The sequence below is a fragment of the Piliocolobus tephrosceles genome, chromosome 6 (genome assembly GCF_002776525.5).
Source record: "Piliocolobus tephrosceles isolate RC106 chromosome 6, ASM277652v3, whole genome shotgun sequence".
Taxonomy (NCBI): Eukaryota; Metazoa; Chordata; class Mammalia; order Primates; family Cercopithecidae; genus Piliocolobus; species Piliocolobus tephrosceles.
The window spans coordinates 90,214,514-90,462,824 of record NC_045439.1 but is presented as its reverse complement, the minus strand read 5'-3'; the positions used below and the strand labels follow the sequence as shown (position 1 = coordinate 90,462,824).

The following is a 248,311-nucleotide window of genomic DNA, read 5'->3' as shown; positions in this document are numbered from 1 at the left end:
AAAAAAAAAAAAAAAAAAAAAAAAAGAATAATGTAAGGATCATTACAGCTTCAGCTGACTTTGATACATCCTTTGACAGCATATCCCTCACTGTCCTGAATATGGGCTTAGAACATAAATTTTCAGACCTCATCTGTTCATTTAAATCTCACTTGCTAGGCTCAGAGGAAAGAAGGCATTAACAGAGTATCAGTAGGATTACTTACGTTCAGCAGAACACAAGCAGACAGTTTCAAGGACTCTAAAGAGAGAAAGGTAATTAATAACAATGGCTGTATTGATCTTCCCATTTCCCACCTACTTGGTGAGCAGGACTGGAAAAGTCAATCTTCCCTCCACGAATGCAGAGATGCAGGAGATGGAGGAGATGGACAGGATGACTGAGCCCTGGGCTCCGCAGTGAACTTCAGCAGAGCCTGACTGCTCATTGCCTTCCAGATGGCCCAGAGCATCAGACTCCTCCAACATCCACTGCTCTCCTCCCAGGAGCCATTAACACAGCTCTTTCCACTTATTCAAAATGCTCTTCCATGTTGACTACACCATCTAAGCTGGTAGCTCCAAAAGAAAGGGTGTCATTGCTCTATTATTATGAGAAGGGCACAGAGACTCAACGACTGAAGGGACTCATCTCACTGGTGACTGGTGGACTAAGTCCAATGTGAGATAGCCACATCTGCGCACTCTGTCTGCCTCATCTCTCTGGCTCTCAGCTGGGAGGCATCATTTACCCTGGGGTGCAAGGAGAAAGATGTCTTTGCATCTGAATTTTGCAGGAAGAAAGGAAGGAAGATGATGATGGTAAATAGTCTGGATTCTCTTAGCGTGTTACTACCTGCCTAGCCCTCGGAAATAACTCTGACCCCTTGTCCAAGGCATCTGCTATAGCTACTGGGGCACCACCCTGTGAAGACTCTGCCATTGCAGGGTTCTACCTGCCCCCACCTCTCACCACTCACCCCAAGAGTGGCCATCATGCCTTCCCTTTTAGGGCTTTTGGGGCCTGACCCAGAGAATATGCTAAGGTGACAATTGGCAAAGGGAGTTCCCTGTGCAGGAAAGTGTCTTAATGCCCATTAGAGTAGCCACTGCCTAATGTCCAGCTTACACCATACCCCAGGCTTGGTAGGTATAACTTGGGAATGTAACTTTGTGTTCACCAGCCTGTGATGGCTTAACACAGCCCTCAACAACTAGGCCCTGCAGGAGACCCTGAGACTCCCAATGCTGGGCCTGGCTGGCAGCATTGACTGGCATCTGTTCTGGGTGGAGGGTCAAGGGAAACAGGCAGATGCACTTGGCACGGCTTCCTTCCTGAGTGAAGAGGAGGTAGTTCAAAGGAATCAGAGGGTTGGCAGACGGAAGCTGCAGCTCATGTGGTCACAGATCAAGTCTTTCACAAGTCCAAGGCTCCTGACCTCCCTGTGCAACAAAGATTGGAAGTTCTAACTCACAGCCCACTTCTTTAAAGCCACACATGCATGAGATGGTGAAATCAGATGCCTACAGAGGCTGGGCAGATGACGTAAATGACCAACGCTGGCTGGGTCTGAGCCATAGGGAATGATGGGGACTGTGAAAAGCCAACTCCATGAGTAGTGTGAAGGGGACTCTGGTAGCTCAGCTCCACCTGCGCATTGTGGGACAGAAAGGCAGCCCCAGTGTAGCCAGAAAATTTTCCAAAAGCAGAAATCCTGAATTTTATGTGAAATTCGCCAAGGGCCGTCTCTTTCAAGGTAAAACAAAATTAAACGTGGCCGGGTGCGGTGGCTCAAGCCTGTAATCCCAGCACTTTGGGAGGCCGAGACGGGCGGATCACGAGGTCAGGAGATCGAGACCATCCTGGCGAACACGGTGAAACCCCGTCTCTACTAAAAAAATACAAAAAACTAGCCAGGCAAGGTGGCGGGCGCCTGTCATCCCAGCTACCCGGGAGGCTGAGGCAGGAGAATGTCATAAACCCGGGAGGCAGAGCTTGCAGTGAGCCGAGATCGCGCCACTGCGCTCCAGCCTGGGCGACAGAGCGAGACTCTGTCTCAAAAAAAAAAAAAAAAAAAAAATTAAACGTAAAGCCAGTCTGCAGCCCAAACATAGCATAGCTTTGCCCCGCTCTACCAGAGGGCCCCGTGTTGTGACCTGGGGTTCTGGGGTTTACACGCTCCTCCCTTGGCATTGACTAGTGAGGCATTGTTTATGCAAATTTGCAAACTCCAGGGGAGGTGGAACTTGTTTCAAACACAGTCCCCTGTGCTACCATAATCTAGAAAACAGAAAATCCGGAGCTGTTCTGGTTGAGGAGGAGCCAGATAGGGCCATATCTCTGCCTCCCCTTCTTGCCCAGCGTGCCTAAACCCTGAGATCTCAATGGTAAGGCTTCCACATTGTTTAACTTCTTGCCCGGGCTCACAGGAGCCCCCTTGTGGGCCAGGAGAGTTTCTGCCCATTTCAAAGACATCTAACTTGGCATCAAGTCTTGAAAGCACAGAGAGGACACCTGCGGTGCAGGAACTTATTTTAGGACCTCCCCTCTCCCTCCTGCCTTTCAGCATAGGGGATAGTCACTCGTGCAGCCTCTCTGTCTCTCTTAGGCTGTCGCCAAGTCTTCTCAACCTACATAACAGAATAAAGGCACTCAGTTTCTCATCCATAAAACTGGAATGTCCTGTCCAGACTAGGTAGCCTCTCTGAGCCTCAGTTTCCTCGTCCATAAAACAGGAATGCTCACTGCTCTGCCTACCTCACAAGGGTGTTACTGGAATGAAAAAGTGGGATATGGACGTGAAAGTGTTTTGGAAGGTGAAGCCAGGCGGGGGAAAGGGCTTATCGTTTTGCGTATGTGGGTTTTTCTATGGGTGGGATGGGAAGAATGGACTTTGGTGTTTCTGCTTCTCTTTCTTCAATCTGCACTAGGCAGGTTTCCAGGAAACGGTGCTGTGGGTGGAAGGGAGGGTAGGCCAACAAGCAGCTGTTTCCCCCAAGGGCCAGTGCACCTGAACTCCGTGGGCACCTGGGGTCTCTCCAGTCATGAGGCCCTATTCCATCATCCCAGCTCTGTTGGGGAGGGTGGGACACAGAGCTGTGCTTGCTGTCCTCACTGTGCATGGTCACTGAGCACCCACCTTGCCCTGCAGAGCAGAGAAGCAAAGGAGAATGGGGGCCCCTGCCCTCATGGCAGCTGAAGCCCTTACATGTCTGAGCATGTAAAACCAAGAGGCATCAGAAACCCAAAAGGGGGTCCTCAGTTCAGGTCAGAGCAGGTGATTCTTGAAGGTGGTCCTGAAAGATTTCCTAGGGGCCTCTACATAGAAAGGTCTGTTGAACAAAGAAATGAAAAGGGGAAAAGTTCCTATTTCGTTTGAGAAGCCCAGTGTTTGGAGAATAATATATGAGAAAAGAAGGAACAGGAGGCAGGAAAGGAAGAGAATCCTCCTCAGACAGTGCTGCGGGGCCCCTTTTTCCCTTAGCTCCTGAATCCTGACCCTGGAGAGTGGTCTAGGGAGTCACACACGGGGCTTTTCTGTTTTCTGCCCACAGATGCACGCACAGCTCCCACCTCCATCGCTTAACTCTTGTTGGCTGGTAATTGCCCCCATCTCTTTGTTTATAACACAGGGATAACAGACTTCCCTCACAAGGGATGGTGAGGGTGCAAGGAGCATCAACAAAATGTGTATCATATGCCAGTTTAAGGATTCCATGAGCAGCAGCATTTCCGCACTTTCTCTGCAATAGAGCTTGTCTCTGTAGAACTTGTCTCCCTTGTGGGTTCCCCTCACAGCCTGGCACAGAGCAGGATGAAAAGGCAAAGGAAGCCAGCTTTGTCCTGGGGATTCTCTAGGTACCAGGATATCTGGGTGCTCTGACTGAGATTCATATGGCTGTCAGGTTATTAGGAAATAACATCCCTCATTAACAGCTACTGAAGTCTTTATTCACTGGATTTATCTTCCCTTGAATGTGACATTTGCCACTGATTTTTATATCTTGTACAAAGTGTCTCCAATAAGCAGATGCATTTTCAAGAGCTCTTATCAATGAATCAGTTAAACAAATTAGCTTCCAAATTCCAAATTAGCTTCCCATTAACAGATGTCTGGAAAGTTCTCAGGACTTCCAGAAGAGTCTTCGGGAGAGACTTTCCAGTCTACACAGTAATTAGGAACTGATTCCATTGCTAAGAACTTTTTATTTGGTCGGTGGTGGGGGTTGCTGGCAGGCACACAACAGTAAGTCAAGCATGCAATTCAATTTAACAAATAGTGCAGGCCTGTGTACCTGCTAGGGGACCTAGGCCATGTTCCAATCTGAGATACCTGGCAGAACAGGAAAACAGAGTAGTAGAGAGAAGGAGACCTTGGTCCTACTTGGAGATGAGGGACGGAAAAAATTCAGGTTTTATGGGCAGGGACCCCCCTTAATAAAGTAATACAGGCCGGGTGCAGTGGCTCCCGCCTGTAATCCCAGCACTTTGGGAGGCCGAGGCAGGCAGATCACCTGAGGTCAGGAGTTTGAGACCAGCCTGACCAACGTGGTGAAACCCCGTCTCTACTGAAAATACAAAATTAGCCAGGCATGTTGGTGCATGCCTGTAATCCCAGCTACTCAGGAGGCTGAGGCAGGAGAATTGTTTGAACCTGGGAGGCAGAGGTTGCGGTGAGCCAAGATCGTGCCATTGCATTCCAGCCTGGGCAACAAGAGCAAAACTCTATCTCAAAAATAAATAAGTAAATAAAGTAATATAAAATTATGAAAACAAAAGTAAGCACACAAGTGAATATTTGGGATGAGAAAATAACAGCAAATTATCAATAATAAAAAAGATTTAATTTTTTTAACTGCCAAACAAGATAAAAATACAATAGACATCACAAGGAGACAGGGAGGCTTGGGTGGAGCCACAGCATGGTGTTCCTTGAATGCTTGCCCAAAGGGACTAGACTCTGTGGATGATGGGGAGCTGTAGCAAGTTGGTGATTGTACTAGTCTGAGTTCTCTTAGAGGGACAGAACTAATAGGAGATATATATATATATATATGAGTTTTTTAAGTATTAACTTACACGATCATAAGGTCCCACAATAGGTTATCTGCAAGCTGAGGAGCAAGGAGAGCCAGTCTGAGTCCCAAAACTGAGGAACTTGGAATCCAATGTTAGAGGACAGGAGGCACCCAGCATGGGAGAAAGATGTAGGCTGGGAATCTACACCCGTCTCTCCTTTTCACATTTTTCTGCCTGCTTTATAATCACTGGCAGCTGACTAGATGGTGCCCACCAGTATGAAGGGTGGGTCTGCCTTCCCCAGCCCACTGACTCAGATGTTAATCTCCTTTGGCAACACCCTCGCAGACACACCCAGGATCAATACTTTGTATCCTTCAATCCAATCAAGTTGACACTCAGTATTAACCATCACAGTGATTAATGCAGCAATTTGGGGTGGATGGTCGCCAGAGGGCATAGAGTGGAGAGGTGGCGAGCAAGAGACCATACAAGGGACCCAGGCACAGAGGACTGTGGGGCTCAGGGAGGACCTGGAAAGCCAGAGCTGGTGGGAAGGGCTTCAGATGGCAGAGCCTCCAGGACTGGCATGGGCATAGGTGTTAGCAAAAATCAAGAGGTCAAGGAGAGCTCTGACACTCCACTGCTCTGTCGCTGACTCTGCTCGGGATGCCAGCAAGTATGACTTGAAAGAAAACGGAAAATTCAGTTCAATTCAGTCACGTGGTGCTTAACAATGGGGACCCGTTCTGAGAATTGCATTCTCAGGGGATGTCGTCGTTATATGAACATCATAGCGTGTACTTACACAGACCTAGGTGGTAGAGCCTACTACACACCTAGGCTATACGGTGTAGCCCATTGCTCCTAGACTACAGGCCTGTGCAGTATGCTACTGTACTGAATACTGTAGGCAATGGTAGAATTTGTTCACTGGGTTTAACACAGTTGGGCAAAGTCTGTCTGCTGCTTGTACAGCCCATGAAATAAGAATGGTTTCTACATGTTTAAATGGTTGAAAACAATAAAAGATCGAAGTCATGACACATAAAAATCATATGACACAATTGTAACACAATGTTAAGTATTTATATATCTGAACATATCTAAACATAGAAAAGGTACAGTAAAAATATGGTATAAAAGAAAAGAAGTGGTATAGCCGTGCAGGATACTTATCATAAATGGAACTTGCAGGACTGGAAGTTGCTCTGGGTGAATCACTGAGTGAGTGGTGAGTGAATCTGGCCTAGGACATTACTGTGCACTAGTATAGGCTTTATAAACACTGTACACTTGGGCTACACTAAGTGTATTTTAAAATTTTTGCTTCTTCCATAATAAATTAACAGCTTACTATAGTGTTTTGCTTTATAAACTTAAATTGTTTAAAATTTTTCTTTTTCTTTTTTTTTTTTTTTTTTTTTTTGAGATGGCATCTCACTCTGTCTTCCAGGCTTAAATGCAGTGGCACAATCTCAGCTCACTGCAACATCCACCTCCCGGGTTCAAGCGATTCTCCTGCATCAGTCTCCTGAGTAGCTGAGACTACAGGCGTGTGCCACCACACCCAGCTAATTTTTGTATTTACTTTAGTAGAGATGGGATTTTGCCATGTTGGCCAGGCTGGTCTCGAACTCCTGACCTCAGGTGATCTGCCTGCCTCAGCATCCCAAAGTGCTGGGATTACAGGCATGAGCCACTGCACCCAGCCTGTTTTAACTTTTTTACTGTTTTGTAATAATATTAACTTGAAACACAAACATGTTATACAAAATATTGTACAAAAATATTTTCTTTCTTATAGTCTTATTCTCTAAGGTATTTTTTACTTAAAATTTTGTATTTTTGCTTTATAACCTTTAATTTTTTTGTTAAAAACTAAGACACAAACACTCACATGAATCTGGGCCTACAGGGTCAGGAGCATCAATATATCTATCTTTCACTTATCCTGTCCCACTGGAAGGTCTTCAGGGGCAGTAACACACATGGACCTGTCATCTCCTAAGATAACAATGCCTGCTTCTGGAATACTTCCAGCAGGACCTACCTGAGGCTGTTGTATAATTAACTATTTTCTTAACAAGCAGAAGGAGTATCCTCTTAAATAACAATAAATAGTATACCAAATACATAAACCAGTAACATTTTTGTATGTGTACTAGACACAATTGTAAGTGTGATGCTTTTATATAACTGACAGTGCTGTGGGTTTGTTGACACCAACAGTGCCACAAACACGTGAGTAATGCATTGCACTATCATGTTAACAGGGCTACCACTCCACTAAGTGATAGGAATTTTTCAGCTCCATTATAATCTTTGGGTTTTTTGTTTGTTTGTTTGTTTGTTTTTGAGACAGAATCCAGCTGTATCACCCAGACTGGAGTGCAGTGCCATGATATCGGCTCACTGCAACCTCTGCCTCCCGAGTTCAAGTAATTCTCCTGTCTCAGCCTCCCGAGTAGCTGGAACTACAGGTGCACACCACCATGCCTGGCTAATATGTATATGTTTAGCAGAGATGGGGGTTCCACCATGTTGCCCGGGCTGGTCTCGAACTCCTGACCTCAGGTGATCCACCCACCTCAGTCTCCCAAAGTGCTGGGATTATAGGTGTGAGCCACCGCGCCTGGCTCAGCTCCATTATAATCTTACAGGACCACCATGGTTGATGGAAACATCATTATGCATTACCATGACTGCAAAACTAGAGAGTATCTGTCCCAACTACTCAATTCTGCCTGTCAGAGTGCAAAGGTAGCCATAGACAGTGTGTAAATGAACAGGCACTGCTGTGTTCTCGTAGAACTGTACATTCGCTAAAATCCCAATGTCACATGATTTTCATGTGTCATGATTTTAATCGTTTTGTTTCCTACCATTAAAAAAAGTAGAAACCATTCCTATTTATGTCTGTACAGAAACGAGCATGGGCCAATCTTGAAAGGAAGCAAAAGGAAGATGTTCCTTTTTCAAACGCAGTGAGAGTATCCCAGAGGGGACCATGACATAGAGTGTTTCCCAAAAGGCTGAGCATCACTGGGGTGTTCCCCACCCTGCTCCATCAAGCATATTCTGGGAAATGTGGTGCTAAGAGTTTGAACTTGCAGGATCTAGTATGGTTCCCAATACAAGGTAAGTTCGGATAGAAAGCTGGTAGAGGGATATTTACGTAGTGCTGACTAGCAACCTGACACTCTTCTAAGTGCTTTATGTATATTAATTCCTCTAAGTCCTCATCATCATCCCATGAGGTAGTTACTTAGTATCTCCATTTTGCAAATGAGCAAGCTGAGGTTCAAAGGGATGAATGATTTGTGTCAGGCTACCCAGTCAGTGAGGGGCAGAGCCACATTGAAGCCTGTTGAGGAGAAGGGATTGGTAGGGTAGTCCTATGATAGTGGCAGGTGGGTAGAGGGGAGGTGGTTCTGGGTCGTAACTACAGAACTATATGACAACAACTTTATGGAGCCAAGAGCAACAACGCAGGACATCCCAGTGAAGATGTCCAACTGGCAAGATTGGCCCTCAGGAGAGAGTTAAGTCTGAAAATAGCAACTGGGACTTGATTTCCCCTGCAGCCTTCCACAGTCTCGTTATGCCACTCCCAGTATGCTTGCTGTCCCTGTCAGCCAAGCCCACAACTATGTTATGCAAATGAGCACAATTTAGGTCTAGCTCTTTTGGAGACGCTAAACTAAGGACGCCAGCCATCTTGGCCAGCACTCCACCAGGGTCACATGCGCACCTCGGCCCCTGGATTGGGAGGGCACCTGACCTGCATCCCTTCTGCAGCTGGCCTTATGATGTACTTTGAGTATCTGCAGAGAGAAACGTTTCCCCCAGGCTTCTGGGGCTCAGGCTATCTATTAGGTCCTGCCAGCCCCTAAGGGTTGACTCCATAGGACACCCTGAACAGAGGAACACAGCCCAGTTTTCCATCTGCTCTGCCAGGCTGGAAGGGCTGCCTTATGATTCAGTAGCTGAACTACCACAAGGGCCCCTTTCCTTGCCTCTCCCACAACCTTCCAGGGAAGAGCAGCTGAGAGGCAGAGGAAGAGCCCTGGTTGCAAGACACAGAGAAGTCATGCAGCCTGCCCAAGGTCACCCAGCCACCAGGGGGCAGAGTCATAACTCAAACTCTGGGGACTGAACCTCAGCCTGCTGCTCTCTGCATCTTGCTGTCACCGCTTCATTGAAGAAGGCCGTTCCCCAAAAGCAGGAAACAAAACACGGCAGGTTTCTGTCCACAACTGGCCCGAGTGATTGTACACTGTGCAACTGTTTAGATAAAAGGGACATTTTGACCCAGGCGATGGAACACAGCCCCATCAAAAGAGCATGCTCAAGCCAAGAGCAGTGGCTCACGCCTATAATCCCAGCACTTTGGGAGGCCAAGGCTGGCAGATCACCTGAGGTCAGGAGTTTGAGACATGGTGAAACTCCATCTCACCAAAAATACAAACATTAGCCGGGTGCAGTGGCATGCACCTGTATTCCCAACTACTCAGGAGGCTAAGGCAGGAGAATCACCTGAACCTGGGAGGTAGACATTGCAGTGAGCTGAGATTGTACCACTGCACTCCAGCCTGGGCAACAGAGCAAAACTCCATCTCAAAAAAAAAAAAAAGAAAAAAGAAAAAAAAGAGCATGTTCCAATTGTGCAATAATACGTGTTATTTCAGCATGCTGTGTGTAATACACAGCCCTGTCTCACCCTATCCCTGAGCCAACCTCTCCCCTGATTCCCGCCCATCCCTGACCCTAATCATTCTACTGATTTAGCCCATCGCTTGGATGAAAATAAAACATATTTAATCATTTGTTTTCTAAATTTCATCCAAATGTCCCCTGGTCTCAGACGAACAGCCTCTAAAATGTCAGGTTTCCATAATCAATCTCTATCTGCAAAGCCTTCCCCCAAGAAATTGGTAGATGCATTGAAATAAGATGGCTGGGTTTTCTTTGTTTTCTTATTTCTGAATGATGCCCTGCACACAAAGGACTTAATCCTCCAAAGCAATGTGCTGGTTTTGCTGGAGAAGACCGAGGCTCATTCATTTGCTCAAGGTCACTTAGCTTCTCCACCTCAGGCTTGCTCCTCTTCTGAGGGACAGCTTTTTTACCTCTGTTAATGGGAATGAAGGGGGTAGGCAGGGAGCCCCATGGTGGTGACCCCATTCCTGCGTGCTTATGGAACCCGTGGGCAAGTTGTATGGGTTCCCGAGGGCCATGGGCACCCACAGGGTGTCATCTGTCCCGTTGAATGTCTTCACGGATGCAGATGAATCCCACAGTTCAGATGTGCACAGCCACTGCAGCTGCCTGCCTTTGAGGTGCCATTAATTTCAGGGAGATTAATTACTCCGCAAGACAGCCAAGTCAGTGACTTGCAGGTTGCCTTTGTTTGTCTGAGTCGCTGTGGGGGAAGTAGGCTTGTCTAACTCCCCCAGTCTCTTTGTAGGGCAGAATCCAAGCCTGGCATGGTACAGCCCCCAGCCCTCTGAGCTCACTTTGATCAGGGAGGAAGAATCCTTGGGAGACTTGGTCATTCTGTGATGTCTCCTTGTTAGAGGTAACCAGCAGCTGTTTTCTGTGGAAGTCACCAAGAGCCAGGCAGTTTGCAGCCTGAAGGACAGAAGCATCCTGTATTCCAGCAGCCAGATTGGAGGCTTGGGCACCTAGAGAGGGAAACTGTAAGAACCAAAGCAAGAACGACAGCTGATATTTTAATTGAGTAAATATGTTACTATGCTAAGTAACAATGCTAAGCACTTTAGAAATATATTGTCATTTATTCCTCCCAGAGATCCAATGAAATTCACTGGGATATTATTTTCTCCATTTTAAAGATAAGGAAACAGAGACTTAAAGAAGTTGCGTTGGCTGGGCACAGTGCCTCACGCCTGTAATCCCAGCACTTTCAGAGGGTGAGGCAGGTGGATCACGAGGTCAGGAGTTCAAGACCAGCCTGGCCAAGATGGTGAAACCCGTCTCTACTAAAAATACAAAAATTAGCCAGGCGTGGTAGTGGGCGCCTATAATCCCAGCTACTCAGGAGGCTGAGGCAGAGAATTGCTTGAAGTCGGGAGGTGGAGGTTGCAGTGAGCCGAGATCACGCCACTGCAATCCAGCCTGGGTGACAAGAGCAAGACTCCACCTCCAAAAAGAAAAAAAAAAGGAAGTTGCATTGTTCGTCTAATATCACACTGCTGGTAGTTAGGGAGCCAGAACCTGAGCCCATTCAGGTACGTTATGCCCAGTATCTGAATGTCCAACGAACATTCTTTAAGTAGTCTGGCTTCTGTTTTTCACTTGGGAAGGGCTTTGGGATTTTAACTATGGTCATGGGAAATCATTGCAAAGGCATACACACCTGAGTCTACCTGACTGTCTTGTGAAAGATAAACTACCTGCTGGTGCTTTGGGGAGATGGAGAGTTTTATCTGGGGGCTTCAGGGCACAGACAGAGCAGCACAGGTTCAGGGAGGCCTGGGCCTAAGGCTGTTGTTGGGGCTTTAAAGGGCTTGAAAGAAAGAGCACCTTGAGCAACAGCGGTTGTGCCAGGACGACTCTGCTGCTCATGCATGGGGTTCTACTCAACTTCATTATTTGGAGAAGAAAGATTGATTCTTTCCATTAAAAATAACAAAAAAAAAAAATTCATTACAGGCTGTTTGTTAGTGTTAAGTAAAATAAAAGGGAAATAATTACATAGGGGTCACTAAACATGAGCTCGATTTCCTGAGCATTTCTTTGGCCATGGGTCTGATCTAAAATAATTGGATATCTCTAAATATGTGAGACTCTGTAAGCGATTCCTCTGTTATTCAAAAGGATTGGGGGCAGGGAAGTATGCAGAAGCCAGGGGTTACCTCTTTTGGCCCAGAATAATTTCCCACATGGCACATCTTCACTGCCTGTTTCACAACTCTCTCTCCATTGAGCAGTTGCATGTTGCCAGCATTCCGGGCTTGTCACAGTGAGATACCCCCTACTCCTATAGCCTCACTCCACTTACACCCATCCCTAGTCTTTCTCTCCAACCACAACCAGAACCATGGCTGATCCCCATGGCCAGGTCCCACTGTGGCCCCAGAAGCTCCACGTCATCCAAGTACCTGAGACTGGGACCTTTGTGAACCTGCTTAGCCTCATAACTGTAACAGCCCAATTGTTCATGCTTAAACAACGCCGTGAATGGAAAAACCTCTTCCAAAATATAAATTATGCGCAGATAGCAGCTGCTATTCTCAGTGTGGCCAGACTTTTCTCTTGTTGTAAGATGGAAATTTTTTAAATAAAAGTTAGTATGCTTTTCTCTTTCTCATTCCTGGGTATGTGACTTTCAGCCTAGTTCATCCTGGGCAATACTCTGCCTGGAAGGAGATTAGACTGTTACAGGAGGCACGCAGAAAAAAAGGCCACAGGAATAGTTCATTCCTGACAATCAAAAATACGATTATGCAGCAGAATAATAGCCTTGCAAGCCAGCTATTTTCTAGAGAAGAAATTTTCCAAACTCCCTTATTTCCTTCTTTATTTAGCATATCACGGACCAATTTAGAGGAGTTGGCTCATAAATTTCTCCCATGGTTTAGAGCCATGTTTATGTCCTTAATGAGGTATTAGCTGCATTCAGGAAGAAGTTGACACAGGAGAAGTTTTTTCTTTTTTTTTTTTTTTTTTTTTTTTCTTTTTCTTTTTTTTAAATGCAGGATAAAAATGGCAGGGATGATGATAAAAGACAGAGAAAGAGAAGGTGGCAAGGCTCTGTCATTCAATTTCTCTTCTCCTAGCCTAGATTTGGATGGGGCAAGGTGCATGAGATAATGAGGGAGCATTGAGGGCCTGACCATGCAGGACTGAGCCATCTTAAAGACTGCCCATGTGAATCTGGAGAGAGGTAGGCACAGAGAAGTAGTGATCAGGCTCCAGAGCAGAATTAAGCTAGATAGCAATAACAAGAAGACACACACACCAAAAACAAATCTCTAAATGCTTGGAAATTAAGCAACACACTTTTTTTTTTCTTTTTTGAGACGGAATCTTGCTCTGTGGCCCAGGATGCAGTGCAGTGGCACCATCTCAGCTCACTGTAGCCTCTGCCTCCAGGGTTCAAGCGATTCTCCTTCCTCAGCCTCCTGAGTAGCTGGGACTACAGGTGTGTGCCACTATGCCCGGCTAACTTTTGTATTTTTAGTAGAGATGGGGTTTCACCATGTTGGCCAGGCTGGTCTCAAACTCCTGACTTCAGGTGATCCACCTGCCTCAGCCTCCTGGAGTGCTGAGATTATAGGCATGAGCCACTGCACCCAGCCAAATTAAGCAACACACTCTTAAATATCCCTAAGTCAAAGAATAAATCACAACGTAAATTAGAAAATACTTTGAGCTTGTGGGTTACAGCCAAAACATTACTAAGAGGAACATTTACAGCTCCAAATGCATATGTTAGAAAAGAAGAAAAGTCTAAAATTAGTGATGTAAGCTTCCAACTTAGTAAGGCTAAAAAAAAGAATAGCAAACAAAACCCAAAGAAAATCAAAGGAAGGAAATAATAAAGATAAGGAAGGAAATCTATGAAATAAAAATCATACAACAAAGTTAAGAACTGATTCTTTTAAAAGATAAATAAGATTGATAAACTGATGAAGCAAATGAGAAAGAATATTACCAATATCAGGAATAAAAAAGGGTATGACTGGCCAGGTAGGGTGGCTCACATCTGTAATCCCAGCACAGAAGTGTGTGAGTGCGTGCTTATGTTTGTGGGAGGTTGTGAATATTTAAGTAATAGGAACTAAAAGTACTCCTCCTTTTCAATGGAGACACCGCCCCTGCCTTCCAAGAATCATTTAGAGACACATCATCACACTTTCCTGCACAGCAAGATGCACTGTATGATTCCACTGGTGCAGATCTGGAAACAGAATTGATTTTCTACCGTACACAATCCTACCAACTTAAGAATTATAGAAAGTCATTCTAGAAATTAATTAATTAATTTGGGGAATGTCTATAAAAGTATCTAGAAAGTAACTCACCAAGCTTTATTAATTAAAGAACATTGGTTCCAAGTCATCCAAATAATTCTGACCACCACCAGGAGTCCTACTGCTCATCCTTACAGATGCTTATCCTGTCACCCTAATTGCTCCTCTTACCTTACTTCAACACAGGGCCTTCCAGCCTGAGGTGAAAGGAGAATTTTACTACTTAGCATTTTCCAACCTGGATAGATCTCTCTTTGTTTGAGACCAATTTAAAAAGGGATTTTTTAGGAACTCCATGTAATGTATTTTTTGCATTTTTGTGCAGCTAACCTTCTTCCTAGTTGCCCAAAGCACACTATACCAGGAATGCAAAAAGAAAGAATGGCTCATTCAGCTTTTGACGAGCATGTACCATATCAGAATTTTTTAGTCAAGACGATATTGCTTTTCAAAGCCAAAATGCCATAGGAACAAAGAATATTTTAGCATCCTTTAATTTGCATCAGAATATCAAAATCATAGAGTTTCAATGGAAGAATGGATGCCTACACATGAACCCTTGTGGTGGCCAGGCCGTGAATTTGCAGTGAATGACCTGTTGTTAGCTTTCTTCCTAAATTTCCAGTCTGTCATGGACCTGAACGTGGTTTGCCTGGTCAGCACTCAGCATGCAATGTGTATGACTCACACATAACTGGCTTATGCCCTGCTCAAAGAGAGAGTACACTATCACACACTTAGACACACTGCAGCGTCACATTGCTTTAGAGGTTTCCTAACACTTGTTCTCCAACTCTGTATTCACCTTGGTGTGACCAGCAACCACAGTTCCAGAGTAAACATAAAACATTGATGTAAAAGACCCAGAAACCCTGAAACCTGTCCCTTCCAGGTTTGGCAGGGGAGGGGGTCTTGTGGGAAAGAAAAAGGACACAGGAGAGTGGGGATATCAGGTGGCAGGATCTTGTTTCCCAGCCTCACCCAACTCAAGGTCAACTAAGGTGTATACTTTAGGGGCTTTCAAAATATAGGTGGAGTGTCCTTTATCTGAAGCGCTTGGGACCAGGAGTGTTCAGATTTTGAAATGTTTGCATTAGGCCGGGCGCAGTGACTCACGACTGTAATCCCAGCACTTTGGGAGGCCAAGGTGGGCAGATCACAAGGTCAGGAGATCAAGACCATCCTGGCTAACACGGTGAAACCCCGACTCTACTAAAAAAAAAATACAAAAAATTAGCCGGGCATGGTGGCGGGTGCCTGTAGTCCCAGCTACTCGGGAGGCTGAGGCAGGAGGATGGAGTGTATCTGGGATGGGGAGCTTGCAGGGAGCTGAGATCGCCACTGCACTCCAGGTTGGGCGACAGAGCGAGACACCGTCTCAATAAAAAAAAAAAAGAAAGAAAGAAATGTTTGCATTATACTGACTACCTAAGTCAGCATCTCTAATCTGAAAATCCAAAATGTTTCAATGAGCCTTTTCTTTGAGTATCATGTCAGCACTCAAAAAAAGTTTCAGATTTTGAACCCGGTGCAGTGGCTCATGCCTGTAATCCCAGAACTTTCGGAGGCCGAGGCAGGTGGATCACGAGGTCAAGAGTTCAAGACCAGCCTGGCCAAGATAGTGAAACCCTGTCTCTACTAAAAATACAAAAATTAGCCAGGCGTGGCAGCGGGCACCTGTAATCCCAGTTACTCAGGAGGCCGAGGCAGAGAATTGCTTGAACCCAGGAGGCAGAGGTTGCAGTGAGTCGAGATCGCACCACTGCACTCCAGCCTGGGCGACAGAGCAAGACTCCATCTCAAAAAAAAAAAAAAAAAAAAAAGTTTCAGATTTTGTAACATTTCAGAATTTGAATGTTCAAATTAGGGATACTGAACCTGTACCCTGCTAAATGTGAGGAGCTCAGAATATGGGGCCAGTAGCTCCCTTTCCGGCATAACATGAAGGAAGCTATGGGGCCCTGGGATAAGCCCAGCTTATGCTTACCATATGAAAGAGAACAACTTTCCCATCTCATTATTTAAGAAATACATTTTGTAAGGCTCTAGCTGCCATAGATTGTGATTCCTCTGATGGATTTGGGCAAAGTAAATTGAAAACCTCTGCAAGGAATTTATCATTCTAGATGCCATTAAAAACATTCATGATTCATGGAAGGAAGTCAATGTGCCAACACCGACAGGAGTTTGGAAGAGATTAATTCCAGCCTCATGGATGACTTTCAGGAGTTCAAGACTCAGTGGGGGAAGTAACCGCAGATGTGGTAGAAATAGCAAGAGAGCTAGAATTAGAAGTAGAACCTGAAGATATGACTGAATTGTTACAATCTCATTATCAAACTTGAACAGATGAGGAGTGGCCTTTTATGGATGAGCAAAGAAAGTGGTTCCTTGAAGATGTAAACCTTGTTGAAATGACATCCAAGGATTTAGAATATTACATACACTTAATTGATAAAGCAGCAGCAGAGTTTGAGAGGACTGACTCCAATTTTTAAAGAAGTTCTACTGTGGTTAAAATGCTGTCGAAAAACCAGCACTGCATGCTATGAGAAATCTTTCATAAAAGGAAGAGTCCATTGATGTGGCAAACTTCACCGTCATCTTATTTGAAGACATTGCCATGGCTACCCCAATCTCCAGTAACCACCACCCTGATTAGTTAGTAGCCTTCAACAACTAGGCAAGACCCTCCACCAGCAAAAATGTTACAACTTCCTGAAGCCTCAGATGATTAGTAGCATTTTTTACCAATAAAGTATTTTTTAATTAAGGTATGTAAGTTTTTCAGATGTAATGCTATTATAAGCTTAATATACTATAATATAGTGTACATATAACTTTTATATGCACTAGGAAACCAAAAATATCACTTTATTGTAATAGTCACTTAATTGTGGTGGTCTAGAACAGAACACACAATATCTCCAAAGTATGACCCTATATATAGCCAGATGTCTACTTGAAGAGGAGAAAGAAGAACAGGCAGAATTCTGAGAGCCTGCATGTTTACCTAAATAAATCATGCTTATCATTGAAATCACCCTGAATGAGAAAACTGGATGACTATTTAAACTGAAAAGAGACTTTTAAGTGTGGAAGACTGTGATATTAGTAAGTTACCTTCACTACTCAATGAGGTGGGTGCCTATAAAGGACATTTAATCTGTTATAGGAAGCAGAGGTGCATTTTTTTTTAATATCAAAGGTTCTGTGAACACACTACTTGTGTACCAGTTGTTTGCTTGATTTGCTTTTCTTTGTAGCATTTGAAAAAAAAATGCTAGAATTCAAGAGTCAGAGGAAACTTATAGAAAATGATGTATTTCACAAAACAGAAGTAAATTTTAAACAGCATCTGCTATGTGCACTCAATAAAACTCAATAAACCATGATCCCTATGAATAAGATATGAAGAGAAGACTAGTTAATAGGCAAAGAGCAAAGAGATGGGGAAAGAATCCTGCTCATGTGGCAGGATTTCAGAATGGTGAATTGATTACTCTCTTCCTTCTCTTCGCTCTTTACATCCCACTGAAATTACCAAAGAAATAAAAAATAGATGCAAAAGTCTGTAGCAGTCATGGAAAACAAGTCAGGGCATTCTCAATGCAGCAGACAGGTATAGGAATTTGGGGAAGATATAAAGCAGATGGGGTCAGATTGACAATCAATGGCTGAAGGCTTAACTCTCATGTCAAAGGTTGATCCTTGTCAGGGGAGGAGTGGATGGCTGTCCCTAGTAGAGCAGCAGAAGGCCGCCAGGGTCAGAGTGTCAGGCCAAGGGCACCCTGGATCGCTCAGCTATGGGGAGTTGGGAAAACTGGAGAATTCAACATGAGAGTGTTCTTTTCACCTGAAAGGCTTTCTATTTGCCACAGGGCCTCAGGAGCGGACTGTCTCCTAAATGAGGCAGAGCATTTGTTCTGGGAGGTTTCTAACACAAGCAGGAGGGCCAGAGAGAGATCAGGGAGGGACAACTTAGGGCCATTACAGCAGGTACTGAGTGGGAGGGAAACTCTTACAAAAGAAACATGTCCTAATTTTTTTTGACCTTCATTGGAATTACTTCCTTATTTTCTGCTATAACATTTTTTCAACTGAGCAAAAAGACCCTCTTGAGACCTCAACAGCAGGTTTAGGCAGGTTGACCTGAGAACAAAAGAAAGTGTTCATAAAGCTCTGCTTTAAATCCATTAGGGAGCCACCAGCTCAGGCACTCACCTCATTCTCTTTTTACTGACTACAATTGGACAACTGGGGATTTCCTCCATAGTAGCTTTGAGCTACCCACCTTACCCTGATGGAGTGAGAGGAGAGAAAGCTTAACCTCCTCTTTTTGCTTCTGGCCCAAGCCCAAGCACCCTGAAATAAAATCCACCTATTGCTTCATCCTCTAGTCACTGTGCTGCGGATAAACCCTGCCCATGGACCCTTAAGCTCTTGGAAAAAATAGCTAGGGTATAAACAACAAGGCAGTTGCTGGAAACGCCCACATCAGCTACCAATATAAATGAATCTACACCTCCATTTATAAACGTGAACAGAAAAAAAAAAAAAATAAGGATAACCAGCATCTCAGCAAGCTGAGCAATTAGAACAAATGGCCTCTAATTTAAAAATGGCAATGAAGGAATGGAAGGAAAGATTAAATTCTAATTGGTATGCTCAGTAAGATTGATTTTATGGAGTGATAGCATACCACTTCAGAAAAAGAGAGCAAGCAAGGAAAAAATCCTTGAAATTGAAAGCATAATAGATGAAACAGAAAGATTCACAGAAGCAGTGAGTAGCAACATGAAACATGGCTGAAAATGAAATTATTGATTTAAAAGACCAACTTGAGGAATTCCTCAAGGACAGAGAGATGGGAAAAGGAACAACCTATAAGAGAAAGAAATAAGATATGGAAGATAAATCCATAAGATTCACTATCTGTATATTTGTATAATAAAACCAGAAAGACAGACACAAGGAAATGGTGGGGGGAAAAGGGAAAAAGTTTCTCTGAGCATTTCTTCTGCTTGAATTTTTAAATAAAAAGTGCCCACCAGATGAAGAAAAAACAAATGAAAAGAAGACACACAAAAACACACACATTAAAAATCTCCTGGTAAAATTTTTGGATATTAAAAATAAAGATTATATCCTATAAGCTTCCAGACTAGTAAATAATATATTTGTTGCCAACAATGGAAAGAAAAATAAGATTTTTTTCATCTGTAACACTATGTGCTAAAATCTCAGACAATAATGAATCAATAGTCTTAAAGTTCTGAGAAAGGAACATCTTGAACCTATTTGTGGACATATTTTTAAATTAGCACATCAACCCTCATATATGGTTGCTTTTTTGTTTTGGGTATTTTTTTTTTTTTTTTTTTTTGTGGCCAAAAAGCATATTAAAAGGTTCTAATTTCACATCAGAGAAATGCAAATAAAAACCACAATCTACCCACCAGAATGGCTGGAATTTACAAGGCCAAACCTACCAAGTGCTGACAAGGATGCAGAGCAACTGGGACTGTTGACAGGAGTGTAAATTTGTCCATCCACCATGGAAAACTCTGCCCATAACTGCAAGAATTAAACATACACCTATATGGTCCAGCAACCTGACATCTAGGTATACAACTAATAGAAATGGATACATATATCCACCAAAAGATAAACAAAGACAGACAAGAATTTCTTAGCAGCACTATTCATCATAGTCCCGAACTGGAAACAACCCAAATGTCCACTAGTTGTAGAGTGAATAAATCGTGATGTAGTCCATTTCATACAATGGAATACTTCACAGTAAGAGAAAAGAACTACTAATACATGCAAAAATATGAATAAATCTCTGCTGGGCATGGTGGCTCACACCTATAATACCAGCACTTTGGTAGGCTGAAGCAGGCAGATCACCTAAGGTAGGGAGTTCAAGACCAGACTGACCGACATGGAGAAACCTCATCTCTACTAAAAAAAAATACAAAATTAGCCAGACATGGTGGCACATGCCTGTAATCCGGCGAATCGCTTGAACCTAGGAGGCGGAGGTTGTGGTGGGCCGAGAGCATGCCATTGGATTCCAGCCTGGGCAACAAGAGCAAAATTCCATCTCAAAAAAAATAAATAAATAAAAATATGAATAAATCTCATAGACTGTATGTTAACTGAAAGAAGCCAGACACAAAAGAAAACACTCTGTATGATTCCATTTATATGAAGTTTCAGGACAGGTAAAACTAATCTGTGGTGATATCAGAATAGTGGTTTCTTCTAGGGGACAGGATACAAATGTGTGTCTGTATGTATTTGTGTTTATTTGTTTATTTATAACAAATGTATCTAAGAAACATTGGCATACGTGAATCCATTGTAAAAGAAAAACCACACTCAAGGAAATACTATAGCAGATTTAGTGAAACAAAGAAACAATTTTTTTAAAAACATGCAGTAAAAAATAAAAAGCATTAAAGAACAACAATAAAAGTAAAATAATAAGGCAAAAACTGTAAGATAAACAAGAAACTTGGCAGAATTAGAATTATACCCATTTCAAAAACGTTCCTATTAATTGCATTAAAAAGAGAGGAGGAACAGTTAATAACAATTAAAAGAGATAATGTGTAAAACTCATTCATATCTTAATTCAAACAAACCTATTTTAAGAAAACAATTTTGAGATAATTGGGGAAAATTGAACATGAATTGGATATTGTATGATATTAGAGAGTTAGGATTACATTTGTTAGTTATGATAGAACTATCTATTTCTTAAATGACTATTTAAGAAAAAGTCATTAATTGTTAAAGCTTTAAACTGAAGTATTTTACTGGCAAAATGATACGTTACCTGGGATTTGCTTCAAAATACTCCCAAAAGTGGGGGTATGTTGATGAAATAAGAGTGGTCTAATTGATAATTATATCAATTGATAATCTGGATGATTGGTACATGTGGATTTATTATATCACCATCTCTACTTTGTGTATGTTTTAAATTTCCATAAAGTTTTAAATTCAAATTTCCCCTTACAAAAAAAAAAAAAAAAAAAAAAAAACCTTAAAATTGGATGGATCAAATAGCCGTGAAGAAATAGAGGATTCTAATAGCATAATGAATAATCTTGATTTAATGAATATATCTAAAATCACATATGCCCCCAAAACAGAGAATATTACGTTTTTATAAATGTCCATGGAATCATTTCAAGAAACTGACTATTTATACACACACATATGATGCAGAAAGCAACACCTATACAAGCTATACTCTCTGACCACAGTGCAATGAAACTAGAGATTAACAATTAACAGAAACCCCAAATAAAATTTTCTAGCTACTTAATAATTTTTGAGAAACATATTTCCAAGCAACATTTAAATCAAAATATCAACTTGAGACTACATAAAAATTAATAGCAGTTAGAACAATGGTTTCCAAAATCTATGGCATGCAGCCAAAGTTATACTCAAAGAAATATATATAGCCCTAAAAATTATTTTTCTATTAAGCAAAAAATATTTAAAATAAATTTACTAAACTATCACCTTTAGAAGCTAGAAAAACAACAAAAAAGTTACTAAAAGTAGGACCAAAGGATTAATATCGGTTAAATCAGGCTTACCAAAAAAAAGCATTTTTATTTTTAAGGATAGGGTCTCTCTCTGTCACCCAGGCTGGAGTGCAGTGGCGCCATCATAGCTCACTGCAGCCTGGAACATCTGGGCTCAAGTGATCCTCCCGTCTCAGCCTCCGAAAGCACTGAAATTTAAGGCATGTGCCACCATGTTGAGTCCAAACAAATCATTTATACAATGAAAGATTAGTAATATTTCTTTACAATAAAGAACAAGACAAGGATGCCCTTTATCATCCCTACTATTCATTATTTCACTCGTGGTCTGAGCCAATTCAACAGGAAATGAAAAAAGTGGCAATGTGCAAAGAAAGGGACAAAACTGTTCCTTGCGGGCACTATGATTTCCTAAATCTAAATCTTCTAACAAATAAATTAATAATAGAGCTCAGTAAATTTTCTGGATTTAAAATTCATATCTAAAAACTTATATTGTTCTTCCATACCAACAATAACCAATTATAAGATGTAAAAAATAATCAATACTATAAACCACAAAGTACCTAGAACTAAACAAACAGAAAATGTGTATTCCCATGGGGAAAATTATAACACACGATTAACGGACATGAATGAAAGTCTGAATACCTTTATCACAAATGGGAAGACTCAATATCATAAAGATGATAATTCATTATTAATTAAATCATAAATTCAGTGTAATTCCAATCAACATCCTAATAGAGTTTTTCATGAACTCAACAAAGTGATCTTATATATAAAAGTGTAAGGAGTCAAGGCACTCTTGAATAAAAATTACAAGGTGGAGAACTTGGAGTAGCATATAACAAGATGCATTATAAAGCCATTTAATGCAATTTAACACAGTATGGTGTTGGCAGAGATAGACAATAAACAAATTCAAAAGGATAGGAGCCCAGAAATGGACTCGTGTAGATGGAAACTAGAAGTGGCATTACAAATCACTGGGGAAAGACAGATTTGTCAATAAATGGGGATGAGACAATTGTTTATGTGTATAGCCACACAAAAATCTATCGCAGATGGATTACAAACCTAAATGTGAAAAACAAAGTTGTAGAATTCTAATATAGATAGATAGATAGATAGATAGATAGATAGATAGATAGATAGATAAAGAGTATATTTGACATCAGGACAGGAAAGGATTCAAGAAGTCACAAAAAGCATAAATTGTAAAAGAAAAGATTAATGTGGCTTACTACATTAAAATTTGAAACATCTGAGCAAATAGGATTCTAAGAACAAATCTGAAAAACAAGCCACAGATTGGGGTGGGCGGGGGTCGCAGAATAGCAAAGTACAAGACCAGTGAAGAAATTATATTTAGAATAAAGATAAACACAAACAAGAAAGAGAAAATTAACATAGTAGTTTATAAAGGGGAAAACTAAATGCCCAATAAAATTATAAAAAGATGCACCACATCATTAGAAAGCAGAGAAATGCAAATTAAATCCATAATGACATACCATTCACACGCCCCATGATGGCAGAAATTCACGTCTGATAATACCAGCTCATGCCAAGGGGTGTGAAGTGGCAGGAGCTTCCAGGTACTGCTGGTGACTGTGAGATTAGGAATAACCACTTGGGAGGAAAAATTGGCAATATCTAACAAAGTTAGAGATATGCCTGCTCTACAACTCAGGAATTTCATACCAATTAACATAGCCTAGAAAAATCCTCACCCAAGTATACCTGTGAAGCATTGTTTTTATAATTTAAAATTTTGAAATAACATAAAAGTCCATTAGTTGGAGGAGAAATGAGCAGTGAACAAACCTTGTTTCAACCACAGAATACTATGTAGTAGTGGAAAAGAAAGAAACAAAGTTACGTGTATTGGCATGAGGAAAAGTCTCAAAGTCATCGAGTTGAATGAAAAAGCAAGTAGCAAGATGATACGTACTCGATAATCTTTAAAGTTTTAAAAACCAAAGAAAATAGCTAGGCACAGTGGCTTATTCCTGTAATCCCAAGTACTTTGGGAGGCCAAGGTAGAAGGATGGCTTGAGCCCAGGAGTTTGAGACCAGCCTGGGCAACATAGTGAGACCTTCACTCTACAAAAAAAAAAAATACAAAAACAAAAAATATAATTAGCTGGGAGTGGTAGTGCACACCTGTAGTCCCAGCTACTAGGGACACTGAGGGGGTGGGTCCCTTGAGTCTGGGAGGCAGAGGCTGCAGTGAGCTGTGATGACGCCACTGCACCAGAGCCTGGGTAACAGCGCAAGACCCTGTCTCAAAAAAAAATAAAAATAAAAATAAAAAACACAGAAAACACTCAGTATGGTGTACGAATACATTCTTTTATATAGTAAAAATATAACAATATGCTTAGGAACGATCCACAACTTCAGGAGGGTACTCACCTCTGGTGAAGGAAAGTGGAGAGTGGGATCCAGTTCAAATACATACTGGGCTTCGCTTACATCTGTAATGTCTTTCCTTTTAAAAAAGGAAACAAACAGGGTGAAATACTAATATTGGTTAAAGCTGGATAGTAGATATATAGATACTCCATCAGATTTCCTACGCATTTAAGTATTTCAAATAAAATATCAACGGAAAAAAATATATATATATATAATATTAAGAAGAAAGGTAAAATAAATAATAAGAAAACCATTGGAAAGCAAGGAAAGCATACAATTGATCTGTAATATCAATACTTTTAAAACATCAGCAAAATGCAGAAAGTTCTGGAAAGTCTAACCAAGAGAAAACACAAATAAATAATATATGCAATAAGAAATAAGCAAATAGGCCAGGAGCGATGGCTCACACCTGTAATCCCAGCACTTTAGGAGGCCAGGTGGGACAATTGCTTGAGGCCAGAAGTTTGAGACCAGCTTGGGCAACAAGCAAGACTCCACTTCTACAAAACACTGTTTAAAAACATTGCCAGGTGTGGTGGTGCACACCTGTAGTCCTAGCTACTTGAGAGGCTGAGGTGATAGGATTGCTTGAGCCCAGGAGTTCCAGGCTACAGTGAGCTGATTGTGCCACTGCACTCCAGCCTAGAGGACAGAACAAGACCCTATCTCTAAAATATATATATAATAGTAAGCAGATAATTACAGCCAGGAAGCACACCAAAAAGTAATGAGAATACTACATACAATTTTATACCACTGAAGTTGAATACATAATATGAACAATTTCCCATGAAGTTATACATTTCCCAAATTGCTATAAGAAAAGGTAGAAAATCTAAACACATTGGCATCCATAGAAGAAACTGAAAAATATTTCCCATTATTATTTCCAGAAAAGATCCGAGTCACACAGGGTCTTTTAGAATTCAAAAAACTTCTAAGGAACAGATAATTCCTCTTAAACTATTAGTGGGCTGGCCACAGTGACCTACACCTGTAATCCCAACACTTTGTGAGGCTGAGGCAGGCAGATTGCTTGAGCTCAGGAGTTCAAGACCAGCCTGGGCAACATGGTGAAACCCTGTCTCTATAAAAAATACAAGAATTAGCCCAGTGTGATGATGTGCACCTGTAGTCCCAGCTACTTGGGAGGCTGAGGTGGGAGGACGGCTTGAACCCATTGGGTGGAACTTGCAGTAAGCAAACATCTTTAAATGCCATTTTGTGAATTGTTGAATATTCTGTGTCAACACAGTTAACACAGAATGTTCAACAAGGTAGAAATTTAACATATCTTTCTGGGAGAAAAACTGCTAATGAGCAGACTTTGGAAGATGCTGGGGAGAGGCCGCACGTTTGTATGATCCCCTAGGACTCTTGCAAGTGGGAACTGATTGAAACTCCACCCACTTCTTCCCAGGAATGAAGTTGCAGAAATCTGCTTCAGTAGCCCAGTCTCCCCTAAGCAACGTCCAGAGGGAGGAAAGAGCAACGAAGCCCCTGGAATGAAATCATCTTGGGGATAAAAAGCATTAGACTTGGGGTGGGCCACTGCTGAGTTGGGCTGTCTTAAGACAGGAATGGTTCTGAATCCCTAATGCTGTGGATCCTAGGACAGGTTCCAATCCAGCCATCCTGGAGACCAGATAATGCCCCAGGAATGTGCCCTATATGAGAAAACAAATCTAAAAAGCTGCGACATTGGAACCCTTGACAAAGAGCTGAGGAAGACCAGGAAGCCCACTTCCCACACCTTGAAGGACCACCCATGTAGAGCCACTGTGGCAGGGACTGGAATAGACTTCCTAATCACCTTCTCTTAGTGATGTGCCATCCTTTGTCCTTAAGGAGAGGAGACACGCCCTCTGGAAGGCATGAATAAACTTGCTCTTTGGTCATAAATAAGCACCTTGGGGACTTCTTTCCTCATAAACATATGCAAAATAATCAATATTGGAGCTTGAGCTGTTCAATGAAAGTACTAACAGGAAATGTGTTTGTACCCCAAAGGGGCAAGGAGGAACTCCAATGGTGGCCAATACAATTCCCCCAGCTCTCAGAACAAGAAATGGTACCCCCAATATGGAGGAATTTCAGGCATAGGTCATTACGTGCTGGAGAGCATTGGGTGGCTCCATGGACTTGGCCTTGGTCTGGCTGCTGGACTGGAGCCCAACTTGGGCCACGTAAACAGTCTTGATAAACACCCATGGAGATTGTTTAATTTGGGTTTTCTATTTCATTTTGAGCCAATTTTGGCTATTTACATTTTTCTGGAAAACATCCATATCATTGAAGTTTTCCAATGTAATGGCAGAGTTTTCATAGTACTGCCTCGTTATATTTTTGATCTCCTTTGTATAATATCTGTGGTTATATCCTGTTTCTCATTCCTAATGGTGTGTATTTGCCTCTTCTCTTTTCAACCAGATTAAACTTGCCAGAAGTTTGCCCACGTTCAAACTATTTTAAAGAACTTGCTCTAGGGTTTATTTTTAACTGTGTTGATTTTGTGTTTTGTGAATTATTAATTTCCACTTTTAACTATACTAATCTCATCTTCTGGATTTTCTTGATGCTGTTTATGCAACTTCCTAAGTTGATTCCTTGTTTCACTACATTTAATTCCCTTTGTTCCGTGATGAGAGTTATGATTTTGCCCCCGAGTATAGTAAACAGCTGTCACTCACCTCACCCCATAAGCTTTAACAGGAAGTATTCTCATTATAGTGATTTTCTAAATTTTCTGTAATTGCAGCTTAATTTTCTCATTGACTCAATAATTTTTTAATGTTGTTTAAATCAAGAAGCTTGTTGGTTTGTTGTTTTGTTTACTCCTTTGTGGTCAGAAATGCAGTCTGCACAATTTTTACTTTTTAAAATTTATGGATGTTTCCTTTGGAAATCAATTTCTGTAAATAGTTCATGCACATCTGAAAACAATGTCTATTCCCTCCCAGTAATAAAAACATTTATTCAGCTAATTAATTATACTATTCAAATTTTGTATTGATATATCATCCTACTAGTGTTATCTTTAAATGTTCAATCACATATCTGAACTTACACTTTTCTATCAATATTAAAATAATATTTATTGACATTACCCAATAATGTGAACAATGTATTGTACTTTCATTTACTTCTACCTTTTCCCACTAATTTTTATTGAAATAATATGGACTCATAGATACAAATTATTATTATAAAGCTCTTATGATAAGTAACTTTTTTCAAAAATTGTTTTTAATGTTTTTGTTGTTTTATACCTATATAAACACAGTAGGTTTTTGCCTTTGGTTTTATTATTCTCTATATGCCTTTTCCTCCCTTCACTTATTCACTTTGATTCATCTCTTAGTGGTAGAGGTACCTCTTCAAGCAAGTTTTTCTTGCTAGAAAGGTTTTTGCATATATGAGACAGGTATATACAATTCTTTAATGTCTGAATATGTCTTTCTGTTGCTGTCATAGCTGAATAGTACCACTTAATATAGAATGTATTGTTTATAATCTTCCCCTTCAAAATCCTAAAGATGTTGCTCCTCATCCTCAGGTGTTCAGTGTTGTAGAGGAGAATCCTATGCTAGCCTGTTAACGTAATTTTCTTCCCCTATGTGGATAACCTGTTTTTTCTGTCTCTTTATGTCTTTGTGGGATTTTTCTCATCCTTGCTCCTTCTACTCCTAGTCCCTGCCAGCATTCCTTGGCCCCTGGCCACATCACTACAGTCTCTGCTTCTGTGAGTCACATTGCCTTCTCCTCTCCTATAGTCAAATCTCCCACTGCCTCTCTCTTATAAGGACACTTGTGATTACATCTAGGGCCCACCCAGATAACTCAAGATAATTCCCCCAATCCCAACATGCTTAACTTAATCACATCTGCACAGTCCTTTTTGCCATATAAGGTAACATTCACAAGTTCCAAGGATTATATGGTGGACATCTTGGGAGGCCATTATTCAACCTACCATAGTCCACCCTTTGGCCCCCAAAGATTCATGCCTATGCTACATATATTCACCTCATTCCAACATTCCCCCAAAACCTCAACCCATTAAAGTCCAAAATCTCATAATCTAGATTATCTAAATTAGATGTGCATGAGACTCTGGGTATGACCCACCCTGGGACAAAATTCCTCTCCATCTGTGGACCTGGAAAACAAGTTATCTGCTCTGAAGACAGAATCATGGGACAAGCATAGGATGACAGTTATATGCATTCTCATTTCAAAAGAGAAAAAAAAAAACAGGCGGAGGAAAGGAGTCATAGTCCCAAGAAATCTCAAAATCCAACCAGAAAAACTCCATGGGTTTCCAAAGCCTGAATAATCCTCTATTTTTCAAGGCTCCACCCTTCCTGCTCACAGCTCTGCCCTCTTGACCACAGCTCTTCCCTCAGAGGCATCCTCCCTTTTTTCTTAAAGGGTAGCACATATTTTTAGCTGATTAGTTTCATCAGCATGTTCTCTACCTGTAGAATTTGGGGAGTCCAACAGCTTTCTTTTATTTCATCTTGTCTCTGTCCCTTTTAATCCAAGCTGGCAGTGTTTCTGCTGATAGGACATTTGAAACATTTTTGCAGATCTCCCATGTATGTCATGGTGATTTACTCCTTCAGACCAGAGAGTCTTCCAATATTTTTTTTTTCTGGATAATATTATCTCTATTTCTAACTTCTGCTGAGATGGCTGAGGGGATCTGCGAGTGACACATCTAATTTTTATACCATTAGCAAAAGATTGTCCAGTCCCACCTTTGGCTTTCACTCCAGAGCATACTTTCCTAACAGTGAATATCCTAATTTTAGCATATTTTGCAACCCAGATTGCAGAGAATCCTTGAGGGTAAGGACTAGGTCTGATATAACATTGAATATCCAAAACATACTATGTTTCCTGTTCTGGCTTCCAGTGGAAGTTTGATATCTTGAATTTAAAAGTATGGGATAGATACAGAAAATTGATATTCATCTACCTAGGATCAGGTTACCCCAAAGCAGACTCTGAGGCAATGATTCATGTGTAAGGATTTATTTGGGAAGGGCTCCTAGGAGAAACTGACAAGGGACTGGAGGAAGTAGGGCTAGAAGGGAAAGAAGCCCAGCAAGGGTGCAATTTCAGATGAAGGACAAGTCTCAGCCTGATCCTGTGGTGCTCTGTAGTGTAAATTACACAACAGAGTTTTTCCTCTCTCAAGACTAGTGAGCTAGACTTTCACATTCCTGCACGAGTTAGCCATTAGCTATGGGCCACCCCAGGGTGACATTAACTCCCAACTCCCAGACACTTCCAGCTTTCTACACACATGGGTGAAGCAGCTCTAGTAGTCTAAAGATAGTCTTCTACGGAGTTGTAAGTGTGACCTGCTATAAGAAAAAGAATAAAAAACATTCAGAGCCTGGGTGCTGTGCATACCAAATGGTACTGAGCGAGACCAACAGCATCAGCATTATCATAACATGATACAGCAGAAGTGGTATGGTGGTTCATAGAATTATGAAGTAATGACAGTGCATTCTCTTAGCAGAAATACCTTCTTTTCTTACTTTTATCTAAAATGGTGCTGGCTCATACTGCCTCCTTGCTCTGGGAGGTTTATTAGAGGATAGGGGTGTTTAAATATCAGAAGATAACAAGTCTTAAACACAGTATTCCATTAATCCCATCCTCTCCACCACCCTGCTGATTGTTGTGGTTTTAATTATCTGTTAACATACACTCATCACCTCCCCTTGACAGGCCTGTGAATTGTTCTGGTAGAGGAGTGAGGCCACCAAGTGCAGTCCCACAGAACGATGTGATTGGTGGGAGGTTATGGCACTGAACATCTCCTCTGTCCTGAGCAAATGCCATCCACTTAACCCATTTGTCAGTTTGGGGAAGTGATCCTGACAGGTCACCTTTCATAATGGCTACACTTCTATTTATAGAACCAGCTGATGACTGCACGTGGTCAGCTCGGATTCTTCTTACCCCAAATGAATTCATAATGTCGCTGCAGTGTACTGTTTATCCCCACAGTGAGAAGTGGCGTGCTCTCTCAGTCCCTTCATCTTCCTATTTTCAGGAGCTGGTGGGCACCAGCCAGGCACTGGCTCTCACCTTCTGTCATTTACTGTGAGCCGGCCTAACAGGTGTGGACTTGGCCTGGCTCCAGGAAGGCAGTGCCCCTCAGCAGACTCAGACTCTGCCCTCAAGGATCTCATTGCTATGGACCGAATCTTGTTCCCTCCTCCTCCAAACTCATGAACCTCTAACCCTCAATGTGACTGTATCTGAAGACAGGGCTTTCAGGAGGTAATTAAAGTTACATGAGTGAAAGGGTGGGGTCCCAATAGAATCAAATTGGTGGCTTTACAAGAAGACTCACATACCTAGGAAAGGTCTTGTGGGCACACAATGAGAAGACAGCCATCTGCAGGCCAGGAAGAGAGCCCTTGGGAGCAGCCAACCCCACTGGACCCTGACCTGGGAATTCCAGCCTCCAGATCTGCGAGGAAATAAATTTCTGCTGTTTAATCCACCCAGTCTGTGGCATTTTGCTATGGCAGCCTTAGCAGACTAAGAAACACATGTACAGAAATAAGGAAATACATCAGCATAGAAAGCAAAGCTGCTGATTCTGAAGTGTTCGGGCAAGGGATGGCCTTGAGCTGGTGCCTTTCATAGATCCTCCAAACAGATAACAAAGTTCCGCACATTATACAGCATCTACTGTCTCATCATTTCATTAAATACATGTCCAGGGGAACAAGGTGACACAGCAGAAGCAGAGTCAAGACGTGGGACAGAAAAGACAAGTCCCTCTCTTCCTACCCATGCCAAGTTCTCTGGCTGCGAGAGGGAAGAGAAAGCCACAAAAGGGAGAAACAGCTTCTGACTTACTGTGGTTCGAATAAAGCAGATTGAAGGTGGAAAGAGTCTTACTCACATTTTGGGGAAAACAGTTAATGGGAACCTATACTTACTAGTATTAATATTTAATTTAGTGTCCATGCTTAATACTAAACTTCAGTGGACTGGCTAGAACAAGCCTGGCTATGCCTCATGCCCACCTTGCCCCCAGAGAATAAAGAAAAAACATTAAGGAGGCGGCAAACAGGTGGATCTGGAGAGATTCAGAGGCCAGTGGAAGAAAAGGTCTGCCTGGCCAGGCCTGTGTTCCTATCACCAGATGATCAGGGGCAAAATTCCTCAAATGCAGCCAAAATGCTGAGAACATTATTTTCTTATCTGCATTGAGCATGTTTCTAATCTTCTATAACTTTTTAAAATTGAGTTTAAGTTTGATTTAGATTAATAGTTACATGTATGCTTTAAACGCACAAATAAGGTGTCATATTTTTGAAATGAAAAATTGCCCTGATTGGCAATTTAATAAATTACCAAAGATACATGTGAGTCTAAATTAGGCTTACCCAATGCATAGTTGTAAAAGAGAGGATGGGATGAGATTAGTCAAATATATGCACCTTCCCTGAGCACCTCACTCCCAGCCCTGGGGTAGTACACAAATTTGTACATAAATCCTGTATTTGTGCACCCTTTGAATTGTGATTGCTTTGCTGCTAGTTTTTTCCTAAAATCCCGATTCAGATGCTTGTTTCCAGGTCTATGTTTGGATTCTTCATTGTGTCCTGTGGCTTTCTCACAACATTTGGCAGGACTCTTTTCCACTTGGATCTGCTACAACCCAACCTTACACCTTCACGCTTAACAAGTACACTGGGTCAGCCCAGCGGCCACTTTCCTTGAGGGTCACTCATTTGCCCAGGTCAGAGTCCCTGACTCTGAAGCAAATCCACCTCCAGCTGCCGCAAGAACATGGCAGATGGAGCACTTGGCTCATACAGGCTCAGTGTTGAAGGACGATGCAGTTATGCTGGGGCCCACTGAGCTGGCCACCGGGAAGGCCAGCAGCTCAGCTCTCAGGGAACTAACTGCAGCTGAGTTCAGTGTTGCCTTTTCTCCTGGATGTGTGTCCTTGCTTCGAAGCAAAGCTGGATAGGACTTATGCCTGCCTGGTAATTAAGGTGAATGAGCACATTCCATCTGCAAGGCAGAAAAGCAAATCTGGTTTTTGAGTCCACATTCTTGGCATTCACCCCAACCAGAAGGATCCAAGAGACAGTAATAATCCTCCCCTGGGATATGTCGCCAGGTTGTAGGACCCAATCCCAGTTCCAGACAAGACAGTGGAGGATCACAAGGTGATCCCTGTGAGATCTGACCCCTGCAATCTGCATCTAGTTATCTGATATTAACTTGGCAGAGCCTGAGATTTCAAAATCAGGGTTTGAGAGGCTAGGCTGAGTCCTACTATGAAACATTGGAGCAGGAATCCCTTGCACATTCATCTTTCTTTAACACCCACTAAATGACTATGTGGAATCCATGCCGCAGGGCCCAGGGCACAGGCATGGGGTCAGAAACACGGGTTTCTCCAAATTCTGCTGTGCTATTGACTCTGAGCAAAAGTCTTCCTCCCCCTACACTTCAGTCTCTTCATCTATGAAACAGAGGGCGGTGGGTTAGAGCCGTATTTTCAAAGTATGGTAAGGAATTCTAGAGGTTTTGTGAATGCCCAAAGTGGAAAGTGCACACCACACTCATGATGGTGATACTGCTGAAGGTGTGAGGAATAGTTCTATAGGTTAGGAGTTACAATGTAAGGATTTATTTTTTAAAAAAAGACAATGCAAAAACGATAACATAACAATCACAAATTCTGCATCATGGAAATGTAAGTACTTGTTACAGCATTGTTTGTACTTTTCTAGGTCTTAAATTTCTCAAACAAAAAAAAGCAATTAAAGCAGGAGCAGGTCTTGACCTAGCAGTCAGTAGACAGCACTGACCTCCCACCCCCCACCCAGCACGTGCAGATTTTACATTAAAAATTTAGTTTCTTATTTAACATAAATATCGTATTTGTGATATTGTTTATCAACTTACTTTTTCACTTAACAGAATTTCTAGCCCTCTATTGTGTGTATGCGCATATATATGTGTGCACACGTGTGTTTCCAATGAACTAAGAGTACTCCATGACGCAGATATACCATGACTGTTTTAACCATTCCATTACTGACAGAAGTTCATTTTGTTCCCAGTTTTTCACTGTTACAATACTGCAGTGAACATATTTCAAAATCCCAGGGCAAAGGAACAGCAGACCTGTAACCAGACACCTATTTCTTCATCCTCAGGCCTGGCCTCATAGTTATGAGTGGCTATTAGTGAATGGCCAATGTTCTTAAGTTTCACACACTTGCATTCCACTGCACGGAATCAAAAACCAGTTCCCAGATAATCCTGAATAATTTCCCCCAGGCAGTTTTCAGCTATCTCAAGGCACTAAGGAGAAAAACTAGAATCTAAGATATGCCAAGAAAGGAACAGCCCAAGCAAACATCCCAGGATCTCAACTTGGTACCCTAGAGTGCAACACCCTAGTAATATTGTCAAACTAAAGATAGACACAGCCTTGTCTGCAATAAGTGAACCCCACCTTGAGTGGGCTTAGCCCCTTATTGAATGGAGGTGATCTGCTTGCACGATAGTTGCTTACCAGAGAAAATGGTGAATCCTATCTGCAGAAAAATAACATCACCCTGAGCTGCTACAACGTTTTACATCAGTGCTCAGTAACTCACTGAAATGTTTATCAGGTATATCAAGAAACTGAACCAAAAAAAAAAAAAAAAAACAATAGAAGCAAACCCACAGATGACCTGGATATTGGAGTTATCAAATAAGGACTTCAGAAAAATTATATCAGTGACAAGGTGGAAAATGGCACTGGAGAGCTGGAAATTGTTTTAAAGCATCAAATGGTAATTCTAAAACTGAAAAGTATGGCTGAAGGGAAATTTGAATAGGTAGATTTAACAGCTGATGGGACATAGTTAAAGACAAGATTAATGAACTTGAAGTTAGTTCATAGAAAATATTCAGACTACAGCATAAAAAAAAAAAACAGGAAGAAAGCATAACAAATAAAATTGTGACACAGTGAAAAGGTCTAAGTGTACCTGGAGCATCAGAAAGGGAAGAGAGAGAAAATGGAACAAATGAACATTTAAAGGGGAAACAGCCCGAAATTTTCAGAAGCTGACATCAAGTAACATTCAAGAAGTAGTACAAACACTAAGAAAATACAGAGAAAACCACACATAGGCACATTCACAGCAAAACTGCTGAAAACCAAAGACAAGGAGAAAATCTTTAAAGCAGGCTGAGAAAAATGTACATTCCCTTCAAAGAAGACAAGACCTTGGGGAGTATTATTCACATGACCTCTTCCTGAAGGACATGCTAGACAACAATCTACAGCCAAACAAGAGATGATAGAAAAACTTCAGCCAAAGTGAGATGTGACAACATGCTAGCAGCCCTTGCTCTTGGCACCTCCTCGGCCTCGCCGTCCACTCTGGCTGCGCTTGAGGAGCCCTTCAGCCTGCCAGGGCACTGTGGGAGCCCCTCTCAGGGCTGGCCCAAGCAGGAGCCGGCTCCCTCTGCTTGCCGGGAGGTGTGAAGGGAGAGGCGCAGGCGTGAACTGGGGCTGCATGCGGCCCTCACTGGCCAGTGCGAGTTCTGGGTGGGCGTGGGCTCAGAGGGCACCACACTTGGGGGGGCAGGCCGGGGCCCCGGGCAGTAAGGGGCTTAGCACCTGGGCCAGAAGCTGTAGAGGGTCTGCTAGGTCCCCCAGCTGTGCCGGCCCTGCGGCGTTGTGCTGGAATTCTTGCGGGGCCTCAGCTGCTTCCCTACAGGGCAGGGATGGGGACGTGCAGCCCACCATGCCCGAGCCTAGCCCCACTGCGCCGTGGGCTCCTGCATGGCCTAAGCCTCCCCGATTAGCTCCGCCCCCTGCGCCACAGCACCCGGTCCCATGGCCAGCTCAAGGGCTGAAAAGTGCAGGCGCACGTGCGGGACTGGCAGGCAGCTCTGCCTGCAGCCTGGTGCGGGATCCACAAGGTGAAGCCAGCTGAGCTCCTGAGTCTAGTGGGGACTTGGAGAACCTTTATGTCTAGCTAAGGGATTGTAAATACACCAATCAGCACCCTGTGTCTAGCTCAGGGTTTGTAAATACACCAATCACTACTCTGTATCTAGCTAACCTAGTCGGGACTTGGAAAACTTTTCTGGCTAGAGCTCTGTGTCTAGCTACGGGATTGTAAATGCACCAATCAGCACTCTGTGTCTAGCTCAGGGTTTGTAAATACACCAATCACTACTCTGTATCTAGCTAACTTAGTGGGAGCTGGAGAACTTTACTGTCTAGCACTCTGTGTCTAGCTAAAGGATTGTAAAGGCACCAATCAGCACTCTGTTAAAATGGACCAACCAGCTCTCTGTAAAATGGACCAATCGGCAGGATGTGGGTGGGGCCAGATAAAGGCATAAAAGCAGGCTGCCCGAGCCAGCCGGGGGCAAGCGGTTGGGGTCCCTTGCGATGTGTTGTTTTTTTCCTCTTTGCAATAGCTCTTGCTGCTGTTCAGTGTTTGGGTCTATGCCACCTTTATGGGATGTAGCACTCAGGGCAAAGGTCTGCAGCTTCATTCTTGAGGCCAGTAAGACCATGATTACCCAACAACTCCAGAAACGCAGCACTTACATACAAAGGTCTGCAGCTTCACTCCTGAAATCAGCAAGACCACAAACCTACCAGAAGGAACAAACTCCAAACACGTCTGAACATGAGAAGGAACAAACTCCAGACCCACCGTCTGTAAGAACTGTAAGACTCACTGCTAGGGTCCGCGGCTTCATTGTTGAAGTCAGTGAGACCAAGAACCCACCAATTACAGACACAATGACTGGTGGGAAGCGTTAAATAGATATCACTGTAAAACAGAATGAAAACTAAGGTAGACTTAAGGGCAAAAACAACATATAAATGTTACATACCCTAACCATGTAGAAATAATGGAAGTAACTGTCAATGGAAAGAGAATGGGAAAAGGAGGTGAAAATTAGAATAAACTCCCTAATTTCCTAACACCTTAGAGCTGGGAATAAAAATGCACACATTTAAAGTTGACAATTGAAATTACAGAAACTGACGCGCATGTAAAAGAACAAAGGTAAACAATTAGCTAATACTAGTGACTAAAATTAGGTAGTGAAAGAAAATAAGAAATAGGAGTAGGAATCAGGGATAAAGGAAAAAACGGTAATAAAATAAAAATTAATAAAGTGAGTATATTTATCTCAACTCTGCTTCCAAGGCCAAAAAGGAGAGATACCAAAAACCCAATAGAAAAATAGGTAAAGGATATTAACAGAGAATTCACAAAAAGAGGAAGGACAAATGGATCTTAAACACATGCAAAGATGCTTAACTTCTCTAAGATAAATGAAAATTACTCGGAGAGCTACAGGGTGTATCCATTTGTAAAATCTCAAAAATGATGCATTTAATATGTGTACATTTCACTACATGTAAAATTTACCTTTTAAGAAATCTATAAACAAATACTGAATTCTAGTTAATGATACACATGCTGAAGTGCTTTGAAGTGAAGTGTGTTAATGCTTGCATCTTTGAAATGCATTCAAAAAGTAAAAAGGATGGATAGGTGGGTAAATAGGACAAAATTTTTAAAATGCGGCAAAACATAGAATCTAGGTGGTGGATATATATTTGTTTACTGTATAATTCTTTCAACTTCTCCGTATGTTTGAAAATGTTTGTTATAAGATGTTATAACATCTTTCAAATTTTCTTTCAAATTGGCAAAAATAAAAGATAACTCTTTTCAAGATTCTGCTACTGAAACACCAGGGGTTTGGTCTGGGTCCTGTTGCTCACCGTACAGAAAGCCAGTAACTGAAACAACGAGTATTTCCAGGGCAGAAGGCTTTTTATTCTCATGATGTCAACTGGGAGAATGGGAAATAAGTCTCAAATCCATCTCCTCAACTGACTAAAATTGGGAGTTTATAGACTGAGGAAAGAATGTGGAAAAAAAGTTGGACTAAGAAGGTAAGGAAGAGTAAGGAAGATGAACGGGGGGTCTGGTGTCTCATTGTCTAGATGCTGGGATCTGGTGCATTTCAGTCCCTTGCCTGACAGTTTCCTAAGGAAAAAACTCAGATGAGAGAAATGTAAGTTTCAAATTTTAAGACTCGGAGGGTCAATTCCTATGTTTATTCAAAAAACCCATAAATATCAGTTCTATGGGACAATTGGGCTGGTTTCAGCTGTAGGACAACCATCCCTCACAACCGTTGCCAATGGAAGCTTACATAGGTACAACCTCCGAGAATAATAATATCGATCAGAATTAAAATTACTTTATCCTTAGACACAGCAGTTTCGCCTGAAGGAATTTAATTACAGACATACTCAGACATGTGCAAAATGCATAGCTGCAAGGACATTTGCTCCATCAATATGTGAAAAACAAAAGATTGGAAATCCTGTCTGATAGAAGACTATGGTTGAATTTACTGTGGGATATCCATACAACAAAATACAATACAGCCATTAAAAAGAAAGAGGCAACCTTCTATGTGTTGACGTTAAATAATCTCCAAGATATGTTAAACTTTAAAAGTAAGATGTGGAACAGTTTTTATAACAGGCTTTCATTTGTTTGAAAAACAAATAAACATACATATTTTCTTTTATAAGAATAAAATATCTCCAGATTAGAAGGATGTATAAAGACCTGATAACAATAGTTGCCTATCTGGAGATGAGCTAGATGGCTGGGGATAGGGGTAGTGAAAACACTGGTTTTACTGTTTTCTTTTTGTGCTTTTTGAGTTTTGAATAGTGTACAACAATTAATTATGCAAAATGTTCAATTTAATCCTCAAAACGTTAAAAACATAATTACCATGTGATCCAGCAATGCCACTTCTGCTTATATACCCCAAAGCATTGAAAGTAGTGTCTCAAAGAGATTTGTACACCCATATTCATAACAACACTATTTACACAGCCAAAAGGTGAAAACATCCCGAGTGTCCACTGATGAAAAAATGGATAAACAAAATGTGGTATAAACATATATACAATGGAATATTATTCAGACCTTTAAAAAAAGGAAATTCTGACATGCTACAATATGAATGAAGCTGGAGGACATTATGCACAATGAAATAAGCCAGTCACAAAAAGATAAATACCACTTACATGAAGTAGGTAGAGCAGTGAAATTCATATAGACGTAAAGTAGAATGGTGGCTGCCTGGGGCTGGGGGAAGGGAAATGGGGAGTTATGGTCTAATGAGTGCAGTTTGTTTTGCAAAATGAAGAGTTCTGGAGATGGATGGCAGCAATGGCTGCACCACAGTGTGAATGTACTTAATGCCACTGAACAGTACACAAAAATGCCGCTGCACACTTAAAAGTGGTCAAGACGGTAGATTTTATGTTATGTGTATGTGGCTACACTTTTTAAAGTTTATGTGTGTGTGTGTATAAAAACTTTTTTTTTTTTTTTTGGAGACACAGTCTTGCTCTGTCGCCCAGGCTGGAGTGCAGCGGTGCAACCTCCGCCTCCAGCGATTCTCTTGCCTCAGCCTCCTGAGTAGCTGGGATTACAGGCGTGCACCACCACTCCTGGCTAAATTTTTTTGTACTTTTTGTAGAGACAGGATTTTGTCATGCTGGTCTCAAACTCCTGGGCTCAAGCAATTCTCCCACCTCAGCCTCCCAAAGTGCTGGGATTACAGGCGTGAAAGTTGTTATATTTTAAAAAGAGAGAAGAAATCGGCATCAAGCAACAGTGTGTGGCAGATCCCACCCCCATGCCAGGAAGGAGCTACCCAGGGGAGTCCACATCATATCTAGGGCTGGGCATCTCAGGAAATAACTAGTCTTCTTTGTCCCTTTCTCTTACAGTTACACTCCAGCGCCCTCACCAGCCAGCACAGCGCCTGCTCTCAGTGAACAGCCACTGCTCTCCGTGGGCGACCCCCATGATGCCTGACCACTCCCTGTGCCTCCTGGAACAGCCAGGGTCCTTCTGAAGTGGTGACCACTCCAGTCAGCAGGTCAGTGTCCCGCAAGAGTGGTGAGGGCTGAGACAAGGTCTAAGAGAGGGGAAGTCGTGGTTGACTGTGGTTACAGCTATTCCCCAGCCAGTGGGCTCTAAGCTTGCACAGACAGGTATCTTCCTAAAGTTCCAGAGTGGGTGGGGAAGATGGAGCCCCACTAGAGGAGGCAGAGACATGTAGGGACCTAGGGTGTGGGATGAGGGACCTCGGATACGTCGTTTTCCTGCTCAGTGCCTCAGTTTCCAAATTTATAAAATGGGCCTATTGATGCCTGGATAACTTGCTTCCAGGTGTGTCATGAGCTTTAAATAACAAACAGAACACGAAGCACAACGTACAGCCCAAGCACTCCACAAGTTCAGGGATAAGGATGGGGATGAATGCTATGTGTGGGGAGAGGGAGCAGCAGCCAGCCCTCCTCCTAAAGCTGTCCATGGCAGCTGAACTTGGGGAGCTGCCTGCCCCCTCCTAGCCAGCTCCTCGAGCTGCCAGTTCACCCAAAGTATGTACTGACCATCCACTGGAGCCAGGGACTGTGCATTTGGTTGTCACGCCCCTGTGAAGCAGGTATGGCCACCTGTCCTCCGCATGGAGGAAATTAGGACCCAGAGAAGTTGGCAAATCATCCCAAGATGAATGAGTGATGTGTCAGTGTAGGGACTACTGCCGGAGTCCTAACAATAATTGAGAGCTGTCCAGACCTGCACTGCAAGGCGGTGGCAGAGCTGGGACCCTTCCATGTGACTGCCAAAACCGTTCTTCCCATCACACAGTTTTCAGGCCTTGTGCTGGCCTCAGCAGGAGTCTCTAGAGAGTCCCTGTGAGGACCTGCAGCAGGGAAGGGGATATAGACCCTCCAGGCCTCTCACTCTCTTCCACGACAGCAGTCCCTCGTCGTTCTGTTCCTCTGTGGTTTTCCACAATAGGTTTCATTTGAAATCTAGGTTCTTATGCTTTAAAAAAACATAATAGACCAGACACAGTGGCTCACACCTGTAATCCCAATGCTTTGGGAGTCCGAGGCAAGAGGATTGCTTGAGCCAGGAGTTGGAGGCTGCAGTGCGCCATGATTGTGCCACTGCACCGCACTCCAGCCTGAGCGACAGAGTGAGACCCTGTCTCTAAAATATATGCATATATATCATAATTACTTAATTTTTGAAATGCTTTCAGATTACCCTTAGATAGTGGTTTGTCTAAATGGAAAGCATTATCCTAACTGCCTTTCTAAAGGGTTTCATGGAGTGGAGGCAGCTGCAGGGCCTCTATCCCCTCCCAGCGCTCAGTCCCACCCTAGTCCCACACCTGCTGGGACTCATCTGTCACCTCCGCTGCCCCAGCCTGGGGAGGCACTGGCTGCACCCTGCTAGAGCCTCTGGTTACCTACAAGGTTTCGGGCTGGGACCATGTGGGACCTTGTGTAACCTTCTACCCTCCTGCAGGGAGGTCTGAGCAGCAAGCTCTCGGTGCAGGGGTAGCAGATAAGAGGGAGCAGAGGTTGGTGCCCTGCAATCACCCCAGGCACGTGACCACACCCCTCCTTCCCCACTGCTGTGGCTGTCTCTGCAGGGGTGGAAAATGGTACCAGTCAAACCCGAGGCAGAGGAGCAGCCCTCAGTCGCTGCCACAAGATGGAGGAGCCCACACCCGAGCCCGTCTATGTCGACGTGGACAAAGGGCTGACCTTGGCCTGCTTCGTCTTCCTCTGCCTCTTCCTTGTCGTGATGATCATCCGCTGTGCCAAGGTCATCATGGACCCTTACAGCGCCATCCCCACATCCACCTGGGAGGAGCAGCACCTGGACGACTGAGGCACAGCGGCGGTGGAGCCTGGACCTGGCAATCTGCGGGTGGCTGTGCCCCAGGATGCACCCATGTGTCCCCTGTCAGCCTGCCATCCCACAGAGGCAAGGAATGAATCTGGTCACCCAGGGAAGGAGAAAGTGCAACTTAGCCCTGTCAGCCCTCCCTCGAGCACCAGCGTGGAATGCCCGGGTGCCATGGGTGTCACAACCATGGAGCAGCCAGGGGAGAAGAGCCCTGGACCAGGACCCAGGAGGCTGGGGTTCCAGTGTGGGGAGTCACTGTGAGATGATGGGGTAGTCACCTTCCCAGGCTCCTGGGCACCTTTTGGAATTGGATCCAGCAACAGACACCCCCCCAGCCATCACACAACAGTGGTCTTGTCTTGAGGAGACTCTCTATCCTTAAAATACAAAGTAGCATATGGAGGCTTCCAACCAAGAGGTCCCACCTGAACCCCAGCCCCCTCCCCATGGACCAGCAATGGTGTGGCAGTGAGGAGGGAAAGCAGGTTGAGGGAGTCTCACCTGAAAATTCACGAAAGGCACAGGATATGGGCTGCTTCCAAGCAGTATTTTTTTAAGCTAAATATAGAGGGATATATTTTTCCTGTTATAAATAAAATGTACATTTTAGAAACTTGGGAAAATGCAGATAAATAGAAAGGGAGGGAAATAACACTTAATAATGCCACCTCCCAGAAACCGCCATTTTGATATATTTTCTTCCAGCCTTTTTACTTGTATTTTTTAGTCAAATTCATACTCCATGCATGATGGTGTATCACTTCATATGGTAGCATGAATATTCCCCACGACATCAAACACTCTTCTTAGCTGCCAGTTTTAGTGACTGAAGGGTCACTTCAGTCATTACCCAACCATCAGTTGGGTAGGTCATGGTTAAAAAATCATCTCCTTTGGTTGTACATTTAATTTTTTTCACTAATTTTTCCTCACACAAAATTATTTCACCCAGTAACCTTTCTGAGGGTGCACAGTCCATGAGATAAATATTGAATGGGGAGATCTGGGTTCTAGTCCCACATTTATCAGTCAGGTTACAATGTGACCTTGAGCAAGTCATTTCACCTCCCAGTGCCTCAGTTTCCTCATTGTAAGATAGGAAAAGCCTTGTCATTTTAAAATGTTTATTTTTTGCATATACCTCGTGTGAACAAAAGGACAGAAAGGGGAGTGAATGTGCTATAAATTTGCTATAGTCGGAGTTGGGGGCAAGGAAGAAGTTATTGATGATGACTCTTCTCGGGCCCTCCCTCCTCCCACCTCCTTCTGCCCTCGACCCCACTCCCACTCCATCACCTACATCCATGACCTTGCAGCAAAATTATTAGAGCAGAGCCTACAAAACTGGTCCCAGGTCCCAATTCCTCTACTTCCTTGTTTTAGCACCCCAAATAACTCAGCCTCTCTGAGCCCCAATTTCCTCATCTGTAAAGTGAGGGAATAACATCTACCTCACAAGGTTGTTGTGAGGATGAAATGAGAGAACATGGGCAAACATGAATGTTCTTGAGTTCACTACCCCAGGAGAAGCCAGGGGTCTGAGCTGGGAGGAGTGCCCCCTGCCCCTACAGAGCCTGGAACCCTCAGCTTTCCTCAACTTCTGAGGGCTACTTCCTACAGGCCAAATCTCCCAGCCAGAACCACTTGGTCAGAGGAATAGTCACAGCAGCCTTCCCTAGCACCTGACCTCAAGGGATGTGGTGTCTTCCAATTTACGTAATTGCCAGTGTCATCAGTTTTCCCGTAACATGATATGAAGTTAAACAAGAGCACCTGAGCTCCCCAAGAGACCTGCAGCTGTGAAGAAGCTCAAGACTTCTCATTGTCTGCCTCCCAGCCATTAGTCCCCACCACAGCCCAGGCCACCTGGAAAATGGGTTTCCAAAGCACTATCACTACTAGGTGACCCCTGAATGGGGACAAGGCCACAGCTGTTCAGGCAGCATGTCAGGGGATATCCAGTTGTCATCCCTCTCCTAACCCTCTCCTACCCACCCCTATCCCCACTATTGTGGGATGCACAAAGGGACAGCTGGCAATGGCAGTGAACCAAGATGCAGGGAAGACCCCGTATAATGAGGAGGATGTAAAGCAAGACTCATGTGCGTTGCCTCAGGTTCAGCAGCAGCAGCCCTCACTCTGAAGCCTACCTTGAGATGCCAGGCACTTCTGTTAAAAATCTCATCAGCATGTATTTACAGTGTAAACTAGAACCAACTCCCAGTCAGCTAATAACAGACCCCAGGAACAAGAAAATTCTTCCAGACCGCCCCTGGACACACTTTAGAACCCTCAGGGGTGAAAAAGAGGGTGCTCCAGGGCAGTGCAACTTAACCTGTGGTTGAAGGACAAACAGCCTCTGCAATACTTGAGGAGCTCGTTAGAAACCCAAATTCATTGCACTGGGAGTTATACCTGATGTAAATGACGAGTTGATGGGTGCTGAAGAGTTGATGGGTGCAGCACACCAACATGGCACAAGTATACATATGTAACAAACCTGCACATTATGCACATATACCCTAGAACTTAAAGTATAATTTAAAAAAAAAATTACAAAAAAAAAAAAAGAAACCCAAATTCACAGCCCCCTCCAGACCAACGTACAGAATGTACATTAGCAAGATTCCCTAGGTGGTTTATATGCACCTTAAAGTTTAAGAAGCACTGCCTGAGAATCCCTTGGTCCTAATTAATTCTTTTCCACACTCAGATTCGCTAATGGGTTTCACCTTATCTCTTGACTCTTGTTTGATGGCAACAGGAAATAGTAACATTTCAGGAAGGGTGGAAAATATAAAAAGCACTCCCAACCCAAGCCTCCAAAAAACAGCAATTTTAATTTTGTGTCTATATATTGCCTTCTAATCATTATCCTCATGCAAGAGTTTTTTTCATAAAGATCTGCTATATAATTTTATATCATACTCTTTCTCTTAATATTACGTCATGAGTATACTTTCATGTTGCTACTACATTCTTCACACTTGTCATTTTAATGGCAATAAAACATGACATCTAGTGCACATACATAATTATGTAGCTTCCTATGATTAAATACTTGGATTTCTTCCATTTTCCCTATTATACATGTTCCAAGCAAAAAAGAAAGATTAAAATACATATGATGAAGGCAGGGTGCTTGCTTAGGACAGGGGAGAATAAATACGTACTATACACTCCCTCCATCTAAGAGACACATGGAGCACAGCGCGGAGGGAGACCTGTCTAAGAACTGGATCATATTAAGGAGAAAAAAGCAACTGGAATCTCAGGCTTCAATTGTTGCATTATGCTGCTGAAGCACAGAGGAGATGGTCCTTTGTGACCAGAGCATCTCAACTCGTTTCTGGCCAGCTGAGATGAACTTTGGGGTTGTGGATAGAAAGATAAACTGATCAGCAAAAGGAATGAACAGAAGTCTTCAAGGCTAGAAGTTGGCAGAGAAGAAATGAAAAGTATTAAAAGAATGGGAGGCCTGTGAAGTTGGCCACAACCCAGGACTTAAGGAGAACACAGGCTGGAGAGGAACTCTCCAAAGCAGAGAATGGGTGGTGGGTTTTCCAGGCAATGGTGCCTAGAGGCCAGTTTTAAGTTGTTGCTTGTACTGTGCTCAACTACACTCCCTCCATGTCACCCCAAGCCCTCTCTAAAGTCTGATAAACAATTCACTCTGCAGCAGTGGTCTTTGGGACAATGAAGACACCTCGGTGGTGGGTCATGTAGGGAAATACGATCTGGAAGGGGCCAGCAGTCCCACAGACAAGTGGGGGTAGCAGAAATATCCAGAACCAAGAGTTCAGAGTGATGATCACTAGAAGAAACGCGGCCCCTAAGGATGCTCAGAGAGTTGGATGCTTATAATAGGACCCTAGCTTTACCATCCTGGCATATCATTCCCATCATAGATATTTCATTTTTTTCTAATTAGTTGCTCAAATGTCTACGTGTTCTTATTGAGTTGAAAACCAGTGTCTCCCTGTCTCATTAAATTTCCAGAACTTCAGAGGCTAAATCAATCCAAAAGGGGCTGGTCCTGCTTTCAAACACCAAGTGAAGAGAACTGCAAAGCTTGGTGTGTGCACTAGTGTGGTTTCATACCACTAGGTCTTGTTGTTGAGGACTGGTTCTGCCATACATGATCAATGACCACCCGCAATGCCCTGTGGCCCAGCCTGTGGAGAGGTGCTCACAGAGTTATCTGGGTCCACATCCACGTTCCCAGCTATTCTGTCCAATCATAGCACAAAGACAGGTTGTCTGTGTCCAGAGGGACACACAGCCTCAGCCACACCAGCCCTTATGAGCTTGATGGTCATCAGCAAAGACTCTCTCCCTTTAGGAGGGTTCTCCTTGGGAGCTTTCAGTGTCTTGGCAGGAAAGAGATGGCACGCACGAAGCACTGACTGAAGATAGTTTAATGAAAGAATATTTGCAGAGTTTGGGCAAGGGTATGGAAAGCAACAGGGAAGAGTAAAACACCCAGGGATGGCCGGGCAAGGAAGCTTATGTCTGTAATCCCAGCACTTTGAGAGGCCAAGGCAGGCGGACTGCTTGAGCCCAGGAGTTTGAAACCAGCCTGGCCAACATAAGCAAGAACCTGTTTATCTACAAAAAATAAAATGTTTTTTAAAAAATTAGCTGGGTGTGGTGTTGCACACCTATAGTCCCAGCTACTCAGGAGTCTGAGGTGGGAGGATCACTCGAGTCCAGAAGTTTGAGGTTATAGTGAGCTAGGATCACACTACTGCACTCCAGCCTGTGTGACAGAGAGAGACACTGTCTCTAAAAATAAAAAACTAAAACAAACTACCCAGGGACAGGCAGGCCACGAACTATTACCATCTCAGCCTAGAGAGACAAGGAGGAGGATCTAGAACCCAGGGAGAGCTACAGCCATGGAGAAGGAGTCACCTGATGGAAGCCCTGGCCACAGCTAGAGGATCAAAACTCCTGCACCCACTGCAGCTCAGTAGCAAGAGAGCCAGGGGAATAAATACCTTGACCTCTTGCCTCCTGCCCTCCAATCTCCTGTCTGGGTCTTCCGTTGGCCAAAAACAACGGAAGCTAAAGGTCAGGGGACCCTAAGTGATACGGTCCACATAGGCAGCACACTGGAGCAAAAGAAGAAAACCCAGCACAATTCATCCTATTACCACTTAGCAGCCATTCACAAACTTTGCTTAGATGGGAGGAAAATATTTTGTCCCCAGCACAGGGGAAACATGAAATCTCACCAGTCACCATATTGTCTGGGGGTGATAGCAATTTAGTCCCGTTCCCACCTGCAACTTAAATCATAATGTAGCCACTCCTGGGTAAGTGGAACACTTCCTGTAAAGCACAACTGCTAGTGCCCCCTTCTGTGACTGATCATGGGGCCCAGAGTGGTAACTGTAGTCTTGTTCTCCCACCACCCATTCCATAGCCCCTCTACTTTCTGACAGTCCCTTTTATCTGATGGAATGACCCAAATCTTCATCCACAGAGGATTCAAATTCTTGGTGCCCTGTCTTCATTGAGTTGCCACAGTAGCCACAGATTCCTAAAGAACATGAAGAGGCCTTGAAGATCTCACCTGGAAGCACTGTAAAATTCTCAAAAAGAATAACAGGTGCTCTAGGGCAACACTACTCAAACTATGGTCCAAGGATGGACAGCATTGGCATCTCTGGGGAGCCTGTTAGAAATCTAATTTCATGCCCCCACCTCAGGCTTACAGAATGAGGACAAGGGATACAGGGAGTACCAAGTGCCCTAGTGAATCCCAGGGTTCCAAAACTAGTACTCCTTGCCCCTATTGTGTAGCAGAAACCCTACTTTCCCTTGGATATTGGGGTGAACTATCCTGACAGTGCAGTGATCTCTTTCTCTGCCAATGTTTCAAAATAAGGCGCCCCAGATGGCACAAGATCATCTTCCAATTTAACAGACCCATAACTATACTCCCTGGTGGAAGCAGTTCCTCTTGGTCACTAGAGATTTCCAAACCCACAAAACCTAAGGTTTCTTGTTTAAAGGCCATGTTTGTGGGATATACTGAGATGAATATGCTGTGGTTTGAATGTGTCCCCCAAAGTTCATATGTTGGAAACTTGATTCCCAATGCAACAGTGTTGAGAGGTGGGGCCCAATGAGAGGTGATTAGGCCATGAGAGTGGAATGAATGGATTAATGCTGTTATCTCGAGAGTGGCCTTGTTTTGAAAGGGGGTGTTTCGTCCCCTTTTCTCTCTTGCCTGTGTGATTCATTCCACCATGTTTATGATGCAACAAGAAGGTCCTTACCAAATGCTGGTTCCTTGATCTTGGATTTTGCAGCCTCCATAATTGTGAGCCAAATACATTTCTATTCATTATAAATTACCCAGTTTGTGTTATTCTGTTTTAGCAGCACAAAATGAACAGAATGAACCGCCATTTGTGGTGGGATGGCAAATCCATATCCGGAATAAGTGTCTATTCCTACTGCCCTCCATGATGAAAGGGACTCAGTTTAATTAACCTTCTACCAAGTAAGTGTTTGCTCTATCTCCCACCACCCATCCCTGGGAATGGTGCCATATCAGGGGCTTGGCATTGGTCTCATTCATTGGAAGGCTACATATCCAGAAGTTATGGAAACCAATGGACCTTAGCAAGGGAAAGCCCATAGTGTTGATAGCCTCTGTCCCTTCCACTACAGTCACTTTATTCATGATGTCATTGAGCAAACACCAGAGTAGACAGAGGAAGAGGCTGACACCCCCAAGTTGGGTCATCTTATCCACCTCATCGTTGAGAGTCTTTTCTGCAGTGGATGCCCTCCAGTAGGCATTTAGATGGCCCTTGAATATCTTGACACCCAGGGCCCCTTCAAAGATGTCTGTTCACACATATCTCCTGAAGACTGCCTTGGACCCTCTTCCCATCCTGTTCAGTTGGGTCAATGCTGTGATTCTCCTATTGGAGATGGTTGGGAATTCCACACAGCACCCCCATTTGCAACAGACACTTCTGGCACTATTGGATCTGCTGATCTTAAGGACCAAACGGCAGAGTAGCTTTCATCACAGTCTGGATATATCTTTTCTAGAGTCCTTTATTATTCTGGGCCCCATTCAAAACCAGCGGTCTTATGATGTAACCAGTAAATCCATGAGACACACACACACAAATGCTCTATACATTGCCTCAAAAATCCAGAGATCCATCAACTGCTGAGCCTCTTTCTTTATGGTGGAAGACACAAGGTGAAGCAACATATTTCTCATCTTAGTGGGGATATTCCAACAGGCCTCAGACTGCTAGAACCCAAGAAATTTCACCAATGTGGGAGGCCACTGAACCTCCACATGTGTTTTCTTCCCCTCTCTGGCAAGCATGTGGCAGTATGGCACTCGCTAGTCCTCATTCACCAGATCCCAGTAGCATAATGTTATCAATGTAGCAGACAATCATAAAGTTCTATGGGCTGTCAAGATAAGAAGGGTCTCATATAATATGACAGAGACAAGGAGAACTGGCAGATCCCTGAGGTAATGCATTTAGGGTGTGCCACAGTCTTCTAACAGGTGAAGGTGAACTCCTTCTGATTATCTGTATTGATTGTGATGCAGTGGAAACTGTTTCTAATACCACAGTTCTCAAACTTCGGTATGCATTGGAATCACCTGGACAGCTTGTTCTAACACAGCTGGTGAGCCCCTAAAATTTTTAATTCAGGTGGTCTTCAGTGGAGTTCTATAAATTGTACATTAGACATGTTCCAAGGTGACGCTGAAGCTGCTAATCCAGGGACTACCCTTTGTGAATTACTGTTCTAGTCACCAGGCACAATACCAGGTGCATACCAGGTGCCAGGGGCTAAGCGGATCTTCTCTAATAAAGATACCACATCCAGAACAACTTCTGAAATGGCATCGATTCCTGATTGTGTTTATGAAAATCTGTAATCATTCTCTAGGATCCACCTGGTTTTTGCATAAGCCAGACAGGTGGCTTAAATAGTGATATGATTAGAACCACCTGTCGTGCATCTCTCAAGTCTTTGATGGGGGCACAATTCAGGTGCCCTGAAAATGCAGTATTGGTTTTGGTTTACTATTTTGGCACAAAGAGGCGGTTCCAAGGGCTTGCATGGGGCCACTTCTACCATAATAGCCCTCACTCCATGGGTCCAATTGTCACCCTTAATACCAATGGCTTTATTCATCAGGATTTAAGTGGCAAATTCAAAAGGCTCAGTGAAGAGGGTTTAATTTGGGACAATTTTCAGAGGGACAGGTAAGGTAAAGAGAATCAGTAAGGGTTGATGATTAATCCAGGGTTAACAATGATAAGAAGCCATTACTGCCCCTTGCTTAGGGAGAAAACAGTGGCACCAGAATCTAGCAAAGGCTGTGGTTATGTTTCCCACAGGAGCAGTAGGACACAGTGGGACACAGCCACTGCCCAAACCATGGCTCAGCAGGGAAAGAGTAAGGAGAATGATGCTCCCTGCTGCTTTCTCCCTCTATATTCCAACCTCTGCCTGCACTTCCACTGGTCAGTCCTAACCAGCAGCCAGAGGGCATGAGCCTGGGTGATGTTGTCCAATGAGGTCAGCCTCCAGGGGCACGAAGAGCAGCACAGGGAAGGATGGAGAAGAGATCTAGAGGGACAAAGGGAGACAAACCTGCAGAGGGCCCTGGGTGCTCTTCCTGCCAACAGACCTCAGTCAGGGCCCAACAAGTATGCCCAAAGCAATTTTCTAACTTTTTAGTTAGAAAAACAATTTTCTGATTATTTAGGAGAGAGGGTTGGAATATCAGTTCCTCACATCCCTTGGACTTCTTATGCAATTTGGTCCACTCCCTCTCCACCCTTCTGCACCAAGGAGAGGGGCACCCTCGTTATATCCAACTCTACCCTTTTTCCAAGGAAAGGAGTGTCCACTTGCCTAATCTACATAACTAAGAAGGACCCCAGAATTGAGAATACTTCAGCTGACCATACAGAGGCTGCTGGGCAATATACCCCAAAAAAAGATTACACTGTCTCTTAGAAGCCACCTCCATTTCACAGCAGTCATCCCGTTAAGCGGGGGAGTTATGGGGGTTCACTTTGGAGATAGGACAGCAGCTCAGGCTTTCCATGAATGTATATTAAGGGAAGACAGATCCCAGAAAGTTAAATGACTCGATGACATTCAAAGGCTGAAACTTAGGCTACAAACATAGTGCTTCAGTGACCATCCTTGGTGCACAGAGGTTGTTGTTTTGTTTTGTTTTTGTTTTGTTTCCCTTTTTTCTTCTCTTAGATTACCAAATACAGTACTAACATCATTTGAAAGAAGAGTCTGGCTTGAGCTTATAGCTATGAAACGGGGAATTTTGTGAGTACAATGCCACACACATTTAGAAGCAACTACTGTCTAACAGGGGGATTGGACACAAAGATGCGTAGTGCACAGCTCTGCCCTTGAGAAGCTTGCTTCCACAGGCCAAAATCAAAGTCCACATACCACTAGACCATAAATGGGGAGAGTGTTGTCCTAAAGGCTGAAAGCTCTAGAATCCAGTTTCAGCTCGGCCACTCACTAGTTGTGTGAAATGAGCAAGTCTCTGCTATTACACAACAAATATCAGAGACAATGTGGAGTCCAAAGATGGAGATAAAGAAGCAATATTGCCCTTAGGCTGGAGTAAGGTATGGAGGGGGCGCTTCCTTGGAACTCATGCCACAGAGGGGCCAGCTTATAACAAATATGCATACACAAATCTATTTGTTCAAATTCATACGAGCACTTCTACCCCTTGGGCCTCAGGTTGGTGCAGCTCAACCTGTACTGCAAATATCCAATCTTATGAGTAATACTGTCCAAGCCAGGAGAGTTCCTCTTCACATCCCTACCCTGCATCCTCAAAATAAAAGAGACTGTGTGAATGCCACGCAGGACTGTGGCAGGTCCAACCCTGGAGGTGGACGTGTCAGTGGAAGCGCTTAGGTGAGAGAAAGGAATGATTATTTAACTTATTACACACTTCCTCCTGGCCAGAATGTAAACGATTCTTTCCCCAAATAAATGTCATTTCCCATTTATATCAAATATCCACTTTCTTGCTTTTTTTTCTTGTTTGGCTTCTATTTGATTGAAAATTGGTAAAATAGGCAACTGAACTTAATTATCATTGCACTTGAAGGGAGTTGATGGGATGGCAATGTTTGGATGAGAATTAAAGACATAAATTCATCAATTACATACCTACTTTATGCATTTTTAAAATCAAACTTCATTTCCAACCTGTGGTTCTGAAGGGACTCACAAAACGTGCCCTAGTTGGCACGTGGGTATCATAACCTAAACGAAGAGTGATACTAATTCTTTACTTTGGCAACTAAATAGACAGTGAACACTAAGACTGCAAAGTAGTTTTGTTTTTATAAAATATATTTAATAAGATTTAATTAATTTTTTGAGTTGGGTGCAGTGACACACGCTTGTAGTTCCAGCTACTCAGATGGCTGAGGCAGGATGATCTCTTGAGCCCAGGAGTTTGAGGCCAGCCTGGGCAACATAGTGAGACCCCATATCAAAAAACAAAACAGATTTTATTACATTTTCAAAAAATGAATTTAGACATTTCATTTTTATTTGAAGAATTTTGAGATTAAATGTTAAAGCTCTTTAATTATAATCTGTATCTTGCTTTTTATTATTAAAAAATTTGAATATTTTCAAAGAAAACTAACTTTGAAAGCACATATGAAAAATTTAATTTTTCAATCTTTAACACTTAGTTTAGAGTTTTGATGAAGATATTTACTTCTTGTACAGTAAAGTATAAATTCGATATACTTTTTAATATTTTATATTGTCAATAAAACACACATTTATGAAAAGCTCAGGAGAGCATAATTAATGATTCTAATGAAATTAAAGAAAGAAAAAATAATTGTAAAAAATAACGTCTGATTTTAAAAATGTATAAAGTATAAAATTCATGAATTTATGTCTTTAATGCTCATCCAAACATTGCCATCCCATCAGCTTTCTTCAAGTGCAATGATAATTAAGTTCAGTTGTATATTTTACCAATTTTCAATCATATAAAAGCCATCAATTTGCAAATATGTTTGTTTTGCAATTATGAAAGCAAACATATCTAGGTAGGAAAATAGAAAGTATTTCATTTAACAGTGTATAGCTTGTTTATACCGCCTAAATACTGAGACTCCATGAGCACTCTCAGGTTAGGCCCTGCAAATACTAGAAGTAGACCTATCAATAAGACACAATCTGCTCCCAGTCATCTCCTAGAATTCATTCACTTACTTAACGAATATACATTGAGTAGCTCTTACGTGCTAGGTACTGATGAACTTTCAGTAAGCAAAAGCAGACTATCCTCAAATAGCTGAAAATCTAATGAAGGCAGATACTAATCAAATCATCATAAACAACAAAGGTCTATTTATTTCTGGGATCATGACCTTGGCGGGAATAGATGTGCCATGCTACTCCATTCCCTCTTCAAGAAAGAACTTGTCACTCCAGGTTTTGGGTGTGCTGTTGGCAAACAGTCTGAAAATAAGACTGGCCTCAGCCTTATTTCGTTTTCAAGAGCAAAATTTTAAAAAGCCAAAACAGGCTTGCAAGCAAGCATCCAGTCTTGGTCCATCTCCCACGAGTTTCTTTCTGCCTCTCTGCAGGAGGAGAGAGAGCAAAATACTCCCACAGCCCTGGAAATCTTGCTGAGAGGGCAGAAAGAGAGGGGATACACAGAAAACAAATTAGTACTTCGGAATACAACCCTGCCACATTACTTTTTCTGGAGTTGTTAAAAGGAATATGCTTCCAAACTAAAGAAAGGGGAAAAAATGTGAAAATAGAACCACTTTTGAGATCCATTTTGTTGTCAGGAATCTTTGAGATAATATTAATTATGATACTTTACACCCCAAAATTGCCAGGCATGGTGGCTCATGCCTGTAATCCCAGGACTTTGGGAGGCCAAGGTGGGAGGATCACTTGAGCACAGGTGTTCAAGACCAGCCTGGGCAACATAGTGAGATCCCATCTATACAAAAAAATTAAAAAATCACCTGGGCATAGTGGTGTGCACCTGTAGTCCCAGCTACTTGGGAGGCTGAGGTGGGAAGATCACCTGAGCCAGAGAAGTCAAGGCTGCAGTGAGACAAGATTGTGCCACTGCACACCAGCCTAGGTGACAGAGTGAGACCCTTTCTCAAAATTAAAAAACAACAACAAAAACAAAAACAAACAAACAAACAAAAAAAAAAAACAGAAAAAAATCCCTAAAATTCCCTTGTCCTCAAAAACATTGTCTTCGTTCAAGTCTACACTCACCCTCAGGAGAGCTCTCAATGTACAGTGTTTCAAAGGTAAACCAATATGTGTGAAAGGCCTCAGGACAGAGAAGTACCATGGTGGGGGCAACAAGGCTTCTCTTCCTCCACTCCCCTCTGCAATAGAGACAGGGGCTCCTGGCCCCTGGAACCCCTAGTGCCTGTCCCAGCCCAGGGCAGTAGCATGCCCCTGAGCCTAGCTCCCTTGCCACCCTACAATAAAACCTGCAGTGGGCCCCATCTTGCCAGAAACACCTCTGCACTGACTCCTCCTGCTCAGGTAAAATTTCAAATGAACTCTACTCTCAGTTCCACAGTCATCCATTCATATTCCAAATGGGCCACTAGTTAAAAACAGGAAGCATAAATGGAATACAAATTATAAGGAAGATACAGTGATAACTATAGCCAACCTGCCTTGAGATGCTCATCATCCCATCTGCAAGCTCCATTCATCTGGTCAAAATGCTTCTAGTCCTTAAAATACCACTGTCAAAAAGAGGAAATTTGGCTCTGAAAGTCATTTTTGTCTATTTCATATTATTACACACAGATAGGTTTCAATAAATTAGATCTCTAAAACTAAAGACCATTAAAGTCACTTGTCATGTGGGGCTGGCAGTGAGCACTTCTGGAGTTGGAGACAGTAAAACAAAGAGGCTCTTGTCGCTGAAGATTAGGGAAAAGTAATTGCCAAGTAAAGCCCAGGCTGGACCCAGAATTAACATCCATTAGTTTGGTTTCTTAAGTGAATCTGGTGCCAGGAACATTTCTGGCTCTTTCTGCCCTGTGTATGTTTCAGACTCTGGGGCAGGTCCATTGGGTTTTCCCAACATCACCAAGCCCTTTAAGTGCGTTAAATGCCCAAAAAGGGAATAAGCGTGTGATCTCAACAGATGACATCGGCATTCTCTGGTGCCAGTGGGAACAAGTGGATTAATAATGATTTTAAGTGACCTTTGCCCATGACCCAGAGATCTCCAGTAAAGACCTACTGTGCGGAGCATGAGGGCCTTTTATCTATGTGCAGGTGAGGGCTTTGAGAAAAAGATGAGTCACTCCTGTGGGTTGATGCCAGGAGAGAAGGCTTCAGGAACAATCTCAGAACACAGTCTAGAGAGCAGGGGTTTTAGCTGAGTCAACAGAAGCAGATGTCGCCCTGGGAACATAAGCCCCAGGAATTCAGAAAAATCCTGGGGAAGGCTTTGGTCTTCCAAATTCAAATAAGTGTTTACATCAGTCTGATCTGGAGAGTAACGTCTGGGACACCTGACTGACAGCTGCCCTATAGAGCATTTCCACTGAAATCAGCAAAGCACTGGAGAATATGGCCCTAGAGCATAGCTCTAGGAAGTCAAGTCCACGGGGAGCAGTTCAGCCTCAGAGTGTGATATTTCCAAGCCTACGTGTAGCAGAGACTACTAATTGTCCCCCAGTGTTCATTCTCCCCTTCTTTTAGGGCAATCAAACTAATTTTCATAGGGCAAGCAATGTGTTTAGATGAAATACTGTATTTCCAGGCTTTCTTCTAATGAGGTATGGCCTTGTGACCAAATTTACATCAATGAAACGTAAGAAATGTGTGGTATGGGACCACCAGGAAAGCTGCTTAAAGTGACCTAACTCAGGAGGAAGGAGTTCTGCCCTTCCATCCTCCCAATCCTCACTTCTTTGTTGTCTCTTTCTACTGGCCTGGAACTTAGGTATACTAGTTGGAGCTCCAGCAGCCATTTTGCACCATGAGGTAACCCCAAGACTGAAAACCACATACCAAGGATGGCCGAGCAGAGGTATCTTTAATGATACTGTGGAGCTGCCATACTAACTCCAACCTTCCTGACCCCAGATTGCTTTTATGTAAGGGAGAAATACCAGTCTCCTTGATGTTCTTTAGAAATGATAAGCATATTCCATCCTCAGGGCTTTGCACTGGCTGATTCCTGTGCCTGGAGGACTCTGTCCCCAGGTATCCATCTGGCCTGCTCCCCTCACTCCTTCAGCTCTCTAGCAGAAAGGTACTACAGGATTAAGGCCTTCTGTGACCATATTTACAATAGCATCCACATCCCCCAGTCGTCCATAAAACTTATTACCATCTGTCATACCACATGTCTTTTCCTTACCTGTTTATTATCTATCTCTTTCCACTCAAATGTAAGCTTCAAATGGGCTATTCTGTTTACTGCTGTGCCTCTCATCCTTAGAACAGTGCTTAACACATGGAAGGTGCTCAATAAAGATTTGTTGAGTGAATGAATGAATGGTGTGATCTGATGGATGGGCTCTGCATCCTCAACTATCCTCCTAGGCCCCAGTATAAGGTTCATCAGGCCCAGGAAAGGTTGCAGGGCACCCCCCCCTTGCTGTAGTCACCAAGGAACTAGGGTAGAACCAGGGTTGCCTGTGTGCAATGGGTTGGGGCAGAAGAGATGGGACAGAGCTCACTCTCCTGGCTCTAGTGGGCTTTCAAGAGGTGAAAAGCTAGGTCCTTTTCTGCCATCATCACAGTTCAGGTGTGCACCCATGACTCGGAGGCTCTTCCCAAGGCTTACAGTGTGGAGACACAGCCACAGGGCCCATGAACCAAGCCTACAACCCATATGTGCTCATCCGTTAGCCCCAAGAAATACTGGACATGTAGGGTGCTGTGATGGGCAATTTCATGTACTAATTTGGCTAGACTAAGGTACCCAAATATTCTACATGTTTCTAAGAAAGTATTTTTTAAGTGAAATAAACTTAAATCAGTGGAGTAAAGCAGATGACCCCCCACAATGTGGCTGGGCCTCATCTAATCAGTTTAAGGCCTTCACGATGACTCACTTCCCAGAGGAAGAGAAAATTTTGACAGCAGACTGCTTCAGATTCAAATTGCAGCTCTTCCTTGGGTCTTCAGTCAGTAACCCACCCAGCAGGTTTTGGACTTGCCATCCTCCAGAATCCCATAAGCCAATTTGCTAAAAATCAATCAATCAATCAATCGACCTCTTTCTCCTTGGTTCTATTTCTCTGGAGAACCCTGACTACTACAGGTGCCAGTCTCTTTTCATATTCCATGGAATACCAGGAGGCCTGGGATGTCTAATAAGAAAACCCCACAAAGACCCTTGACCTCATGAATAACAGTGAGAAAACATATTAATGAATGTCTGGCAGGGAGGCTTTACACACCTTGACCCACTGGATCAAATCACGATCATAAGTGGACACAGCTGCACCTGCGGCAGTGCAGGCCTCAGAGCACAATGGCTTTATTTGTCACTGAATGAAGGACCAGGCTTATAGCCCGAGGGAGGATCCCCGTCACAGGATTGAAAGGGGTGCTTGAGCCCTTTGTTTCTGGAACAGCAGAGAAAATCTCATGATGGTAAGAGAGCAGGCAGCACTTTTCCAGCACACTGGCCAAAGCCGATGCGGTAACCATCCCCCTGGCAATACCCTGGAACAGAGGAGGACAAGGGTCAGTCACAAAGTTGCTGGGCTCACCAGAACCAACACCTAGGCAGCGGCAGTGCCCGTCAGCACACAGCTGGCCCAAGGCAGGAAGGTGCCATCAGAATCACACACATATCTTAAACACAAGAATAACCCTCCACAGAAGCTGGGCAGAGTCACACACAGGAGCACTTGGACTAGAACCTGGGCCCACCTCCCAGCCAGGGATCCTCAGAGGAACTGCAAGGCTCAACAGCTTTCCTGTGGCTGATATGGTTTGGCTGTGTCCCCCACCAAACCTCATCTTGAGTTATAGCTCCCATAATTCCCATGTGTTGTGGGAGGGACAGGATGGGAGATAATTGAATCATGGGGTGGTTTCCCCCATACTGCTCTCATGGTAATGAAGAAGTCTCATGAGATCTGATGGTTTTATAAGGGGAAACCCCTTTCACTTGGCTCTCATTCTCTCTTGCCTGCCACCATGTAAGACGTGCCTTTAGCCTTCCACCATGATTGTGAGGCCTCCCCAGCCATGTGGAACTGTGAGTCCATTAAACCTCTCCTTCTTCATAAATTACCCAGCCTCAGGTATGACTTTATCAGCAGTGTGAAAACAGGCTAATACAGCGGTCAACTCTCCCCACACGGGTTTGGGTTCAAATCCTCGCTCCGTCAATTAGTCTGAAGCCAGAATACCTGAGTTCAAAGCCTAGTTCCTCCACTTACTGGCTCTGTGACCTTGGGTCCCTTTAGACCTCAGTTTCTTCATCTGTGCAATGGATCTAATGATAGTGCCCACCACACAGGACTGCTGCAAGGATGATGGGAGCAAATGCATAGAAAACTCTGAGAACAGTCTCCAGTCCCTATGTGAAATACCCTGTAAGTGTCAGTCATTATAACCATTATGAACTGGGTGGCTGGGAACAAGCTGTTTAACTTCAGAACTCACCTCCCTCATCTACAAACAAGAAAAACAATGCTTATCTCTCAAGGTTGTAAGGATTAGACTAAATATTTCAGTGAAATTCCCAGTACATCTCAGAAACTAATAAATACTAGTTTCATTCATTTAATTTCATTTCAACAAGGCTGATGGAAAAGCAGAGAGAAGTCCATCTCTGCCCTTGAGAGGGGTCCACTTAGAGGGAGTGGGAGGTCTGGATGAGAGATACAGAGAAATGCCTACAAGGTGCTGAGTGAGCAGCATGGAGGGAAAGGGAGCAGGGAGCGGGGACATCTGAGCCGGGCCTTGACAGGTAGCTAGGAGTTCATTAGGGAAGACACATGAAAATGCCACTCCAGACAGAGGGAAGAACATGTGCAAAGGCTCAGAGACTCAGGCACGGGATGCATTTGTCACATCTGTTCAGTGAGGCTGTCCTTTGGGGGACCCTAAGAAGCCAGGTTACCAAGGGCTCTGAGAAGCCATGGTAAGGTGTTTGAACCTCATTCTAAGGGCAATGAGGTGACACAGAAGAGTGTTCAGCAACTTTCACTTATCAGAATCAAGTCAATACAGAGGCCTTCAGGCACCTGGGTTGAATTGCTTCTCAAAGGCCCCGAGGCACATGAAAGTCAGAAGAGGCAGTGACAGGGCACCACTGAGACGACACCAGGCCCAGGATGGAGGCAAAGCCACTTCTGGGGATGCTAATGACCTTGAGTTACAGAAAAATACTATTAGATCCCCTCGCCTGCTGGAGGCAAGCCCCAAAAGTGGAGCTGTGCTTCCTGCTGCCCAATGTGAAGAGGAGAAATGATGCATTACAAGATCCCAGAAGCCAAGAGAAAAAAATCCAAACACAATGCTGAGAAGACTCATGGCCATCTGACACCGAGACCAAGGGTGGATCCGCGCGATGGGGTCAACAACGTCTTCAACAAGCCCTCCTGGCCCAAAAGGGTACAGCTTCTCTGAGGTGGTCCTCATGGCCACCCCTGCTCAGCAGCAGCTCAACCCAGCATGTTTCCTCGGCCCTCTCCCTTCCACTGCCTGGTCATCTGAACGGCCCTTCCGGCTCGGGCCACTCTGACCACTTTCCTTCTCTGGAAAGACAGCAGCTTGAACACCACAGTGGCATTCCCAGAAGTTTTGGTCCTGGAGCCCTTTACCCTCCCTGGTGCCAGCAGAGTCGAGCCAGCCTCCCTGGCTGGGCGCACCCCGTGACCCACATGCTGACAACGTGCAGGGATGCCCTTTGTCAAGAGCTATGCCCTCGCCTCTTCTGTTGCTCAGTTTCATTATTTTTTGTCAGTCACTTTTCCATCTCAATGCTCAGAAATATCCACACCACTGGAGGAAAAAAAAAAAAAAGCCTATTAAAGTAAAACTAGCTCCCAGCAGAAATGTATTAAACAACTATCAAAACAACTAACTCGGAACTGCAGCATTTTTAAAGAGCCTTCTCCCAAACATGGTCCTGAAGGAGAAGGGTCACCGCTTCTACACCCTGGGACCCCTGGCCACCCTTGCCCAGGAATTCTGTGCCAGGCAAGGGAAGTAATAAAGCTGGAGAGAGAAACTGGAATAAACAGAGACACAGGAAGACCAGGCGGCAGATGCCACCACTGAGAGATACAAAACGAAAGACTTTTGCTCAGATACTGTTTCCAAATAATGTCAGATACCAAGAAAGAATCCACAACAAACCACAACTATCAACACATCAAAGATCTGAAGGAGAGTGGGAAATGCATGTGTCCAGCAGTGCAGAGCCATCTGTGCAAATGCCTGTGAGAACACATTCTTGCAAGTTGCAAGCTGAACACTAGATGGGGCTTGTGAGCAAGACTAGGGGATGGATGAGTTACACCAAGACCATCAGAGATTTTTGTTGATAATTGTTGGTTTGTTTACTTCACCTGTTCTCTTGCTGAACATTTTGTGGTTTTTGGACTCTCAGAAATGAGAATCTCATTGCACCACTTAAAGAGGCAAGAGGACACAAGGGTTCAGAGCACAGCTCCTGGAGCCCAGCTGCCTGTGTTCAAACCCTGGCTCCACCCTTTATCGCCTGTGTGATCCTGGGTAAATATGCATCTTTCTGGGTCTCGGTTTCCAAATCTGAAAAATAGAGACAATAAAAGTAGCTGCCTTGTTAGGAATAGAAAATGTACTGCAGGTAAAGCACTTGGCACAGTGTCTGGCCTGCAGTAAGTGCTGCGGCGTTGACTGATGCCAGCACTTCTGAATGTCCTATCACATTTCCAATGGTTAGAAATTGATCTGGGGAAGGAGCATCCGTGAAGAGCAAGCAGGGAAATGAGAGGCAGCCATAAAGGCATCTGAGCAGGTACAGAGAAGGAGGAGGAAAGCCAGGAAGAGCTGAAGAAACCAAGTGTGGCTTTCAAGCAAGAAAGCAGCTCAGCAGGGCTGACCAGTGAAGTCGTAAAAGGTGACGGCAGAGCTGTCCGCCGACACGGGGCACCTTTGCACAAGGTAACACAGCTGACGCACCACCTCCACCTGCCTGCTCCTCTGCTTACCCCCTCTTTTCCCCCATAAACACACAGCCCAAATTTTAGCAATATGCACTCATTTGAGTTTTTCAGTGGTCCCCTTCTGTATGAAATTCTCTTTTTTCTTTTTATTAATATATAATGTATGCCTCTCATCTTAGCAAATTATAATTCTTCTTTCTTGGTTCCAGGGGATTTTGCGCATCTGTTCCCATTTCCCTCTTCACTTGCCAACACATGCTTCTTCAGATCCAAGGAACTGCCTTTCCCTGAATTCCTCTGCTGGCCTCCAAAAATCCTTCTGGAGCAAGGCATTGTATACACAAACAAACATGGAAATGACTCTCATGGCATCTTGGCTCCTTTCTCAATCCTTCTCTGGCTCAAATGTCAAGAACACATGTGCATTCCAACTGCTAAATACCAGCCTCCTTTCTTCCAGGCCCTGGACAGCTGCCTGGTCTAGCATGGCTTAGTCAGGGGGCCTTATCACACTGACAACAGAGAGCTAAAGCCACCATTTTCTCTTCTGTCATCATCTCTTTCCTTCCTTTCCCCAAATCAAAACTTCAGAAAGTGCTTTCACTCAATCCACAGAACCGTGACCAAAAGCCTGCGGTAGGTCTGGCAGCATTGCAGAAAGACTAGAAACAAACCCAGCAGGGGAATCAGAAGACCTCGGTTGCAGCCTGGCTTCCCCAGTTGTGGGACTTTTGTCAAGTAACCTGCCTTCTATCAGCCTAAGTTTTCTACTCTGCAAAATGGGGGCAATGATATATTACCAAACGGCTATTGTGAGTAAAAAATGAAATAAGGAAGGTGGACATGCCTACAATATGGTTGGCTACCAGCAGGTGTTCAGTAAATATTGTCAAATGCAAATTAGAGAGGTATAATTAGGCTGCAGAAATGTGAGCAAAATGCGTATTTATTGACTAATAATGGGTATCATCTGCTGTTTTGAACTCTGCCTGCATCTTCTCTACCAAATCCACTTTATTCAAAGAACTAACCAACAGCCACACTGAGCATGCACTATGTGGTTGCTACTTGGACTAAACTTTGCTCTCCAAGAGCTCTGGAGTAGGCTAAATTATGGCCCCCAAAGACATACGGCCGAATCCCTAGGACCTGTGAATGTTACCTTATATAGTAAATTTCTTGGAGATGTGATGAAGTTAGGATCTTAGAATGAGGAGATTGTCTAGGTGGGCCCTATATGCTATCACATGTGTGTTATAAGAGAGAGGTAAAGGAGATGAGACAGAAGAGGAGGCGACAATGTGACCATGGAGGCAGAGATCGGCACGATGTGGCCACAAGCCAAAGAGGCTTCCACCAGAAGCTGGAAGAGGCCAGGGACAGATGCTCCCCAGAGTTTCCAGGAACGTGGCACTGCCAACACGAGGATTTTGAACTTGTGCTTTATAGAACTGTGAGAAAATACATTTCAGTTGTTTTAAGCCACAAAGTTTGCAGTACTATGTTACTGAAGCCACAGGAAACTAACACAAGCTTTTAGTTAAGCACAGAAACTGACATGAACATCATTAACCAGAATTCTGTATTTTCCATGAATTACTAGCAGAGAGGACAGAGATATTGATTCTACCTGAGCAACCAGAGAAGGTAACATTTGGGCTGAGCCCGTGTATATCCAAGAGTTTGCAGGTAATGAGAAAAGCAACTCTCTTATCACAGAGGGTTACGTATTAGAACAAGACTATAAGACTAAGCAGATAGAGCAGAATCAGAGGGGAAGATATTGACTTGTTGAAACAGCAGCTTTGAGAAGACCTTGAGTGGAAGAGTAATGGGAAAAGCAAACATGAAGGTTCATTTTTCAGGCACCAAGAGCAGGATGGATTGCAAGGGCCTGGTGCAAAAGCTCTTCTAGGATTTCAGGCCTGGAAGGGTGATGGTGTGGAGTGAGTCCGCGGCACAGAGATGGCAGGGCATTTTCCAAGGATGCCCAACAGACTGTGCTGATGAAACGGGGGCAAGGTTCCAGCCCATAGATTGTCAGCGGTGCCAAGACAGTCAAAGAAGGAGGGGCGAGGGTGACAATTAGGCATCCCAAGGGAAATGTGTGGTCAGCAGGTGGAGAGCAGGACATGGAGTGTTAGTGCAGAGGCTGGGCACTACCTCGCCCCAGGGTGGCTGTTCTACCGGGCAAGCAGGTGCCACTGCTTGTCACTTCATTCAGGGATCCCATTAAGAAGAGGTCAAGAGGCAAAGCCTTCTAAAACCTGGGTTCTGGAAAAAAGCAGCAATGACAATAAAGATAACTATGAAAAGACGACCATCATCACCATTTTTAAGCACTCACAAGGTAACATGTCCTCTGATAGGTGCTTTAGACACTATCAAAGGTGTTAAACACCGAGGTTCTGAAGATAAGCTGCCTGGAAAGGAAACCAGATTTCATTATTTACTGGCTGCAGATCTGGGGCAACTCATTTAACCCCACTACGCCTTCACTTTCTCATCTGTAAAATGGTGCAGTCACGACACTGGAATATAAACCCAGAAGAGCAGAGACTTCATTTGTCTTTTTACCACCAGAACCCCAAGATGGGACTCAGAGTAGGTGCTCAATAAATGTCTACAAAGGGAATAAACAAGTTCATTTAATCTTTACAACTATGCTGTCAGGTTACGTATTGTATTCACTCCATTTTAAAGATGAAGAAGGCTAGGCACGGTGGCTCATGCCTGTAATCCCAGCACTTTGGGAGGCCAAGCCGGGCAGATCACAAGGTCAGGAGTTTGAAACCAGCCTGGCCAACATGGTGAAACCCCGTATCTACTAAAAACACAAAAATTAGCCAGGTGTATTAGGAAACTATTAGGAGAGCTTTTAGTTAATCATGGAAACTGACATGTACACAATTAGCATGCCTGTAATCCCAGCTACTCAGGAGGCTAAGGCAGGAGAATCGCTTGAACCTGGGAGACGGTGGTTGCAGTGAGCTGAGACTGTGCCATCACACTCCAGATTAGATGACAGAGCGAGACTCTGACTCAAAAAAAAAAATTAAAGATGAGGAAAAACTGAGTCTCAGAAAGGTTAAATAACTTAATGAAGGTCGCACAGCTGGTGGGGGACCTGGGAGTCCAACCTGAATCTTTCCAACTCTAAAGAGTGTGCTGCTAACCACTATGGTGTCCTTCCCCTCTATTAGTAAAATGTGGTAGGCAGAATGGCCCCCCAGAAGAATTAAAAGGCACCCTCGCCTCCTCGGAATGGGCTGCTGGGAAGCCTCAGCCACTAACTCAGCTGAACCTTCCTTGATCCTAATCATAGCTCACCAAGTTTCTGCACAGGAGGTTTGCTGCAAAGTCTAGACCCTGAGGAACCTGCCAGGATTTTATAACTTTGCTCAGGGAGAAGGGAGACCAAGCAGAATGTCTACAGTCTTTCTGACCTGGGGAGACTCACGCTTGAAGTCCTGGGTAGCCATAGCTGTGGGGAAGGACAGAACAAGCAGGCAGAGACTCTGGGAGGCAGAGTCAAGATACATTAGAACAGATGGCTTCATGGCCAGGTGGAAGCGTCCCACAGCTAGAACAGTGCATGGCGGGCAAGGAGAAAGATGAGCTGCTGGGTTTGGCAGCCCTCACCTGTTATGATGACTTCATCCCCATCCAGCAGAAACTTCCTGGTCTGACCATTCCCCAGGTCGATGGGCTTCGTTCCCTTCCACGACAGTTCCAACATGGAGCCGAAGCTTTCTGGCTCCTTATTCACAGGAAAGGAAAGAATAACATGAATTTATGCCTTGGTTCTGGGATGGACCATGCTCAGCAAGACCTGGGAGTGCCGAGAAGCAGCAGGGGCCCTCATGCCCCTCAGAAACACTGTCTCGGCCTTGGTGGGGTCACTGCAGAGATGCCTTTAAGAACTGGAACTCTGCCCCTTCTTCCTGTGGGGACAGAAATGGTTCCACTAAGGACATCGCTTATTTAGGAATCAGTGAATCCCTGACCAGAGTGCCCAGTGCCCCCTGCAGCATCCCCTCCCCACTCTGGAGGCTGCAGTTTGCCCAGATACTGTGATGCTTAACACCCTCCTGTCGAGAGCTCATGGAACAAGAGGGCTCGGCCAGGCCCCTGCAGGGAGTGACTGACGCATGCACCACCCCAGGGTCATCGTCTCCGAAGGTTCTGTGACTCCCGCAGGCTTACAGGGGGACAAGTGGGCAGGAAGGGGCACAGCAGCACGGCCACCTCATCCTGGGAGGGTACAGTGTGAGATGGTGACAACGAAGACGCTATCACTGTCTCCTGACTCCTCCCCACATATCACTGTGCTGCTCCCCTACAAAGGCAGAGACTCAGGCTTCCGTTCTCACACCAGTCTCCTTAGGTTTGACTCTGGATGAGAAGTCCCTACTGCACCCAGAGAGAAAGGCTATGAGGAAGACAGAGTTGTGAGATACACCCACCTTGGGCCTGAAATTCCTTCTTGAGAGTGAGCTGAGGGCCCTCGGGGCTGTGTGGGGAGTAGGGATGCTCTGTGTGGGCAGCCCTCAGTGCAGCCAAATACTCACCGGCCCGCTGATGGTCCCAGTAGCCAAGAGGTCCCCCGGCCGCAGGTTGCAGCCATTGACAGAGTGGTGAGTAAGCTGCTGCAGCATCGTCCAGTACATATACTGTGGGCAACGGACGCAAGGTGGAATGAGCAGCTGCAGGCTCAGCCTAGCATCCCGGAGGCAACTGAGCACAGCCTGCCCTGCTCACGACCACCTTCCCTGGCCTTTCCCCAGTCCCGAGCTCCCCCAGCCAGCTCTCTCCAGGCCCTTATAGCAAGGACACACTGTCCTCCTAGGGAGCTGCCCAGAGACCTCCCCCAAGCTCTTTCATTTCCTTCACAAGCTCCGACCTCAGCTCCTCTGCTACCTCAAGCCCAAACTGACCACCTTCTCCAAGCAGCATCCCCTAGGGGCTGACCTTGCTGCTCAGTCCCTCAGCCTGCAACATGCCCATGTGTAAAACACTCCACTCTGCCCTGGGAACACCCTCCAGTCCTGCATTGGGAGAGTCTAAGTCCTCACCACAACAGAGGCTTCTTGTGAACAAAGCCCTCGCTCCCATTCTCCCATGCCAGGCCTTGGGATGGACACTGGGCAATGGAGCTGAATGATTCAAACACGATGTCAGGGCAGGCCAAGAAGTGATGGAGAGCTATGGGAGGTCAGGCTGTGGGCAGAGGGGTCCAAGGTACCATGTGCCCCCCAAGATACTCAGAGGCAATGCACACCCACGCCTGTCCCACGCCACAGCTTCTCACATCGCCATTCCTACAGCCATACATCCCGGCATAGGAAACCCAAAAGACAGATTCTTGCCCACGAGCCCCCACAAGGAGGCCCCTTCATTTCTTCTTACTAGCCTAAGGAGCCCAGAATAATATGAAATTGGAAGGGAAATTAGGGGAACTAGGAATGGTTCAATGATTCAGAGGATATTCAAAAGGCCAAGAAACAAATGAACCATAAACATATGACTAACATGCCCAGCTGCATTAGTCGTTAGGGAAATGCAAACTGCAGTCACAGTCCCCGGCATAGTTTGAATGAAAAGGCAAACACCACCACGGCTGACGAGGATGTGGAGCAGGCAAAACGCTTACATGCTGCTAGTGGGAGTATATACTGGTATAACCACTTCAGAAAACTGTTTGGAAGTACTCCTAGGCTGAATCTACGTGTACGCTATGACCCAGCAAGCTTATTACTGGATATACACTCCACAGAAATGTGCACATATGTGCACCAAAAGGTGTGTACTAAAATGTCCACAGTAACTCTATGATAGCCAAAAACAATGGAAACAACCAAATGTCCATCAATTGTGGAACTGATGTGACTTAAAGAAATAAGTCAAGTGTGGAATATACACACCGTGCAACACTAGAAGGCAATGTGAAAAATGAGCTATCACTGCAAAGAGCAACAGGGTCGAATCTCACAAATATAACACTAAAACAAAGAAGTCAGCTAGAGAAGAATACATGCTATTCTATGATTCCATTTCTATAAAACTGAAAAACAGAAAAAAAAAATGGTAATAGAGGTCAGGAGAGGAGTGACCTTTGCTGGAGGGAGTGATTAAGTGACCTGGTGGGGCCCAGGGGTCTGCTGAGGTGCTGGAAATGTTCTATTTCTGATCTGGGTGCTGGTTGCACAGGGATGTTCATTTTAGGAAAACTCTTCTAGCTATATATGTATAATATGCACTTTTTAAAATTTTTATTTTTTGAAATAGCGTCTTGCTCTATCACACATGCTGGAGTGTAGTGGCGTGATCATGGTTCACTGCAGCCTCAACCTCCTGGGCTCAAGTGATCCTCCTGCCTCAGCCTCCCAAGTAGCTGGGACCACAGGTGCATGTTACCATGCCCAGCTAATTTTTTTTACTTTCTGCAGAGACAAGGTCTCATTATGTTGCCCAGGCTGGTCTCAAACTCCTAGGCTTAAGTGATCCTCCCACCTCGGCCTCCCAAAAGTGCTGGGATTACAGTAATGTATGCATTTTTATCTATGTGTATTATGCTTCAATTAAAAGTTCACTTAAAAAATAAGTCACTCTCACCAATACAGCCCCTGGCAGGACAGGATAAACCAGGAACTAGACCTTTACAGGAACACCTATTGTCCCCCAAGAAAATCCCTGGCCACATTTATGCAGCCTCTATGTTGACAGACCTCTGTGACCCCATGGCCACTCCTAAAAGAGACAGGCCATAGAAGCTCCAGGCCCACAGGCTGAGCCATCAGCATATCCCAAAAGCAATGCCCTCCTCCTGCTCCTGCCAAGAAGTAAAGTCTCTCTTTCCCCCAATTCTAAGAAGCAGTCTGATCAGCGTCAAAACTTACCTTAGAATTGGACTTGCATATAGTAGCCGCCTGGCTCATTCCTTCTCCTGTTGGAAAGAAAAGCAATATTGATGAAAACTTAATTCCATGCTTCAGGGAGGAAAATTAAAAAAGAATTGTTCTGTGGTTGAAGCTTCCCATCGTTCAACATGATTTCACTTAAAGTCTGTGAAACAATTAGCTCCTAGGACATCAGAGCTGGGATGTCCAGGGTTGGCCAATACATGCGCACGAGTCATCACTTCCTCCTCCCATGCCTACAGCAGGCAGCATTAACTGATCACAGCGCATGTTTGCTCCGAGTCCACATGCAGCCTCAGAATCCTTCCTAACACAGTGAACCTGGCACCCACAAATCCACTGGAGATAGTGTGCCATTTGAAGGCTACTTGTGACCTTTGACCAAGGATAACCTGCTGTCCCCTCAGGAGTCCTCTGGATAGCTGGGTCATCTGTCCCCTGCCAAGCTCCTCCAGTGATGGGCAATGTGCTACTTCACAATGGACTAAACAATATTTACTAAACATCTACTACATGCAAGTTACCGGACTGCTGTTGTTCCACTTCTGAACAACACTAATAAGTAGAAAGCTCCTCTGCTCCCTCAAAACCTGGCTTCCTCCCTTGGTCCTAACTTCCCCTCTGAGATGGCACAGAACAGATGTGCTCTTCAGCCATGCGAGTTCTGGGTCCCCCAAGCCTGCTCCTCCCCAGACCCTTTCATCCAGATCCCAACTCAGAACATCAGAACTGCAAGTGCAAGACTACATCTCTGGACACCATGCTTTCTGGATAATTTTGTCCCTTCTCCACCAGTGGCCTCCCCTGGGTGGGTTCACCTCTAGGCAGGCAGGAAGAAATACCTAGGATGAAACCAGATAGAAAATACACTCCAAGCATGCATGGCGGGTGGCAGGAGGCCAGCCTAGAACTTGTGACGCTTGGATTGAGTCCCAGCCCTGCCATTAGCCAGGTAGGTGGCTCGGGGTGAATCCTTCTCCTCTCTGAGCCTCAGCTACCTGACCTGGAACCTGAAAGAGCAGGCCCAGCACAGCTTCCCAGGGGACCATGAGCAGCCAGGAGGCTCTCTGTGGCAGCCCTTTCTCCATGGAGCATCCTGCTCCCATGGCGACAGCTCCTCACTCCTGCAGGGTACTGAGCCTCCTGACAGGAACCACCTCATGAAGGGCCGAGACCCTGGAACTGGCAGTGAGAAAGACACGGCAAAGCCTGGTGTGTGCAGACAGAGCAGATGGAAGAATGGAATGGAGCTGGCTGGGCGCGGTGGCTCACGCCTGTAATCCCAGCACTTTGGGAGGCTGAGGCAGGTGGATCACCTAAGGTCAGGAGTTCGAGAACATCCTGACCAACGTGAAGAAACTCCATCTCTACTAAAATTACAAAATTAGCCAGGTGTGGTGGCACATGCCTGTAATCCCAGCTACACAGGAGACTGAGACAGAAGAACTGCTTGGACCCAGGGGCGAAGGTTGTGGTGAGCCAAGATCGCACCACTGCACTCCAGCCTGGGTAACAAAAGTGAAACTCTGTCTCAGGAAAAAAAAAAAAAAGAGAGAGAGAGAGAAAAAAAGAAAGGAATGTAGCTAAAAAGGAGATGTGGCCAGAGTGTGGCTAGGAGGTCTGTGTGTGGCCACCAGGCAAACCCTCTCCACCTGAGCGCCCCCACTGGGACTGACAAATGACACCTGACTCTTCCTAGGTACAGACCCTGTCCCAGACCTTTGCATGAATTGACATGTTTGGTCCTCACAACACACCATGAGGTCAACATCATTATTATCCCATTTCATAGATGACAAATGAGGACATGGCCAGGTTGGGCAACTTGCCCAAGTCCCGCAGCTGAGAAGCAGAGTCATGGCCTGCAGAGCCAGTCTCTTTATTACCAACTCTCTGCCGGTCTGTTCACGGAGCTGGGCTGAGCAGCCACAGGGAGATGTGGGCCCTGTCTATCTCAGGGCTGGCCCAGGGTGGGAATCTGGGGCCTTGACGCTCTGGCTCTGTGTGGCCCCAGGGGCTCAGCCAAGCCTCCTGCGAGCAGACCCACAAGGACATGCTTTCAAACAGGCACTCAATGAAATGTGCCACCCACCACAGAAGTGAGGGTCAGTAGCGATATGTGAGCAGGGGCCAGGCAGCCCCTGGAGAGGCTGGAGACGGTATTCAAGTGGAAGACAGAGGTGCTGGACTCCATCCTTTCAGCCCTATCACTGAGAGCTCAGTGATAGGGTTAATGCTCTATGGGCCCAGTTAGGTTCCCAGTGAGCACCAGAGCATCCCCTCCCCTCCTATTTTATTTTATGTTATGTTATTTTATTTTATTTTATTTTATTTTATTTTTTTGAGACGGAGTCTCGCTCTGTCGCCCAGGCTGGAGTGCAGTGGCGCCATCTCGGCTCACTGTAAGCTCCGCCTCCTGGGTTCGCGCCATTCTCCTGCCTCAGCCTCCCGAGTAGCTGGGACTACAGGTGTCCACCACCACGCTGGGCTAACTTTTTGTATTTTTAGTAGATGGGGTTTCACCGTGTTAGCCAAGATGGTCTCGATCTCCTGACCTTGTGATCCGCCCGCCTCAGCCTCCCAAAGTGCTAGGATTACAGGCGTGAGCCACCGTGCCCGGCCCTCTTTCCTTTAGAAAAGCCACACATCTCCAGGGCTATAGCATGTGACCCCACCCTTGCCAAAGCTCAGGAGCCTTCAGGACAAGGCACACAGGCACACATTCCCTCAGAGCTCCTGGCCATGTCAATCCCCCCACGACATACCTTTCAGGGCAACAGAGAGGTTGATGTCAAATGTGTAGGGCTGATCATGGCAGAGATAAGGCAGAGGCCTGGGGTCCTGGGAGGGCAAAGCACAGCACAGAGGTCACTGGCAGGTGGGCTGAGCTCATCCGGCTGGGCCCCCAGACCAGTCAGGCCCCCGGCAGCACCTGTTCCCCCAGGCAGAGGGTCTGAGACAGCAGGAGCATTCCCTCTCCAGGGTCCCAGCACTGTGTCCCTGGATAGCAGTGGGGGGATCATACTGTGGGGCTCCAGGAAAAGCAGCCAAGGAAGGGGCATCAGCAGGTCAAAGGTCAAAGAAGCCAAACCAGAGATGTTCCTGTAAGCCACAGGAGGGGAGAGAAAGGGAAGGTGGGCAACAGACAGGTCAAGATGGGGAACAAAGCATGGCCTGTGAGGAAAGGCTGGGGCCTGAAAGGGCATTGCAGGGCCCCTGGAAGGCAGAGGGGTCACAAAAGAAGCAGACAGCCCTGGCTGGTGCTGGAGCCAGCAAGGGAGGCAGCTTGGGTGGCTGGGCCAGAACATCTGCACTTCGGCCAAAAGCAGTGTTTTCCAAAGCATGGCACATCAGTCACCCATGGGACATGAGATCGTTTTTGGTGATTCTAATAGTTATGAAACACTGTAGCTAGTGATGCCAGTAGGAATATAAAGTTCCCTTCTTAATATATTAAGTTTTAAACTGGGAGCCACTCTGAAGAAAAACATTAAGTAAATAATAGTTCAGAAGGGGTAACAGTAGTGATGGTTGTACATAAATGGTGTTCAGGAAGGGCTGGCACAGAGGAGGGTGGGCAAAGCCTTGTGATGACAGACCTGGAAGAAGGCAGATGACTGGAGGACAAACAGAGAGAGGTGTGGCCTTGCGGCCCTAGGGAGACTAAACAGGGCCGCTGCCGGCTAGAGAGAAAGCCACGTCCTGGACACCAAAAATGAGCAGGGGTGGGCAGGGAGCAGCGAGGAGAGAGCAAGGGGCGAGTGTGAAAGCCCCACAGTACTTCACTAGAACTGGCTTGCAGGGAAAGATCTCAAGGTTGTTTGTAGCACAGCAAACATGAGATGACCCCAGAGGCAGAGGAACACAGGAGAGCAGTGTGGGTGCAGGACCTGCACAGGGTGTTGCTAGAGGCCCCCAGCAAATGAGTGGTGAGATGCTCAAGTGAGGATGTGCAAATGGCTGGGAGCTTGGCCTGGATCTCCACAGGGAGGTCAGAATTGGAGAGGGGCATCGTGAGTACTCAGAGACACTGGAGAACGAGGACAGGTCACATGCCAGAAGCCAAGGGGTAAGGGAATGCCAACAAGAGTGAGGGGCCACAGGAAGTCCATGCTGAAGGGGACACAAGGTCATGACACTGGCTATGGGGTCGCAGATGACTCTGGCCAGATGTTGCCAGTGATGGAGTGGGGCAGATTGCAAGAGGCTGAGAAGGGGGGACTGGGACCAGGGGTCAAGGCCTAGGCCCAGTGGTAGACCCAGTGGTGCTGGGAACCAGAGGCTGCCGGGACTCCCTTGTTGCTGGGCTCCAAGCCGCATTCTATGAGTTGGGATCCAGGTGGCACCATTTGCACAGAACACGATTTGATGGCCACCTGGGAGGTTGTGCGATGTTGGTACCTGCAGGGACTCCTCCTACCAACTGGCCAGATCCCCTGGTCTTGCAAGATTCTTAAGGTTATAAAATCCTGTGTTTTCTCCAAGAACTGTGCCAGGGTCAGGGAAACCATAAGGGAGAATGACCCCCTGGCTGCCTGGAGGTAATCGTGGCCAGGAACTCCCAGGCACTCCACTGTGGGCATGCCGTGGGCACAGGGCTTCCCTCCCGATGGTCTGCATGCCCGGCATGTCCACTCAGTGGGCAAGCAGGTTTGGAGGCAGAAGGGCTGGGTTTGGGAGCTTCCTGCAGAGAGTGGTGCTTACCTGCTTCGGGTTCGGCACAGCAAAGGGCATGAGAGCATCCATGGGCACCACCCACGGAGAGATGGTGGTCCCAAAACTCTTCCCAAGGAATGGCCCGAGAGGGACATACTCCCACTTCTGAATGTCTCGTGCTGCAAAAGAAGGGCACACCCAGGACTTACAAATGCTGATCAGGGCCTCTCCGCAAGATCCCCTCCTGCCCTTGACCAGGGAGCAGACACCCAGCACAGCCCCCTCCACAAAGCTCAGCCCCAGCCATGCTGCCCCAGGACCAAGGGGCAAGAGCAACCAGTGCCAAGGACAGAGGTCCTTTGAGGCCACTGTGCCAGGCTACAGCAAAGAAAAGGATGACCCAGTGGTGGTCAGGATATCCCCCGGGAAGGGCCCGGAAGCTCATCCTCAAACTATGAGGGAGACACTTCCTGGGGCTTACAGTGCCACCTTCCTCCCACGTATGGCAAAGGGTTGAGAGCTCAGGCTCAGAAGCTGGACTGTTTTGCTTCAAATCTTAGTTCAGCAATTAACTGAAATCTCCCTGTGCCTCAATTCCTCATCTGTAAAATGGGAATGATAACATTGCACATACCACGTAGGGATCAGCGGGAGAATATATGTAGGGTGTTAAGCACAGGGCCTGACACATAAGTGCTCAGTAAATATTAGTTATGGTGTCAGCCGTGTCCCTAGCCACTCATGAGGAAACTGGAGCTCAGAGGAGTTAAGTGAGTGGCCTGAGTTCTTAGAGCTGAAACTTTGTTTGATACCCAAACCCACACTCTCAGTCACTGCATCAACTGCCACTTTTGACCTGCACCAGATCTTCAGCTTCTATGAAATTGCCCCCAGTCCCCAGCCTCCTCCCCCTCATCTCCACAGAAGCAGAGCTCCAGTAATTACCACTCCAGTCGTTCATAAGGACCATCCCAAAAATGTGCTCATGGGCCTTGGTAATGGGGATCGGCTCTCCCAATCTGTTTCCAGGGCCTACAAAAAAAGCCTGACATGGGGGAGAGTTCATTAGAATCTGGAGCTGATCTGCCCGCCCAGGTCACTTGTCACCTAGAGAGCAAAGGTCAGGTATTTCCAAACTCCAGCCATGGATCAGGACTGTCACAGGGGCCTGGCAAGAATCCACTGTGTTTCTAAGTCAGAGGTCAGGTAGACGCCTCAGGAAAGCAGCGTGCAGTGGTGTGCCCTGCCCCCGCCCCCAGCCTTCCTTCCACGCCCCTGAGCTCCACAGCAGCCTCCCCTCCCTTCAGTGCATCCCAGACCACTCTGCTCTTTCCTCTTCATCCCATACAGGCTTTGCCTTTCAAGACTTGACAGCTACATGGGGCTTGTAAAACTGAAACTATCAGAGTTTGTATTCATGTCATGAAAAGCCAGGCCAGACACTGTGGCTCACGTCTATAATCTCAGCACTTTGGGAGGCTGAGGTGGAAGGATCACTTGAGCCTAGGAGTTTGAGACAAGCCTGAGCAACATAGTGAGATCCACCTGTACAAAAAATAAACAAAATTAGCCAGGCATGGTGGCACCTGTCTGCAGTCCCAGGTACTTAGGAGGCTTATGTGGGTGGACTGCTTGAGCCAGGGAGGTCAAGGCTGCAGTGGGCCGAGATCACGCCACTGCACTCCAGCCTGGGTGACAGAGCAAGACCCTGTCTCAAAAAAATAAAATAAAATAAAAATAAAAATTTTAAAAATGAAAAACCAAAAGACTGCCTCCTTCATGCAGCAAATAGTGCCAGAGAGAGCACACCCCACAGCCTCTAACCCCAGTCCATCACCCCACTACCTCTAAAGAAAATCAGCACCAACGTGATGTCCATGAACCAACAGACTAGCCAGACATCATTAGAAAGAAAAAATTGGGAAAATCTCTTTCAAAAACACATAGACTCAGCCATGACTTTGCAAAACTTAGTCACCATTGTATTTGTTCTGTGACAGTAAACATTGCAAACTTTTCATCAAGATAAAAAAAGAACCCAAAAGCACTATCTTATGGAGAATCCCACAACCTTCAGTCCAGGTGACCTGGGTTCTCTGCCCCAACCATTTCTCCACACGCTGACTCTCTCTGTCTTTTCTCTCCCCCTCTCAACAGGGACCAACATGGGTGAAGTGTCTGCCTGCAGAGTCCTTAGCTCTCCCAGAGAGAAGACCGTGGCCCCAAACCAGGGCTCAGATGCCCTGCTCTGATGAATCTCAGTTGGGAGTCCTCCTCCCAAAGTCTCACATGGCACCCTTGCTAAGGCAAGAGGAGGCAGAGGGCTGGCAGGGAATGCTCTGCTATCCACAGGCTATTCAGCAGTGCCCACTCATTTCCCTCCTCTGGACTGAATCCAGAGAAATCACATGGAAGCCCAGGAGAGACAGGGAGCTCCAGAAAAGCAGACGGGCCTTCCAGCCTGCCTCCGCCAACCAAGGCTTCCCATTGCCTCAGCCTGACTCGGTGGCCCCACGACAGCTTCTTCTACACCATCAGTGATGAGGCACTCAGAGTTTCCTGAGGCAATGCCTAAAACTGTAGGTGCTGACTATGGGAAAGCCCCCTCCACCTGCCTGCCTGCATTTCCCACATGGAGGCTGACTCCACCCTTGGGCATCAGACAACCCAGGAGATGCTGAAGACACTGCCAGGTCCCTGGAGCACTCCCTCCCCCAGGTCAGCTCCTCCTTCCCATCACTTTCCTGGTCCCCTCACCTTGGGGGCTGCCCAGATTTCCATGTCCCCTCTGGAAAATGGGCAGCCCTGCAGCATGAGGGATCCTCAGGTGGTGGGACCAACTATACCAACATCAACATCCAGGTTGTGATAGGCACCATGGTTACAAAGGATGCTGCCATCGGGGGAGGCTGTGTGAAGGGTATTGGGATCTCCGTATTATTCCTCACAACTGCATGTGAGTCTATAATGACCTCAAAATAAAAAGTTTAATTTAAAAAAGTATGCAGCCCTACAGTGACCACAGTTCTGAGGTTGTGTGGGCCCCTCTATGGGGCTGATACAGTCAATTCTTGTCACTCCTGTTAATTATTATTTTGGGGTTTTTTGTTGTTATTGTTGTTTTGTTTGTTTGTTTTTGAGATGGAGTCTTGCTCTGTCAACCAGGCTGGAGTGTAATGGCATGATCTCTGCTCACTGCAACCTCTGCCTCGTGAGTTCAAGCAATTCTCCTGCTCCAGCCTCCCAAGTAGCTGGGATTACAGGCATCTGCCACCATCCCCAGCTAATTTTTGTATTTTTAATAGAGACAGGATTTCACCATGTTGACCAGGCTGGTCTTGAACTCCTGACCTCAGGTGATCCACCCACGTTGGCCTCCCAAAGTGCTGGGATTACAGGCATGAGCCACTGTGCCTGGCCGGGTAATTAGTTTTTATAAAGTCATCATGAACACAGAATTAGCAAATACAGAATGACTGTTCCCAGAGGAAACACAGGATTAGGTTCCTACAAGCCTTTAGTCAGAAAATGTTTATCAACTAATCAAAACTTAACTATATAACCTTGTTTTATGTATGTTTCTGCTTAAAAACACTTTATGTAATATATTTTGTTGATTCATGAACATTGGGCTCAGGCAGCAGCACTGTACCTTGCCTGAATGAAGCTTACTAACACGCATATTCTCTCCATTAGGCACATCACAGTCTTCCTGTGCTACGGACACTAGACGGCACTTCAGCACTGCACTTGAGGCCATTATAAAAAAACAGTGAAACCGCCAAAAAAGCACAGATACACAAAAAACATGGCACTAAATAGACCACAAAGGACACGTGTTTACAGCATGAGCTGAGACAACAAGGCAGAGTAACACCTTGTCCAGCCTCACCTGGGAACGTGCTCACCGGGCAGCTCATGTTTCACTGCTCTGCGCATGTCCACACGTGCCCACAAAAGCTCTGTGAATATTAATTTTGGACTTACAAATAAATATTAGCAAATAGTTGTGAATTCTCAAATAAAGAATCTGCAAGTAATGAGACTCGACTGTCCTTCTGACGGCCAGGTGGGGACACAGAGCAGCTGCCAATGTGGCTGAAGAGGAGAGGAGTGGGCAGCTCGTGGTGCCGGGAGCCATCCCAGAGGGCTCTCCTGCTGGGTGTCTATAGATCCCGTGGCAATAAAACACCAAGCTTACTTACCATTTCCAGCTCCATGTCCAAGAGCTTGCAGGCACCATATACAGGAGGCTTAGCTGGAATAACACCCGAAAAAAAAAAAGACTGCTGTGAGTGAGGCCACAGAACTCACTGTGTGGGAACAAAGAGCTGGGCCCCAGCAGGGTCTGGATGCGGGGGTCACTTACAGTCATCAGGTTTCATCTGTCCCATGGGCCTTCGGATTGGGGTGCCAGACACCACAATGGAGGAGGCACGGCCATGGTAGCCCACTGGTAAGTGCAGCCTGAGAAAGAAAGGCAAGAGAATGAAGGGCATCAGAGCTGTTATATGTTGTCGATTAAGTTTAAAAACTTCAAAAATTAGAAACAAAGAGTCGCCATATACATATGGCTCAAAAATCAAAAGGTGCTTATAAGTTTCCATCCATGGATACATGGATAAACAAACTGTGGTACATACATACAGTAGAATATTATTCAGCCTCAAAAAGGAAGAAAATTCTGGACTAGGTGCAGTGGCTCGCGCCTGTAATCCCAGCACTTTGGGAGGCCGAGGCAGGCAGATTACACGAGGCCAGGAGTTCGAGAACAGCTTGGGTAATATGGTGAAACCCATCTTTACTAAAAATACGAAAATTAGCCAGCATGGTGGTGCATGCCTGTAGTCCCAGCTATTCGGGAGGCTGAGGCAGGAGAATCACTTGAACCTGGGAGGTGGAGGTTGCAGTGAACAGAGATCGCACCACTGCACTCCAGCCTGGGCAACAGAGTAAAACTCCGCCTCAAAAAAAAAAAAAAAAAAAAAGATACAGCCATGTCCTAACTCCCAGAAAATATGGAAAAAGAGTCTTTTTACAGTTAATCAAGTTAAGAATCTTGAGATGTGATCATCCTGGATTATCCAGGTGAGCCCTAAATCCAATTAGAAATGAAGAGACGATGTAGAGAGGAGGAGAAGGCCATGTGAAGACAGAGGCAGACACTGGAGTGATGCAGCCACAAGGAACGCCTGCAGCCCCTAGAAGCTGGAAGCAGCAAGGACAGGGATGGTCCTAGAAGCTTCAGGAGGAGATGGCCCTGCTGACACCTTGATTGCAGACTTATGGCCTCCAGAAACTGAGGAGATAAATTCCTGTTGTTGTGACTTTTTCTCATAGCAGCCCCAGGAAATGGATACAGACCCACACCACACCTCACACATAAAAGGAAATCCAGATAGATTCAAGATCTAAATGTACAAAGAAAGGCTAATACAGGCACTAGAAAAAACAACAACAACAACAACAAAAAACACACAGATACACAAAATTTCCAAATTCTTGGGGTGGAGAAAGCCTTTCTAAACATTACACAAAAGTAAATGCCATAAGGAAAATGATTGGCATGCTTGACTTTATAAAAATGCAAAACTCTGTATCTAGAAAGACTGGCAAACAAAGAAAAAAGAACATACCAGGAGAAAATATTTGCAATGCATTGCAACAAAGGGTTAATTTCTATCACTTATAAAACACCTTTTAAACAAATAATAGAGAAGTGACTGTATAGATAAACTGGCAGAGTATGCGAAAACATCTGTGAAAAAATATATAAGAAGTCCAGGCACGGTGACTCATGCCTATAACCCCAGCACTCTGGGGGGCCAAGGCAGGCGGATCACTTGAGTCCGGGAGTTTGAGACCAGCCTGGTCAACATGGCGAAAACTCATCTCTACAAAAAATACAAAAATTAGCCAGGCATGGTGGCATGCACCTTTAGTCCCAGCTACTTAGGGGGCTGAGGCAGGAGGATGGCTTTAACCTGGGAGGTCAAAGCTGCAGTGAGCCAAGGTCATGCCACTGCACTCCAGCCTGGGTGACCAAGTAAGACCCTGTCTCAAAAAAAAAAAAAAGAAAGAAAGAAAGAGAAAGAAGGCCAGGCGTGGTGGTTCAAGCCTATAATCCCAGCACTTCGGAAGGCGGATCACGAGGTCAGGAGATCGAGACCATCCTGGCTAACATGGTGAAACCCTGTCTCTACTAAAAATACAAAAAATTAGCCGGGCGAGGTGGCGGGCGCCTGTAGTCCCAGCTACTTGGGAGGCTGAGGCAGGAGAATGGCGTGAACCCAGGAGGCGGAGCTTGCGGTGAGCTGAGATCGCACCACTGCACTCCAGCCTGGGTGACAGAGCGAGACTCTGTCTCAAAAAAAAAAAAAAAAAGAAAAGAAAATATATATGTGACACTGATTAACAGTTTTGCCTCTGGAGAAGGGAACTGGATGGTGGCCCATAGGTGGTTGAGTTCTGTTTTTTCCCATTGTTTACCCTTAAGTACCTTTTGAATTCTCAACCACGCATATATATTGACTCTTTTTATTGCTTTTAATTTTTTAAATGTTTGATAAATTATTTTGCAATATTTATGATGTACAAAAACATGTAATAACAAAAGTCACCATGCACTACCAAGGAGCTTCACTAATTCAGTCCAATGCATCCTTGGGATCCCTCCCTGGTCTCACTCTTCTTCCCTCCCTTCCTGCCCCTCACCCTAGAGGAAACCAGCATGGTCCTCATTTCCCTATATTTCTAGACACTTTCATTACTGTACTGTTTTTGGGGGCACCAGGGTGGTGAGGTTTGAGACAGAGTCTCGCTTTGTCACCTAGGCTGGAGTGCAGTGGCGTGATCTTGGCTCACTGCAACCTCCACCTCCTGGGTTCAAATGATTCTCCTGCCTCAGCCTCCCAATTAGCTGCGACTACTGGTGTCCGCCACCGCACCTGTTTTTTTTTGAGACAGAATCTCACTCTCTTGCCCAGGCTGGAGTGCAATGGCATGATCTCAGCTCACTGCAACCTCCACCTCCCAGGTTCAAGTGATTCTTCTGCCTCAGTCTCCCAACTAGCTGGGATTACAGGCACCCGCCATCATGCCCAGCTAATTTTTGTACTTTTGTAGAGATGAGGTTTTATCATGTTGGCCAGGCTGGTCTCGAACTCCTGACCTCAGGTGATCCACCCGTCTCGGCCTCCCAAAGTGCTGGGATTACAGACGTGAGCCACCACGCCCAGCTGCTAATTTTTGTACTTTTAGTAGAGACAGGGTTTCACCATATTGGCCAGGCTGGTCTCAAACTCCTGACCTTGTGATCCACCCACCTCAGCCTCCCAAAGTGCTGGGATTACAGATGTGAGCCACTGCGCCCAGCCCTACTGTACCATATTTTTGTATCTTTTTATAAAAATGATATTTTACTGTGTAATTATCTTGTATTACCTACTCCAAAAAGCTTATTTTGTAAAAGACTGAGGTAGATTTAAACTTCTTTACATGGAGATATGTCAATGATGAAGTGAAAAAAAGCAAATTTCAGCATGGCCTCACTTTGTTAACGAAAGAAATAAAATGCATATGTGTGCGTGCATATGTGTAGTCATGCATGTGTAACCTGGAGCAAAGTACAGGAGGCAGCACATCCAACTTGTTCAAAGCAGTTGCCCCTGGTGAGTGGCTGAGGAAGAGCTCCCTTTTTTACCCACTTTGGTTCCTTTATTGGATTAAATTATAAAATTCAATTGCATGCAATTACATGGCATGTAATAATGCAAACAATTCAGATGAAAAAAAGGAGTTAGTAATTTCTCCCCATCCAGCCACTCCCCTGAGGAAAGCAATGTTAATCTGCAGTCTGATATTTTTTGCCTTTCTGTATGCTCATACCAGCCTATGGAAATAATGTATGCATAAGTGTGTGTGTGTGCACGTGCACATGCATATGTGTGTGTTAAGCTGAAAAATAGCCCTCCAAAAGATATCCAGATCCTCATCCCTGCAGCCTGTGGATATTATTACATGGTAAAAAGGGTTTTGCAGATGTGATTAAGTTAGGGATCTTGAGATAGGGATACTGTCCCTGGTTATTTGAGTGAGCCCTAAATGTAATCACAAGGGTCCTTATAGACAGAGGCAAGGTCAAAGGAGGAAGTAGGAAATATAACAGTGGAAGCGAGTGGTTGGAGTGATGTGAGGAAGGGGTCAAAAGGCAAGGGATACAGGCAACCTCTAAAGCTGAAAAGTCAAGGCAATGGGTTCTCTCCTAGAGCCTCCAGAAGGAACCAGCCCTGCTGACACCTTGGCTTTAGCCAGTGAGACTGATTTTCAACTTCTGGCCTCCAGAACTAGAAGAGAATATATTTATGTTTTAAGCCACCAAGTTTGTGGTAATTTGTTACAGCAGTAACAGAAAACTAATACAGTGTGTATGTACATATATATTTTTTGTACTTTTTTTATAAAAGTGAAACACACTTTACCTAATTGCCTATAGTTTACTTATTTCACTTAACATAGATCAATGAACATCTCTCTTGATCTAAATCTTTCACTAGCTACAAAACATTTCATATTGTGAATAGACCAATTTTTCAACCATTCCTCCACCGATAAGCATTCAGATTACTTCCAGCTCTGGGCCACTAGAAACTCTGCTAATTAACATCCCTGCTCTTGGATACAACCCACTGGTGCTTTTATTTCTGTAGGATAGATGCATGAAAGTGAGCATTGCAGGTCAAAGAGAAGACACATTTTAAATTGTAAATGTTTTACTTTACATATTTTCTGTAGTGTTTGGGTTAATTCCAGTAAATATACGCTACATTTATAATAAAGACTATGTACATAAAGTTAAAAAGTCACAGCCGTGGGTCATCTTGCATCAAACATGGCTAGAGAAGGCCTATTTGCTCTTATTCAGCAGAAGAACATGGGGCAAGGATGGCTGTGGCCCCCACACTTGGTTTCAGACACAGTCAACACTCATTTCCCAGGTCCCGGCTCTCCTCTCACTTCCTGGTACCCGTGCCTTTTGGCCACTGGGATCCTGGCACATAGGTGATAGCCAGCTCTTCTGGGGCTGGGCAGTCCACTGGGTCATCACTGCCAAGGACACTCAGATAGACAAGTTGAAGCCGGCTGGGGACAAATACAGCCTGGAGTCTGTAAAATGCAAGAGTCTCAAATATTTGCCCATCTCACATGGGAGCCTGGAACCCGGAGTATGGGTTCTGGTCTCAGATTCACCCATGCCTTGTTCTGCAACCTTGGCCTTGTTGCTCAACATGTCTGGCTTGGAACTGCTCTCTCTCCCTTTCTTTCTTCTTCATCTTGGTTCTAACAGACCCTCCCCTCATAGCATAGCCTACTGGAGACACTCACTCGAGAGAGAGTAAAGCCCCATCCCTAACCCAGCTCCTGTGTGTGACTGATGGCACCGGGGCCTGGGGTGTATGCCTGTCACTGCGTCCAAGCCCTCTTCAGTTCCAAGGAATCATCTCATCCAGCGGACAACACAGAACAAAGGGCAAGGATCCCAGCTCTGCATCCTCAGTTTGGTAAATGGCCTGATCTGGGGGCTGGGAGACAGACTGTGGCCCTGTTGTGCTCAGGCAAGTTGATCCTTCTCTGAGCCCATTTTCCCATCTGTAAAATGGGGCTTACAATCATGGCCTTGTGACATCACAGAACTACTATGAGGATCAAACAAATGAATGAAACAGATCACATGTTGAGGAATATACAGCACTGGGCACATTTGAGGATTCTCATTCATCAGAAAACGTAAGTATGGAGCATGCTAGAGTCTAAGACTTGCCCATAGTACGATAATACACAGCTTATAAATGAAAGACTCCAGAAGGAGCATAGTGATTCAGGGAATCTAATTCCAACCCCTGCTGTCCAAAGGAGCTTAAGAGACTTGCCCTTCCATCCCTCAGCAAGTCCTGAGCCAAGCTGAGCAGGAAACCAGAAGCTGAGACCACTGCTTCCAGAGGTTGCAACATCATAACTGCTTTTCCTCCCCAGTTTACTTTAAGAAGAACTTGGCAGCCCCTGAGACAAACATGCTGCTGGAAATGAAAAGAAAGACTTTGAACTTATGCAAACATTTGGCCCAGAACATACCAATTTGGCATCAATGCATTCTCCTTGTCCCTGAACATGATTCCGACGTTGGTAGCATGCTGCCGAGAGGAATAGAAGTCTGTGTAGTCTCCTGCAGAGGAAAGACCCAAGAGATCCCATCAGCAACCCAGATGCCTCAGGAAGGAGAATGGACTGTTCTAAGCACTGGAGCCATGAGTGTGCACACAATACTGTTTACACATCCAGAGCTCAGCCTGCAGCCAGGAGTGACAGCACCAAATGCAATATAAAATATCCTCACTGAAGATTTGTTCTTAGAGCCCTCAGCTGAGAAACAAATAAGAAATTAGGAGTCCAGACTTTCTGAAACTGACAGTGGAATGTGAACACCAACTGGCTGATACCACCCCCCTTCTCAGGCTCCCCACTTTTACCACACACAACTGCCATTCCCGAGTTCCCACAGGCTCCCTCACCACACGTATACTGACTGACTTCTCCTCTGTCCTGTATGTTCAAATCCTGGCAACTCTTTGAGGCCTTCCCTGCTCTCTCTAGCAGGATCTCTTGCCCTTCCAAATCCCCTCCCCTGAATCCTTCTGGGGCAGGCTTCGCTTCCCACTGGTGCTCCGGTTATGTGTGTGCACATCTTTGCTAGACTGTGGACATTCCAGGACAGCCCCAGCCCAGTCCTCATTTTCTTGGACTGCCCGAGTGCCAAGGACAAGGGTGTGCACGCTGCAGATGCATATCAGTGCCTATTGGTTATGAAGAACTGAACGGGCTGGCCAGCAAGCTGTAGGCATATCTATCATTTGGAGAATTAAAAATCTGAAAGAAAAACCAGTTGGGACAGTCTGCCTGTTTTATCTTCCTAAATGTCTCCTCGTCTCCTCAAAGAAAAAAAAAAAAGAGCTGGGTATTCATTAATACCAACAGCCTAGACTAGCAACAGTCATGGTGAAGGGTGAGGAGAGGAAGAAAAGTCCACGGGGCAGGTGGAGCCTTAGCTGCTTCTTCCCATCTTCGGTCCCAATGCACAGAAGTAATAGCTGAGAGATTTTTCAAAAGAATAAATCCATAACAAAAAATAATACTAATAACAAGAAATAGCACCATCAGTCAACCAGACGTGATGAGGAATCCCTGAAAGACATATGGTTTACACAACAGCTGGTTTGCCAAAAAATAGCACAGTCCCATGAGTGCATGAGAGTAGGGAGTGAGAGGGGCTGGGAGGAGGCAGGTGACTCAGCCCCTGTCCCCAATCCCATCCTCCAGTCAGCTTAGCCCAAGCAGCCCAGCAGCAAAGGACTCTCCCCGGACAGCAAGAGCTGTTCCAGAGAGGCAGTGTACCCCAGGGCAGGGTCAACCGGCTCCTCAGCTTACAGGTGCCCGGGTAACCCAGCTGAGGAGGACTGTGCACAAGGAAGAGGGCTGTGCTTTGGGCCGCAGGCTGACCCAGCCTCTCTGCTTTAGGTTGAGAGTTTCAACAGCTCCAACTTCCTGAATGACGCTCCAACCAGACATCCTGCCATGTGCTCAAACTGGGCATACCCTCTGGCGTCTTTCCTCAAAACTGCTCACAGACTGAGCTCAGAGAACTTGTTCCATAGCCTTTGGGGGAAGGAGAGCAATTTGCTATGCAGGGAGCCATGTAGTTAGTCATGAACTTGACCAGCCTGCAACTCACTACCTGAGCCAAGATATAGCCTGAGTGAATGCCGGGCTTGGGTGCTGAGAAAGGTCAGTGATGAGGAGGGGTAACAGCCCAAGAGCCCCTCTATCTCCCCGCCCCCAGCAGGGACCCTCCACCCAGATGCAGAATCAAAGCACCTGGCCAGCCCTCTTGACCCATGAAGCTGCTCTGTTCTTGCCTTGGTGAAGAGACTGCACTCACCTATGGTGGCTGGAAGGTGCATCGTGGCAGAAGCCTGGGAGATGAATGCACTGAAACACAGAACCAGGGGCTTCAAAGTCAAGCAGGCAGCAAAGCGCAGTCCCACCCACAGGCTCGGTCCAGACCATCCCCAAGATTATCCACAGTCTCCAGTGGGCACCTCCTGGCTGGCCTGGGGCCATAGCTATGCTGAACCTTTCACAGCTGAGAGGACATCCACCCACTGAAGCCGTCTCCATATTCTACCCTAGGAAATGGGACTAGACAAGTGGAAACTCTTTCCTACTCTAGAAACCAGATGAGGGCACAGATGATGCTAATGAGGACCAGCTGAGTAAGAGAGAGGGCCAATGGGCCTGGCCTGGCCTAGCTCGGGCAGCTCCAATTCAGGCACCAAGGCAATCTCAGTCCTCCCAAAGCCCTCCCATCAATATGCAGCTCAGGCAGGGGCTGTATGGGGGCAGGTCTGACTTGACCACACTAAGGCTGCCAAGCCGTGACTCAGAATGGCACTGACCACCACACAGCCCTCATCTCCCCTGCTGTATCCCCTCATCACCTCCATGACCACGTGCTTCTCACCGCTTCCGAAGTTCAGTGTCATCTCTGAGTCTGGCTTGGCTCACAGACAGCAAGTTCTGCAAGAACACTCTCGCCTCCTTCCAGGCAGCCTGACCCAGGCCCATGAAGCTGTTGAGCATAGGCTAAGACCAAAACATGGAGAAAGAAGATTACGCACAGGAAAACCCAGGGAGTATCCCTCCTGCCAATGGGAGGCCAGCCAGCTTGCCTGCCCCTGCCACTTCTCTCCCATTTACTCACACTCTCAGGACCTCTGCTCTTAGTTTTGTCATCTATTCATCAAGCTGGAGAAAAGCATATCCTCCCTTGACGTTGCCTCATGCCCTCATGCACCTGCACACAAGCCCAGGAGCTGCTACCTGGCACAGCAACTATGCTAAACCTGGCCCAGCCCACAGTTGAAGGTGGCCATGTTCTTCCAGTAGAGGCACACACCAGTCTGCAGAGTGATCACAGCCTAAACTAATTCCTTTCACATCAGTTAAGAAGAGGTTTTAGGCTGGGTGTGATGGCTCACCACTGGGATGACATCACTGGGATGCCTATAATCCCAGCACATTGGGAGGCCGAGTTGGAGGATCACTTGAGCCCAGGAGTTCAAGATCAGCCTGGGCAATATAGTGAGACTTCATCTCTATTTAAAAAAAAAATTCCCACTCTGTCACCCAGGCTGGAGTGCACTGATGTGATCTTGGCTCACTGCAACCTCTGATTCCCAGGTTGAAGCAATTCTCCTGCCTCAGCCTCCCGAGTAGCTGGGATCATAGGCGTGCACCACCATGCCCCGCTAATTTTTGTATTTTTAGTAGAGAGAGGGTTTCACCATGTTGGCCAGGCTGGTCTCGAACTCCTGATCTCAAGTGATCCACCCACCTCGGCCTCCCAAAGTGCTGGGGTTACAGGTGTGAGCCACCATGCCCGGTCAAGAGCTTTTCTAATTTAAAAAAAGAAGAGGTTTTGTAGCCAGTGAGGCATAGCAGAAAAAGCCCTTGTAGGTTCTAAGAGTCAGAGTTCCAGCTCCAGCTCTGATACTACTAGCTGTAGAGCTTAGGAAAACAGTGTCTCATTCCAGAAGTTCAGGTCCCCATCTAGATGCTCAGGCCCCCATAGGAATTCCAATTCCTATGCCAGAGGGTGGTCAGGAGGATTGAAGGAGAGGATGTGTGCGAAGCTCCTGGCACACAAGAGGTACCCATAAATCCCACCCTCCTTCCTGACCCATGCAATGAGAAGATGCTATATCAAAGTAGCTGACCATTTACAGGGAAGCAAATTCATGTCCATCCCATGTGAACATGTACTTCAGGCTGACTCCTCCATGGCTGCTTCCACAGAACTGGAGGGCAGGGCTCGTAGCTCCCTCCCTTGGGGGCCCACACAGCCCTTGGACAGGCAGAGGCTCAAACAGCTTGACAAGGAAAGTAACCAGAGTTCCTGAAGAGCTTCACCTCAGAGACAACTGGAAACGACCCAGGACTGCAGACATTGACACTTTTTTCACCTAGGAACTCACCCTGAGGTGAGAAGCCACCCTGAATTATCCCAAGGCCACCTCCTACCAGCTTGTCTGTCTCAAAACAACCCCAACCTTATCCAAGTATAACTTCTGAGACCTCCGATGGCATTACCTCTATCGGAAATGGAACGCAAGGAGCATTCACTTTTTGGCATCTGCAGTGCCACTGAGGTCAGGAACGAGCCGTTTCACAACGTCCTACCTGATTGAAGACATCCTGGTGTTTGGAGAGGACAGGCCCAGTAAAGAGGTGCTTGATGACGCTGAGGTCCAGGATCTGGTCGCCAATGGCCACGCCTATCCTCAGTCTTGGCTAGGAGGAAGACGACATGGTCAGCACCAGAAAAAGTCCCTGGCTGGGCTTGGCTCATTTCCTCAGAAAGCCTGCCTGTTGAAGAGCCCATGGGTCCCCCTTTAGGTGGCCTTGTATACAGAGCGGACTGAAGAACCACTTTCTCAGGATCCTGCCCCAGCTCCCTTGTGCCATCTCTGCTTCCAGGACTAAACAGAAAATAATCTGTGTTCCCTGAATGGGAAATAAATCAAATATCCCTTGGACTGGGGGAAGAGCAGTCAGTCTGGTCCTAGCCACTTAACCTGACCAAAGTCCCCAGCAAAGTTCCCTAGGCATTACATAAATGCCTCCAGTGATGAGGAGCTCACCACCTTACCAGGATGTTGGATTATTTTCCAGGTTTAACCTAGGCCTTGGCTCAGGGTAATTCAGTTGTGCAGTGGAGCAGTGAGTGCCCGACGCACAGTGCTGAGGGCCTGGTGGCTTGGATTAATGAGCTCTGTTGTGGCTCAAATGGAGGAGAGCTCAGGTTATAAGGGAGCTGCAGGAAGCCAGGCTGCTCAGAACATGCAAGGGAAGTTCCTTTCTGCACCACAAAATCCCAGCATCAGCAAAGATGTCTTAAATATTTGTTAAGGCCTGGTCTTTGTCCCCACAAGCCTGAGCTTTGCTCGTCAACAAGAACCAGAGGGCATGTTTGCAGACTCAACTTCCTGGTGTTCTGTCCTGAGTCAGGCTTCCAGCTCTCCTGAACCACCAGCTTGGCCATTTCAGTGCCAGCGAGCTTAGTGGTGGGATTATTGGCTGGCCTTATCTCCATCGGCTGCTCACTGGGGTGGGCTGAGAAAAGATGGCCATTTCTCCAAGCATGTCAGCTCTTGGGACCAGGGGTAGAGCAGAGCCACACTCCTCATCTGAGGTCCCAGCAGAGCCTACCCTAGAAGAGGCTGCCCGGAGAGCTTAGCTACACATTATCAGCCCCGCTGCCAACTCCCTGTGCCTCAGTGTTCCCCTCCTGAAAATGGAAAATCTGCTGCAGTAGGCAAAGAGCTGAACCACCTGGATCCAAGTGGTTTTCCATTCAGGGAATGTGCAGGTCAGACCCGTGGACCACATCTCTGACCCTGGTCCCCACACCCAGCTGAAGGCAAGAAGGAGCCACCACCAGTAAGCAACCTCCAAAATGGGGTCAGAAGTGCAGCTGCCTGATGCCTCAAATGCAAACAAAGCATAAAAGCTTCAAACTTGTGCTTCAAACTATGACCTGAGGACCCAGAAAAAGTCTGAGAGAGTGAGTACCCTCTACTTTCAACCTTGGGAGTTATTTTCTTCAGCACAAAACTAGAAGGGGCTCACAGGTCGGATCCAGGATTCCTGGGCTCCAAGTCTGTTCCCTCATTCACCATCTTATCATCTTGGACAAGTCCCTGGTCCTCTCTGGGCCTCAGTTTCCCATATGCAATTTGAGGGAAACAAACCAAGGAGGGAGACTCCATTTGTCTAACTTCAAGAGAAAAATGTGCATTCCCTCTGTTTTAAAATAGTTGGTCATATCTGATATAAAGTTTTCCAAGGGAAAGCATTACCCAACTCCCAGCCTGACATAGAGGGGGAAGTATGGGATTGGTGTGGGCGAAGGATTACCCAGGTGCTGAGGCAAGAGACTGAAGGCACAAACTGTAGCTATACTGCTATACAGTTATAATACAAATTAGATATACAGATGATCATGGACAATTATCAATCATTACTATAAACATTATTAATCATTAGCTTTTAATATTACTCTTTGTTGCATTACTAATATGACCTAGGAATAACTGGTGGGTATAGGGTCAGGTACTGAGGGGACATTGTGAGAAGTGACCTAGAAGGCAAGAGGTGAGCCCTCTGTCACGCCCGCATAAGGGCTGCTTGAGGACTCCTTGGTCAAGAGGCAACGCCAGTGTCTGGGAAGGCACCCATTACTTAGCAGACGGCAAAAGGGAGTCTCCCTTCCTTGGCGGAGTCAGGAAACACTCTGCTCCACCAGTTTCTTGTGGGAGGCTGGATATTATCCAGGCCCGCAGTCATCTGGAGGCCTAAACCCCTCCCTGTGGTGCTGTCCTTCAATGGTCACACTCCTTGTCCACTTTCATGTTCCTCCCGTACTCCTGATTCCTCTTTGAAGTTCATGGTAGATAGCGGTAGAAGAAATAGCAAAAGTCTTAAAGTCTTTGATCTTTCTTATAAGTGAATAGAAGAGAACGCTGATGTATGCTGCCTTCCCTCTCTGGCTGTGGCTACCTGAAAGGGAAGGGCCCACTGTCCCATGATCATGTGACTTGCCTGACCTTATCAATCACTGGGACGATTCACCCTCCTTACCCTGCCCCTCTTGTCTTGTATGCAATAAATATCAGTGCACCCAGCCATTCGGGGCCACTACCGGTCTCCGTGTCTTGGTGGTAGTGGTCCCCCGGGTCCAGTTGTTTTCTCTTTATCTCTTTGTCTTGTATCTTTATTTCTTACAATCTCTCGTTTCCACACACGGGGAGAACACCTGCTAAGCCTCGTAGGGCTGGACCCTACAGATTGGGAGGCTGACAGATGTGGGGATCAACCCCATATCTGCCTCCTACTGACTGTGAGATCTGGAGCATGATGCTTTGCCTCTCTGGGCCTCAGTTTCCTCATCTGTAGAATGGGGACAGTAACTTCACAGTAGTTTTATTGTGAGAATTTGATTAATATCTGTAAATCTCTCACCACAAGAACAGACACAGGGTAGACACTATTCATGCCACAAACATTTAGAGAGCATCTTCTCAGTACCAGCACTACACAAAGGCTGCTGAGGCCCTGGGAACAGTGACTTGGTTCCTTCTTTCCAGAAGCAAAAGGAAACACAGGGTGTGGTGAGAGACAACCAAGGCTGGGCTGCAGCTGGGAGCTCTTTCAGAGAGAGTGCTTAGGAGGTGATATTTAAGCTGAGTCCCAAAGAGTGAGAAGGGGCCAAGCATATAGAGAGCAGAAGGACGAGTATTCCAGCCAGAAGGAACAACATGTGCTAAGGCCCGAAGGCAGGAAGCTGCTCTTAGCATGTCTCAGAGACTCAAAGGCAGCCAGTGTGGCTGGAGAGAGCAGAGGCCAGGAGGCAGTGGCAGGGTCAGACCCCAGGGACTTTAAGAAGGCACCCGGCAAACCAGCTCCACACTACTACAATCTCGTTCTCAGAGGCCACCACCCCTGCCTTCACAGAGAGCACCCCATATGCCTTACTAGTCCATGAGCAACCAGAAATGGAAGGAAGGCGTCTCCTGTGTCTTTGATCCCAACTCACAGTCCAGGCAGTCTGGACCACAGTTGGGGTTCGCAAGCATTCGCTGAATAAAAAAAATGAATAAAATAATGACTGGATTCATTGTTATTCCACTCAAATTAGGAAGGGCTGACTGCTGACATGGGGGAAGGGAGGTTTTGCCTTGGCAACTAGTCTTGCCTGGCAAGGCAGCCATCACCGTTGGAATGTCCAGTGCCTGCAAAGAAAGTTTCAGATGAGACTTGTTCAGCTGGAAGGCCAAAGGGCCAACTCTCTATCCCCAGCACTCTATCAGAGGACAGGGGGATGGGGCTCTCTCTCCCAGACATCTGTAGTGGCTGCCCCGCACATGCTGATGTTGAAACAGCAGGACATGGTGTCTGAAAGCGCCTAGCCACACTCTAAGGGACATTAATTCGATTCCCCTGAGAAAGCAAGTCAGAGCTCCCCACTGGGGTGTGCCTGCCTCTCACAAATGTTTCTGTCTAATGGATTTGTGCTCCAGGAAAGGTGAGGGAGGACACATCTGCTGAGGACAAAGTGTTCAAGGAGGGCAGAGGAAGGGCTTTGTCTGCAGAAAGGTTGTTGGCCATCACAGGTTAAGGTTTAATGTGCCTCAAATTGTGTCCTCCATGGGATTTAGTGTCCACTTTCTGTGTCCTTGCAACATCTGGTCAGCCTGGCCAGATATGAAACCACAAGTTGACTCTTCTAGACCAAAGTATTCACCGCAGACAGGCCCATAAAAAGCCAGCCACTTGCCTCCAATGACAAGCCATGGGGGAAGGAGGGAACCCCACTTTCCAGGAAGAAGCTAACTGCCAAGCCCCTCATTTAGCAAACATTTCCTGACTCTGGGGTTCTATGGCTTACAGAGCTGAATCAGGAGTTTACCTTTAAAGTTGGGAGCAAAAATCTAAGCCAAAAATATCATCAACAAATCCAAGGGAATCTGCTTTTCCAACCTAGGGACCCTCTTATTATCTATTTGCTGATAAACCTCCAGTTTTCAAACACTTATTTCTACCAATCAGACTACACTGACTTAGTCAAAGTTTGTTTCTCTGCCCTCTTTCTTCTGATCAGTGGGGGAATGCCAGGCAGCCCACACCAGGAGCTGAAAGAATTCCAGCTACAGGCAGAGAGAGACACTTGCCATCTTAGATCTCACAGCTCTAAGACAGGACATGCGCGTCCCCTCTGAGCTGCTACGCATACCAGGTTATCATTTCCTGGGTTCTAGGGTTAGGGGCTATGAAGTGAGATGAACCACCAGCCTCTTGGGCGAGAGAAACACACCGCAACCACCTCGGAGTAGGCAGCATGCCTGCGTACTGCAGCTTCCGGTAACAGAATCCTGCTTGCTCTGCTTGTCTGGGAGAGTGACACTATTCATTTCATTTTGCATTTAATTCTCAGCAAACCTGAGGACACTGAGGCTGAAAAGTCAAATAACGTGCACAGCTAGAAAGTTACGAGGTGGGACTCGAGCCCCCAGGCACTCTCACGGAACGGATCTTAAGAGAAAAATGGCCCAAGCCTCCATCCCGCCCCCCATTCCACTCGATTCCATTCCACTCCACTCCACTCCCTCCCCTCGCCCGGAAGCCGAAGCCCCACTGCTCACGTCGCCTCTGGTGGAGAAGACGCCGTAGGGCAGGTTGTGGATGGGGAAGTCGGAATCCTCGGCCACCGGGATGAAGGACATGCTGGCGAGCACCCCGCACGGCTGCGGGCCTAAGGTGGCGTGCGGAAAGTGGGACTGAACTCTGCCGCCCTGGTCAGGCCCGGCCCCGCCCCTCCGGCCCACCCTCACGGCCTGTCCGGGTGGCACAGCAGGGACCCCGGAGGCTCCTGCCTGACTTTGATCTCACGGTAAACAACCCGCCCCCGAACCCTGAACCCTGCCCCTCCCCTACCCTGACCCCCGCGAGCTCCAGGTCCTCCACAGTCTCGCCTTCTCTTCCAGAGCCCCGCCCCTCCCCTGGCCCCGTCCCTGCGAGCCTCAGGTCCTTCAGTCCCACCTTCCCTCCCAGAGCCCCGCCCTTCCCCTGGCCTCGCCCTACGAGCCCCAGGTCATCCAGTCTCTCCCTCCCTCCCTGAGCCCGCCCCTCTCCTGGCCCCGGCCCCCGCGAATCCCAGGCACCCCCGTCTCCCCCCCCCCCCCGGGCCCCCCCCCCCCCCCCTGCCCCCGCCCCCGTCCTGATCCCCGCCCCATCCGCGAGTCTACCTCGGGGAGATCTGGTTCCAGCCTCTGCTCGGGGCAGCTGGTCCTACCGAGGGCAAACTCTAGCTTGGCAGTTAAGGCTCTGCCCTGCATGACTGCAGCCTCGCTCGCCCCAGCTGCTGCCCTGCTCTTCAGCTCAACAGAACTCTTGTCCGCTTCCGGGAAAAAGACACTTTCTCCCCAGGAGCTGCTTCCTGAGCTTCAGAAGAATACCCAGTCGCGTCCTTTCTCCCTGCATACCATGCTGCTCCGTCCAGCTATGACACTTCCACTTGTGTTTCAGAGAACGGGACAGTTACGCCTGTTTGGAAGGCTTCAATTAATGAGAATTAATATTCTAAAAAATATAACTCACCTGTTTCACATGCCAGTAGCAAAATGACGTTGACAAGCTGCTCAACCTTGGACAAGTTACTTAAACTTTCTATACCTCAGCTTCCTTCTCCGTATAGTGTTGATGATAATAGTTCCTACTTCCCAAAATTAATATGAGAATGGAATGAATTAGTATTTGTGAAGCACCTAGAATAATGCCTAGCATACAGAGATTATGTGTGTGTGGAAAGAGAGAAAAGGGAGGAAAGAAGAGGAAAGGAAGGGAGGGGGATAAAGGAAAGGAAAGAAAAAAGAGAAATAGGAAAAAGAGAGAGAAAGAAAAGGAGGAAGGCAGGAAAGAAGGGAAAGGCAGACTATCTTAGGGTGGGTTCAAGGTGTTAATCTAATCACTCATGTGCAGTCATCTGCAGTTTTTTGAGACCACGCCACAGCCAGGAACACTTGGAACACACCGGAGAGTGTGCTGTTGTGTTATTGTCGGTGTGAATGATTCAGGTACACTTTTAAACAGCCAGGAGGCCGGCTGAAATCTAGAAAAGTAGACGATAGTCTGGGCAAGGGTTCCCTGAAGATTCTTGAGGAATGTGACACGGTGACTGCTGAGTTAGGGAGGCTGCTCTGCATTTCAGCTTAGGGAGAAGAGGCTGGAAGATGGCAGGATAATGTGAGCTAAGTGGGCCTGAAACCAGAAGGCTTGAGAAGAGCAAGTAAGGCAAGCAGGGCCCGCTGTTGAGCCCTCCTTCCTAGCCCCTGAGATCACTCTGGTGCCTGTCCACCAGGCATGACCAGTGATCATCACCCAGTAAGGAGCGCAGTCTGGGCACAGCCTCTTGGCTCTCATCTCCTGCCCTGAGTGACTCTGCCAAGGACTGGCTTCAGTTCTTTTAAGTTAGCCCTGGGGAGGGAATGAAGGTGGTCTGACTTGTTCTGGTAGGTTCCTGAAAGAGGAAAAGAAGAGGGGAGTATCCCAACTTGGTGGCCTTATAAAGAGGCATTCCAGGCAGCACTTGATACTTGCCTAATTTAAGCTACTCCTCAGCTGCAAGAAAATGAATTATTTTCACGTTCTGTAGTTGCCCTGCCCCTTCCCATTAAAACCACGAGGTTTCTTATTCCATGTACAACTCTTGTCAATACCTAGCAAAACACCTGGCACAGAATAGGTGCTCCATGATATATGTCATTAATATAAAACTTGACCAAAAGGAAATGAAGGAATAGCCAATAAGCCCATACTCTATGCCAGGCCGTGGGGATACACCAGCAGCTCACATCTTTAATTCCTTTTTTATGGAGCATGTTGTGTGGGGGATGCTAGGCCATGAGCTTCTGCTGAATACACACAAGTTAACAAAAGCCTAAATGATAAGACCCTTGGAGAGAGAAAACCAAAGTCTTTTAGGGAAAGGAGGTGGGGCAGATGTATCTGTGGAAAAGGATGTGGGGATGAGATGGCTGAAGAGGGAATAAGATTTCGTAGTTTTAAAATAGACTTAACCAACCCACTAATTATACATAGTGTCTGAAAATGCCAAAGCTGTTCTCTGTTTGGAAAACAGCATTTGAAATAACTTGCAAGTAAGTATACTATATTTTTTCTTTCTCATTTTTTGGAAGAGAATGTGTTGGCCATGTACATCACAACAGTTTGTAAGAAAGGATTTTAAAAGAAAGATATTGCCCATAATCCCACCAATGTAGTCTTCATATTTTCATGGTTTTTTTCATACTATTTGTATGCACATGGCTTTTCTATCCTTATAAACTTTACATAGATGCAATTTTTCAGTCTTTCTCTACCTTATTCTCTTGAATATTTTTCCTTGAGGCCCAATAGGCTTCATTATGATCATTGTCATTGGCTAAGGAAGCCTCCGGGGTTCAAGCGATTCTCCTGCCTCAGCCTCCCAAGTAGCTGGGATTACAGGTATGCGCCACCACGTCTGGCTAATTTTGTATTTTTAGTAGAGACAGGGTTTCTCCATGTTGGACAGGCTGGTTTCGAACTCCCAACCTCAGGTCATCTGTCTGCCTCAGCCTCCCAAAGTGCTGGAATTACAGGCATGAGTCACTGCACCTGGCCATATCTTTTCATTTATTTCTGTTTTCTTCAATTTCTTTCATTGATGTTTTCTAGTTACCAGTGTACAGGTCCTTCACCTCCTTGGTTAAATTTATTCCCAAGTGTTTTGTTTGGTTAGGGGTTTTTTGGTAGCTATTGTAAATGAGATTGTTTTCTTAATTTCCAAAAATCCCTTCTGTTGCTTCTATTCATTCCCTGGACCACTGGCAGCCACTTATCTCTTTACTGTCTCTGTAGTCTTGACTTGTCCAGAATGTCATATAATTGGAATCATATAGTATGTAGCTTTTTAGATTGGGTTCTTTCACTTAGCAATATGCATTAAGTTTCTTCTATGTCTTTTCCTGCCCTGAAAGTTCCTTTCTATTATTGTTGAATGCTGTTTCACTGTATAAATGTTCCATAGTTTGTTTGTTCACCTATTGAAGGACATCTTGGTTGCTTCCAATTTTTAGCAATTAAGAATAAAGCTGCTAAAATGTCAGTGTGCAAGTTTTTCTGTGGACGCTTTTGTTTTTTAACCAAGTATACTTTATTAAATCATTTAAAAAAAAATTTTTTTTATGTTGCCCATAAAAAAATTTATTTTTTTTTTTGTGTTGCCTCACTATGTTGCCCAGACCAAACTCAAACTCCTGGCCTCAAGTGACTCTCTTGCCTCAGCCTCCTGAGTAGCTGAGGCTGCAGGCTTTTTTTTTTTTTTAATTGCTCTCAGTGTATCTTCTTTGATGAGATATCTGTTCAGATATTTTGCCCATTTTTAGTTTGCATTGTTTTCATACAATTAAGCTTTAAGAGTTTTTTGTATATGTTGAATGAAAGCCCTTTATATGTTTTGCTGATTTTTTCCAAGTCTGTGGCTTATCTTTTAATTTTTTTAACAGCAGCTTCTGCAGAGCAGTTTTTAACTTTAACAGAGTTCAAGTCATCAATTATTTTTCTTTCACAAGTTATGCTTTTAGTGTTTTACTTAAAAAATCGAAACCAAACCCAAGGTTGCCTTGAATTTCTTATATTCTAAGTTTTACGTTTTTGTGTTTTACATTTAGGTCTATGATAAATTTTGAGTTAACTTTTGTGAAAGATTCAAGGTATCTAGATCCACTTTTTTTTGCATGTAAATGTACAGCTGATCACTACTGCTTGAAAAAGTATTCCTATGAAAAAGACTTTTTCCATGAATTGTCTTCTCTCCTTTGACAAAGATCAGTTAACTATGATTGTGTTGGTTTATTTCCGGGCTCTCTGATATATTCTGCAAATACCAGTCTTCATTATGGGAGCTTTATAGTAGGTGTTTAAGTTGGGTGGCATCAGCCTTTTACTTTGCTCTTCAGTATTGCATTGGCCATTTTGGGCCTTTGCCCCTCCACATAAACTTTAGAATTACTTTGTTGCTATCCACAAAATAATGTGCTAGGATTTTGACTGAAATCACATTGAACTTATGGACTAATGTGGGAAGAACTGATAATATTGAGTCTTCCTAGCACTGAAATGAAATAGCTATTTATTGAAATTATCTTTGATTTCCTTGATTAGTTTTATCATCTTCTTCACATAGATCTTATCATATTTTATTAGATTTCTACCTAAGCATTCCCTCTTACTGGTGCTAATGTGAATGGTGTTTTTTGTTTGTTTGCTTGTTGTTTGTTTTTTGAGACGGAGTCTCATTCTGTCGCCAGGCTGGTGTGCAGTGGCGCAATCTCGGCTCGCTGCAACCTCCACCTCCCGGATTCAAGTGATTCTCCAGCCACAGCCTCCTGAGTAGCTGGGATTACAGGCACTTGCCACCACGCCCAGCTGATTTTTTGTATTTTTAGTAGAGACAGGGTTTCACCATCTTGGCCAGGATGGTCTTGATCTCTTGATCTCGTGATCCGCCCACCTCAGCCTCCCAAAGTACTGGGATTACAGGCGTGAGTCAGCGCACCTGGCGTGAATGGTGTTTTTAATTTTAAATTCAAATTTTTCATTGCTGATATATAGCAAAGCAATTGGCTTTTGTATTATATATTAACCTTTTTTTTGTATTAAACTTTTATCCTGCAATCTTATTATAATTGCTTATAAGTTTCAAGAGTCTTTATGTAGATACTTTGATTTCATTCCAGATGTTAACATCTTTCATTGATTACATTCTGTCTCCCATCTCCACATTCTGACTTTCCATTCTACTGGCCTTCTGAATTAATCTTGATGCTTATGTGTTAATAAAAAGAAGGAAAAATGGCCAGGAAGCCAGTCTCTGAAAAGACACCACAACAAAGTATCCTTTCCTAAATTCCCAATAATATCTGTTTAGATGTTGCAGGGAACAAGCCCCCCATATCTGGCCATAAACAAAATCTCTGCAGCACTGTGACATGCTTGTGATGGCTATGATGCCCACGCTGGAGGTTGCTGGTTTACCAGAATGAGGGCAAGGAACACCTGGCCCACCCAGGGCAGAAAACTGCTCAAGGCGTTCCTAAACCACAGACAACAGCATGAGCAATCTGTGCCTTAAGGACATGTTCCCGCTGCAGATAACAAGCCAGAGCCCTCTGTTTCCCATAAGGAATGCTTTTAGCTAATCTATAAGCTATAGAAATAATGCTTATCACTGGCTTGCTGTCAATAAATATGTGGGTCAAACTCTGTTCGGGGCTCTCAGCTCTGAAGGCTGTCACCCCCCTGATCCCACTCTGCACTCTATTTCGGTGTCTTTGTCTTCATTCCTCCAGCGCTGCTGGGTTAGGGTCTCCATGACCGAGCTGGTCTCGGCAAGTGATGCCCATATGTGGGACTCAAACCCGGGTTGAAGGGTTGCCGGAGTGACAGTTGGAGAATGTGGAACTAAACTGAAGGACACCTGAGTACTCTTAAGCAATCCCCGTGGTAAGTCAGAAGGGGAGCTCGGAAGCATCAGGGTAACAATGGGACAAGGATGGAGCAGGCATGAGGCTTATTTGAGTCTGCTTCGGCAGCTCCTCAGAAAAGGAGGCGTGAAGGTTAGCACTAACCAACTTATGCAGAGTTTTAGTGCTTTAGAGGAAGCTCCATTTCCTAGAGTTTGTTTCAACTGTGCGAAGCATGGTCATACTAAAAAAGAATGTAGAAGAAATCAGCGAGTCAGGTCACCAGATGGGGGAAACAAGAAAACTACTGAGCCTGAAATATGTCCAAAATCTAAAAAAGGAAAACATTGGGCTAATCAATGTCACTCTAAGTTTGATAAAGATGAGAACCCAATTTCGGGAAATGCCATGAGGGGCCCATCCCTGGCTCCATTCCAAACCGGGGCATTTCTGGCTCAGGCCACTCCCTCACCCCTGTACAATGCCTGTCCCCTGCCACAGGCGGTAGTGCCGCAGTAGATTTATGCTGCACAAAAGCTGTGAGCTTTCCGTCTGGAGAACCCCCACAAAAAGTGCCAACAGGAGTCTCTGGACCCTTTCCAGCAAGGATGGTAGGATTACTTCTAGGTACCTCCAGTTTAAATTTAAAAGGAGTGCAAGTACATACAGGAGTCATTGATTCAGATTACAATGGGGAAATTCAAATTGCTGTATCTACTTCTGTTCCCTGGAAAGCAGAGCCAGAAGAGCCTATAACACAGCTCCTGATTGTGCCATATGTGGAAATGGGGAAAAGTGAAATTAAACGAACAGGATTTGGCAGTACAAATAAACAAGGCAAAGCAGCATATTGGGTGAATCAAATTACTGATAAACGTCCTACCTGTGAAATAACTATTCAGGGAAAAAAAATGTAAAGGTTTGGTAGATACAGGAGCAGACATTTCAATCATTTCTCTACAGCACTGGCCGTCTGCATGGCCAATTCCACCTGCTCAATTTAACATAGTTGGAGTTGGTAAAGCCCCTGAGGTATATCAAAGCAGTTATATTCTGTGTTGTTAAGGGCCTGATGGACAACCTGGGACTATTCAACCAATTTTAACTTCTGTACCTATAAATTTATGGGGAAGAGATTACAACAATGGGGAGCACGAGCTCTAATTCCTGAGCAATTATACAGCCCTCAAAGTCAAAATATGATGCATGATATGGGGTACGTCCCTGGTATGGGACTAGGAAAAAAACGTGAAAGGTTTGAAGGAACTGCTTCAAGTGGAAAGACAAAGTTCCCACCAAGGGTTAGGATACCATTTTTGATGATGGTTAAGCCTCCAGAACTTATATCTTTAAAATGGTTAACAGATAAGCCAATTTGGATAGAACAATGGCCACTGAGCAAAGAGAAACTGGAGGCTTTAGAGGACGTAGTTACTGAACAGTTAGAAAAAGGACACATAGCTCCAACATTCTCCCCTTGGAATTCTCCAGTTTTTGTAATTAAGAAAAAATCAGGTAAATGGAGAATGTTAACTGACTTAGGGGCCATTAATTCAGTTATGCCACCTATGGGGACATTACAGTCAGGACTGTCTTCTCCTGCTATGATTCCAAAAAACTGGCCTTTAATAGTCATAGATTTAAAAGACTGCTTCTTTACTATCCCCTTAGCTGAGCAAGACTGTGGACAGTTTGCATTTACAATTCCTGCGGTAAACAACCTGCAGCCTGCTAAGTGTTTTCACTGGAAAGTGTTGCCACAAGGCACGTTAAACAGTCCAACAATTTGCCAGACTTATATAGGCAAGCAATTGAACCTACTCATAAAAATTTTCACAGTGTTACATTATTCATTATATAGATGATATTCTTTGTGCTGCCCCGCTCAAGAAATATTACTCCAATGTTATGATCACTTGCAAAATTTGATTTCTCATGCCAGTTTAATTATAGCTCCTGACGAAATTCAGACTACTACTCCTTACTCCTACTTAGGGACCTTAGTAAATGACACTACAATAGTGCCCAGAAAGTAACCATGCGTAAGAATCAATTAAAAACATTAAATGACTTTCAAAAATTACTAGGGGACATTAATTGGATGTGACCTGCTCTAGGTATTCCTACCTATGCCGTGAGTAATCTATTTTCTATCCTTAGAGGAGATGCTAGTCTCACTAGCCCTCAGCAATTAACAAAGGAAGCTAAGGTAGAGTTACAGCTGATTGAGAAGCAAGTACATAAAGCTCAAATAAATAGAATAGATCCAGAGAAGACTCCAGATTTGCTAATTTTTCCAACTCAGCATTCACCTACTGGTATTATTGTCCAACAGCAGGACTTGGTAGAATGGCTTTTTCTTCCACATACTAATTCACGGACTTTGACTTCTTATTTGGATCAAATCGCTACTATGATAGGAAATGGGAGAACTCAGATTGTTAAATTACATGCATATGATCCTGGAAAAATTATTGTCCCTCTTGCAAAGGCACAAATACAACAGGCCTTTATAAATAGTCTTACTTGGCAAACCCATTTAGCTGATTTCGTGAGTGTTCTTGATAATCACTTTCCGAAAACAAAACTATTTCAATGTTTGAAATTAACGAATTGGATTCTCCCTAAAATAAGTATATTTAAACCAACTGAAGGTGCTGAAAATGTTTTTACAGATGGGTCTAGTAATGGTAAAGCCTCTTCTCTGGATCAAAACGTAAAGTTTTTCAGACACCCTATACTTCTGCTCAAAAAGCAGAGCTTGTAGCTGTAATTTAGGTATTGACTGCTTTTGATATGCCTACTAATGTGATTTCTGATTCTTTATATGTGGTTCATTCTACACAGTTGAAAATGCTCAGCTATGATTCTACACAGATGAGCAACTGATGACTTTATTTCCCCAACTGCAAACACCAGTTACGAGTAGAATGCACCCTTTTTACATCACTCACATTAGGGCTTATACACCTCTTGCAGGACCTTTGACTGCAGGGAATCAAATGGCTGATTGCCTAGTTGCTACTGCAATATCTAATGCTAGACACTTTTTCACAATTTAACCCATGTTAATGCCTCTGGTCTCAAACACAGATACAGCATTACCTGGAAAGAAGCTAAAGCTATTTTCCAGCGATGCCCAACTTGCCAAATGGTGCATTCCTCATCTTTTACAAGAAGACTTAATCCTCGAGGATTGGAACCTAATTCTCTTTGACAAATGGATGTCACACATGTTCCCTCGTTTGGGAGACTAGTTTAGGTACATGTATGTGTGGACACCTTTTCTCACTTTCGGCTACATGCCAATCAGAAGAGTCTTCTGCCTGTGTTAAACATCACCTTTTGCAGTGTTTTGCGGTCAGGCTTCTATTAAAACAGGTAATGCCCCAGGCTATACTAGCCAAGATCTAGCTACATTTCTCTCTATATGGAATATTAAACACATTACTAGTATCCCATATAATTCTCAAGGACAAGTCATAGTGGAAAGAATGGATCTCTTCCTAAAACGACAACTGCAAAAGCAGAGAGCGGGAAACAGGGCCTAAGGGACTCTACATATGCAATTGAACTAGCATTATTGACTTTAAATTTTTTGAGCCTGCCTAAAGACCAGATGCTATCAGCAGCTGGCTTCAGACCAAAGACAGAAGCAGAACAACTGGTTTGGTGGAGAGATCCAATAACAAATAGTTTGGAAATAGGTAAAATAATAACTTGGGGTAGAGGTTATGCTTGTGTTTCTCCAGGACTGAATCAATAGCCAGTTTGGGTGCCATCAAGACATCTAAAGCCTTACTGTGAGCCAGATACCCAGGAAGAGGTTTTGGGAAGATCCCAAAGACCCACCGGTGGCAGCGTTGTCCAAGTTGATGCTGAAGAGGACCCCGACTGTCACAAACAACACCCGTAGAACACAGTCACCTACCTGGGGACAGATCAAGCTGTTGCAGATGGCAGAAGAAAACCTGAGGAAAGTGGGACAACCAGTCACAATGAGTAATTTAATGACAACTATGATAGTGATATCACCATTGCCGTGAGTATTCCTTCATCAAGGGCTGACACAGATAACAATTATACTTACTGGGCATATTTACCTTTTCCACTTCTACAGCCTGTAACTTGGCTGGACCCCCCATTGGAGGTATACACTAATGATAGCTCTTGTATGCTTGGTCCTACAGATGATAGAGGCCCATCTCACCCACATGAGGAAGGAATTGTTTTATTTCTTTAGGATTTGAACATCGGCCTATCTGTTTGGGAAAGGCCACTAGTTGCCTACCCCCTTGCTATCAATCTCGGCTGGCAATGATGTCTGGATGTATCACTCTGTGGCACAGTTACACATGCTTTCTGGTCTCAGTATTTACCATAATGAATCTGCTCCTATAATTGAGGCATACCACCCTCAAAAACCTATTTGTAAACAGAATTGGACCTGGCCAGAAAATATGAACATATTTGTTTGGGAAGACTGCATTGCAGAATAGGCAGAGGTGCTGCACAACAATTCCTATGGAATCATTATTGATTGGTCCCCTATGGGGATGCTTAGTATGAATTGCAACTCTCAGTCTGTGTGCCATAGCCACACTATGTTCAACTGGTCTGAACAAAACAGTCAGATGGTAGAAATGATAAGAAGTATGGTAAGAGTTCTTATTATCTGGAAACATGGTGGTATAGTGGTACCTCAGCCTCACATGATATGGCCTGCTGTAGGAGCTAAACATAAGGATTTGTGGAAACTATTAATGGCTCATAATAAGATCAAAATTTGGGAAGGAAAATATACTATGCCATCACAATATAATCCTAATTACATTTTAGAACTTGTTGAAAACAATACAATTTGGATACAAAGTTGTGTTCACCCTCCTTTTCTGTTGGTAATGGGCGATCTAAAGTTTGACATCCCTAATTACCATGTAATTTGCCAGGAATGTAGATTGTTCTCTTGTGTGAACTCTTCATTGTTTAATACTAATCATTCTATCCTAGTAGTGAGAGCTCGAGGAGTATGGTTACTGGTGAAGCTTTCCCATCCTTGGGAAGCCTCTCCCTCTGTACGTATTATTACTGAAATTCTTCAGAAAATTCTGAGATGCTCTTGGCGTTTCATTGCTACTTTAATCTTGATTATTATGGGACTGATTGCTGTCACAGCTACTGCAGCGGCAGCTGGGAGTTGTGCTACATTCATCAGTGTAGACAGTAGATTTTGTAAATAAATGGCAAAAGAATTCTAGTCTGCTGTGGAACTCTCAAACTAAAATAGACTAAAAGATAGTTAATCAAATCAATGATCTCCAACAAACTGTAATGTGGCTAGAAGACTGAGTAGCTAGTTTGGAATATAGAATATAGCTAAAATGTGACTAGAATACTTCTGACTTTTGTATCACTCCTCACTCTTATAATGAATCAGAACATGAATGGGAAAGGATAAAACAGCATCTAGAAGGACACTCTACAAACTTGTCTTTAGATGTTGCAAAATTAAGAGAACAAATATTTAAAGCATCCCAGGCACACCTGACCTTAATGCCAGGAACTGGAGTGCTTGAAGGAGCTGCAGATGGATTGGCAGCCATAAATCCTTCAAACAGATAAAAACCCTTGGAGGCTCTGTGATTTCTATGATGGCTGTGCTCTTAATCTGTTGTCTTTGTGTAGTCTACAGATGCGGATCCCTACTCCCGCGAGAAGCAGCTCACTGTGATAAAGCTGCCTTTGCTTTTATCGCCCCGCCCCGCAAAAACAAGAAGGGGGACATGCTGGGAATACGCCCCCACAAATCTGGCCATAAACAGGCCATAAACAAAATCTCTGCAGCACTGTGACATGCTTGTGATGCCTATGACTCCCACGCTGGAGGTTGTTGGTTTACCGGAATGAGGGCAAGGAACACCTGGCCCACCCAGGGCAGAAAACTGCTCAAGGCGTTCCTAAACCACAAAGAATAGCATGAGCGATCTCAGGCGTTCCTAAACCACAAAGAATAGCATGAGCGATCTGTGCCTGCGTGATCTTAGGAACAGCTAAGGACATGTTCCTGCTGCAGATAACAAGCCAGGGCCTGTCCCTTTGTTTCCAATAAGAAGTGCTTTTAGCTAATCTATAATCTATAGAAATAATGCTTATCACTGGCTTGCTGTCAATAAATATGTGGGTCAAACTGTTCGTGGCCCTCAGCTCTGAAGGCTATCAGCCCCCTGATCCCACTCTGCACTCTATTTCTGTGTCTTTGTCTTCATTCCACCAGCGCTGCTGGGTTAGGGTCTCCATGACCGAGCTGGTCTTGGCATCATATTCTGGAAACTATGAGAAAGGGGAAGTATAGCCATTGTCAGTTTAGTAAAAACTGTTTTCACATTAGGAAAAAACACGGCTTTTGAATTGTGGTTGAAGTAAAGGAATGATTTCAAGACTGCACTGTGCAGTAGAAGTTAGCATTGTAGGATAACTAGAGGAGAGGACACTTGGCACCAGATTTGAGTACAAACATCTGAGACAAATTAGTATGGAAGACTGAAGTACGAGAAAACTCTTGATTAACAGTGTATTTAGGTGTAGTGAAACTGGAAGACTGTGAATGTTTGTTTTTTGTGTGTGACAATTTTAAAAAGAAATACAAATTGAATGCTGAGGCTGGTTCAATACCTTTCCTTGCATAACCTTCAAGTTCTAAAATGTGATCATCAAAACAGCTTTATAATTAACTTTCTTCTTTTGATACTTTGGACTTCAGGTACAGAATATTGGATTAATCATAATCCTTGGTTCCAGACACTCTCAGCATTGGTTCATACATGCCCTCTTTCAGTTTTCTAATATAAGCATCCTGACTCTAACACCACCAAAAGAGCTGGAGCTTTGACCATATAGTACCACTTACTAGCACATCCCTTGCCACCTCTCATCTAAGGGCATTGTTCTGAATTTTTTCATCACCATCCTGCTTTTTACATAAAATCTATCTACTGGCTGGACACGGTGGCTCACACCTGTAATCCCAGCACTTCAAGAGGCCGAGGCACGCAGATCACCTGAGGTCAGGAGTTTGAGACCAGCCTGACCAATGTGGTGAAACCCCATCTCTACTAAAAATACAAAATTAGCCGGGCGTGGTGGCAGGTGCCTGTAGTCCCAGCTACTCAGAAGGCTGAGGCAGGAGAATCACTTCAACCTAGGAGGCGGAGGTCGCGGTGAGCCAAGATTGTGCCATTGCACTCCAGCCTGGGCAACAAGAGCAAAACTCTCTTATTAAAAAAAAAAATCTAGGCTGGGCGTGGTGGCTCAAGCCTGTAATCCCAGCACTTTGGGAGGCCGAGACGGGTGGATCACGAGGTCAGGAGATCGAGACCATCCTGGCTAACACGGTGAAACCCCGTCTCTACTAAAAAATACAAAAAACTAGCCAGGCGAGGTGGTGGGTGCCTGTAGTCCCAGCTACTCGGGAGGCTGAGGCAGGAGAATGGCGTAAACCCGGGAGGCGGAGCTTGCAGTGAGCTGAGATCTGGCCACTGCACTCCAGCCTGGGCAACACAGTGAGACTCCGTCTCAAAAAAAAAAAAAAAAAAAAAAACTATTACATGCAAATGTATTTTGAAATGAGCATGTTTCATATTTTGAGACTAGTTTTGCTTACTATACTGTATACTTCCTGTATTTCTAAAGCTTACTAGAAGACTTTTTAGCATAATATGCTTCTATTTTGTTGTATCACTATGGATCAGTTTTGGTTACAGTGTATTATTCCAGTGTATGAATATACCACATTATATTCGTCCACTCTTTTTCAGTGGGGATTTGAAGACTTCTTTCTGGGCTTTTGCTTTTGTAAACAGCACTATAGAACTTCGTGTAGTGGTCCTCAGGTAGTGGTCCCCCATTTATCTTTTTTTTTTTTTTTTTTTCTGAGATGTAGTCTCACTCTGTCGCCCAGGTTAGAGTGCAGTGGTGCGATCTCGGCTCACTGCAATCTCCGCCTCTTGGGTTCACACGATTCTCCTGCCTCAGGCTCCCCAGTAGCTGGGATTACAGGCACCCACCACAGCGCCTGGCTAATTTTTGTGTTTTTAGTAGAAACGAGATTTTACCATTTTGGCCAGGCCAGTCTCGAACTCCTGACTTCATGATCCACCCACCGTGGCCTCCCAAAGTGCTGGGATTACACGCTTGAGCCACCGCTCCGGGCTGTGGTCCCCCATTTATCTATGTGCAAGTTTTTCTTGGGTATGCACTTGGGAGTGCAATTTCTGGACTATTGGGTATGTAAAAGTTCCACTTTAAAAGGTAATATGAAACTTTCTCAAGGATTGAACCACTTTCCACTAACACCAGCAATGCAAGAGAACACACAGAAATCTGCCAACACTATATATTGACAGATTTTTAATTTTTTGATACTTGAATGGGCATAAAATTGTAGTCTTCATTTGCAGTGGAACTTCTCCCACAAGGCAGTGGAACTTCTCCCACCTTGTAACTTGTCTGTTCACATTCTTTGAAGATATTTTAATGCACTTCAGAGAATGAAATATCCTTTTCTTTTAAAAGACAAATTCATTAATAATACATTTATAGTATGCTTTGTGCCTTGAGAATTTTTTTTTTTTGAGATGGAGTCTTGCTCTGTCACCCAGGCTGGAGTGCAGTGGTGCGGTATTGGCTCACCACAACCTCTGCCTCCGGATTCAAGCGATTCTCCTGCCTCAGTCTCCCAAGTAGTAGAGATTACAGGCATGTGCCACTGCGCTTGGCTAATTTTTTTATTTTTTAGTAGAGACACGGTTTCACCATGTTGGCCAGGTCTTGAACTAGTGATATGCCCACCTCGGCCTCCAAATGATGGGATTACCATTAGCTACTGTGTCTGGCCAAGAAGTCTCTCTATCCTAAGATCTAACAGGCAGTCATCTTTTTTCTCTGAGAGTTTTCAAGTTTTGTTTCACATTTAAGTACTTAACTTTTTCCTATGGCATAACAGGATTTTCCCTTTTCCATACAGAAACCCAATTCTTCTAGCACTAATTATCGAACAGTCTCCTTTCCTGAATGTAATATGCCACCTCTCTCTTTCCAAAGTTCAGTCCATGCATGGGAAATCTATTCAATTCGGATATCTGTCTGTCCCCATCAGCTAGTAACATGCTATTTTAACTAACAAGCCTTTACAGTGAGTCCTGACATTTAGCAGGACAAGTCCCTGTCTCCCTGCTCTTTTCTGAAATGTTCTAGCCTTTTGCTCTTTTTAACTTTTACTTTTACAATCAACTAAACAAGCTCCATGAAAAAAAACAAGTAGAATTTTGATTGGGATTACCTTGAATCTATGCCTATTGAGGGACAAACGACATTTTTTGATACTGTCTTCCTATCCACTAACATCTATTTACTGAGTTCTTATCCCTTAATGTTTTAGAATTCTTTCTTGACGAGGCCATCAACATATATTGTAAATTTCCTAGGTAACCAAGATTCTGGTATTATTGTTAAATGGTGTTTCCTGGTTTTCTAGGTAACTGGTGTAAAGAAATGCAACTGTCTTCTAAAAACTAATGTTGTATCTAGCTACCCAACTAAACCCTATTATTTCTAGTAATTTCATGATCTAAGTTTTCTATAAAAACAACAATGTGCAAATAAGTGCTACCTCTTTTCTTATCATTTTTCTATCTTGTCTTGCTCCACTGATTATAATCTCCAACACAATTTTGAATAGTAAGCAGTAATAGTGGGCAGTCATCTTTGTTTCTGACTTTAAAAGGAAGTTTCCTCTTTTTAATTGATGCTTGGTTTTGAGTTTGTTTGGCTAGTTTATTTCACACAGAACTATCAGCTTAAGGAAATTCCTTTCAGTCTTAATTTATCAAGTTTAATTTTTCTTATCACGAATGGGTGTTAAATTCTATTACTTTACCTGAATCTATTAAGATAGTTGTAACAGTTTATTCTCTTTATAATCTGTTCATGTGATCAATTTACAGATTTTGATAATTAAACCATTGTTTATTTAAATAGAACATGCCAATAATTTTAAACTGAGAAACTTATATTGTAAATTATTGCCTTCATCTGTTTCATAGGACATTTCATGTTTAAAAATGTTTGGCTACCAGACACATTTGAAAACCACAGGACAAATGATCTTTCACAGGGTCTTTCTACTCCACAATTCTACAACTGCCCTGCAGCTTGAATTATACTCTTAAAATTTCTCTAATCCTACAAGAAAAAGCTTCTATTAGATGTTAATTCAGTATGACAGTGTAGAAAAGGGAATCAGACAAGGACTAAAAAATACATTTAAGTAACAGAGGAGTGCTTGCCTTTGAAGATATGCTGAGGTCTTCAATTCAGAGGAATACAAAATTACAATTTATGATCATTAGCTTAGTCACAAATAGATGCAAGACAAATAATGGTAGTTCTCTTACAAAATGAGGAAAGCAGAAAACTAAAAGACCAAAAAATAAAATTAACTACCAGAAAGAATAAGAGAAAAAGTAATACAAGGGGGCATTCTGGTTTTCCTTTTTATTTAATCAAAGACTGGTGAATAAACATAAATACAGCACAATTACTTCAGATCATTCTTCATATTGTATACACAAACCCATGAACATAATCTGAAAGAAACCTGTAGACAGCAATGAAATGCATACAGCTTTTTCTTCCCTCGCTCAAAAAAAAGTTTAAACACACAAACTTAGAGTCTCATCAGCACACACTCTCTTGTGACAAATGATTCAGACATAAATAGTGGGTGCAAAGAAACTATATGCTAACATATGAATAACCTTTGTTAATGAAAAAACAGAAGCAGCCATAATGATTAAGATACATTCAGTTACCGATAACTAGTTGTGCCCTAAAGGGCATTATCAAAAGAGAAATCGTGCTGCAGAGAAAAGCGATATATACATACACAATGAGAAAATAAACTGCAAGATTAATGCATGCATGTTTAATACTGGAAAAATCACAGCCCTCCAAAATTTCTGCACATTTGTTATAAAAGCCCTCTGCACTCAACTAAAATTAAAATGATCTTAAAAGGATAATACTTGTAAAGTTTAAGTCTTCTCAGCCACAGAAACTGCAATGGAAATAAATGTTCAGAGTCATTTTCAAAACAAAACCAAAACAAAAATCTATTCTTCCGATGACATGCAAGACACACTGCTCTACATTCCCAATGACTAGGAAAAAAAAAACCTCAAGTCAATTTTTAGTTTGCAGATGCTCAAGGATTTTGTATTCCAGCAGGAGTTCAAATCTTTTGGATCTTTTCGCCAACAACTACTGGATTTTCTTTTCTGATTTTCTCAGCAGCATCAGCTTTGTAATTGTAAGAGCAATTGTGTACATCTGAGTAACGGTGTACACCACAGTAAACATTTCCACACCGGCATTCAAACCCTGAAAATGGAGTAATACACATACATGAGTTGATTAAGGTCTTCGGCATACTTAATACTGAACAGCACAATATATTTAGGGCAGCAATGTAAACTAAAGAATCATTCTAAATACACTGTCTCACAAACTACATTCTTATTCACTACCTGAGAGCTTCATTTCTTGTTCCTATCTACAAACGTAGGTTTGCCCCAGTGCAAGTCTCCTCTGAGCTGGTTTCTTCACCTGTGATATGGCAACAATTACTTCTTAACAAAAACACAGTTGCTAGGTTGAAAATGTAAAACATTTTTCAAATCCAGACACTACAATGTGAGAATAAGCCCACACTGTCAGAAGGCAGTCGTGGCATTTATTTAAGAAAGATCAAATAATGCCTCTGAAAGAACTGTTAACAAAGAACACAGCTTCAATATTTGCTTTACTCTGCTAACCTCTAATGGAGATGTGAACTGTACTGCAGTTGAGAAGTAAAGAGCATGGGATCTAGAATCTGACTGCCTCAGTGTGAATCTACTGACTAATAATGAAGGCAAATTGGCCTCTCGTAGCCTGAGTTTTTGCATCTGTAATTTTGGAATAATAATAAGTAAGGATTAAATGAGGAATGAATTTAATGCTGAACATATGGTAAAACACACAATAAATGCTACTTAATTTTAAGAAAATGCCTGGAGTTAAAGCCAAAATCAAGATGTAATGGGTGCGGCCAGTCTTTATATAAAAACTGGTCCTAATCACCCAAATTAGAATTTTATGGTATGATACAATTGTTGGAAATGGAGCACAGGAATCAATATTTTAAACACTAATATTTGATGTTAACCTCCACTGCCACATTTTTAACTTCAAAGACATATTTGTAACTTAATAATAATGAATTAAAAATGAAGTAAACAACAAACGTATTAGACTGACAAATTGGATAAGATGAAAATTACTAAATCTCACCCTTCTAATCATGAAGTCTGAGGGTTTGTGAGATTTACAAAGGCTTTTTTTTTTTTTTCTTTTTGAGACGGAGTCTCACTTTGTTGCCAGGCTGGAGTGCAGCGGCACGATCTCAGCTCACCACAATCTCCGCCTCCTGGGTTGAAGCCATTCTCCTGCCTCAGCCTCTTGAGTAGCTGGGATTACAGGTGCACGCCACCACACTCAGCTAATTTTTGTATTTTTAGTAGAGACTGGGTTTCACCATGTTGCCCAGGATGGTCTAGGTCTCCTGACCTTGTGATCTGCCTGCCTCAGCCTCCTGGAGTACTGGGATTACAGGCATGAGCCACTGCGCCCAGCCCTAGAAAGGCTATCTTTAATATTAAATACATATATTTTTAAATGTCTTATATGTATATATAGTGTATATATATTTGCTTATATATATTGCTTATATATATTGCTTCTCTGGGCTATATATATATATACACACACACACACTTTTTTTTTTTTTTTTTTGAGACGGAGTCTCGCTCTGTCGCCCAGGCTGGAGTGCAGCGGCCGGATCTCAGCTCACTGCAAGCTCCGCCTCCCGGGTTCATGCCATTCTCCTGCCTCAGCCTCCCGAGTAGCTGGGACTACAGCCGCCCGCCACCTTGCCTGGCTAGTTTTTTGTATTTTTTAGTAGAGACGGGGTTTCACCGTGTTAGCCAGGATGGTCTCGATCTCCTGACCTCGTGATCCACCCGTCTCGGCCTCCCAAAGTGCTGGGATTACAGGCTTGAGCCACCGCGCCCGGCCACATTTTTTTTTTGACACAGGGTCTCACTCTATCACTCAGGCTAGTATGAAGTGGTGCAATCATAGCTCACTGCAGCCTTGACCTCCTGGGCTCAAGCAATCCTCCCACCTCAGCCTTCTGAGTAGCTGGGACTACAGGTACATGCCATCATGCTCAGCTAATTTTTAAAATTTTTTGGTAGAGACTGAGTCTCACTATGTAGTCCAGGCTGGTCTTGAACTCCTGGCCTCAGGTGATCCTCCCGCCTTGGCCTCCCAGTGCTGGGAATACAGGTGTGAGTCACTGCACTGGGCCATATTTGTATTCTTTAAATATACATGTGCTAAGGTATGGGTAAATCTGAAACATCTTTTTAAATTTTCTCTTTTAAAGATGAGGTCTCATTATGTTGCCCAGGCTGGGCTCGAATTCCTGGCCTCAAGCAATCCTCTCACCTTGGCCTCCCAAAGTGCTGCGATTACAGGAGTGAGCCACTATGCCTGATCTTGAAGTATCTTTGATATTAAACTCTAACTTCCTTTCTTTTTCATCTCCAACCCATTCCTTAACCAGAAATAATCTTCCTAAAGCAAAGCTCTGCTGAAAATCTTACCTACTGTTTTCTGTAAGTTCAATTTTTATGCAATGTATTCAGCACAATGCCTGGCACATGGTCAATAATACATTTTAACTATCTATAGCTGCAACTACTTTCCAACTAACTACAGTACAGTTGATCCTTGAAGGATGTCAGGTTTAGGCATGCAGACCCCTCTACAAGTCAAAAATCCATGTATAATTTTATGTTTCCCCAAAACTTGAGCTATTAATAGCCTATTAACCAGAAGCTTTACTGGTAACATAGTCGACTAACATATATTTTGTGTTATATGTTTGTATGTTATATTATTAATATATAATGTATTCTAATAACAGAGTAAGCTAGAGAAAAGGAAATGTTATTAAGAAAATCATGAGGAGAAAATATATTTACTATTTATTAAGTGAAAGTCGATCATCATAAAAGACTTCATCCTTGTCTTCACATTGAACAGGTAGAAGAGGGGTTGGTTGGTCTTGCTGTCTCAGGGTTAGCAGAAGTGGAGAAGGTAAAAGGGGAGGCTGGAGACGCAGACATACTTGGTGTAACTTTATGGAAATACAATGTAATTTCTGACTTTTCTGCTTTTTTGTTTCTCTAAAGATGTTTCTACATGGTACCGACATCCTTTTTCCACCATTTGCTTTAGTTTTAGTTCTCGTATCACCGAAGAGCCCATGTTGCAAAAGAAGTGAAAAGCAATCTTGAACAATCAGACCCCCTTTGGCAGACTGTCTAGCATCAATTTGTTTTCTGGCACTGCTTTTCCTATGTCTTCTTCCTCACTGTCTGGCAGTGGTTTGGAAGCAGGCATCTCCATCAAGTCATCTTCTGTTAATTCTTCTGGTTTGGTGTCTATTAGCTCCTGAATGTCTCCAAGATCCCTATCTTGAAATCCTTAACCCCCAACCTTTCTTGCCATATCCACAATCTCTACCATGATTTCCATACTGTGAAGTCATGCACAACATCTGGACACAGTTTTCTCCTGCGAGAATTTGTTTCGGCCTTGATAGCTTTCACATCTTTTCCTAAACAATAATGGTATCTTCAATGGTATGATGTTCCCTCTATTGGGGTTCTCTTCCATAGCACTGACAATCTTTTCCATAGAGTACCATGTGTAATGAGCCTGAAAGGTCTTTATGATCCCTGACGTAGCAACTGAATTAGAGATGCTTCTCTGGGGGCAAGCATAGCACTTCGACACCTTCAGTGCTGAACTCATGAGGTTCTGGGTGGCCAGGGGCAACTGTCCAATATCAAAACAACTTCAGGCCAGGAGCTGTGGCTCATGCCTATAATCCCAGCACTTTGGGAGGCTGAGGTGGACGGATCACCTGAGATCAGGAGTTTGGGACCAGCTTGGCCAACAGGGTGAAACCCTATCTCTACTAAAGATACAAAGAAATTAGTTGGGCATGGTGGAGTATGCCTGTAATCCCAACTACCAGGGAGGCTGAGGCAGGAGAATCGCTTGAACCCAGGAGGAGGAGGTTGCAGAGAGCAGAGATTGCGCCACTGCACTCTAGCCTGGGCGACAAGAGTGAAACTCCATCTCAAAAACAAAAAAAACACAACAAAACCCAACAACTTTGAAAGGCAGTCCCTTACTGGCAAGGTACTTTCTGATTTCAGGGACAAAACATTAATGTAACCAATTACGAGAAAGGGTTCATATTGTTAGGGTTCATATTGTTTGTTGTATAACCAAAAGACTGGCCCCGCTGGTGTTTATCTTTTTCCCTTCAAGACTAGGGTTAGCAGCTTTATAGGTAAGGGCAGTCCTGATCATAAACCCAATTGCATTTGCGCAAAACAGTAAAGTTAGACTATCTCTTCCTGCCTTAAGTACTAGTATTCACTTTTCTTTCTTATTTATAAATGTCTTTGTGATCTTTTTCTTTCAGAATAAGGCACTTTTGTCTGCATTAAAAACTTGTTCAGGCAGATACTCTTTCTCCAACAACTTTATATAGTTTGGAAACTTTCTTAATGTAGTTTGGGAACCTGCTGCCTCTTTTTTGGCAGAAGCTGTTTCTCCTGTTATCTTGACTTTTTTTAAGCCAAACCTTTTTCTAAAATTACCAAACCAGCCAGGTGCAGCAGTTCCAATCTATAATCCCAGCACTTTGGGAGGCTGAGGTGGGCAGATCACCTGAGGTCAGGAGTTTGAGACCAGCCTGGCCAATGTCGTGAAACCCTGTCTCTACTAAAGAAATACAAAAATTAGCCAGGCATGGTGACGCACAACCTGTAATCACAACTACTTGGGAGGGTGGGGCAGGAGAATTGCTTGAACCCAGGAGGCAGAGGTTGCAGTGAGCCAAGATAGTGCCACTGCACTCCAGTCTGGATGATAGAGCAAGGCTCCATTTCAAAAAAAAAAAAAAAAAAAATCAAACTATCCTTTGCTGGCATTGAAGTCTCCAGTTTTAGAATCCAAAAGTTGTCACGTAATGACTTCACTTTTTCTTGAATCATAGTATGCCTTTCTTTATAGCAATCCTGCACCCACATAAAAGCTGCATTGTCAATACAAAATAAAAAGGTATTGCATAAAAAAGTACAAGGTTTTTGTGCCTGCTGGCATAGCTGCAGAGACGGCTTCACAAATTTCCTTTTTTTTTTTAAACAACAGTCCTTACACTGAATTGATTTATACTGAAATGGCAGACATCATTCATTTTTTCTTGAAATGGCAGAATAGCAGCTGCAGACATTAATCTATGGTACATACCAAGCAATTCAACTTTTTCTTGTAATGTCAGACTTTTCTCTTCTTCTTGGGAGCACTTCCAGTATCACTAGTGGCACTTTGTACGAGTCTTATGGTATTATTCAAAGTTTATAGTATGGTATTAAACACGATGAAAAATACATGAGAACCACAAGAGATTACCTTTTACTGTGGTAGGCAATTTACTACAGAGACAAACTGCTGAAACAGAGGTGATCAGTGACGATTAAAATGCATGGCATTTTAAGTGGATACTTGCAGCACCTGAACTCACTGCAATAGCAATAGGAGGTGGCTATGAAATTATTACAGAAGTACAGTATATACTACAGTAACTTTTTGCCACTCTTGCTTAATACTGCTTTACATTTGTTTACATTTTTTGACTGAATGGCTTCATGTATGATCTGCATTTGTATAAGCAAGTTTTGATAAAATTTTAATTTTTTTAACAGATTTGTGCATATTTTGTGGTAGCAAATGATAAAATACACAAGTATCTACACGTTTTACACATTCAAGACTTGTTTAACTTTTCTTAATAAAAACATATATTTCTAGGCTATACAGTTCATCTGTGAGTTTTTTCCAATTGCTGCAAATCTCCAAAAAATTTTCCAATATATTAGAAAAAACTATAAGTGGACCCCTACAACAGTCCCATGTTGTTCAAGGGTCAACTGTATATGTTTTTAGTCTTATTTCTTTATTCCTGTTGGATTGCAGTACACAACACTCTTGTTCACATACTATGTGCTATTCAGCAACATTCCCCTATTTGTGGTTCTTGCACATGCCCTATTCATTTTCTTCAAGTTATTCTTTCTGCCTGAAATGCCCCTATTTCCATCAGTTATAGATCCTACTCACTGTTCAAGACACGCTGAAACATTCTGCCTTCATGATCCTTTCCTTGCTGGGCCTCTAAGAACCACCATTTTTAATTGTAAATTAGTTACTCTCATCCCTGAATTCCCAGAGCAATCTGACTGCACTTCACGTACTTTCTTTGCTAAATGCTTTTGAACATTTCTTTCTCCCTCCCACCACCATCTGCATCTGATAGCTATGTTACAGTAGCCAACATATATTGATTACTTACTGTGTGGCAGCACTGGGCTGGGCTAACTGCTTACATGTCTTAACTCACTGAACCCACACAACAATGTATGGTTAGCCCTATTTTATATACAGAAAGTACTTCCAGTTTGCTAAGTACTTCAAAATATTCTCTCCTTGAAAGCAGGAGCCACATCTTTGACCTTTCACAGAATCTGGCACACTAACCTTACTTGTCTAATATTTCTAAATTCAACTGAAATAAATTTCTTTTTTTTTAAAAAAAGCTATTCATTTCACTTTTAGGTGTATAATCAAAGCTATTTTTATTTCCTTAAGAAAATTCAGAAGCTGAAGTATATCCAGTATTAGCTCTCAAGGGAACAGGAACAATCTTAATTGAAGTCAATAATAGTAAGCTATGCATTACTATAAAACAGTATCTTACTTTTAAACATTTGATTTAGGTCCTTACCAGTAAGTCCCACTTTCTTCCTGCACATGAAACAGCGATTCTTTTTTTGTTTTGGTTTTTCAAGAGACTTGCTTTGCTCTTCAGATGGCTGCTGTGCCGTGTCTGATACTGAAGCTGACAAAAATAGGAAGGTGGCAAAATTTAATTATTCTGTAAGATTTTGCTACTCCTCATCTCACCCTCCCTAGTCTATTATTCAGAGGATACTGAGGAATTAACTAGCACAGGAAACTAGTCATTTAATTACAAAGTTGTTTACAAAAATATGACCCCTTTTTGTTAAATTTATGTATAGAAAATGCATAAATAATGCATTTCTATCTAGAAAATAATCTAGAACATGTAATGATATATTAACAGTGGTTTTATAGACTTTCTTCTTTAGGTTTTAACTGTATTTTCTAATTTTTCTAGTAACTATATATTTAATCAATAAAAGGCACATAAACAAACACTACTTGAATATTCTAAGGGAGTGTGCAAGAAAATAGCCATATGAGTACTTCTTAATATTGTTCGGGGTCAGAATGACATAGGTTTCTCAGAGAACAAGGAGGGAAAAGGTGAAACCAAGATTCTGTGGAATATTAAGTATGTTTAAAGTTCCCAGAATGTTTCACATAAAGCACTTTAAATGTTAGAAATAAGGCAAATTGAAGCAAAGAAGCTTTAAAATGTTGTAAGATAGTAAGTTGATGCATTTATGTATGGAAACCAAAGCCAGATTTACAAAGATTTGGGTTAAATTACTACTCTGAAATCTTAACATGACTCCCTCCCGTTGCTAACCACTCTGGCCCTCATAAACGCTGCTGCCAGAGTCAGAATCATGTAATATGACCTTGCAGACATGTCATTTTGCTCTAAAATGGTGGAATTTGCCATGGATCAAATTCTTAACCTCTTCAGTTTCATCACCAGCTAGACTTTCCCCAGGAATCCACTCTCCATTAATCTACACTGGGAATATGCCATGTACCTTTGCTCACACTTCTTATAATCTATTCCAAAGCGTTTCCTTTTTATCCCCATTTGATCTAGGTCCTCTTCTTTTTCAAGATCAAGGTCAAATACCCTTTCCTTGTCTCAATTCTCTGTAGCTTCTCACTCTGATTTTCCTTAACACCTTTTCCAAACACCAGGTACCTCACGAGTTCCCTCTTCAATCCATGCTTCACACATTGCACCCAATCATGTGCCTTAAGTGAAAATCTAATGGTGTTCCCTCTGATGTTTAGAATTCTTCAATGGCTCCCAACTAACTCCCAGGATAAAGCCCAGAGGTCTTTCATGATTTTCTTCATCCTTCTTTCTCTAGCCTCATCTCTCACTATTCCTCAATGGTACTCCATGATTCAGCCATACGGAAGTACTTGCAGTTTCCCTGGACATATCAAACTCTCTTGCCTCTGGGCTCTTGGGTAAGTTGTGCTTTCCATACAAAATACTCTTTCTATGCCCCTTCTGTCCCTCTTTTTACCAGGCTAACTCTAACTTGTTTTTCTTGTTTAAGCTTATATAATCAGCTCTTCCTCCACTGCCTCTCCCACAACTTTGGGGTGGGAAACCCTACTATGTTTAGCACTTTTCATATTAAAATTCCCTCACTGGCTTAACCTGGTTTAACTTTGAATTCTTTGACAGGAGACATCTGTCCTATTTATCCCATTATCAGTGCCTATCCCAGTGTTTCCAACCACATAGCAGGCACTCAACAATAAGTATCTGTTGAACTGAATTACTTACCTATATGTGCCTCATTTCCCCAACTACACTGTAAGGCCGTTGAGAAGAAGGATGGTTACCTTATTCCCCATCTGAATCTCCAGTCCCATCACAGTGAACGACACATAATACATGCTCAGGCATTTACTGTGATTCTAACCTGCTTATGTTAACATCATTATCTCATATTTTAACAAAAGATGACAAAAGGCAAATACCACAAACAAGTAAATGTGTGCTAATGACAAACTCTATAGCATGTTACTCCACTCAGACATGCTGAAACCAGACAGGAGACAGTTCTAGTAATACCCTGTGAACATATTATTTTTGAAACAGAATACAGACACATCAAACCTTTTATTTTCAATGAATAAACATTCCTAGAATGTAAGCTCCAAGAGGGCAGGGGCTGAGTGTCTTGTTTACTGTTTATCCCCAGCTCCTACAACAGTATCAGATAAGCCTATCTGGCTATGCATATAAACTAAAAAACAGCTTAATTTGCAATCAGAAATGAACCTATTGTATTTATTGGTTTTGAAATCTATAAGCCATAATATCTAACCTGTTCTCCAAAAACAGTCTGATACTCAAAAAGACCCATTTAATGGCAGTAACACTATCACAAGATTATAGTTTTAACAAAACTGGTTTAACTACTGAGACACAAATTTGAATGGGAACTGGAAATGGAGAAGTGAAAATACATCTATCTTCTACGCATACAAATGCTACTGCATATCTCAAAAGACATTTCACAGTTTTAACCCTAAAGCCCCAAAGGCGGCGAATGGTTTCTTTTTAACTGAGGCAAATGCACAGTCTTTATAGTGAAGGATCGGAAGGCAATCTAAAAGCTTATATGCTACAGCTAAAATGTGGGACCAATAAATGTTGATTATATACCCATGAGGCTAAGGTAACCTCAGCTTACCTGAAACTAATAGCTGACAACCTGAATTTCAACAGTCACCAACCAAATGAATTCACGGACAAGATGATATAGTACTATTTTCAAAAGTCTATGATTCCCAGAAATTATCCAGTTTCCTCAGTTTTTATGTGAGTTTTAAGACCAAAGAATACCTTATCAAATTCCAAACAACCTTTCTAGCTTTAGTTTCAACATATAACTGCCTGAACTGACCACTTCAGCAACGGGTCTTTTCACTCTTTCTCAAATTTCATTTTTCCTACCTATATGCATTTGCACTCACAAGTTATCCTCCAGCAAAAGCTGTCTTGGGGTGGTGAGGAAATATAATTCACATACCATAAAACTCACCCTTTAAAAAGTATACAATTCAGTGGTTTTTATTATATTCACAAGATTGTAAAACCATCACCACTATCTACTTTCAGAACATTTAAGTCACATTAAAGGAAAACTCTACTCATTAGCAATTACTCCCCACTTCCCACAGTTTCTGGCAACCACTAATCTTTCTGTATGACTAGCCTATTTTAGACATTCTATATAAATAAAGTCATACAACATGTAGCCTTTTGTACCTAGCTTCCTTTATTCAGCATATTTTCAAGGATCATTCATGCTGTGGCATGTATCAGAATATCCTTCCTCTTTGTGGCTGAATATTCTACTATACGGATATATCACATTTTTTTTATCCAATCATCTATTTACAGCCATCTGAGTAGTTTCTATTTATTACGGATAATGCTGCTACGAACATTTGTGTACAAGTTTTTGTGTGGACATACGTTTTCAATTCTCCCGGGAATCAAGAGCAAAATGCTGGGTCATATAACAATTCTTTTTAATTTTTGTGAAGCTAGCAGATTGTTTTCCAGCGTTATCTGGCACCATCTGATACCCCCACCAAGGCAGGAGGGCTCCAATTTTTCTACATCCTTGACAATACTTAAGTCATTGATTAGAGCCATGTGAGTGGGTATGAAGTGGTGCCTTATGACTTCCATTTCCCTAATATTTGATGATGTTGAGCTTTTTTTTTTTTTGAGATGGAGTCTTGCTCTGTTGCACAGGCTGGAGTGCAGTGGCACAATCTCAGATCACTGCAACCTCCACCTCCCAGGTTCAAGCAATTCTCCTCTGCCTCAGCCTCACAAGTATCTGGGACTACAGGCGCATGCCATCACGCCCAGCTAATTTTCCTATTTTTAGTAGAGATGGGGTTTTACCATGTTGGCCAGGCTGGTCTCCAACTCCTGACTACAGGTGATCCGCCTGCCTCGGCCTCCCAAAGTGCTGGGATTACAGATGTGACCCACTGTGCCCGGCCCTGTTGAGCATCTTTCAATGTGTTTATTGGAAACTTGTATATATTTTCTGGAGAAATGTCTATTCAAATCCTTTGCTTATTTTTAAAATGGGTTTTCTATTGTTGAATTGTAATTATTTCTTTATGTATTCTTATCACATACATGATTTGCAAGTATTTTTTTCTCATTCTATAGGCTGGTTTTTCAATCTTATTTTTTGAGAGAGGGTCTCGTTCTGTCACCCAGGCTGAAGTGCAGTGGTGCGTTAACAGTTCACTGAGGCCTCAACATCCCAGGCTCAAGGGATCCTCCCACTTCAGCCTCCCTCCCCAGTAGCTGGGACTATAAGCGAGCACCACCACACTTGGCTATTTTTTGTACAGACGGGGTTTTGCCATGTTGCCCAGGCTGGTCTCAAACTCTTGAGCTCAAGTGATCTGCCCACCTTGGCCTCCCAACGTGCTGGGATTACAGGCATAAATCACTGCGCCTAGCTGTTTTTCCACTCTTTTAAGTGAAAATCTTTATTTTGATGTAGCTCAATTTATCTATCTTTTCTTTGGTTGCTTGTGGTTAAGGTGTCATATCTAAGAAACCACTGCCTAAACCAAGATCACAAAAATTTATACCTTTTTTAAGAGTTTTATAGTTCTCTTATATTTGTTTTAGGTCTTTGATGTATTTCGGGTGAATTTTTGCATATGGTATGAGGCAGGAGTCCAATTCATTCTTTTGAATGTGAATATGAGGTTGTTCCTGAATCATTTGTTTAAAAGATTATTCTTTTCCCATCAAATGATTTTGGCACCACTGTTGAAAGTCAATTGCCCATAAATATAATAAGAGTTTATTTCTGGACTCTCAATTCTATTCCATTTACCTTTATGACTATCCTCATGCTGGTACAGCACAGTCTTGATTACTGTAGCTTGTATTCAATTTTGAAGCCAGTAATTGTTAGTACTCCAACTTTGTTCTTTTTCAAGATAGCTTTGGCTATTCTCACTCATTCTTTAGACTCAGAAGAACTGCCTGATTTTTTAAACCTATACAGCCTTCCTAAATCAGTCTAAAGAGACTGTTCCCCCTCTGATTTCTCGAACCAATGATTTGACAATTCAACTTTGTATAAAGTCAGAAACCCTCAGAGTAGGAAAGAGCCTGAGAATTCTAGTTCATCCTGCCACTTAGCAAAGAATTCCCCTCTATACGTTCTCTAACATCAACTCATTTTTCCTAGAATGCTTCAGTGATGTAGACCTTACCAGCTTAACATATGACATCATTCTAGTGTTGGAAAGCTTCAAAATTCTCTTACTCTAGGCCTCCTACAACTCCCAAATCACTTGGGCAATATAAAGAATACCTTCTGCAGCTTACAAAGCTCATCCAACCTCCATTATCTCAGTATCTTTTAATACCCGGTAAGAGGGACATACTTATCATTCTCTTTCAAGAGTAATGAAAGTAAGGCTCAGTGAAGTTAAGCAGGCATATCAAGACAGGAAAACAGAACTTATGAATCCAAATTCAGTATTTTTCTACTATGACTCAAGATCTGAGGGACTAAGAGGTTGACCAAATTTAAGCATATTCTACAACAATTTTAGAGTGTACCAAAATGCTTCAATCAGTTTTCTTTTCAACCTAAAAGTCATCTTTTTTTTTACAGTATTAACTTGTAAGTACCTTTAAAAACCTAAGTACCTTTAAAAAGTACCTAAGTACTTTTTAACCTAAAAATCATTCAAATCATGTACGAAAAATGGGGCCTATACAATTTCTCCTAATATGGCATCAGGACCACCTTTTGAAGTGATATACTCAGGGCTAAGTGGAGAAAACGGTATTGTTTTCCATACACCACAAATGGAAATAAAAACACTTTTATACACAAATGGTATAAAAATACTTCATATGTATTATGATAGTCTGCCAATCTATGACCTTTATTCTTTGTCAGACTTCTGTAAGTACTATTGTATTCTTAAGCTTTATACATTTTTTTCACCGCCAACATTTTAAAATTTGTTCTATCATAAGACATAAAGAACATCTTCATGATTAGCATCCTGTTTTCTTCCTTCCTATCTCTGTCAAAACTGCTCAAAACTGCCATGTAATGTTTGCTTCTTGAAATTATCCTTCGGCAACTATGACCCAAAACTAACCAGGATCTAGATGGTTTCTTCCTTGGCTCCTTTGCTGGCTCAACCTCCCGCTTACTCCCTTGTGTTTAAACTCTTCATTTTTCAACCTATGACAAGGGCTTCTAAATTTCAGGCATAATACCGACTACTACACACACTTAAATACCTACTATCTATACAATCTCCAAATGAGCTTTTTTCAACTTTGAAATTTGATCATTTGAAACTCACTATACCTAAAACTTTGTCTAACCAAATCACCTTATTCAGCTTCCCCGTCTAAAAAGCAACTACACCGCTGCCACTATGATAAAACTGAAAGCTTTGACGATACCCTTGTCTTATTTCCTATGTCTGGTAAATAACTAAATCCTGAGATTTCTTATTCATTTATTTACTGAGAGTCTTAGCCCAGGCTGGAGGGCGGTGGCATGATCCTGGATCACTGTAACCTCCGCCTCCCAGTTCAAGCAATTCTCATGCCTCAGCCTCCCGAAAAGCTGGGACTACAGGTGTGTGCCACCACGCCCAGCTAATTTTTTGTAGAGACGGGGTTTTCCCTTATTGCCCAAGCTGAGCTTGAACTCCTGAGCTCAGGCAATCCGCCCACCTCAGCCTCCCCAAGTGCTAGGATTATAGGCATGAGCTACCATGACCAGTCTTTTCCTTATTTCTTTAAAAATTTTTTATTCCTCATTTCTGCCCTTCCTTAAATGTTTTGATGTAACTAAGAAATAAAAATTATTCACTTAAAACATTTATGAATTTATCACAATATGCTAGATGGAATAGAATATTTATGTTGACCACACAGTATATTCTTTCATTACAGCAAAATCTACACAAACAAGCAAATTGGGTCAAGTATTTGCTGGGTATGGGGAAAAAAAGCAAGAGGAATTATCTAGCTTATTTAAATTTATTTAATTCTTGAGACCAGGGGTGGGGGATGTGCTCTGGCGCCCACCCAGGCTGGAGTGCAGTGGCATGATCATGGCTTACTGCAGCCTGGAATTCCTGGGCTCAAGCAATCCTCCCACCTCAGCTTCCTGAGTAGTTGTGACTATAGGTATGTGCCACCTCACCTGGCTAATTTTTTGTTGTCCAGGCTAGTCTCAAACTCCCAGACTCAAGCAATCCTCCTGCCTCAGTCTCTCAAGTAGGTAGAACTATAGGCACAAGCCACTGTGCTTGGCCTAAATTAAAAATTTAGCAAACTTAAACTAGGATTGGCAGATGTATCTGTTACCATCAAGTGAACACCACGTGCAATGAAGTTTCACTGGTAAATCATCCCATAGGTAGAATGACACACTGCTCTTCATTAGGCTTATCTTTCCAGACATCTTTCCTTATTACCACGCTACTTCCACACACTGCTAGAATACAAACTAAGCAGAGATTTAATAGCCTCCTAAATGGCCTACTCCACGTTCTCTCTCCCTACTACAAAAGCCTTCATACAAATTTTCAAGTCTTCCTAGATCATTTTGAGCTACATAATGGGGATATGAAGAGCATGCGCAAGAACACGATAGATACCATGCTGTGAATACAAGCAACTGAATGTGACTACCGCACACATGGGGAAGAAGGGGCAGAACTGCCAGGCAAGATGGACACAGTCTCTCAGATAATGAGTCAAAACACAAAAGAAAGATATTCCCCTCAAACCAGCAGCCCCAGTTTTCTTAGAGAGTAGTATTTAGAACCGGCCAAAATAATAAAAGAGAACAGTGTAACACTGCCATTCATTTAATGATATTTTCACAATAAACAAATTTTGAATTTGCAACGTTTATGCTGGTAAAATTACATGTACGTGTGAAATGGTTCCCCAACATATTAATTAAATACTTAAAAATATAAAGTATTTATAATATATGTATAAAATATTTATAATATAAAGTATTGTGTTCATAGGGAAAACAGAAAACTATGTATTTTAAGCTGGCAATTTTTTTATACATGCACCTAGGATAGCGTCTGGCCTTTAACACTCAAATAACAAAATACATGCTAGCTCATATACAAACCCTGCAGATCTTCTGTTTCAGGTACTGCTTTGTCCACAGATGTACTGTCCAATTGAGAAGATGCTACAGATTCTGATAAAAGTGACTGATTTGATACAGAGCTAGAAAAGCAAAATATTTCATTTTAAAAGGTGATCTCTATACATGAATATTAACTAATGTGACACAGTAAAAGTTCAACATATCTAAGTAGATGATTAAGATGAGAACACAGAGGTACTTTTTTTTAACAACATAATCATAGAGCTTTAAAACTAGAGACCAATTTGAACCAGAATTTTACTGCCTTTGTGTATTTCAAGTACCACATGAATCCACTAAATGAAAACTAGCATGACAAAGACATGCTTAAAGAACCCTAAGACAAAGCTGTAAATGATATTCCGGCATAGTAAAACTGAACATCTCCTATCATGAATTGGAAAAAAGAAACCATAGTGTAGGAACTTAATACAGTGGTTCCTAACAGCAGAATAAAAATGAAACCAGTATTGCTGTATGCAGGCTTCTAAATGATGTGACTTCAGAGTTAAAATATATATATATACAGTACAATATAAACAAATATGAGTACTACACCATGATATTAAACAAAGATAATGTGTGACAAGACTTTTTTTTTAATACAAGGTAGTAATACTTGCAGAATAAGACTAACATTTCACTTAACATGCTTCCAAAGGACTTCAGGAGTAGGTCAGGATATATAATGAGAAAGAAGACACAAAAAGATGCCTGAAAAAGAAATCTAAGACTTAAACGATAACCCACGATTCCCCCAAGGTAAAAGCAAGAAATCGCTTTTTCTAACTAGTTATAATCAGACAGATAAAATTTTAGGCCAGTTAATCTAAAAGTAGCTTTATGCAGTTTTCCTCATTAGAATTAATCAAACACAGAATATACTCTTTAGTTTTTATTGGCATTCCCATTATAATTCAGACACTACATCTTACCTTGGCTGCATAGATGAAGATGTAGAGTCTAACGTTGACTGGGCTTCTGGGACACTGCCATCTGTGCATTGAACTGGTAAAGATTCAGACAGACTACTGACAGAGGTTGCTGTAACAGTACCACATTTCCTATTAGTGATTCTATATGCTAAGCAGTCTAAGACCTTATCTAAAAAAATCAAAACCCATTTTCCACAGAACACAGTATAGAGATTTTCTTTTAATATGTAGTATGTTGGTTCATTATTTTTACTTAAAATTTTTTCAATGGTTTGCCAGTGAAAAGTATGTTAATTTTAAACCAAGAAGGAAACCATATACAAGTTGTATACATTAATAAACTCCTATTTCTTAGGACTGAATAGCATCCAAGCCCAAATTCTTTAATTCAAAAACATCTTCCAAGTACTACAGTACAAATGAGATATTTAAATAAGATGACACAGCAGTGAAGAATATAGGTTCAGAATTAAAATCTATGCTCAGTACATCAGGTTACACATGTAGATGATGATTTAATTTTGAAACAGTTTATACTCATTTGATCTTAGCCTTAAGAAAATTTGGAGTTTTAGTTAAATGGTTGTAGGTTTTGGCTTGAACAGAAACAGACAAGATCTCACATACAATATTAAATGAACTAATAGCCTACACTTTCATTAAACACAAAAATCTATATATGCAGGCATTAACCTACATGAAAACTATCCTAAATGAATAAACACTTCCTATTTTGCAAAGCTTACACTCAGAATTCTCATGATCCTTCTCACACAACTACTGAAACAAAAGACCAAGAATATCCTTTGACACAAAAAGGCACAAAAAACCCTAATGAACTGGGGTTGAATATCCCTTATTATGAGTTAATCCACAATACTACACCTTCCTAATGGAGTAAAGCTTCCTCTAAAGTCCACTGAGCTGTGGTTATCAATAATCCACTCTTTCAACAACTACTTGAGCTGTAAAAGTCACACCAGATAAAAGAACAAGGTTCTTTTATCACTCTCTTACCTTATTTTCCAAGACACTTGAGGTGTCCCCTCTATTTTCATAATGTAATAGAATTCCGCAGCCACAGCAAGTAAGATTATGGTATGAATTTACAGTATTTTCAATGAGTGATGATACTTATTCCTAACTCCTCACTACTGATTATAATCAGAATGTGTAATGAGAAATTTTACTGATATGAATATGGTAATATAAATACAATGTGAGAGCAGAAAAAGGTATTGGGTATACTGAACTATCCACTTGTATTTCAATTACGAATACAGATGGGTTTTACTAAAATTACTTACCAGGTGGGCTTATTCTACCATTACTACTATTCTGTCTTTGAAGATGTTCTTTATAGCATACTGAACACATGCCATTTGTACGAGGGTTTCCATAAAATCCGCAGCCAGTGGAACAAAGCATAGGCACTTGGCTGTGATTAGTTTCTTGAGCCATGTTCCTCCGTTGCACACCTGAAATTTACATAAAATTAGCAAGGAACACAAACACAAAACTTCCAATCACACATTATCCAAATCTGCTTTATAAGATAAAGAAAAAAAACCCACATATACCAAACTACTCTATATAACTGTCCCAAGACATAGGGCTAAAGGAGAGGAAAATATAAAAACCAAAAGGACACATACTGAACTTTTTATCTCCAACCCACTCTACATAAGCAAGTCTGTACAGGTTCAGAAAGTACAAAGAACTCCTAGAGAAAGAAATCTGTTTTGAAGACTCTACCCCCAGAAGGTTAAGGATAACTCATTAAGTCTAGCTCAGTTTGGACCCTCCTAGTAATAAGAGATATACATTGTAAGTTTTGATGTATGTTATACTATTTAATTTCTAAGCATTTAAACTTTTGCTGGAAGTTCATGTGCTAATGTGTGTTATTTATTCTGTTTTAAAAGCATTTCACATAGTATCATGTCTGGTGAAGATATGGAGAACTGGGCTGAATGCTTGTAAAAATTGATAATAAATTGGTTCGATCTTTTTGGAAAGCAAGTTAGTAATTCACTTCAAGAACCCTATAAAAGACAAATATTGCTATCTGAACCAGTCATTCCCCTTTAAGGGTCTTCAACAAAATGACTAGAGTATAATCAGAAAAATAATAATAAAATATAAGGGATGTGCTTCACAGCGTATTTATAAATTTTATAAACTGATAATAACATTAGAATGTATGTAGCTTTTTATTTAAAGCATGATATATATTAATGACAAAAGTTATGCTGTCATTAAAAATATTTTAGAATACTTTTTGATGGAGGGAGATACTGATAACAAATGAAAAGGCACAATATGAAATATGTATACAATATTTTGCCAATTAGGAAAAAAGCAGCATCCATTAATTATCAAAAAGGACAGTAATGAACATATCCCAGGATGGTGAAGCTAGTGTTTTCCCTGATTTGTACCTTTACTTATAAAATTCTCTAAAATGAAGATATTCTTGCCTAATTGGTGGAAATTTTTATTTTTCTGAGTATTTAAAACTAAAAAATATTAAAAACTAACAGGACAGAGGCATTAGTCAGACAGGCAAGTGATGCTGGGACTGAGGGAATTGTTTGGGAACCACATGAAAGCAATAATCAATTACAGCAGATGGAAGAACCCCATGTGCCATTTCTCCCATAAAGCAATTGGTTCTTTGGCATGAATAACATGACAGACGGTACTAACAGGCTCTCTTTCTTATTAAAAAACAGCAATCTCCTAAGTGAAGGTTACTCTGAAATGGGTGTATATGTATTACAGATGAGTTTATTTTCAAAGATCATGAAGAATGAGACTAACCAAAGAAGGAAAATGTTTTGCCACTGAAATTTCCTTGAACTGGTAAATACCCAAGGAAAGCATTCACGGTTTACTGTTACCAACTAGATTTTTCTTCCCCTACATTATCTGAAGACCGTTGATGGGTAGTGAGGATTTATACATATTTCAGAATCAAGAGCAATAATGCACTCTACAAAACAAGACAGCAGGCTTAGCATTTGCCTTAAAAAAAAAAAAAAAAAAGTCCTAAAACTGTTGAGGATAGTTAAACCTTTAGCCTATGAATACAATTTGGGATTCTGGCAAGCATCTTTCTTATTCTGTGATGACGAGTCATTTCAGAATCCCATCTTTGCCACCTTTCTTTTTTATAAATGCTACTTTAGAACCCTCTTTCTTCTACAGCCCTGTAAAATATATATGTACACATATATACATACACACACACACATCAAATTAAAAAATAACAATGACAGTATAGAAATGCTAATGTCAAACATCTTTGGGTTTTTTCCCTTTTTTGCCTATTTTGTGAAGAATACTGGTCTGCAGCTTTCTCTTTTATGTTTATCTGATTTTGGAATCAGAGTAATTGCTCAAGGTCATGTAGTTAATAAGTGATGGAGGCCGGGCGCGGTGGCTCACACTTGTAAGCCCAGCACTTTGGGAGGCTGAGGCGGGCAGATCACGAGGTCAGGGGATTGAGACTATCCTGGCTAACACGGTGAAACTCCGTCTCTGCTAAAACTACAAAAAAATTAGCCAGGTGTGGTGGCGTGTGCCTGTAGTCCCAGCTACTCGGGAGGCTGAGGCAGGAGAATCACTTGAACCAGGGAGGCGGAGGTTGCAGTGAGCAGGGGTCACACCACTGCAACCCAGCCTGGGCAACAGAGCAAGACTCCGTCCCTAAATAAATAAGTAAGTGATGGAGCTGGGATTATACACACACACACACACAAAACACCTGGATTGAATCCCAGCTCCATCACTTATTAAGTCATCAATGATTCTCAAAGTATGGTTCACATACCCCTACAGAGGTCAAAATTGTTTTCATAATACTAGTGAGTTATTTGCCTTTTTCACCATATGGACATGAGCATGAATGTTGCTATAGCAATTGTGGGGAAAAAAACAAAACACCTGAAGCCTTATCAAGGAGCCAAATCAAAGCAGTGGCACCCAACTGTAATAGCAGTCAATTCTTCATCACCATGCTCTCACAGTAAAAATCACTAATTTTACTAAATCTTGACCCCGAATACACATCTTATTAACATTTTACGTGACAAACTGGGAAGCATGCATGAAGCACTCCTGTTGTGTAAAGCAGTATGAAGACTGAAGTAAAAGCACTGTGCAATTAATTGTTTGAGTTGTGAGCTGATTGAATTGCCTTTTTCATGGAACATGTTTTTTATTTGAAAGAATGACTAATAAACTGGTTATTAAGACTTGAGTATTCAGCAGACATTTTTGAAAATGAACAAAGTGTACTCATCACTTCAAACATCTAATAGTATTTGTCATTAAAGACAACAGTCAAGTGAAAAAAACCTTGATAAGCATCTCCAATATTCGGAGAGATTCTGATAAGATTCCTGGTGATATTAATGAAATGTGATTAGTTGATATGGTATCAATATTTGAAATATCATCATAAGACAGTGAATTAGTATTTTCTCAGCAACCAATCTTGGTTGCTTAGCAAGAAATAGTAAGAAATTACTCATGAACAGAAGATCCATTCAAAGTGAAAGGCCATGAATTTTAATGTAACAGGACAAAAAGTTTTATATCGGGGTGTCCAATCTTTGGCTTCCCTGGGCCACAGTGGAAGAACTGTCTTAGGCCACACATAAAATACACTAATACTAACGGAAGTGGATGAGCTAAAATAGATCGATAAATAAATTAAATAAATAAATAAATAATGTTTTAAGAAAGTTTATGAGTTTGTGTTGGGGCCACAAATTCAACAAGCTTGTTTTGAATGGTTTCAATTTCACACTGCAGCTATCCTTTAAAGAAACTATCAATCGTCAAGTTTTGGTGTAATATTAAAGAACCTCTATTATCTGAAAATGTTATTAAAATATTCTATCCAAATACATGAGCCCAGATTTTCTTTGTAACACTGTTAACAGATTGAATGCCAAAGCAATTACTAGAATCTTGCTATTAAGGCAGACTTTTTAAAAAAATCTGCAAAAATGTGTTAACAACACCACTCTTCTCATTAACAAGTGTGGGGGAGAGGAAAGTGGTTATTTTTCATAAAATATTTTAAAATAAACTAGTACTTAAAATATTCTCTCAGCTTTAATTTTTAATATGATTTATTTAACTAGATATAACACAAAAGCCCTTCAGGATATTGACACCAAAATTTTGAGAATTCACTGCTTATAAAAAGTGTACTCTCAGTATAGACAGTTTGCCCCTCAAGGGGGAAAACACTGATTTTTGGAGAAAAGGGTCACAAAAACCCTTACTCTTGTATAAAACACAGACATACATAAAATACATAAACAGACGTGCAATATCTCTCTGGAGTTAAAATCTCTGGAGGTGGGGGCCACTTAGGAAAAAAAAAAAAAACCTAAAAAGGTTCCTTAGGGAAAAAAGAAAGAAAAAAGACTGAGGAACTCAGGTTTAAACCACCAACTATGCTACACCGCCTATTAACAATATTAAAGTACAAGAGAGGAATTAAAGGAACTTTCCCAATGATAATGATAAATACATGGCTAGCAACAAAACTGTAAAAGAGATAAATACCATATTTCCATAAAAACTCAAGTAAAAAGTCATAGATGAAAGTACAATATGACCACTAAGCTTTTCATTACAATTACTTCAAAACACTAAGATTAAAGTTTGAAAACATGTAACACTACCAATTTTCCCAAGTCAAACTGCCTGCACAGCATCAAATTAACAATGATACTCATAACTCAAGAGGCACAAAGGGATTCTCACAGAATTCTTAAAAAAAAAAAAAGAATCAACCTTATTCATTAATCGGTTAGGTCGTAAAATGTACCTTTACATGAAGAGTCAGAAAGACTGAAAAAGACGAAAAACCATAAAAGGGTAATTTAGTTTATCTGAATGTATAACGGCACAGATGGTGTAGCTATGAAGAAACTGGAAGTCCTGCCTCCCTCCCTCTGCTACTATACCTTTTTGGGGCAATTAGTCTGGCATTCAAATGGTCAGGGAGGAAAAGGGATAAGGGGAGAAAACGCAGAACAATTCCTTAACTGCTGCATTGTGGAATTATAAAACCACAAATCCAGAGACAGGGAGTAAGATCACTCTACCAGATATTTTAAAGATGATTAGCATGGTATAATAAACAAAAGCCTATGAATTGAATAGAATTCACAAAATGTGGCCGGGCGCGGTGGCTCAAGCCTGTAATCCCAGCACTTTGGGAGGCCGAGACGGGCGGATCACGAGGTCAGGAGATCGAGACCATCCTGGCTAATACGGTGAAACCCCGTCTCTACTAAAAAATACAAAAAAGCTAGCCGGGCGAGGTGGCGGGCGCCTGTAGTCCCAGCTCCTCGGGAGGCTGAGGCAGGAGAATGGCGTAAACCCGGGAGGCGGAGCTTGCAGTGAGCTGAGATCCGGCCACTGCACTCCAGCCTGGGCGACAGAGCAAGACTCCGTCTCAAAAAAAAAAAAAAAAAAAAAAGAATTCACAAAATGTGACTTTTGACTGTTCATAACATTCACAGTCAAACCTCCAACTTATTACTCCCTCTAACATTCCAGACAATACTTAACAGTTATTTGGAGTTTACTATGTGCTAGGAACTGTTTTTATTGTTTTATTTGTATGTCGTTTAATCCTCTCAAGAACCCTATGATATTGGTGCTGTTGAAATCCCTATTTAAAAAACAACAAAAAAAATGATACTCAAAAAGACTTAGTTACTTGCCCAAGTTCCCCTATCTGGTAAGCAGCTAAGTCAGTGTCTTTTGATCTAAAAAACAAAAACAACAACAACAACAACAAAAAAACAAAGAGAACTGTCAAAGTCCACCATATCCCTGAAAACCTATAATTTTCTGAGCATTCATTAATTCTTATTACTTTCATTTAAGTATACATTTTAAATTCCATTTATTCAATCTTAACATATTATGCAGCTTTAATTAGCTAAAATCATGCTCTTGAAAAAATTTGTTTTTCCTTTGTGTCTTTTTACCTAGGAAGTTCTTAGCAGGATTAAAAATTCAAAATTAAATGCTTTAAGACTGTAAAGAAAATTCATTACCAATTATTAAAATTCTGACAAAAAGACGATGGCAACATAAACTCAAGTATAACAGCATATACATGTCAATTAAAACTACTTTCCTGTGCTTCCTTCCCTAAAGGTAAGTCATCATGTTCCAATAATTTTTATTTTGAAATGTTTCATCCTCTTATTTTCCATCCCAACTGTGGTTCTCATTGCTTGTCATACCTGGGTTATTTTTCACAGTTTACTACCCCTCCTCCTAATACATTTATTGAAATTCTCCTAAAACACCCAGTTCTCATCATATTACTTCTGTTTTAGTTTGTGTGATTGTCCCAGAGAGGAGTACTCAACCTAGCATTCGTGTTTCACATAATTTAACCCGAGCAGCCTAATTTCCCTAGAAAATACACTGTATGTAAACAGAATGGGCTTGAAGTCAGGTTGCCCGCAGCTGGAATCCCAGCTTTGTCATTTTATTACCTGTAAAAGCTTGGACTTGTTGCTAAATTTCCCTGGTTTCAACTCCCTAAGGGGCACTTACATCATCTACCTAACCAGATTAAATAATGCATATGAAAAGCATCTAAATAGCATGTGGCACACAGCAAAGTCTCAGTAACTGTTCTTACTCTACTCTTCGTAAAAGCAGAGGGTCTTTTGCTTCCCTCTGTTTGAAACAAATCATGTTCACTCCTGGAAACAAGCTTCTAGCTCGTATTGCTCCTTTTTGAGTATATCCCGCCTACCTTTGTACTCTGCTTGTAATAATCCTATCTATTTCAGGAAATCAACTTAAATTCTATTTCTTCTGGGCCCATTTCTGACCACCTCAAGCCTCTTCTACTCTATTCCTAAGGAAGCTTCTTGTACCACTCTTTCGGGGCACTTAATTGTACCATTACTCAAATACTTCACTGGTATACAACTCTGTTACCAGCTAAACTCTTAAGTTTCTTCTTCAAACCCTCTTTATGCCTAACATGAATCCCACAAAAAATAAGTAAACACACTCCATCATTGTCACAAGTATTCATGTCAGGCAAAAAAAAATGGTTACTCTGTTGAAAAGGGGAGAAAACTGATGAAGAACGTTTCACAGTGCAATATTCATAATTCATATAATGAAACAGTTAATTCAGCAAGAATGACCAACAGCCCAAGGCAGTTATAAAACGCATACTTTTTTTCACTTCATTCTTTTTCTCCCTCCTCCTGAAAAAAATAGGGAGAAAATATAATTTATAATGATGAATTAGTCCAAAGAAGTTGTGAACTAGCAAACCTGAGTTAAGTCTGACCCACAGCCATATTTGATTGGCCAGTATCTATTACTTTTTTAAAAAATTAGTTGTTAGCATTCAAAAATTGGGGAATGTCACATGATTCCAGATGTCTTCTGTTGAAAAATAGGAAGATCTGACAATATTGGACTCATGTTCCTCAAATTAAAACCCATCCGCTAGGGCCCTATTAGGCAGAGCCTGTACTCTCCAATTCAAGACCACCTTTAATTTTAGTTACCTGACTGATCTTGTAAGTAATCTCTGGCCTTTTCAATTTGGGACCTTCACTAATAATTTCAAGAAAAGAAAAAAATACATATAACATGTCTAGTTAAATAAAAATGCACATTAAACTTTGAACTAGTACCACACCGCAACACAAAGTGTTACACAAAGGTAAGACGAGCTCCTGCCACATTCTGCCCTTTTTTTAGATCACTGGAAAACTAACCACTCAGAATGGGTGAATTCTCTTTGCAATTGTATCAAATGGATCCCAGAAGAGAGCAAAATAGGATTTATGGTACACTCTAATTTTTTTTTTATTAACTGATCAAAAGAGGAATTACCTAACTTGGCATAGGTGCTTGAGATTAGTGTTTCCTGGCTGCATACAGTAATTCCCAGTTCTAAGCCTTTGGATCTCCAATTATCACATGGATAATAAACAGATATGAGGGAGTAAGGGGCAGCAGTAACCTTTTTACAGAGATGATTAAAAAAAAAAAAATCCCGCCAGGCGCGGTGGCTCACGTCTGTAATCCCAGCACTTTGGGTGGCCGAGGCGGGCAGATCACGAGGTCACGAGTTCAAGACCAGCCTGACCAACACGGTGAAGCCTCATCTCTACTAAAAATATAAAAATCAGCCGGGCATGGTGGCGAGTGCCTGTAATCCCAGCTACTCAGGAGACTGAGGCAGGAGAATCGCTTGAACCCAGGAGGCGGAGGTTGCAGTGAGCCAAGATCACGCCATTATAATCCAGCCTGGGCAACAAAGCAAGACTCCATCTCTAAAAAATCCAGCAAAGCTCATAAAGCCAACAGATCAGAAAGTATGACTTGATACAAAACACTTGGGATGAATGCTATTCACTCTGATAAAAGTATAGGCATTTTGGACTACTGTACTGACTGTGCTTTGTAGTTTCTCTGCATAGCAGTTTTTTGGGTTTTTTGAGACGGAGTTTCGCTCTTGCTGCCCAGGCCAAACTGCAGTGGTGCAATCTCGGCTCACTGCAACCTCTATCTCCCAGGTTCAAGCAATTCTCCTACCTCAGCCTCCCATGTAGTTGGGAATACAGGCATGCACCACCATGCCCAGCTAATTTTTTATTTTTAGTAAAGACGGGGTTTCACCATGTTGTCCAGGCTGGTCTCGAACCCCTGACCTCAGGTGATCCCCCTCCCTCGGCCTCCCAAAGTGCTGGGATTACAGGTTTAAGTCACCATGCCTGGCCTATACAGCAGTGTTTTCCAGATTTCTTCTGTTGAAAAATAGGAAGATCTGACAATACTGGACTCATGTCCCCCAAATTAAAACCCATCAGCTAAGGCCCTATTAGGCAGAGCCTGTACTCTCCAATTCAAGACCACCTTCAATTTTAGCTACCTGACTGATCTTATAAGCAATCTTTGGCCTTTTCAATTTGGGAATCTTCACTATTAGTTTCAAGAGGAGAAAAAAATACACATATCTAGTTAATTAAGAATGCACATTAAACTTTGAACTAGTACCGCAGCACAAAGTGGTAAGATGAGCCCCTCCCACTTATAAGAAAACTTTATAAAAAACTTATGAGAAAAATTTCCTTATAGCAATATATCACTATATACTTATCCTATATTGCTATATAGTTATACTGGTAAAATAAATCTCACCAAGAGGCCACTGTATTGTGTGCATCTGAAGATATATTCCAGAAAACTTCTGATGGGCATTCCTATCTTAGGTGGCTACCGGCAACTCCACCAACCTCAGATTGAAAATACAGTATTCCCAGGATGTGAAACCTGTCAATAAGAAGGACTGATTTTTCATACCGAAATGTATCGCAGGGTTGACTGCAAGACTTAAGAACCCACAAATTCTGGTGTCTGCAGGAGTGGGAGGAGGGGGATCCTGGAACCAATACCTGCAGATACTGAGGGATGACTGATGTATGTTCATCGCCCAGTGAAGGGAAAGGATTAGAAAGGTAGTATGTCCCATCCAAATGTATCCCCAGACATGATTTATATGGAGTTATAGCCATGACATGATAAATGATAGTAACGCTTTTGGTACAATCCCATCTCCACTTAGCACACCAAGCTAAACATATCTGTCTTAATTATGAAATTGCTCAACAACTGAATCTGAAGGGTATCTGTATTACTGAAGCTGACAGCTTCAATCTGCCTACTATGTTTTCTTTCCTTGCTCTTTTAGGTAACAGAACATCTATTTCTGGCAGGAAGACCATTTCATTTGCTTGGGTAGGCCTGACCCCTCCCATCCCAGGGCCAGCCCTGTCTCAGGGGTGAATACCTGAGCCAAGTCTGGGCATGTGACAAGCTGAGCCTTTCACTTTTATATCTGCAATCCATCTAGAGTTGATTTTTTTGGTATGGAATGAAGAGTTAAGATTAATGCTTTTCTCCATATGGATATCTAATTAACTCCAAACCATTTATTAAAATGATCATCTTTTCCCTACAGTCTCATCTTTGCCCACACATTAGGCCTCATACATGTATGGGTCCTTTCCTAGGCTCTCTATTCTATTCTACTGGTCTATTTCTCTATTCTGTTCTAAATTACTACAGTTTTTTTCGGTATCTATCATCAGTTTCAATCTTCCTCATGATTGTGTTGGCTATTCTTGGCTCTTCACATTTCCACACAAATTTTAGATTCAGTTTGTCAATTTCTACTTAAAAAATAAAAACCAATAGGATTTTTATTGGAACTGTGTTGAGTCTACAGATGTGCAACTACTACTGTATATCTCTCAGTTTATTTAGTTCTCCTTTAGGTTCGTAATAATGTTTTACAGTGTTCTGTGACGAGGTCTTGCCTAGGTATTTGTTTAAAATCTACTATAAAGGGTGTATCATATTTTTAAATCTCATTTTCTGTCTGTCTGTTGCTAGCCTCCAAGGTGGCCTGTCCCAATTCCCTGAGCCTCCTGGTAGTCAGGCCTCATGCAGTTCCTTCCCACATTTTATCAGCGTTGGTCTGGGAGATCAACAGAATATCATGGAAGTAATGGCATGTCTTCCAAGTCTAGGTCATAAGAGACACTGTGGTTTCTGCTTTGCTTTCTCCTTGGTAACTCACTCTGGCGAGGCTGAGAGCCATGTCATAGAGTAAGGCTCATGTGATGAGTAGCTGAGGTCTCTGGCCAACAGCTGTATGAGTGAACCAGGAAGCGGATTTTCTCTAGCCCTGATCAAATCTTTGAATGACTGCAACCTTGGCTGATATGTGAACTGCAACCTCATGAAACACCCTGGGCCAAAACTATAGCTGAAGCCCTTCCATATTCCCAACAGAAACTGTGTGAGATAATAAATATTTGTTGTTTAAGCCAGTGAATTTTGGGTTAGTTTCTTACGCAGCAATTGATAACACAGTTTCCGGTATATATGTCTCCCTGCTTCTCGCCCCCCTATAGTTTATTTTCAACACAGCAGCCAGTGATCTTATTAAAATCTAAACCAATCACACTGCTTGCTTACTCAAAATTTTCCAGTAGCTTCCCAACTTACAAAGCATTAAAAGCCATATTCTTTACCATGACTTAAAGGCCCTTCATGATCTGGTCCCCCATTACATGACTTCCTCTTTTACTCCTCTTCCTATCATACACACTGGCGGGTATGACAGGTACTTTCCTGCCTGAGTCCTTTGTACTTGCTATTCCTTCTATTTTCCAGAAATCCTCATGACTAGGTTCTTCGCCTCCTTCCGGTCTCTGCTCAAATGTTACCTTTTTCAAGGAGGACTTCCCTTGCCACCTATTTAAAATTGTTCCCAGCATCAATTCCAGTTTTATTTTTCTTCAATGCCCTTATCCTAATCTTAATTTCCTGTTGTATTGTGTCTCCCCTGTGCTAAAATGTTACCTCCTTAAGGGCAGGGATTTTGTCCATTTTGTTCCCTGATGCTTTGAAAAATACTTGGTGAATGGTAGGCATTCAATATTGATTGAATGTATGAATGAAACTGCACTGCCACCTTACCTGCACACCACCACTAGCAGCCAAGGATGTATCCCAAGGTAAAAAAACTAGAAGGTTCCTTTTAAAGAAATTGAATTTGCTGTTTAAGAAGAGAGCTAGATCTGTCAGCAAGGTGTGCCACATATGACTATATAGTTTGTGCACTGAACAAAGATGTCTGCAGGCGCAGCGGCTCACGCCTGTAATCCCCGCACTTTAGGAAGCTGAGACAGGCAGATGACTTGAGGTCAGGAGTTTGAGATCAGCCTGACCAACATGGTGAAATCCTGTCTCTACTAAAAATACAAAAATTGGCCAGGCATGGTGGCAGGCGTCTGCAATTCCAGCTACTCAGGAGGCTAAAGCAGAAGTGCTTGAACCCAGGAGACAGCGGTTGCAGTGAGCCACGATCGCACCACTGCATTCCAGCCTGGGCGACAGAGCAAGACTCCAAAAAAAAAAAGAAAAAAAAAACAAAAAAACAAGTATGCCTGGCCTCATGCTCCAAGCTTTTGGGCATCTTTTCCATTCAGCCTACTCAGAAAGAGGTTCATTTAGCAATGTGACTAATTTAGCATACCCAATGGTAATTTTATTAGTAAAATTAAGTTGCAGTGAATTTCATGTTCTCAAACTGACCTAGGTTCCATATCGCATACCTTAAAGAGCAAGGCATAGTTTTTACCAGCACAAGGCCACCTAATATTCCTACTTGCAAAAAGAGGAAAACCGTTCAAATTTTCCCACTGGCTTCCACATTCATGGACACTCATTCTCTTTTCTTCTCAAGATTACCACAGATAAATCTATCTATGCCTTTTTATTCGTCTTTGCCCTTAAAGCTTTTAATTCAACCATGTAGACTTTGTGCTTCACACCCCTGCCCAAAACCTTTTAAAAAATCTCTTCTCCCCCTAAGGCAAATCTTCAATTGTAAATGAATGTCCTTCCCTAATTTTAAAGTTTAATATACGGTCATTCTCTAAATTTGTATCTTTTCTGCCTATGAAACTCTGCACATTTTTACAGAAGAAAACTTGCTTTACTATTTATTGAGTGCTTTATGTGCCAAGCACTTATAAATACCAACCACTTTAATCCTCATAATAGTCCTATGAAGTAGGTACTATTACCACTCTCATTTTACAGAGAAGTAAACTGTTCAAGGACACACAGCTAGTAAGTGAGGAGCTGGAATTCAACCCAAGCAGTTGGCTGGAGTCCACACTCTATATCAGTAGTTCCCAAAGCATATATGTGGACTCCTGGGGATTCCTGAGAGCCTTTCAGAGGTCCCTCCCCCTCCTCCCTGCCCTCCCAACTCCCTCTTCTCCCCTCTTTCCACTCTCTCCTCTGTTCTCTTTGACAGAGTTTTGCTCTTGTTGCCCAGGCTGGAGTGCAGTGGCAGGATCTCGGCTCACTGCAACCTCCACCTCCCAGGTTCAAGTGATTTCCCTGACTCAGCCTCCTGAGTAGCTGGGATTTACGGCTGCCTACCACCACTATTTTTTGTGTTTTTAGTAGAGACAGGGTTTCACCATGTTGGCCAGACTGGTCTTGAACTCCTGACCTAGGTGACGCACCCACCTCGGTCTCCCAAAGTGCTGGGATTACAGGCATGAACCACTGCGCCCAGTCCCTATTTTCATAATAACAATAACTTGTTATTCATCTTATTCACTGTGTTGACATTTGCACTGGCAGTGTAAAAGCAATGAAGGGTAAAAAGCTAGAGCTTTAACATGCCATCAAGGCAGTGGCACCAAACCATACTATAATAGTATAGTTGTCATTATATGACAAGAGGATGTCATATAATATGGTGATGTCATTAGGTAATGACTACCTAATAGCAGTCATTATATTCATCACCATATTCTCACAGTTAAAAAACAAAAAAACCAGTTTTACATGTGAGTATTCTTGATGAAACAAATTATTTTTATTAAATCTATTTTTTTTTTTTTGAGATGGAATTTTGTGCTTGTTGCACAGGCTGGAGTGCGGTGGCGTGATCTTGGTTCACTGCAACCTTTGCCTCCTGGGTTCAAGTGATTCTCCTACCTCAGCCTCCTGAGTAGCTGAGATTACTGGTATCCGCCACCATGCCTGGCTGATTTTTTTTGTATTTTTAGTAGAGATGGGGTTTCACCATATTGGTCAGGCTGGTCTCGAACTCCAGACCTCAGGTGATCCACCTGCCTTGGCCTCCCAAAATGCTGGGAATTACAGGTGTGAGCCACTGTGCCTGGACCTTTTATTAAATCTTGATTCTGATTACACTTCATTGTATTTTTCCTCTTTCAACTATTTTGAGATATGTCACCCCAGAGTAAAGCCTTCCTCATTCTAGTTTCTCATCCACATACTGGAAACTAAAGTCTCTATCCTCAGAGAGGTTTGGGGCACACAGTTCCTAATCAGTCTCCCTTTTCAGGAAAAAGTGTTACTGAGGAAAAAGATACCTACACAAATTCAGAGGAAAAAACTTACTTGTAATAATCAACACTGTCCTTCAACATGAATTAAAATATGAATGAACAAATAATAAGTTTCTAAGCACAAAGAGCACATGAAAGCAAAAAAACAAATTTAACACACAGAACAATTATTTGTTTTCCAGAGTTATATTCCCAGCACTCTAGATTAGGGCTGGCAAATTTTTTCTCTAAAGCACCACATAGTAAGTATTCTAGGCTTTGTGGGCCATACAGTCTGTCACAACCGCTCAATTCTGCCTTTATAGCTAAAAAGAAGCCATAGACAACAAGTAAATGAATAGGAATAGCTGTGTTTCAATAAAACTTTTATTTACAATAAGGGGTGATTGGAATGGAGTTGGTGAGTGCGCCACAGTTGGCCAGTTCCTGCTCTAGATTAATGCCAGGCACATAGGAGGTACTCAAATACATGCTGGATGAATAAATGATTTCACAACTACTTTGGTTAGAAATATTATCAGGAAAGACATAGCAAAATTCCATGACTATAAGCAAGTATTACTTTCTTTTGTCATAGCTCTTTGTTCAAGGATATCTTGATACCTATCACTTTGCTAGCTATTAAACACTATAAAAGACATTTAGGACACACAGTTCTGCTCTCATCAATGTAGGTACAAGAACAGAAATATTAATGTCTGATTTTCTGCACAAACATCACATCTAACTCCAAAATTACAACTTCATTAGCCACAAAACCACCAAATGCTAAGAAGTACCAAAACCACAAAGTTTTAGAATATACCACTCTCACTTCATAGAGGTATACAAAAATGGATGCCAGAAATGATTGCAAGGTATTTCAGAAACTGATTTTCTTTCAGTTAAAATGTAACACACCTTGTGGGGATGACTAACAAATGCATCATGAAAGGAAGTATAACTATAAATCACTGCAAAACAACTGCTATATATACAGGGACAACTTGATGTGTAGTAGAAAGAAAAAAGAACTGACTCATCTTCAAATTGGTTGTGAATATAATCTTCCTACTTAGATAAATGGCTAGCCTAAAGTACTTCATTTAAGATAGGTATGATGCCTGTCCTTTCTAACTCATAGACTTTGAGGGGGTCAACTGGGACGGTGATTGCGAAAATACTTTAACCCGTAAGTTGCAATATAAAGCTCAGTTCAGAATTGGGTGGCTTATTTAAGTCACATATCTGCAGTTCATCATGAGAGGGAGAGTTGCAAACTGTCAGGTATTTAATAACAGCTGCAGTCATAAATCCAAGACTCCTTATTTACCCACAGCTCACAAAGGACAGGTTCATAAAAGTTCTCCTTGCCACAGAGACACTGATCACCTGTTAGGATATCTGTGAGTAGGCCTCACTTCCACCTGAGATGATACCGTTTTTTATTCAAAGTGTGATGGAACGGTTTCTAATATCCTCCTCTCAAAAGTTTATAAAATGATGTATCAATTATTCTGGATAACTGGCAACAAAAATTTACTACGTGCTTATGCTCAGTATTTATAACTGTAAAGGAGGGATAAAAGCAAGTATGTGTTCTACCAGGGGAGACTTCTGTGTGCCTAGAATATAGGATAGTGGGAAATGATCTTAGAATAAGGCCACATCACAAAATCTGTGTTTCCATGCTAAGGAGTCGGAACTTAAACCCACAGGCAACAGGGAATCCCAGCACCTTAGAATGAAAAGGGGAGCTTTTTAGAACAAGTGCTATTCACTAAATACTACTGTTTTTATATACTTTAAATTGTTCTGAAAATAATTCAAGGTGACTTTGAAAATGCATGCTGTATGGTATCAAAAGTAAGCAAAAATAGTCAATCCAAGGAAAAATGGTTAAAAAAAAAAGTTAGAAATACTGTCAATAAATAAAATGTATGCCCATAAAGGCCTATTTGCTAATTAGAAGCCATTCATTTGACTCTATTCTTTCAAGTAGCTAATGCAAAGAAGTACAATGAAATCTTACCCCCAATAACGTAAGAGGATTTCATCTATAGTTTACAAATAAAACACAGCATGATAAGGTCAATAATATCTGTAAAGTAAAATGTAAGTTTCTGGGATGGATGGATGGATGGATAGATGGATGGATGGACTGATTTGAGATAGGGTCTCACTCTGTCACCCAGGCTGGAGTGCAGTGGCGCGATCTCAGCTCACTGCCAGCTCTACCTCCCAGGATCAAGCGATTCTCCTGCCTCAGCCTCCCAAGTAGCTGGGATTACAGTTGCGCACTACCATACCCAGCTGATTTTTGTATTTTTACAAGAGATGGGGTTTCACCATGTTGGCCAGGCTGGTCTTGAACTCCTGGTCTCAAATGATCCACTCGCCTCGGCCTCCCAAAGTGCTGGGATTATAAGGCGTGAGCCACCCATCCAGCCTCTGGGTTTTTAGTTCTAATATAAATCAATAGTCTCATGGCCGCCTGCAGTTAACAGCCAGTCTTCATGGAGCCAGAGTTAAAAATAAAATCCGGCCAGGGGTGGTGGCTCACGTGTGTAATCCCAACACTCTGGGAGGCCAAGGCAAGAGGATTGCTTGAGGCCAGGAGTTCAAGACTAGCCTGGGCAACAAAGTGAGATCCCCGTCTCTACAAAAACTAAAAAAATTATCTGGATGTGGCGGTGCACACCTGTGGTCCCAGCTACTCAGGAGGCTATGTATGGTGGGAGTACCGCTTGAGCCTAGGAAATTGAGGCTTCAGTGAGCTGAGATCATACAACTGCATCCCTGCATGGGCGACACAGCAAGACTCGTCTCTTAAAAAAACAATAATAATAATGAACTTATCATTTAGGCAATCCTTCATAAAGTTTATTTCTAAGTGTGTGCTTTTGTTCTATCAAAGATTGCTGAGGCAGAGGAAAAGGGTAGAGAGAAAGCACACTGAGAAGGCAGAATGGGTTAAAATTTCTGCTTCAAACAGAATAGTTCGTTTTTGGTCTTTTCACATACCTGGTTTCTGTAAAAGATTTCAATTAAATAAAGGGGTTCAAACGGCTAAAAAATTTGGACACTCTTAAGTTCTTGATTAAGAGCAAATTCAACAATGGTCAACAGTAAGCCAATCTGAGGTAGGGTTGATATACTATACCATGAACACTTTAGAGCATATCTAGGCCACTAGTTATAAGAGTTAAATTTCAGTTAGGCAGCCACCCCACTTTGAATTGAGATGTTTTGAGTGAATATCCATAAGTCACCAATTAACTCTACTAAATTCTCCAAATTTTTTCCCTAAATTAAAAATATCAGGTCAGAAAAACTATATAATTAGGCATATATTATAGTAAGTGCTCACTGAAAACGTCTACTCATTATTATGTACTAGGCCCTGGGCTAAGCACTTTATATAGATTATCTGACTTAGGCCTCAGCAATCTGTATAAGGGAGGTGACATTCTCACACATGTTCCTTTGTAATCAGTTAAAGAAACTGAAGTTACACATGTCATTCACTGCCTCCCTGCTAAAATTCCCTTCTAAGACAATCTGTATACCTATAAATCAGCTCTTGCTGCCCTTTTAGTACCATGGGATAAACCCTCCAGACAAGCTAATTAGACCTGGGTGAACAACACCAACCCAATGAACCTATCTAAAGTCATGAGTGGAGGTGGGGAAGAGACAGAATAGCACACACATAAAAAGTACCAAGGCTACATACTTGCAATTCAATTACATACAATTTTCCAAAGATTTTCAAAATAATCCTTTTTTCTTTCCTTAGTTAGAATTGATTTCTATTTCCATGTGTTCTGGTCCCTGATTAGAATCCAGTAAACAGTGATTTCTTTTAGAACATAACATTAATACCCTGTTCCTATCCTTTGGTATCTCCCCTAACACCTACACTATTTCTAAGCACAAAGTAAAAGTGATTATCAGTGTTGAAATCTAAACTACTTTTAACCTTTAGTGGAATCATCTCAAACAGATAAATTTATCTCACAATAAAACCACTAACTGAAACCTAGTCCTTCCTGACTCTAAATTAATGTACCACCCATCACATTGCTCGTCTTCAAAGGTGCGTCTAGATAAGAAATCTACTAGCATTTAAATGTAAAAATTAGTTTTCATTTCCATATCGCATATAAACAGATGGCTCACTTTAATCTGAGAAGCAGTCACTGACAGACTTCAATACTTGCAACACTGCTTGACTCACCTGTCAATATCTTTATTCAAAAATAACTGCAAGGTTGTGCACGGGGGCTCACACCTGTAATCCCAGCACTTGGGAGGCCAAGGCAGGTGGATCACCTGTCAGTTCGAAACCAGACTGACCAACATGGTAAAACCCTGTCTACTAAAAGTGCAAAATTAGTTGGGCATGGTGGTGCATGCCTGTAATCCCAGCTACTTGGGAGGGTGAGGCAAGAGAATCGTGCTACTGCACTCCAGCCTTGGCAACAAGAGTGAAACTCCATCTCAAAAATAAAAATGAAAAATAAAAATAACTATACTACATTTTATAAATTGTTTTAAAAATCACTTTAGGGCCAGGTGCAGTGGCTCATGCTTGTAATCCCATCACTCTGGGAGGCCGAGACGGGTAGATCATGAGGTCAGGAGATCGAGACCATCCTGGCTAACACGGTAAAACCCTATCTCTACTAAAAAATACAAAAAATTAGTTTGGTGTGGTGGCGGGCGCCTGTAGTCCCAGCTACTCGGGAGGCTGAGGCAGGAGAATGGCTTGAACCCAGGAGGCAGAGCTTGCAGTGAGCCAAGATTGCGCCACTACACTCCAACCAGGGCCACAGAGCGAGACTCCATCTCAAAAAAAAAAAAAAAAAAAAATCACGTTATATAAAACCCAGAGAAAATACACCTAACCTTCACCAAGATTCTTGAAGAAATATTTTTTGCTTCCTCTTCTCCTCTTGGTGGAGTTCTATCTGATGCAAGAGCCAATCTTTCATGTTCCAGACAAAGAGAATTGTGTCATCAATAAATGTCATGTTTAATGCAAATACATTACCTAGTAAAACCAACTATCCAGAACAGTGTTGTCCAATACAGCAGCCATCAGCCACATGTGGCTACTGAGAATGTGAAATGGGGCTAAGGCATACAGCAGACTGAGACAGGAAGGCAGGGAGTAAATATTTTTTTTCTTTTTTTCTTTTTTTTGAGATGGAGTCTTTCCCTGTCGCCCAGGCTGGAGTGCAATGGTGCAATCTCAGCTCAGTGCAACCTCTGCCTCCCGGGTTCAAGCGATTCTCCTGCCTCAAGCCTCCCGAGTAGCTTTGATGACAGGCGCCCGCCACCAAGGCCGGCTAATTTTTTGTATCTTTAGGAGAGATGGAGGTTTCATCATGTTGGCCAGGCTGGTCTTGAACTCCTGACCCCGTGATCCACCCGCCTCAGCCTCTCAAAGTGCTGTGATTACAGGGTGAGCCACCACGCCAGGCCAGGAGTAAAGATTTCTATTCTACTCTTCTGTAGATGTTTCTCATGATACCTTAATAGAAAATACCCTACTTTGTGATGTTCAAATTCTTAATCCTAAAGCCTTAAAATCTATTACTTTGAGTATTTATAATATGCTACCTAGTATTCCTTCTCTCAAAGAACAAACAGGTTTAATAATGATAATAATTTGCAAACATTGATGATTCAATCAACCTCACAATATCCCACCAGGTAGCAAATTATTACTGTATCTATTTTACAGGTTATACAACTGAGGCCCAGAAAAGTTTAAGTAATTTGCTTAGTATCACACAGATGTCAGAAGGGACACCTAGGATCTGAACTCAGGCAGCCAGATTCTATAGCCTGCATACATGACCATGTTACATGGCCTTACATAGCCCAAAAACTTCATTTTAATACACTGCATTATACAACAGTAAAAGAAGCTCAAATACATTTACAAATCTAAGCAAAACCAAATGATAGAATTGGCTACAGGATCAATGAGAAGCCTACACTATTGCGGTAAGGTAAAGGGTAGAGCAAGGCAGAGGGAATAAAGTAGACGAGTTTTATATATGGTGCTCACATATTCCTACATGTACTTTCTATCCAGTAAAGTTAATTAGCTTCTAACTTTACCCCCTTGAGAGAAGAGTAATATAGAACAGAACACAGAGAATCATCTCAGAGAGATAAACAGAAATTTGGGACCAATTTACTATCATACAATTTCCCCCTAAACCCTCTACAGTGATAAAAGCAACTCTCTACCCTATTGTGTGTTCTCTCCTAATCTCATTTTAAAAATCAAAGTTTCATTAGTATGTTCCAAAGGCTTCTCTCACCTTGAATTTTCCTTATTTTTGACACTAATCAAAAAAGGGGAGGGAAGGGTGTTGAAGTACTGTTCACAGAATAGCAGCACCAAATTAAACGTGGCTTTTCAAGGGAAATGCCAAATAGCTGTAAATGAAGAATTAAATTTCATATTACAGACCCTAAAACTGCATTAAAGTGAGGCTTGTCATCATTAAACAAGATTATGAATATTTCTTCTCTAGAACTACTGAAAGATTAGGAACTAGATAACCTCTGGAGATTTATACAGTGGGCTATATATCTACTGACCAATATAGAAAAGAAAATAATGGGGCAAAGTGAAACCTTTGGGATTTTCACTAGTTTTGAACCTGTGTCTCTCCATTTCTGCCATGTATCCTTTGACCACTTTCATTAAGAATATCCATATTCGGCCGCGCAAGGTGGCTTACACTGGTAATCTCAGCACTTTGGGAGGCCAAGGCAGGCAGATCAGTGGAGGTCAGGAATTTTGAGACCAGACTGGCCAACATGGTGAAACTCCACCTCTTTGTAAAGATACAAAAATTAGCCGGGCATGGTGGCACATGCCTGTAGTCCCAGCTGCTCGGGAGGCTGAGACAGGAGAATTACTTGAACTTGGGAGGCAGAGGATGCAGTGAGGAGAAATGGTGCCACTGCTTCCAGCCTGGGTGACAGAGTGAGACTCCTCAAAAAAAAAAAAAAAGAAAAATGGATATCCATATTCAATGTGTATTCTTCACATTTTCTAAATGTTTTCTCATTCACTGATTCTAAAGATAGTACATTTTGATTTTCCTTCAGTCAACACATTTGTGTTACGAAAGAGAAAGTAATTTCATTTTAGTGCATACAAATGCGTAACATTCCTTCTACTCCATGCCTCAGTGAACAGTTAACAAGATTTTATAAGTCTCTGTCTACATGCTCATCATTTTGCTCACTACAATGCTTTATATTTTAATCACTCCATTTATACAAACAATGCATTCTTCTAGAGAGAAAAAAACATCCAATTCAGAGACTCACTCCTAAATCCACAAAGAAAAAGGGGGGGGAGGAGGATAGAAAAAAAACAGACACCACCCCACCATGGATTCTTAAGGTGTTAACTTTAACACCTAAAAGGAAGGAAAAGGAGAAATTTTTCTTCAATGGCATTTCTATTTTTCAAAGTACTTTAAAAAATAAAATTGGCAAATGTAAAAAACTTTCAACTGCATTTAGGGAACCAGGGTGCTTGTATTTTGATACACTCTTTGATTAAATAAAGCGATTTAAAAAAAATTAGTTTCCAAAATTATTATAATTTAAATTATTATTTCCAGAAGCAATTTTCTATATTAATATCAAACATCGTAATCCCAAGCAATTTTTTTACGGTTGTTTGGTCAAAATATTAACTTTAAATGGCTGAAATCAACTGCAAAATAAACAGCAATCTAAAGAATTACAATCTTTTGCTTCACAATAATAAAATTAGTAATGCAGATTCTAATGCTTATAATAATTCTGATAAAAGATGCGTGGTCACTAACAACATTAGTTATAAATGCTATTGCACAAAATATTATATAAATAAAAGTCTACCACCCACTCCACCCTCAGTATCCTACCCACCAGAAAAAATACACCCTAAAAATGTCTCATCATGATGACTTAGGTCTATCTTCAAGCATTTTAAATTAAAAAAAAAAAAAAAAATTAAGTTACTATGCCCAATTACATGGTTACAGGCTTAAGTCTCTACTCACACAGTTGAGGTTGATGAGCAAACAGCTGTCCTGTATCTTGAGACAGACATTAGCTTTCTGCCTTCCCTATCCTCATAAGCAGCTACTTAAAAGTTTTGAGTTTTATGCAAGAAAACATTTTAAAGCCTTCAGTGTTTTACTGCAGCAGACTTCAGATTCATTCCTGTAACACATTTAACATGAAACAGAGTTGAGACATATAAAATTTATGTACCACATTTTAATCATCTAAAATTTTAAGAAGTGCTTTTGCCATTATAGCTAGGTTAAAAGGGTGGCTAAAGGAAAAGTGAAAAACAGAAACATTCCAATTGGTATTTGACGTTATTAATACACATATAACTACTAATCCATAGATTTTTCTATACCTGGCCACAGACTAGGTAAGGATTACTTTATATAATCATTTTGTCCAAAGTAAGCAAAAGTAGGTATTTTTCTGTTTTCCTTAAGTCTAGCTAATTTCTTTAGAATAAACAGCTACCAACTAAAGAACGCTTTTACAAACAGATAGTCAGTGGAATGCCTTTAGAGTCCCAAGTACACATATCATAGCACCAGACTAGGAAGAATGAGATTGTTTTGTGACAGCAGGAGGAGACATGTTGTAACTCATAAGAGTTGTATGAAAGGTATTCTATCATAAAAAGTTAAAATATTTGTTTAGGAGTCTAACTTTGCTTCAGTAGAACTGACTAAAACTTTCTGATTTCACCGCAGGCTTAACTGAGTCTGCAGTACAACAGCTAAAACATAAACTGTACCAATCTTGGGCTATAAAACAGAAGCATGCTTTCTGTATAATAATAATTAACATTTTATAGGTGTTTAGAATATAACAGACACCACTGAGAGTTTTACATGCACACTTAATCTTCATTCCATCCTTAAAAGTCAGGTGCTACTATTACCAACCCTTTACAGATGACAAAACTGGTTCGGAGATGTTAGGAACGAGTTCAAGATCACAGAGCTAGTTAAGTGGCAGAGCTAGGACCTGAAGCCAGATCTATTTGTCTCCAAAACCCGATGCTCTTGAGCATAAAGCTAGATTACAGGCAAACAGTGATCCATTGTACTGATAGATCAAACTGTATCTGGAATTAGTATACCGATTTGGATACCATACGTTAAGTGTGATACTGATGAATGAGTGTTATCAGAAAACCAACAGGATGGTTATAAATTCAGGAAAGTCATCTCTTACAAGAAGTGACTGTATGAAATTAAAGCAAGTAACCTAGCAAAAAGACAAAAAAGAACACATTTTGAAGGGCAGTTAGACACAAAAAAAGCAGGCTCATCTCGTGTGGTACAGAGTACAGAACTTGAAACAGTGTATAGAAGTCTCAGGAGACATTCTTGTTCAACACAAAGCACTTTATAATGCTAAGGAATTCAAGAGCTCAAAGCAGTTCCTACTATAGCACTGAGCTCCTGCAATTAAATACCTAAACCCGGTTAAATATCTAAACTCAATTAAATATCTGAATTATTACCATCATAGTAATAACCTGATTCAGACAAAGTCACCAAAGAATGTTAAAACTCTTTGTGAATGAAAGTTTGATGAGGACTGGTATACACTGAGTCTAATAGTGTCTTCCCACAAATTATGTATTACAGAAGGAAAAATATTAACTTAAGTAGAGGAACCTGGCAGGTTATCACATCAACCTAAAGATCTAAGTAAGTATCACTGATAAGGGAACAAGTGGACATGTGCCTCCTAATGTGATGCACTGAAAAGCACACAAGTGTAACATTCCTGCCAAAACTACATTCCTAAATTTTATCATGAGAACACATCAGATACACCCAAATTGAGGGAGATTCTACAAATAAATGGTCTGTCACTCTCTTCAGAAATGTCAATGTCATTAAAGACAAAGAAAGGCTGAAGAAACACTTCTGATTAAAGAAGAATAAAGAGATGTGGCAACTAAATGCAATGAATGATTATGGGTTGGATTCTGGACAGGAAAAAAAAAATCATTAAAGAACATTATTGGGCTCACGCCTGTAATCCCAGCACTCTGGGAGGCCGAGACAGGTGGATCACCTGAGGTCAGGAGTTTGAGACCAGCCTGGCCAACATGGTGAAACCCCATCTCTACTAAAAATACAAAAATGAGCCGGGCGTGGTGGCACGCTTGTAATCCTAGCTACTCAGGAGGCTGAGGCAGGAGAATCATTTGAACCTGAGAGGCGGACGTTGCAGTGAGCCATTGCACTCCAGCCTGGAATACAAGAGCAAAACCCCGTCTCACATACAAAAGAAAAAAAAAATTAATGGGAAAACTAGTAAAATGTGAATGTAGACTGTGTATTAGATAACTGCGTTATTTCCTTAATTTAATAACTGTAATGTAGTTAAACAAGAGAAGGTCCTTGTTCTTAGAAACTATACACTGATATATTACATGGTAAAGGAACATGATGTAAGCAACTTAATCTCAAAAGATTCAGAAAAAAATAACATGACAGAGAATGAATAAGTAAATAGCACAAAATGTTAACAATGGGTTAATCTTACTAAGAGGTCCAGGGACCAGTTTCGTGGAAGACAAATTTTCCATGTGTTTACAGTTGCGGGGGAGGGTAGGCAGGATGATTTCAGGATGAAACTGTTCCACCTCAGATCATCAGGCCTTAGGTTCTCATAAGGAGAGTGTAACCTAGTTCACTCTCATGAGCAGTTCTCAAGAGGGTTCGTGCTCCTATGAGAATCCAATGTTGCTGATCTGACAGGAGGCGGAGCTCAAGTGGTAATGCCAGCTCCCATGCGCTCACCTGCTGTGCAGCCAGGTTTCTAACAGGCCACAGACTAGTACCAGGACTAGTCCAGTCAGCAGCCCGGGGATTGGGATAGGAAATACATGTATATTTTAACCTTCCATAAATTTGAATTATTTCAAAATAAAACCTGGTAAATATTTGAACCTGATGTTCCAAGGATTCTAAATATCTGAAAGAACCAGATTCCCTATCTTGTCTCCACACACAAACTCCAATCCAACAGCAGTCTAAACTGATTTATGATGATCAAATGAGTTATAATAATGAGTGCTCCAGTTTAAAATACCAAATATAAGTGCCAAGTGACATGTACCATTCCACTGACGATAAGGTATGACTCAGAGATCTAAGACAGGTGAATGTCTACCTCCTCCCAATCTTGTTTTATTCTACTGTACCCTTCCCCAAAATACACTGGAATTAAAGAACAGAGACAATAAAGCGCTGCTATTCTTCCATTGAGAAGGCAGTAGCAAGTGTGTCTCCTTGCTAAAAACTCCAAATTAAGTTATCTATCTATCTATCTATTTATTTATTTATTTTGAAATGAAGTTTTTCTCTTGTTGCCCAGGCTGGAGTGCAATGGTGCAATCTCGGCTCACTGCAACCTCTGCCTCTTGGGTTCAAGCAATTCTCCTGCTTCAGTCTCCCGAGTAGCTGGAATTACAGGCATGTGCCACCAGGCCCAGTTAATTTTGTATTTTTAGTAGAGATGGAGTTTCATCATTTGGTCAGGCTGGTCTCGAACTCCTGACCTCAGGTGATCTGCCCACCTCGGCCTCCCAAAGTGGTGGGATTATAGGCATGAGCCACCATGGCCAGCCCAAAGTAAGTTATTTTCTGATTATGCCAGGTAGCAAAACAGATCCAATTTGAGAGCAATCAATAACCTATATGGAAAATATTTTTAAAAACTTCACTCTAAACAAAACTCTAATGCCAATTAAAAGCTAGCAAAGTACACTACATACTCACTACAGAGCACCTGGCAAAAACAAGAGTCCAGAATGTTAATTACCGAGACCAACATACAAATGGTTAATACACAAACACTTCAGTTGTCAGAAGAAAAGAAAAGAAATGAAGAACAGAAAGAGGGAAAAGAAAACAAACAGAAGTAGAATATGAACGAATATTAAAGAAAACATTCAAGAAGAAATAATGATGGCTACACATCACATTATTTTGAGTTCTTCTCCAATGATTAGACGGATTTTTCTTCCACACATTTTATCTTCCACTGTTGTTCACCTCACCTACTATAAAATATAAAAGTCCATCTTTGTAAGACTGCAAGAAATGTTAAGAACTGTTAAGAGCACAGCTTTGACTGTATCTTGTGATGATGCTTTTTTTTTTTTTAACTTGTTGAGCGGCCCAAAACAGCAGTCTACTAGGAAATTCTCACAAACAATTCACATTGGAAAGCAGTGGAGTGTCAGAACACATCATCTAATTCACATCACCTAATTCCAACAGCCTTCCAAACCTTCTAACTCTGGGAAGAATGAAATGAATTATTTTAGCTTCCTATACTAATCTAGATACATCCTACATCAGGTATCAGCAACTTATGGCACAATTTTTTCTTTTGAGAAAATTTTTTTTCTTTGAGACGGAGTCTCGCTCTGTTGCCCAGACTGGATTGCAATGGCGCGATCTTGGCTCACTGCAACCTCCGCCTCCTGGGTTCAAAGGATTCTCCTGCCTCAGCCTCCTGAGTAGCTGGGATTACAGACATGCACCACCACGCCGGGCTAATATTTGCATTTTTAGTGGAGATGGGGTTTCACCATGTTGGACAGGCTGGTCTTGGACTCCTGACCTCATGATCCACCCACCTCGGCCTCCTAAAGTGCTGGGATTACAGGCGTGAGCCACCGTGCCAAGCTGGCACAGTATTTACTGATCGTTTAGCTATTTCCAGGCCTTGGGCCCTGCTGCTAAGCTGTGGCCTTCTTTCAGACAGTCTCTTTATCAGGTTAATCTTTCTGACTACAGAGCACCAACACTGCCTTGTTTAAAGTAAGCATTTTAACAGGTTCTTGTTGAATGCCAAACTACAAAACAAGCAAAACCATTTTATCTCAATCCCAATCCCTGCCTTCTCTCCCATTTGCTCAGGTACCAAGCTATCAACTCTTCTGCCTCTGCCAGATCTATTAGCTCTCCAATTTTTTTCCCCACATATCTCAATTTGAACTCCAGTTCTCCGAATAAAAGGATCAGAATAACACACACTGTGAATGAAACTTGACCAATTCAAACCTAAAATGTAAACCAATTTAAACCTAAAATCACTAACTTAGTAAATAAAAGATGTATCGATGGACATGTGTGTATACAAACATAATATATTTGGGGGCGTAGGGAGCAAGTTTTCAAGTATCCATCATCTTCCAAATGAACTCTTATACCTACACTTCTAAGAAGACTTAGGCATACGAGTCTGCAATTATAGCTCAATTCAAAGGCTTTCATTAAGTCATTAGTCAAATCAGCATGGTCATGCAGCTGAATTTCTAGCAAATCCCTAATATGACATTACAAATCATAAACCTTGATCTGTAGCTTCCTCTACAGATTCCCCTTAACTTAAATTGCATTAAGTCCCAAACCCTGAAAAGAATGGAGGTAGTATGGAAAGAAACGAAAAAAGGCTCCAAACAATAAATCCAAGTATAAGTTAGAAAAATACTAGGGAATGGGGGACAGAAGTGTTGCGACATGGACAAGATTCAAGTAACCCATTCAAAATCTAGCATATTCTTGTAAACAAGAGTTTTAAATAAGGAATACCTTCTTGGGGAGGTTTAAAGGAAAGGCAGTAGCTTTTTGGCAGAGGTGAGTAGGAAATAATCATAAAAGAGAATAACAACTGGCAATTCAATTCTTTCCCTGAAATAAAAGCCTTCCGGTTTAATTAAATTTTTCTATCTTCTCTACCAAAACTAAGCATTGTATTTGTTGTCATTTTTTGAGACAGGGCCATACTCTGTTGCTCAGGCTGCAGTGCAGTGGAATGACCACAGCTCAATGAAGCCTCTACCGTCGGCCTATTGAGTAGTTGCATACACTACAGCGGCACACCCACTACACCCCACTAATTTAAAAGACTGCAGCCTGGTGCTGTGGCTCACACCTGTAATCCCAGCACTTTGGGAGGCCAAGGCAGGTGGATCACAAGGTCAGATCAAGACCATCCTGGCTAACATGGTGAAACTCCGTCACTACTAAAAAATCCAGCAATCCTCCCACCTCATTCTCCCAAAGTGTGTGATTACAGACGTGAGTCACCAGCACCTGGCCAGGAGTGAAATGACAGATTTAAAAGAGAGCAAAGTTTCCACTCCCAGGTATTTATACACATGTCCACACAAAGACTTGTACTGAAATGTCCACAGTAACCTTATTTTAACAGCCAAGAAATGGAAACAATCCAAATTATCCATCTAATGGTAAACAGATAAACAAATTATGACATGACCATAAAATGAAATACTATTCTGCAATTAAAAGTAAGGAACTACTGATAATACAATGTGAGTGAATCCCAAATTATTATGCTAAGTGAAAGAAAAAAGACTACACAATGAGATTCTACTCACAGGAAAAGTTACAAAAATACAACTATAAACTGAGTAGGCATGACGGCGTGCAGAGGAGGAAGGGTAAGGATCGCCTAAGCTCAGGAGTTGGGTCCAGCCTGAGCAATATAGTGAGGCACTCATCTCTTAAAATGTAATTAAAATGCAACTATAACACAAAGCAGATCCAGGGACCACAGGATAGAGAGATGGGATTGACTTCAAAAGTACACAAGGAAACTTTCCAGGGTGATGGAAATATTATATCATCATGACTGTGGTGGTGGTTAAACAACTACATAAATTATAACTAAAACTGCACACCAAAAATTAGTATATTTCATTGTGTAAACTTACCTTAATAAAGCTGATTTTAAAAGACAAAATAGGACAAAGGAGTAGAAACAGTCATTTTGACTTAAAGTACTATTCAGTTAAATCAGTAAAAGGTAAGTATTAGAAATTTCAAACTATACCAAGAGAAGCCACAAAACTAATGAGTTCAAGTTTCACCTAGAATCAGTTTTTCACTAAGTATTTTTTAAAAGATGTCTTAAAATAACTTTCTAGGCTGGGGACAGTGGCTCATGCCTGTAATCCCAGCACTTTGGGAGGCTGAGGTGGGCAGATCAAGAGGCGAGGAGTTCGAAGAAGTAGGGACTGTGGTGAAATCCGGTCCCTACTAAAAATACAAAATTAATTGAGTGTTGTGGCACATGCCTGTAATCCCAGCTACTCGGGAGACTGAGGGAGGAGAATCGCTTGAACCCGGGAGGTGGAGGTTGCCATGAGCCAGTGAGCCAAGATCACGCCACTGCACTCCAGCCTGGGCGACAGAGCAAGACTTGGTCTCAACAAATAATAATAATAACTTTCTAATTCTCCTTATTTATAATTTTGAGAGGGAGTCTTGCTCTGTCATCCAGGCTGGAGTACAGTGACACGATCTCGGCTCACCACAACCTCTGTCCCCCAGGTTCAAGCGATTCTCGTACCTCAGTCTAATGAGTGGCTGGGATTACAGGTACCGCCTCCACGCCTGGCTAATTGTATTTTTTGTAGAGATGCGGTTTCGCCATGTTGGCCAGGCTGGTCTCAAACTCCCAACCTCAAGTGATCTGCTCGCCAAGGCCTCCCAAAGGGTTGGGATTACAGGTGTGAGCCACCACGCCCGGCCTAATTCTCCTCATTTAGCTGTAAGCACAGAAACACATTTTTCCCTCCTTTACCTCTATATCCACTTTTACATCATTTCAATACCCTGAAAACGATCTGGTACCTTAAACAAGACTAACTTGGACTGCCTTTTTAACACATTATTTTACAATAAATAAAGCTTATTTTACAATAAATAAAGCTAAAAATAAATATTTTACAATAAATAAAGCTTTATTTTACAATAAATAAAGGTCCTGGCAACCTTTTACTTCAAAAGAGCATTTGATTATTCTGAGAAAATTACCAAAATGATTAGAAGAACGAAATATGGCTTGGAGTTTAATGACATACAAGTAATCCATTAGGTATCCAGAGCCAGAGATTTTTGTGGTGCTCTGTCTTCTCAATAACACCCCTAGATTTTCATATACATCTCCTCCTTCTCACCCCATTCTGATACAAAGTCACCTAACAGTGAGAAACTACACATGCGCACGCGTGTGCAAAACACACACACACACACTCCTTAATGACTAAATAGACAATATGATACTAATGAAATCTTTCTTTGCAAGTATTTCCTTTGGCAACTTCTCTTCCTCCTACTGGCCAAGTCGAGTAACACCTACGGTGACCATATCTTCTAAATCAAAACTTAGGATGTATGATCCAACAAGATAGAATATTTTAGTAGAAAAACATAAACCTCTAGTGGGTTGCGGCAAAGAGGCAGTTCAAATTTTTGTGCTACTTCCAAATGTATGGCTCTGTATTTTAAGGATGTCAAAAAGTTAATATTTCTAAAATATTCCAAAAATTTAGAAGGCCAATAAAAAATATTTGAAAACCGGGTTGCCTGAAGATAATGGCTCCTAGAACGGTATCTCAAAATCCCATCACCGGCTATTTGTCTTTTTATATACATTAGCTCAGGTTTCAAAGTTCTAAATGGGAGTTCTGAGCAAATCTCTCCCAAATATGACTCTTTCTCAGACCTTTCTCCAGGGTTCTGTTTTTGCTAACTGCCTACTAGAAATTCACTTAGATGTCTCATTGGCTCTGCCAGTAAACAAACAAAAAACATCGGGTGAGCACGGAGCAGGATTGACTAAGAGTAAGTCGGTCAGAACTGCAGGACAAATATCTGCATTGTCTCCTTTCCTCTTCACAATATCCCTTAAAGGTAGCAGCAACTATTTAGAGATGAGGAAACTGAGGCCTACAAAGATTATGGAACTTGCTCAGGTCAAACAGCTAGTAAGCAGTAAAGCAAGGATTTGAATCCAAGAGTCTGACTCCAAAGCCCAAGCACCTGAAGATGCTAAGACATCAAAAAGAACGAGATGCAGATTCTGACAGAGTTGTGGTCACTGGTCAATTCAAGAGGTATTTCTTGAGTACTTAGGTACTGCCAGACTCTGAGGATACCAAAAAAAAAAAAAAAAGTACATCTGGGTTCAAATTTTTGCTTTACTACTTAATAGCTATGTAAACTGCAATGAAAAAGTTTCTGAGCAGTATGATTTGAATAAGGAATGGCTGCTACTCAGGAAAATAGACAAATTAACAAGTCACAATACAATATGAAACAACACAAATATAAACAAGGAAAAGAATTTATACAGTGATTAGCTTTGTCATAGGGAAGGGATTGTTTTGGTTTATGGTGGGAGACTCACCTTAATATTTTGAATGAGGATGAAGGATATTCCAGACTAAATAAAACATGATACCATGATTCTACATAGTGCACTCAACAGGGTCACAAGTAGACTGATACTCCTAAAATATAAATACTTAGGAAGCTGGAGAGTTAGGCTGGATTCTAGATGATTAGAAAAATAAAAAGGAAAACACAGTTCAAGCATCCAGACAGAAGTCAAGGTCCAAGGCTCAAGCAGGCTAAAATGGATTGGGTGGAAAGCAGAGCTCAGGCAGTACAACAAGGAAAGCTATTCCATTTCCTTGGGCATGGGAGTCTATACAAGTGATCATCAATTAGCCTATGGTAAGCAGCTAGAAGGCAGAGATTACATCTTCATTTCAGTTCAACATATAGTTGAATGCTAGGTCAAGAGAACACAGAGGATAGGCTGGGAGCAGTGGCTCACACCTGTAATCCCACCACTTTGGGAGGCCGAGGCAGGCAGATCACTTGAGTCCAGGAGTTCCAACATTAGCCTGGCAAACAGGGCAAATTCCCATCTCTACTAAGAATACAAAAATTAGCCAGGTGGTGGCACAGCCTGTAATCCTAGCTCCTGTAATCAGGAGAATTGCTTGAACCAGGGAGACGGAGGTTGCAGTGAGGAGATCATGCCACTGCTCCAGCCTGGGTGACAGAGACTCTGTCTCAAAAAAAAAAAAAAAAAACAAAAACAAAAAACCACCACACACACACTCACATACGAAGACAGAATATGGCCCCTACTCATACAGGATTTCACAGCTTTGGTACAAAAGGCAAATGTGTTGAATTATTAAGGCAAATGGTGTGATCAGTGAAGAACAGAAGGAGTTGCCAATTACGAGTAGCTCTTTCAGGAAGATAACAGCTGTAAAAGTGAAAAGGGCCCAAAATAAGGTATTTGGAGAAAATGCTGGTAATTTATTGTGACTGAAGTACAGTACACATTGAGAAAGCAGTGAGATGAGGATACAGAGACAAGCAAAGGCATGATCATGGTGGGTCTGTTCTGGATAAAGATGCAATAAAGAAAAATCCCTCAAATGTTGGGAAAGAAGGGAATCTAGAAAGGTGCTACCCAATACATTAAGTAGCCACCAGCCTCGTGGAACTACTGAGCACTTGGAATGGTGCAACTAAGGAGTTAAGTTTTAATCAATTTAGCCACTACTTACTACCATATTAGACAGCAATGATCTAAGCACACGTAAGGGAATTTTCTTATCCAGAAATAATTTATCTTCTACAAAGAAAAGAGGGTAAACGAAGATACAGGCATTTGTAAGTTAAGGAAAAGAAGGGGCAGGAAATTGAGAAAACTCACAAAATTATGTCAATGATAAAAATAAAGTATAAAGAAGGAGTGAGGCGAAAGTCTTTTTTTTTTTGGAGACAGAGTTTCACTCTTATTGCCCAGACTGGAGTGCACTGGCACAATCTCAGCTCACTGCAACCTCCGTCCTCCAGGTTCAAGTGACTCTCCTGCTTCAGCCTCCCGAGTAGCTGGGATTACAGGAATGCGCCATCACACCCGGTTAATTTTGTATTTTTAGTAGAGACGGGGTTTCACCATGTTGGTCAGGTTGGTCTCAAACTCCTAACCACAAGTGATCCACCCACCTCGGCCCTCAAAGTGCTGGAATTACAGACATGAACCACTGTGCTCAGCCAAAGTCTTAAAGAATGGAGAAGGTTTAAAATAAGCACAAAGAAAAATGGTAGAGGGTTAGGATGAACAGGATGGACAAGTCCAAGCTGGAGTTGTAAAGTATAAAGTATGTAGTAAAACTTAAAAAAAAAAAAGCTATAAAGGGTATTGTTGAGACAACTGACAAAACTAAATATGGACAGTACATTAAATAATACTATTGTATAAAAGTTAAATTTCCTGATTTTGATAATCACACTGTGTAAGAGAATATTCTTGTTCTATGGAAACACATACTGAACTAGGTAGGGGTAAAAGTCTCCAGCTTACTCTCAAATGATTCAGAAAAACACAGTATGCATATGTATTATATATACAATGCACATATATGTGTATACTAATTTAATTTTTATATATGCATGTATAATACACACCCAAGGAAAGTAAGAATATGATAAAGCAGACAGGACAGAGTATAACAATTGAGACTCTAGAAAAATGATATATGAAAGCTCCTTGTACTGTACATGCAATAACTATGTAAAAGTTTGAAAATAAATACAAATTAAAAGTTACAGAAAAATTCATAGCAGTGTCAAAACAAAACTGTATGATTTTCTCTGATAGCACTTAGAAGCAGAGTAGATGGCAAACCTGGTCAAAGATTAAAAGCCAAGAATACTGGGAAGAAAAGCGATTGAAGAGGGAACTGAAGCTAGAGGAGAGAATGAAACAGGTGCTAGGACCGGAGATCTTGATAAAGCTTAAAGCTTAAGAATAAACGTGGTGGGAAAAGGAGAATGAGCACTGGCATGACAGGAGGCTACAGTCAGAAAGGTAGGATATTAAGCATTCCAAATCAGAGTTGTTATTAGTTATTTAGGAAACGCAAATTAATCTCACAATAGAACACCACCCCACATCCACTAAAATGGTTAACATTTAAAAGATTGACCACACCAATTTTTGGTGAGGGTGAAGAGAAACAGAATTCCCACGTATGACTAGTGGGCATGTAAAAAACTACAGTTAAATGCGCAATTATCCTAAGACCTAGCAATTCCACTCCTGGGTTTCTACCCACAAGGAACAAAAACATACGCCACACACTTGTACACAAATGTTCACAGCGGCATTATTCACAACAGCCAAAGCATAAAAGCAGCCAAGTGTCCACAGATAGATGAATGGATAAACAAAATGTGGTATGTATATATATAGAATATTATTCTACCTTTAAAAGGAATGAAATTCTGATACATGCTACAATTTGGATGAACCCTGAAGACATGCTAAATTAAATAAGCCACACTACAAAAGGACAGATATTGTATGATTCCACTTACGTGAAGTACTTGGAATGGTCAAATTCACAGTGACAGAAAGAATGTTGGTTACCACTGACTGGGGGAGATATGATTGGGAGTTATAGTTTAATGGGTAGTTTTGGTCTGGGACAATTTTTATAGTTTTGGAGATGGAGAGTGGTTAATAGTTATATAACAATGTGAATGTATTTAATGCTACTGAACAGTCTATTTAAAAAGTTTAAATGGTAAATTATATGTATATTTTATCACAATAATAGATTAAGCTAATGATAGAGAGTGCAACATGAATGCACCTCAAAAACATTTTAAGGTCATGTATTTTATTATTCCATTTATATGAATTGTCAAGAAAGGGCAAATCTATAGATTACTGGTTACCCATGACGGGTAGCAGGAAAGGGGATTGTTTACAAATTGGTTCAAGGGATATTTTGGGTGAGAGAAATGTTCTAAAAGTGGATTGTGGTAGTAACAACATAACTTTATAAATTTACTAAAAAATATTGAGCACTTATGAAACAGGTGAATTTTGTGGTTATGTAAATTATACCTCAATATAAGAAGTTTTAGGCCAGGTGTGGTGGCTCACGCCTGTAATCCCAGCACTTTGGGAGGCCGAAGCAGGCAGATCACCTGAGGTCAGGAGTTCGAGACCAGCCTGACCAACATGGAGAAACTGCGTCCCTACTAAAAATACAAAATTAGCTGGGTGTGGTGGTGCATGCCTGTAATCCCAGCTACCTGGAAGGCTGAGGCAGGAGAATCACTTGAACCCCGGAGGCAGAGGTTCCGGTGAGCCGAGATCGTGCCATTGCACTCCAGCCTGGGCAACAAGAGCAAAACTCCATCTCAAAAATAAATATCAAAAAAATAAATAAATAAAAATAATTTTTTTTTCACCGATCGAATTGCCAATCAGTAAAAAAAAATTAGTATATCTACTGGTATGGGTGCAGATGAACTACCTTTTTTTATAGGTCCGGAGATGGAGAGTATAGTACTTACACAATGGTAAGTATTTGTGTATCTATAAAAAAGGTACAATAAAATACAGTATTATAATCACACGTGACCACAGTCTATATGCAGTCCATCACTGACCAACACATCATGTGGTACATGACTATACATGTAAAGATTTCACAAAATATCCTTAAGTTAAACACACACACAAAATACACCAGGATTTTTAAAAGAGTATGTACAATATGATCCCCCATTAAAAAAATTAAACCTAGGTATGCATGTTTATAGAAAAAAGGCTAGACAGATACACAAATTTTTATTCATTTTTATTGCTAAGTAGATGAGTGTTTTTTGTTTTTGCCTATCCATTTGCCAAATTTTCCATAATTAATATGTATTTTTTTGTTTTGTTTTGCTTTGAGATGGAGTCTCACTCTGTCGCCCAGGTTGGAGAGCAGTGGCGTGATCTTGGCTTACTGCAAGCTCTGCCTCCCGGGTTCACGCCATTCTCCTGACTCAGCCTCCTGAGTAGCTGGGACTATGGGAGCCCGCCACCACGCCTGGCTAATTTTTTGTATTTTTTTAGTAGAGACGGGGTTTCACAGCGTTAGCCAGGATGGTCTTGGTCTCCTGACCTTGGCTCCCAAAGTGCTGGGATTACAGGCGTGAGCCACCGCGCCCAGCCAATTAATATGTATTTTAATTGTATAATCAGAAAAGTTCAGAAGTGGAATTGTTTTAAGCAACGATAAGGTCTTGATTTTGGGAGTTGATTGTGAAAGCTCTGGAGACAACGGTCATAGGAGTTAAAAAAATTAATTTACTTTGAAATTTAAATGAATTTATGTATTCAATAAAAATTAAGCATTTCCTATGTGCCAGCTACTGTTCTAGGATCTGAGGATACAGCAACGAATAAAACAGACCCAAATCCCAGCATTCACAGAAGTGGAAAGTCACTTGAACGGGGTGAAGAACTTAAACCAGGTACAAAAATTCTAAATGAATGTGAAAGAACGATAGAGAGAAAAAAAAGAGATAATGAACAGGAGTAGCCTTGATACTTAACAGAAGAGTAATGGCCTGAAAACACAGACCTCACTTCCTTTTTAACTTCCTTGTAAGAAGTATGGAAGAATCAGCAACCAACACTTGAGGACTAGAAGTAAGGTGGCATCCTTTGAAAGATGAAAGCTTCAGTTTGGGCAGGAGACAAAGATTCTGTGAGGAGTTAAGTATCTTGTTCACTACAGAATAGAGCTCTAGAGCAAAAGGGATGAGTAGTAAACTATATTTGGTACCGGAACCAAGTAAGCATGGCAGGATTAACTGACTTCAAAATTCTTAACTAGGTTCAGACTGCAGCTTACAAGGCATTTTGAGGCTTGATGATGATGCAAGATGACAATCACCTGGTCCTCAGATGCTGGGACAGCATATATTATTTATCACTGTATCCTCAGAGTCTAATAGAGTCAAATCTGCAGGTTACTAAAGGCAAAAACCTTCCATGACTTGAAGAGAAAAAACCCTAAATAGCAAAATTTAGCATCGCTCAGGAACTTGCTCCAAGAAATAGCTTTGCCTAACTTAGTGTTGTTTTCAAGGAAACTATCATTCTCTCTGCCAACCCGGCTTAATGCCTTGGTCATTTCTGACACACTGCCCCCATGTAAATTAGTAATTAAATCAATATTCCTCATCTAACCCTTTTATGCCATTACATCTGGTTTAGGCCCTCCTCCCTCCCACTTCTTGTCCAGTTAGGCCTCAGTTATTAGGAAGTATATCCTTTATTCAAAATGTTTGGGACCAGAAGAATTTCAGATTTCAATTTTTTTCATATTTTGGAATATCTGCATGAAATACTTAACAGTTGAGCATCCCTAATCTGAAAATCCAAAAATCTGAAATGCTCTAATGAACATTTCCTTTCAGCATCGTGTCTGTACTCAGAAAGTTTCCAATTTTGGAGTATTTCAAATTTCGAATTTGGGATGATTGACTTACACTTCGTAAATCTCACTTAATCTCTTGCCTCTCTGAACTGATTTGCAGTAACTATGTGTGTGCTGTAATCATTCCCCTGCCTGTGTTCCCTGATCTAGGCTTAAAGAGACTTTGTAAGAAGCAGAGTGCTATAATATTGATAAGGCCTGGATTCGAATCCCAGCTGTTACGTATTAGCTGTGCAATCTTGAACCCACATCACTTTACTGCCTAAGAGGATACTTAAATCCTCTCAGGAGGATCAGACCACTCCCCAGATCAATAATTAAAAGGTTTCCCATCACTAAGAGAATAGGCTTAGCTCATCTTGTCTATCCAGATTCATTCTCCTGCCATTTTTCCTCCTGGGCCCTAAAGCTCTCAACTTCCATGCTTTTGAGAGGGAATTTCGCTCTGTTGCCCAGGCTGGAGCGCAATGGCATGATCTAAGCTCACCGCAACCTCCTTAGCCTCCTGAGTAGCTGGGATTACAGATGCTTGCCATCATGCCCAGCTGATTTTTGTATTTTTAGTAGATACAGGGTTTCCCCACGTTGGCCAGGCTAGTCTCAAACTCCTGACCTCAAGTGATCCTCCTGCTTCAGCTTCCTAAACTGCTGGGATTAGAGGCATGAGCCACCATGCCTGGCCTTTCATGGTTAATCATCTCCACGAACAGGCTTTTCTCTCAAGTTACAAGGCTTACCTATCATCCCTTTCACTCACTCTGGTTAACTTTTATTTTCTAAGTCTTAGCACATTCACTTTACAGTCTTCTCTGACTCTGCTCCAATGATAATCTGGTCTCTTTGTTTCCCTCATTATCAGTTAACATAAATTCTCTGCATGTTTCCCCAACATATAAGTTACTAACATAGCACCTAGTTAGTAGGTGCTTAAGATAACTTGTACAGAATTTATTATTGTGGATAATACCACCACCAATTCACAGGGCTGGGAGGTTTAAAATAACATATGTATAGGCCGGGGACACTGGCTCACACTTGTATTCCCAGCACTTTGGGAGGCTGAGGTGGGCAGATCACGAGGTCAGGAGATCGAGAACATCCTGGCTAACACGGTGAAACCCCGTTTCTACTAAAAAATACAAAAAATTAGCCGGGCATGGTGGCAGGCGCCTGTAGTCCCAGCTACTTAGGAGGCTGAGGCAGGAGAATGGCGTGAACCCGGGAGGCGGAGCTTGCAGTGAGCCGAGATCACACCACTGCACTCCAGCCTGGGCGACAGAGGGAGACTCCGTCTCCAAAAAAATAAATAAATAAAATACGTATATATGTATAGGATACATAGTAGTTGCTCAGTCCACCATTTTTTCTATACCATATCCACCTTAGAGAAGACTTTATAAAAGAAAATTAAGGGAGGTGAGGCCAGTTCAACCGAATAACAAACTTCTAAGATGGAATTCTGATTTTTAGTTCATAGGAAATCAAAGAACCAGAAAATATAAATTCAGCAAAACAAGGAGGGAAGCATGGTCCAATCCTCATAAAATCCTTAAGTATCTGGAACTCTTAACAATTTCCATCATTTGACACTCATTAAAATAAGAATGAATAATCCCTGTTACATGCATCTTTCCTACCTTTCCCAGAAAGTCACTTGACAGTGATACTGAGATACCAAAACCAAAGGTTTAGGAACATTCGTAAAATTACTCAGGTTATCATGGAGCTTCAAAAACAGCCACCAGTAGTCTTCCTGCCTTGAATTCCTCTTCCCAAGTAAACCTTCCCTCTCCAAGTAAACCTGAATAGCAAGATCATGTTCTGGTGTTAGTCTTCCCATTTTGAATCTAGGCTCTGCCACATAACCTTTGTCAATTTGTCCCATCTCTCTATAACTTAGCAATATCTTCTGTGAAACAGGCACAATAATAATATCCACCTCATGATATTGCAAGAACTTAAAAAGTTAACGTGTCTCACAATGTCTAACATGAGTTGCAATTAAATTAATATTCCAAACCCTGTTTTTCCACTTATTTGCACAGAAGCCTTCATAATTCACCACTGCTCAGTCACACCATTCCCATATCCTATATGTACTCCATGCCTCTTCCCTACCTGGGCTTACTGGAAAAGTGAGAAATTAAATGGCACCTGCTAAACCAGCAAAATTTTGGTTGGCGTATCCAGAATCTATTACTCCCTCCATTTTGCCATTCCAGGATTGCCTCTTTCCGGGTAAATAAAATAAAGCTTTTAGTGTACATTCAGTCTCAAACCTATCTGGCAAACCTTCAAGGAATGTCTCAGATTTTACTTTTTCTAATTTTCTTATGATCTTAGCTTACCTTTCTCCCCACTTGAACTTCTACAGCAATCATCTATAACAAAACACAATTTTGCACTCAGTAATACATGATCCTGACATTAAACTGAATTAAGTCTGGCCCGAGGCTGCCTCCATCCATATTTTAGGTTTGGCCCAAAGTTTCTCCCTACATAGTGAACTATAAAGCTAACTTGATCTGTAAGCAAACTGTAACCTACTCTTGTAACAAGTAGCCAAGTCTCAGCCAATCACAGTAGCTGAGTTTCAGCCAATCACAGGTGGACAACTGTTCAAACTGTGTTCAGATGAGGCAAAGGCTGCTGTAACCAATCCAGCTGTTACTGCACCTCACTTCCCTTTGCTGTATGTATGTCACTTCCCCTTTTCTGACCATAAATGTTATCTGACAATACAGTACTCTGGAGTCCTTTTGAACTGTTCTGGTGCTGGGAGCTTCTTGGTTCTTGAATTGCTTTTTGCTCAATTAAATTCCATTAAATTTGTCTAAAGTCTTTAACACTGACTTATCAGATAGGAAATATTCATATCCCCTAGTTTTATCAAACAGTGAGTTTCCTCCAGAAAAGGACCATTTTACAGTACTTTGCAAGCTCATCTGACTATGTAACTAGTTTGACTACCTGACTAGGCTGTATGCACACAACTCAATACAAATTTGTTACTGAAACAATTATTTTAGGCAATCAATGTCACCTTTTCAATGTAGGTTTTCATTTGAAAGTCTGCAAAGAACCAATTTTTCTACAAAAAGTAAACGTATTTTTAAAATTCCTAACCTACTGAGATTCAGTATTCATTCAGAGAAAAGATAATCTTACAGTAGTAGTCCACCCTTATCCACTGATAAAGTTTGTGTATTTGTCCCCACTCAAATCTCATGGGTGAACTGTAATCCCCAGTGTAGGAGGTGGGGCCTGACGGGAGGTGACTGGATCATGGGGATGGAGGAGTTCTCATGAATAGCTTAACACCATCCCCCTGGTGCTGTCCTTGAGATAGTTTTCACAAGATCCGGCTGCTTACAAGCGTGTGGCACCTCCCCCAACCTCATTCTCTCTTTAGCTCCTGGCTTTTGTCATGTGATACACCAGCTCCGTCTTTGCCTTCCACAGTGATTGTAAGCTTCCTGAGGCTTGATCAGAAGCTGAGCAGATGTCTGGTGCCATGTTTCCTGCACAGCCTGCAGAACCATGAGCCAATTAAACCTTTTTTCTTTACACTCAGTCTCCCTTATTTCTTTATAGTAATGCAAGAATGACCGAATACATCCAAGATTTCATTGTTGGCTGTTTCAGTTACCTGAGATCAACCACAGCCTGAAGATATTAAGATATTTAAAAGGGAGGGAGACCATATTCACATAACTTTGATTACAGTATAATTATTATATTATTGTTAATTTCTTACTATGTCTAATTTATAAAACTATGTCATAGGTATGTATGTACGCATAGGACAAAACACAGCACATATAGGTTTGGTACTATCCACAGAGGGTCTTCAAACGTATCCCCCACGGATAAGGGGCAATTACTGTATATATTTGAAACAATTATCTAAAAAAATTTAAGAAAATTGGTTGTGTAGGCCGGGTGCAGTGGCTCCTGCCTGTAATCCTAGCACTTTGGGAAGCCAAGGTGGGTGGATCACCTGAGGTCAGGAGTTCAAGACCAGCCTGGCCAACATGGTGAAACCCCGTTATCACTAAAATACAAAAACTTGCTGGTCATGATGGTGGGTGCCTGTAATCCCAGCTACTCGAAGGCTGAACAGGAGAATCGCCTGAACCCCGGAGATGGTGGGTGCAGTGATCCGAGATTGCACCACTGCACTCCAGCCTGGGCAGCTGAGTAAGACACTCCATCTCAAAAAGAAAAAAAAAGAAAAAAAAAAAACCATAAAAACGGTTGTGTATTCTATTTCTCAAAGCTAAGGGCTGGGTGTGGTGGCTCAAGCCTATAATCCCAGCACTCTGGGAGGCCAAGGCAGGCGGATCACGATGTCAGGAGATCAAGACCATCCTGGGTATGGTGAAACCCCGACTCTACTGAAAATACAACAAAATTAGCCGGGCGTGGTGGTGGGTGCCTACAGTCCCAGCTACTCGGGAGGCTGAGGCAGGAGAATGGTGTGAACCCAGGAGGCGGAGCTTGCAGTGAGCAGAGATCACGCCACTTCACTACAGCCTGGACAACAGAGCAAGAGAGCAAGACTCTGTCTCAAAAAAAAAAAGGCTAAGGAAAACATTCTTTTCAAATTATATATCATATAAATCTATTATAACATTCAAAATCTATTAAGTCATTATTTTACATTTTTATTATTTAATGTATACCAAAAGAACAGAGTAAACAGATAATCTACAGAATAGGAGAAAATATTCACAAACTATGTGCCTCTGACAAAGGTCTAATATCCAGGATTTACAAAACAATTCAACAAGCAAGAAACAAATAATCCCATTAAAAAATGAGCAAAGGACATGAACAGATACTTCTCAAAAGAAGACATAAATACAGCCAACAAATACATGAAAAAATGTTCAACATCACTATCACTAATTATTAGAGAAATGCAAATCAAAATCAAAATATCATCTCACACCAGTCAGAATGGCTATTATTAAAAAGTCAAAAAAATGACACATGTTGGCGAGGTTTCCGAGAAAATGGAATGCTTATACACTGTTGGTGTTAAGGTAAATTAGTTCAGCCACTGCGAAAAGCAGTTTGGAGATTTCCCAAAGAACTTAAAACACAACTACCATTAGATCCAGCAATCCCATTACTGGGTGTATACTCAAAGGAAAATAAATCATTCTACCAAAAAGACACGTGCACTCATTTATTTTCATCACAGCACTATTCACAATAGCAAAGACACAGAATTAACCTAGGTGCCCATCAACAGTGGCCTAAAGAAAATGTGGTACATATACATTATGGGATACTATATGCAGCCATAAAAAAGAACAAAATCATGTTCTTTGTAGCAAAATGGATGGGGCTGGAGGCCACTATCCTGAGTTAATGCAGGACAGGAAACCAAATATCACATTTTCACTTATACATAGGAGCTAAGCACTAAGTACACAAGGACATAAAGATGAGAACAATAAACACTGGAGACAATTAGAGGGAAGGGCGGGGGAGAGACAAGTGCTGAAAAACTATTAATACCTATCAGGTACTATGTTCACTGATGGGATCGTTTGTACGTCAAACCACAGTGACAGGTAATTTACCCTTGTAACAAACCTGCACATGTACCCCTGAACCTAAAATAAACGTTAAAAAACTAAAATATAGCAAAAGACTATTTTGGATAGTAAATAATGTCACATTAAGTTTTGAAGGCCGGGCGCGGTGGTTCACACCTGTAATCCCAGCACTTTGGGAGGCCAAGGAGGGCATATCACAAGGGTCAGGAGTTCGAGACCAGCCTGGCCAATATGGTGAAACCCCATTTCTACTAAAAATACAAAAATTAGCCGGGTGTGGTGGCAGGCACCTGTAGTCCCAGTACTCAGGAGGCTGAGACAGGAGAATCACTTGAACCACGGAGGTGGAGGCTGCAGTGAACCGAGATCATGCCACTGCACTCCAGCCTGGGTGACAGAGCGAGACTCTGTCTAAAAAAAAAAAAAAGATAAAGAGTTACAATAGCATGGCGCTTCCTGCCTCTAAAAAAATTGTAATTGGTAAAAAAAAAAAAAAAAAAAAAAAGAAAGGAAAACCACTCCTATTCTTATAATGGATAATTCATGGATTTTTATTATGCTTATAATTACCTTTAATTCCCAACTATAGTTAAGAATTTGATCCCTTCAAATAAAGAGATACTGGTAATATTTACCTCCATTTCAAAAGTTCCATCAATTTGATCTTTTTCCTTTACCACCAAGTTGCTTTCAAAGCTATGAATAAAAAGGCTACTTTTTCTTTTTTTGGTCCAATAGAGGTCCTTTTGCTTTAAAATATGTTAGAGGGGGAATGGCACAGAGGACAAAGAAAAATATTTTAAATGAAAATGATTCCAAATCAACTATTTTTCAGTTCATGTCAATTTCATTTGCAAGTAATGTTGGCTGCAGTATTTAACTTTTTTGATGATATAATATTTGATGCAAAATAACCTATGTAGCTTCTCTACCTATGTATAAGTTACTTAGTAAGTTAGCTGACTTTTGTTCACAGGTGCTTTATATATCCGGATGCAGAATGAGCACAAGGTCCAAGCCAATAGTTATTTAAGGACTTGTTAGCATTTCAAATAGCTTAAAGTGCTTTTGCACTTTGCCTAATCTTCCTACTACACAGGTTGGTCTCAAACTTTTATTAAATGTGAGGAATTCAACAGCTATGAAACTCAAAACTATGTGCATAAGGAAAACTACCTTTCCTTTTCCTGTCATTCTTTTTTATCTTCTTACATTCTGGGGATGCTAAAATGTTTAATATCCTTTTTCAAAGTGTTTCAAAAACTGTCAGAAATACTTTTTTTTTAAAATGTTTGTTTCCCTTAAAGCATTTTTAGACAGGCAGCAAGTTTTCAGTATGCCTTAGAAGAAGGAACTACAAATAGCTGGTTAAAGAGTAAAGTGGAATGATGTGTGGGAAAAAAGGAACAGAGAAGTAAGCTCAGGAAAGCACACAGCTCAGTGCGTAAGGGAAAGGACTTCTGGTCTGACAAACCTCAGTTTTAAAGTATGCTAGCCATTTACCAGCCAAGGAGACCTTAGACAAATTAGCTAACCTTTCTAAATTGACTAACTGGTTCAATGATAGTAACAGTACTTAGCATGGGGACCATCTGAGAGAACATTTAGCACAGAATTAGCTGGTGTTATTCTTCACTCTAGCTAGTATGCTAGTATTCACTGATGAATATGAAGCAGAGAAAAACAGATACGACTGCACAGTAAAGAATGTATTATATAGAGCCTAAAATGGAAATGAAGATCAATTAGGGGGTTGTTTGGTCATCTAAGGAAGAAATCATACCGTGGACTTATGCTAACATGTGAAGGAAAAAAAAAAAGATCGATTCTAGAGACACTAAATTTAAAATTTATAGGCTAATTGTGGCTAACTGGTGATGAAGGAGAAGAATCAGAATGACAATCAGATTCTGGCTTGGGTGGTGGTATCACCCATTTACCGTGACTTTTGGTGAGCTGGATAAATATGGCTCTCAGGTACAAAAAAAAATTTTGGATTTTAGATACAGACGTTGGAACCATTAATATGTTTAGTATGTTAATTAAAGATATGGGACTGGAGATTATCAAAAGGGAAGTCTAGAGAAGAGTTAAGAACAAAATCCTACGAACTTCTATTACTTAATGGCTGTAAAGAAGAAAAATTTGCAAAGGACACAAATCACTAATGAGGAAAGCATAGACAGTATCATAACACTAATGAGAAGGGTTTCAAGCAGGAAAAGTAGTCAATGGCACTAAATGTTGCTGAGAAATATAGTACTTACAAAAATCTATTGGTAGCACATGACACAGGGTATTTATACTGGGGAGGGGAAAAAAAGGTATAAATAGTGATAGATGGATCTTCTCTCTTCTACCAAAGCGCTACTAACCACAAAATTTCGAGTTCATTTTCTCTAATGGCATACAAACACGGAAAACCATATTTAGTCAAACAAGTTCACAGACACATCAGTTCAAAAATTAGCATTAATAGGTTTCGACAAAAATGGCTCTAGGTTCTTTCAAGTTTTATCAACTTACTGCCCATTAAATTTTTTCCTCGTATTATTTGGAGGGAAAAAAATCACTATGTTCCTCTTGAATTGCAACTAACAGACTTTGAATACATTATTTCATCTCCAATGTAAGGGAATAAAACGTAACCATCACTCTTCATATCTTGACCCAAATACCTAGGTCAATTTAAAAGTTTTCTTCTCCTTGTAGAAAACTGGTTTCTACTCTCCCTACGAAACCAAGAAGATATTCCCTAAATCTGCCAACATAAGATCAGTAGTATTGCAGAGTTACAGTTACAGAAACCACTAAAAGAACATCATTTCTTTACCCTGGGGTACCCAGCAAAATGTAATCAACAGCTAAACTTGAAATAACTTTCACTACAGTATTTACAATTATCTTTATCTCTATTTGGTAGCAATAACATTACATTTTATGAATGTAAATTCAAATTACCAATATTCATGATATAAATATGGAAAATTTTAAACTTCTATCACAAATGTTCCAGACAACAAAGTATCTGGAAAAAAAAGAAAAGTCAAACCATAAAAGTAGACATTAAAAAAAACCTTCCCCTGAAACAAACACAACAACATACCAGCATTAGCTCTGAAAGTCAGAGATACTAAATTATCAGTTAACTGAAATAAAAGTTGACACAAAATAAGTTAAATTATTTAAATTGCAAAATGAGCTAGACTAACTCAATACCATACATACTCAACTACTGGCTGCATCAATGAGTTACAGCTCAGCCTATGGCTTATCATTACTCCCCATTTCTAAGAAAAATTAGGATTGTCTTTGATTTTAACACAACTTCAGTTTATTCTGGAACGTTACTCATTTATAAGCCAGTTACGCCTATTTCATTTAACAGACTAGCTAGTAAGAGTATACATAATCCGTGGTCAATGCCAACAAAGCATGCTCTTAAAGACAAATAGAAACAATGTATGTCTAGCACCAGTATATGTGTGTAAAGTTAAGTTCTTACCTTTAACTGAAACCTATAAAATACTGGAAAGATGCTGATATACCATTTCAAAGCCTGTAATTATTCATAACAGTTATCTGTTTCCGAAGCATAGTTTTAAAAACTCAAAATTAAGAAATGCACAAATAATGACATGTTTTTGAGGCAGGTAAACTAAGGGTAACTGGTGCTACTCCAGTCTCCTCCTAAAAATGTTTCTGATACATTTTCTCGAAAGAAAATATTTCTTCTGACATGTGCTTACCAGAAGAAAAAGAAAAGCCAGCCTGAATAACAAAGCCAGTGTAAAACATTAAGCCCCATACTTACTAGTAGCAATACATACAAATAAGTATATGAAATATCTAACAGAGATACAATTGCTCACTTAAGTGGGTAAAGTTTCTCCAACTTCCTTCAGCTGATTTTCATATCCAGAAAAATTTATTTATATCCATCTACATCTTGGAAAATGGTGTTGAAAACAGGCAAAAACTAATCAACAAGTCAGAGAGCTCCATAGGCACACTTTAACAGAACATTTCAGGCTACACATTAGAAAAACTTTGAAGCACATTCTGCTGGTGTCGATATAAACTGGTGTAACTTTTTAGAAAAACAATTTGGCCAGTGAAGTGTTCATATCCTTCGATCTAGGTAAGGCCACTCCAGGATTTTTCCAAAAGAAATCTTTTTTAAAAATGAAAATATTTTACAGCTACACACAGATGTGTGTTCAATGTAATACTATTAAAAATGACAAAAAATTAGTAACCTAAAAGTAGACAAGTCAAAAAACTAGGTTAATTAAGGTCACATCAATTTAGGAGAATTACACAGTTACTGAAATGAAAACAATTTCAACAGTTAGTTAAGTGAAAACATAAAACTGCACAAATTCATAATTATTGGAAAAATGCAAGAATATCAGATAGAGAAGGGAACAGGAAAAAAATGAGATGACCAAACAATGATCTTCTGGTGGGTAAATAGGTAACTTTTCTCGATTTCATTATTATTACGCTATTGTTTAAGCAACAGAGCAGAAAAGCATTAATTTAAAAACCTTTGCATGATCCGGAACAAGCAGCATAGCAAATACAATAGCTGAAAATGCTTAGCCGGCATTTGTTCTGATTACTGCAATGATTATTGCAATTTATACCTTAATTTCTGTGAGAACAAAGAGCAACAATATAAAGAAAACAGTCTCTAAAAAAATATTCTTGTACTGAAATACACTACAATTACTTCATAAATAAGAAATGTAAATAGAATCAGATACTTTAAAAAAAGTTTTAATAGCCTACCTATAGCTTTTAAAAATATAAATCCTGTTTCAAAATGTTAATTACTTATCACCACCTTTGAAAGAAATGAAGAGTGAATGAAGAAGAAAGCAGTTTTACTTTGTTCATCAATAGCCTTTTTAAAAACAAAGCTAAAATTATGAGCATATTAAAAATGTCAACATATTGTTAAAACATACTGAAATTAAAGGGGGGATTGTGCTGGGGTTAAAAAAAATTAAACAGTTGGCATTTCAATTTATTAAAAAAGACTTATTTAAGCCTATCACATTTATCTTTCAGCAACTTAACATTTGAAGTTTAAGGAAAATGACATATCAAATGAATCTTCTCAAGATGTCATTTATGAAAACTGACAACTGACTGTTCGAACAACCAATCCCAAAGAAAAGCCTATTATTGAAGATGATTTGGAGTCTAAGATTTTTTGATGACACTCATATTCTGAACTAAAAATAATGATAGGAGAAAGTCAAGTTTGATTCTCTGAACACCTATTTCCTGTCCAAACAGCCCTTTTGTTCTGCTTCCCTGCTTAATTTTAGTGTTCAGTTTGCATCAGAAAATAAAAACAATGACAAAACCTAGCACACACAGAATCATTAAGAAGCAAAATTATAAAATAAAGGATCATAAAAAGATTAGAACAAAAATCCTACCAACAAAACCTCCACAATTTTCTGTTTGCTTCACCTCAGATTAACTTCACTTGAAGCTGTACTCCAAAGCAACCAAACCTGAATACCAAGCTCCACCTTCTCCAATTCTAGTGGCTGAAGAGTAAAATCTCCTCCCTGTTAGTGAAACTGATAATTGTGATTGGATACTGCTAATATCCATTATTTTAAAGAACTTTTCCTTGCTAGCAGGTTAGGTTAGACACACTAAAACCCCCTGGATAAGCTGGTTTCTTAAAGAAACAGTAGATAAGGTTTCAGTTTTCCCATCATATACTGTTTGCTTACCCTTTTCTAGGTGAAAAATAAACTAAGTAACATAAATGAAAATCTCACAGAAGCAGCTGTTACCAATTGTTTAAAATACAACGCTTTTAATCTAAATCATTTGTTTTTTTTTGGAGCAATGAAGGTGAAGTTATGCTTTAAAGACAGATTATTTTTAATAGAGTTCACATTTTACCTGAAAATTGTAAAAGGGCAACAGAAAATTCATTACAATATGTTGCTAAGAGGAACAAACTAATGTTTTTTCTAAGACTTAAAGAGAAAACTATAACTTAAGTGAAAATATACAGCACTAAAATACTGAATGCAAAAGATTCATTTCTAAGCTGTCTATCAAATTCACTGACACTTATGTTCTCAGTATCACAACAGAGTAGAAATGTTAGTGACATCAAAGGTTGATATTTCTACTTAAAACTGAAGACTGGGCAGAAATATTACATTTAACAGATACAACATGTGAGTATTTTGCCAACATTAATACTTAACCATTTGCAAACAGAGATCTAAAAGGAAAAGGCACATGTTCTAATGACCTGTTCCGGTATAAAATTTAGAAAAGTTTAAGTCTTTTTCATATATTTTTTTTAATGTGTGGAAACTACTTTGTACTCTATAACTTCAAAGTGGCATGGGCACCCTAAAGTGAAAGGTATATTCCTCTTAAACTTCTCACTAAGCTACATTAAATTGTATTTTTACTACAGAGATCCCAAAGAGATACTATCCAGGAACTCTTGATTTTTAAGCAAAAAAGACCTACTGTCACTTTATACACTACTAGGTTTGCTATTTTTACATTATAAGTTTATATATTTAATTAGAACTGCTTATGTTTTTAGCAGCTTGGCCCATCAAATATTACTCTGACATTAATCATTACCTGACTGATTCAATGGCATTTTATGTCTAATTAACTGTGTAAGTATACTTTTTACCTCTACCAAAAATCCTGTGATTCATAAACTCGAAATTAAAGCATATTAGAGTGACTTCTTCTTAAAATATGCTTTCAATGTTTGGTTTGCATCAGAAAATAAAAACGGTGACAAAACCTTTCAACATTTTAAAGTTTTCAAAGTTCAAAATCTTGCAACTATTTTTCCCCAGAGAAAACTCACATATTAGAACACAAAGCCAACAAAATTGTTTTGAATACAAAGGGAAGTCTTTGTAACAAACTGAAAATTCACATAATTGCAACTAGACATGAATATGGAGCAATACCCTGCTGAAGCCCAAACAGCTGCATAATCTATTATGCCCTTTAAGTGGACAAATTGAAAGAGCCAATTCACAGAGGTCTAGTCCCAGGATCCTTTGCAAGGATTCACTGTTTTGAATGCCCAGCACTTCATGAGTCAAGTTCAGGTTTTCTTCCCAGTGTGTGGACACTCTTGCAAAAGAACACTGGAAGCAGAGGAGGCACAGAAGCAATCAGCAAAAAGAATACACAGCTTGAATTACAGCATAAGACTTGAGGAAAAGTGACTGTAGATGGCCAAAAGTTTAATGAAAAAAAAAAAAAAGAGTTGGCAAACATTTTAATCTTAAAATCTGGCAAGCATAAAATTAGTAGACAGTTATGGAAACCAAATAAACCTTTGCTCTCGCATCAATTTTTCACTTCAAAGTTAATTACAAAACAAACATGAATCGTACACTAATATAACACCAAGACCACTCTCAATCTATATATAACCAGGAGAAAAGAGAACTGTGTACTTAGTGAATCCAGATTGTTTTAAGATCTCTGGGACCTGCTTGAAAGAACATCAAGGTGATTATCATTTTAGGTAGCAAACAGGTTAAAATTAAGAGTAGTTTATTCCATGTCTAAATCAGCAGCAGCAGAAAACAACAGCAAAAATAAATAAAAAGAAAGCAATGTCACAACCATAAAATTTATAACCGAGATAATATGAAAACAAGGAGCCTGCAAAAAGCTCTGGAGCTCCCTGACTGCATGCAGTAACAACACTTTCTAAGCATCAAGTATTCAAAGGATGTATGGTACATTATTTGTGGCAGCCCAGAAAGTTTCCCAAATCTTATCAGCTAAAAACAATTTAGAAGAGAACAAGCCACTGAACGATTTGGTCCCACTTCACTTTTGATTAAAAAGACCCTACTTATATAAAGAATCAGTATCTAGACTATTAGGAACAACTTTTAGCAGAATATATACAGAACAGAGCAAACACTTTCTTAGAATTTTGAAGGATTCCGGATAGTTCAAATTGCTCTTCCTACAAAAGAAATTAATCCTGGGCATTTTCTCTGGCACAGCTGGTGGTTTATTGTAGTAGTTGATAAAAAGACCACCCTGACATTAGCAAAACATGACTGGGATCACTAAGGATAAACTGAAAAACACCTCAATCAGGAATAAAAAATAAAAAAAATATGGCCGGGTGTGGTAGCTCACGCCTGTAATCCCAGCACTTTGGGAGGCAGAAGCAGGTGGATCACAAGGTCAGGAGTTCAAGACCAGCCTGGCCAAGATGGTGAGACCCCCTCTCTACTAGAACTACAAAAATTAGCTGAGCGCAGAGGCAGGCGCCTGTAATCTCAGCTACTTGGGAGGCTGAGGCAGGAGATTTGCTTGAGGTGGCAGACATTGCACTCCAGCCTGGGTGACACAGTAAGACTCTGTCTCAAATAAATAAATAAAATAAAAAAATATTTCCCTGGCCAATACACATTGCCTACAAAAGTAAGATACACTTGAGCTTGCAATTCCTGGTGTCTCTCTCCTGACTTCTTAGGGAAAAGATTACAAGGTGTGTAGGAGGAGTTGGGGAGTTTGACTGAATAGGCTATTCAATCAACATTGAACACAAAGGAAACATTAAGGAAACATACAGATAAGAAAGCATAAACCAAGCTGATAGGATAAGGTATCTTTCTACAAAAAACACAGTAAATTGCTTTGTTTTAGGTCTCAAGGGATAAATAAGGTTACGATTCATACAAAATAAAAAGAAACCCAGATCACAATAGTGAGACAAAAGTAAAAGAGAAGTCATTTATAATACTCAACTATTAAGATTTTAAGAGTCATACATTTCCATGTGCCAAATAACATACCATAGATCATCTAAGAAAAAGTGCTACACATAAAAAAACGAAGAGAAAATAGACTGGCCAACTTTAAATTCCCTTTCTCTCCTTGGAGGCCTAAACCAGAAAAAAAAAAAATATATTACATAAAAGACAAAGACTAACTCTTCATATAGCTACCAAAAGAGCTTTTCTCAACCAGTTTAATCAGTCACAAAGAAAATGAACAATTGTGAAAAGCAAAAGTTGAATAGGTAACATTCTCTGTGAACTATACAATAACATTCAAAAGTTAACAGAGTTAGTTTCACCAAATCTTTTGAACGTCTATTATGTGCTGAAGATACCACAGTAAATAAAATGGATATAGTCACCATTGTAGAAACTTATGGTCAAGTCAGACCAGTGCTGTCTCACAGAAACATGACAGCCATATGTGATTTTCTATTTCCTAGTAGTCACATTGAAATATAAAAATTGGCCGGGCACAGCGGCTCACGCCTGTAATCCCAAGACTTTCAGAGGCCAAGGCAGCCAGATCACTTGAGCTCAAAAGTTCAAGACTAGCCTGGGCACCGCAGTGAAACCCCATCTCTACAAAAAAGTTAAAAAATTTTTAAAAATTGGCCGGGCGCGGTGGCACAAGCTTGTAATCCCAGCACTTTGGGAGGCCGAGATGGGCGGATCACGAGGTCAGGAGATCGAGACCATCCTGGCTAACACGGTGAAACCCCGTCTCTACTAAAAAATACAAAAAAAAAACCTAGCCGGGCGAGGTGGCGGGCGCCTGTAGTCCCAGCTACTCAGAGGCTGAGGCAGGAGAATGGCGTAAACCCGGGAGGCAGAGCTTGCAGTGAGCTGAGAACCGGCCACTGCACTTCAGCCTGGGTGACAGAGCGAGACTCCGTCTCAAAAAAAAAAAAAAAAAAATTTTTTTAAATTATCCGGGCGTGGTGGCGCGCCTGTAGTCGCAGCTACTTGGGAGGCTGAGGTGGGAGGATCCCTTGAGCCAGGGAGGTTGAGACTACAGTGAGCCAACATCACACCACTGCACTCCATCCTGGGCAACAAAGGCAACACCATGTCTCAAAAACAAACAAACAACAACAACAACAAAAATTAATAGGCCAGGAGCGGTGGTGCTCGCCTGTAGTCCCAGCTACTTGGGAAGCGGAGGCAGGAGAATCACTTGAACCCAGGAGGCAGAGGCTGCAGTGAGCTGAGACTGTGTGCACTTCAGCCTGGAAGACAGAATAAGACTCCGTCTCAAAAAAAAAAATTGTTTTAATTAAAAAAAAACAGTAATAGTATATTTTAACACAATATATGTAAAATATCATTACTTCAATATGTAATCAATATTTTAAAAATTGAGATATTTTCATTGTTTGTACTAGAAATCAAGTTCCTGTTTCATACTCAGTACATCAATTCAGACTTGCCACATCTCAACAGTCAGATGTGACTATTTAAATAAAATATGGTAGCCATTAGCCACAGGACTATAAATTAAGATAAATATCTATTAGAGCAGAAGACTCTGTATCTCTGCTGTCCAACACAATCGCCACTAGCCACATAAGGCCACTGAGTGAGCACCTAAAATGTGACTAATACATATGAGGAACTGAATTTTTAATATTAAATTAAATTTAAATTTATTTAAATAGCCACAAGCGGCTGGCAGCTACAGGACTGTATGGATCTGAAAGAAGAAATAGACGCTAAAACAATTCACACAAACTTAATGAACTGGAGTTGTTACAAATGTTTATCAAAGAAAAGCCCAATATAAAATGAGCACATGAAGCCAACAGAAAGACCTAACCTATTTTGTGGCATCATGGAAGGATTCCTCAAGGAAATCACAACTAAGCAAAACAAAAGCATATGCAAAGGTCTTGAGTAGAGAAAACTGAAAACACAGTAGAAATAATGAAGAAAGGTAAAATAATATAGGCTATTTGTAGGAGACTGATTTGGATGACAAAATCGAAACTCCATAGGAAGGCAGGAGGGGTGGAAGCAGCCCTACCATTTGGAAATAAAAAATAAAAGTCTTCCAAACAAGTCCTGAAACAAAGCTTGTCCCACTGTCCTCACTCAGTAAACTGCAGTCATTCCAATCTTCTGTCAAATTCAAAGTCAAGTCAAGGACTTTGCATACGTGCCATTTGTGCCAGCAGTTCCCTTCACTTGGGAAACTTCCTCCAACTTCTTGATTTTAGAACTCAGAATCACAGTTCCAAATTTTCTACACAGGACAAGTTTTGGAGCAGTGATCCAGTTGGAAGATGGGGAAGAGGCCTGAAACTGTTTGCAAAGCAATTTTTCTTTTCTTTTTTTTTTTTTTTTGGAGATGGAGTCTCACTCTGTCGCCCAGGCTAGAGTGCAGTGGTACAGCCTCGGCTCACTGCAACCTCTGCTTCCAGGGTTCAAGTGATTCTCCTGCCTCAGCTTCCCGAGTAGCTGGGATTACAGGCACCGGCCACCACACCCAGCTAATTTTGGCATTTTCAGTAGAGATGAGGTTTCGCCACGTTGGTCAGGCTGGTCTTGAACTCCTGACCTCAGGTGATCTCAACCACGCCTGCAAAGCAATTTTCACAAATTATTTTGCCAAAAAAACTTAGTAATTTCAGTCAGGTGCAGTGGCTCACGCCTGTAATCCCAGCACTTTGGGAGGCTGAGGTGGGTGGATCACCTGGGCTCAGGAATTTGGGACCAGCCTGGCCAACATGGTGAAACCCCATCTCTACTAAAAATACAAAAATTAGCCAGGTATAGTGGCACATGCCTGTAATCTCAACCACTCAGGAGGCTGAGGCAGGAGAATTGCTTGAACCCAGGAGGCAGAGGCTGCAGTGAACCAAGATTGCACTACTGCACTCCGGCCTGGGCAACGGAGCAAGACTCCGTTTTTCTTTTTTTTTTTTTTATGTTTTGATAGATTGGGAAAGCTAAAGAAACTCTCATACACACCTTGGTGCCAATGATCAATTTAAATGTGACATCCTCAGAGAGACAGTCACAGATCATCCGATTAGCACCTTCTATTATTTATTTACTTCCTAGGCACTTGTCGAAATCTGAAATTCTTTATTCGTTGGTTTGTCTATATTGACAGACTAACTGGATGAAGGCAAGAGATCTTGTCTTGCACACAATTGTGTCCTCAGTACTTGGCACAACGTCTAGATGCAGCAGGTACTTAAATACTTGTTGAAAAAATAAAAACTGCAACTGTAGGGGTTTTTAAATATATAAACATAAAAATATTACTCATCAAAATTTAAGTAATAGTTAAAGCTATGCTCAGAACATTCAACAGCATTACATATTTTCATTATAAAACATAAAATATTGTAAAAGTTGCAATTTTTTTAAGTTAAAAAATTCAAAACTGGCTGGGCACAGTGGCTCATGCCTGTAATCCCAGCACTTTGGGAGGCCGAGGTGGGTAGATCACCTGAGGTCAGGGATTCAAGACCAGCTTGGCCAACATGGTGAAACCCCATCTCTACTAAAAACACAAAAATTAGCCAGGTGTGGTGGCACACCCCTGTAATCCCAACTACTCAGAGGGCTGAGGCATGAGAATCACTTAAACCTGGAGACAAAGGTTGTGGTGAGCCAAGAGCATGCCATTGCACTCCCGCCTGGGCAACACAGTAAGACATTGTCTCAAAAAAAAAAAAAAAAAAAATCAAAACCAAAACTAATTTGAAGCCCAAAAAGAATAAACTAAAAAATCTGAGGACTAACATAGCAACAACCAAAAAAAGGGGATGGAGGACAGACTTAAATAACAAAAAAAAAAAAAACACATTTGTTTACAAAATGAAAATACTATGCCCCGTGTATACAAGTATGCACTGGTACCAAATCATTGATATTTCAATAAAACCTAAAAAGAACCAAGAATATGTGCATTTAACATATGATAAAGGCAGCTTTATTTCAAGGCAACAAGTTTTTGTTTTTTTTTTTAGTGGGGCCGAAATTTTTAAGAAAAAATAAAGGAAGTTATTTCACTTCACATATATCAAAATAAATCCCAGATGAACAGAAACAGACAGATGTGAAATATGAAACTGTAAAAGAACTAGAAGAAAATTTATCTGGGCAGGAGAAACCTTTAAATATAAAAGCAAAGTAGAAGCCATGAAAGAAAGCATTAACCTAATTTTCTTAAAAGGTAAAAACCATTGCCTGTTTTTGTTTTGTTAAAAAAAAAAAAAAAAAAAAAAAAGAGAGAGCAAGAGAAAAGAAAACACTGTAAGATAAATGAAGAGTTAGGAAAAATATTTGTAGGCCAGGCCCAATGGCTCATACCTGTAATCCCCAGCACTTAGGGAGGCCGAGGCTGGTGAATTGCTTGAGCCCAGGAGTTTGAAACCACTCTGGGCAACATGGTGAAACCCCATCTCTACAAAAAATTGCCAGGCATGGTCCCCACCATGCCTGTAGTCCCAGTTACATGGGAGGCTGAGGTGGGATAATCACTTCAGCCCAGGAGTAAAGGCCACAGTGAGCCATGACTGCACCACTGCCCTCCAGCCTGGGTGAGAGAGCAAGACGTGTTTCAAAAAACATTTTAAAAAAACCAAACGTGTGTGTGTGTGTATGTATACGTGTGTATATACAAATGTGTATATGTATATTTGCAGTATATGGCAGAGTTGCTATCCTAAACCCTAAAAATATAAAAGGTTTAAAAGGCTATCACAAACATAAACCACCATCCAAAATGGGCAAAAGATAAACCAGATGTCCAAGATCCATGTTTATTTACCATCATAATTAATTAAAGAAATATATAATGATTCCTATAGAAAGGGAAGGAAGGATGGAGGGTAGATGGACAGACAGATAATGTTGCTAAAGATATACAAGAAATGTGTATTCTGTCATAGTTTTAGTCAAATTTGATATTAAAGTTTGATGTTAATCAAAATGTAAGAACCAAATTTGGCAATATTTATGAAAAGACTTTAAGAAATGTTCATACGCTTTGATTCAGTGATTGTAAGACAGACTACACCCTAAGGACACAACGACAAATACACAGAAGTAGCTCTTATGATATTTATCACACTACTCATAAGAAGAAAAAAATAATAAACGTAAGTTTCACCCAAGAGATAATTAGGTTATAGTACTTTTATAAGATGGAACTGTCCCTGGGGGTAACCACTGGTCACATGTCTACTGAGCATTTGAAATGTGGCTAGTCTGGGTCAGACACGGTGGCTTACGACTGTAATCCCAGCACTTTGGGAGGCAAAGGCAGGTGGATCACTTGAGACCAGGAAAAGACCAGCCTGGCCAACATGGCGATAACGCAGTATCTACTAAAACTATAAAAATTTAGGCAAGGCGTGGTGGCTCACGCCTGTAATTCTAGCATTTTGGGAGGCCAAGGCAGGTGGATCACCTGAGGTCAGGAGTTTGAGACCAATCTGGCCAACACAGTGAAACCCCCTCTCTACAGAAAATACAAAAATTAGCTGGGTGTAGTGGCACACACCTGTAGTCCCAGCTACTGGGGGAGGCTAAGGCAGGAGAATCGCTTGAACCCAGGAGGCAAAGGTTGCAGTGAGCCAAGATTGCACCACTGCACTCTAGCCTGTATACTAGAGTAAGACTCTGTCTCAGAAAAAAAAAAAAAAAAAAAAAATTAGATGGGCTTGGTGGTGCATGCCTGTAGTCCCAGCTACTCGGGAGGCTGAGGAATAAGAATCGCTTGAACCTGGGAGGCGGAGGTTGCAGTGAGCTGAGATTACACCACTGCACTCCAGCCTGGGAGACAGAGCAAGACTCTGTCTCAAAAAAAAAATAAAAATAAAAAAAAAGAAATGTAGCTAGTCCGAATTGAGATATACTTTAAGTGGAAAATACACAACAAATTATAAAGACAGTCTAAAAAAGAAAACTATCCCATCAACAATTTCTTACACTGATTACATGTTGAATTCATAGTTTTTGGGTTAAATAAAATGTATTTCACCTGTTTCTCTTCTTTTCATAATGTGGCTACCAGAAAATTTTAAATTACTTAATGTAGCTCCCATTCGTGACTAACATTGTATTTCTAGTGGACTTTGCTGGTCTGAGGTATACAAACCACAGTAAGAGGTTTCCATTTTATTTGGTATATTGCAAAGCTACTGGGGAGTTTTGAGTCAGAGAATAAGATACTCTAATTTACACATTTAAATGAAACAGAAGAGTAGAAAAGTTGAAGCAATGGTACCAGTTAGATGACCTCTATTACCATCTTATATAAAACAAGATGGTGAGGCAGATTACATTTTGGTAATTTCTTAAGGAAGTGTCAGCCTGAGAGTGTTTAGAATTGATTCTTAATAGACCGGGCATGAGCGCCGGCCCATAATCCCAGCACTTTGGGACGCCGAGGCAGGAGGATCACAAGGTCAGGAGATCGAGACCATACTGGCTAACATGGTGAAACCCCATCCCTACTAAAAATACAAAAAATTAGCCAGGCGTGGTGGCAGGCGCCTGTAGTCCCAGCTACTCAGGAGGCTGAGGCAGGAGAATGACGTGAACCCGGGAGGCGGAGCTTGCAGTGAGCCGAGATGGCGCCACTACACTCCAGCCTGGGTGACAGAGCAAGACTTTCTCTCAAATAAAAAAAAAAAAAAAAATCACTCTTAATAGTTTAGGATATTAAGAAAACACACACAAAGACCAGGGATATACCTGACAAAATGTTAACAATAGTTATCTATGATGGTGTTATAGGTGGCTTTTCTTAGTAACTTTCTATTCTTTCTCAAAGTTTGAGGGGGAAAACCCCATATACACATTGTCCTTACAATCAAATAAAAAATGAGGTTTTTAAAAGCAAAATACAGCCCTACCAAAACAAAGCATCCTGATATTTGTCTGCAAGCTACATATAGAAAAAATGAAACCATCTTTTACTCCCACGCCTTCAAAAAGGTTATTCAATGCTACATGTAAATTCACTTACATACATGAATGAAACATGAAACACACACAAACACACCTATCTTCAGGATATTAAGGAGATACTATTCCCTAATTTGTCACTGTGTCTCTGTTAGCATAATGAAACAGATCCTTGGGAAGCACACCTTGTGGGCATTCTCTAATCTAAAAGATATTTAAATATGGAGTTAACAAATCCTGAAACACCACACAACTTTTTCAAAAGCATTCCAAAGGATACAAAATGTAATTCCACAGAATAACACCTTGGTCCTAATGCTTTCCCTTAAAGGGTGTGTGCCATTTGACAGGTGTTTTCCTTAACTAAAGTCTGTGCAAAACTGGAAGAATAAGCTTAGGACAAGTTTCTTCTACATGAGTATGCTAAGGCACAAGAGAAATTCTTAAGCAATTTGCTAGAGATTAGAGGGGAGGAGAGGAACAGCAGAAAGGGTGATTTATTTTACATACAATCCAGCCTTTTTTCTACTATACTTACTATTTTTGCATTGAAAAGGAGATACCAAACAGTGCCAGACTTATTACAATGTGGCTTCAAAGTAAGAGGGTCATTACACATAGGTTAACAGGAATTTTATGTTTTCATGCAAATGTTCAACTAGGTTGAACTAGTTCAATCACTATGGCTATGAATCTTCTATTTAAATATAATAGAGAATCCTAACGTTTTTCATTCATTTTATTTCTAAGTTATTCAATCTATTCTAGTCCTGATTACCTAATACCTTCTAATGCAATCCACATTAAGTATTTACTCTAGAGAAATTGTTGTACATGTGTACCAAGAGCCGGAAACAAGAAATGTTCACAGAGCAAGACTGTTTACAGCAAAACAAAATAAAAAATAATAAAAACACCGTCCAAGTGCCCATGAGTTACGGCAGATTAACATGTCACAAAGCAATGAAATAAACTACAGCCACATACTATTTTTATAAAGCTCAAAAGAAAAGCAAATTAAATGCCACACTGTTTCGGCATGCAAACACATGATAAAACTATTTTTCAAAAAGTCAAGGAAGTGACATACACAAAATCTACTGCACTGATAAACTCATAGACAAATTCAAGTTTTACTAATGTTCCAGTTTTGGGTTTGGGGGGGAGGAGTCAAGGATTTATGACGTTTTATCTGTTTATACTTTACTGTATTTTTTTTGTGGTATTAAAAATATTTTGGTTACTTCTTATAAACTTTACTGACATACAGTTGACAATAAACTGCACATATTTGAAGTGTAAAACGTGTAAGTTCTGACATATGCATACACCCAGAAAGTTATCACTACAAGATAATAAATCCATCGACCCCTGTATTTTCTCCTGCACATTTGTGATCTCTGTCTCCCTTTAAACATACTTTAAAACTTACAAAAGTAAAAACAAAAAAGACAACCTGTTTTGGAAACTTAAACGTGCACATTTTGCAAAACATTTCCCCTAGGGCTCTGGAGAAACTATACGTAAACTCAGAAAGTGCCTTAAACTTGGTGACATAGTTACTGAACAACTAACCTTAAAAGTTTATGGTATTTTACACTTTTGAAAAATCAAATTCCGACTTTGGTTTGAAAGAGGAATTTAATCCTGTTTCTCGGAGCATCAAAATCATTAATTCTGCCCAGTTTTGTTTTTTTGTTTTGTTTTTTGAGACAGAGTCTCCCTCTGTCGCCAGGCTGGAGTGCAGTAGCGCGATCTGGGCTCACTGCAACCTCCACCCCCCGGGTTCAAGCGATGCTCCTGCCTCAGCCTCCCAGTAGCTGGGACTACAGGCCAGCACCACCACGCCCAGCTAATTTTTGCGTTTTTAGCAGAGACGGGGTTTCACCATGTTGGCCAGGACGGTCTCGATCTCCTGACCTCGTTATTAGCCCGCGTCGGCCTCCCAAAGTGCTGGGATTACAGGCGTTGAGTTACCGTGCGTGGCCAATTCTGCCCAGTTTTTAAGGCCCAACAACCTAATATAAATTACCTTTAGGTAACTCCAAGGCCCTAACTTCCTCACAACTGGTCATAACTTCCGAGTTATGAAGGTAAATCATAGCGTCCCAACTGTGTGGGTTAGCACATGACTTCGAAACCAAGTTTAAAAGATTTCAAACACAATATTCTTTCGTACTTCTTTAGGTGGCTAAAACTTGAAAATAACTATTTCAAAAGGGCAGACGAAATATTTAGAATCCTAAGCAAGCTAAACCCAAGCACGGAAAAGAGACCGATTCCCTTCCCGGTGCCAGTCAGGAGTTGGAAACACCGGGCTGCCTCCGGCTGGTTTCCGAAAACACGGCAGGTAGAAAAACATCCCGAACAAGACCTGAGACTGTGGGGGGGGGGGGGGGGGGGGGGGGGGCGCCCCCCAGGGTGCCCAGGGCCCTTCCGACCCGCACCCGCCAACCGCTCCGAACCCGCTCGGAAAGGCGCGCGTCGCGGCCTCCGCGGCCCTGAAGAACTGAGGCTCCCGACCCCAGCGCGACCATCCTGCCACGAAGCGGCCCCGGGCTGCGGGCGCCCGCGCGCGTCTGAGGTGAACCCGCAGATCCCCGGCCCCCGCCCCCGGAGCCGGGAGTCCTAGCCCTCTCGCCCGCGGCCCCCGCGGGCCCACCACCTGCTGCGCCGGCCAGCCGCCCTCCGCTTCCGGCTCCCGGGAGCCGGGAGGGGCAGGGGGCGGGCCTCGCCTGGCTGCGGCCGGGTGGGGGAAGGGAGCGGGCGGGGGAGGGGCAGGGCCGACAAGGCCGGGCCCAGCGGGCCGCGCTATTCACCTGGCGGCGGCTCTCTCCGCCTGATGCGCTGCCCGCCACCGCCGGTAGCCGCTGGTGAATGGGGACAGGTAAGGCCGCCGAACCCCTGCTCGCTGTGGCTCCGCCACCGCCGGCCCCTCTGTCTGCTGTTTATTAAACTTTTCTGTTTGGTTGTTCGGCCTATGACGCGACCGCGGAGGAGAGCCACTGGATTGGCCGGCTCCCGGGGCTGACGCGGTGGGCCCCGCCCGCATCCTAATTATTACCGGCGCGGGCGGGGCCGCAGGCCGGAGGAGGCGGGGAGAGGCGGGGTCAAGGCTCGGAGCGCACGGCAATTGGCCAGAGGCGAGAGAAGAGGCGGGGCGGAGCGAAAGGAGATGCTCCGCCCTCTGCACCTCCACCATCGCTTGCTCCGCTGCCGTCCCTGGGGGGCTCTTCCCGCTGCAGTTTGCCTACCTCCAGTAGCTACGGGAAGGCGATTAAGAGGTGCTGCGGAGACTTTAAGGGCTTGATAGGTTCAGGTACCTTTGCTACCTCGCAGAGAATGGCGTGTCCCTGTCTCGGATTGAGGCACCAGAGAGTTGCCGTCCACCTGCCACTTGTGTAGGAAGGAATTCTGAGCTTCTGTCTTCACATGCAGGCCGGCGCCTCAGTCTGCAAGCGCGAAGTCCGAGCTCGGGGCGCATACTGGAAAGCAGTACTCTGCCCTGTTCTGAACTGGGACTTGGAAATAGAAGCAAGACGAGAAGCGTGCACGCACACGTGTGCAATACATACATGCACGGGCACAAGCACCCTCAGTTCCAGCCTTTTCCAAAAGCACGGGGTCAGTTCCCACCTGCGTGGTGCATGCTGCGCTGCTGCGCTGGAACTAGGGATGATGGGCAGAATGGCTCCCCCTGAAGTTTTTCAGCCTTTGTTCGGGCTCACGAGCATCACAAGCAGGAAGTATGTGACACTTTAGTTCGAGGTCATTCAATCCTATCGTGAATGAGGGGTTCTGTTGGGGCTTTCAGGTAGGCGGGCCCAGTCCTGAGGATCCTCTTTATTTTAAATGTTGGTATTTTGTTATTCATGGATTTTTTTGCATTAATTTTAATTTTAAAAAATAAAAATGTTATTCATCTTGATCACTTAGTTTTTTGGTGCTCCCTTAAATGTTGTGCCTGAAGTGAGTACCTGTTGCATTTAGCAACACAGAAGTCACCTTGGGGAGCACAGTTTCAGTGGAGAACAAAAGCCTGATTGGAATGGTAATAAAACCTACTTATTAGGATATTTGTGGGGGTTAACTAAGATAATATATGTGAAAGAGCTTCTTGAACTAGCAAGGTTATGCGCCAAGTCTTATGGATTTTGTCTTAAATGTATTTTTCTTCAGATTCTTGTCCAGTTTATCATTGTATTAACTCCGGCACCTAACCCAGTTGGATTTTCATATACAGTTATTATGAATTTGCACAAATTGGGTTTACATGACCTTTACTGCTTTCCTTTGTTCCAGATTCATTCTGGGAGATTGAGAGATTATAGCATTGCATTGTGACTTGGAATGCAGACAGACCACTGTCACTTACTAGCTTTGTGGTCTTAAGAAAATCGTGTGAAATGGGAACAAAAACCTACCACAAAGGATTGTTATGAGGGTTAAAAGATACTGCATTTCTATTCACCCAGTAAATGCTGTATGCCAACTCTCTGCCAGCCTGTGCTGTAGGTGCTGGAGACAGCATTAGGTAAGAGAGATGAAGGCCCTCCTCTCATTGACTTACACAGGGGAAGAAGGAGCAGAAACAATAAACAGTATACGTATGCAACCTACCAGGCAGTGTACGTAAACAACATATTCACAGCACCTGGTATGTGACAAATGCGCAATAAATGATTGTTTATTTGCATTATTATTTCCAGCCCCATCTTCTTTCCTGTGTTCCAGAGCAGGACATTTACTGTGTGCTTATCACAGCCACTCAATATGTCCAAGGCTCATTTTCCCCCCAAACACGTTCTTCCTCCTATAGTCCCAATTTTGGCTAATGGTGACACCATGTTTCCAGTTATTAAAGCTAGAAACTCAAGCTTTATTGAGATTTAACACACATATCATTACAACTCACCCATTTTTAAAGAATACAATTTGCTGGGCACAGTGACACATGCCAGTGGTCCCAGCTACTCAGGAGGGTTAGGTGGGGGAATTGATCAAGTCCAGGAATTCTGGGCAGTAATGCACTGTACCCACGGGTGTCCACGAGCATGGGGGGGACCGTCAAGTTGCCTAAGAAAGAGGACTCTGCCCAAGTCCAAAACAGAGCAGGTCAAAACTCCTGTGCTGATTAGTAATGGGATCATGGCCATTGCAACTCCAGCCTGGGAAACATAGCAAGACTCTGTCTCCTATTAAAGAAAAAACAAAAAGAAAAATAAAATAAATTACACAATTCAGTGGCTTTTAGTATATTCACAGTGGTGCAGTTATCACCACAAATCAGTTTCAGAACATTTTGTCACCCTAAAAAGAAACCTTGGCAGGGTGCAGTGGCTCATGCCTGTAATACCAGCATTTTGGGAGGCCAAGGCAGGTGGATTGCTTGAGGTCAGGTGTTAGAGACCAGCCTGGTCAATACAGTGAAACCCTGTCTCTACTAAAAATACAAAAATTAGCCAGCCTTGGTGGTGCACACTTGTAGTCCTGGCTGCTTGGGAGATTGAGGCAGGAGAATCACTTGAACCCGGCAGGTAGAGGTGGCAGTGAGCCAAGATCACGCCACTGCACTCCAGCCTGGGTGACAGAGCAAGACTCCATCTCAAAAAAAAAAAAAAAGAAAGAAAGAAAAAACAAAGAAACAACCTTGTACCTTTTAGCAGTCACATTCCCCTTTCCCCCAATTCATGTCCCACCTCCACCCCTGGGTAACCATTAAGCTACTGTGTGTCCCTTTAGTTTTGCAAGTGATCCTTTGGCCTCAGCCTCCTGAGTGGCTGGGTCTACAGGCGCAAACTACCATGCCTGGCCAGTTTTGCCTATTTTGGACATTTCATAAATACGTAGTCATATAATATGTGGTCTTTTGAGACTGGCTACTTTCACTTAGCATAAGGTTTTCAAAGTTCATCATGTTGTAGTATGTATCAGCACTTTATTTCCTTTTAATGCTGAATAATATCTCACTGTATTGATATTTAATATAGCACATTTATTCATTAATTTATAGACATTTTCCACTTTTTGCCCATTATGTGACTAGTGCTCCTATTAATATTTTTATCCAAGTTCTTATAGGGACTTTTTTTTTTTTTTAACAGATGAGGTCTCACTCTGTCACCCTGGTGAGGGTGTGGTAGCGTGAACATAGCTTACTGACACTTCAACTACTGGACTCAAACAATCCTCCCACCTCAGCCTCCCAAGTAGCTGGGACTACAGGTATGCACCACCATGCCCAGTTAATTTTTTTTTTTTTTTTGTAGAGATGGGGTTTCACTATGTTGCCCAGACTGGTCTCAAACTCTTGGGCTTAAGCAGTCCTCCCAGCTTGGCCTCTCGAAGTGCTGAGATTACAGGTGTACTGTGCCCAGCTTGTTTTTATTTGTCTTGGGTATCTACCTAGGAGCAGGTAGACACTGCGTCATATGGTAACTCTGTTTAACCATTTGTGGAACTGCCAGGCTGTTTTCCATAGAGACTATACCATTTTACGTAACCACCAGCAATGAGTGAGGGTTTCAATTTCTCCACATCTTTGCCAACACTTGTCATAATCAGTTTTCTTGATTATAACCACCCTAGTGAGTATGAAGTGGTGTATCACTGTGGTTTTGCTTGGCATTTCCCTGATGGCTAATGATGTTGAGCATCTTTTCATGTGTTTATTGGCCATTCAGGTATCTTCTTTGAAAACATGTCTATTCAGATCTTTGCCCATTTTTTAATTGGGTTGTTTGTCTTTTTATTGTCGGTCATAAGAGTTCTTACATATTCTGGATACAAGTCCCTTTTCAGATATATAATTTGCAAATATTTTCTCCCATTTTGCACATTGTCTTTTCACTTGCTTGATGATACCATTTGAAGTATAAAAGTTCTTTACTTTTTGCTCATTTTTTTTTCTTTTTTTCTTTTTCTTGTTCTTTTTCTTTTTTTTTTTTGTGATGGAGTCTCACTCTGTCACCAGGCTGGAGTGCAGTGGTATAATCCCGGCTCACTGCAACCTCTGCCTACTGGGTTCAAGTGATTCTCCTGCCTCAGCCTCCCAAGTGGCTGGGACTACAGGCGTGCACCACCACACTCAGCTAATTTTTGTATTTTTAGTACAGACGGGGCTTCACCATGTTGGCCAGGCTGGTCTCGATCTCTTGACCTCATGATCCACTCGTCTCAGCCTCCCAAAGTGCTGGGATTACAGGCGTGAGCCACAACGCCTGGCCTCATTTTTTTTCTTAAGCCCTTCTCTCCCCAATATCCAATTCATCATGAATGTCACTGATTCTGCCTTAGAAATATCTTTGGAATGCACCCCCACCACCACTGCCCTATACAACCCTCTTGTTATTTCTCACCTGAATTTAAGTAATAGCCTCCAATTCTATTCTCTTTTCTGCATCCCCCCACATCCTACCCGATTTATCTTCCAACTGCTTCCAGAAGGATCTTCCTGAAACACAAAATGAGCAGGTCAGACCTCTTTTGGTTCCTGGTCTGTACTGTAGCAGTTCTCACATTCCTCTGATAAGAATACCTTGAGCATTTAAAAAATTCACATTGCAGGTCATAATCTGGACACGATAGATAAGAATCTCTAGGGGAGGAGTCTGGAAATCTAGTTTTAATAACCCCCCAGGTGATTCTTATTCTCAGAATGGTTTAGCCTATGGTTCTAAAGGAGGGGTGCGATTTTGTCCCCCAGAGGACATTTGGCAATGTCTGGAGATATTTTTGGTTGTCACAACTGGATGGAGCTGTCACTGTCATCTAGTGGCAGCAGGAATGCTGCTAAGCATCCTGTAATGCACAGGGCAGCCCCCCTCAACAAAGAATTACCAGCCTCGGCCGGGTGCGGTGGCTCACGCCTGTAATCCCAGCACTTTGGGAGGCTGAGGCGGGCGAATCATGAGGTCAGGAGATTGAGACCATCCTGGCTAACACTGTAAAACCCCATCTCTACTGAAAATACAGGCGTGGTGGCGGGCACCTGTAGTCCCAGCTACTCGGGAGGCTGAGGCAGGAAAATGGCATGAACACAGGAGGCGGAGCTTGCAGTGAGCCGAGATCACACCACTGCACTCCAGCCTGAGCGAGAGAGTGAGACTCCGTCTCAAAACAAACAAAAAAAAGAATTATCAGCCTAAAATGTCAATCATTTCATGTTGAGAAACCCTGGTCCAGAAGATAAAATACAAACTTATGCATTTGAGGCCAGGCAGTTAGTCCCCAATTCTATCAAGCATCTGTTGCTCCTTAAGAAACACCCCAAACCTAGTGGCTTAAAACAGCAATTTATTATTTTTCTTGATTCTGTGGGTAGACTGGGCAATCCTGCTGGTACTGTTGACTGGACTCTCTTATGGAGAAGCTGTAGGTGACAGATGAGCTGAGATAGCCCGGTTAGCTGGGTCCTCTCTTTCCTCATAGTCTTTCAGAGCATAGTACTTTCAGGAATACAATAGCATGAGCCTGGTCTTCCTTGGAAGTTGTATGATGACACTTCTGCTATATTTTATGAAAGAATGATACAAAACTGACCTAGATTCAAGGGGTAGGAAGATAAATTCTATCTTTTGAAACAGGTTTCAAAGAATTGATGGTCATTTAATTCACTTTACCAATTTACCTTTTCAAAACTATCTCCAAGGGCACACCCACTTCTAACATAATCCCAGGGAAGGATAGGGCCAAAACAGAATTTGAGGCTCTAGTTAATGGGGAAGGAGCTACTTTTAGGAAAACTTCTCATGAACTTGACTTCTGTTAATTGTGTTTCCTCTAATAACTTTCCATCAGAGTCTAAATCAAAGTTCTCAAACTTTGGGTTTCACGGCCCATCCTTAATGTTTGGCTCAGCACAAGACAGCTTGATTGAGTCCCCTATTTTCCTCTACATTTTTTTTTTTTTTTGAGATGGAATCTTGCTCTGTTGCCCAGGCTGGAGTGCAGTGGCGCAATCTCGGCTCACTGCAACCTCCGCCTCCAGGGTTCAAGCGATTCTCCTGCCTCAGCCTCCCAAGTAGCTGAGACTACAGGCATGCACCACCACGCCCGGCTAATTTTTTGTATTTTCAGTAGTGACAGAGTTTCACCGTGTTAGCCAGGATGGTGTCAATCTCCTGACCTCATGATATGCCCACCTCAGCCTCCCAAAGTGCTGAGATTACAGGCATGAGCCACTGCACCAGGCCTCTACATTTTATCTGTTACAATATCACACATGATGTAGTCTCTAGAAAACTCCACTGTACACTCATGACAATAACAGTGAAAAAGAGAAATAATGACCTAACATTACAATGAAAATAATTTTGACCTTGCAGACCCTCTAAAAAGATCTCAAGGGCCTCCAGGGGTTCATGAATCTCACTTTGAGGACTGCTGGTCTAAACTATCATCATGTTGACACAGTGTCTTAAAATTGTTGGAAGGGTACTACACTTGTAGAAGGCGTTCAGGCAAGCAGCTCCCTCAATTCATGGACATGTTTCTGCCCACCTCCTTCTATTCATTCCATTCAGGATGCCGGGCCTTTTTATGACCTCACCTTTGTATGGGTATTCTCTCTTATCTCTATCAAACTCCCACTCATCCCTCAAATTCCAATATAAATGCCTGCTCATTGGTCAAGGCTGTCTTGATTCCTCTGGGTATAATTAGGACGCCCCTCTTCTGTGTTTCACACACTTTATTCTTCCTTCTGCAATAGTACTTCCCTTGTTAAATTGAAATTTGTCAGTATAGCCTGGGCACCATAGAAAGATACCCTCTCTACTAAAAGTTAAAAATAAATTAGCCAGGTGTGGCAGCACGTGCCTTAGGAAGCTGAGGTAGGAAGATCACTTGACCTCAGGAGTTTAGGTTACAGCGAACTATGATTGTGCCTCTATACTCCAGCCTGGGCAATAGAGCAAGACTCTGGGAAAGAAAGAAGAAACAAAGAGAGAGAGAGAGAGGAAAGGAAGGAAGGAAGGAAGGAAGGAAGGAAGGAAGGAAGGAAGGAATTTGTTTGCCTCTTCCCTAGTTAGACCAGAAACTTGTTTGGAAGGAAGGAAGGAAGGAAGGAAGGAAGGGAATTTGTTTGCCTCTTCCCTAGTTAGACCAGAAACTTGTTTTTCTGAAGTGTGATTTAAAAAAAAAAAAAAGTTGGTATATGATAAGCATGTAAATTGCTCCGTTTCCAAGTCTCTAGCCAATTGTTCTTTTGTTTTGTTTTGTTTTGAAACAGAGCCTCTCTCTGTCACCCAGGCTTGAATGCAGTGGTGCAGTTTCAACTCACCACAGCCTCAGCCTCTGTGTTCAAGCAATTCTCGTGCCTTAGTCTCCCGAGTAGCTGGGACTACAGGCACGTGCTACCGTTCCCAGCTAATTTTCATATTTTTAGTAGAGACGGAGTTTCGCCACGTTGGCCAGGCTAGTCTTGATCTCTTTACCTCATGATCCACCCATCTTGGCCTCCCAGAGTCCTGGGATTACAGGCCACTGCACCCAGCCATTTCTAATCAATTGTTCTAACAAATATATCAACTCTCTTCTTCCCCATGGTTTTGTGTGAGGCCTTCTTTACCATATGTCAACTTTTTATACATAATAGATTCTAGATCTGAGCTTTTCCACTATTCTTGCTATTTTTGCTTCAACAGCATGTTTTTATTCAAGACCCATGACATTTTAATCTCATTGCTATATAATATGCTTTAGTATCTACTAGAGCTTGTCTTTTTACTGTTCATTGCTCTTCTTCTGAATTTTATTTGAAAATCTGATCTGTTTTTGCCTCTAGGTTAACTAGAATAATTTCGTCAGTTGTTTAAGAAATATCCTGCCAAGATTTTAATTGAAATTGCATTTGCCAAAAACAATTTGGGGGAGCAGGGAGAAATATTTACATCTTCACAGTATCTGGATGGCCCATTAAGAAATCTGCTGTCGGGCCAGGTGCGGTGGCTAATGCCTGTAATCCTGGCTAACGCCTGTAATCCCAGCACTTCGGAGGCCCAGGCAGGCGGATCATGAGATCAGGAGATCGAGACCATCCTGGCTAACATGGTGAAACCCCGTCTCTACTAAAAATACAAAAAAAAAACACTAGCCAGGCATGGTGGCGGGCACCTGTAGTCCCAGCTACTCAGGAGGCTGAGGCAGGAGAATGGCATGAACCTGGGAGGCGGAGGTTGCAGTGAGCCGAGATCGCGCCACTGCACTCCAACCTGGGCAATGGAGCTAGACTCCATCCCAAAAAAGTAAAAAAAGAAAGAAATCTGCTGTCTTTTTCAGCTTTACAATTAACACTTCTCATATTTTTGTTTCCTTAACAGTGAAATATTACAGAGAAATGCTTATGAGCATTACATTTTTTGTTAATAATTCACTTATGATTTATTGAAACTGTGGATGAAATTTTTTTATATTTTCAAGCTAGTCATTGATAATATATTACAATGCTATTTAATTCTATATATCTATTGTATACCTTAATTCTATATATCTATTGTAAACTGGTCTTTAGAAAAAATGTGTATATATACATTTATATATATATATATATTTTTTGAGACAGTCTTGCTTTGTCTCCCAGGCTGGAGTGCAGTGACACAAACATAGCTCACTGCAGCCTCAATCTCCTGGGCTCAAGCAGTCCTCCCACCTCAGCCTCCCAGGTAGCTGGAAGTACAGGTGCACAACACCATGCCTAGCTAATTTGAAAATTTTTTGTAGAGACGGGCTACCACTGTGTTGCCCAGGCTGGTCTTGAACTCCTGGGCTCAAGCAAATCCTCTTGCCTCAAACTCCTAAAGTGCTAGAATTACAGATGTATATCACCACACTCTGTCCTTAAAAAATTTTTAAATAATTTTTCAGTTGATTGCTTTGTTTTTGTGGTTTTGTGTGTTTGTTTGTTTGTTTTTTGAGATGCAGTCTTTCTCTGTCACCCAGGCTGGAGTGCAGTGGCAGGATCTCTGCTCACTGCAACCTCCACCCCACTGGTTCAAGCAATTCCCCTGCCTCAACCTCCCGAGTAGCTGGGATTACAGGCGCACCCCACCATGTCCGGCTAATTATTTTGTATTTTTAGTAGAGACAGGGTTTCACCATGGTAGTCAGACTGGTCTCAAACTCCTGACCTCAGGCCATCCGCCCACCTCGGCCTCCCAGAGTGCTAGGATTACAGGCACCCAGCCTGCTTTGTTTTTTGTTATTATAACTAAAATAGTATTTTCTGTCTTCCTTTAAAATATTTATATTTTTTATTTATGTTTCATGTCTTACTGATGTAGTCCGAGTTTTAAAGCAAAATTAAATAATATTGATATTATTGTTATGACAATATTGATTGATATGATATTATATCATGTTGATATGATAATATTGATATGACATTCCATTGTAGACTAGTTTCTGGCAAATGCTGATTTAGTTGGAATAAATATCTTTTTAAAAAATTGTGTTCTGGGCTGGGCGTAGTGGCTCACACCTGTAATCCCAGCACCTTGGGAGGCCAAGGTGGGTGGATCACGAAGTCAAGAGATCTAGACCATCCCAGCCAACATGGTGAAACCTCATCTCTACTAAAAATGCAAAAATTAGCTGGGCATGGTGGCGTATACCTATAGTCCCAGCTACTCAGGAGGCTGAGGCAGGAGAATTGCTTGAACCTGGGAGGCGGAGGTTGCAGTGAGTGAAATCGCAGGCACTGCACTCCAGCCTGGGCAACAGAGTGAGACTCTGTCTCAAAAAGAAAAAAAAAAAATGTGTTCTGGCCAGGCGTGATGGCTCACACCTGTAATCCCAGCACTTTGGGAGGCTGAGGCAGGCAGAATGCCTGAGCTTAGGAGTTTGCGACCAGCCTGGGCAACATGGTGAAACCCTGTCTCTACTAAAATACAAAAAAAATTAGCCAGGCGTGGTGGTATGCACCTGTAGTCCCAGCTACTTGAGAGGCTGAAGCAGGAGAATTGCTTTAACCCGGGAGGCGGAGGTTGCAGTGAGACAAGATCATGCCACTGCACTCAGCCTGGGCAATAGAGCAAGACTCTGTCTCAATAATAATAATAATAATGTGTTCTAAGGATGGCCACTATATAAACAGAACAATGAGTGTTGGCAAAGATGTGGAGAAATTTGAACTCTTGTGTGTTGATGGTGGGAGTGTAAAATAGTACAGCCACAAAAAATTAGAATTCCTGTATGATTCAGCAATTGTACTTCTGGGCATATAACCAAAAGAATTGAAAGCAAGGTCTCAAAGAGATATTTATACATGGATATTCAAGCAGCATTATTCACAATAGCCAAAAGGTGGAAGCATCTTGTGTCCATTGACAGATGAATGGATAAACAAAATGTGGTGTATATATATGAGATGGAATATTATTCCACCTTCAAAAGGAAGGAAATTCTGACACATACGACAACACTGATGAACCTGGAGGACATTATGCTAAGTGAAATAAACCAGTCTCAAAAAGACATATACTGTATGACTTTTTAGATCGGGGTACTTAGAGTTATCAAATTCTTAGAGATAGAAAGTAGAATGATGGTTGCCAAGGGCTGAGGGGAGGGAGGAATGGAAAGTCATTGTTTAATGTGTACAGAGTTTCAGTTTTGCAAGATGAAAAGAATTGTGGAGATAGATGGTGGTGATGGCTGCACTAGAAAGTGAATGTCCTTAATGCCACCAAACTGTACACTTAAAAATGGTTAAGATGGCAAATTTTAGCCTCTGTATATTTTATTGCAATTTTTAAAAAAGTGATGCTAAAGAGGTACCATCTTTTTTATAATTAATTTTTGTTAGAAATGGCTATTGAATTGTATTGACTGATTTTCCCCTTCCAAAAAAGTTGATCTTTTTTTTTTTTTTTTTTTTTTTTTTTTTGTGGTGGGGTCTCTTTTTGTCACCCCGGCTGGAGTGCAGTGGCACGATCTCGGCTCACCGCAACCTCTGCTTCCCAGGTTCAAGCAATTCTTCTGCCTCAGCCACCCGAGTAGCTGGGACTACAGGCGTGTGCCACCATGCCCGGCTAGTTTTTGTATTTTTAGTAGAGACGAGGTTTCACTATGTTGGCCAGACTGGTCTCAAACTCCTGACCTTGTGATCCACCCGCCTCCGTCTCCCAAAGTGCTGGGATTACAGGTGTGGGCCACCATGCCCAGCCAAAGATGATCATTTTTACATTTGAGCTATAGTTTTACAGTAGTATATTAATAGGCTTACTTATTGAATTTTTCTTATATTATTGATATGCGTAGCACAACTATAGTGAGTTTTTCTTTCATTATGTTGTTTAATTACATCTGCTAATGTTTTAGTTTCGATTTTTCATCTATATCTACCTGATATAGCCCATTTTGTCAGTAGTATCAAATGAGCTTACATTAAATGATTCTAAACTCCCATTTTACCTTCCCTTACCCTCTTTTATCTTCCCTTTTATGATAATTCCAGGAAATTTACTCAGGCCAAAGGATACTTATGCTCAAAGAGAGAAAACCAGAATGCCAACTAAGTCAGCATGGGAGTCTATGCTGTTTGTTTGGTTGTTAGTTCTGTTGCTTCATCCGCTGGTGTCCCCGGCAGCCTTACTCATGTGTGTTCTCTTGTTTAGCAGTAGCTCCTCTGAGCAAGAGAAGGAGGGACTGAGAAGATCTGCTCCTGAAAGGATTAGTATTCAAACACTCTCCCTCCACCAGCAGCAAGAGGGCAAGATGGACTCAAAGGCTCACTTGGACTAAATCCTTCTCCCCTGTTCTCCAGGTCCCAAGTTCCCCCTACTTCAAGATGACTGGATGCAGGCATACCCATTGCTTTGCCCCATGGGCCCATAGACAGTTCCAGAAATGAGCATGTTTATGACTTCCAGTCTTCCCCATGATGCTTACAGTCTCCATACTGCATATTTTCATGTGTGAGATTGCTTTCCAATATTATTCTTGAAAACTTTCTCAGTCTCTGCCTGACTTATTGGTCCAGTCAGGTTTTATACTTGTTTTATCAATTTTGATAATATATATTTTTATAGAAAATTGCCTATTTCATTGATATTTTTCAAATTATTATTATTACTATTATTATTTTGAGATGGAGTCTCACTCTGTCACCCAGGCTGGAGTACAATGGTACAATCTCAGCTCACTGTAACCTCCGCCTCCCAGGTTCAAGCGATTCTCCTACCTCAGCCTCCTGAATAGCTGAGATTGCAGGCATGCACCACCACACCCGGCTAATTTTTGTATTTTTAGTAGAGACAGGATTTCACCATGTTGGTCAGGCTGGTCTTGAACTCCTGACCTTGTGATCCTCCCACCTTAGCCTCCCAAAGTGTTGGGATTACAGGCGTGAGCCACTGCACCTGGCCTCAAATTTATTTGTTAATGTATACTTGTGCTGTCAGCACTCTGGGGCAAATATGAGTTTCTTCGGAGCGCGAGGATAAAATAATCTGAGAATTAAACTGCAAACCCAACTCAAAAGGATCATAGTAGAGATGTTTGAAGATTGTAATTGTTGTTTTTAGTGTGGGGGCCCCTTTGAAGGTCTCATGAAGCCTGTAGATTCTCTCGTCAGAAAATTGCAAAAACTGGATGTAAAGCTTTTCATCTAGTTGAGAAACTTCCCGTATCTCCCAGAACCTGTCTGCAGACCATGGATCCATGTCCCTGAGCTCTGTAACTAAAATGATGGAGCCACTCCCAGGACTGCCATTGTTCATTTGACTTTTGAATGCACTGACCTATCTGAAACAAGCCAGTGTCAATCATAAAGAGGGGAAGGTTAGTCCTCGCAGAAGCAGAATCAAAGGAGAGTCAAGAGATGCAGTGATCAGCAGTGTTCATTTCAGCACGGTCCAGGGGATAGGCAGTTTCAGTGGCTGAATTTCACATATGCTGGTCTAGCTGACAAGGTGATCCTTATTGTAAAGTGAACGTTTTTATCTAGTTTACATTCTTCACAAGGATATCTTGTTATTAAATGCTCAATTTATCTAACAGACTTCCTTTGTTGTGAGTTAATATGATTGGGCTGTTTTCCAGCCTCAGTTATGTTTCTCATTTTTAATTTATAAATTGGTACTTGGATTTATACATCAGTCTTATGAACTTGGCTATTGTGAGTCTGCCTGTGAGAAATGGCTCTGAGACAAAAATCAGCATTCTGAGATGCAAAACCGAGCACTTGATAAATCAACCAAATGAGGATAGGGAATGCTGCCCCATAATGCCTCTCAGGGAACATCCCACTGGGTTCATTCAGGCAGGACATCTAACAGCATTATTGTGATGACCAGGCTAGCTATCCTCAACACATAGAACTATCCTACACCTAATCATATAGCCTTTTCTTCATTCTAATTGTAGTTATTCCTGCTCCTTGACTAGGATTCAAAGGATTATCTGTTTACATTATCTTTTTAAAAACATTTCGGGCTGGGCGCGGTGGCTCACACCTGTAATCCCAGCACTTAGGGAGGCTGAGGTGGGTGGATCACGAGGTCAGGAGATAAGATCATCCACGCCTGTAACCCCAGCACTTTGGGAGGCCGAGGTGGGTGGATCACGAGGTCAGGAGATCAAGACCATCCTGGCTAACATGGTGAAACCCCGTCTCTACTAAAAATGCAAAAAATTAGCCAGGCATGGTGGCAGGTGCCTGTAATCCCAGCTACTCGGGAGGCTGAGGCAGGAGAATGGTGTGAACCTGGGAGGTGGAGCTTGCTGTGAGCCGAGATTGTGCCACTGCACTCCAGCCTGGACGACAGAGCCAGACTCTGTCTCAGAAACAAAAAAAATTTCGTCTTTTTTTTTTGTTTTTAAGACAGGATCTCACTCTGTCACCCAGGCTGGGGTGCAGAAATGCAATCATGACTTATTGCAGCCTCGACCTCCCTGGCTCAAGTGAGCATCCCACCTCAGCTTCCTAAGTAGCTGAGACCACAGGCTCACACTACCTTGCCCAGGTAACTTTTATATATATATATATATATATATATATATATATATATTTTTTTTTTTGAGACAGAGTCTTGCTCTGTCGCCCAGGCTGGAGTGCAGTGACACAATCTCAGCTCATTGCAACCTCCGCCTGCCAGGGCATGCCATTCTCCTGCCTCAGCCTCCTGAGTACTTGGGACTACAGGTGTGCACCACCACACCCGGCTAATTTTTTGTATTTTTATTAGAGATGGGTTTTCACCATGCTAGCCAGGCTGGTCTCAAACTCCTGACCTGGTGATCCACATGCCTTGGCCTCCCAAAGTGCTGTGATTACAGGCGTGAGCCACAGCACCCCGCCTATTTTTATTTTTATTTGTAGAGACTAGGTCTCCCTATGTTGCCCTGGCCGGTCGCAAACTCCTGGGCTCAAGTAATCCTCCCATCTCAGCTTCCCAAAATGCTGGGATTACAGGTGTGAACCACCACACCCAGCCACCATCTTGTGTTTACTTATCAATTCTACTCTTTCTTATGGCTTCTAATTGATTTAAATACTACTTTAGGCCAGGGGCGGTGGCTCACGCCTGTAATCCCAGCACTTTGGGAGGCCGAGGCGGGCGGATCACAAGGTCAGAAGAGACCACCCTGGCTAACAGGGTGAAACCCCGTCTCTACTAAAAATACAAAAAAATTAGCGGGGCGTGGTGGCGGGTGCCTGTAGCCCCAGCTACTCAGGAGGCTGAGGCAGGAGAATGGCGTGAACCCAGGAGGCGGAGCTTGCAGTGAGCCGGGATCCCGCCACTGCACGACAACCTGGGCGACAGAGGGAGACTCCATCTCAAAAAAATAAAAATAAAAATAAATAAATAATAAAAAAATACTACTTTATGTTAATTACTTTACTCTTAATAGTTTCATCAGGACATTTCCCTCCCCTGTTGTCCTAAATTCACAGAGTGAATATCTTGTTTCTTATTATAGCTGTCTTATACAGCAGCTTTTATGATAAAGAATTAACCTCTGAGCTATGCTTCTTCTGTATGAAGGTCCCTCCCTATTTGATTTTCATGTTGGTTTTGTTTCTTCTACACTAGGTTCCTCTTTCTGTGTTTTCAGAATTTTAGCCTGGCTTTTTCTAGAGCTAGATTCTCTTAAATATCTAACGTTTGAATATCATTTTACACCTTATGAATATATTCACATATACTAGGTGATTTTTCTAACAGCCTTCTGAAGTTGACCTAGTAGGTATTATTATCCCTTGAAACTTGACAACTTAAAATACAATGAAGCTAGTTGTCTTGTCACAAAACCAGAACACATACCTACAAACAGCAAGATCACTCTCAAAGTCACAACAGAACCCACCCAGGCTTTTTGTCTTCTACTTAAGTTCTTATTCCCAGAGTCTCACATAGAAATCTATATTTCTAGAGTCTAGATTAGAGTCAAGTCTATTTGGCTTTCCAAGATGAGAGGACAGGCATCTTCAAGTTTCCTGACCTTGTAGCACCAACTGCATCTTTTTGTTGGTTGCAGCTTTCAGGGTCTATTTACCTGTTGCTAATAATGAAAGGTTTAATCATTTCCTAACATCTCTGTATGTTGGCTATTTTTTTAAAAAGTAATAAATTTATTGAATGTGTCAGGCACCATTTTAAGCATATTATATCTAATAAATAAGTTAATCATAGTGACCTTGTAAAATGGGTGCCATTTTTATTTTCTCATTAGCATATAATACACATATTTTGGGGGTATATATGATATTTTGATACCTGTATATAATGTGTAATGATCAAATCAGGGTAATTGTGATATCCATTGCCTCAAACATTTATGTTTTCTTTGTGTTGGGAACATTCCAAACCTTCTCTTGTAATTATTTTGAAATACGCAATAAATTATTGTTAACTATAATTTTCCTGCTACCAAATGCAAGAACTTATTCTTTTATCTAACCGTATTTTTATACCCCCATATATTGGTCCTTTAAGTTTTTCCACTCCCCACTGCTAAATTTGACTGGCTTAAAATATAAAGTTTTTCCGAAGTTGTGGAGAAATTCAAACATCAAGAAAATCTATGATATTAAGTGACATGTGAAAAGAGCTTGGTTAAAAATACTGCAAATAATTGTCACTTTGCTGTGTAAACCATTTTCCTGAATAAAGATGTTCATTGTTACCAAATTGAAACATAGTCTAGAGAATAACAATCTCATAATTTTTATCATCACAACACACAGTGTCCATCAGAGTACTATGCATAAGGTAAAACCCTCCTCTTGATTAAAATTTTTAAAAAGTATTCTTTAAAAGCATGTCCAAAATGGGACTTAGCCAAATAACATCCACATATTCCATGATATAGCTTAATTTTCTTATTCTATTTTAATTTGAACATACTATCAAAGAAATAGGTTCATAGACTAATAAAAGCTAACACTAATTGGTTATTCTACAATAGGCCCTATGCTAAGCATTTTAGTTGTATTATTTAATGAAACTATCTCAGTACCCACATAAATATAGTCAACTGGTTTTTGGCAAAGATGCAAAGGCAATTTCAATATAGAAAGGATAATTTTAAAATAAATGGTGCTGGAACAATTGGGCATTGATATGGAAAAAAAATTAACCTAAACACGGACTTTAAACCTTTTGCAAAAATTTCCTCAAATGGATTGTAGATCTAAGTGTGAAACAAAACTATAAAACTTCTAAAAGGAAACATAAGAGAAAATCCATTCGGACATAACACCAAAAGCACAGTCTATGTGCTAGACTTTATGTAACTGCACTTTATTAAAATGAACATTTGCTGTGTGAAAGACAGTGTTAAGAGAATAAGACAAGCCACAGACTGGGAGAAAATATTGAGAAACACATCTGAGAAACGCAAAAAACACTCTTAAAAACTCAACAATGAGAAAACAAACAACTGGGCTGGGCGCAGTGGCTCATGCCTATAATCCCAGCACTTTGGTAGGCCAAGGCGGAGGGATCACGAGGTCAGGAGATCAAGACCATCCTGGCTAACATGGTGAAACCCCGTCTCTACTAAAAATACAAAAAAGTAGCTGGGCATGGTGGCAGGCACCTGTAATACCAGCTACTCAGGAGACTGAGGCAGGAGAATCGCTTGAACCCGAGAGGCAGAGGTTGCAGAGAGCTGAGATCACGCCATTGCACTCCAGCCTGGGTGCAACACTCTCATCTAAAACAAAAAACAGAAAAACAAAAAAACGCTGGGCACGGTGGCTCACGCCTGTAAACCTGTAATCCCAGCACTTTGGGAGACTGAGGCAGGCGGATCGCAAAGTCAAGAGATCGAGACCATCCTGGCCAACATGGTGAAACCCCATCTCTACTGAAAATACAAAAATTAGCTGGGCATGGTGGTGCACGCCTGTAATGCCAGCTACTCAGGAGGCTGAGGCAGGAGAATCACTTGAACCCAGGAGATGGGTGTCGCAGTGAGCTGAGATCACGCCACTGCACTCCAACCTGGTGACAGAGCAAGACTCCATCTCAAAAAAAAAAAAAAAGAAAAGAAAAGAAAAGAAAAGAAAAGAAAAGAAAAGAAAAAGAAAAGAAACAACTGAATTTTAAAATGAGCGAAATAGGGCCGGCACAGTGGCTCACACCTGTAATCCCAGCACTTTGGGAGGCCAAGGCAGGCGGATCATGAGGTCAGGAGATTGAGACCATCCTGGCTAACACAGTGAAACCCTATATCTACTAAAAATACAAAAAATTAGCTGGGTGAGGTGGCGGGTGCCTGTAGTTCCAGCTACTGGGGAGGCTGAGGCAGGAGAATGGCGTGAACCTAGAAGGAGGAGCTTGCAGTGAGCCAAGATCGCGCCACTGCGTTTCAGCCTGGGTGACAGAGCAAGACTGCGTCTCAAAAATATAGATAAATAAATCATAAAAAAATACTACTTTATGTTAATTACTTTCCTCCTAATAGTTCCATCAGTACATTTCCCTCCCCTGTTCTCCTAAAATCGCAAAGTGAGTATCTTCAGAGTTTGAGGCAAGAGGATTTGCTTAATCCCAGGAGTTCGAGACCAGCCTGGGCAACACAGTGGTAGCCCGTCTCTACAAAAAATGTTCAAATTAGCTAGGCATGGTGTTGTGCACCTGTAGTCTCAGCTACCTGGGAGGCTGAAGTGGGAAGGTTGCTTGAGCCCAGGAGATTGAGCAATCACACCTGTTGGTATTTACCCAACTGATTTGAAAATGTATATCCATGCAAAAAGCTGCACACAAATGTTCATGGCAGCTTTATTCATAATTGCCAAAAACTGGAAGCAACTAAGGTGCTCTTTGATAGGTGAATGGATACATACAATGTGATATATCTGTACAATGGAATAGTATCCAACAATAAAAAGAAATGAGCTATCAAAGTGTGAAAAGATGGATTAATTTTAAATGTATATTGCTAAATTTAAAAATTAGCCAAGTATAGTGGCACAAACCTGTGGTCCTAGCTACTTGGGAGCTGAAGAAGAAGGATCACTTGAACCCGGGAGGTCAAGGCTGCAGTGAGCCATGTTCATGCCACTGCACTCCAGCCTGGGCAACATAGCAAGACCATATGCAAATAAGCATATGAAAAAAATGTGCAACATCATTTGTCATTAGGGAAATGCAAATTAAAACAAGATATATCATTATGTACCTATTAGCATTGCTAAAATCCAAAACCCTGAAACACAAATTTCTGGCAAAAATGTGGAGCAAGAGGAATTCTCATTCATGGCTGATGGGAAATGCAAAATTATACAGCCCCTTGGAAGGGAGTTTGGCAGTTTTTTTACAAAGATCAACATAGAGTTAGCAGGACCCTGTCTCAAAAATAAATAAATATAACTATTGGATACTAGGCTTAGTAGCTGGGTGACGAAATAATGTGTACAGCAAACCCCTGCGACATGAGTTTACCCATATAACAATCCTTCATATGTATCCCTGAACCTAAAATAAAAGTTACAATAAATTAAAATTCTCAGTAACCCCATAAACACCCCTGCAAACCCATTTTCTCTCCAATGAACTTGCATCAGTGACCTGCCTTGTCTAGGCCTTAGGCCAGTAGACTCCACAAGTGGCCACTATTAAGGTGTACCTGGTTCAGTGAGCAAAATGGTTGGATCCCCAGCTGTTGCTGGGAATCCACCACATGTGCAGAAGACAGGGTGATGGATGTCTTCTGTTTGTCCCTCTAGATATACTTTTTCTTTCTTTTTGTTTTTTCGAGTTAGAGCCTTGCTTTGTCTCCCAGGCTAGAGTTCAGTGGCACATTCTCGGCTCACTGTGACCTCTGCCTCCTAGGTTAAGCAGTTCTTGTGCCTCAGCCTCCTGAGTAGCTGGGTGGCACCTGCCACCATGCCCGGCTAATTTTTGTATTTTTAGTGGAGATGGGGTTTCATCATGTTGTCTTGACTGGTCTCAAACTCCTGACCTCAAGTTATCCACCCTCCTCAACCTCCCAAAGTGCTGAGATTACAGGTGTGAGCCACCACAACCAGCCTAGATATATTTTATCATGCCCTCCCCAACTCTGTACCCTGAGTGGCTGACCCACGTGGACTTCCTCAGTGAGTATCCTTATCCTTTAGCCTCCAGTTGTGTCTGGTCCATGGGAAGCACTGGCAGGAGATGGGAGAGAGGGAGGAGCGTCAGGATAGAGTGTTTCTTCTCAGTTCTAGCGCTGCTGGTCATGTAAAATTGGTGACACTTCTACCAAAGCCACTCTCCTGTCAATGGCCTTTTCCACCCAGCCACTCTTTCCAGTTTCTAGTAACAGCTCCCTCTCCTTGTCCCTATCAGTCCAAAGCTTAGCCCTCATGCCACACTACATGTGTAGAGCTTATAGGTAGCACCTTGCAAACCCACTGTGGCATGGGTGCCAGAAAGGTATGTGCTTGCCCCAGTGTGGGAAATCAGTGTTCGTTGAATGAATGAATCAGTCAACGAATCACATGTTAAAGAAGTTGCAAGACACCCTTGTGACAATACAACTGAGTGGTTAGAGGACTAAGTAGTCAGTGCTGGGCTCAAACTGTGGCATCTTCAACTTACCCAGGTGAGCGATCTATGTTGTTCTAGTTCTCTAAGCCTTAGTCTCTTATCTTTAAAGTGGAGATCAAAGTATCTTCTTCACTAAGTTAATTAAATGAAAAATAGTCTGTGCAAAGTGCTTAGCATAATGTCTGGCACAAAAAAATGCTTAGTAAACAATAATTATAAGTGTTACCTAATTAGTTATCTAATCCAGTCATGGCTAAAATTAGATGGTCTTTTGCAATAGATAAATGAGTAAGGACACAAATAGATAATTAGCAAGCAACCAAAAGTAATTGGCAAGCAAAGATGTAAACATGTTCAACCTAGCTAGTAAGCAAAGAAATGCAAAGGAAACAACAATGAGATACCACATCTTGCCTCCAAAGCTAGAAAATTGTTTTAACTATACTTAAAGCCAGAAAGGTCATGATGAAACAAGGACTGTCAATCATTCAGTTTGGGGCACAAAAATACCAGAAGGCAATAGTTTTTAAAATTTAAGTGCACCTACCTCTGACCTAGTAATTGTGCTTTTAGTAGTCTATACTACAGAAATAATCAAAGAAGTGAGTACAACGAAATTCCTAACACCTTTGTTTGTAATAACAATAGACAGGTAGGTAGACGGAGGGAGGGAGGGAGGGAGGGAAGCTAAATATCCATCAAAAAGGGAACACCTAGCTAAATTATGATACAGCCATTTTATGCATTGCTATGTAGCTGTTAAAAACAAGTCCACCTCCAGGGATGCTGCCTACTGCTGTCTGGGTTGTTCACTGCACAAGGGAGCCGCTGCCAAGGGAACTTCATTGACATCTTAGACATATACCGAGATGTGACAGCTTGCTTGTCCTCATATAATTTAGTACTGTCACACATAGCCATGCAAACACTTGGCAGAGCATGCACTCACACTCACTGGCACACACATGCATACGTAGTTAAAACCAGTCCCACATGTATTCTAAGAGCCCACTGAAGTCTCTTCTTCCTCACCTGCTGCTCCAATCCCTGCCTCCTGCCCAACTCCAAATCTGACATAGATTCCTCATATGGAGGTGGACTGTGCCCTCTTTGGAGGCTCGAGCACACTGGCATTCAGGGAGTTCAGAGTATAAGTGGGTGTGAGTGTGGTGCACAGCCAGGCCATGCCAGAACCAGGCCACACTCTGGAAAGCACCCTTGGCAGAGCTAATCAGATTGTGCTAACTTAAAAAATATTTATTTGATAAAGGAGTGCCTTTTTCCAAACTCAGTAAAGGCATTGAATAGGCTGGTAAAGGCACTGTAGATGTCTACGTGTATGTAAAAAGCAGGTTGCAGAACAATAGGTACAGTGTGATTCCAGTAAGTAAATATGTTCATACATGTAAATGCATAGAAGAGAGACTGTTACGGTGGCTATTGCTGGACAGGAATATGGGTGGGGAAAAGAGGAAGGCAAACTGCTCTTTTTTCTTTCTTATAGTTTGAATTTATTTGTTTGTTTGAGAGAGGGTCTGGCTCTATCCCTGGGTGGTAGTACGGTGGTGGGATCTCAGCTCACTGCAATCTCTGCCTGCCAGGCTCAAGCGATTCTCCCACTTCAGCCTTCTGAATAGCTGGGAGTATAGGTGCGCGCTACCACACCCTGCTAGGTTTTTTTGTATTTTTAGTAGAGATGGAGTTTCACTATGTTGCCTAGACTGGTCTCAAACTCCTGGGCTCAGGTGATCGAGGCACCTAAGCCTCCCAAAGTGCTGGGATTACAGGTGTGAGCCACTGTGACTGGCCTCTTCCTTACAGTTTGAATTTTTTAAAATGTGTATGTATCCACATACTACTTGTATAATTTAAAAAATAAGTTAAAATCAGGAATAACAAAGAAGTGCCAAAGGTGAGGTTTAACAACTATAGCCATTCAGTAAAATATTTCAGTTTATAAAAAGTCTGGAAGTTATCTTGGAAAGTTAAGTGAATAAAGCAGGAGAGAACATTCTATGAATATGCCAATAATATTTTAAGTGAAAAGGCAAGTCACAGAACAGTACTATCTTAAGATCCTACCTGTGTTAAAAATGTAGACACATGTATACCTACAAATGAAATAAATGCCTGTAAAGATAGATACCAAGGCCAGGCACGGTGGCTCACACCTGTAATTCCAGCACTTTGGGAGGCCGAGGCGGGCAGATCACGAGGTCAGGAGATCGAGACCATCCTGGCTAACACAGTGAAACCCCCGTCTCTACTAAAAATGCAAACAATTAGCCGGGCGTGGTGGCGGGCGCCTGTAGTCCCAGCTACTTGGGAGGCTGAGGCAGGAGAATGGTGTGAACCCAGGAGGTGGAGCTTGCAGTGAACCAAGATCACGCCACTGCACTCCAGCCTGGGCAACAGAGCGAGACTCCGTCTCAAAAAAAAAAGATAGATACCAAATTGAAAATAGGGGTTATTATCGGCCGGGCATGGTGGCTCACTCCTGTAATCCCAGCACTTTGGGAGGCCAAGGCGGGCGGATCACAAGGTCAGGAGATCGAGACCATCCTGGCTAACATGGTGAAACCCCGTCTCTACTAAAAATACAAAAATTAGCTGGGCGTGGTGGCGGGATCCTGTAGTCCCAGCTACTGGGGAGGCTGAGACAGGAGAATGGCATAAACCTGGGAGGCAGAGCTTGCAGTGAGCCGAGTTAGCACCACTGCACTCCAGCCTGGGTAACAGAGCCAGACTCCATCTCAACAACAACAAAAAAAGAAAATAGGGGTTATTATCTCTAAGGGATGGGTTTGAGTGGTAAGAGAAAGCTTATTTATGAGTGTTTGAATTTTTTATAATGAAGATATATTTTTATAATAAAAATAAATTATATATAAACAGATATAAAGTATGTTTATATAAGCACATGTGTGTATATATAAAAATATGTGTATGTAAAATATCTATAAATATCTCCTATATATGTAAATATATATACATATTTAAATATATACACATACACATGCGTAAATGTAAACACATATATATGCCTAGGAAAATAGATGTTTATATTTATATATACACATGCATATAAATTTATATATGTGTATATATATTTACATATATGGCATTATAGGTGATGATTACTATTGGCTTTTGTATTCATGTGTTTTTCATATTTTCACCAATTTTGTAATCTGGCAAGAATTTTTTTAAAAACCAAAAGGTTTTAAAAAAAGGAAAAACCTAATAAAATTGTATAGTATAATTACTAGTGAGTGAAAGTATGCATAAATTTGTACATGGAAAAAAATCTAGGAAAAACTCGAATTAGTAGAAATTTGGATGTTAAAACTTGTTTTTTTCTTTTCTTTTTTTCCCAAGTCTATGATAATGAATGAATATTAGTTCTGGTGCTAGAAGAAAGTGTAACTTAAAAATGTAAACATTTATTAGGTGCACACAAAGATCATCATTTTAGAGTTGGAGAAACTTAGGGGCAAGCAGGGGCATTGGCTGCTAAAAGGGGTGCAGGCTGGGGCAGGTCTCACCTCTGGGTTCTAGAGCTCCTTCCAGCCCCCTTCAAGCTGCCATTAAGTTTCTGTTCTCGAGTTTGTAGAGAAGGGACACACACAGGTGCCCGTGCTGGCAGTCTGCTCACATCACACCTAACTGAGGGGTCTCCCCAGGGCCTTGAGCTCCTGGCTGGCTAATTCTACTTAGTGCTAGGGTAACTGAGGTCAGACATCCTTGAGGTGGCAAAGTAGGGTGATCAGTTTGTCCCAGTTTGCCTCAGATTTACCCAGTTTTAGCACCTAAAATCCTGCATTCCAGGAAATCCCTTGGACCTATAAAAACCAGAACAGGGTCAGGCATGGTGGCTCACCCCTGCAATCCCAGTACTTTGAGAGACCGAGGTGGGTGGATCACCTAAGGACAGGAGGTCGGGAGTTCGAGACCAGCTTGGCCAACTTGGTGAAACCCTGTCTCTACTAAAAATATAAAAATTAGCTGGGCATAGTAGCAAATGCCTGTAGTCCCAGCTACTCGGGAAGTGGAGGCAGGAGAATTGCTTGAACCCAGGAGGCGGAGGTTTCAGTAGCCAAGATCGCGCCACTGCACTACAGCCTGCGTAACAAAGCGAGACTCCATCTCAAGTAACAACAACAACAATAGCAACACAGAACAGTTGGTCACCCTAGAGTGAATTGTGATTCCCAAGAACACCAAACTGGGAACCAGGAGATCACCATTCTCACCCCAACTCCCTGTGTGGTATTACCTCACCTCTCTGGGCCTCAGTTTGCTTATCAGTAAAACAGTATCATCTCCCCAGACTCTACCTTAAAGGGTCGTTTCAAAGAAAAAAAAAATGTGACATTACATTGTAAACTAAGGACTGTGTCCACAAGGGAGGGTCAGGGTGGACTTTGCCCTTGGGGGAGTCAGCTAGAGCCGTGGAGGCATGACCACAGCATTCTCATCACCGCTTATTCGCCATTCTCCTTGACATCCAAGGTCACGCCCACCCAAAATCATCTCATGAGGCCAATCCAACAAGTCTTCAGCTCTGGTGAAGTGTGACTCTGAGGGTTCTACAAATTTTTTCTGTAAAAACCTTTGATGGTTAATGTTTGTTTGTTTGTTTGTTTTGTTTTGTTTTGTTTGAGACAGAATCTTGCTCTGTCGCCCAGGCTGGAGTGCAGTGATGCAATCTTGGCTCACTGCAAACTCCGCCTTCTGAGTTCCAGTGATTCTTCTGTCTCAGCCTCCCAAGTAGCTGGGATTATAGGCACACACCATCACACCCAGCTAATTTTTGTATTTTTAGTAGAGACAGGGTTTCACCATATTGGCCAGGCTGATCTTGAACTCCTGACCTCACGATCCACCCACCTCGGCCTCCCAAAGTGCTGGGATTACAGGCGTGAGCCACTGCGCCTGGCTCTGATGGTTAATTTTATGTGTCAGTTTGGCTGGACCACGGTACCCAGATATTTGGTCAGACATTATTCTGGATGTTTCTGTGAGAGTACATTTGGATGAGATTAACATTGAAATCAGTGGATTTTGAGTAAAGGTGGTTGCCTTCCACAATGTCAGTGGGACTCATCCAATCAGTCAAAGGGCTGAATGGTACAAAGACTGACCTCCCCTGAGCAAGAAGGAATCCTGCAGCAGACAGCCTTCAGACTCAAACTGCAACCTTTGTTCTTCCCAGATCTTCAGCCTGCCAGTCCACTCTGCAGACTTTGGACTTGCCAGCCTCCATAATCACATGAGCCAGTTCCTTAAATCGCTCTCTTTTTTTTTCTTTTCTTTTCTCTCTGTCCTATTGGTTCTGTGTCTATGGAAAACCCTGATTAGTACAAAATCCAAACAGAACGTGTTTTAGACTCTGCAGGTCATGTGATCTCTGTCACATCTACTAAACTCTCCCATTTTAGCTCAGAAGCAGCCACAAACAATACACAAGGTATTGTCCACCTTGGCCTGCTGACATTTGGGGCTGGATCATTCTTTTTTATGAGGGCTGTCCTGTGAACTGTAGGATATTTAGCAGCATCCTAGTCTCTACCCAGTTGATACCAGTAACACTCCTCAGTTGTTACCACCCAAAATGTCACTGTGGGGAGGGTGGTCTGATGTAAATAAAGGAACATGACTGTGTTCTATTGAAACATGATGCTCTTTCCCTAAGCGGCCTGAGGTAATCTGTGAAAATGGTTCGCTATTCACTTGACCCGGAGAACCCCATGAAATCATGCAAATCAAGAGGTTCCAATCTTCGTGTTCACTTTAAGAACACTCGTGAAACTGCCCAGGCCATCAAGGGTATGCATATTCGAAAAGCCACGAAGTATCTGAAAGACATCACTTTACAGAAACAGTGCGTACCATTCCAATGTTACAATGGTGGAGTTGGCAGGTGTGCCCAGGCCAAGCAGTGGGGCTGGACACAAGGCCGATGGCCCAAAAAGAGTGCTGAATTTTTGCTGCACATGCTTAAAAACACAGAGAGTAATGCTGAACTTAAGGGTTTGGATGTAGATTCTCTGGTCATCGAGCATATCCAAGTGAACAAAGCACCTAAGATGCGCCGACGGACCTACAGAGCTCATGGTCGGATTAACCCATACATGAGCTCTCCCTGCCACATTGAGATGATCCTTACTGAAAAGGAACAGATTGTTCCTAAACCAGAAGAGGAGGTTGCCCAGAAGAAAAAGATATCCCAGAAGAGACTGAAGAAACAAAAACTTATGGCACGGGAGTAAATTCAGCATTAAAATAAATGTAATTTAAGGGAAAAAAAAAAAAAAGAAACATGATTTACAAAATAGGTGCTATTTTGTAAATACATTATTGTAAAACATTATTTACAAAATGGTTGGTTTGGCCCATGGGCCATAGTTTGCTAACACTGCTTTAGGCAGTGGGGTCAACCAATGTCAGCAATGACCTGGAGCTTTGAGGAAGGAGACCCATAGTCGGAGAGTGATGAGGGAGCCTGCAGGAGACTGTAATGTCAAGCCAGATTCCCCTTCCAAGCGTTGGATGGAGCCAAGCCCCAGGCTGAGGATCCTTGCTATATCTTAGGTGTAGGTTGTTGGGTCAGATGATGATACTGTAGCCTTGACAGTGCAGTTGCTGCAATGAGCAGGGGTGCCTAAAAGAAGCTTTAATTTTCTTTCTTTCTTTTTTTTTTTTTGGAGACAGAGTCTCTCTCTGTTGCCAGGGTGGAGTACAGTGGCATGATCTCAGCTCACTTCAACCTCTGCCTCCTGGGTTCAAGCAATTCTCCTGCCTCAGCCTCCTGAGTAGCTGGGACTACAGGTGCACGCTGTCACACCTAGCTAATTTTTTTTGTATTTTAGTAGAGACAAGGTTTCACCGTGTTGCCTGGGCTGGTCTCGAACTCCTGAGCTCAGGCACTCCGCCCACCTTGGCCTCCCAAAGTGCTTGAATTCCAGGCGTGGGCCATCGTGCCCGGCCAAGAAGCTTGAATTTTCTTACTGTACATCCCAGTTGGGATTGAAGGTTTATAGAAGAGAGGGATGTTAGGTGCCTCACCACATTTCCTCTGGGCTTCCCTAGTGGCCGCCTCATTTCCTTTTCACCGTTTCCACAATCTTCAATCCATCAAGAAACTGTATTTTTGAACCTTTTTGCATTTTCATTTGGCAGCCAAAGTAGGTTAGCCTATTTCACATGGAAAGCAATTGTGTTTCACACTTGTTTATCACCCCTCTTAGCCCTGGCATGTAAATAGGGGAGAAGGAGGCAGAGGAAGTATCCACAGACCCCCAGGGAGGAGGGGCATTGCAGGGGTTGCTGGGGAAGAGTTCATTATCTGTGGCCTAGCGTTGTGTCTCCAACACTGGACACATGCCATGCTCTCAAAACTCTGGTTAATAGGAGCTTCACAGGAAGTTATATTTCAAAAGGAGACAATTTTCCTGATCATGCTATTTGCAAAGAAGATGGGAGCATTTTTGTATTTGTATTTATGAGCATGACTGTTCTAATGAAACATTATTCACAAAATAGGTGGCTGGCTGGTTTGGCCTGTGGGCCATAGTTTGCTAACACTGCTATAGGCAATGGGGACAACCAGTGTCAGCACTGACCTGGAGCTTTAAGGAAGGGGACCCATGGTTGGAGAGTGATGAGGGAGACTGCAGGAGACCCATAATGTCAAGGAGTGACAACATAAAGCCACCCTTAGGGAATGAGTCTTCCAGGAAATCTTGGCAGGGAGTTGTGCCAGGGCCTTAAATGCAGTTGGCAACCAATGCTACCCAATCAGGCCAGCCACCTGCAATATACCAGAGTCCCAGAAATGGTTCTGAAACCCTAATGTATATGAGAATCACCTTGAGAGCTAATGCAGCTGGCTGAGGTCCAAGCTCATTGGAATACACAAGGGCCTGGGCCTTTGTGTTTTCACCATGTGCTCCAGATGAGCTCCAGCTCATTCCAACCAAGAATTGAGAACCATTGGGTTCAAGCCTTGCTACTCAAAGTGTGGTGTGCAGACAGGCAGCATCAGTATTATCTGAGCACTTGTTAGAAATGTAGCATCTCTGAGCCCACCAGGACCTACTAAATCAGTGTTGTCATTTTGACAGGGTCCTTAAGGATTTTTATTCACCTTACAATTTGGGAAGCATTAGAGCTAGATCATAGAGTAACTGGGCAGCAGCTGGGCCCCAAGAAAAAGTGGCACCAGGCCCAAAGAAAAGACCAGCTGAACAAGGTCACTCATCTAAACTGACAAAAACAGAGAAGAGTCCAGTCAGGCAAAAGAAACTCCCAAGTGAGGAGAAGAGGAGCCGTCTGTTATTCAAGGAAATGGATCCCGAGTCTGGGGTGGCAAAGAAATCTTGGGGAACAACACAGGCCCTGACCAGACCAGAGATCAACTGCGACAATAGGCCCCAGGCGCTCATGTCATTTGCAGGGCCTCTCACAGGCCATCTGTGTGCTTTGCCCAGGCTCCCTGCCCCAGGCCAGTGCCTGCCTGAGTCCTAACCCCTCCAACTTTGCTCGTTCTTAGCTCCAAACTCAGCCTTCACATCTGGTGATGAAATTCAGCTTCTCTGCTTCACAGGCCCTGGTAACCAGCCTGCATTCCCCGCAGTTGCTCTAGGAAACTCTCCTGGGGAGTCTGGGAGTGGAGAGTGCATTTGGAAAGCCCCTAGGTGGTTCTGATAGGCAGGTCCTATACATGACTCCACTTTGTGGGTTCCAGAAACTACCAGTCTATCCCCTGATCCATAAGGCCTAACGAGTAAGATCTCTACTGCTAGTGAAGGCAGATCACTGCACTGTCTCTGGGGTTCCCGTTATCCCACCCATAACTTGGTAAGTAGTCCTTTTGTAAATAAATTTTCTTCACGTTATCCTAACTTGAGTGCACCTGTCGGGATCCTGACTGATACGATGGATCAATGATGGGAAACATCACATCTTTAGGAGGAGATCTCATCTCAACCCACAGTGGTACTGACAGGGTAAGCTTACCAGAATCCAATAGTGCAACATTGGAATATGACATGTATAACAAGGGGCTCATTTTACTACAAGAAATGTAGGGAAAATGTCCTAACAGCAGGCACAATCTAACCACAAAGCACACCCCCCAAAAGGGAGTGAGCGACCCATGAAGGCAGATTCAAGCAAAAGCGTAATTCCCATTTATTGACAGAATACAGCAAATCTGCTTTCCTGCTCAGGTGGGAGGCTGGGCTCAGTGACCCAGACAGTTCCCTCCAGCTCTGAGGTTGTGAGTCTACAAATAGCCCCGTGCTCCTCCTACACCCTCCTCACAGCTCTCCAGGGACTCAGGCGGTAGCTGATGGTAAATGTGTTGATGGGGAAAAATAAAAGATTGAAACTTCCCTTAATACCTTGTTTTCCCCCTCATCACCCGACTGATGGTGACTGACCTTGAGGGTGCAGATAGGTGGAGTAGGGATAGAACCCAAAAGCGTTGCCAGCTCAGAAGTTCAGAAAAGTCAGCATGCAGATTGCTCAGGAGGACGTATGTAAAACATAGGGTCCCCATCTAGGCAGCTGCCAGACCTGAGGCTGTGGGCGGCGGAGCAGCCAACATGCTGGAGATCTGCCCAGGAAACTGCAGCACATGGGAAGTCTGGCAAGCACAAGGCAAGGCCACTTCAGGGTGAAAGGGGACAGGCGGTAGTCAGATATTGGCCAAAGGGGCCTGGGCAGCCTTAAAAGAGTCCCCATGGAGTGGGAAAGTGAGAGAGGACTGGGTTTCAAGCAACATGCATTTTCTGGGCTGGTCCCTGGGTTCTTGGTGTCCCGTGAGTTGCAACAGAGGAGAATTTAGGAGGCGGGTAGAGGGAAGTACATGGCAGGAGTCAGAGGCTTTAAGCCCCATTGAACAGAGACAGACCAAGACCACTCTTAACTCATTCATTACTGAACCCCTGCTCCATGGAGTACCATGCTAAGCTTCTAAGGATAGAGTGATAAAGAAGAGCAGCAGGGTCTCCACCCTCCTCACTAGCTCAAGGTCACCTGTCCTGCCCCCATCAGGACTAAGCAGCTGACGTGTGGCTGAGTCAGCAGGCAGGAAGTGTGATTGGCCTGCATCTTAGGAGCTGGGGCTGGCAGGGTGCCAGATTGGAGAGGCAGGTGCTGAGGCTATGATTCCACACAACAGTGAACGCCTCTCCCTCTATTATCCCCGATCCAGACCAGCTGTCCTGGTGTGTGTGCAGACCCATAAGTTCAGCAAAGCACACAGACTTTAGTGTGACCAACTGTCCCAGTTTGCCCAGGGCTGGTTTGGGTTTAGCATTGTCCCAGGAAACCCCTCTAGTGCAGGACTGAGGTCCTTGGGCAGGTAAGAGTGAGGAGTGGCCGCATGCCAAGTGAGTAATTGCTGGTGCTGTGGCAAAGCCCCCAAGCTTGGTCCTGGGAAGTTTGAACGCTGTTGGGCTGGTGTTTGTTCCTAGCTGCCCTGAATGACCACACAGCTGGGTGTTTGGGAAATAATTAGTGGCATTCCTGACCCAAATACCTCCAATCTGGTTCATTAGTCACTCATATATGAGGAAATGAATTCAGAAAAAACACAATCATGTATTATTTTGGTGTGAGTGTCTGCTTCCCAGTGTCGCCCTGGTGTTTCGTTCTCTTATCACTCTAGATTATGAATTTTTTATTATTTTGCTGACTTTCCCACCAGGTTCTCTCATAGAATCCTGAGTCTGGTGACTTAGTGTATCGCACATAATGGGAAATCCAGAAGTGTTTCATGAATAAATGCATAAAGATTCAATCTGTCTGTTGCAGAAACTAGGAGCCAAAGGGCAGAATGAATGGTGAAACTGATCATTTTGAAAGGCCGTAAGTCAAAGTGAGAGGACCAGAATAGACACTGTAGGAAGTCTGGTTTCAAGCAAGCAAACAGGAAGCATTCAGACAACAACTCACAATCGTCCATGGGGCCTTGTGTTGTTAGATTTCCTGGCAGAGGTTCTGTTTGTTTTGGGGCCTCTCTTCCAGCTGCTCTGGCTGCCAGGCCCAGTGTCCTCTCTCTTTCACTGGCTGTTCATTCCTCCAACGCACATTTACTCAGGCACTGAGTCAGGCACTGGACTGGGCATTGGCAAGGTGCAGAGGCTAGAAACAGGATGTCCCCGTAGGGGGTGCATTACACACACACACACACACACACACACACACACACGCACACACAGCCCGCACACACAGCCAAGATGCAGTAGAAAAAGCAGTTAAGGCCGGGCGCGGTGGCTCACGCCTGTAATCCCAACACTTTGGGAGGCCGAGGAGGGCGGATCACGAGGTCAGGAGATCGAGACCATCCTGGCTAACACGGTGAAACCCTGTCTCTACTAAAAAATACAAAAAATTATCCGGGCGTGGTGGCAGTCGCCTGTAGTCCCAGCTACTTGGGGGCTGAGGCAGGAGAATAGGGTGAACCCAGGAGGCGGAACTTGCAGTGAGCCGGGATCGCGCCACTGCACCCTAGCCTGGGCGACAGAGCGAGACTCTGTCTCAAAAAAAAAAAAAAAAAAAAATAGAAGTTAAGTGTCAGGAGGTGTGAGTGCCTTCTTTTGAAGGGCATTGTGTGACCTGACAGGTGTAAGCCAAGCTCTTTAAAGGCCAGGATGCCATCCCCTGGTTGATGTGGGCCTGCCCTGCAGCTCCTCCTTGCATCTCCTGCACCTGCTTACTTGCTCATCTCTGCAGGCTCTAGGCTTGTCTCTATATATGACTGTCAAATGCCACTGGCATGTAAGTGCTCCACTTGGCTCTCAGCCCCTCCCGTGCTGGCTGACACTGACAGCTGACTGTGTTTTACTCATTCTCAACTCCACCCTCTCCTGCTCAATTGACTTTGATGCTGGGCGTTTGCCTCCTATGCCTACCAACCCATTAAATTTTTATATGCAATGCTTCCTCTTTGCAGGCAGTGGGTTGGGTGCTGGGACCGTATTGGTAAACAAGTTTCTGTGGAGCTCATTATGGAGGAGGAGGGAGACAATAACCAGTCAGTTATATCCAGTGTGATAAGTGCTATAATGGCCTAAGCTCCTGGGGCCATAGGGTGGAGTAGGGATTGGAGATGGCCAAACTTGAAGTAAGGAGACCAGCAAGGAGGCTGCAGCTCTATTTTTCAGTGGTACATTGTGCCATGATTACAGTTTCATTTCTTTACCCATCTGTCTCCACCATCCATCTCTTCATTCATTAATTGGCTCCTTCAACAAGCTCTTGAAACACCTATTATGTGTCAGACACTCTGCTAGGTCCTGGGAATACCATGATAAAAAAGACTGGTTCCTCTACCACACTGGACATTTAGCTTCCCAAATGTGCCCAGCTCCTCCCTGCCTCAGAGTCTTCACACTCACTGTTCCTTCTACTTGAAAGATCATAGTCCCCATCTACTTGACCAGGTTACCTACTCTAGCCTTTAGATCTCAGCTCAAAAGTCACCTCCTCAAGGAGGATGTCCCTGACCTCTTAACCAGTTCAGAGCCCCATTATGATGTTCTCACAGCAACCTGTAATTTTCTTTCATAGCACCTGTAATTATGTATTTATTAGTGAGACTATTTCATTATTGTTGGTCTCCCCAGCACTTGGTCCTCTGTCAAGGACTCGTTTATTATAACATTTATACTGTCTAACCCTGGTAATGTATTTAATACATATAAATTAAATGGATGGATAGATGATGGTTGGATGGATGGGATGGGTGGATGGATAAATGGATGGATGGATTCACAGATTGATGGATAGATGATTGGAAGGTTGGATGGATGGGATGGATGATTGGATGTTTAGATGGATGAATGGTTGGATGGTTGAATGGATGGATGGTTGGATGGATGGATGGATGGATGGATGAATGGATGAACTGGAGCTGAGGCTGAGTAAAGGCAAGGACAAATTCAGAGACTGATCCAGTAGTTAGGGCAGAAAAGAGATGAGAATTGGTGATGGGCCAAGACAGTAAAAGCAGAAAAGCTGAGGAGGGAATTGACAGCAGGAATCTGCAGAATTTGGTCTCTGGTTGAATGTCAGGGGTGAAGCAGAGGAAGGAGTACAAGGTGACAGCCAAGCTTCCGACTGAGGGCTAGGGAGGCTGGAAACAAAGGAGAGCAAATTTAGAGGTGTAGGATAAAGAGGATGACCCCTACATTTAAGAATCTGCTGAGGCAATGAAGTGGAAATTTAAAATGATTTTGGGCCACTATGGTAGTTAAGATACGACTACTATCTGCCCTAAGAAATAAATTCTACAATTTCAGTGGCTTAACATAATAGATGTTTTGGGTTTATTTTATTTTATTTTATTTTTGCTTTGCTCCACATGACAGTCCAATGCAGGTATTTCAGATCAGCATGGCAACAAGGTGACATGGTGGTTTAGGGGACCAGACTCCTTCCCTCTTGTGGCTGCACCATACCATCTTATCCCAAAAGGGCCATCTAGCATTTAAACCCTCTTCCAAACTCTATAAGGCAGAGCCTACCTCCCACCATAAAGCGAAAAATGCCCAACTGGTACGTTCTCAGACTTCCTTGCATCCAAGGCATGGGCACATGGCCTAGCCACTGTCATTCAGACAGTTCTCCCTCAGACTTTGATTTGGAAGCTAATGGCATACCGAATCCATTCAGGTGAGGGAGGCAGCAGGAGAGTTTATCCTACCAGTGTTCTGAGGCTGGCATGGCAGCTATTCCAGCTGCAGCATCTAGTATTCAATGTCGGTGATATTAGTGGCCCAGGATTCTATGACTTTGTCCACTGATGACAGTTCTATGGCATGATCTTTGACATTGTTTTTTGCTGTGTTGCCTGGTGCCTGTTCAGAGATTCTGTGAACTATTTAATATCTTTAACATTTTTTTTCTGTGTAAATTCACGAAGGTTGTTTTCTGTTGCTTGCAACTAGACACTTGGTCTCATATAGGCCAAGTATAAATGTACAGACAGCATTTGGATATGCAGTTGTAGAGTTTAGGAGATCTGGGGCAGAGATATTCATGGAGGTGGTTAAAGCCATGGGAGTGGATACAATTGCTGTGCAGCTGGGCACGGTAGCTCATGCCTGTAATCCCAAGGCTGAGGCAGGTGGATCACCCGAGGTCAGGAGTTTGAGACCAGCCTGGCCAACATGGCGAAACCCCATCTCTGGTACAAATACAAAAATTAGCGGGGCATGGTGGCGGGCACCTGTAATCCTAGGGAGGCTGAGGCACGAGAATTGCTTGAACCTGGGAGGCAGAGGTTGCAGTGAGCAGAGATTGCGCCACTGCACTCCAGCCTGAGCAACAGAGTGGGACTTTGTCTCCAAAACAACATCATCAACAACAACAACAACAACAAAAAAGGATTGCTCTGCAGGTTGGCATCATGACAATGGAAGAGGACCTGGCCTGGACACTTGAGAAATGGCAGATGAATGGGAACTCACAAAGGAGATGGAGAAGGAGCTAAATGTTCAGCTCTATTCCTAATCCACCAAGGCTCAGCTTGGAGTTTGCTGTTTGGGAAACAGCAAACTCCTCATCCAGCAAAGTAAGTCATTTGTTTCTTTAGGCTACATTCTCTTTTAGCTGATATTCTCCTTCTTTAATGCTGCTGTTTCTTCTTTGTCTTCTTAAGACTGCTCCAGATGACTTCTGTCATTATGATGCTAATTACAACACCTGCTTATCTAGCGTGGTAATGTCAAATATGTGACACGGTCTTTACCAGTGCCCTTCCAATGCCAACAAACCCTGGTAATCACAGCAGGCATTTTTACCCAACAATAGTACTTTTTCCCAGTGAACATGGATGTACCCCTCAGAATCCTTCTCAACACAGTTCTCCAGACAGCTGTAATAAATTCATGAGAGTAAGTTTATGAGATAGAGCCTGATTACTAGCTCAGGACAATAGTTTTTCAAGTTTACATAACATTTTTAGATACGTTATCTCTTTTGCTTTTCTCAACAGCTTTATTAAGTAGTTGCTACTTCATAAAGGCCTGTTTTAGAGATGACAGAATGTATATTTCATGAAGATAAATGACTTGACCAAAATTACACATATAAATTATGGGAGAGTCAGAATCTGAACTTAGCGCTCTTGCTTTATCTAAACCAACAAGGTATTTCCCACCTGTGTTTTTTCTCAGTTATGAGAACTATTTAATAAGCCTCAGGGAACAGAGAAAGTCAAGAACAGTTGCTAAGCCTCCTGCACTGGTCTAGCAAACAGTACTGGTTGCTGTAGCTGGGAAATGTTATGTTCTAGATAAAAATACTGCAAAATCCCAATCTCTCCTTGAAGTTTGGATAATTTTTAAAAATGTATTATTATTTTTTATTTTTTTGAGACAGAGTCTTGCTCTGCCACCCAGGCTGGAGTGCAGTGGCGTGATCTTGGCTCACTGTAACCTCTGCCTCCCAGGTTCAAGCCACTGCACCACCACGCTTGGCTAATTTTTCTATTTTTAGTAAAGATAGGGTTTCACCATGTTGATCAGGCTGGTCTCGAACTCCTTACCTCAGGTGATCTGTCCACCTCGACCTCCCAAAGTGCTGAGATTATAGGCATGAGCCACCATGCATGGCCTTTTTTGTGGGAGAGGGGATAGTGTCTCGCTCTATCGCCCGGGCTGGAGTGCAGTGGCACAATCTCGTCTCACTGTAACCTCTGCCTCCCAGGTTCAAGCAATTCTCCTGCCTAGCCTCCCAAGTAGTTGGGATCACAGGCACCTGCCACCACATTCGGCTAATTTTTGTATTTTCAGTAGAGATAGGGTTTCACCATGTTGGCCAGGCTGGTCTTGAACTCCTGACCTCAAGAGATCTGCCCACCTCGGCCTCCCAAAGTGCTGGGATTACAGGTGTGAGCCACCGTGCCAGGCTGCAGTTTGGACAAATGTTTGGCTCTATGTTTTTAGAAGCCATGGTGTATGCCAACAGGAGCTAGGAGCACAGTAACCTTTAGACATCTAGGCAGGTGGGCCTTGAATATCTAGAAAGTTGGACCATGAGCAGCCGAGCCATAGCCACTGAGATTTAGGAAGAGAATTTTGTTGAATAATTCACAATTTCTTTAAAAAACACCAGGCCCGGGGAAAGGACCGAACCATGTGTGGTATCCATTCTAATTGAGAGGCTAGGACTACAAATGGCATTTTCCATACCCCCTTGTAACTACCATACAAAATGGGAATTACTTTCAACCAACCAAATGTACTTGCATGTGGTGTTGAATTTTGTAGGGAGAGCCATGTGGCAGCAATGGCGGTAAAGGCTATGTGGAACTGGAGGCTGCCAGTGGTTTCCTGGTTTGGGAGGTAGCTTCCTGGGGGTGGCTGGGGTGGCAGCTTCCTGCTTCTGAAGCTTCTTGATCATGCAGAAACAGAAGGTCCCTTGGCTGCACAGTTCTGTGTTGTGGTTTTGGGAGTCCTTCCGGAAGGTTCATTCTAGTGTCTATTTCTTTAGGGCCTCCAATGATTCTGTGATCTGTCTTTAACACGTAATAAATACCTTTCTGTTTAAACTAGCTGGGGCAGATTCTGTGGTCTGCAACTGAGAACACTGACCCACACCCCATGACCAAGAGAAATATATCTGCTTGTGCTTAGATTCTTCCTGGTAACTCACAGGCCTTCAGAGAAGCACATTCTGAGCATGAAGCTGACTTGCTTCCCTCCGCCAGGATTAGGATTGTGCCACTGCTCTGGTTCCAGTAAAGTGGGTGTGTTCTTTCTGAAATAGAAGCCCAGCCCTGCTGGGAGATATACCAGCTTCCAGCTGGGAAGGTAGTTACTCTTCCTAATATCCCTGTTAGAAAGGAAACAAGAGGGATGAAGTGTTCATGCTGTTACTAGAAAGAAAGTGGAGAACCATACTTGAATACCTCTTTCAATAACCCTTGCCCAAGGCCTTCTTTCTCTGAGTCGGCAGTCCCATGGTTAGGAGGGATGTGTGTGTGTGTGTGTGTGTGTGTGTGTGTGTGTGTGTGTATGTATGAAAGACCAATCCCTGGGGGCATTTGTATGAATTAAGTCCTGGGTCTTGCCCCTTATATTAACTATGTCTTTTATTTCTGTATTCTGATGCTTTGACATCTTGGATCCTCCTTGACTCTAGGTGGACTGCCCTCCTAGGGTTTTTCAAATACAAACCAACGAATCCAGAGTCCCCCCTCGCAATCATCTCCTTTACTGGGCTCTCACACTCCCTGTCCTAGTAACTCCAGGGCCAGGTACCAAATAGCTAGAGATAGCCCCTATACCCCAGAAGCCCTTGTAATTATTCAAAGCAGCCAATTCCAACCCTGTTTACCCTGTTTCCCTGATTCCTTACTATGGAAACCACAAAAAGGCTCTTCTCCACATTTTTCTCTCTTTCCCTCTGCCTTCAGCCTAGCCCTGGTGCTTTCCTGTGTGTTCCCCATGGTGTGGCATGCTCCCCCCCCCCCCCCCCCGCTTTTTTTTTTTTTGAGATGGAGTCTCGCTCTGTCACCCAGGCTGGAGTGCAGTGGCATGATCTTGGCTCACTGCAACCTCCCCCTCCCGGATTCAAGCAATTCTCCTGCCTCAGACTCCCGAGTATCTGGGACCATAGGCGCGTGCCACCATGTCTGGCTAATTTTTTGTATTTTTAGTAGAGACGGGGTTTCACCGTGTTAGCCAGGATGGTCTCGATCTCCTGACCTCATGATCTGCCTGCCTTGGCCTCCCAAAGTGCTAGGATTACAGGCATGAGCCACTGCGCCCAGCCGGCATGCCCCCATCTTATGGGATCTGGGAGTATAACAACATACCTTTCCAATGGCGGTTGTCTGTTGGGTTTGCCATACCTAAACAATAATAAAACCTACATTGTAAAGTGCACCTTTATTCATTCAGTCCATCCATTTAAAGCACCGGTCCCCAACAATTTTGGCACCAGGGACTTGTTTTGTGGAAGACAATTTTTCCAGGGATGGACTGTGTGTGTGCAGGGGATGGTTTGGGGATGATTCCAGTGCATTACGTTTATTGTGCACTTTATTTCTGTTATTATTACATTGTAATATATAATAAAATAATTATACAACTCGCCATAACGTAGATTCAATGGGACCCCTGAGCTTGTTTTCCAGCAACTAGACGGTCCTATCTGGGAGTGATAGGAGACAGTGACAGATCATCAGGCATTAGATTCTCATAAGCAAAATCTAGATCCATCGCATGTGCAGTTCACAATAGGGTTTGTGCTCCTATGAAAATCTAATGCCGCCACTGATCTGACAGGAGGCAGAGCTCAGGTGGTAATATGAGTGATGGAAAGCAGCTGTAAATGAAGCCTTGTTCGCTTGCCTGCCACTCACCTCCTGTTGTGTGGCCTGGTTCCTGATAAACCATGGAGCAGTACCAGTCCATGGCCTGGAGACTGGGAACCCCTGATTTAAAGAATATCTATTTAGGCCTCTTAATGCCAGGCACAATTCTAGGAATCTAGAATTCTGTGATCAGCAAATCAGACACTGGAGCTGCCTTTAAGAAGTATAAGTAGGGCAGGCTGAGTGTGGTGGCTCACGCCTGTAATCCTAGCACTTTGGGAGGCTGAGGTGAGTGGATCACCTGAGCTCAGGAGTTTGAGACAAGCCTGGCCAACATGGTGAAACCTCGTCTCTACTAAAAATACAAAAATTAGCCAGTTGTGGTAGCAGGAGCCTGTAATCCCAGCCACTCAGGAGGCTGAGGCAGGAGAATTGCTTGAACCCGTGAAGCAGAGGTTGCGGTGAGCCCAGATTGCGCCACTGCACTACAGACTGGGCAAAAGAGCAAGACTCCATCATACACACACACACAGGAAGTATAAGTAGGGCAGGTTGGGTGCATTGGCTCACCCTTATAATCCCAGCACTTTGGGAAGTCGAAGCGGGTGGATCACTTGAGGTCAGGAGCTCGAGACCAGCGTGGCTAACATGGTGAAATTCTGCCTCTACTAAAAATACAAAAATTAGCCAGGTGTGGCGGCATGTGACTGTAGTCCCAGCTACTCGGGAGGCGGAGGCAGGAGAATGGCTTGAACCTGGGAGGCGGAGGTTGCAGTGAGCTGAGATCACACCATTGGGCACTCTAGCCTGGGTGACAGAGCAAGACTCCATCTTAAAAAAAAAAAGAAGTATAAGTAGGCAGACAGACATGAAACAAACAATTTTAAAAGCCCCATATAATTTTAAAATACGACAAATTATATGAAGAAAAACACCACAGGTTACTATGTGAATATAAGAAAGCAGGATGTGGGCTGGGCACAGTGGCTTATGCCTGTAATCCCAGCACTTTGGGAGGCCAAGGCAGGTGGATCGCCTGAGGTCAGGAGTTCAAGACCAGTCTGGCCAACATGGTGAAACTCCGTCTCTACTAAAAATACAAAAAAATTAGCCAGATGTGGTGGTGTGCGCCTATAATCCCAGCTAATTGGGAGGCTGAGGCATGGGAATTGCTTGAACCAGTGAGGTGGAGGTTAGAGTGAGCCGAGATCGCACCACTGCACTCCAGCCTGGCGACGGAGCGAGACTCTGTCTCAAAAAAAAGAAAAAAAAAAAAAGAAGAAGAAGAAGAAGAAACAGGATGTGGCTACTAAACCAAAGTCTGAAGCATGAGCTAAGTGAGAATAACATGTGCAAAGGCCCTGAGGCAGGAAAGAGGTTGTGTTAGAGGAGAGAAGAGGGTTAGGATAGCTAAGGGATCAAGAGTAAGAAGTGAATATCAGATGGCTCCAGAGAGGGTGGCAGGACTAGATCATGTAAAGCTTTGAAGGTCATCTTATGGATTTTGAATTCTTCCTTAAAGTAATGAGAAAGCCTAGAAGGGACAAAATGGGAGCAGGAAGAACAACAGGAAGACAAGTGCGAAAGTGCAAAAGAGCTGTAGACTGGGATTGGGGCACGAGGGATCAAGGAAAGTGGATGAATTTGAAATTTATTTGAAATTGGAATTGACAAGACTTGGTGATGGTTGAATGTGGGAGTGCTGGGGAGGGAGGAGTGGACGCTGCATTGCATCACTGTTTAAACCTGGGCTTGCAGCAGCCTCTGCAAGGCATGTGGGGAGTAGGATTCTTGGTCCATATGGCCCAAGTTTCTTGTGTCACCAGCTGTACACTTAGCAGAGAAGCAAGTCTTGGAGATATTCCAGGCCCAGCTCCTGAGCCCAGACTGTCTCATCCTAAGGGTCTCAGTGATGCTGGCAGAACTGGGAAAACATCTGTTGATTGGCTTCCCTGCCTGCCGCTAGACCCCTGACATGAAAAGACTTGGACCAAGGACCTGTACCCCGAGCTTACCTCTGCTGCCACCCCAGCAGAATGGAGGGTTCCAGAGGGGAAAAACAGCTGTGGGGTATAGGATATAAATGTTGGGCCATGATTTTTCTCCTTTTTCCTCCCTCCTATCTTTAATGCTCCTTAGAAGAAATCATTTGCTCTTTTTAGGGGGTGGGGATAGAACAACTTTTCCAGGACTAAATAAGGTATCTTTCCTCCAGGGTGTATAAATTAGGTATTCTCTAAAAGTAACAGATGTGACCAAAACAAGGACTTTGAATGCTATTTATTGCAAAGAATATCCTGGTTTAAACATACCTCTCTGGGAGACAAGGATATCACAGCATGAACATCCACTCTCTACTTCGCTGTACTCTGGTGTCCCTGGATGGGTGGCATCAATGGCACCTTTGCCCTTCATCTTCTGGTTGGGCTTGGTCAGTGGACAATATTGGCAGGAGATGGGAAGGTGGGAGGTTTCCTCCCTACCATATTGTTGTGAGTTGGCTGCATCCTTTTAGGGGTCATAGCTTCTATCAGTTGTTTCTCGTGATAATCTTCCTGTGTTCTGATAACTAGTCCTTCACCCTTGCCTCTTTAGCCTTAGCGGGGGTTATAGCTCCAGGCTGTTACTAGCCCTGGCATACTGCACTATTTATGCCTTGTATGTCTTCTTAAACCATGCTCATACCTTTTGTATATATAGTTGCTTTTTTACACTCTTCTCAAATTGCCCTGTTAAAACATCATCTAGGGCTGGGTTCAGGGGTTCACACCTGTAATCCCAGCACTTTGGGAGGCCAATGTGGGCAGATTGTTTGAGCCCAGGAGGCTGAGACCAACCTGGGAAATATAGCGAGACTCCATCTCTACAAAAAAATTAGAAAAATTAGCTGGGCATGGTGTCATGTGCCTGTAGTTCCAGCTACTCATGAGGCTGAGGTAAGAGGATTGCTTGAGCTCAGGAGTTCCAGGCTGCAGTGAGCTGTGTTTGCGCCACTGCACTCCAGCCTGGGTGACAGAATGAGATCATGTCTCAAAAATAAATAAAAATAAAATGAGTATACCATCTGTTTCCACCAAGACCTTGACTGGTAAGTTACAACCTTTCCAGAGTTCAATTTCCCCATTTATAAATTCTTTCTAGCTTTAACATTTCAATCATCATACACTTTCTAAATAAATACAATTTTTTTTTTTTTTTAAAGAAGCACTTGTGTTTTTGAAAAACTGACTCCTGACTTCTGGTTTCCAGTCTGACATGTATGGAACTTGGAAGTCAGCACTCTGTCTTAACAAGTAAAAAGCTGAACAAACTGAATAAAAAAAAATCTCTTCTTTTGTTTTGTTAGAAAAGTGAGGTCACATAGCAAACTGCTGCCCCAAAAATTAGAGAGATAGGCAAATGCAGAGAATCACAACTCACTGTAATAGAAACTTCCACAGGATCCTGTACCAGGATAGGAAAATCTGAATTGTAATTCAAGAATTGCTGGAGACTCAGAGTGGCAAGTCTGACAGTTAACAACTCCAGGAAGACTCAGTCAGGGAGGGCCCTACACTTTTGAGTTTTACCTCCAGAAGTTCTAACAGGTTCTCAAAATGAATATCAGAGAAAAATCCCCTTGTGCTTCTAGCAGGGAGAGGGGAAAACAAACCATTTTGAAATATATAAGAATATTATTTTCTTTCTCTCTCGCTCTCTCTGTTTTATTTTTAATGAAACAAAGTCTCTGTCACCCAGGCTGGAGTGCAGCAGCGTAATCCTGGCTTACCGCAGTCTCCACCTCCCAGGCTCAAGAGATCCTCCTGCTTAGCCTCCCAAGTAGCTGGGACTATGGGTGTGCACCACCACACTCAGCTAATGTTTTTTGTAGAGATGTGGTCTTGCCATATTGGCCAGGCTGGTCTCAAACTCCTGGCCTGAAACAATCCTCCTGCCTCAGCCTCTCAAAGTGCTGGGATTGGAGACTTGAGCCACCATGCCTGGTTGCCTTCTGTTATCCTTATAAAGGCCTGAGCTCAGAGAAACGACTTCACCATTGTCTAAACTAATGGGGTTTTATCTGAGCCTAGTCAATCAGGGAGAAGAAAAATGCCCCACTCCAGCCCTCTTTAGCCTTCTATCTGATGGAAGAAAAATACTCAACCTCAACCCACTATAGCCACGCTGTCTCACCTAGGTAGGGGGAAAAACACCTAAGAAGTACTTGTGAAGTTCACAATCCAGAGCCACAGGCTCACTAAAAGACCGAGATCCAGTCATAGGACTATAAAATGCTTCCCTTCCCCTCGTGCTGCACCTTGCCACCACATCACTAAAGGCTTATTTACCTCAGTTTCTTTTACAAGGCATACTAAAAGGCAAAAACACAGTTTGCAAAGACAGAGCAAGCAACAGAACCAGACTCAGATATGCTAGGGACATTGGAATTATCAGACCAGGAATTTATTTTTATTTTATTTTATTTTTGAGATGGAGTCTCGCACTGTCACCTGGACTGGTGTGCAGTGGCACGATCTTGGCTCACTACCACCTCTGCCTCCTAGGTTCAAGTGATTCTCCTGCCTTAGCCTCCCTAGTAGCTGGGACTACAGGCATGCACCACTATGCCTGGCTAATTTTTGTATTTTTAGTAGAGACAGGGTTTCACTATGTTGGCCAGGCTGGTCTCAAACTCCTGACCTCATGATCCGCCCACCTCAGCCTCCCAAAGTGCTGGGATTACAGGTGTGAGCCACCACGCCCAGCCCAGACCAGGAATTTAAAAGAACTATGATGAATATGCTAAGGGCTCTAATGGATAAAGTAGAAAGCATGCAAGAACAGATGGGCAATGTAGAGAGATAGAAATTCTAAGAATAAAAAGTAAATGCTAGAGATTAAAAACATTGTAACAGAAATAAAGAATGTCTTTGATGGACTCATTAGTAATGTGCATAAGGCTGAGGAAAGACTCTCTCAGCTTAAAGATATGTCAATAGAAACTTCTGAAATGAAAAAGCAAAGAAAAAATAGTCTGAGGCTGGGCGCGGTGGCTCAAGCCTGTAATCCCAGCACTTTGGGAGGCCGAGACGGGCGGATCACGAGGTCAGGAGATCGAGACCATCCTGGCTAACATGGTGAAACCCCGTCTCTACTAAAAAAAAATACAAAAAACTAGCCGGGCAAGGTGGCGGGCGCCTGTAGTCCCAGCTACTCGGGAGGCTGAGACAGGAGAATGGCGTAAACCCAGGAGGCGGAGCTTGCAGTGAGCTGAGATCCGGCCACTGCACTCCAGCCAGCCTGGGCGACAGAGCGAGACTCTGTCTCAAAAAAAAAAAAAAAGGAAAAACAGGCGACAAAAAAGAAAAAATAGTCTGAAAAAACTAAAAAGAAACTCAGGATGCTGAGTTGGGAGGATCGCTCAAGCCCAAGAGGCGGAAGTTGCAGTGAGCCGAGATTGGGCCACTGAGCTGCAGCTTGGGCAACAGAGCAAGACCCTGACTCTTAAAAAAAAAAAAAAAAAAAAAAAAGGCTGGACGCGGTGGCTCACGCCTGTAATCTCAGCACTTTGGGAGGCCGAGGCAGGCAGATCACTTGAGGTCAGGAGTTTGAGACCAGCCTGGCCAACATGGCAAAACCCTGCCTCTACTAAAAATATAAAAATTAGCCAGGTGTGGTGGTGCATGCCTGTAATCCCAGCTACTTGGGAGGCTGAGGCAGGAGAATCACTTGAATCCAGGAGGCAGAAGTTGCAGTGAGCTGAGATCATGTCACTGCGCTCTAACCTGGGCGACCTCCGTCTCAAAACAAAAAAAAAAAACTTCAAAATTAAAAGTCAGTTATTTGAAAAGATCAATAAAATAAATAAGCCTCTAGCCAGGCTAAGAAAAAAAAAGAGTTGACAAATAATTAATATCAGAAGTGAAAGAGATATCTTTTCCATATCCCATGAACATTAAGAGGCTAAGAAAGGAATATTATGAACAACTATGCCCAGGCATTTGACAACCTAGATGAAGTGGGCAAATTCCCTGAAAGATACAATCTGCCAAAGCATATGAAGAGAAACAGACAATCTGAATAGGCCAATATCTATTAAAGAAGTTGAATCAGCAGGGCACGGTGGCTCACGCCTGTAATCCCAACACTTTGGGAGGCCAAGGTGAGCAGATCACAAGATCAGGAGTTCGAGAACAGCCTGACCAACATAGTGAATCCCATCTCTTACTAAAAATACAAAAATTAGCCGGGCATGGTGGCACATGCCTGTAATCCTAGCTACTCAGGAGGCTGAGGCAGGAGAACCGCTTGAACCCAGAAGGTGGAGCTTGCAGTGAGCCGAGATCATGCCACTACACTCCAGCCTGGGTGATAAAGCAAGACTCTGTCTCAAAAAAAAAAAAAATTGAATCAATAATTAATAACTTTCTGTAACAGAAACCATCAGACCCAGATGAGTTCACTGGTGAATTCTACCAAATATTTAAGGAAGAAATTATTCTGACTCTCTAATCTCTTTCAGAAGATAGAAGCAGAGGGAATACTTCCTAGGTCATTCTGTGAGGTCAATATTACCTTAATATCAAAACAAGACAAAGAAAAGAAAGCTACAGACCAATATTTCTCATGAACATTAATGCAAAAATACTCAACACCATATTAACAAATCAGATACAACAATGTGTAAAAAGAATTATATACCATAACCAGGGTCAGGCTTGGTGGTTCATGCTTGTAATCCCAGCACTTCAGGAGGCCAAGGAGGGCAGCTCTCCTTAGGTCAGGAATTTGAGACCAGCCTGGTCAACATGGAGAAACCTCATCTCTACTAAAAATACAAACATTAGCTGGGCGTGGTGGTGCACACCTGTAGTCCCAGCTACTTGGAAGGCTGAGCCAGGAGAATTGCTTGGACCTGAGAGGCAGAGGTTGCAATGACCTGAAATCGCGCCATTGCACTCCAGCCTGGGTGACAAGAGGGAAGCTTCATCTCAAAAAACAAAACAAAACAAAACAAAACAGGCCAGGTGCGGTGGCTCACACCTGTAATCCCAGCACTTTGGGAGGCCGAGGTGGGCAGATCACGAGGTCAGGAGTTCAAGACCAGCCTGGCCAACATAGTGAAACCCTGTCTTTACTAAAAATACAAAAATTAGTCAGGCATGGTGGCACGCACCTGTAGTCCCAGCTACTCGGGAGGCTAAGGCAGGAGAATCACTGGAACCTGGGAGGTGGAGGTTGCAGTAAGCCGGGATCATGCCACTGCACTGCAGCCTGGGTGACAGAGCGAGACTTCGTCTCAAAAACAAAACAAAACAAAACAAAACAAAAGAATTACATACCATGACCAAATGGAATTACCCAAAGTATGCAGGCCTGGTTCAACATTCAAAAAAATCAATCGCTAAAATCCATCACATCAACAGAGAAAGAACAAAAATCACAAGATTACATCAATAGATTAAAAAAAAAAATTGACTAAGTCCGATACCTGTTTATGATGAAAACTCTCACCAAACTAGGAATAGAGGAGAACTTTCTCGATTTGATAAACGACATGAACAAAACCCTATAGCTAACACCTATTAATGGTGAGAAACAAGAAGCTTTCTCTCTAAGCTCAGAAACAAGGTAAGGATATCCCCTTTCTCTTCTCTTTTTCAGTGTCATACTGGAAGATCTAATAATGTAATAAGACCAGAAAAGAAAAGATGTATGGGTTAAGTAGGAATATTAAACTGTCTTTGTTCTCAGATGATATGATTGTCTATGTAGAAAATCTAAAAGAGCCGGGGTGGTGGCTCACACCTGTAATCCTAGCACTTTGGGAGGCCAAGGCAGGTGGATCACTTGAGACCAGGAGTTCGAGACCAGCCTGGCCAACATGGAGAAACCCCATCTTTTCTAAAAATACAAAAAGTAGCCAGGCATGAGGGTGCGTGCCTGTAATCCCAGCTACTCAGGAGGTTGAGGCTCAAGAATCACTTGAACCCAGGAGGCAGAGGTTGCAGTGAGCCAATGTTGCACCACTGTACTCCAGCCTGGGTGACAGAGCAAGACTCTGTCTGAATTTAAAACAAAACAAACAAACAAACAAAAACAAAAAAAAAAAAAAAGAAAGAAAAGAAAATCTGAAAGAACAGACAAAACCTCCCTGGAGCTAATGAGTGCGTATAGCAGCTTTGTAGGATATAAGGTTAATACAAAAAAGTCAATCACTTTCCTATACACCAGCAATGAACTAGTAGAATTTGAAATTAAAAACACAATATCATTTACATTAGCACCTCAAAAAATGAAATAAATTGTAAATCTAACAAAATATGCACAAGATTTATGTGAGAAAAACTATAAAACTGCTGAAAGAAATCAAATAACTAAATAAATGGAGATATATTCCATAGTCATTCATAGGAAGATCCGATATTGTCAAGATACTGGTTTTTGCCAACTTGATCTATAATTGCAATGCAATCCCAATGGTATGATTTGGATGTTTGTCCCTTTTAAATCTCATGCTAAAATACAATTCCCAGTGTCGCAGGTGGGGCCTGGGAGGGACGTAATATCACTTTCCCCTTGGTGAGAAGTGAATTCTTGCTGAGTTACTTCACTCAAGATCTGGTTGTTTAAAAATCTAGGACCTCCCCCACTGGCTCACTTGCTCTCACTCTAGTCATGTTACATGCCTGCTCCCACTTTGCCTTATGCCACGATTGTAAGCTTCCTGAAGTCCTCACCAGAAGCCAAGCAGATGTTGGTGCCATGCTTTTATATAAGCCTATGAACTGTGAACCAATTAAACCTCTTTTCCTCAAAAATTACTCAGTCTCAGGTATTCCTTTACAGCAAAGCAAGAATGGCCAAATACACCCAATCGATATCCCAGCAAGTTATTTTCTGCATATTGCCAGACTGATTCTAAGATTTATATGGAGAGGCAAGAGACTTAGGATAGCCAACACAATATTGAAGGAGGAAAATACAGTTGGAAGACTGACATTACCCAACTTCAAAACTATTAAAGCTACACTAATCAAGACAGTATGGTAGTGGTGAAATAATAGACAAATATATCAATGGAACAAAACAGAGCCCAGAAATAGAGCCAAATAAATATAGTCAACTGACCTTTGACAAAGGGACAAAGCAATACAATGATGCAAAGCTATTCTTTTCAACAAATTGCGGTGAAAAACTGGCCAAACACTTGAAAAAACATCTAGACAAAGATCTTACATATTTCACAAAAATTAACTCAAAATGGATTATAGGCCCAAAGGTAAAATGCAAAATCATAGAACTCCTAGAAGATAACAAGAGAAATCTATGTGACATTGGATATTGGGTATGGCGAAGACGTTTTTAGATAAAACACCAAAGGCCCAACCCATGAAATAAATTGATAAGCTGGATTCATTAAAATTTTAAAAGTTCTCTTCTGCGAAAGGCGCTGTTAAGAGAATGAGAAGACAAGCCAAAGATGCAAGAAAATATTTGCAAAAGACATAATTGATAAACGGTTGTTATCCAAAATATACAAAGAACTCTTACGGCTGGGCGCCGTGGCTCACGCCAGTAATCCGGGTGTGTACGGAATTGGTGCGTTCTTGGTCTCGCTGACTTCAAGAATGAAGCCGCAGACCCTCGAGGTGAGTGTTAACAGTTCTCAAAGATGATGTGTCCGGAGTCTGTTCCTTCAGATGTTCGGATGTGTCCCGCATTTCTTCCTTCTGGAGGGTTCGTGGTCTCACTGACTTCAGGCGTGAAGCTGCAGACCTTCACAGTGAGTGTTACAGCTCTTAAAGGCAGCAAGTCTGCAGTTGTTCCTTCTTCCCGTTGGGGTTGTGGCCGCGCTGGCTTCAAGAGTGCTCTCGCTGGCTTCAGGAATGAAGCTGCAGACCTTCCCTGTGAGTGTTACAGCTCATAAAATCCACGTGGACCCAAGAGTGAGCAGCAGCAAGACTCAGTGCAGAGAGAAAGAACAACTGCTTCCACAGCATGGAACCCCACCGCAGCAGGTTGCCACTGTTGGGTAGAGCAGCCTGCTTTTATTTGCTTATCTAACCCCACCCACATCCTGCTGATTGGTCCATTTTACAGAGAGTTGATTGGTTCCTTTTACAGAGAGCTAATCGGTTCGTTTTGACAGGGTGCTGATTGGTGCATTTAAAATCCTTTAGCTAGACACAGAGTGCTGATTGGTGCGTTTACAATCCTTTAGCTAGACACAGTGCTAGACAGAAAAGTTCTCCAAGTTCCCACTAGATTAGGTAGACACAGACCGCTGACTGGTGCGTTTACAAACCTTTAGCTAGACATAAAAGTTCTCCAAGTCCCCTCCCGACGCAGGAGCCCAGCTGGCTTCAACTAGTGGATCCTGCGCAGGGGTGGGCAGAGCTGCCCGCCAGTCCCACACCACGCTTGTGCGCTCCTCAGCACTTGGATGGTCGATGGGACCGCGGAGCAGGGGGCGGGGCCCTTCAGGGAGGCTCCATCAGTGGGTGGGAGCCCACTGAGGCGGGGACTTGGGCATGGGGAGCTGCAGGTCCTGAGCCCTGCCCGACGGGGAGGCGGCTGAGGCCGGCGAGAATTTGAGCACGGTGCGGGTGGGCCAGCAGTGCTGGGGGACCCTGCGCAATCTCTGTAGCTGGTGGCCCGGGTGCTAAGCCCCTCACTGCCTGGGCCTGCTCACCGGCCTGCCGCTTTGAATCCGGGGCCAGCTGAGCCCGCGCCCACGCTGAACTCGCGCAGCCCCGGTTCCCGCTGGCACCTCTCTCTCCACACCTGCCCGCCAGCGGAGGGAGCCGGCTCCGGCCTCGGCCAGCCCACAGAGGGGCTCCCACAGTGCGGTGGTGGGCTGAAGGGCTCCTCAAGCATGGCCAGAGCGGAGGCCGAGGAGGCGCTGAGAGCCACGGAGGGCCGCCAACACGTTGTCACCTCTCACCAGCACTTCGGGAGGCTGAGGTGGGCGGATCATGAGGTCAGGAGATGGAGACCGTTTTGGCTAACATGGTGAAACCCGTTCTCTACTAAAAATACGAAAAAATTAGCTGGGTGTGGTGGTGGGCGCCCGTAATGCCAGCTACTTGGGAGGTTGAGACTGGAGAATCTCTTGAACCCAGGAGGTGGAGGTTGCTGTGAGCAGAGACCGTGGCATTACACTCCAGCCTGGTGACAGAGTGAGACTCCATCTGAAAACAAAACAAAATAAAAACAAACAAACAAAAAACTCTTAAAACTCAACCATAAGAACAAACACAAACTGGTTACAAAATGGGGAAGCAGGCCAGGTGCAGTGGCTCAGGCCTGTAATCCCAGTACTTCGGGAGGCCAAGGCTGGTAGATCATTTGAGGTCAGGAGTTCGAGACCAGCCTGACCAACATGCTGAAACCCCATCTCTAATAAAAATTCAAAATTAGCCAGGCGTGGTGGCGCATGCCTGTAATCCTAGCTACTCGGGAGGCTGAGGGAAGAGAACTGCTTGAACCTGGGAGGTGGAGGCGGTGAGTCAAGATTGCCCCATTGCACTCCAGCCTGGGCAACAAGAGCAAAACTCCGTCTCAAAAGAAAAAAAAAAAAAAGTTACTGAGCTCTCTTTCAAAAGTGGCTGTGCTATTTTGTATTCCCATTAATAACGAATGAGAGCCCCTGATGCTCCACATTCTCACCACATTTGGTGGTGTCTGTATTTTGCATTGGAGCCATTCTAATAGGTGTGTAGTGGTATCTCATTGTTGTTTTAATTGGTAATTCCCTAATGACAGATGTGAGCATCTTTTTATATATTTATTTGCCACCTGTATATCTTCTTTGGTGAGGTGAGGTCGAACTCCTGACCTCAGGTGATCTGCCCACCTCGACCTCCAAAAATGCTGGGATTACAGGCATGAGCCATCATGCCCAGCCGAGCTTGGCAATTTCTTACACAGCACAACATAGACTTACATGTTTCAGCAATCATGCTTCTAATTTGCCCAAATGATTAAAAACTGTGTCCACACAAAAACCTGCACATGAATGTTTATAGCAGCTTTATTCATAATTGCCAAACCTGGAAGCAATCAAGATGCCCTTTAGTAGATGAATGGATAAATAAACTGTGGTACATCTAGAAAAACTGACATTATTTAGTAATAAAGATAAAAGATTTATCAAGCCATAAAAAGATTAAGAAGGGACCCTAAATATTACTGAGTGGAAGGAACCAATCTGAAAAGGCCATAGACTGTATCGTTCCAACTATATTACAGTCTAGAAAGGGAAAACTATAGAGCCAGTGAAGAGGTCAGTGATTGCCAGGGATTAGAGAGTAGGGAGGGATGAATAGGCAGAGCACAGAGGATTTTTATGGCAGTGAAACTATTCTGCATAATATTTTAGTGATGGGTGCATGTTATTATCCATTTGTCCAAACTCAAAATGTTCAACACCAAAAGTGAATTTAGACTTTGGGTGATAATAATGTGTCAATGTAGGTTCATCAGATGTAACAAATGTATCATCCTGGAGTGGGATGTTGTTAGTGGGAAAGGCTGTGAGGATATAAAAGCAGGAAGTGAATGGTAAATTTCTGTACCTTCTGTTCAATTTCGCTGAGAACCTAAACTACTAAAAAATAAAATCTATTTAAGAAAGAGTCCCTCTGACTCAGCCCCAACTGACTCCTTCTCTCGCCTCTAGCTATCTTGTCCCCTGCTACCCTGGGCGTGCAGAACTGATTTTTTTGTTGCTAAAGAAAGGGGCTGATTGTTTTTAAAAAGTTACTTTACTGAGGAAAAATTTACATATAAAAAATGCACTCATTTTAAAGGTACCATTTGATGTGGGTTTTTTTTTTTTTTTCAATTCAATTAGTTTTGACAAGCGTAAACCCCCTGTGTAACCGCCAGCCAGCACAATCAAGTTATAGAATATTTCCATCACCTCAAATAGTTCCCTTATGCCCCTGTGCAGCCAATTCCCATACCCCAGCCCCAGAAAACCACTCATTTGCTTTCTCTGCCATTACAAGATTAGTTTTGCCTATTCAGGAAATTCATATAAACAGGATTATGTGCTAGGGAATTTTTTTGCGTCTGGCTTCTTTTGCTTTAACATTATTTTTAAATATTTATTCATGTTGTTGCATGTATTAGTAAGTCATTCTTTTTGATTGTTGATTATTATTCCATGTATGAATATACTATTTTGTTTATCCATTTTCCTGTTGGTGGCATTTGAATTGTTGCCAGCTTTGGGCTATTATAAAAAAAACATGCTATGAAAATTTGATTAGACTTCCTTGGGTAGACATATTTTTATTTCTCTTGAGTAGAATACTGACAGTGGAATTGTGTGGTTGTATGGTAAGTTTATGTTTAACTTTATAAGAAACTGCCAAACTCTTTTCCAATGTGATTGTACCACTTTACACACCCACCAGCAGTGCATAAGAGTTCCAGTCCTTTTATGTCCTCATCACACTTGGTATTTTCAGTCTTTTTTATTTTTGCCAGTCTAGAGGGTATTGAGAGGCAGTCTCTCAATGCGTGGGTTTTTTTTTCTGAGATGGCGTTTCACTCTTCTTGCCCAGGCTGGAGTGCCATGGTGTGATCTCAGCTCATTGCAACCTCCGCCTCCTGGGTTCAAGCGATTCTCTTGTCTCAGCCTTCCAAGTAGCTGGGATTACAGGTGCCCGCCACCACGCCTGACTACCTGTTTTTGCATTTTTAGTAGAGACAGGGTTTCACTATGTTGGTCAGGGTGGTTTTGAACTCCTGGCCTCAAGTGACCCACCCACCTCCGCCTCTGAAAGTGTTAGCATTACAGGCATGAGCCTCCCAAAGTGTTAGCATTACAGAGAGGCCACCACGCCCAGCCTCTCAATGTGGTTTTAATTTACATTTCCATGTTGACTAATGATGTTGAGCTCTGTTCATTTGCTTATTAGTCATTTATATATCTATTGCAAAATGCCTATTTACATCTTTTGCCCATTTTTAGAAGTTGAGTTTAAAAGTTGTCTTTTGTTACTGAGGACAATAGTTCATTACATATTCTAGACACAAGTTCTTTGTCAGATATACAGATTTTGATTTTTTCCCTCACAATCTGTGACTCGTCTTGTCATTTTCTCAGCAGTATCCTTTGAATATTTTAAGTTTGATAGAACCAATTTATAATTTTTTTGTTTTATAGTTTATGAGATGGGTTGGCTTTTTTTGTAAAGGCTCTTCTGTCAGGAATTCTAGGGCTACTGTAAGGTAACATGAGAGAATAAGGACTTTTGGTCGACAGTGGTAAAGAAATGTGGGTAAGGAATTTGGAGGATCCTGGGGAGGCAGGAAAAATTAGGTGGAAGGTTCCAAAAGAGTGGAAACAAAAATAATATCTAGTATTAATATTTAGTGAGTGCTTACTATGTTTCAGGCCTCGTAGGATCTTCGTTTGTATTAACTTATGCAATCTTCACAACACCACTGTGGAATAGTTGCTATTATCATCCCCGTTCTGCATACAGAGAAACAGAGTGATTAAGTAACCTGCCCAAGGTCATGCAACTAACTAGTAAGTGGCAGAGTCAGGATTAAAACCCTTACAATGTGGCTCCTTGCTTTTAACCATTACATTGGTCAAGTGGGGCTGCTGACTTTTAAGTGTCAGGCAAGTAGGCTGAAAACAATCTGCAGCAGGAGTATTGTTTGAGTGTCCATTGGCATCCTCCCCAGAGTGCCACCCAGGTTTCTGTGCCAATGAGCTGTTCAGTCATCATCTGAGGGGGTGCCAACCTAAACCTCTGGTACTACCAAATGCAAAACAACCTTGTGTAGCAAACAAAAATACAGAACTCATAGAAGAAACAGGGTGCGTCTGGCCGGGCGCGGTGGCTCACGCCAGTAGTCCCAGCACTTTGCGGGGCCTAGGCGGGTGGATCACGAGGTCAGGAGTTCAGGACAAGCCTGGCCAAGAGGGTGAAAACCCATCTTTACTAAAAATAGAAAGAATTAGCTGGGTGTGGTGGCAGGCGCCTGTAATCCCAGCTACTCAGGAGGCTGGGGCAAAGAATTGCATGAACCCTGGAGACGGAGGTTTCAGTGAGCCGAGATCACGCCACTGAACTCCAGCCTGGGCGACAGAGCGGGACTCCATATCAAAAAAAAAAAAAAAGAAAAAAGAAGTTACAGGGTGTGTCTGACAGGTCGTGGTGGCTCACACCTGTAATCTCAGCACTTTGGAAAGCCGAGGCAGGTGAATCATTTGAGGTCAGGAGTTTTGAGACCAGCCTGGCCAACATGGTGAAACCCTGCCTCTACTAAAAATACAAACATTAGCCAGGTGTGGTGGTGCACGCCTGTAATCCCAGCTATTTGGGAGGTTGAGGCAGGATAATTGCTTGAACCCGGGAGGCGGAGGTTGCAGTGAACTGAAATCATGCCACTGCACTCCAACCTGTGCAACGAGCAAGACTGCATCTCAAAAAAAAGAGGCCAGGCACAGTGGCTCATTCCTGTAATCCCAGCACTTTGGGAGGCCGAGGTGGGTGGATCACGAGGTCATCTCAGCACTTTCAGAGGCCAAGGCATGTGAATCATTTGAGGTGAGAAGTTTGAGACAATCCTGGCCAACATGGTGCAACCTCATCTCTACTAAAAATACAAAAATTAGCTGGGCATGGTGGCGGGCACCTGTAGTCCCAGCTACTTGGGAGGCTGAGACAGGAGAATCGCTTGAACCCGGGAAGCAGAGGTTGCAGTGAGCCGAGATCACAACACTGCATTCCAGCCTGGCGACAGAGCGAGACTCTGTCAAAAAAAAAAAAAAAAAAAAAAAAAAAGAAAGAAAGAAAAGAAACAAAAGGAAAGAAAGAAAGAAGAACAAGAAGAAGAAAAAAATATGGTGTGAAGATCACAGATCTCTGATTCTGCTTCTTGACTTGCCCCTAGGAAGGTTCTCATGGGGTTTTATGTCTAATATCCCACATTGTGAAGTCCATTTCCATGCCTGCTGGGACTGTCCCGCATCCTGGGCATGGCACCTCTGTTTGCATCTCCTGTCTCTGGCTCTGCCTCCAGCCCTTTAGTACCACTTTGGTCCTTTGGTCCTGTTTGTGCCCAGTTCTGAGGGGCCTTTGTGGAAGTTCCCCATCCCACTACTCACTCCTTGCAGGCTGAGAGCTGCAAGGAGTAATAGAATGTCAGGAGGTCCCATGATTCCACTTCCGTAGGTTGGGTGGCTGGCTACTGTTAGGGATGTGAAAATATGATACACAGTGAACATATTTCAAAAAGTCACTTGAAGAGACAAATAGTTTTTTCATGTTATCTTTTAAGCTATGAGAAAACTCTGTATATTTTGAGATTATTATTTTCTCATAATGTCAGGATAGTATTGGCTTCTTCATCTTAGAAAAAATAGCTGTATCTAAGCATCTGTAGATGAAGAGTTAACAATAACAGGGACAGACTAGAAAATGGGAAGTGGGGTGTCTGGAATTTATTCCTTCCAGTGGGTTCTTGGTCTTGCTAACTTCAAGAATGAAGCCCTAGACCCTCACGGTGAGTGTTACAGCTCTTAAAGGTGGTGTGTCTGGAGTTTGTTCCTCCCAGCGGGTTCGTGGTCTCGCTGACTTCAAGAATGGAGCTGCAGACCCTCCCGGAGAGTGTTACAGCTCATAAAGATAGTGTGGACCCAGGCCGGGCGCGGTGGCTCAAGCCTGTAATCCCAGCACTTAGGGAGGCCGAGACGGGCGGATCACGAGGTCAGGAGATCGAGACCATCCTGGCTAACACGGTGAAACCCCGTCTCTACTAAAAATACAAAAAACTAGCCGGGCGAGGTGGCGGGCGCCTGTAGTCCCAGCTACTCGGGAGGCTGAGGCAGGAGAATGGCGTAAACCCGGGAGGCGGAGCTTGCAGTGAGCTGAGATCCGGCCACTGCACTCCAGCCTGGGTGACAGAGCGAGACTCCGTCTCAAAAAAAAAAAAAAAAAAAAAAAAAAAAAAAAAAAAAAGATAGTGTGGACCCAAAGAGTGAACAGTAGCAAAGTTTATCGTGAAGAGCAAAAGAACAGAGCTCCCACACTGTGGAACTGGAACCTGAGCGAGTTGTCTCTGCTGGCTCGGTGGCCAGCTTTTATTCCCTTATTTGGCCCTGCCCACATCCTGCTGATTGATCCATTTTACAGAGTGCTGATTGGTGTGTTTTTACAGAGTGCTGATTGGTGCATTTACAATCCTTTAGCCAGACACAGAGCGCTGACTGGTGCATTTACAATCCTTTAGCTAGACACAAAAGTTCTCCAAGTTCCCACCTGGCCCAGAAGCTTAGCTGGCTTCACCTTTCAGTGGGACATTATTATTATTATTATTATTATTATTATTATTATTATTATTATTTTGGGACAGAGTCTTTCACTGTCACCCAGGCTGGAGTGCAGTGGCGCAATCTCAGCTCACTGCAACCTCCACCTTCCAGTTCAAGCGATTCTCCTACCTCGGCCTCCTGAGTAGCTGGGACTACAGGTGCGCATCACTTCACCTTCTGATGTTTTTTGTATTTTTAGTAGAGATGGGTTTTACCATGTTGTCCAGGCTGGTCTCAGACTCCTGACCTCAGGTGATCTGCCCACCTCGGCCTCCCAAAGTGTGGGGATTACAGGCATGAGCCACTGCACCTGGCCTGAGACATTATTATATGTCACTAAAATACTGCTGTCTCCACTGATACGAGGTAAATAAAACAAAAACCCTCAAGCGGTCCAAGGCCTGAAAGGTTCAAAATGAGAGAGATGAGCTATTAGAAATATTAATGCAGTCAAGGGCTTGATAAAATGTGAAGTTAAAATGAACTTTTCATTGTACTGACCTTTGTTGAGGTTTAAGTGAGACCGCTGGGCCACAGTAACCCATATTTTTAAAGAGGATTTATCCTTAGTGGAAGATCTTTAACTCTCAAATGTGGACAATTTTTTTTATTTAATAGTTTTGAATTATATTCCTTTTGTTATGTGGTAATTATATATGACCGAGCTTCATTTGGAGCCACTTATGCCTCATTTTCCTAAATGTCATACAAAACGTGTTCATACATCAAATTAGAAAAGGCCGGCTTTTGGACTATATAATAATCACCTCTGGTTTTTTTCTTGTGACATGACGGAGCATGGAGCAATTAATTCCAACTAAATGGAGTAGGTTGAAAGGGTCAGGAATCTGCAGCTAGATGTGCTCTTTGGACACTTGGCTTGTGGAAATCAAAGAGGATGTTTGCAAATGGTGGGGGTAGTTCCAGGGGAACTACCTCTGAGAACAGCAGTGTAGCATGGACGAGGTCGCACATATCCTTGTATTCATAACGTGTCTTTCTCAGTATTTCAGCTTAATTCACTCGCGTCACACCAATATCCCGACTTTGCAGAGCAGGGATGGAATGTATTGGCAAAGAAATTGGATGGGAGGGCAGGCATGGCGGCTCATGCCTGTAATCCCAGCACTTTGGGAGTTGGAGGTGGGAGGATCACTTGAACTCAGAAGTTTGATACCAACCTAGTCAATACAGGGAGACCCTCTCTCTACAAAAAAAAAAAAAAAAAAAAAAGCCTGGCATGGTGGTGCATGTGTGTGGTCCCAGCTACTTGGGAGGCTGAGATTGGAGGATTGCTTGGGCTCTGGAGGTCAATGCTGCAGTGGGCTGTGATTGTACCACTGTAACTCCAGCCTGGGCAACAGAGCAAGAACCTGTCTCAAAAAAAAAAAAAGATTGTTTGGACATTAAACATGATAGAATATGGTATCAGCCATGCAACTGAAGTCTGTTGTTCAGCATATGTAAATATCACATTTTTGCTTTTATTGAATCATGATAAAAACTGGAAGCAGAGACAAATTCTGAATATTATCTTTTGCCCTGCAAGAAATGGCAGGAGTCCTTATCAGTAAGAGCACACAAGAGTGGGAAGTTCGGAGCTGGCATTATCTGGAAACCCAGGTTGAGTACACTGGTTCTAAGAAGGCTGGGGGCCAGATGGGTTTTCAGGACAGAGACTCAGGTCTCTATGACACAGGGACCAACAGCCAGACTGCCTTGTTGCTGAAGCCCCTCAAAGCTTCTGGAGCCCCCTAATTCTCCCAGTCTTGAAGCCTGGGACATGGCAGTTAGAGGGTCTGTAGAACAGAGTCAGAGAATCACAGGCCCAGGAAAGGAGGCCGGCAGGGAGCCGGGCAGGTGCTGCTGTGCTCCAGGACAAATGGTCAACACGACAGGACTTCCCACTTACTGCCCAGTACTCATCCTCATTAGTTCACCTTCCAGCTAATTTGAATGATGTTTGTTTATATTAGTGTTCTTACTCACTGATGAAGGTGAGAGGACGTTTTCCAAGATATTCAGCCAATTCAAGAATTTTTTTTTTGTGAAGAATTGAGATGCAAGAATGGGTCAGGAGCTGTGGCTTATGCCTGTAATCCCATCATTTTGGGAGACTGAGGCAAGTGGATCACTTGAGGTCAGGAGATGGAGACCAGCCTGGGCAACATGGTGAAACCCCGACTCTACTAAAAATACAAAATTAGCCAGGTATGTCGGTGCATGCCTGTAGTCCCAGCTACTTGGGGAGGCTGAGGCAGGAGAACTGCTTGAACCCAGGAGGCAGAGGATGCAGTGAGCCGAGATCACACCATTGCACTCCAGCCTGGGCGATAGAGTGAGACTCCATCTCAAAAAAAAGAAAGAAGAAAAAAAGAGATGCAAGGGTGTGGAGTGGAAGGAGGAATTGAGGAAACAACCCACTTGGACTGCCACAGGCCTTTGGCACCCAGTTTAAGACTTTATTGCCCCTTTCAACACCATAATCAGCAAAGCCTGCCTGTGTAAAATCTCAGGAGACAGTCTGATCTTTTGTATTTTTGAAGCAGCTGAGGCCTGCTCCTCACAGGCACAGAGTGCTCCGAGGCTGCTGGAGGGTATGCGAAAGAAGGCAAAGAATTAGTAGTGGCTCCTCTTCCACAGCCCTCTAATTTGGGTAGGGAAGAAGCCTTACAGGGACTTGAGTCTGATGCTGGGAGGAGGCCTGATGCATATTATCATTCAGCACTGCCTCCAGGATGAAGTCCCACATCCTTCCTCTCTCTCTGTCTCTCATATATATATATTAAATATATAAATATATATATCATATATTAATATGTGTATGTATACTATAATATATACATATATAATATAATACATAATAATATATGCATTCATATATAATTATATATGTATATACATAATTATATATGTGTATATAATATATACATATATTTATACATCTATAATATATACATATATAAATACTACATATACATATATAAAATATGTTTTTTTAAGCGTTCAAATTACAGGAAAAAAACCACATAAAGAAATACTGTGTTCTCCATGAGGTGAAGTTTTGTGCAATTAGAAAAGAATTACTCTTCCTTCAGCAGACCCAGCACATGCCAGGGTGAATACCTTTGCCCTCTTGGCTGGTACCCGGATGCAGGGCACGAATTTCATAGTCATGTGTGGTGGTTCTATTCACAGTCCTTCATAGCTTGGCTTGAATTGTCCTGGCTTTGTCTCCCACTGCACCCTTCCTTGTTGTGGGGCCTTCAGACAGCCTTCCATACTTCCGCCAATCCACTAGCTTGGTAGGCCCCAGGCCCTGTATCTCCCTTGTGCTCTCTGCCCTGTCTATAAAAGCCTTCCTTCCCTTCTCTATCTGGTCAAGTACTACATGTGACTGATTTTTCCCTGTTAATTTTTTTTTTTGAAATGGAGTTTCACTCTTGTCGCCCAGACTGGAGTGCAGTGGTGTGATCTTGGCTCACTGCAACCACTGCCTCCCAGGTTGAAGCAGTTCTTCTGCCTCAGCCTCCCGAGTAGCTGGGATTACAGGCACCTGCCACCGTGCCCGGCGAATTTTTTGTGCTTTTAGTAAAGACGGGGTTTCATCGTGTTGGTCAGGCTGGTCTCAAACTCCTGACCCCAGGTGATCCACCCGCCTCAGCCTCCCAAAGTGCTGGGAGTACAGGCGTGAGCCACTGCACCCCGCCTTCCCTGTTAATTTTAAAGTTTCTTCTTCTTTTTTTTAATATTGCAAAATGTAACACTTACTTGGAGAAGTGTTATCAAACATAAACTCACAGTTCCATAAACTGCGATAAAGCAAATACCAAAGTAATCCACACTCAGATCATGAAATAGAACATTCCCAGTACTCCAGCATCACCTCCTCCACTTCAACTCCCCCTTCTCCCAAAGGCCTTGTCCTATCTGCAGTCCTCTCCCTCCATCGTTCTGACTGCCAGAGGTGGTGAATTCCTCTTCAAAGGGTTTAATTGTGTAATGTCCTTGTCCTTGGTTCGGAGGCCTCACCTCCTCGTACTTTCTTGTTTCTAGCCTGCGAGCAGCCCTCTCGCTCTTGTGCCCTGACTTGCCGTCGCTCTTGTGCCCAGACATGTCCGAACATGCCTTCTGCTGTAGCAGAGGGACCACTCCTAACACCCACCCTCCCTTGGGATTCACTCTTGTTTACCCTAATTGGAAAAGTGTAAGTCTTTTTTTTTTTTTTTTTTTTTTTGAGACAGAGTCTTGCTCTGTCGCCAGGCTGGAGTGCAGTGGTGCAGTTTCAGCTCACTGCAGCCTCTGCCTCCCGGGTTCAAGCAATTCTCCTGCCTCAGCCTCCCGAGTAGCTGGGACTACAGGTGTGTGCCGCCACGATCGGCTAATTTTTTTGCATTTTTAGTAGAGACAGGGTTTCACCATGTTGGCCAGGATGGTCTTGATCTCCTGACCTCGTGATCCACCCACCTCGGCCCCCCAAAGTGCTGGGATTACAGGCGTGAGCCACTATGCCTGGCTGAAAAGTTTAAGTCTTAGCCAACTGGGGTTAGCTTAGATTGTGCAGTCCTAGCCAATAGGGGAAGGACACAGGAATAGGGACTGCCTTAGGGATAAAAACTCCTTCTTTCCTTTGTTAGGTGTGCTCTGGCAGTGGCCAGAAGGAGGAGCGGCAGCCTTCTGCAGAAGTAAGCTTGCTTTGCTGAGAAACCTTTTGTTTGAATGCTTGTTTTCCCTGTGACTCCGAGCTCTTATTTCCAACACTGACCTTTAAGGAAACCACTACCACTTTCCTGTTTTTTTGTTTTGTTTTGTTTTGTTTTAAGAGACATGATCTCACTATGTTGCCCAGGGTGGACTCAAACTCCTGAACTCAAGCAGTTCTCCTGCCTCAGCCTCCTGAGTAGCTGGGACGACAGGCACACACCACCATATTCAGCTCCTGCTTTTTTTTTTTTGAAAATTTTGATTATTTCTAGTTTTTGGTGTTTCTGAATAATACTGCTATGAATATATATATATATATTTGCGTGTCTCCTGCACTATACATGCATGCATTTCTGCTAGGTACAAACCTGAGAGTGCGATTTCTGATCTTAAGAGTGTGCATATCATCAACTTTAATAAATACAGCATTAGCAGTGATTGTAGCAGTTTACACTTCACCAGCTGTATACGAGAGAAGCAGCTACTCTATATCTGTCCCAACACTTGGTAACATGGTCTTTTAAATTTTAGTCATTTTGGTGGGTGTAAATAGTTTTGTTTGTTTGCTTGTTTGTTTGTTTGTTTGAGATGGAGTTTTGCTGTGTTGCCCACGCTGGAGTGCAGCAGCATGATCTCAGCTCACTGCAACCTCTGCCTCCCGGGTTCAAGCAATTCTCCTGCCTCACCCTCCCAAGTAACTGGGATTACAGGCGCCCACTACCACAATGGGGTTTCATCATGTTGACCATGCTGGTCTCGAACTCTTGACCTGAAATGATCCACCCTCCTGGGCCTCCCAAAGTGCTGAGATTACAGGCGTGAGCCACCGCGCCCGGCCTGTAAATGGTTTTTATTTGTACTTCCCTGATGATTATTGAGATGGAGCACGTTTTCCTATGTTTATTGGCTGTTTAGTATCCTCTATTGCAAAGTGCTTATTCATGTCTTTTGCTCATTTATTTACTGTGTGCTCTGTATTTTTCTTTCCTTATTATGTAGACATACACACACGTACACAAACATGTACATAGAGTCAGCTCTTTATATAATATGGATATAATGCTTTGTCCGTTACAAGTATTGCAAATATCCCCACCACTCAGAGGCTTGTCATTCTGTTAACATCATCTTTTGATAAAGGGAAGTTTTTAATTGTTAACATGGTCAAATTTTATCAGTTCTTTCCTTACCATTAGTGCTTTAATGTCCTATTTAAGAAATACTTGTCAGGCCGGGCGCGGTGGCTCAAGCCTGTAATCCCAGCACTTTGGGAGGCCGAGACGGGCGGATCACGAGGTCAGGAGATCGAGACCATCCTGGCTAACACGGTGAAACCCCGTCTCTACTAAAAAATACAAAAAAACTAGCTGGGCGAGGTGGCGGGTGCCTGTAGTCCCAGCTACTCGGGAGGCTGAGGCAGGAGAATGGCGTAAACCCGGGAGGCGGAGCTTGCAGTGAGCTGAGATCCGGCCACTGCACTCCAGCCTG

General features: G+C 42.6%; 3 protein-coding genes and 1 pseudogene across 14 annotated transcripts; 2 read left to right on the top strand and 2 right to left on the bottom strand.

The window, feature by feature from the left end:
* Nucleotides 1-40,648: 40,648 nt before the first annotated feature.
* CTXND1 (cortexin domain containing 1) lies at nucleotides 40,649-41,464 on the top strand. The gene has a single exon (XM_023193364.1). It carries the CDS (start codon nucleotides 40,649-40,651, stop codon nucleotides 40,826-40,828), a length of 180 nt encoding a protein of 59 aa, XP_023049132.1. The 3' UTR covers nucleotides 40,829-41,464.
* Nucleotides 41,465-56,388: 14,924 nt separating this feature from the next.
* Nucleotides 56,389-92,192, bottom strand: FAH (fumarylacetoacetate hydrolase). 5 transcript variants are annotated; one of them, XM_023193369.2, is made up of 15 exons: nucleotides 91,902-92,192; nucleotides 90,947-91,056; nucleotides 85,926-86,036; nucleotides 84,208-84,329; nucleotides 83,626-83,675; nucleotides 81,765-81,855; nucleotides 76,003-76,100; nucleotides 75,839-75,891; nucleotides 72,579-72,678; nucleotides 71,682-71,812; nucleotides 69,743-69,818; nucleotides 66,957-67,003; nucleotides 64,629-64,730; nucleotides 63,700-63,817; nucleotides 56,389-56,614 (listed from the first exon to the last, which is right to left on the bottom strand). In XM_023193369.2, the coding sequence occupies exons 2-15, from the start codon at nucleotides 91,025-91,027 to the stop codon at nucleotides 56,535-56,537; spliced, it is 1,260 nt and encodes a 419-aa protein (XP_023049137.1). In that variant the 5' UTR covers nucleotides 91,028-91,056; nucleotides 91,902-92,192; the 3' UTR covers nucleotides 56,389-56,534. The 5 variants fall into 5 exon arrangements, with proteins under 5 accessions (XP_023049137.1, XP_023049136.1, XP_031791658.1 ...); XM_023193368.2 differs by lacking the exon at nucleotides 91,902-92,192 and adding an exon at nucleotides 91,239-91,291; XM_031935798.1 differs by lacking the exon at nucleotides 91,902-92,192 and adding an exon at nucleotides 91,178-91,285.
* A 15,140-nt stretch (nucleotides 92,193-107,332) lies between these two features.
* Nucleotides 107,333-186,536, bottom strand: ZFAND6 (zinc finger AN1-type containing 6). 7 transcript variants are annotated; one of them, XM_023193372.1, is made up of 8 exons: nucleotides 186,294-186,484; nucleotides 147,010-147,172; nucleotides 134,175-134,306; nucleotides 125,255-125,425; nucleotides 123,948-124,056; nucleotides 122,992-123,092; nucleotides 114,834-114,947; nucleotides 107,343-108,244 (listed from the first exon to the last, which is right to left on the bottom strand). In XM_023193372.1, the coding sequence occupies exons 3-8, from the start codon at nucleotides 134,197-134,199 to the stop codon at nucleotides 108,096-108,098; spliced, it is 669 nt and encodes a 222-aa protein (XP_023049140.1). In that variant the 5' UTR covers nucleotides 134,200-134,306; nucleotides 147,010-147,172; nucleotides 186,294-186,484; the 3' UTR covers nucleotides 107,343-108,095. The 7 variants fall into 7 exon arrangements, with proteins under 7 accessions (XP_023049145.1, XP_023049144.1, XP_023049140.1 ...); XM_023193375.1 differs by lacking the exon at nucleotides 186,294-186,484 and adding an exon at nucleotides 186,140-186,177; XM_023193374.1 differs by lacking the exon at nucleotides 186,294-186,484 and adding an exon at nucleotides 185,940-186,129.
* A 25,611-nt stretch (nucleotides 186,537-212,147) lies between these two features.
* On the top strand, nucleotides 212,148-212,759 carry LOC111527199 (annotated as a pseudogene). Its single transcript, XR_002726586.2, has one exon. The product of XR_002726586.2 is annotated as a 60S ribosomal protein L17 pseudogene (transcript).
* The last annotated feature ends 35,552 nt before the right edge of the window (nucleotides 212,760-248,311 follow it).

Excerpts from the sequence above, each read along its gene's own strand:
- ZFAND6 (XM_023193372.1), bottom strand. The coding sequence starts at position 134,199 with ATGCACACAATACAGTGGCCTCTTG. Across the intron at positions 125,426-134,174 it reads CACAATACAGTGGCCTCTTG|GTGTGCAACGGAGGAACATG; the intron begins GTGAGATTTATT and ends TGTAAATTTCAG. Across the intron at positions 123,093-123,947 it reads TCTTCATCTATGCAGCCAAG|CTCTGTATCAAATCAGTCAC; the intron begins GTAAGATGTAGT and ends TTGCTTTTCTAG.
- CTXND1 (XM_023193364.1), top strand. The coding sequence starts at position 40,649 with ATGGAGGAGCCCACACCCGAGCCCGTCTATGTCGACGTGGACAAAGGG.
- FAH (XM_023193369.2), bottom strand. The coding sequence starts at position 91,027 with ATGTCCTTCATCCCGGTGGCCGAGGATTCCGACTTCCCCATCCACAAC. Across the intron at positions 76,101-81,764 it reads AATGCATTGATGCCAAATTG|GCTGCACTTACCAGTGGGCT; the intron begins GTATGTTCTGGG and ends TTTCTTTCTCAG. Across the intron at positions 67,004-69,742 it reads CCTCTCTGTTGCCCTGAAAG|GAGAAGGAATGAGCCAGGCG; the intron begins GTATGTCGTGGG and ends TCTTTCCAACAG.